The sequence below is a fragment of the Chlamydotis macqueenii genome, chromosome 1, assembly GCF_036417535.1.
Source record: "Chlamydotis macqueenii isolate bChlMac1 chromosome 1, bChlMac1.mat, whole genome shotgun sequence".
Lineage (NCBI taxonomy): Eukaryota > Metazoa > Chordata > Aves > Otidiformes > Otididae > Chlamydotis > Chlamydotis macqueenii.
In genome coordinates, this window is record NC_141556.1 from 143,336,462 (window position 1) to 143,616,874 (window position 280,413).

The 280,413-nt window shown below is 42.3% G+C and overlaps 6 protein-coding genes, 1 long non-coding RNA gene and 1 other non-coding gene across 9 annotated transcripts; 2 read left to right on the forward strand and 6 right to left on the reverse strand.

Moving 5' to 3' along the window:
• Positions 1–11,644: 11,644 nt before the first annotated feature.
• LOC104479638 (regucalcin) lies at positions 11,645–19,003 on the reverse strand. Its single transcript, XM_010120352.2, has 6 exons — positions 18,838–19,003; positions 18,182–18,364; positions 16,326–16,541; positions 14,723–14,854; positions 13,879–14,033; positions 11,645–11,695 (listed from the first exon to the last, which is right to left on the reverse strand). The coding sequence occupies exons 1-6, from the start codon at positions 19,001–19,003 to the stop codon at positions 11,645–11,647; spliced, it is 903 nt and encodes a 300-aa protein (XP_010118654.1).
• An 8,264-nt stretch (positions 19,004–27,267) lies between these two features.
• Positions 27,268–39,723, reverse strand: LOC104479639 (regucalcin). Its single transcript, XM_086740626.1, has 7 exons — positions 39,579–39,723; positions 38,786–38,950; positions 35,541–35,723; positions 34,007–34,222; positions 32,369–32,500; positions 28,513–28,667; positions 27,268–27,758 (listed from the first exon to the last, which is right to left on the reverse strand). The coding sequence occupies exons 2-7, from the start codon at positions 38,946–38,948 to the stop codon at positions 27,708–27,710; spliced, it is 900 nt and encodes a 299-aa protein (XP_086596752.1). The 5' UTR covers positions 38,949–38,950; positions 39,579–39,723; the 3' UTR covers positions 27,268–27,707.
• An 8,224-nt stretch (positions 39,724–47,947) lies between these two features.
• JADE3 (jade family PHD finger 3) lies at positions 47,948–114,549 on the reverse strand. Its single transcript, XM_086768815.1, has 11 exons — positions 114,527–114,549; positions 82,624–82,683; positions 81,399–81,478; positions 71,026–71,183; positions 68,967–69,157; positions 66,403–66,614; positions 63,551–63,718; positions 57,561–57,677; positions 56,626–57,099; positions 52,914–53,031; positions 47,948–51,404 (listed from the first exon to the last, which is right to left on the reverse strand). Exons 2-11 carry the CDS (start codon positions 82,670–82,672, stop codon positions 50,515–50,517), a joined length of 2,457 nt encoding a protein of 818 aa, XP_086624941.1. The 5' UTR covers positions 82,673–82,683; positions 114,527–114,549; the 3' UTR covers positions 47,948–50,514.
• A 9,282-nt stretch (positions 114,550–123,831) lies between these two features.
• RP2 (RP2 activator of ARL3 GTPase) lies at positions 123,832–142,488 on the reverse strand. The gene is made up of 5 exons (XM_086740648.1): positions 142,224–142,488; positions 132,664–133,329; positions 130,915–131,029; positions 129,674–129,759; positions 123,832–126,437 (listed from the first exon to the last, which is right to left on the reverse strand). The coding sequence occupies exons 1-5, from the start codon at positions 142,371–142,373 to the stop codon at positions 126,354–126,356; spliced, it is 1,101 nt and encodes a 366-aa protein (XP_086596774.1). The 5' UTR covers positions 142,374–142,488; the 3' UTR covers positions 123,832–126,353.
• A 16,911-nt stretch (positions 142,489–159,399) lies between these two features.
• Positions 159,400–231,666, forward strand: SLC9A7 (solute carrier family 9 member A7). 2 transcript variants are annotated; one of them, XM_086768828.1, is made up of 17 exons: positions 159,400–159,738; positions 192,595–192,794; positions 194,088–194,165; positions 194,909–194,985; positions 196,003–196,115; positions 197,501–197,606; positions 197,891–198,032; positions 202,136–202,241; positions 202,602–202,690; positions 202,805–202,918; positions 205,381–205,492; positions 206,863–207,016; positions 212,851–212,910; positions 217,721–217,784; positions 220,346–220,428; positions 223,942–224,047; positions 229,854–231,666. In XM_086768828.1, exons 1-17 carry the CDS (start codon positions 159,465–159,467, stop codon positions 230,100–230,102), a joined length of 2,127 nt encoding a protein of 708 aa, XP_086624954.1. In that variant the 5' UTR covers positions 159,400–159,464; the 3' UTR covers positions 230,103–231,666. The 2 variants fall into 2 exon arrangements, with proteins under 2 accessions (XP_086624954.1, XP_086624962.1); XM_086768836.1 differs by lacking the exon at positions 212,851–212,910.
• Positions 227,715–227,904, forward strand: LOC147602301 (U2 spliceosomal RNA). Its single transcript, XR_015257601.1, has one exon. It is a non-coding gene; the product is annotated as a U2 spliceosomal RNA (small nuclear RNA).
• A 16,007-nt stretch (positions 231,667–247,673) lies between the features above and the next one.
• On the reverse strand, positions 247,674–252,745 carry LOC147602302 (uncharacterized). Its single transcript, XR_015261279.1, has 2 exons — positions 252,196–252,745; positions 247,674–251,758 (listed from the first exon to the last, which is right to left on the reverse strand). It is a non-coding gene; the product is annotated as an uncharacterized LOC147602302 (long non-coding RNA).
• Positions 252,746–252,747: 2 nt separating this feature from the next.
• On the reverse strand, positions 252,748–254,309 carry CHST7 (carbohydrate sulfotransferase 7). Its single transcript, XM_086768847.1, has one exon. The coding sequence runs from the start codon at positions 254,184–254,186 to the stop codon at positions 252,780–252,782; it is 1,407 nt and encodes a 468-aa protein (XP_086624973.1). The 5' UTR covers positions 254,187–254,309; the 3' UTR covers positions 252,748–252,779.
• Positions 254,310–280,413: the final 26,104 nt, after the last annotated feature.

Consider the following 280,413-nt stretch of genomic DNA (forward strand, 5'->3'; position numbering starts at 1 on the left):
GGAAACAAGTCAGCAAGATGCCACCATGCTAGAGCAGAACAAAGACAAGAGCCAGCAGCTGGAGAGCAAGCAGACCAGCTAAAAATGAAGCACAGTTCTGCTGACCCTGCATCTCCATTTTACCCACCAAGTAGACTACTGGGAAGGGAAAGCACTGCTGTCATGTTCCTACTACTGCAGTTTGAAAGCAAATTGTGAGATCATTAGTTAAAGCTATGACATCACTGTAGGGCTGGGCAAAGGGAGAAATGATAATACTAAAAGGATAATTTTTTTTCTGAGAACATATCCATAGGGCATCAAAATGTATGAAGCTCACTGACTCTTCACCCAGCAGTCCTGAGCTTCTTCATTTTTAAAATGAAAGTGAGCATAAAATCCCCCAAATTGTTTCAGGCTTGCCACTGTTAGCATGAGGTTGAGAAATGCAAGTTCCTTTGCTCTTACAGTCTCAGCTCCCTTTGCTCTCACAGGCAGAGTTTAGGAGAGGGTAATTCTAGCGGAAGTGTGGGATACAGCCCGACAAGCACATTTATGCAGTGGTCTATGTTCCCATTCACTGCCTTGCTTACCAAAGCATGACTGCCTAGGGAAGCAAGACTAGTGATATACTTGTGTCAAAATGCTTGTGTATGACAGGAGAATGGTGAACTTGCAGCTTACCTTTGCTCGGGTGTAAATTATGGGCTCTGTACACCACCCAGATTTGCCCTGATAGCAAGCATTGATGGTCAGGATGTGTGATTCTTCCCTCAGTTCCTCCCATGTGGGCTTTCTACCCATGCTTTCAAAGAAGAGCCAGCCAATAGTGGTGCAAACAGACAGACAGAGCTGCTATCTTAAAGGCAAGCATTAACGGATCCACCCCAGCAGCAGGAGTCCTCAGCTAGCCCAAGGCCTTGGCGTGATAATTGTGGCTATGCAGAAGTATTTGCACAATCTCCAGTTAATCTGACACCCAGGGAAAAATGTCAGGCTGTTGTCTTGCAAAAGTGCGGAGTGATGTCAAGGGCCATAAAATGTCTTACGTGAGCTTTCTCAATTCAGGCTCAGAAAAACACAGATAAAAATGTGACTCACAGATTCTGACAGAGCAGCTGAGTCTCAGCCTCCACTTCCAGCAGCACGTGCATGAGCAGGCACATCCCCGTGTGTTATTGTCACTCTCGTCTTGATCAGGCAGATTTCCTTCCAAAACAAAAGCTAATCATCTTGCTCACCACATGAGAAATGAGGGCAAGAGAGCTTGTTTCTTACTCTACTCTTGTTCAAAACTCATCTCTAAGGGCTAGCCTGCAGGCAACAAGCGCAGCTTCTCTTTGAAACACATGCAGGCTGATAGAAGTCCAAACGAAATATGGATTTGTGTATTTTCCCACAGTTACTCAGTAAACCTAGAAGTCTCTTGGGAGTTTCTTAAATACACACAATAACTCCCTCCCAGGTTGTGCATGCAGGTGCCCCCAGAACAATGGAGAAGAATACTGGTGTCTCCTAAACAGAAAATTCCCTAATATTTAGTCCTCGTATAGGCAGATGGCAAAGGAAAGCTCCTCATACAAGGGCAGCCAAAGTTCACATAGTCATCTCCCACTGTCATCACTCCCTATGCACACAGTCTTCATTTTCTCGAGAGTATTATGCTCCTTAGCAGTGTTTTGATGGCTTCACCCATCAGATCTCAGCATCACCTGGGGTTTCACCTGAGACAAACCTGGCACGCACGTGGAAGTCATTCCCGCTGGAGGATTGGAGCCACACGGCAGAGGCTGTTGTAGAGAGCAAGTTATCCCATCCCAAACTAAAATCAGGCAAACTGCAGCCTAGAAACGTCCATTTCTCCCCACCATGTTCCTTTAATGCTTGTGGCAACTAGCTCCCCTGACAAGCCATCTCCAGGAAAGATGAAGCTCTAATTGGAGCTCGTTGGTCAAAGTTGCTTTAGGATGTTACAGAGAAGAAGTTTCCTGACAGCAGGCCAGAGCTGCATGAGCAGACATGACTGACGGTTCACGGTGGATCAACATACCGTGGGGTGATGTGGCAGTTCAAAACAGGCTGGAGTCAGGCACGGGCACGCCGTTCACCGTTAGCCAGAGCATCTGACGTCTTGCTTTTTCTTTACGGTCTGGCTTTATGCCAGCCACAGAAGGACAGACAGCCAATAGCTGGTCCATCACAGACCCTGCTGGTACAAGAGAAACCACCCAGCTTTTTTGGCATATTTAAAACATTAGGCTGAGGTTTGTTTGTTTGGTTTTTTTTTTTAGGAAACCAACACTGTGTGTTGTTATGCCCAAGAACTGTGAATTGTTTGAAGAGTCCCAGTGTTAGATTTACTGTGGTGTCAGAATATAACTTCATCATGAACCGATTCTACCTCAGGTCTTGTCTCAGATTGTCATCTATTTCGTAGACTATCAAATTCAGCACTGAAAAAGAGTTTCTGTAAGAAAGGATGACGCCAACAGAGGTCAGTGTATCACCATAACTAAGTGTCTCCTAATCTTATGTGGTAAAAAAAGGTCACCTTGCAGAACTCTTTTTTTTTTTTAGATGGAGGAAGTGATTTAAAATATATTTGTAAGTAACATATTTTAAGAGGAATCATCTGAGTCACTAGCTCATCCTGAGAATAATGATAGAACAAGAATGAACAACAAACCTCCCTGTTTTTAAAGGAAAAGAAAGAACTTTAGTGAACCTAGCATTTTTTGACATTAATTCCTCCTCCATCCCTCAGCCACACACAAACGTTTAAAGTAGATGCTGAAAATAAATAAGAGGTTTATAAAATTACCCTGTGTGGTTTTAATTGTTAGAAAGGTCACTCCTGTGATAGGAAATGTACCTTATGATTAGGACATTGTCTTTGCATCAACAAGGAACTGTACATGGAAATGTGCTGTTGAGATGGATAAAGTCATTTGTTAAAGTAAACAGGGGGTTTGCTTTCTGTCCTAAAGAGAACCCTCTAGTGACACATTGTGAAAAATAGCAACTTTTTCTCAGTGACCTGTCTCTTGAGGAAAATCAGGAGCAGATACCTAGGATAGCCACCTCAAAACTGCACCTGGCAGCTTCAATGCCTGTGTGCTGAGGAGGGATCACCTACACATTCAGAGCTGACTCATGTTACTCCCACTTGCTCTTATGAAAGTGGGAGCAAACAGACTTCCTTGGCATCCGCAGCAAGTAGGAGGAGGATGGAGCAACAGCAGTGGCAGCCAGAGGAGGAAAGATGGAGTCTGCAGGGCTTGCTATCAGCTTTCATGGGCATTAATTTTGCAGTGCCTCCCACTAGTTCCCATTACTAACACCTACTGCAGTCCTCATGTTGCTCAAACTCACCAGGTATTAGTGGAGTAGGAGGCAGCAGATGAGGGTCTGCTGGGGCTCTCCAAATCTGCTACAGATTTCTTCAACAATCCTATTTGTACCTCAGTTACCCAAGAGCAGAGATTAGAGTGCTGATTTCTCTCCAGCTCTTCCAGGCAGATGGTCTTTGTGTATTTATACCAAGTTTTCCCTAGCAGTATATTGACTGTCCTTGGTGTCCTTTACACCCCACTCTCATACAAGCAGTATAATGAACATCAGATGCTGCAGAGAGGGTTATTAATCACAAAAAAAAAAAATGAAGCTTCTGTCAAATGAGGTGAAACAAATCGAGCAATGCCAGGCTCCAGCATCCCTTAACTGGGAGGACTCCTGTGCCAACCTACATAAACCTCCCCTTGGGAACAGAGCTTAGAGAAGACCTCTAAGCACTGGGAAGGTAGAAGCACTCGTGAGGCTGCACCTTGAATACTGTGTTGAGGTTTGGGCCCCTCACTACAAGAAAGACATTAAAGTGCTGGAGCATGTCCAGAGAAGGGCAACGAAGCTGGTGAAGACTCTGGAGCACAAGTCTTGTTGAGGAGTGGCTGGGGGAACTGGGGTTGTTTAGCCTGGAGAAAAGGAGGCTCAGGGGAGACCTTATCACCCTCTGCAACTACCTGAAAGGAGGCTGTGGCAAAGTGGGTATTAGTCTCTTCTCCCAAGTACCAAGTGATAGGATGAGATGAAACAGCCTCAAGTTGCACCAGGGGAGGTTTAGACTGAATATTAGGAAAAATTTCTTCACTGAAAGGGTTATCAAGCATTGGAACAGGCTGCCAAGGGAAGTGGTTGAGTCAGCATCCCTGAAGGTATTTAAAAGACGTGTAGACGTGGTGCTTAGCAACATGGCAGTGTTAGGTTTGTGGTTGGACTTGATGATCTTAAAGGTCTTTTCCAACCTAAGTGATTCTATGATTCTATGAACACTGTCACTACTCAGCCTCAGTGCCCAAAGGCACAAGCCTACACCATCGCTCAGTGATCTCCCAGATAACTTTAACCAACGCCACCTACATTTGAGAGAGCAGTCCAGGCCACCAGAACATTAAGATGAGAATCAGCTCATCCAACTCCACAGATACCTGCAGTGTAGATGCCTACTGATGTCTGCACTACCCAGCTAACACCACTTTTGCAATTAAAGGGAGTAAATAATTTAAAAGTGCAATTCACTAGCCTCAAGTAGACATCTAAACTCAGTCTGCTGAGTTACACTCTAGAGCTGCCTACTTCTCTTTTCCACACAGTGAATCATACAATTATAGAAACATGGAATCTTTAAGGCTATGTCCACCATGCCCATCCTGAAGTGAAGAATTTGTTGGTTTTAAAGCAATTATCTTTCATCAAAGAGCACAAACGAGCTGTGTGGAGAAGGGGAGAGAGCCCTGGCCCAGGTGGGAGTCTGGCAGAGGGGACAAGAGCATGCAGCTGTGGTCAGTCATCCGAGGAACACTGTCTGCACAGTATTGAGTGATCTCACGCTGGAAGACACAATTTCAGATCCCAAATTGTTCCAGGCCAGAAAAAGTACAACCTTCCCCAAGGCAAGATAGCACAGTCAAGTTTCACCATAGTATTCTATTTTTTCTTTTACACAAGGAGTAATTTATGCTGAATCACTCAAAAAAAATCCTCACTATCCCCACAAACATTAATGCTACGGTATCATCACAAGCTAGTCTTCATGGTTTTCACTTCTTTTCTCCACAGCAGTATCCCAGGTCATCTGGAGCTTCTATCCTTGGTTTGCAGCTCCTAAGAGAAAGCAAACACCTGCATGAGCCTTTCTGTACATGCATTGAAAAGATAATTTTATGTCATATTTCCAGTGATTGTGGCTGTACTGGCTTTCCTGAGTTCCCATCACATGAGCAAGTCCAAGCTGCCCCAAAGAAACCTGCACAAGTGCTGGGGAGGAGAGGGTAGAAGGAAGGCTGAAGGGCAAGCACAAAGTACAGCACAAGTCAGGACTGGCCAAAGTTAGTCTGCCCTTTCCCTGCCACACAGCATCTGGCAAGGCATCCAGGAGAGAGCTCAAAATGCAACCATAAGCCTTTACAAGTGGGGAAGAGCAGGAGGACAAATGCTTTCTAGCAGGAACTTGTAGTGCCTGCAACATGGAAAGCTTCTGGGTCCATATACACCCTCATTTTCCTAGCGCCAAGTTAAATACTCTCAGACCAGAGAATGCTTCCCAAGATGCCCAGCATCCCAAAACAGAAACCAGCCCAGTACCTTGTAATAGAGGCAATACTACCCTTATCTGCTTCAGACCAACCTCACACTCGTTGGCTTTCTTGTAGCCCACCTGTCACTGCTGCAAACTCTTAATGTGATCATGTCACTCCAATGGGGTTGACATGAGGATAACTCCATCATCCTCCGTAGTTCCACACCCTGCACTAACACTCCTCACCATGTTAGATACAAATGGGTCCACTGTGGATCAGCCCAGCTGTATGGAGCTGAGGTGATTTTAAAAAGAGTGAAGGTCTTTGCAAAAAGTATGGAACAGGGCAGTTCAGCTTTTCCCCTACAACCATCTCCCTTTGGATACAAGAAACTACCAGCAGGCAAGGAAAGCCCTGCAGAAGATGGAGCAAACATCTTCAGTTCCCTTTGAGTCCTAAGTGTCCCTCCAGTTACAATTTTTCCAGTTCAAGCTTTACTTCCAAATTATGGAGCCCACCTTCCTGTCACTTGCCTTTTTCCACACCTACTGGCAACATGTCCTTCCTGTCTCTGTGCCTTTGCATTTCACTTCATGATCACCTCAGCTTTCATGTTAAGTCTCACCTCTGATAGCTCTTTCCCTTCTTCGTGGAATCCTTCCAGTGCATCAATGCTGTGATGGCAGCCCTTTCCAGAAGATACCATAGTCTTGACAGGGTATTTACCCGTATCTTCTCTTCCCTAAAGTGACTTGGGTACTGCTAAACACAGAGTTGAACGCTTTTTTCTTTAAAGAGACAGCAGCTGATGAGGATGAGGGTCTTATGCCTCCTCAGAGGTTATCACTACTTGCATTTACAGTTCACGTGAGTCTTATTTTGGTGCAGGAGGAGAACCTGACATCAACACCAACTGTTTCTCTGATTCTTGGGTTGTCAACACTGCAACATGCAGCACAAACAAACTCCGTAAACCAGTACTTTAAGCAGCTCAAGCAATCTACAATCTTAGACAAAATAAATTAATCTACAGCTATTTCTGCCCTTCAGATGTTCTTTTGTGGACACCCAATTCCTGCTCATACACCTCTGAAGGAGATGCCTATTGCTCCTGGAGCCGTTTTCCAAGTCAGGCCCATCTGCCGATCAAAGTCACGCCGCAGGTTATCCAGTGGTCCTGTTAATAGTTCATAGGGCAAGTGGCTTCTCATTTTCCAGGAGCAATTTCATGTGAATAGAGGTTCAAAGCTCAATGTCTCTTCTTTGTAGACTGTGCATTATTACCCTCTGAAATCTCAGTCCACATTGACACAGAGAGATAACAGCAAGAAGGTAGCAAAGATCTGGATTCAAACTTATGTTTGTAAGCAAGTTTGACACTGATGTGAGTACGGAGCATGATAGAGTCAAGGTAAAATAAACAAACTATGCAAAGCCAGGCCATTTCAGCGGGGCAGCCACCTCTTCGTTCTGCCAGGGATCTATTTACTCACAGTAGGTAGCACTTAGTGAACTTTTTATTTAAAGCCAGCTACTTTGTGTCTGTCCCCTCTTTTGTTAGCAAAAAGATCATCTTTAGAGTTTCTCTTTAAGACGAGGTAGATAATCTGAACCATAAATAGATAAAAAAAAAAAAAAAAAAAAGATTGCTAGAAAAATTATCATGTCTCCTTATCCAGAATTAGGAAATGTTTTTATATCTTCTTTCTGCCCGGAGTCCTAGGCAAAACAGTAATAGCCAGTGGAGCAAATCCTACATCCCCATATTTGCCAATTCCAGGCCTGTGGCAGGACGTGGCTGCAGCAGCACTGCCAGCACAGCTGTGGTGTTTATCCAGCTTCATTCACATCCTAGCTGCACTTAAGAATATTTGGAAACCCTCGGTTTTGATTTAATAGGTTGTCTCAAATACATGTATTGTTGAGAAGGCAAGAAAAGGCAGACAGGTTCTCCCACAAGGGCTAGGAAACACAAGAACCAAAATCTTCCCAATTGGCAACCTATTCTTGACATACAAAAAAGCATGCAAGAGAAGTAAGATTTATCCAGTCTGGTGTAGGTTAAATATAGTAACTACATTAAGCATAGTAAATCCTTAGAAAAACTTCTAAAAGGCAGGGTGTACAGAGCAATCCCTCACGAAGCCAGCTCCCATCAGTCACTGCAATCTTGTTGACAAACTCTTTTATGTTCTGCCTGTGATTCACCTTGGGGAGATACGCTACCAGCAGGTTACCCATGGGCAGACTGCAGCCTCCCTGCTGTGCTCCTCGCCGTGCGGGGCTGACCCACAGCAACCCACGTACCCATTCACCCAGTAACCCTCACAGAGTATATCCTCACTGAGAACTATAGATACCGTATTGTTCCCTACATGCACAAAGAGAATGAACCCAGCCGCACGCCCCTTTCCTTCATGCCTTTGACCTGCTCAGGGCAAACAGCCTTTGCCTTTCATTGGTTAACACGGCCGGAGAGAAGTCCCACCATAGTTTTCAGCCAACACTTCTTTTTAGGAAGTGAAATCATGAAACAGCAAGTTCCGAAATCTAAAGAGAAGTGAAGTAGTGGGCCTTTTGGCAACAGGTAGAAATTCATCTTCAAACCTTTCTTTCATTTGAGAAGTTGTGCTATGACAAGAGAGATCCCAAAGTGCCCAGACCTTGGAGTGTGAGAGCAGCACGCACAGTATCTCCCTTTAGAGATGGCAGAAGCAACAGCTGGAGAATTACAAACCGGTAAGCCTGCCTTGCATGCCTGGGGAAGCTCTAGAAAAAAATTTTGAAGGTATTACGGATTTCTCAAGAGCAAATTGTTTCAAAATTATCTGCTTTCCCTCTCTGGCAGAGCAGATAGCCTAGTGGATAGGCAATTTTGTAAATAATAAAGTATTTTTTATTAAACAAAGTATCTGCACAGACTACCTTCTTTTTTTTTTTTTAATTAAGGGTTAGGACACTTGACTTGCCTTCAGACACCCTGCCTCCACATTCCTCTTCAGACTGGGTAAACAGGAAATCTTGCATAATTGTCATTGTTCCTTATACCAGTTTGGCATGGGCACAGTGCCAGAGGGCATTTAACACCTTTGCTCTTAAGAACCTCCAGCAGATTAATTACTGTTGGAATTATGACTAAGGAAAAACAACAACCTGGTTGTTGAGCGAACATTAGAATGAGCTGAATGATTTATTTCTCAATCAAGGTGTCTTTGTGCAGCAGTATGGACTCACCTCCCTTCCAGGCCAAGGTAGGAGTGAAGCAGAGCAATGGGCCAAGAACCTTTATCCTGTTTTACCAATTATCTGGTCAAGTAGTGCAGGAGCACAGTGCTTGCTGATGACCTAGATTAATCATCTAGAATAAGTGTCTGAAAAGTACCCCATGCGTGTTTTACAGTAGACTTCAGGTAACTGCATTGAAATAATGCACTTCGGAAAATCCTGTTCAATGGCCAAGTATTTTCAATAGCGCTTAGCAAATAAAGCTCCCTTCTTGGCCCTCTGGATCTCAAATTTCTTTCTGGATTGTGGCCCAGTTCAATTGGAGGGGCAAATATACCATCTACCTCCCCCATGTCACGTCACCCTTCAAAATGGGTAGGGCTTTGCCATGGCCTGTGTGGCTTGACCTGCCCTCTGCCTGATCCAAATGTGGAACCAGATCTTCTGGTTGTCAGCAGGCCAGAAGGCTATCATATAAGACAGCTGGGTGTTATAGATATTTTAGAAGGAATCAACCCAGCTTGGTTCTTTCAAAAGTGCTAGGAGAGATCCTTTGCCAGGAGAGGGATGTTGGTTCTGAAGAAAACAGCTAAATCTAGGGGCAATCTGCATACAGCCCCATGGAAACTGTGTTTAACATTTCTGAATGACTAACTACAGTTTCTCTGCTCCTCCAAGCATGGGTTATTGTGGGAGATCATCCTCATGAGGCATCGACTACTTACTCCCTGGTTGTAGAGTCTGAGGGCTAACGCAAGTCTTTGAATAGCAGCGGTGGGAAAGCCAAATACCTCAGAGAAAGACACTGAAACCTCTGGTCTGGTAAATTATGAGCATTATTGACCTCCTTGTAACATCACAAAGTGTCAGCATTAAGGATCTGAAGATGTATTATGTGCTGTGTATCTTTCCAGGTAGTAAAAGACAGCAAATTCAATGCAAAAGCTAGATTTCACTGGATATCTACAGGTCTTAAGCATTCTTAGATAATTGCAGTAAACCTCTCCCTAGAAAATAGCAAGAGAAATACAAACAAAAGACAGATTAAAAAGAATTGATTCAATGAAGAGTGGTTGCATGTGCACTAGGCTTTTCCTAAAAAGAGCTTCTGGAGCTCTTCCTGAGGTGAAGTAGATTGTCACGCATCTATATCCTCTAAAGGGACAGAAGCTGCTGCCCCAGCTTGGACAAAAGGATTGCAATGTTTCAGTCAATCCAGCATAGTGTTGGCTTGTTATTTAAACAGCCTCTAAAAATACACATTGACATACTGCTTTCTATACCGTTGTGGTACAGTCAGCTCCTGCTCACTGGGAAATGAGCTGGAGGTTGTGGAGTTATAGGAGTCAAGGATAGTCTTGTCAGGGCCCAGGTTTGCACAAAGCCAGGAAACACCAAGAGACCCCCTCCATAGCACCCTCTGTTTTCACACAGGCTCATCTGTCAGCATTTCCTGCACTGTATTTCACTTACTCACATGCAAGATGCTATTTCTGCCCTGTCTGCACACAATGCAGGAGAAGCAGCGTGAAGAGGTGAGAAACTTCTCTACTTCCATTGCTTACTCGCTCAGTCTGGACAGGTTTTGGACAGGACCTGGCTCTCTACCAGGCGTGCTGAGGCCTTTGGGAAACTCCAAATTCAAGAGTCAGTCAGCTTTGGTGTAGTCATTGGTGTGGGAGAAAATCCTGCAGTTTAGGCAAAAGGAGAAACCTTGATAGGCCAGATTTACCCTCCCAGAGAAGAAAGAGGAGGTGAGGTTAAAGCAGCAAGAAACCCAAGCAGATATGTACAGCATTGAAGGCAGGGACAACAACTTCAAACTCAATACTGAGCAACATGGAACACAAAGAGACAGAAGAAAGCTGACAAGCTAGTGAGATTGCTCTGAGTTCAGAGACGAAACCCAGGGAGAGGAGAAGGGGAGAAGGGGAGGAGGAAGGGGAAAGGGAAGGGGAAGGGAAGAAAGGAAATCTAAAGGGAAAAGGAAAAAAAGGAGAAAAAGACTTGAAACATGAAAGGAAGATAGAAGTCATGCATGCAACAAGAAGGTGAAGCCATGCACGCCATAAGAAGATATGGAAAGCAAAGTCCATGTGTCTATGTGCAAATATGACCCCTGACAGGACGACTCTGTGGAGCATTGGTTTTCAGTATCACAGGCCACCTTGGTAGCTTGCAGCCTGTTTGTATCCTGATTGTGTGTGGACACTCAGCATTTTCATTGAAATATCTGAATGCAGCAAAAAAAAAATCTGTAAGAATATTTTAAATATGGTTACATAGTTTATTTCAGCAGCATAAGTGGTGTCCTAAAGACAAGACAGAAGAATTCATGACAAGGCAAATGGAAACAGGCTAGCAAGGGTGTAAAAATGGAGTCTGGATACTATGAGTAAGTCTGATCACCAAGAAAACACCTTGGGGGGAAGTCCCACAGCAGAGGAGCAGTCTGGTTCAAATCATCACTCTTAAAACATTTATTAAAATCTGCCATATCATTGCTGGTAGATCACTGTAACATGAAAAGACAAACCAGGAGTCAGATTCTGCTTTGAGAACTAGACTTGAAAATCCAGAGCTTATCATCAGAAAGTTCAACAAAACTAAGCTCAAGCTTGAAGAAGTTTACAGAAAGTCACAAAAACTATCAAGGTGCAACACAGATTAACTTTATGTCTCTAACCTATTGCATCATGCCACCGGCCCACTGAACAAGGAATATCTTCATTTCCAAACAAGCATGCTCTTAAATGTGGGTTTAGAAATCCTCACACAGATAAATTCGGCAGTTCATTGGACTTCTCCTTGTCAGAATTACTACAAGATGCAAACACTTCTTCTTTGTTGTTTAGCGTCAATGTTCAAGCAGCATAGAAGTTCTGTGGGATCCCTTTCACACCCAGGCCTGTTATCTGTTTGAAAAAAAATAAATAAATAAAAGGAAGGAAAAAGATAAATCTCCAACTGAGTACAATATTCAAATATTGTATAACAAATATCATAGCAACATACCCCTACTTCAAGAGGAGCCCAAAAAGAGTCATTACATGGAGTTCTTTAGAACTCTGTAAGATAAAATCTTTAAGATCATTGAGCACCACTGAATAATTTTGCTAATTTACATATTATCTGTGGCCCTTACATGTGGTCCTTATCTCTGTAGTAACCAAACAAGTCCTAGCATCTTTTAATGCACTTTGCCCGTGCAAGACAAATGTGAGTTTTGAGAACACCAATTCCCTTCTAGAACTAGAGAACTTGATATACATGAATGAAAATTTTATGAAATCTACATGAATAAGTTTTTATGGAATTTTCCATTAGGCAAGGACAATGAATATCTTACAAACAGAATCTGGCTTGAGCAAGCCAAGTTACTCTGTATAAACAATGCATACCCTGCTAACAACTGTACCCTTGAAGAGAAACTGAGAGACTGAAAAAAAAAGAAACATCTTGCCCCACATGGTGCCAAAAGCTGGATAATTGTCAAAGGAGCAGGAAAAGGTAGGTAAGGATCTGCGTGGAAAACGGAGAACTGAGATAAGCAAAGAGTAGCAGGGCAGACGTGGCCCTGAAAGAGCAGGATGATGCCGTAAATCTGCCAGAACAAAGAAATACCAAGATAGGCTCAAGGAGAGCAGACCTGCTGAAGAAGCCCAAACAGATAAGGAGGGATCTGGAGCATGAAAACATTTATTAAACTAAGGGGATATATTTCCACACAGGTGCATAACATGGATAAAGGTTGTGAATGGTCAATAAAATTCCACTAATTAGCTTCCTGAAAGTGAACTCTCTCATTATAATACATAAATCTCACCTCTAGTGCTAAAATCGCCCCCTCCCCAAATAAAGACCGCTGCTCACCGAGCATGCATAGTAAATTTAAGAAGCATTGTAACTTCAAACTAGTGTAAGAAAAGAATTGACCAATTGTAGTTAAATAGCTGTGACCAAAAGGTTGAACTGTTATTCTGAATTGTGTAAATACGTAATGCAATTGTAACCAGGTGTGCTAGCTTTGTGGATTTACCCCTAGCACCCATCTCAGCTCAGAAATGAAATAAATAAATACCCCTGCTCTGTGTGTAAGATTGATGTACTGCACACTGAGTAAACGAGCCCAGACTTGGGACAACAAACTGAGGAAGAGAAATGAAAAAGGCGAGGTTCAAAATTATCTTTTGGTATTTAACTCTCCTGTGGGCTCCTAAACTCCACTGCTTGAGAAATATATCAGTTCTTGGCCATGGGAAATCTCTTCCCAGCACTGCTTCCAACTAGAAGGTCCCAGATCCCAGATTACATCCCCGTGCCTCCTGGAACATGCCTTCACTCTTTTGCCAAATTGATAATACAGTTTAGTTTATTCCATTTCCCCTCATTTACAACCCTTCCTTTTCATGCTATGGTCAACTTTCAGAGAACTATGGCAATTGCTTTTTCAGAACTGCATTTTGTTTTCCTCATGTAGTTTTTGTTAATGGACTGAAAAATGAAGAGAGAAACAAGCTTCAGATTCAAGAGCCCTGGACAAAAATGTGGATTATTAGTTATTCAAAACATAGCACTCACTTTTAACAGATTGAAAAAAAAAAATTCCAGAAGTTTTGGGGTTGGGATGCAAAGCTTTGCCCTGGTGAATTTAAGCATCTAATTTTTAAAGGAGCAATCTGTGTTGTAAATATTTAGATAACCTGCTACAATAAAGAAACGAGAATTAAGGGAGTGAAATTTCCAAAACTGATGAAAGTATAGTAAGATGTAGGACCAAGACCCAATTCCTTACAGTGTGTTACAGAATGTGCTATACAGGGCAGACCTAGATCCACCGGCTGCCTTCGGATCCCGGATGGATACCAACTTTGGCTAGCCAATATACCAACACTATTACTAGAAATTTATCCACATCTTCCTTCCAAATGCATGAGCAGCTGTGCAAAAGCAGCTGTGCCTGGCTGGGGGGATGAACAAAGTATCTAGACTAGCGCATCAGGTGAGTGGGGTGAGCAAAGGCAGCTGAGGGGCACCTCACTCTTTGAGCAGCAGGCTTGGTAGGTCTGACATTCAGAAAGAAATAAAATCTGCTCACCTTGAAAATCTCTCCCGCGTGAGGTTCCTTGGCTAAGGTGGTCTCATCCAGTCCATCGTATGCAGAAGTCACATACATTTCTGAGTAGTCTTTCCCACCGAAGCAGCAAGAGGTAATCCTCACAGTAGGAAGCCTCACAGTTTGGATTCTTTTTCCTGGGAAAATAAATATGTGATTGTTTCCCGATGCCCATTTTCTAGGAAGCGTGTAAATATGAATCTATTATTAGTGCACATGGTGGAGCTGTGGCATTTACTTAGAAGGCATCTCCCCTTCAGACAGGCTTAAAGGACAGTTTGTGGGGAAACTAAATTCTTTCATGCGCCTCATCTCTAACTGTTTTTCAGCCTCTTCCCTGTATCTGCTAGGCTTCATTTCATTTTTTGAAAATGAAACAATAAAGTCTTTGAAGCCAGGAAGGGCAGAGACACCTGGACCTGGGAAGGCTGTCATTCCCTAACAGCGTTTCCCAGTTAAATATTGAAATGCTGAGAATTTTTTCTTTTTTTTAATTGCAGGTTTATAATGTTTCTCATAATAGATATGCATTGCTTTTGCTTTTTTTTTTTTTTTTTTTCAAAGTGGCATTATTAAGAAGTGGGTGTGCTGCATCAGCAGACTGTGGGAGCAGAGGCACGCAGCATTGTGAAGTGGTATGGGGAGCAGCGCTCTCCACGTGATCAGGGCCTGGACCAGCAATGCTCATGGCAACCCATGGGGCAGAGACGGGCAATAAACGACACGTTCTTATCTCACCTTCAAACCGTTCCTCCTGGCTGCCTTTCCTCTTGTGTTTGTGGCACGTAGGTGATGCTCAATACACACGTGCTGGTGGAGGCCTTACCTGTCTCTGGGTCTATACGAATGACTCTCCCGCCATCGATACAGGCCACCCAGAGCTTCCCTTCGGCATCAATGCACATCCCATCGGGCATTTGCTCCTCCTTTTCTAGATGGTACAAAGGTTTGGGGCAGGCTGCAGGCAGAGTTACAAAGCTGGTGTTACACAGGCTGGTACCAGTTCTGTATCAGACCCCAGTCTAACATCTTCCAGGCTCTTGGAAAGAGATAAGTTCATTTTATGTGACAAAGATGAGCTGCAAAATTTATATCACATATCCATTTAGCAGATGTTTTAAAAGCCTAACTTAGCCTGGGAGAAACAAGCCCCTAGTAGAGCCATTGTGGTTTGGGATTATGCTTAATTAGGGTTCCTGTTATTTTACCAAGGAAGAGAACAAAATGCCTCTGTCCCTCTTGTTAACCGCTAGCTGACCACCATACCATGACTGCCCCAAGTGCAGTAACTTTTCCTGGATTTTCATTGTTCATGGCAGCCTGGACATCTTTTTATGAACAATACATCATATAAGTAATGACTTGAATTTCAATGTTGGTAACAAATAATCTTTCATGGGTAAAGATCAAGAACTTCACTTGTTTTTATGGCAAATCAAGCTGCCAGTTTTGATTAAGCCTGGATGCCAGCCACTAGCAGTCAAGGGTGCAGCACAGACCATGGTGCGGTGCCCAGGGCAGCAGTCCACCTGCTCTGACCCTGTGCCTTATGGCCATTAAACCACCCAAAAATAGACACTCACCAGGACAAAGCCAAGGCCAGAAAACTCAAACTCATTATGTTTTTGCATATGAGGGAGAAAAAGTAGCACTGAATCTTCTTTGGAAATCTTATTTTCTAAAATCTGTAGCAATAGATTTTCTCAGCAAAATGAAATCTGAGTAACTATAATTATTTGTATGATTTTCACCCATGATCACACTAAGTCCACACTAATTAGAGTACAAAGGCAGTTCAGCCTTTTAAATTCCCATGGAGTATAACGGGTTGATACAGCACAAAAATACTTCACAGAGTTTTGAAACGAGGTTACATGCATTTTGCTTGCACTTACATTTCCGTTTGTTATAATAAAAAATGTTTGTCTAGAAAATGAATTTAAGTGAAATTTGCCAAATATCTGAAGGCAATTTTAATTTCAGAATTGGGAAACTTCAGTCACAATGATAACTTGATTCTTTAAGTACAGTTCTGTGATACACGTGCCTGCACGGTCTGTATTTGTATTTATGGAGCCAGTACAATGGAAGCATTCCAGTAGATGGCAGTCAAGAATAAATAGCATTCTATTAAATGGCTAATTCTCGCTTTGTGTTATAAATGGCTTCTTCCCTGCAACTCCTTGAAAGTGTCTAAATATAATCCATCTATCCAGATGAAGGCTAAGTTGAAGGATTGTCAAAAGTTTGTTCACCAAATACACCTGTTTTGTAACTAAACTTGAGAAAAATCAGAGTCACGCTGCTGACAAGCTGCAACAAGAAGATAGGAGATCTGCCAAATAAATCACTGCATATTACACAGCCAGGTCTTGCTGCAGAAAAAGTAATACTGCTACTTGTCACCAAATTTAGAAAAGCACGTGTACCGATCTTTCCAGTGTGCACATCATAGCTGAAGGCATGCACAGCGTATGCCAGGCTGTCGATGTGGAAGAAGGTCCTGTGGTCCAGGGACCAATCCAGACCATTTGAGATGTCCACCTGGTCTAACTGTTTTATTACCAAATGGTCGGGGAAAAGGGTATAGAGAGCGCCTTGCCGCCTCGCTCGGACCCCCGGTGCCGTCTCTTCAGCCATCGTACCTGAAATGGAAATGGGAGCACTGGTTAGAAAGAAGCCTGTTCCTCGCAGAATCATAGAATGGTTAGGGTTAGGTCCCTACCTTTCAAGGTCACCTAGTCCAACCCCCCTGCAAGAAGCAGGGACATCTCCAACCAGATCAGGTTGCTCAGAGCCCCATCCAACCTGAACTTGAATGTTTCCAGGGATGGGGCATCAACCACATCTCTGGGCAACCTGTGCCAGTGTTCTACCACCCTCACTGTAAAAATTTTTTTCCTAATATCTAATCTGTGTTACTAAGAGGTCCTAGAGGGAAAGAGACTAACCAGGTCCCATCAGATTGATGAGAAGGAGGAAAAGGAGCAGGTCAGGAGCAGCTGCCTCCAATGGACGTGATCCTGCCCAACGGAAGGACAAGTTTCTGCATTGCCATGAGGTTTAAGTCGTAGACACCAAAGACCCAAAGGAGCACAACAACACACCAGGGGCTGAAGTTTTGCACACAGTGAAAGCTGAAAGGCAGGCAAACAACATGTGCTCTTTTTGTTGTTGCTCTTTGTAGGCTACTTTTAGCATTTAAGTGGGCTGTGACCTTAAAGTACAGGTGACGTAAATCACGGTTATCTCAGAAGCAAGTGGAGAATACCACAGAAGTGAGATTTTTTTCCTTAATGAATTTATGCCTCAATGTTACACTCATTATTTAGTTTCTGATTCTCTCTTCTCTGGAAAGGAGAGGGCTCTGCAGTGATGGGATAGGAAGCACTCAAGGTGGGCATTTACACCTTCTTTTACCTGTGACAGACTGTCTCTGTTGGCCTCTCCTTTTAGAAGTCCTCATGAGTTGTTTGTTTTACAATGCTTGGCCAAAATGCCTGTTGAAAGTATTGATCCACTGTGCACAGCTAGGAATGGGTGTGCAAAGCAGATTTTTCTTTTATTCTTGCCCTTAAATCTAGTGACACATCAGCCCTCAAGGATAACCCTAAGTCAAATGAATTTCCTAATTTTTGGCAAATTTGAAATAAGAAGAAAAGGCTGGCTGGCAAAACAAATACAGAGCCATTTTCACTCCCATCAGTCACTGTCCACTTCCAGTATGGATTGCTGTGCTTGGCTCATCATTTATATGGGAGGAGAAACAGCACGGGGGGATGCTGGCTGCATTGCAACCAGTGGCAAAAGTCCCTCTTGCCTTCAGGAGGTCGAGGATCTCTCTCCACATCCCTGTTTCCCACAGGCTGACCGGGGAAGGCTGTATGTGAAGGGTGCAAGCCTCAGCTCATCTTCTGCTCTAGGAGCTGCATCCTCCTCTACAACTCCAGAAACCTTCCCACCTGCGTGAGCCCTTCACCAGCTTTTCACCTCCTGCGTAGGCAGGCATTTGAAAAATACCATCCACCAAGTAGAAGGGGAGCCTTCCCACCAGATGGCCCTTGTCAACAGCCTCTGTCCTCATCTAGGTCAGAGGATGCGGGGTCCCTTGTCCTCCATCAGGCAGTAACCAAGCTGAGCATTTGCAAGACAGCTCATGCTTGTGATGGTGGTTTTTGTGGGGAACTCAACAGAGGAATTGAGAACATGGAATAAAATGCACTACTTAAAATACACTGTAATTAGTTCTTCTTTGCTCTGGGGGAAATTTCTGCCAGGAACTTACCAGCAAAAAACCTCCCCTTCGGATCCACTTTCCCATCATTGAACCTGTTGTTGGGTTTGTCCTGCTCAAGCTCGAGGATGGTGGTGACCACCTGAGTGTCCCAGTCCAGAAAGGCAAACCTGGTCCCCAAGGCGATGACGTAGCCCCCACACTGCCGCAATGCCACTGAGCCAACACGAGCATCTGTAGACAAGATGAAACAGGAGATGGTGGGCAGCTCAGGGACCATCTTTCAGCCCTACCCCTCCCCACCTCATCTCAGGCATCTGGGCTTGATTGGGACTTAGCTGATGCTGAGATCCTTCTCCGCTGGGATCGTTAGCACATCTCACTGGCTCTATGTTCTCCAGTTCTTTCCACCTTTTGGGCAGACACAGCCATTAGGACTGTGGTCCTCTACAGGTCCCAGATGAAACATGCCTTCCCACTGGGGCTTAGCAAGGGCAACCTGTGCATGGCCCTCCACACCTGAGCACGCTCCCCTCTGCTTGGCTGGCTCAGGCCACACCATGGTCAGCAACACGTCGTGGGAGGATACTGTGTGGCCCCATGAAAAAATAAGGGAGACTACCATGCTGTGGGACTCGTACCAGGAGGGACAGACATGGGCGGACAGAGAAGACTCCCAGGATGAAGTGGTGAGTACAGACTCTTACCCACAGACACGGTCTGCACCTCGTTGGTGAGCGCACTCCAGCGGCAAACTTTCTGTGAGTTAATGTCTACATAGACAAGTGCGTTTTCCCTTTCTTCCCAGACCGGGCACTCTCCCATCCTGTTCTTCTCCTTCACAACGGATTCAATTTTGATGGAGGAGGACATGGTCTGAGGGGAAGAGGGTCAATAATGAATTTAATGAAAAGCTCTTGTTGTGTGAATTTTTCACACCTATGATGCTTAAAAGCAGAGTTTGTAAATGGCAAAGCCCTCCAAATCCCATATGACAGAGTAATTTAGGAGGTTCCTGTGACATTTCTATGGCCTCATGGCTGGAACTGAGCTCCAGGCACCGAGGCTTCTCCTTAGCAAACCTTTCCTAGGCGAACGACTTTAAACCAGAGCCCCTGATGAGGCAAGGGAGTACTGAGGACACGGCCCTGAGCCAGGACCAAGCTGTTGGCTGGGGATTGGTAATCCCAAGGGTCCCCCAGACCATGGGGAGGGACTGGTGGGCAGCAGCACCGATGAGTTCAGAAGACTTTTTGTGGAGAAAAAAATGTCTGCCTTATTAACACCGGTGCATTGACTTGCTCCCTTGGAAGTTGTATATGTACACATAATACCATCTGCAATTTGTCACCAAGGCCACTGCAGACCGAGTGCCTGTTTCCACACATGTAAACACCAGGGAAGGCTCCTGCCTTTAAAATCCTGCTGCTTGGTTTTCGCTCCAAGGGTTTAATCTTTGTCAGCCCCCTCACTGCTCCAGCCAGGGCTCCAACCCCTGCCTCAATCTCACCCTGTGCCAGGCTGTGGGATGCGATTACCCCAGTTGCTGCTTCGAGGGCAAATCTGCCCACGAAGCCTGCTCCTGCCACGGGGTGTTCATGCCATGGCTGCCCCGTCCCCCCATCCTCATTGCAGCGGGGTGCCTGCAGGGACACCAGTCACCCAGCCACCACCCTGGCACAGGGCACTCAATCCCTCAAATTTGAGTTCGGAGCCTGTTGATGCCCTCCAAAACAGGTAGCTCAGCCCCTGGGCCTGCCCTGCCTCTGCTGCCATGTGGGATGGAGCAATAACCTCCACCACCATTCAGCTCTTACAACAGAAAGAGGCCTACTCACTGCCTCAGTCACTTCTACACCTGCTGACCTCAGCACATTTTTTTCCACAGATGGGAGATAAATTTCTTGGAAGGCAGCCAGTCCCTGACATAACACTATTCCTACGGATTACTGTCTTCAAGCAGGCATTGTTTGCTAGTAGGTCAGCTGGTGATAAGGTTTACAGATAGTTAATTAGTGCTAATGTGCTTCAGCGTATGTGGGAAGAGTCAGTAACAGCCATGAGTGGAAACCCCAGGGCTGGGGACTCAGGATCTTCCCTGCTCCCCGGCCCCAGGCACACATGGCAAGGAGTCGTGCAGCCAAGGTGAGGTCCATTTATCAAATACATTCTCCTCCCTTCCAGGAAAAATGGCCACGAGAGGCGAGGCAGCGACCTGCTCCGGCAAAGGCAAACAGCATCTGTCTAAAGTGTAAATGAGGATACACAGCAAGATGCCAGTAAAACCTCCTAAAACCTGTTAAGCCGTGCTGGAGCTGGAGGAGTGAGTTTCTCCTGGGTAAGAGTTTTGTTATGTGGCTGCCGTATTTGGGACCTGAGGCTTGGAGGCACAACGCTGACTTTTTTGTATTGCGGTCTGGAAAACACAGAGCTGCTCTGGCCCCCGCGAGAAGACAGTGTTCGGCAGCAGCCCAGCATCCGTGCAGTTCCCACAGAGGCAGAGAGCTGCCAGATCTGCAGCAGCCAGTGTGTGTTTGTCTCATCGGTTGTTTCATTGACCCAACCGAGTCGTATTAAACCTTCCTCTTCCCACCAGCTCTCTTTTCATTTACTGTCCCTTCTCCAGATTCTTCTGCAGCCTCAAAGCAGGGGCTGGCAAAGAAGCCATGGTGAAACACTGATTCACAGACCTGTCCCGCGCGCCACACGAGGAGTAAGCAATCATGCCGTTGCCAGCTGTTTCACAAGGCACAGGCAGGGGAGAAACCAACCTGCCTGCACCAGACACCTGCTTACCCCTCTCATGCCCCCCTCCCTCTGATGCTGCAGAGACCTGCCCTGTCCCACCGAGCTTCAGCACACGTCTGCCTTCCCTGACCACATGTGCAGTCTCAGCATCATTCCCCTCCTCCAAATAAATAGTTTCTGTGTGTTCCTCCAGCGGCTGGGTTTTTTGAACAGATTAATATTTTGACTCAAATTTCCCATCTGTTTCTAAGAAGAGGGCAAGTAGAAGGGAAGATTTGTGTCCCCAGTCTCCCCTCTGCCCAGTGGTCCACCTCCTGTCACACCTCCCCTGCCAGGACCCCGTGGACGTGCATAGCAGCAGCTTTTTACAGAATGCAGCATCTCAGAGAGAAAAATTAGGAAATGACCCCCAAAAGCCTTGTTCAAGACATCCTGGCTTCATCACTCCCCAGGCATCTTGCTGCTTGGCACCTTTTGTGCAGCACCTCGCACCCTGCTTGCCACAGCACTGACCCATCAGAGGTGAGTGCGCAGGGAAAAAAAAGAGCAATTCCAAGCAGAACGCACCAAATCCTGTTGTATTCTCCTCAAAACAAAATCCCTGAGGATAAAACCATCATACTCACGCTGCCTATATTCTCTCTGCTACATTTTGTTGGCGTTTTAGCCTCCTGGACTTGTGCCTAAACCCCTCACGGAGATCAGGGGGTTGACAAGTGTCACGAAAACATTTTCCAAGTCAAGTTGTTTAAAGTTATCAATCAGAATTTGGAGGCTGTTAGAAAAATTTCCTGGTAGGAATGAAAAACTAATATTAAAACATCCAGTCTGCTCTAAAAACTAAAATCTCTTTCTGGTAGCTAAAATGGTCTTTCTATTCCTCAGTCCTCCTCCCTTTTCAAACAGTCTTGACAAAAAAAAAATGGTCATTTCAGTACCCCTAAGATACAGGTAAAATACAAACTAACGACTGGCCTTAAAAGGTTTCTTTGCTGTTTCCCTCTCTCCCTCCTGCAAGCATGGATCAATTCATTTTTCATTTCAAGCTAAAGCTTTGAATAAGCAGCAGACAGTTAAAGCTTTTAATGTGCATACAATGAAACAACCGTCTGTGTAACCCGAGGAATTTTAAGAACCCTTTTCCCTCGGCCAGACAGCTGAATATTTATGCCAAGCTGGAGGACACCTATGCGAAACTCTGCAGTTCATCACACCACCACACCTGCTGAAGGAAAACATTGCAAGACCTGGGTTGGTGTCTCTTTTCCAGCGCTGGTCCAATGAAACCGGCTGCTGTTTTCGGCGACAATTACAAATGTGCAACGGTTGATGTTATCTGCACCGAGGAGGTAACCTTTTACATTTTGTGTTCCATCAGCAGTCACATGAACGATGAGGCACGGACCAAAGCCCTTCTGAATGGCCTGGTTCGTGGTGCCAGCAGCAGAAAATGCGATAGGGAAAAAATCCTTGCTCAGTATTTTTTTCATGTCATGAGAGCAGGAGAGGCAAACTGAGATGTTACACCATTCAGTCACCCTGAGGGCTAGCCCAGTCTTCTCAAATTTAAAGGCAAATTAATGTCTCAGGTGATAAAAAGAGGAGGTTAATAAAAGATGCGGGGGAGCGTTTTGTAGTACGAGTCACTTTGAACGATAAGGAATGAAATATTCTTGTGATTAAGGCGTATTAGCATCATTGAGACTTGGCTTCTATTCCCCGTTGTGCCACTACCTTCCTGTGTGCGAAGTCACCTGCTCTCTTTGCCAGGCTCCTCACCTCAAATATGCAAAGTCCGATCCTTGCCTTGGCGGAGAGCTGCTGCCCGCAGCGTGCCCAGGGAAGGGCTTTGGCCAGAGAGCCTCGGCGATTGCCATGGATGCTGCAGGACAGCGATAACTTGCTTGGCTTTTAGGACTTCTATTTTTTAACTTCTTCAGCATCTGCCATTTTTTTTGTCTATGAGAGGTGAAGGCAGAAGATGTCAAGTGCCTTCTCCCACCCAGCCCCACTCAGAAGAGGTAGGTGACTGCAGGTTGCCCCTCAATTACTGGTCCAGCAAGGTGGGGACAAGGGCAGGCTTGCCATGGGGATGGAGTCCAAGCTGGGCAGTGAGGCAGAAAAAAAATACCACCAGTATTTTTGTGACTGGGCACCTCTCTGGGTCCTGCCTGCTGCAGCACAGGAGGCAGGCTGCTGCTGGCAGTCACTTGTCCCCACCACACTCAGTGTGGGCAGAAGCCACGTGGGAGGAATCAGCCCCAAACCAGTATGCAAGAGCAATGCACTTCCTCACTCATGCAAGACTTTAATGAACATTTTAATTTGATGATCAAATGATTCACATGATGAAAATTTTTCTCAGATAAGCAAACAACTGAGACAGACCTAATATTGTCCATCAGTCCGCATCCAGAGATTAAAAAAATTACAGCCCTAAGCCAGAGACAAATTCAAACATTTCTTGTGACAAAGCCAGTAATATTTCCAAGTCAAGCTCCTGACAAGGTCACTATATGACAAGCAAAGTGGTTGTAGGCACCTTAAGGACCCTTCTCAGCCTGCCGTGACCACCCAGTCTGAGTCATCGGCTCCATCTCATTTCAGCACAGACCTTCTGCCACTGCTTGCTCTCACAACATTTTTCACATTACTCTCTGCTTTCCTTCTTTTAACCTAAATGATAACTTTGAAGAGATGTTCATGTAGAACAATATGCATTTTTTTTCCACAGCATTTTCAGCTGGAAGACATAATCAAAAGGAAAATCCTGGGTTTAGATAATTTTAACTGCTTTCATTCAAAAATAAAAGTGACTGGTTCTCAGGTGCAAGATAAAAAAAAAAGTAATAATCTTCTTTTCTGTAAAATATATCCCAAAGCATTTTTTTCTAAAGGAATTTTGATGGATTAAACCACATTTCTCATTCAGCCCTTTTCTTCCAGTGACTTGACTGACTTCCCCACCACAGGCTGTGGCGAAGTAAAATCAAGTTACACAAGCATTCACCTTGCCAAAACTGGAAAAAAAAAAAAAAAAAAAAAAAAGCATACGCAGCTTTCTGGCAAGCAGCTCAGATGCTGGATCATAGGCAACACTAGGGAGGATGGCAGCTGGGAAAACGCTACCAGAGCACATCTCTCTGATTGACTCTGGTGGCTGCAAATGCTCTGGGGACACCTCCACTGCATGTTGCACCATCTCTTATTCCTACCCCACCGACTTCTGTACAAGTATCACATCTCCCACTCTCAGCACACCATTTCAACCTCCCGTGTGCCCGCCGTTCCAGAGGTCGGGCTTGGGAGGAGACACATCTCAAAGGCTTCATGGAAGCTGTTGATGAGTGGTGCAGCCCCACAGTAGCAGGTGCACGTATTTGCTCCCAGCCAGCTAGCTATTCTTTTGATTATTTCCACAACATAAAGAGCCTGCTCCCACCATGCACTTTGCTTCTAATGTTTCTGGGTTGCAAAGCAGAAGTTCATAGTAAAGTTGCCAAAAGGCAGCCATATACCCCTGTACCTCTGCTTGATGCCCCATCACAGTATCTCCTTCTGGGGTGGCTTCCTCTCTCCTTTCCCACTGCTTTGGTCTCCTCTGATGCAACTCCTACTGCTTCTTTTTACAGTCCCTAGTTTTTATCAACATAGTGTAGCTAGGAGAGTGTATCAAGGCATTAGCACACCACATGTATAATTTAAATAATTGTATTTGTCTTCTGTTACCTACAGGCATGTGCTCAGACAATAGCTCTGAGTTTCTTCCTGTAGCTTTGCAAATATTTCATAAATCCATCGCTCTGCTCTTTTTTTCACAACTCCCCAAATTACACTTGAGTTGCTTATTCCCCTTGAGGGTCCATCCCAGCTTTCATTACTCCAGAAACCCAAGTTTCCTATAATTTGATTGTCCCGATCTCTTACATTCATTCTTCACCTAGAGAGATTCATCCTCTGTAGCTGTCTCCCTCTGGGAGACGACAGCAGACATCGTTAGAGTTAATGAAGACACAGTTATTAAAAACCCCGGACAGGCACAGGTGTAGCTACTCACCCTGGCGATATCCCACTCGACAGCCTTGTCCAAAAGCGAAGCCAAGGCTTATCTCCTCGTGGCTTCGCCCTTTCGTGGGAAGGGCCTGATCCCTCCCTGCTGCTCGAGATGGGAAGAACGGGAGCCCCTTGGGCAGTCAGTGCCGCCTGCTTTTATTTCGGCAGAGCTATTTCGCTAGCAAAGGATTACCTGAGTTTTCTCCAGCTTGGTTGGGAATAAATATGCTTCACCTATGACTATAGATTTTGGTCACGAGGGTGAAGAAATCCTTCAGGGCACAGCAGCTGCTCCTCCTAATACAGCCTTTCCTGTCACTGGGCTCTTGCTCAACTCTAATTGAAATCAGTGCAAGTCTTTGATCAAAGAGCTGAGCGCCATTAATAAGTGAGGGATTAAACAAAAGTCAGGAACCCTTCCTAATTGAGGGAACCGGCAACTGCTCAGCTCCAGTTCGCTGGATCTGGCGCTCTGTCATGGGACTTGAGTCAAAATATGCCGGCAGTGCCTGTTTGGGCTCCTCAGGGCTGGGGCGCAGGGAGCAGCTACAGGCTCTGCACTGGAGGCTACAGCAAGGCAGACTCCCAGGGCATTTCAGCAGCTTTAAAAATACAGTTCTCCTGGCAGAGTTGGCTCTCCCTGCTCATGCGATGCCCATGAAACCAGCATGATGAAGCCCAGCAAATGATCCTACAGAAGGAGGAGGTGGCATTCATTTGTAAGATCTCTGCAGAAGCTTCTTTTAACTCCTCCTGCTCCCACGCTCACAGACATGCATGCCCCAGACATCTGTCCAGGGCCACTCATGCATAGCATGGAGGATGAGGGCCTCCAATGGCCGCATCCTCCCTGTGTCTCCCGGGTGCCTCTTGGCCGGTGGTGACAAGTTAATCTTTGAGCAAATCTTTCGTGCCCATACAAGCTGTTGCTGCTACCTTTCTAGCACAGCAACAACAAAAAAAAGAATCAGCAGGTGCCCTGCATTGTGCTGCCATCGCGGTGGGGTGAGGGTGAGCACAGGTACAAAACCTCATGGTGCAGGAGCCTCTGCATCACAGCGATGGCAGAGGGAGCTTATTTGTGTTTATGCCTACTTATTTTCTGCTGCATCTCTGAATGTCCGTTAGCAACCACCCACAGTACCCCTACAACACGGCCCCTGAGCTGCAGTTAGCAGCAGGTTCATGACTTCACTAAGATCAGACCCTTAGGTTTGTCACATTCACCATCTCCCTCAACTCATCACATTTCCCTCTACCATGCTTTGAGATTCCTTCGCAGTACATAAAGCGAATGGACAGTGGGCACTCAAAGAACAAGCCCCAGCTTCCTTCACCACTTCACACTCATCTTCTGCCCTGAAGTGGGGCTGCTTAAACCTCCTGTTTTCCCAGCTGCATGCTTTAAAGAAGGAAAACAGTGACTTGCCCCTTGGTTCAAGGCAGCACCGAGGCCTTGGTATGATCCAGGGGCCAGGCAGCTACCACGTCACCTACTGCACACTCAGGGAGGCAAAGCAGACACAAGTAGATCCAGCAGAGAGAAACTAACTCAAACAGATGTGCAGAGACATGCTGGAAAACCACAATGTACCAATTCTTGGAGCTACCTGCAGAGCAGAGGCACAGCCACAGGCTCTCTTGCTGGCAGTCGGTGGGTTATGCTCACACAGCAGGACGGGGAGGGAGAGCTATTTCAACTGTGGGTGGAGGTGCACAAGCATGGGAACAAGTAACATGCCAAGAGCAAAATCTGCAGTTTAAAACACAACTGAGAGCTACATCACAGTTGTTTCAGCACATACAGTTACCTGTAAAAAAAGCAGTCCAGTGAATAACAGGAACATTGCCATTGACAACAGCTGCTGTGAAGAAATTACAATAAAACTCCCCTTTTCCTGCACGTTTGTAGAAGCAGTGGCCATTGGGGGCATGTGGAACTCTCTTGGTTCTCTGGTTGCTCCGGGGGAGCTTGGTTCAGCAGGAGGTACACGCAAGTAGTGTTTTCTTTTAAACAGAAATGGCCAGGAACACCTGATGCTTTCCTGTCAACCTGGATCTCCCCAGAACAGGCTGAGAACTTCAGAGGATGGACAAAGACATGGTTCTTGATCCCAAAAGTTTGAGTTTATACTTAACAAAATGAGCAACATAATGACATGCAGTGCGGAGAGATGATGACTGGCTCCAGCCAATCAGAGTTAATTTAAGCACAACCACAGCTGAGGCCTTAAAAATGTCATGTAAAAAGGAAGCCGCAGATGCACAGTAATAGATATTAATGTTTCCACTGTTAGAGCATCATGGGATAAATGAAGTTCCAGTTAAAGGAGTGGTAAGATCACAAATGGATATTTTATGAGGAACTTTGAAAATATACAAAAGAGACACTGCAAGTGGTTCAATCAATAAATCAATATAACATAAGTTGCAAATGAGACAGGAGAATAAACAAAAAAAAAAGAAATTAAAACATTATTTAATCATAAAAGAAAATTACAATATTCAGTAGTTTATTAGGGTGGGAACCTTTTCAGCACAACAGAAAAAGCGTCATCAGGTACTTCAAGTAACAGAGTTTAAAGGGAAAAAAAAAGATTGGTTTTAAAATATTTTAAAATATTTCATGTATTTCAGTAGTTTTTTCATCCTTTCCTGATGAGATATTATAATTGTGTCATGGTTTCAAAGCAAAAGATGCTGAACACCAGAATAAGACCTTCTGACTTGTCTTGCTTACATCAGTCCTCTCTAATCCATCCTGAAGAGTATGTATTTAACCTGCAAATGGATACGGTGGGACTCCTTTCACCCCTAGTCCAGTTATCTATTAAAAAAGACAGGTGAAAAAAAAAAAAGGTAAGTGGAATAATTCATCACTATTAGACAGTTTATTTTCTTTCACAACCAGACATGCTTTAATTTAGAAAAGGACTCTGTCCTCCAACTTGACATCCTACTATATTTTGCATACAGCAGGCTCATCACAGCCAGGAACACGAACCTATGCTCTTTCTCTAAAGCTGAGTAATCACAGGCCAGAGTCCATTCCCCAAAAGTCTCTTCTCAGATACTACTAAGCCTTAATTCCACAGTTCACAATGTAACCTTTGGTATGCACACATAGGGAAAAGCAGAGCATTAAAACAAATCCCAAGGTGATGAATTTTTAAAGATATAACTTAGTTATAACTAACTAGAAAGTAAAATAAAAAGCAGGTGGTTTTATCTGCCATTGATTAAGACAATAAAGTATTTACACAATTCTTCCTATAATAAGCAGAAAACTCGAACTATGTTCAGAGGGGGAGCAGTAGAAAGAGGTGATGGCTTAGAAGATTTGCATTATGAGCATTTTTACAAATTTTAAACCCCAAAGTACTTTCAAATCTCTGAATACATCTAACTGTCTCCTCCCGCAACAGGAACTAAAAATACGAACAGTAGCTTAACATATATGACTGATGTTCTAAGAATCACCCTTTTCCTGCTTCCCACCACTATTCCAACTGGTTTGCTACCTGAAAAATGTAGGAGGAAAAAAATGGCCACATAAAACTAAAGGAAAAAGTATAATTCACCTTGAAAATCCCGCCAGCCTGTGGTTGCCGTGAAAGCCACTCTTTATCCATCCCATAACTGGCGGAAGTCACATACATTTCTGAATAATCCTTTCCTCCAAAACAGCAGGAAGTTGTCTTGTCAACAGGAAGTTTCACCGTCTGGAGTCTTTTACCTGGAGAAAAATATGCATGCCATTTCCTGGTCGTCATAAACTTATGACAAGAAATTTAAACAAATTATTGCAAATAACTGGTGTGGAGCCAGGTGTTCCACAAAAGCGGGCACCAGGGCAGGGGAAGGGAGGCCCCATGCTGAGTTTCAGCCTACTGATGAGCACCAGGACAGGGAGAAACCAGACTTCTGTAAACCGTGTTGATGATGTATCATCTGACAAGTTTCTGTCTCTGTTGGCAAAACCAAATCCCAACCTCAATCCCAGCCTGCCTAAATGCTAACATCTACAGCACAGACATTTGTATCTGAGCTCATCATCTAGGCTGCCCATGCAGCCAGTGGAAATGGGATGTAATTCCTTCCTAAAACAGGTTACAAGAATCACGCCCTAGACCTGCTGACTTCCCTAATTTTAACTACAAAGGGAGCCTGGGGCGAGCAGACCTCATGTGTACCTCATGCTACTCCTCTACTGCCTGCAGTTAAGGAAGATTAATTCCTAGAAGTTTTTCCTGAAATTTCAATAGACTTTCAAATCAAGCTGGCATAAAACAGGGATCATGAGACACGTCTGAAGTTTACAAGAAACTAGCACTACCATAAACAATATTACGCATTTATTACACCAACAGATAGCTATCATCCTAATGGCAGTAGGAAACAGATTGCCACCAGCCTTAAGCAGAAGGCTGATGAGCCATCTTACAGCAGATTTTTTTTTTAATTCCTCATAATTCTGGGCACTAAGTGCTTATACCCATCATGCCTGTTTTATTTACCTACGATTTAAATTCTCTTTCTAGAAATATGCTAAAGGACACAAATCTCATTATAAAATACGTAATTTCTCTGGCCCCATATTTGCATGAGTAAAGGGCTTGGTTCCCTTACAGTAACTAACTGTAGCAACGTGTCGTAACAGCAGGAGAGTAACTTTCATGTTGGGAACTCTACAAGGAGACAGACAAAGTGGAAAGTCTGGCCCACTTAACACCTATGAGAAGTTTTTGGTGAACTTACAGTGGGGCACCATTTCCCAGGAGGTGCTTACCAAAACAAGCACCTGTCTTCCTTTTTAGGTGCTCTAAAACCTTTTCCCTCACCCAACAAACTGTACCTTGGTCCCTTGCAGCACTGCAGTGAACCGACAAAAACACAGACGACACAGCTCTACCTGTACCACAACACTAAGCAGGGCACAGGCACAGGTAAAAGCAGAGCCACATTATTAAGCCATTGGTGCAGTCCTGGCACAATTGTGGCCCACCTAGTTGGGCACGCTGCTCTCCAGAGAGAGTACGGCCTCTGTCTTGGTGTGGGAAGACAGCCTGGCTGTGTAAAATAAGCCACAATATGCCATATGGTGCGGGACTAAAGGACATTTGCTGATCCATTTTACTTGCTAGTATGGTTGTAACCGGTATATCCATAACACAGGACTGAGAGAGAATTGCCTTTGTTTCACAGAAAACCCTGACAGGAGGGCTGGATACTTTTCAACTGTCTTTTAATCCCAAAATAAATAAAAGAAAACAGCAAGCGAGCAGCGGTGAAAGAGCCTCTAGCATGCAATAGCCAGAGAAGTTTCAGCACTCTGGGATTCCTGATGCTGTACAATAAGCTTATTCTGCACACATTTTGACCCACTAGAACCAAAGTAAAAATCAAAATCAAAGTGGAAAAAAAACCCCCAAAATCAATGTAACAGCATTTAGATTGTCAGAGACTATTTGCATGCCTGGTTACTTGTTACTTCCCTGAGAAGAGCAGATTTTTCAAAATATCTAGAAAACTGGGAGAGAAGAAGTGCTGTCTGTTTCTTAGGAGTGACAAGGACCAATGAGTCCCAAAATAATGTTCCTGCCAACTGGCTCTAGCAGTTCACTTTGTGATTATCCAGTCAGCTGGCAGTGGAAGGATTACACAGCTACATGGCGGCTTACAAAAGGCTCCAGAAGCCACCCTAGAAATTGGCTGACACCAAGTCTCGGAGAAAATCAGTGGGGAGTGCATTCAAAAGGAGAAAATGTGCACTGCAGAAGAGGCATGAGAAGAGACAAGGGCAGAGACCCTGACTCTACCTGCAGAGTGGACTAAGCAGATAATGGCCTAGAAGATATTGTTTACAAAGCTTTAAGATAAGCAATGTCTTCCTGGAGATGCAAGAAAATCTGCACCTGGATGCTCTGAAATCCACCTGAAGCACTCATCTATGCTTGGTATCTGTAGAAGAGAGAAACTTAGCAAAGCTTTTAAATGCTGTACAATCAAAGGATATAAAATACCTTCATTAGGAAGAACTGGAAATCTTTAATTCCTAATTAGAATACATGATTGCATAAAACTAGCAGGTCACTAAGGAGACAAGACTTGGCAACATACAAGTCAGACATCTCTCTCGAGCCCTTTGCAAACCCAGTGGGATCAGTCATCACTGCCTTTCCCTGTAGCACATCCTTAATCTAACGGCAGCAGCTACCTAGGCTAAAGAAGTGTAGACCTGAAAAGCTGCTTCACCCTGAACCTCAAAACCTTCACTTAGAACAGATGTGAAACAAACAAGTTTCCTTGTCCATTCCCCTAAAAACATAACCCAAGCTTTGCTGTCAGTGAAACCTGAAAATCCCCCAAGTGCTTTAGATGAGCTCTTTATCAGTGGACGTACCTGCAACTGGCTGACAGTTATTCAGGCCACACTTAATAGCTATTGTGCATCAGAAGAGAGGCTTTCATGGAGTTCTCCTCAAACCTGTCCCTAAACAGTCACAATTCACTCAGAATTCAGCAAATTGAAGATTTTAGATATTACATGGAGGAGCCATGCATCCAGGGACACTGACATCCCTGAATCCGCAGCCCTACAAAACCTGAAGACTTCTGTAAGGCCTGGACTTGGGTTCAAGAGACTCCAGATGCAACCTAGTGCAGTTCCTCCTATGCTGTATTACGCAAACCTGTGCTGTCTGGGATTTGTCAAAATCACACTCCCATTCTCGCCCACTGGCCCCTTGCGGACTGTGTGGTTCGGTCTCCCTGAAGTGCTTTACACATGTTTTTTACCCAGTCTAAACATGCCTGGCAGACCACCAAAGTCCAAATGAGAGCAGCAGTGAACAGACTCAAACAATGGGCACACCCAAGACGTTATCGTGGGAATGATAAAATGCTGTGGAATTCATTAAAGAATTTTTATTATTTCAATTGCAAAACTTATCATGTAAATAATTTTCAACAATAAAAAAATGTTGCTGGCATCAGTGTCATGTGAAGCTTGTAACAACCTCAGTAGGCTGTCCAAAACAATACACCATGGTGAAGAAACAAGACCAAAAAAATGGCTTACGTCATGTTTGCCATTTCATGGTTTATTAATTTTCTTCCACATCATTTATCAATATGGTAAACCCTGATCTTAAGTTTGCAAGAGAATGCTAACTCAAACAATTTGCAAGTATAATGGTAATCTCCTCAGCAACTTTATCTTTTCCAACACAATAGAGTCTGGGAACAGAAGAGATTTATTTACAAAGCTAACTTTTGAAAGCAAGGACATATAATTGCCTTAAAAAATAAAAGTTATTATTTTTAAAAGAGCAGATACACCATTTCTGTGAGGGGAAAAAAAATCCTCTCGCTTTTGTTTCTTCTGTCTTTTTTTTTTAAACACAGAATTCCAGTCCACTCTTTGCAAGAACTTACCTGTCTCAGGGTCAAGACGAATCACTCTCCCACCATTGTAACAAGCTACCCAGAGTTTGCCTTCTGTATCAACGCACATCCCATCAGGAATGCTCTCCTCTTTTTCTGGTCTGTATACACTCCTACGGTTGGCTGCAGGGTAGAAAAAACACAACAAAACTAAGTGAGATCGGTGTTAAAATTTGTATCAGTCACAGTCCAGCAGAGTTATTATTTGTACTATTATTTTCAAAAGCTGTGCTGAATTCCTGAGTTCTTTGGTATGAAAGAAATAGATCATGTCTTCTGCCCTGTTTGTTTCCCGAGACAATTGTTTCTCAGTGTGAAACTCTGTAGGTCAGTTTCCATCTGTTAAAAGTATAATGTGTTTTTCTGGTGTTATTTTCTACTGCACCACTCATGCTCCCTACTTAGAATATTAAATGAATAATTGAATAAATTAATGTTTTTTATGTATTCAGGAAATTAATTACTTGTTCTAAAAGCAGTTTGGCTCATTTCAAGTATGGGTTGCTTCCAGTCAGAGAACTGGAGACTTTTCAAACAGATTGCTGGAACGTGCCAATAATCACTGTTCCAACATAAAACTGACCTTCAGATGTATAAACTGAGAGTTTATACAAACACAGAGTTAGGAAAAGCATCAACTTCAAAGGCATACTGTCAACCCAAAACCAAACAACTCTATCTGAACTTTTATCCACTGTTATTAAAGAGAATTAAAACCAACTTTCCAACACTGTTTACTTTATGCTCTGACAGCTTCAATGTTTCTCATATGCAGCAATATTTTAAATGAGTTTCCTCTGTACTCCTGGGGACTGTCAGATTGCCCACAGAAAGAGTGAGAGCGAGTGCAGGTGAGAGAAACAGGAGAACCACCCTCTTTCCTAAAGAAAAATTGGAAGTCATAGCAAAGAGACACTGGGACATGATATGGCACCTAAAAAAGACTTTAAATTCAGACTTTTAGAACTAAATATCAAATTGACTAGGCTCTTTTAAAGCAAAATACTGCAGTCCATGTACTCAAAAGCAAATTATTAGTCAACGTCACTGATTTTTTTCTTTTGCTCAAGCTTGCAGAAGCCCTTAAGGGGTTGTTTTGTTTTGTTTTAAATAAATGAAGGAATAAGAGTTTTGAGTTATTGCCTTCCAGCTGTTGCTTAGCTCTATCTGCAGAATCTTCATCTAAGAGCTTATATTTTAAAAAACAAAACAGGGTGAAAAGAACATAGAGAAGCCAACAGAGGTTTTGCACAAGGCTACAAGCTTTTCTGGTGCTTTGCCTATGCTGTCAGGAATAAGAAACACGCAGCCACAAAAATCTAGCCATACAAGAAACACTTAGCCCTCTTCACACAGAAAGATCAGACATGCATTGTGCTTAATAATAGTAGTCCAGCTTACTACGCAAACTCCACCACAAAATTTAAATACTTTATAATATTACCAACAGCATCTGACTACTTTGAGCTAGGAAGATGAACGTTAATATGGCTTCTGTTGTTTTGTTCTAAACAGGTTTCTGAAGAAGCACTCTCAAAGCTGTGATCATCTCTGCATAACAACCAGAATGGAAACAAACATGACAATCTTTAGCCAAAAACTATTATTTCAGAACACAACAATACATACCAATTTTTCCAGTCTGGATGTCATAATCAAAGGCATCCACTGAGTAGGACAAACTATCAATGTAAAAGAAGGTTTTGTGATCCAGCGACCAGTCCAGCCCATTAGAAATGTCCACCTGATCAAAGTGCTTCACCACTGAGAAGTCAGAGAAGAGCGTATACAGAGAGCCCTGGTGTCTCTCCAGCACGGCAGGTCGAACCTCCTCAGCCATTGTACCTGTGCAGAGCCAAAAGGGAGAAAGCGGTTTCAGAGTGAACAGGCTCTCCTCCAGGTTTGGTGGCAGCCCACCGCTATGACCATGCCGCCAGCATAGAAGGCAGCAGTGCAAGGGCTTCAGAAATTTGGGGAAGAAACTGAATTAAAAGCAAAAGAGAAAGGTAGACTTCAAAAGTGCTTGCTTTTAGCAGAAGATCACAAAACACAGCCTTTGGTTTTTTGTTGAACTGTGGCAGAAATGGTGTGCAGCATGAAAAAAGTTTTATTCAGTCATTCAAATATTAAGAAAGGTGTGGTCAGCGTTCAACATCCCACAAATTGTAACGCCTTGTATAGCAGAGAGACTGGAAAAAAAATTCCTCCTCCCTCAGAAGGAGTCTCACTAAAGTCTCTTCAAAAACAAATCTCACCTTTGTGGCTCAAAGTTGGCAGCTGAGACTGGCTACTGCGAGGCTGGATAAAAGGAAGTTAGGTACGCCTGGGGACCCATGTACATGGAAGATGCACAGAATGGTGTTTTAAAACCAGGAGGACAGGATCACAGGACAGCTGAGGCTGGAAGGCACTTCTGGAGACCATCCGGGCCCACCTTCTGGTCAGAGCAGGGTCAGCCACCATAGGTTGCTCAGGGCAGTGTTATGTCTGGAGTATCTCCACAGACGGAGACTTCACAGCCTCTCTGGACAACCTGTTCCACTGTCCGACCATCCTCAGTAAAAAGAGTTTTCTTACATTTAAACTGAATTTTCTGAATTTCAGTTTGTGCCCATTGCCTCTGGTCCTGTCACTGGGCAGCACTGAGCAGAGCCTGGCTCTGTCTCCTTTACTTCCCCCTCTCAGGTACTTATAGACATGGATAAGACCCCTCTGAGCCTTCTCTTCTCCAGGCTAAAGAGTCACATAGATTTTAGAAATACCATATATAAATTGAGATGTATGAAGAACAAAACCCACAGTATCATAAATTTCTTGCTGGAAAAGTATTTTCTGTTGGCACTCTGCCAGTATAAAAAACAAGCATGCCAACAGGGAGGAGACAAGGCCAGTATCTTAAACTAGGCAGGCTCTGAATAGTGGGTCTCTTTTTAAAAAAATAGTCTGGATAAGGTGGTGTCCAGGTAAACATACAAACAAATAGGTAAATATGGTTTGTCCATACAAACAAATTGGTAAATAGGATTAAACTCTGCCTGAAGACAACATCAAAAAAAACCCCACCACTTAACTAAGAACAAACACTTGCTGCACCTACAACCGATCGCTGCACATTGTTCCCAAAGCCCAGCAGAGCAGAAGAAAGGAACCGCCCGCAGCATACCTGCAAAATACCTCCCTGCAGGATCTACTTTCCCATCATTGAATCGGTTGTTTGGTTTATCCTTCTCCACGTGAGCAATGGTGGTTACCAGCTGCTCTTTCCATTTCAAAGCAGCAAACCTGGTTCCCAGGGTGATGACATAATCCCCAGATTTCCGGAGAGCCACAGAGCTCACGGGAGCATCTAGAAACAGAGTGAAATGGAAAAGAGGCACGCGCTGTGAAAAGAGATTTCTTTTCTACCCACGTTAGAGGTGTAAGCAGTCACATCAAACTCAGTGAGACCACAGGCAAGAGAAATAACTTATTTTCTACCAACAAAACCGATGTTTAAATAGATAGAAACAGATATTTTCATGCGAAGAGGGCATAATTAATGTACTCAGAAAGCAACCATGCAGAGAATCACCTGTTTGGGACATCCAATCTCAGTGAATTTGAGTATTGCCACTGCTTCCAGCAGTGACGATCATTACCAGCACCTAGTTCTGCTAGGTGCTTTAAATAAATATAAAAAGAGATAGAGATACAGGCACACACACTTTTTATGATAGGTTACTGTGTGGGTTCCCTTCTCCCCAGGGGAAAAACTGATGCCACAAGAACTCTGGAGCAACTGCATTTGTTTGTCACAGCTCCTCAGGAAATCAGCCCTGCGCAGCCATGCAACTCATGGAGGCAGAGTGTCTTTGCACTGGGACAGGTCACGTTGGGCAGGAGAGCCACACTCTGCCACGCAGTTCAGACATGCCTCCAGCAGCACTAAAAACACACCATAGAGTGGCAGAGCATTTCAAGAGTTAAAGCAAAGCAGAAAATTAGTAAATACTCCATGGTTAGCTTACACTCATTTGAGCTATTATGCTGTAAAACCTCAACTGCAGGTTATTATAAAGGAATTATTAAAGAAAACCAACAGAGAAATGACTGTGAAGATAACACTTCTGTAAAAGTCAAGCACAGTATAAGGAATAATAGCTTTAACCAGGGCAATAAAATCTGGGACAGTATTTAACAGACAAGACTTAGGAACATGCATGGGACTAAACTCCAACTTTCTAATTTAAAAAGAAAACATTTCTTGTTTTTATAGCTTTACAAAGTTATAATTAGGTAATAGTTCCACAAATACTTATAATCGCCACCAGCCATTGCTGCTGCCAAGAGGACCTGCTCCGTTCTGGCTGCTTGCGCTTGGCTCAGGGCACCCCTTCCCCGAGCAGCCCCAGCAGCAGTACCACCATGCTAAAAATCTGAATGCTACTTGCCCCCAACACCTGAGATGCACAAGCTCAGCTTGCAAGCTCAACTCAAGCAACACCTTCACCTAGAGATGTGTGACCGCACTGCTGAGGCCGCGGGTGATCTGGGCTCCTACGTGCTGGGCCAGCGGGTGCCACCTCTCCTTCCCGTGCCATCACAGAGTAACCTCAGCCATGCATGGCACCTGCCGAAGAAAGTAATTTTTCTGCTCTCCTGATTGCCAGGAACCACACCAATAAAAGCTCTTTTCTGCCTGCAGCAGGAGCAGGGGCTTCACTGGCAGAGTGTGGGAACACAACTCCCCATTTTCTCTCCCAGCAAAACACCGAGGGCCGTGGCCCACAGGAGCTCTTCCACTCGGGCAGCCCCAGGACCACCCTCCCACGTGGCGGGGAGCAGCCCCAAGCACAGCAGCCTGTATACCCCTGCCTGCCTGTCCCTGGAGGTGTCGGCCCCCCGGGTGCCCCTACAGCTGCAAGAACGGCCCCATATCTTCCCAACAAAGCACCCCAGTAATGTATCAGGCTAGCGAGATGGACACAGCCACCCTACTGCTCACTGCACAAATGCAGCACGAGTGTTACCAGTCCTTGCACCCGGCTCAGCCCGCGGCCACACCGAAGGGCTTTGTTGAGCACCATGCACAGGAATTGTTTATTTGCAATATCATTTTATGCCAAACAGAAAGCTGACCATAAGGTCTTCCCCAAGGCACGGTTCTGTACGTAGTGGTGTTTTCCCTGTGGAGTTGAAAAGGGCATTTGAAGTTGTTGCTAAGTGTGGGGTTGCTGTTAATTTTCTATAAGCCTCAATAATAAGTAATTTCTCAGTTTCCACTTTGGACATCAACCCACTATTTTAATCACATGGCACTCTCCGGCTGTTTGGGTGGTTTTTGGTCTTTAAATCATAGTATTCCCAAAGGCACGGCTATTAATTATAAGCCTTTTATTACTAAACAGAGGAAACAGAAGGAAGTTTAAAAAAACTTTAAAATAGTAGCCACTTCAGCTATTATCCTTTCTACATCTCCAGAGACTGTATGTAAAAGATTACACCTTTGAGAGTAGGTCCAAGTTGTGGAGGGGGAGGCAGGGAGAAGCATGCTTTTTCAGCTAAAGTGAGAGGAAATAAGTTTGGGAAGCAATGTTTCCAAAATTAGTATCAGGCCTTCTCTCATCTTAAAACTGGTAACTACAGTAACCTGAAAGGCCAAAAGTCCAGATCAATTTCTTATGAATAATGCAAACAGCTTATGGTTGGGCAAAAGCAAGTCACTTTCATCAAGCGTTACTGAACATGAGAAAGCAATAAATCCGAGTACTTAAACCACTTAAGGAGCTGTCTTCAGACAAATAAACATTTATGTTACCACATCCAGAAGTAAATCTGCAGCTCCTGATGAGTTAGCACATCTCTTCCTTTTTTTTTTTTTTTTAATAAATACTTAAAACTATCAAGATTCTAGCTGGTGACACTGTTACCTTAAAAAAAATAGAATCGTCTTAAATCGTTATGGGAAATTTTATTCTATCAAAGAAAACGTTACGGGCACTGCTTGTTCAAATCAGCAACAAAAGCCCCACAGCCATCAACACCAGAGAAGGGAGAGACTTTGTGACCTTTACCTCTGGGACAAAGAGGGAGAAGAAAAGAACCGGTTGTGAACAACTTACAGGCCAGAGAAGTGGATCAAATGTAATCAAATAGCACAAAACCACACAAAAAGTCCTCAGGACTAAGTCTGGCCAGCCACTGTATTTAGTTTCTACATGCAGCACAAGCCTCAGTGTCCTCTTTGGCCTAGCAAGGTTGGCCTAGCAAGGACAGGTTTTGTTTTAGGGAGGTGTCTCCTTGCACCAGAAGATGAGCACCATCCAGCATCGCCCACAGGAGTTCTGCCCTTGTTCGCCCGGGATGTCGTTCCAAGCTGGAACGCACAACTCTTAGGTTCAGTAGAAGGTTTTTTGAGGCGTTGCTTACCCACGGAGATGGCCTGCACTTGGCCGGTGAGCGAGCTCCAGCGGCACACCTTCCTGCCCGCGATGTCCACGCAGAGCAGCGCGCCTTCCTTCTCGTCCCAGACGGGCGACTCCCCGATCCCGTAGCCCTCGCTGGCAATGCACTCGATCTTAACGGATGACATGTCTGCAGAGAGAATCAATCCAGTTTTACCTACGTTTGTCAAGAGCAAGCACGTATAAAGTCAGTCCCCGGGTCTGAGCGCTGAAAATCGCTGTTGGTGCCCGCAGCCGGTTCCGGAGCCGCGTTTTCAGCCTAGAGGGGTTTTACACGCGCAGAGCAAGGTGTGTGCTGCTTGCACCCACCGTGCTAGTCCGTGACTCTCACACGTCCGACAAGGCAGTCTGTCTGCCCGTCCCCCCCAAAACCTGCGGGGAGCGCGACCCGGCCCGGCCCGGCCCGGCCGCGGGGGCAGGAGAGAGCCTGGGGCCGGCCGGCACTGCCGCGGGTCGGTGTGCAGCCCGGCCTGCTGTCATGTTAAAAAAAAAAAAAAAAAAAGAAAAGGGGAAAAAAAAATTTAGATCCGTGGGTGCAGACGGGCCTGGGGCCCGGGCGGGACAGGCCCCTCCGGCGGCGGGCCCGCCCCCGCACGCCCGGCTGCTCAGGGGCACCCCCCGCGACGGCGGCAGTGCTGCCGTGCGTGGGACGTTGCAACCTAAACACATATATACGTATATATACAAAAAAGGGAAACCCCGGTAATAATAACAAAGCGCACACCTTTCCCCCACCCCCACCCCCCCGCCGGCCCTACCTGTTTCCACCCGCGCAGGCAGAGGCCGCGGCCCGCCGCCGCCGTTCTTATAGCGGGGAGGGGAGGCGGCCCCGCTACCCCGGGCTCAGGGGCCGGCGGTGGCCGGGCCTCGGGTGCCCTCGCCGAGGGCGGCCTCCCCCCCTCCCCGCCCCGCCCGGGGCCCGAGGCTGGACCCGCGCCCGTCCTGTCCCGAGAGGGGAGGCGGCCATCTCACACCGCCTTCCCCCCCCCCCCCCCCCGGCCCCGCTCGCCGGCCAAGGCCGGGCTGCCTGGGATCTTCTCCATGAGGTGCTGTGAGGGCAGCTGGGGCGGCTGGGCTCCCCCTTCCAAGAGCTGCAGGGAGGAAGGAGAGGGAGAAGAGATTTCTCTGCACGGTGGACAGGTTTCCCTGCTCCCCAGAGAGGCGGCTTTCCGAAAGGCCTGCTTTCTGCACGCCTCCTCCTTGCCATGGTTCAGGTGTCCACTGGGCCCTCATCCCTGATCTTTCTCCACAGCTCCTGCAGCTCTTCCTTGTTATCCAGAAATCCGGTGCCTTCAGCATGTCGTGCCCTCCTTCGCTCCCCTTGCCTCAAAAACTTCCGAAGGCGCGGGGGAAACGGCTACTGTCAACGTTTCCATGCACAGTTCTCTGCTGTGCCTGCCTGTCTCTGTGCTATGGCCGCTGCTGCTCCGAGGCCTCAAGCCGCAGAGCGAAAGGTACTTTACAAATGCCAGCTCTCCTCTTCGCTATCCCATGACAGATGGCATTTTGACTTGGATTCAGCCATCCCCCTAGGGATCTGCGATGTAAAAATTACTTTGGTCTCACTGCTCAGTGTCTGGCATGTCTGCTCCTGGCAACTCCGTGTACACCAGGTAGGCACAGGCTGGCTAGCCACCATGTCCCCACAAACCAGGATTAATTTGGCTGCTCCAAAACCTGCCTTTCCCCCAGCCAGACTCTCTGGTTCCAGCTGGTGCTTGTAGCAGTCCCATTATTCAAGGGGCACAGTCCCATGCTGCACACCAGTGACCACACAGCACCTACCAGGGTCTTTTACCAGGCAGCCCCTTCACAGCTCCTTATCATACACCTTCCTATTGGCAATTATCTCCTGTCCAGCATTTTTACTGGGTTACCTTTATTTATACAGCAGGCACTCACACCCCAAACTTCATTGGGTCACGTTTTTTTTTTCTTTTAGTGGTACACTTGTCAAGTTCATGGGCTACGTGTCCTTTCCAACATGTGTGTCAGGCAGGCTTCCCTCAATGGACTACTAACATGATATCTATTAACTTATTGTCACCTGACCTGAGCAGTTAGGATTTTATTTTAAAGGCTTACATAGCATTACTTCAGCACTTAGCATCAAATGTTTTCTTTCTGCCCCTCGCTGCGGTGTCGTACAACAAACAGCAGGATTTCATCTCAGACCTGAAGAAAGCAAATGAGTAGTGGCTGCCAACACAGAAAACAAACATGCAGAAAAAGAACTGCCACAGTAGCTCTGCTCCCTTCATGCATTTTACAACAAGGAAAGAAGATCCAGAGGTTTAAAAAATGAAAGTATGCAAAGAATTCACAGAGAATTCCTGAATGCAGTGAAATGCAATTGTCGCTTTTTACAAAGCTCAGCCACATTTGCTGCTCTCCCATTGTCCCTGCACAGTACGAGACCGTTTGGGATACATGGCCAACACAACGACTTGCTGAATTTTGCAGCAGGAGATAGTTGCGCGCTCAACCCACCTGGCCAGTCTCTCTCCTCCTTGCTGATTTAGGCATTTGCTGGCACGCTTTAGAGGCATCAAAACAAGCTGCGTGGTGGCACACATCTTGGGAGAAATTTAACAGCTTCTGCAAGCACTGGGTTACAACACAAACTCTGGTCTTCTTCCAAAGTGCCAAATATTTTGAACTTGGATCTCTGGTTACATAAGACAGTGCTCCTGCTTTGTCTTTTCTGTAACAGCTAATCCAGGCTTGCTGAAATGTAGAGCAGGGAGGAATTAATGGGGGGTGCCTTCAACAGAGGGCGTCAGCTGAAGTCAAGTTCAGTACGGGCGAGAAGAGCACAGAACCAATGGCTATTGAAGGTGCTGCTGCCACATGGTGATAGAGTTGGCTTCCCCACCAGGAACTTCCTGCTGTTGCATCACAGCCACAATGTCTACTCTGTGGCCTCCAAATACCAACGATAGGGAGCACACACAGCACCTCTGTGGCTTCCAGAAGAGATGGCTGGTAGCCCAGCGTTTATTCCACGTGGTAGGGCACATTGCACACGTACTCCTTCAGCTTTGCAGGGAGCAGGGGAAGGGGATTCTTATTATCACAACTATGAAGGGCATAAGGAGTAGATCAGCAACGCGGGAGATCCTGTAGGGTGAAGTCACAGCCCTCACCTAGCCTCCCACGAGCCATCACCCTTCTTGCCAGTCGGAAAGTGTCCGGCAGTTCTGTAGAGCTGCCCAGTGTGCCACAGAGCTGGAAAAATCCCCCCCATCTGGAAGGACTGCAGGGAAGAAGGGGTTATAAAAAGGACTATTTGGGGGTTATAAAAATAAACTGGTTTTTTGCTTATTGCTGGTTTCTGGAAGGTCACAGTTGTTCTCTGTTTTTATGAGCCTGATCCTGTCATTTCTTCATCTTTAGAGCCATCTTCATCCTTTTTCTTTCACCTTTAAGCCTTCTTGTTTTACTTCTATGTTAGCTGTCCTCCCTGCTTGAAGATGGGAGGGCCGTAGGCCTTAGCCATGCCTGGTCCAAAGTGCAAATGCTGTATATCAGATGCCCATATGTTATAGCTGCCTCCGAGCATTGCATGAAAGGAGTTTGTCAGGCCTCTACAGCTGGGCAGGGTGTGGGCGAGAGCAGGCAAGAGCGCTTGAGCCTGCCCTGCTGTTACATCCGTTAGGGCAACCACAGTGAGCACATGGCAATTTACCAGTAGAAGATAGTACTACATTTTAGAAACGAGGAGGAGGGAACCAAAATAAAAAACCCAACACCAAGTAAGAGCAGAGGTACAAATATACGGTCAGTGACTGCAATCAGTTGGCTGGAAAGCAAGACTTGGCGCTGCCATGCGCTTGTTTTCAGCCACGTATACTTCTTGGAACTGACTTGCGTGTCCAGATCAAGCTTTTATTTGTTAGTAAGCAACAACTAGGTCTGGGAGAGATCAAACTACTGAGAAGTCTCAACTGTTTACTAGTCTGGATGATGCCAGTTGCGTATTTAAATACTCATACAGCTCGAACATTCGCCAAAGTACACCATCTTCCCGGCTTTGCAAATGTCTCCTTGGGAGAAGGTGGCATGAGGGCGTTAAACAGCAGACTTGTGCCCATTGATTAATTTATGTGTTACATCAAGTCAAACACCCATTGCCATCACACTGTTACGGAAATTAACGCAGAACAGATTAAGAATCTCAAAGAGGGAATCTTTTCTAAAAGGAATTGCACCAAATTATTCTGAAGTCACACTGAAGCACTTAGCCTTAAAAGCCCAGTTTCTCTCACAGAACAGGCAATGGTACCCTCTACTTACTACAGTTTATTACGCAGACTTCTTTCAGGATCGTTTCTTATATACTGGCCAGGGTCTCATGAAAAAGCACCTCGTATCTAAGAACGTTGTGCTATAAGCAGACACATTCTATGACCCTTCCCAGTGCGGCCAGCTTCTCAAGTGTTTCAGGAACACCCCTCACACCCATCAGATGTCCACCTCCAACTTCTTTGTCACGGGAACACCTGCAAGTGCTAGCTCTGGCCACCTTAAGCTGCCTCACAAAGCCCGAGTGTCCAGCCTGGGCCTTTCCAGCCCTCTGCGCTTGGAGCAGCTGAGGAACAGGGCGCTTCAGAAAGGGCTAGCGTTCTTCTGTGGAGCACAGCCAAGACGTTTTTCATTAATGCTTTACTTTTCTGCTCTTTGTACCCTACATGACCCGAATTTGCATTTTGCTTGCCTCAGGGTTTTAAAAAAAAAAAAGAAAGAAAGAAAGAAAGAGCATTGATACCAGTACGCAGCTGCAAGATTATAGCCACAACGGAGGATGTGCAAGGGAGCCAGGACTGCGGGGAAAGGCAGCATCTTTCATTCAAGTAGCTGATTTAGCAACAGTGCTTTCAGTGTTTGCGGCTTTCAGGCACGCAAGCCCTTCTTCAGGCCCAAATCAGAAGCAAACTTGAAATTAACTGCAGGTTTAGGGGCGACTGCTCTGAGCTTAATTTAGCACATTCCAGCAGACAATTTGAGAGAAGTCTGTTTTCTGTATTTTTCATTTGTAAAGAGTGTAAAGTACAACTTGCTTATGGATATTTTGCATCACCTAGCTCATCCAGCTTGTGGTCTCTGTGCTTCCTTAAGCAGGAAAGATTTAAGCCAGAGAACTAAGGTGGCTTGTAGAAGGAATAATCAGAAGGGAGAGGGTAAGGCAATGTCTATCCTCCATTTTAGAGGTGATAACAGAACAATGGTCGGGTCATCAGGTTTGAAGGAGGGGAACTACATTAGCCTGGCTCCATCCAATCAGATGCAAATTGAGCCTAAAATGCCAGTGATGCCAGGGCAGGGGCTCCCAAACTACTCAGCACCACCCTTCTGAGATGAGAGAGATGAACTACAAAGGAATGCAACCAGACACTGTAGCTTCAGGTGAAGTGGATGGGCTAGTTTAGCGATTTCTGGTTTTTTTTTCCCCCCTCAGATACATCTCATTCCCCCCCTAGGGCCTGCATTTCTAAAGGGATAACCAGAGCCATTTTCCCAAATGGCATGTAATGCATTTTCTTTTTATATAGGTACTACTCCAGTGGACTCCTTGTGGTTGCTGAGGCCATGGAAAATAAGAAGAGTGGCATATCTTGATGTCAGTCACAAGCTCAAAGGCTTTCACATGACCAGGAGGTTTCTTGAAGGCATCTTCCTTTATATGTTGCTGTTGTGTTAGATTTGAAATTCTTCTTCGGGGTGTTACATGACATAAAATGTTTAATCAATATAATTTTAGAATAATATGATTTTTAAAAATTAAATATCAATATGAGCTTATTCTTGCTAACTATAGAACTGTAGTCATATAGGTTAAATTTTATATGAAATCTATTTGTCCTTAGAGAGAAGGGGGAGTCTTAGAGCCGTTACAACATCTCGTTTGTTAGAAGTTAGCCTAGCATGTCTGGGGTAATTAAGAGCGGCAGAACAGTGGTAGGCCCCAAACACCACCTGCAGAAGATAGGCCCTGAGCCATCACCTTTGGAGCCAGAAAATCAAGGAGCAACGCAACCTGTTCCCAAGACCATATATGGAGATTTTAAGGAGGGGTTTGACCAGCGAATTCGAGGAGAGGGCGCTCTGACAACCCCCAAGACCACCAGAAGACCCTTGACTCAAAAGACTGAGCATGCGCAAGTGGGTGGGGGAATATTATAATGACTTCCAGGAAAGTTAATGTTTATGTATAACATTTCTCGGAAATCTAGTGAATATGTATAACAGGTGTGTATTTAACCTGCGCTGTTGGATCAGACAGGTGCGCACGCTAGGTGGAGCGATCCCCCGTGCACCCAGCGCTGCAATAAAGGAGTGCCTGCTTCTTAACTTCTCATTGCTGTTAAGGAGTTTTATTCCGGATTTTGGTAACAAGGACACTGGCCCACCAATTTGGCCAGCAGAACAGCTCGGGAGCTGTTACGGCACTCAGTCAAAATACATCTTGTGTCCCTGCCTTGCCCCGTGCTCTTCCCTGGGGTGAGGGTGGGTGGGGCAGCACCTGGGGAAAAATAACAGAAACTGGGAAAAAAAAAAAATGTCTGGAGGAGGGTTAAGTCAAAAGAAACCATAAAGGTGTCATTACAAAAGATGCCCAAAGATTTAAAACAGTGTCTCAGATAAGGCAGCCTAGGCGAGGCAGATACCCAGCCTCAGGGCTGCTGAGAAAGCAATGGGAAGGCAGGGAGGGTCTGCCCAGCCTGAAACCAACGAAGAGTCCCAGAGAAAGGGCAAGTGTGGATCCAGGAGGCTGTCTCAGCCAAAAGAAGCCTACTGGAGAAAGATTATCTGGAAGCTGTACTCACAGAGGCAGGGAAACTAATGGGGAAATACCCGAGGCTGCTGCTTCTTCCACAACAACGCGGTCACATAAACTTATCCAAGCCATCTGCAGAGGGGTTAACTTGAGGAACAGAAATAGGCATGCACATCTGCTGTTTTCAAACAATTTATCCAATTGCTATGTAACAGTTTGTTTTAGAAAGCTGTGCTTGCAAGTCACTTTAATCCACTTCTGTTGCATCGCTCCAGAAGAGTCCAGCGGTTGTCAGATGTGCTGACTTGGTTGCAGTGGAGCCTGGGCGCAGTTATCCCAGGACGGTCTCTGCAAGAGGGGCATTTTGCAGAACTGCACCCAGGAACGGCAAAAACCTGTTCAGCCATGAAGATGGCATAAAGGAAGATTCAAAAGCAGCAGCACACAGGCACCTCTCATGAAACCAGAACCCAGAAGTCTGTGAGTTTTCACTTCTTCCTAAAGCAGCAGCATTGAGGCACTCCATTGTTTTCCATCTCTGCCCTTCCCCAGTAGTTTTCCCTTGCATGCCAAGCTCCCAGGTTGTGCAAGCAGCTTCCTTTTGCTCATTAATTCACATCAAAAGCATGTTTTCCCAATAGATGTGTCAATTCCCTGCCATGCTAAATCTTCACAAGTACTGGGATCATCAAAATTCACAATGATCAAAATGACTGGTTTGGCGGGATTATCTTCGCAGCTCACAGAGGCAGGCTTTGAACACTCAGTAACGCTCAGTCCCTCCCAGATATCAGATACACATCATGCGTCTGCCGTACAGCCTCTATGCCTAGGCCTAGTCATCAGTGAGGTACCACATCCAAAATCAAGTGAATGTTTCAGGCTTTTTTTTTTTAATAGTTAAACCTTTGTAATTCCTCCTTCTATGGTTTGAGATACAGGGTGCAAAGAAAACAGTCTACAAATGACATATGCATTTTATAGCTGAGAAACATTTAACTTTGGACAAGGCAGAAATGCAGAAACAATAGTGCTGGGAATCACCACGCAGCCCATATTAGTGCTTGTGAGAGGTCGGCCTCAGTTGCCGTCAATAAGTAACCACACTCACTTATTTGTAAAGACTCTACAAACCAATTGCAGCTGTTTCCAAAATAATGGGGATACCAATTTCCTTCCTTGGCCCCGTCTTTCCCACATCCCAGCCACAAGCAGACTGTACTTGCAAATAGAATGAAAGGCCACCAAAGTCACAAAAAGGAAGCCTGTGGCTGGAATATGTTGCAAGAACACCTTTAGGGAAGGACAAAACCTGGTCCTGAAAAACAGCTGACAATCCATCACTTACTGCTTGTTCTAGTGCTGATCATCTGTATGCACCTTTACTGCCTTTTTCCTTTTTTTTTCCCTCCGGTTTTATTTTCAGCTGACGGACTTGTTGATCCCTTCTACCCAACCCACCTCCAGCTCCGCTCCTGGCCTGCCTGGGGCCACCTGCTCAGCCACTCCTGCCTGTACACCAAGGCCACAAGCACGTTGGCCGCTCAGGTCACAGCTCACTCTGCCACTGCCTGACGACCTGCTGCAGGCGGGAGGGTCACTGCTGCCGCCAACACGCACATTGCAAATCCCCAGTCCCTCCTGAGCGCTACTCAGCTACCAAGCCGATCAGAGCACAAGGGATGCTATCAGATCGGTTGTGCAGCTACACCTGTTCCTTGCTCGCCATCTTCCTCCCCGGTGTTGCGTTCTTCCCTGCTCTGGCACAGGGAGCAGCTCCCCTCTGCCAGCAAGGTGTATCACAGCACCGGCCTGTGGGAGCGGGGGGAACTACAGCAACAGGTCATGCAAAACCAACATAAAATTGCAACCTGGGAACTTGCTTCCAGTGATCTGTCCTTTGCACACACACAGCGGTAGCTGGCTGTTAAGTACTCATTTGTGCGCGTGCGAGTGTACAAGAAGAGAGATGAGACAGAAGGCCTGGCTACAGCTCTTCCTCTGTAACTTAATTTGTCCAACCAGGGAAAAACAGTCACAGTAAGGCATAAGCAAATATATTAAAAAGTGAGGTCAGGGCAGCAAATGGTCTGTCACATTTGCTCAGCTAGGCAGAAACAAAAGCCAGGCTTGGACTATTTGCTGTACACAGCAAATTAAGTGTTCAGCGACTCTCTTTCGGAAGGCTGAAGGGGAAAGGTTTTCCTCGATACTTAACTTGTTGAGGTGGTGCCAACTCTGCAGAAATAATTTACTCCTGATGGACACAGTACTGCTGTTAGACTGATGAGTTTAACAACCTGCCAGACACAGAGGGTAAAGCCCTGAATAAATCACAACAAATGAAAATACTGTTAGCAGTTTCATAATTTAATGAAAAAGTACTTGTAAAAAGGGGACATCTGAAAAAGACTGAGTCCTTCTTGGAAAATTGAATATATATATATTTATATATATAAAACAAAATGCAAAAACACAAAAAAAAATTTGACAAATAAGGTTAAGAGGTAATACTTCAAACAGTTAGCCACCGAACACACAATAAAAACTAGCAAATGCACTTTGGGGACAATACTTGAGAACTACATAACCAAGGGCTCCTTCATATATCTATTAAAATAATGTAAAAATTAGCAAAACCATTGCCCAGACAGGAAACAACTGAATTAATAATCCCAGAAGAGCAGAAACGCTGAGTTTTGCTGAAGCACCATTTTCCCCTCCCTTCTGCCATACGCTTCCAGCCACAAAATAGTATGAATGCTTTGCTGACCTCCCAGGTAAGTGTTCCCAATACAAGCTTCATAAAATTTCATGACCAGCGAGAGAGGATTACTAATAAACGTTGAAGGAGAACTAAGAGAATCAGAACTGGAATACAAATGAACAGGCATTTGTTTACTTGCTCTGAATGACCCATGGCTTAGAACACAAAGCATTTCCCGTTAAAATAAAATATGTGGAAACCTAAAATGCTACTGCATATTTACACCAAAAGAAATAATTTTGAAGATACATCTCTAGAAAGATCAATTACACAAATATACATAAAATCAAGAAGTGAAAAAAAAAAAATTAAGATGCATGAAGCAAACAGAGCAGAATTGCCAAGTACATTTTTGTTTTTATTTCACTACTGAAAAGTCCTGCAGCCCCTGACCTGATAAGTCCTATTGCAATGAGGGAGATTTCAAAGTTTAAAACAAATCTAAAAATGTTGTTGCCATTTCCCAAGCTAAAAACCAATAAATTAAGATTATGGAAAAAAAAACCAACAGGTTGTCATTTGGATTTTGCATAGTCACCTACACGCTGGGTGGGGAAAACCTTTTGTTTCTAGACAAAATGAACCCTCAACAGAAAGGAGCTGTATGGTGTGCCCTATACAACCTAGGGCTCGTTTCAGCCAGCGATGCAGGGACAGAGGATGTTGCGTATTTATGAAGTGTACAGTATTTCAGAGAAAAACAGTGCAGTTACTGTGTCGATCAACACAATACCATCTGGAAAACAAGAAGTCTGTTTGCATTCAAACAAAAATCCCCTGTCACAGAAAGGAACAGAAAAAGGATTCCCCTCCCTTCTCACTTCCTCAGTACCGGCTGAAATTTGATCACTGCTTAACAATTGCCAATTTTAAAGGACATACAAAAAAGTGCTAGTTTGGGAAACAGCAACTGATCCAGAAGTTGAAAAGCAGCTTAATAAAATAATAGTTTTTCAGCAACTAAAAAAAAAAAAAAAAAAACCAACCATACTCCAAATGATGACTGGCTAAAATTTTACAGACCTAGATGCCAGAAGTAAGGCTCCTACGCCTGTATTCAGGCAGCTAGGGTTGAAAATTTGTGCCTGCATAAAAAGTTCAGACAAAATTATTTCAAATTCCTCTTATTTTAAAAATACCAGGTACAAACACCTCTGGACATGAAATCTCAGTTTCAAGAGGAACCTGGCATCACTGGTGATTGCCTAAATTTAAGTGTCAAATAGCATTTTTCTTTGAAGTAGTACATCTAACTTTTGTAAACACTATCCACAAAATTAGCCATCTGTACTTGTTAGCTGGGTAAAGTATTTACAAGTGCATCCCACAACAAGCAACTATGTACAGAGATTAAAAAAAACTGAAGTACTAGAAGTTGTATATTTACAAACTAAGCAAATTATTGTGAAGAGAAACACAACCTTCAGCAAGAGCAGGGAACGGGGACATGTCTAGAGGTCAGCAAGTTTGGCAGCGCCAGCAACGCCTGCTTCCACCCTCTGCAAGGAGCCTGCAAATGCCACTGCAGTTCAAAGCCTCCTGCAGAAGGGGATTGTCACTTAGTAGTCACTTTGGGCCTGATCCAGCAGAGCACATGGCATGTGCTTGGAGATCTGAGCACAAACGTTCCCAGGGGGGAAACCAGCAGGACTTTTCACATGCTTAACTTCCCAACACATCCGCAAGTGCGTTGCTGGATCAAAGCCATACTGCAGGTGCTGTAAGAATGCAGTTTCAGCGTCTCCGTTTGCAGTCTCTTTCAACACGTTAGAGCAATGCAAGGACTTCTTTAATACCTGTCCACCACCACAAGATTGACATGCACACATTGCCTTGCACATAAACTGGTAAGGGGGAAGCAGTTTCCTGAATTTACGCAAAGATTAAGCGCTTCGTGCTCTCCCAGATGTTACCCTCTAATAAAACACATCGATTTCCATGTGACTTTGCAACACAGTTAACCTTGCAAAGACTGCAAGCCAATTCACAGTTGAACAAAACTACTCTGATTTCTCTCCCCTCCCTCCACCCTCTACTGCGACTCTTCCTAAAATAGGTCCTGGACTATTTTCTGGAACCTTTTGATGCTGAGTTTTGCACTGGTACACTCGAATACATAAAGGCTGAGTTACCCCGTGGGGGCTTCTAATCACCTTTGTACCGAACTGTGAGAAATCATATTCTTTTTGTTTCTGTTGTGACAATCTCTTCCAAAGTCCTTACTTGGGCTTTCTCTCTCTGAGCTACTTCGTCTTAACCTTACTTGCTCTTTGTTTTCATCACTTTCTGCTTCAGAGTCACTCAGCTCTAAGTCAGGACAGTACCCGTCATTGTCCTGGTACGGAGCACCTTCAAGTGTCTGCTTGCTCCACAAGCGCTCTTTTGCAAGTCTTCTCGTTGGCTTTTCACAGCACCGGAGATCTTCTGTGGTCCTCACCAGACTGTTGGTAGCCTCTTTAAAAGATCGGCTAAAATGTTCTATGGTGGATTTTCTGAAACCACTCTGGCTGGCCAAGTGAGCCGTGAACATGGACTCTTGTTCGTAGGGTGTCTGGCTGGAGCTGTCTCTCTGGCTCACGTCTCCAGCCCTGCCCATCAGACCGTTGGACTTGGCCATCAGCCTCGTGTTCTCCTGCTGCACCCGCCCGTTCCCAATGGAACACTGTCCATGCAAAGCAGCCTGGAGCGCTAAGGGCTTCCCGGAGAGCTGGCCCCGGTGAAACTCCGGCATCTGCGTGGGGCCAGAATCCTTCAGCTCGCTCCGAGGCTTGCCAATCCCTGCCAGCAACCCGTTACTTCTGCTCTCATGCTGATACCTGGAGTAAGATTTTGCTTTAATTTCAAACGATTCCTTTGACATTGGCACGCTCCGTTTGCTGTAAATAGTGCTGTTGTTGTCAGGAGAAAGCGGCCTGTTGCCAGGCTTCAGCGAATTATTTTTGCAATCTCCTAGTGCTGATTTGGGCATTTTTAACTTCAGGGTGATCCTGGGAGGTGGGTAGAACAGTGTGTTCTCTAGTGCACTTGTCAGAGTATGGCCTACAGGAGAAAGAGACAAGGAGGCAGAAGGAAAAAGAACTTTTTTAAAAAGAGAGTCATCTTTTTGTTGTCTTTAACAAGTTTTATAGTCCATTAGAAGGTCATGCAAGAGTAAGAAGCGTTTGCAAACAATTAGTGTGAAATTATTTTAGGACATTAAAGAGAAGCTGGGATAAAGAAAACTGTTCCAAATTATCCACCATTTCAGAATTTAGGTAAGCATTTTAGCATTTCCATTAAAAACAACAATGCGCCCTTTTTATAGTGCTTTAAGCTAGTGAATTGAGCCAGTTTTGAGATATGACTGAAGTAGTTCCAACAAAGCTATAAAAAAGGTTCATATTCAGTTCTGGATGGAGAAAAAACAATGCTTCAAACTGAGTTTCAATTTGGACTTAGTTCAACTCTCTGCTTTGTATTATAAAATTCTCTACGCTTTAGAAGTCTTTTCACCGTGATATATTAGTCTTTATGATATTATATGCATACAGCACCATTGCAAAGTAGCTATCAAGCTGTTCTAATAAGCATTAAAAAAGCACTTGTATTTGTAAAGATATAAAATAAATTTAGTAGACATTTCTAATAAAATGCATTTACATAAAAACTGAAGTCCTTTGGAGTACTGCTGCTTCCACAAAATACTAGTCTGATCTAAAACAGTAAAAAAACCACCGTGTCAGTACTAATGAAGCCTATCCATGTTTCAAGGGTAGAGGAAAAAAGCACAAAGACTTCACTCTAAATTGGTCATGAAAAACATAACATGTATCTGGAAAGAACAGAGAGCTCTTAATTCCACATGGAAGAAAGAGCTGCCTTCCCTGTTAAAGAAAAAGTAATTGCACTGTAATAGATACTCTTCCTCTTTCCCAATGTTGTGTTCCTTATTTCAAGATGGTCACTATAAAAACGAAGGGCAGAGCATGTTTTGGTACATCAGCACTCCTAAGGAGTTACTGTTCACTACTAAAAACCAGAGTGTTTAAACTCTTTTTGAAGCAAGGAGAATAACTGCAGATGGCAGGCTAAGAAACGCCTCATCAAGCGTGCAAGGCAACACGAGAACAGCAGCGATTCCTATCAGTCACTCTTCTCTTTAGCCCGAAGGAACCGACTTCTGACAGCAAGCAAAAAAGCTTCTCAGCTGGAGAACCGAGCAGCAGCGCAGAGCTTGCTGTGGGGAAACAGTACCATAAACCAGCAGCCTAAGGAAGCTAAAGCCTAGAGATCACCACCAGCTCAATTCTGCTATCTGGATGCCAGAGTGATTGATAAGTAACAGGCATATACCAGAAATGGCCATAAAATAAAGAAAAATCCAAGTAAATATTTTAAGAGATTAAAGCGTTTTGTGTATGCTGCTACTTTAATTGACTGTGTACTTGAAGGAAATTTTCAAAAGGCAGATTTACAATGTTAAAAACACAAAGCAGGAACATAAAGAGAACACACTTTTTAGTTTAAATACAAATACAGTTTGTAAATATTTTGCATTTATATGATTACCTGCAGCAATTTCCTGATTAATGAGCTGGACTTGCAAATTGAAGACCTGTTCATGTACTTTACTGTGAGACAGCTTCAGTTTCTCTCTCCTGCTTACCATATAGCAGAGATTCCTTACCTACAGAGGAATGACAGGAGACTTAATAGGCAATAAGAAAATAAATCTTGATATAGTTGAAGTGCATCAACAACAGAATTAAAACAACATTATATACAAAATGCCTTGGCAAATTACTGAACATCTGTAACTATGAATTAAAAAATAACCTGAAATTCTTTTATTTGCCCATTTAATTAATGCTTTGAATATATTCTGCAGGACAGCAGAATATATTTTCATCCATGGGAACAGTGAGCAAACACAAAATTCCAGTCACAAGAAAAGTAAGTGATTTCTGCTAGTGTGTAAGCCTGCTTTCACAATGTACAATGCCAGGGATGTTACTGCAGGCAGTACTGGATTCTCCCAGAATTTCCCTGCAAAGTGTTTCATAGAATGACTTTTGACAGCTAAACTATGTTTGTTTTCCCTAACATTACTGCAACATCATAAAGTAATACTTTTTACAGAGCTACCCAAGAGAGCCAGCCTGTTTGGACCAAAACTAATGTGTAGATCCCCTCTAAAAGAACACTCTGGCTTCTCGTGCAATGTACACATTTTGGCTGACCCATTTATCAGTTTATTTTCCATCTCCATTCCAGTGACTCATGATGTTCAACAGGCCAAGTGCACGGCCCTGCACCCAGGTCAGGGCAGTCCCCAGGATCAATACAGACTGGGGCATGAATGGATTTGGGAGCAGTCCTGAGGAGAAGGATTTGGGGGTACTGGTGGATGAAAAACTGGACATGAGCTCGCAATGTGTACTTGTAGCCCAGGCCAACCGCATCCTGGGCTGCATCAAGAGAAGCGTGGCCAACAGATCGAGGGAGGTGATTCTCCCCCTCTACTCTGCCCTGGTGAGACCCCACCTGGAGTACTGTGTCCAGTTCTGGGGCCCCCAACACAAGAAGGATATGGACCAGCTGGAGAAGGTCCAGAGGAGGGCCACAAAGATGATAAAAGGACTGGAGCACCTCTCCTATGAAGACAGGCTGAGAGAGTTGGGGCTGTTCAGCCTGGAGAAGAGGAGGCTCCGGGGAGACCTGATAGCAGTCTTCCAGTGCCTCAAGGGGGCCTACAAGAAAGATGGGGAGAAACTATTCAGTAGGGCCTGTTGTGATAGAACTAGGGGTAATGGTTTTAAAATAGAGGGAGGTAGATTTAGATTAGACATCAGGAAAAAATTTTTTACAATGAAGGTTGTAGAACACTGGAACAGGTTGCCCAGAGAGGAGGTGGTAGATGCCCCATCCCTGGAAACGTTCAAGGCCAGGCTGGATGAGGCTCTGAGCAACCTGATCTGGTTGAAGATGTCCCTGCTTCTTGCAGGGGGGTTGGACTAGATGACCTTTGAAGGTCCCTTCCAACCCTAACCATTCTATGATTCTGCCCTTCTACTCCACTCTGGTGAGACCCCACCTGGAGTACTGCATCCAGTTCTGGTGCCCCCAACATAAGAAGGATGCGGACCTGTTGGAGGAAGTCCAGAGGAGAGCCATGAAGATGATCAGAGGGCTGAAGCACCTTTCCTATGAAGACACGTTGAGAGAGCTGAGGTTGTTCAGCCCAGAGAAGGCTCAGGGGAGACCTTATTGTGGTCTTTCATTTTATGAAAGGGGATTATAAGAAAGACAGAGAGAAGACCAGGACCTGTAGTGACAGACAAGGGGAAATGGTTTTAAACTGAAAGAGGATAGGTTTAGATTTGGCGTAAGGAAGACAGTTCTTACAATGAGGGTGGTAAGACACTGGAACAGGTTGCCCAGAGAAGTCTGTGGATGCCCCACGTCTGCAAGTGTTTAAGGCCAGGTTGGTTGGGGCTTTGAGCAACCTGATGTAATGAAAGATGTCCCTGCCCATGGCAAGGGTGTTGGACTAGATGATCTCTGAAGAACCCTTCCAACCCAAACCATTCTGTGATTCTATAATTCAGTTCCATGTAATTCTACTTTCACTATTTGTTTGAGTTAATAGCAATATTCCACCTAATGTAATGAAAACAGGAAGAGGCACTGAAAGTTCTTGAAAAACACTTGAAAGAGCTTTCAGAACACAGGAACAGTGTAGGGGCTGGTTGAAACGTATTTGCCAAAATAATTCCCACAGCACTCAACTCCATCTGTTCAGAACTGGAACCTCTCTCCCCACAAAGAAAATTTAGGTTGGAAAAGACCCTTCAGATCATCAAGTCAACCGTTAACATAACACTGCCAAGTCCACCACTAAACCAACACTCATCTCCCTGTACTTTCATGCTCTTCTCTCACTACACCACTATTTTCTCTCTTCTGTTTTTCCTTCCCCTTTTCTCGTCTCTGTATCATATCTAGCACATCTACTTTATTTTGTTACCTTTTTTTACATTCACTACCTATCTCTAAGCACTTGAAAACTGCAGGTGATGGCCAGCTAACAGGCCAACCTAATGGGCAGCCTCCGAGTGGTAACAAGCTTGGCTTCCTCCTCCATTAGCTGCTGGAAAAAGGCACTTTGTATGCCTTCCTAATAAAAATCCTGCTCTGAATTTTGCTGAAGGATTCCATCTTTGCAAATTACCAGCTAGCTGGCAATCTGGTAAGAGCCCAGCTAGCTACTGATAAAAAGATAATTTCCTTTTCCTTTCTCAATAAAGCCTCAAGCAGTGGTAGACTCAGTGGGTTCTTTTCAGACCGCTAACCAACTGTAGCACCTAAGGCAGCTACATGCAGTGAAAGCATCTAGGTCAAGAGAGCAACCAGTGATTCAGCCTGCTTACTACCTGGGACTAGCTGACACCAGCACGCTGGAGGGGAAAAGAGGTGAGTAAGACTCCTGAATGAGATGTCACAGGAAGCGGTATGAGTAAAGGCCAGCATTCTTCTCTGTGTGTGGAGCCAAAAAGTCACCATGGACTTCAACCATCTAGGACTTCACCTACTAGCCTTTAAACAATGGAGAGTTAGAAGCTCTGCTTCAATATATTTTTAGGATTCTCCAAAAGCTTAACACACACTCACTAAAGAATGCTTACTGCTTTACCTATGCAAATTGAATTTTCCAGATCCAGAATTAGCTAATATTTATCATTCTATTTTAACCATCACAAAACACCTTTCTAAGTACAAATCAAGGGTCCCTCCATCCCAAGACAGAAGGTGGAAGATAAGAATTTGTTAAGCCTGTCCTATTCCTTTGCTGTTTGCACTTAGTTTTGTTTAATAAAACATTTTTTGTTACTAAATCTGTATCACTACCAACTAGTACAGTTGGGTCAAATAAATTTATTTAATTTGTCTAAGCATTTACTCAATTGAAGTTGAAATCAAAGAGTCAATTAGAAAGTAAGTTCACTGTGCATAGAAACATGCAGCTTAAAATACATAAAGGAGTAACCTAAAGCAAGTTAGGAGGCACTCGTTTCTCACTGGACTGAGAAGGAACAGCTCCTGAAAACCTTTGCAGCAGGCAATGCAGCATACCAAAAGATTGGAGTTGAGGGTCTTAACTTTATTTTCCTATTTATTATTATTTTTAAAATCACCTCCCTGTGCTTCCCCTTTCACCCACGAACAAAGACCTTGCTCACCTGCAAACAGTTTTTCAAAACTTTACCAGTTAAACTCTTACCCTCTCTAGGTCCTGCCTCAAATGCATGAACATCCTCATGCGAGTATGAATGCTATCTTCTTTCGGCTGCACCAAGCCATTTTCTTCATCCTCCTTGGGAGGAAACAATGGTTTGTTAAAGTTACTTTTTCGCTTTAATTTCCAGTAATTGTAGATGAAGTCTACAGCAAGTTTAGGAAGGCCTAGTTCTGCTGCAACATCCTCCACTTTAACTAATGAGTAAAACTCTTCTTCCAGCTCTCGGAGTTTCTGGGCTCGCAAACTGGTTTTCTCACTCTCTGTTTGCTTCTGCTCTGACACACTCTTGGGGTGCTCATCAACATCAGGCAGCGAATTCTGTTTGTTCTTGCTGTGCTTTAGACAGTACGACTTGAACTTGACCTCATCCCCATCATCCAGGATAGTCTTCATCTCTAAGCTATGCTCAAAGGCACAGGTGACATGAAAGGCAGTGATGCAGCTTTTCACAGAGCACTACAGACAAAATAAAACAAAAATCAATCACTAACAGTAGCAACAAATCAGAAAAAAAAAGGATAGAATTATCTTAATTACATGAAAGTCCATCCCTACAAAAACATTTGTGAGAGTGCTTAGGAAATATCTGCTGATCTCTGTGAAGCTGGTATTATCTGATTTAGTGTCTTCTTGTTTGTGAAGTGTTCAATGGAAGGACCTTTCTATCGATCTCTGACTCACATTGTAGCAGTCCTTATACATCTCAGCCTTATTCAGAAGAAGGCAACTCAGATTAACTCCTAAATCTCTGTGCGAGAGAACTAATTTGATAGCAAACTGCTATGAAGAAGTAGGCATCTATCCAATGGTCATCTGCATTGTAAGGTATTTCTGAACACAGCAAGAACAAAATGCAGAACTGAAATTGCCCTTCTCACAGACTCCCCACATAATGTTGCCACAGGACAAGTACGTACCTGAATGCAAGCACCAGTTTTCAGTTTGCATAAACTACACACTAGAGCCCATCGACTTGGTGGAATGTGAGATACCTTTGTGATTGGCTCCATCCTTTCTGGGCAAGCAATACTAACCTGTAAACAAACAAAAAAAAGCCAAAAAAAAAAAAAAAAAAGCAGTTATCAAGGCAATAAAACCAAGGTCTCCATTAAAACCAAAAGAAGAAATATAGCTGCACACTTATCTCAATGCCAGATCTCCATGTGCTCATACTTCTCAGCAAGGGACCCTAAAAGATCCCACATGAAGACAATAGTGTGGAATACTACTAGTTTAACCTGGTAGCTAGAAGTTGCAATTCTTCAAAACATTTGAGGCATCTACAACATGCCTTGTCACAAACCAGCTGAGACACTGCAGGAAGTGATCCTGAAGTTTATTTTGTTTAAATTATTTTTTTTTCTCTTGTGCTGCTTTAACAGGTCTAACTTTAAAAGTACCAAAATACAAGCTACTCAGAATTAAATAGGAACACTTAGTCATACTTACCTGAGAAGTTCCTTCTTTAAGATCCACAGATCTTCTACAATAGCTACTTCTGCCAGCTCACAATTTGGGGCAGAACCAGATCTATCACTCAGGAGCCAGGGAAAGCCTCATTTCCCAGCTCTGCCTCTCCACTGAGCACTCCTAATGCAAGAGGTGATTCTAATACACTTTCCTAACTACAGATTGTATCAAGTATAATTTGAGAAAGAATACAACAAACTTCTCTTACTGCAAAGCACGGTATATTCTCTTGTGCCAGTTTTCACATACTTAGTCTGGATGATCCATTTGTCTCTGGTAGACCAGATTATGGATATTAATACTAAAAGAAAGAAAAAAATTCAGATAAGCACAGGATACCTTTTCCTATTCTTTGTTATACTAACAACCACAAATTCATTGTGATAGAAATTTCTCAGCTGCCTACTGTCTGTAATGGAAAATGACGACTGTCCTCCATAATTGGGACAGCAAAACAGACATAAATTATCTCCATAGGCATCCCTGAGCCACTCCTGACAGACAGGATTTATCCAAGAGCAGAAAAAAAAAAAGGTGGTCAGCTCTGAATGACCAACATGCAGAACTGGGCCATTCTCATATGAGAACAGCACATGGCAGAAGAAGATAACTGTTCTGTTCGAAGAATGTCAGTCTCCAAAAGCTGGGATTTTAAAGCCTACAAAGCATTTTTTGAATTTAGCAGTAGCATGCTTCGGAGGATTACCCGCCTGAAAACAGAAATACAATGCTGATTCTAGCTAGGAAGATTTCTATGCTTTCTATGAACAATTCACCTGAACAGAGCAGACCTGTAATTCTAGTGGTGGGATAAGCCCCTCTTCTCAAAGGGGTCAGATCTAAGAATTCAAAGAAAGGAGGTTCGTAGGTCATGCTCTGTGACATTGTGAAGTCAGAGTAAAGCCGATTCCTTAAGAAAGCAGTTAAGGGTGAGATTTGAACAGCAGGTTTTTTTTTCTAGAAAACTTTAAGAGCATTATGCTACAGTGATTTTCATAGATTAACTCCATAATGAGACTCTCCTAGGGAAATCCAGGTTATATGAATTAGTTTAACATGTGGCAATGAAACCATTGACTTTATAAGAGCCAGTAGACTAAGCTGAATTTCCTAGCTTCCCTTTTGGGGTACATCAACAATCACTTCATGGATTCATTTTAAAACCTACTTAATCCCTGAGGAAGAAAGGCTTTTCTTCAGCAGACCTACTCTGTGAGGTGGACTTATCCAAAGATAGCAGTGCTAAGTTGCTCAAGTCTGAGAGTCATGGTTCCTATGCTCAAACCGAGTATTTTTGCTACTCCCTCCTTATCGTTGCATTGCTCTAAGCATCATTTAAGTAGGTGGAGAAGACAGCTTTGCAAGAGATTACTTGGTTCATCATTTCCACATTTTAAAAAGTTAATCAGCAGTTCATGAATTAATGACATAAACTGACTCAAATAAGATTTATATTTGTTACAGTACTTCACCCTCTGATCCCCCAACTGCAAGTTCCATCTTCTGGAATATACTAAGGTCAACCTGCTGCAGGGCATTTCCAGAAGTCTTCATTAGGAAGACAGTGAGATGCTTCAAAGAGGGTCCAGGTTTTACCAGACAAGAAGGAGAATTGGCAGGCAGTATGTGATGCCCTCACCAGGTAAAGATGACAAACAATTTAATCTGTTGTGGCCTTCCTATAAATTGGTGGGAAAGTGACAAAGCAGTCTCTGAAACACTTGAATGGTTCCAGAAAAATCACATCCAGCACTCTTAAACATCAGAAAATGTAGCTTTTTTGCTTCGAAAATTAAAAAGCCTTTCATCAACCTAACCTGACGTTGCTCAAAACAGAGCTGGCCACAAGTTGCTCAAGTATTTCTGAAACAATATTGTACAAAGATTGATCACAATTCTTGTCCCAGTTACCATTACACTAAGAGGCAAGACTTCCTTTGGAAATTAAGGGATTATGTCAACTTGTCAGGTTGTCTATATTCATAGAATCATAGAATGGTTAGGGTTGGAAGGGACCTTCAAAGGTCATCTAGTCCAACCCCCCTGCAAGGAGCAGGGACATCCCTGACTAGATCAGGTTGCTCAGAGCCTCATCCAGCCTGGCCTTGAACGTTTCCAGAGATGGGGCCTCCACCACCTTTCTGGGCAACCTGTTCCAGTGTTCTATAACTCACATCGTAAAAAATTTTTTCCTAATTTCTAATCTAAATCTACCCCCCTCTATTTTAAAACCATTACTCCTCGTCCTATCGCAACAGGCCCTACTAAACAGCCTTTCAAAAATAAAGCAGAATCTCCAGTGAATTTTTCTGGAGACTCAGTAATACCAGCTTTCCACCATGCTTCCCAGCAGGAGCTGGGAATTGACACAGACCTCCTTCTTCTCCCTCTCTGCCCCTTTTAACGCTCTCCCTGCTCCTTCCTCAGAGAGGACTCATAAGGTCAGGAAACATTTATGTTGGAAATACTGTCCATTCAGCTTGTAACACTGACTGTTTATATTACCCCACTTTGTAAAAGCACAAAGAGGCACTTACAGAGTCAGGTGCGGTTTATTTATACTGGCCTCATGCTGCCTGCATATTTCTGATATTCAAAGAGAAGAATCAAGGCAAAGTCTGCTTGAATTTCGCCGCTTACAAGGGATCCAGAGAGCAGAAAGGCCAGCCTTTTCATTCTCCAAAACGGCCCATTCCCAAGGCAGAAACGATCCATCTGCCGTAACATGTAGCTGTTTTATCTGTTATTTCTTCACCTTGTATCAGGTTACAATCTGATTGCTGTACTCTGAAGAAGTTTTAAGAATGGGAGAAGGTGAAGACAATGGGCTGTCGAAGCCTCTTCTCTGTGACTGTTACATACACGAGTTGCCATCTTGATTTTCTCCCTGCTGTCCCCTCTGCTCCACTGCTAACCGGCCACCAGCAGTGGCATGAGTGCACAATGACCTGCATTGGTGGCTGGGAAGGGCAGTCCAGTGGCTGGAGCAGAGCCACTCACAACAGCAGCTAAAGACAGTTATTTTGATACCTCTCCAGTTGTGGCAAGGAAAAATAACTTTCTGCTTCAGCTACCACCACACTGATTGAGGGAGGATGTAACTGTAATGGATTATCTGAAGGCATAGAAGGACCCTGAATTTCAGAACACTTGATGTAAGTTTTCTAGTCTCAGTGTTTCCCTTTTTTTTTTTTTCCTTTTCACCCCCAAAAAAGCAACACCTTTTAAGAAAAAATGAAAGAGACTACACATTTACACTAAAAGACAATAAAGGCAGAGGAATAAAAGGATATGAGTACACTTTGGAAAGTAAAAACCTTCAAACAACCTAATCAGTCAACTGAGGATCAAGAAAGCCTTTCAACAGCATTAGATCACAAGGAAGGGAGAAAAAAAAAAAACAAAAAACCAAAAAAACCCAAAAACATTTAAGACAGTGTTGAATGAGTTAATGAAGGAAGATACCCGGTGCAATTGCCTGCAACAATGCTAGCCTATACTTGGTGATTCATGAAGTTCCTCTTTGAACCTTTAACCACAAGGCACAGATATGTTTATAGGCCATTCCTCTCTGCCTTCTGTCTTGCTCCATTTTGTTAGGACCACAAAAGGAAATGGCAGTGACTTTATTATTCCTCTGTTTCTTTCTTTCTGGGGAGTTCCAGTGTGCTACTATCTTGGGGAGAAGAAAAATAGCTATACAAGAATACACATTCTCCCCTGAAGTATCCATCTCCAGGTCTTCCAACTCTGGGCCTTTCTTCTCCCCTGCAGCACATAAGGCCACAGTGGCTCTCCAGACAGAAAGCAACCCACCATGTTAGCAGAGCTTCCCAAAGGTTTCTCTGGCTTCTCCGATGACTGAATTGTTTTGCAAGTGACAACGCAGGAGACCAATAGAGATAATGGATCCTAGAGGCATTTCCTGCCCTTACTGGCAGGTGTCACCTCCTCGCTATGCCTGAGACACTTGGCATTGGTGTGGAAGGGAGGAGGTGCCCAAGACCTGGAGTCACCAAATGGGCTGTGGGAGCAGCAGGATTTGAGCTGTCCCACCTGAGTGCTCCCCTGGCAGTTTCTCTCCCTCAGCTGAAGAGAAGTGGGCAGGTGGGAAGGCAGCATGTGCTCCCTGGCCTGCTGCCACCTGCTTCCCAAACTTGTCAGTTCCTCTTCTGCTGCTGAGAACATCAATGCAACCATACGCAGAAAGTATCTCTTAGGAAAATCAGTCTGCTCAGAGCCAGGGGAGCTTCCAGTCAAGACACTTCATAAGTACAGGAAGAGAAGTCAGGAGTTTTTTTTGGTGTTTTTTTTTTTGTTTGTTTGTTTTTAATTTAAAAATATTTTGTTTTGTTTTTTTTCTCAACTCCTCTCTCCTTAAAAGTGGAAGAGACACCAGGAACTACAAGCAGGCCTGAAAGGAAAAGTGCAACTGCAAAGATAACCTCCTTGAAAAGCAGATACATACCTGAGACAGAGCTAGGAATTGCACATTGCATCTGATTGCTATGTTAAAAAAAATACCCAGAATCTTAACATCTTCCTCAAAGTTTTGCAAACGTGAGGCCTAGCTGCACTTGGGAACAGAAGGTTCAGAAAATAAGGCATCTATCCCCCCGATGTCATGGTGCCAAAACAGATAAAACATGCACCATAATGGATTTGTGGGTCTTACCAGAATGGAAACAGAAATATTCCAAGTACAAAATTAAACACAAACCCCACCTATACAGGAGTGAACATTCTGATTTACAGAATTATACCGTGATGCTAAACTTGATTCAAAATGGAGGAAGAAATGTAAAACTTCATTATGAAACTCTCCATTTATGTATGCACATATATATAAAGAAATCTTTACTTGTAAAATATAACATAGAAGATAAAAAACCTCATCTCATCACTCAGGAAAAATAAATAAATAAATAAATAAAACCTTAACTACAAATCTTAGAATTCATCCTATGCAATGGGGTTTGTTGTGTTTTGTTTGGTTGGTTCATTGTCTGGGTTTTTTTTTAAAAAAAAAAAAAAAAAACAAACAAAAAAACCAACAACAAAATCCAACAAGAGTGGATGTACTCGTGCAAATTAGACACTTAAGTGAGCATATAAATTCATCGGAAAATAAGAGAGACAAGGAAGCTGCAGCTGTACAGTGAACACTAGCTTACATCAGTAACCTTTTCTAGCAGGTCACTCAGATACCATAATGACACCAAGAAGTGATTGCTGAGTAAATGGACAAGAGAAAGTGATTAATTAATAGAACATAAGCTGGATTCTCTCCTTGTCCTCACAGACTGTGCAGATTCATTAGAATAAAGCCCAGTATTAAATCAGACAGATACCTCAAAGCATGAGAACGCAGAACGAGAAGGAGGAGGATGGAGAGGAGTCTATGATATAAAAGAAAGAGGCAGAAATTAGGTTTTACCTCTGGAATCCAGAGGGCACAGCTCACATGTGCCCACTTCGTCCCTGTCCTGGTAGCTTTCATGGCTCCTCCTCTTTTGGGACACAGGAGGCACTGAGGATGTATTCCCAAGACACAGGTGCGACACAGCCAGCTCCCTTCAGGTACTTTTAAGATTCCATAGCATGCCTTGGAGGAAAACAGGTATTGAGACCATTGCGCTGATATGATTTCACACATAAGCATTAATATGACGGTTGGACTTAATGATCTTAGAGGTATTTTCCAACTCTAATGATTCTGTGATACTCATACGGAGCAAAGCTTTGAAATAGTAAAGGCACAGCTTGCCCTTCACTCAATCCTTCCCTCATTTCTTTACCTTAGAACAAGCCAAGTGATCAAAGAGATAAACAGCCTCTAAAGCAAAGTGGTTTTATGCCAGTTTATTTTTAAAATGTGGGGTGGTATTATTTGTTTATAGTGTAAAACATACCCATCGTGACTGCACACCACCACTGGCGTTAAGAACCTTCCTCTTTGCTTTTAGTGACTTTTAAACTTCTAAAGCAAAAAAAATGTAGACATTTCTTTAAATGAGCTTCTGCATCTAATCCTTTAAAAAAAAAAAAAAAAAAAAAATCACAATTTCCTACCACTAATAACTTTACACTCTAACATAATTCTATTTAGATGTGAAGGGATATGAGCTGTTTGACTGAAGACCGTTTCCTGCAATATTAAATTACCTTTGTGGTTACAGTTCTGTGAATTGTTTGTTACTTTAAATATTTATATATAATACTGCAACAAAAATTATGGCATATACTGAAATTATGAGGTGCTGGGTTTTATGCTTATTTCCCAAGCATTGCACTTAATCCCTTGGAAAGGGAGAAATTTCTTAAGTTTTGCTAGGTTTGAGAATTAAAAGCAAAAAGGAAAAATAAATGAAAAAAATTACCCTGCTTTCTGATTAAAATTCCTAGCAGTTCTTAATGGATAACTACATACTTATCTAGATAAATCCTGCTGTATGTGCACACACAAATATTAAGTCGAGTGTGTCTGAAGCCATTGGCTGTCACCACGGTCTAATTCCACTCAACTGCTCCAAATAAAATTTTTATCAAAAGGGTGGCTTTCACAGGAAATGCCACCATTCCTAACACCATCTCTGGGAACAGTAACATTGAAAGCCTCAACAGAACAGGATCATTAGCTGTAACCTGTCATTCAGATCCAAATATAGCATAAAATTCACACATTTGCCTTCCCAGTCTTCTGATTATAAGACCTCAATATTTAATATGAAGCAGTATCATAAAACATTGCACATTTATGTCAGATCTGTAGACAGGGGCACTTTCCTGAATTAAATCCTGCATTATGGAAATGCCAAACCTAGCCTAAACGCTATTTTGATGTGACAACTGTTGTGAAAACCCAACAGGGGGAGCTGTAATCTAAGTTTTAAAAGTGATTTTTTTTTTTCCTTTTATGTGTCACATTCCCATCAGCATTCTTTCTATTACTAAAGCAGAAGTAGCATTACACGTATGATCACGTTTAAGAGGCTGGAAAGGGACTAAAACTATTTTCTAATCTAATCCAACTAATGAGCGAAGGAGGCCTAAACTACTGAACTAGTAATTTCACAATGTGTTTGAGCCAGCACAAGAGGGCACCCTGAAGAAGGAAATCTCTTGCACTTCTCCTACCTCTGAACTGTGCGATGACAAACAGATTTGAGGCTACTTGGTGTACCAAGGCCAATCCAGATTTAAAAAAATCAAATGGGTTTTTTTTGGTTGTTGTTGCTCGGATTAGCTCTCGCCCAGACACACTCCAGTTTGTTTCGGGCAGATCTGGCACGGGAAAGCAAGGAGGCAGCAGGCCATCAGCAGGCAACCACAAGCCTCTGACTGCAAATTCATCATTACTTTTGAATGGACACGAGCATGGGGTGAAGCAGGCAGCCCAGCTGCTGGCCATATTCCTGTCACCGGCTGTGTTACTGGCACGCAGGCTCACGTGGCTGCTTCACACGGTGAATCAGATGAGGAAAGCGGCTGGGCTGGAAGCCAGCCCACTGCGAGCAGGGAGACGACAGGTCCTTTTTCAGCCAGATATGTTCTCCAAGTATTATTTGCAGTCAGTACAAAAATACATTTTTTTCAAAAAAACCTTCTTAGTCTCTTTTCAATTTATAGCAAAACCCCCTTCCAGAACAGGATGCACAGAAACCACAGGATTCATATCCCTTTTTTGATTACAAGGATACCTCTGCCTGACTACGCTGAGGTCTGTCAGTGTTAAGTCTTGGCTACATCTGAAATGCTATAAACCTGAGCAACATTCAGACTGAGAGCACAGTTATTGCAGGTGCTTATGCCTTCTATAAAAGATCAGTCTGTTAAAGTGCCTACATGTGGTTTCAGATGGCTAAATTTGGACAGCCCATGTCTGGCCAATTAACGAGTCAGTCAAGGAGGAAAAACCCCAGCTCTGAAACAAATGATCTTTAGATTCTTCAAATATAAGCAAGTCAGCATTTCCTGCCCTGTTCATCTTCAAAAGCAGGTTTAATAATAGAGGAAGATTTGTTTACGGTCACACTGAGGAAGTAGTGGCAAATCCCAAGAACACACTATGTCTTCCTATTAGATTGTAGATATCCACATATTTACCATGCTAGGCCACTTAATCCACCCTAACTGTGAGGACAGAAAATACAACTTTGTATTGCACCACCCTTCATACCTAGAAAACCACAAAGCCCTCCAATTAAGATTTAATACCAATTTGAATTCCACACTTGCGAAGGTAAACTAAGACCACGGGATAGCATTAGCATTTCTGCAGGCACTAACCTGATGGACACAGATATTACACTTGTCACAAAACACCATGTCATTCCCATCTTCACTGTCAGGGGACCGGCACACATCACAGATGACATCTTCATCATATTCAATACCCAGTCCTTCTTCAGTCTCGATAGCGTGATTCATGTTCTCATGACAGTGCCGTTCCAGCACTTCAATTGTTTTTTCCATTGTATTTTCATCCAGAGGCCCACACCCTGCAACAAAGAATAGGGAAGAGGAATTAGAGGACAATCAGGTGCCTCTGACCGAGTCTGAGATGCAAGAAGAGAGAAGGACAACTTCTAGCAACTCAGGCAGTAGACACAGTGTCTTCTCTCCCATCATGCGTACTGAAAATAAAGAATAATATAAAAATAGAAACCCTTTTTCACTCACTGGCTAATTGGAGCATTATTTTATAAATACAAGTAGAACTACTATTGGAGCAAAAGTTTAAGTTGTACATTAAGCATAAGACTGCACCTTGAAGAAAACACTACAGCATAAAAGACAGCTAGCAGTTGCTGTAACTGCTAGCTGCTCCCATACAATCTTTCCTCCACTTCCATTACTTCAAGAAACACTAATGACATCCAAAAATCACACATAATGTTATTTCCAAATTACACGCAATGTTCTTCTCAAGACTAACTCCCGAGGAAAGAAAACTTATCAAGAATATTTTAGATCTCATAAAGATATAGAAGTTGCCACCACCCAGTACCATCCAGTACACTACTTGGATGATCAGCATGATGGTTATGAAAAGCACTCTTCTTGGTTTGTTGGTTTTTAAAAATTAAATAGTAGATAAATATACTGTGGGCAATCCATACTATCTCTTCACTCAAACACTACAGATGCTATATATACACTTACCAGTAATCAAATTTAGCATAAACAGAACCACTTAAAAGGATTTGCTACGAGACTGTTCCTCAGCTTGGTTCTTCAGGACAGACACTGCATAAGAAACCCTACGAGGTTCACAGCTACATGAAATCTCCAAACTGCATCCTCTCAAAGTCCTCAGTAAAAAATGATGCTGCTGCCCATAGTTCACTATTTACTCAGACCTTCAAAGCTTGGGCTACTCACGTAACAATATCAGAGGTTAACTAAAATGTTAGTAGCAATGTTCTTGTGCATAGTCCAGCAGTTAAAATACTGCTGGACTAAGCACAAGAACATTGCTACTAATTTTGATTCTTTGTTGCAACTGATAAACAGGGAGATGGAAAATATAAATGACTGCAGATACAAATTGCCTTCTGCTATAGAACTCTTCTCTCCAATGCCCGGATACTTTCTCACTCTCCAAATTAAAAGAATTACGGAATCATTCAGGCAGGAAGGGACATTCAGAGGGCTCCAGCCCAGCCCCTGGCTCCAGAGTCAACAGTGAATCCACTGTTGGAAGTCAACAACAAGTTTGTTGCTCGAGAGATATGTCTAGTCAGATCTTGAAAGTCTCCATAGACTGAGATCTGCACTCCAGAAAAGCTTTGGTTTTGCTTACAGCATCCTTATATGCCCGAGAAGCTTGTCTGTGCTTCTGTCTCTTACACATATCCTTTGGCACTGGAGCTCAGTCATGAGTTCCCTACTTCACCAAGCCTGTCTCCTGACACGTCTACTTGTTTTCCTGAATGTATGGATGGATCTTTCTTGCATTTGGAGGAGACTCCTTAAAGTCCTGCTAGGACTCTTCAGCAGTTACACTCTTCAGAGCTGCCTCCCGGATCCCACCTACCAGTTACTCAAATAAGTAGAAACCCACCCTCCTGAAGTCCCAGACCAGAAGGCTACTTCCTTTCCTCACTCCCCTCAGGATCTCAGTCACCGCTACTTCATAGCTACTACAGCCGATGCCAGCATCAACTACCACACTCCTACAGGTTCTTCCTTGTTTGTGAACAGCAAATCTAGGAGATGCCAAATATCTCCCTCTTTTGCCCACCTGTCCTCCCTAAAGGACCTGCAATCATCCATGGAAGAATGCCAGCCACACAGGCTATTCCACCACAATTCAGTTATTCCAGTGATAATTCCAAGATTATTTCCCACAGTTCACTCCCCCTCATAGCCCACTGTATCCACAACTTGCACGGAAAGAAGAAAGTTTACTTAGCTGATTTTAAACAGGCTAACGTGTGAAACTTAATTACTCTGTTAAGAACCCAGCATGCAAGCTCCTCAGAACACTGAATTTGTAGCAATAATATGTTCAGGTTTAAGAAATAGAAATATCTGCTTTTCTTACATAAAATTTTTAACTTTTAAAGTCCTAAAATTAATTCCACGTGGTGTGGGCTTTTTCTCTCCTGCCTCAGTCTGCAAAAGTTGCACACGATTTCGGATGTGAAGAAGTTTTTAGGCACAACAGGTAAAACATAAAACATTAAGAGACTGAGCAAGTCATCATTTTAAGTATTTTTACCTCCTATTTTTCTTAGCATTTCCATTCAATTCTCATTCAGTGATCTTTAAAAGATCCCACACAGCAGACTACAACTCAAATAGCAGAAATTAACTGCTTTTAAAATTACAATGTGTTGAGAAATTACCCATTTCTGTAAGCTCTTCATTTAGCTCCTGAAGCCAAAAAATGTCCACGTCATCCAAGTCATAGCGACACACAGATTCTGCCAGTTCCAAAATGTTGATGTAACCTGGTTCCGTGGGCTCTTGGCTAGAACAGTGGATGTATTTCCTGGGTCGTGTATACAGTACTTCTTTCACCTTTTCTGCTACAACCCTAGAGTGAAAGTAAAAAGAGAAAGAGAGAGTTACAGCTTTTAAAGACTCATCCTTGAAAGACATGAAATATTTCCTGTAAGTGTGAAGAAACCTAGTGTTTCACAGATTTTATACTAGCCACTAAGTGTAGTCAGGCTGGGGAGATGGGATTCTGTAAATGTAATTTCTTCACACAAAATGTGCTAAAGTTTGCTACGTATACAGAATAATTTTTAAAATGTAAGCCTGTGCATATGATTTTCCATTTAAAAAACGCTACTAGTGCAATGATGCAAGTGGTTTTGAAACCCACAAAAAATAATATGCACAACCCCCCCTACAATCTTTGTTCTATATTCTTCTTAAATGATAGAAGGAAATCTTGCCAACTGATTTCTTGAAAATACCAGCTTTTTCAGGAAAGCTTAATTTATTCTACTGCAGTTTGTGTGGCGGGGGGGGGAAGAAATGCTTGCTCTTCATTTGGGATAAACAGTCTACCCTTTCTTTTGCAGACGACACTTGATCCATGTTACAAACGTAGTGTTTTTGTTATGTAAGAACCATTCTGATGTCAAGCAAAAATGCAAAGGGGAAAAACCAGCTAAAAATCATACAGGAAGCAAGGGAGAAAAATATTGGTGTTGTCAATCTTTCAATTATTTTAAGAGATAAAACTCAGCATTTGATTAGTAAACTAGCGTATGGGAATGGAAAGACTGACCTTAGCTAGATAAAGTCAATCTTTCTTTCAATTCAATGCAAGAGGCCCTGCATGTGAAAGGAAGCCAGGGAGATACTGAATGGAACAGTGCCACGTGTGAGCTGCTCTGCATGCTTTCTGGAGCTAACCCTCCACTGGACAAGGAGAAAATAAAAGCTGGGGGAAATAAGGCAAGAGGAGTAAAGAAGGAGCAGGCAGTAGTCAAGCAGCATCCCACATAAGTCTTACTGGACAATGTGGGTTGTCAATGTTATTCTGTCATTCTTCCTCCCCCTTCACTTTACTCATTTTTTCCTCTCATTCCCTTGTGAGCTCTTCTGCTCTCTGGTCCAGCCAAATCTATAGCAATTTTTTCCTCTAATGTAATACTGCTGGTATGAGCTGCAATATATTTATTTTTAATAACTTGGTACCGACAATAGCCCCGGCAGAAATTAAATTATGCTGGTATCAGCACTTTCACTGGACAATTCATTTATCTTCATCTTGAAGACCACGTTGGCAATAACATTTGTATGCTGAAACACACTGTTTCCACCAGGAAGGGTTGCAGGACTACACTGTTACGTTTTCCTAGTCTAAGCACAGTGTGAGAGAACAAAAAGTTATTTATCCATCTCCTGAAACTGAGATCACTGAACTTCTATAATGTTAAGCAGCTATTTGTGGTGAAAGGGGGCAGAAAAGGTTAAAGCTTTGGCAACAATAACCAAAATCAAATTATATGAACAAGTGAATAACTTTATCAGGTATCAGTAACTACTGCCTGCCTACCGCTCTGTATCATCATGCTTTATAGGGAAGCCTTTCAAGTAACACGTAGAAATTTGGGTTTATTTTCGTGTTATTAAACTCACCATACACAAATGAGAAAAGGTTTTAACCTATAGCACCATGTGACTCAGGAAAAAAGATCCTCTTTTTAAACTCACAATGTTGATACTATAACTGTACAGACAGAACCAGGTCTGGACTGAAGTGCCATATAAATGTTTTCCAAATCGGTATTTCTTTGGTTTAAGAACGTGCCTGAAGGCTGCTGCATTGGAGATGAAAATATAACACCACAGAAAAGCTGACTATATTTAGACAACCTATTTTTGAGAAACCATCTTCTCTAAGTTGACGTTTTCTGCACGTGATCTCTGTCTGATAACCGTTACCTGAGAGACGGCTGTGGAATAGTTTCTGGACTGGCTGGAACTTGAACCCCTTTCTCCCATTCTTGTTTCCATGTGTCCGCAAAGACATAATATTCATCAGGGTTGACATGGTGCGAATCTGGTAGTTTCATGGCACTAATGAGATCCTTGCGGAACACCTGCAAGAGACACCACAGAAAAGAGTGGCTTGACAAAGTGTTGCGCTAAAGGAAGCAGCAGGTTATTTTTCTTAATCTACATTGGAACAATGTATATATGTTGTTTAATTTTTTTAAAGAGACTACCAACACACAAGTCAATTTGAAATTACCTAGATTATTAACTCTCAGTGTATCAGGTGTAGTATGACAAGAAAAACTTCTAACAAGAAAAACACTAACTCAAAACCATGCTGCTGCCCGAAGACTAACCAGAATGCATAAGGCTGTTACAGGCAACCAGGGAGAGGGGAAAGGAGGCATGCACTTGATTTAAGACTACTTGTCATATCACTTTCAAAAAGCTCATTTTACTTGCTAGTCTGTAGGCTTTATCCCAACTTAGATGCAAGGCAGCATATTCTTTTTTTTCACTCAGTTTAGCTACTTTAAACTGTCATATTCATCACGGGCTACGAACAGTTGCCATGGCAAAATTGATGTATAGGCACTTGTTCATTTATTAAAACCACTTGAAGGTGTACTGGTTGGGATCTCTGGGATCAAAGATGAACAGTTGCCTTTGCTGAAACACAGCTTTGTTGCTCTGTGCCTGCACCCCAGCGATGCAGGCACAGTGACGCAATCCAGCCTCAGCATCCTTTAGCAAACCTACCGTTGTGAAACAAAGCAAGCCCATCAGTGACAAACCTCCAGTCATAACATTCAACTCTTGGCTCAAGAGGATTCAGTTTTTACAAGCATACAACCATGATTATCAGTCCTCTCAAAGCTTACTTAATGTCAACGTCTGTCAAATAGAGGTGCATACAACTTAAATAAAGGGCATATGCACCCGTCGCGGGTTTTTTTTCTCCACTGCTACACTGCACCAGTCTAACATTCATAAAAGCAAAACAGTGACTGTGGCTTGGTGTTAGGGAGACATCACAACTAATTAACTGTATTATCATAACGAGAAATCAAATCCTCAAAGGGTAATAAACTGAAACAGAAAATATCCCTGCAATAAGCTGTGGCAGGTTGAACTCCCTTCTTACTGATTCAGTTTTATAGCCAGAAGAGTAATAAAATATCTCTCAGCCAAATATCTTCATGTACCCTTTTCAATTTGACAGCACCAGACCGGTTATGCCTACTGCAAAAATTCTCAGCTGTTCTTGGTATTCATCGAGTAAACATTATTAAAAAAGGCTCTGTGCTAAAAACAGGTATTGAAATAGGCTGACTGTGACCTGGAACATCACTGTTACTTCATTATGTCCTACAACTGCATCTCACATGGGCTGCCAGGAGGACAAGCTGACCCTGGGAACTCAAAACAACAGACTCAAGGCTCTCTTACTCACTACTGATGTGTTATCTGCTCTAGTTCAGACCAGATTGTTCGCTGTTGTCTTCTGTGTAAAACTCCTCAGGTATCTAACAGGCCTGTATCAAAATCTGAATGACAAGAGTGAAACCATTAAGACTGCAAGCATCCATTTTTTCCAAGCAGTATGTGTAAACACCAAAAATAAAATGTAGAATGATTTATGCCACTTAAAAGGCATTTTCATTTTCTGTGTTACAGGTACAGAACCAGGTTCATAAGAAACACTAATATGGCACAATTCCAAAGAACTCCAGAAGGAAAAAATAATCTAATAAATGAGAAGTGCAATGACTAGTTTAATTATCAGAAAAGATATTCCTCAAACCTTATCTGAGACAAGTGCTTTACAAACTACCTTTTAAGCCAGTGACAGAATAGAGTGCTTCATATCAAGCCCACTGTTTTTTAAACACTAGACGAAAAAATGCTATTAAAGGCATCAGTATTCTAACTACATTGCTTCACAGCAAATTCATCTGATCACCCATTATGTACGTGAACTGTATCATCGCTATTCTTGGAGAACAAATCCCCTGGAGCACGGACTACTTTGGTGGTTTTTTGGACAATATGGACCACATCATCACCACACCTCAATATTAACTTCTCTGCTTCAGATTCCTAAAATTTACAATAGAGGTACCACTGAAGGTCAAAGATTTAACCAACATAAACACAACTGTTAAAATCCAGAGGAATCCCAAAATTCGATCAAGACCTCCTAAGAATTGCCTATTCATACTTGCAATAAAAGTCCAATTGAATGTTTCCTGCAGATGCTTGGACTTGTTACAATCTCTAGCTCTCATCATTCCTCATTTCTTCACATGTGGCCAAGCAGCGTCTTCCAACAGCAAAATACTCTCAGAGGAGAAGGTATGAGAACGCGTGCCTTGATCACTCACTCTAGATTTACTTTGTTGTGGAAGTAAACCAAAACAACCAGGGGACACAAACAGAGTTTTCTGACAAATCAAGAAATTTTTTTTTTACTTCAGCAGTCAGCCTCAAGGCTATGAGCTAAGCTAACTCAACAAAGAGCAGACACACACCTTCACGATTTAGATAGCCAGCTTTTCCTCATGATTGTTTCTTTTTGGACAGTCACTTGAAAACCAATGCAGCTCCTTTACTAACTGCACCCATAAAGCAACAGCTAGTCCACCCACAGCACACACTGTCCTCTTGGCAAGAACCACCTTCACTTCCCCCGTTAGCCCATGAACTGCAGTGGTCATCTTTAGTCACCCCAAAGCAGTTCTACTTCTTACCATACACAAAACACAACCCTTCAACTTTATTTTAATATCATCTGTAATATCACACATATTGAGAAGATCTGAAAAACGAGCATGCCAGGTCTAGGCTAACAAGGCACTCCCACCTGGACAATCACTCCTCAAGAGCAGACTGAGTGCTGTGCGTCTTTACCGTGAGAGAGAAGGGTCTTGCAGAGCTGAGCTACAACCGACCACAGCTAGCAGAACCCGGTCCGTACACATGGAAGTGGGAAACCCGCCACCGCTTTAAGCAGCTGCAGAAGTCACTGTGTGATGGTGGGATTTTTTAAAAAATATTTTTAGCAATTGAAAGCATGACAGAAGACATGAGTTTTAGCCCCCCTTACCATGCAAGACTGCTTGGTCTGAACTTGCCATTTCATTTTGCTGCCAGGAATTACATTTTTAGCTGAAAACAGTGCAGGACTTTGAGCGAATAACTTCAAAGAAAAATGTGTTTGCTTATGTCATAATAATAATAATAATCACCAATATCTTAAGCATTTTGTTGATAAATTAATAATTACTTCATGCTTTATAGCTGGGGCTTAAATCTAAAAGAGGAGATCTTGTTCTTTGGTCAAGATTAGCTTTTTGTTCTGCGGTAGAAGTCTGCATGGATTTGTTGAGGCAATGAGAACTTTCTAGTCACCTCTGCAGAGATGCAATGCTACCTCAAAAGTCTTTAAAAGCTAAATTCTACAAAAATTCTCCAGAAATAAGGATGCTCTGCTCCCCCACAGCACTAACACCCCAAGCAATAACAATATCATTGAGCTGTGGAAGGAAAGATGTGGTTCATGTGTTTTATTTGTTTTTTTTTTTCAGAGTCCTATTTGGAAATTATGTTAGAACGGTATGTCCAAGGAAAATTAACTTCTTAGAATTCATTTACAAATGCTTTACCAAAAGCTGTCTATGACTTTAACCTGGATTCCTTCAGGAAGCATTATAAGAAAATTCTATATATAATCTTCCTCACAGGACCCTCCTTAGCTTACTCTGTGAAAAAATCAAGCCTGTGAAACAAAGAACATTATTTTGTGTGAAGCATCCTTATCCACTAAAGATGTCAGGGAGGATACAAGTACTGCTATAGAGAATTACAGTAAAATATTAGTATGAAGGATAGAGAACAGGTCTTGACAATACAACAGCCTTCTACAAACCCCATCTTCACCGAACAATTCAAACATCAGATCTGCACACTGTCAGGCACCTTTTGCTCATGACCACTGCAAATCAAAAACCACATTGAAAAAGAAGAGAAAAAAAAAAAGCTAAATACCTTTTCCAATACCCCTCTGCAAGCCACTACTGAAGGTGACTGATGCCATTGCACATTCACCATGTCTTACCCAAATGTATGTGTGAGGGAGAACAAAAGGAGTATGTAATCTCTTAAAAAATGAAAAAAAAAACCAGCTATTTTTTCTGTGATACTCTCTGAGCTTTCGGCTTCTTGACCATGTGCTTACAAATCCCCAACAAAGTGAGCCGCTTGCCATGGACACCTAGGCCATGACTGGGAACCCACGCCTCAAAGGTTTAAGTAAATGATGGGTTAACTGCCCTCTTGTTACAATCAAAGTGGGATTTCTGCTGGATTGCATCTAATCGCTTCAGTCCTAAGGCTTCCCCTGCACCCAGCAGAGCCCAAAGCAAGTCAGCAACATGCTTTTCTGTTCCTCATGGCCACTGCTTAGGGAGTCAGAAGACCCACTGCCCCAGAAACATAGAACCACGATTTTTAAAAGGCAGGAGGGAACTACTATATCCCATCCTGTCCACTCATCCCCTCCCAAGAATATACTATCAGAAATCTTCTATGGAAAACAGCATGGAACGAGGGCCAATAGCTCCTCTAACCAGAGAAAGCTGAAACAGCTACTATTTTTCTGAATTTTTGGTCTCCTTCAACAACCCATCCTGAAGGCTAACTTTGAAATCCCAAGTGCCAAATACTTGCACTACAGTGGGCAATTTCTGTAAAGTAAATTACACAAGAGTTTTTCATCATGTTTGGGGTCAAATCTTTTTTTTTAACTCACCTCTGAAAGCATCTGGAAACAAGCATCAAAGCTTACTCTATTACTGTAGCTCTAAAGTAGAATAATCTCAGCAAAATTCAAACACACTTATAAAGCAGGAGTTTACACTGAAAATCACCTCGTAAAAAATAAAAACAAAGCCAGATTGTAATACGATCCATTACAATGTAACATAGCCATACAGTATCTGAGCATGGATAGTTTAACCTTTGTATAGACATTTCACAATCTCTGCAAAAGATTGACCATTCATGGAGGATGAAGCTCTACGGACAAAATTTGGTGGGCTTACCCTGCAGAGGCAGAATTTTTCTCATGAATATGTTGCAATCTGGGCATTAAATTTCTGAATTAAGGCACCTTGTTATAAAGGAGTCTGAAGACTCAATAAAGCGTGGGATTTTTGTTTGGTTGGGGATTTTTTTGTTAGCAAAGTAAATAAAAGGCAGAATAATTTTAAAATGGAAATTAAGCTACAATTTCAGGCATGTATACTGACTGGACTGAAAAACTTAAGGCGTTAAAAAAAGCTCAGACAGACGGCAGTAAGTATAGCATTAGATTTGTAGTTCTCAAACATCCAACTTGGACATGCACGCAATAAATCCTAATGTTCAAACCCCTACTCCCTAAAACTATTTTTATGGATTATCCAGGACTCAAGCAAATGAAATATGTACTTTTCTTCTAAGTAGCCATGAATCTTCCTAGTCTCCTTTACAAGCATATATAGGAAAAGCCAGGAAATCAGATACTAAATCAAATCCACCTAACATCATGTCTCTGACAGTATCTCATGAGCCAGAAGAATGTGCAAGAACACGTCAACTTTCCTTCTGGTTGCTAATCAGACATAAGCTTCAGATTTTGGATTAATCCTAACAACTGATTTTTAAAATGGTATTAATTTATACAGATATTTAGAAAAATCTGTACTTGTTATCATCTGTCCAATTCCTTTTTTTAATCTTGTTTAATTCTCAGTCTCAACAACTTCCTGTAGCTGATGAGCTTCACCATCTAATTACACAATGCACGGAAAGGATATCCTTTTCATTGCTACAGATTTCCTAACTTTCCGCCTCATTCATCCCCCCCTTGCCTTTCCTCCCCAATTCTTCCATCACAAGAACAGGCAGGACTGAAGCTCTACCTCTGCTGTTTACAGACCATTCATACTTCACTGTTATGCCCACTCATTCACTTCCAAAGGTAAAACAGCTCAGCCTTTTCACAAGCAAGCTTTTCCATGCCCTTATGCATTTGGATCACTTCTTGCTAAAGAGTTCAAATAGCCTGAGACAGCTTCTTAAAGAAAAAAAAAAAAGATCACAAAAATAACCAATGAGGTTGCACCTCTGATTTATATAAAAGTATTGTAATTTTTTTTTTAATCAACCAACCCAAGCAGGCTAAAAAATCGCTCATTGAAACGTGTAAGGCACATTCATCAGAGGTCTTGAGAAGTCTGTACAGATGTCCAAGTTGTTGCAGTTAATTTAGAGCATTGTAAGGTATGTATGCAGGTAAAGGTAATGGTTTCCTATTCTATTCTGCATGGTACATGCAAAGCAACATGATTTAACCATGTTGCTCCTTCATTCACAAGACAAAATCAACTACTTTCAAACTGCAAAAAAGAATCCATTTTCTGCCAAGAGTCTAGTCTTACAGGCTGCTCTCCTCAGGATCAAGACCTACGATTTATGTGGCAGTTAAATGCCACTAAAAAAAGGTTTCACATACCCAAGTAATGAAAGGAGACCATTTACTTGTGGAAGACAAGCTAGATTTCACATGATAACACAGCTGTTGCTATCAGCAATGAGGGATTAAAAACTACTACTGCTGTGAGATTGAAAAGCCTATTTGCAAAGAGAGATAAAATACTGCCATCTTACATGGGAAGGGTTAAAAAAAAAACCCCAGCACAATCCTAACTTAACTCCTTTACAGTTGTAAGAGGGAGAGAGGATTGAAAAAAATTATATATAAGCTTGAGTGTCATAAAGATCTCTTAGGCTCTTTTGTGACCCCACTAGCCTAAGGGAAAAGAAACAGTCATTTAGGATGGTCCAGCTAACAGTTTTCCCTGCAAAAGTGATTCCAGCTACTCTGCCATCATTTTCTGCTGGAGCTTCCACAGAGACAGGAAACTACAAAGTACAGGCTTCATGCTGAGCCAGACATCCAAATGCCTTCTACCCTGCTACTCCCACACAGCTTACTGCTAAGGCTTGCAAGCCCCTCCTGTCTAGGTTTAAGTCTGTGAGGGGCAACACCACGAATGGCATGTCGCCAACACCATCAAAAGGGTCTGAAAAACTGTTCTGACTTATACTACTGGTGTGCCTGTAACCTTAACACTATTTATTTATTCAAAGTAAACGCTAAAGCTAATCAGATAGCAGAATTTTTAAGTCATTATTTCAGTCATTTGCAATAGATTGTAATCCAGAAGGGGAGTCCCAAGAAAGAGCTACAGTCTTGCTTTTGATACTACGTAGAGAAAAAACCATGGTCTGAGGAGGCATCACTGCAGGCTTGCCTTGTTCTCATCTTCTTTTCCAAGGAGGAGAATGGGATAAGTGGACCCCAGGTGTCAGTGTAACAGCCCTTCTGCATCGATGCAAACCCCTGGGGTAAATCAGGCTCTGGGAATGGGCTTTGACACCTGCACTCTAATACTGCACCCCTTTGCCCTGCAGTAACACCAGGCTACCTCGCTCCACTGAGGCCATGCCCACACCCATCTTGATTCTGAAGCACCTGGGAGGCAATTCAAGGCAGAGCAGTCTTCAACTGCAGACACTTGTCATTTTTTTTTTTAATCGGTGACCACAGAGGACCATGGCGCATACAGACAAGTCTTGTGAAGCAGCTGAGAGATACAGTAACTCCCTTGTTGGTCATAGTACCAAAACAGAGGTTTTATTTGGAGAGAGAACCCAGGTACTTGGGTTGGACTGGAGATGGTTGAGAAAGTGAAAAAAAGCCTATGTATCCACATGCAATTTAATTGAGAAAGCCAGGCTTACTGGCATGAAAGAAAAATTAACGTATGAAGACCACGAGCAAAAATATTCCCAAAAAGCTATTTATAGCTTTGACCTTTTGGATTTTCTGCATCACTAACTCAAGAAACAGCCTGCTTCCTGGCAAGCAGAGGTGAGTGAAAGGAGAGCAATGCCAACTTGTTAAAGAGAGCCCTCACTAAAGGGATGCTGTCAGCCTGAAATTTCAAATTTCTATCTAACAGATATTAGACAATTATTACTACAAAAAACTTGGGGAATTATAACATGGGTTTTGAAAAGGCGTGTTGTAGGGTCTCCTTTCAGTCTTTGCTTTATACCCTTGTCACCACTTGGTGCATAAAATATCAATTTCAATGCTCTGCTGACAACAGCATTTCATGCAATACACTCTCCAGCATACGCTTTTCCAGGGGTTGGAAAGAATGCTTGCTTCTAGCAGAAGGAAAGGAAAAACTGTAAGGATAGCCAAGAGTCTTACGTACATGCCGTAGAGATTACTACTGTCACCTTCTCTTCCATTCCTTTTCCCAGGGGATTTTTTTTTTTTTAATTATTATTATTTTGATTTTTAAAAATGTTGTACTTGGGACACTCCTCCAGAAGAGGATGCATTCTAAAAGGTTTGATATTTATTTTTTTTCTAGGAGCAGGATCTTAAATGAAAGATGACAAAAAGATACCAGTATCACTGGAAGGATGACCTTATGAAATGAAGGTTTTTAATTCCAAGTGTATACTCTAGATTTTGTCCTTCAAAGTTTCATATTTTCAAGCATTAAAGGGCTCGAGATTTTGACTTGAAACAGGTAGAAAGTAGCAAAGATTATCTCAGGAGGAGGAACCGAAAACATCGCTCATTTTAATTCCTAGAAGTTATGTAAACAGAACATTTGTATGCTATGTACATGAACTACATCTTCATAATTATTGCTTATAATGTACATACATACAGGAAGGCAGGATGGAGCAAAGGCAAAGAAAACAGTAACAGGAAAATCCCTAAGAAGAAGAGAAAAAAGAAGAAAGCTAGATGGCTGGGCAGAAAGAAGGGATTGGTAAGGGACTGGCACCAAGATGTATTTGAAACAGCAACAAGTCTGGCAGTCTTATGTGCTTCAGTTCCCATTCGCCCAGCTTGGCTAGTAACAAAGCTACCGTCTAGGCAAACACAAGCAACAATTAGAAGACCCTGGTAGCCATGAGCCATTTTAAGATTAAAATTCTCACAGTACCATAATCCTCAGACCAACATTTTAAAGGTAAAAGCATAGTAGGCTTTTCTTAACCTTCTTGGTGGCTGTAAATAAAACATTATGCAGCCAGTTCTGGCCAATTTTGCTTTTACTGAAACATTCATGCAAGATTCTCTTTTGGAAATGAATCAGTGAGTTTTCTTCAATTAACTTGTGGTAAAAATTAAGCTTCCAAAGAAAGGATGTGTTCTGTAACATTTACCTTGTTTCTACCAAATCAAACTTATCTAGTTAGCAGCATTTAGAAAAGAAGCACAAAGTATGTTTGCTGAATAACTTTTGCTGTATGAGCACAATCTAGATAGTTTATGCAACTTCTTACAGCAGTATCTAAGCGGGTAAAAAGGTGCTGTTATAGTACACAAAATTACTTCTGGGACATAACTCCTGGATTTAAATTCTAGAGAAGCAAAGCGGGTCTTTTTTTCAGTAACCTCAGGCATCAACAGTCATACTAACATGTTGAAGGACTCATTTGGAGGCAATGTGATAGCAAGTAAGGGGAATTAGCTACAAGAAACATTTCTCCCATTTGCAGTTCTTATCTGATTTCAGCCCTTAAGAAAGCAAGCATCAAACCTGAAGAATGCAGCCCACAAATCCTCCCCAAAAAGGGCTCCTAGTGGAATGACTGATAGGATGGATTTAAGCATTGGATTGTGTATAAATGTCAATGTACTCAATTGGTGAATACAGATCCAGTGGCAGTGGTGATAGGTGTAGAGGTCCTAACAGGTAGAGGTGGCAGAGCAAAAAAAAAGATTTATTGAAGGTAAAAAGCCAAGAGTGAGAAAGTAGCAGAAGATGAGTAAGCACTGTTCAGACACATATCCTGCCCCCTTAAGTGTCCCACTGCTTTATCCTAAAGCAGAAAGAAAGTATCCTTATACATATGAACCACTTCTTTCTGTGGCATGCTCTCAAATCATAAGATCATCTCGGCTTTTTCAATTTCCAAATGAGACTAAATTTCAGGGGAAGAAAGAATTTCATGTTTCTGTCTGCACATGCCATAAGTCATTTTGGGACATCAAACACCAGAACTCCTATAATACTTACGCAGTGGGGAAAACACAGTTTTGCAGAGAATTTGACAGGTGACAAAAGGACTCACTGGCGCTAGTTCAAAGCTCACGATTTCAAGGCTTAGAAACATGAAAACTACGTAATCAAAAAAACCAAATCTACCAACGACCAATCTTTAACCCTGGTTCTTACCTCAGCAGGTTTCTTTTGTTCATTTGCTGGTGTTTTTGACTTGCTCCTGTATTTGGAACAAGAAAAGGAAGTGGAAGGACCTGTTAAAAAAAGAGACAACAAAGTAAACCATTATAGCTCCTTTCAATTCATTTAATTTTTCAGTAAAATACAAGGCACTCCAGTCTCTTGAATTATCATAAATTTTTGACAAGATGTGGGCAAAAACTCTTAGGCAATCTGTAGGCTTGATTACAGCTCCTCCTGTTCCCCTCGTTCTTTGTAAAACCACAGCACATTGAGTTTATGGGTACATTCTGCTCTGCCCAATACAAGCATGAGTAAACAGAAACAAGAAGGCGGACCACTTTCCTTCATTTCCTTTCTAACAAAGTGTAAGGAGGACTAAAACCAAGGATAGAGTTTGCAAGTGCTAAAAAAAAAAAAGGATAATAAAGCGTGTTGATGAGAGATGCAAAAAAAATGGTAGTGTGATGTCTCAACACTTCTGGCCAAAATGTTATTTCAGCACAAGATATATTGATGACCCAACAAATATACCAGTGATTCATCATTATGTATAGAGTTATTAAATAGGCACACATTTGTAAGAAACAAACAAGATTGTGCTTTACAGCGTTTTTGTTTTTTTTTTTTGAAGATAAAATGGGAAGATGCAACCTCAGGTAGATGTGTGCCAAGGAACATTTAAAATACAACTTTACTAAACTGTGTAACAGACCAAAGTGGAACAGATCAAGAACCAGTATAACATAACATAACAATCAATATACTGGTCATAACTCTGTCTTACACATAATTCTAACATATCAATGCTCAAATAGCTTGCAACTTCCAGTAATTTTAAAGCTGACACTCTGCACAACAAGAGACAACAGGACTCATCTTAAAAAATAAAATAAAATATTTTTTTTTTAATAGGACCTGAACAGTAAAAACTCTCTTGAATTACAGATTTCTTTTTCCCAGCTCTGAAAGGGAAAGACACACAAGTTTCTCTTCAAGTTCTAAGTAGACTCAAAACTCCTCCCAGGTTTACAGGATCTTTCGTGTCATTTTCCTCCTGTAACAGGATTCAGAACACCAAAGACCACAGAACACAAAAAGAAATCAAGCAAGAAACATTTTTTTTTAATTATTAGAGGTGAAACGGTTTGCCCTCAAACCACAAAAGGAAACCACAAGGGGGTGATAGACCAAAGAAAAACTAGTAGGTATTACTTACTCTCATTGTCTGAACTGTCACTGGTGCTTAGATGCCTGTGGCGTTTCATCCTGACGCATCCTAAAAAGAAAAAAAAAGTTGACGGCAACCATTCTACCAGAAAATCACCAGCTGCTGGCTCATGCCAAGCTCTTCGCACTAACGGCAATGCTCCTCTGAAGAGCATTCAGGCACACAAATAATCCCAGTTCAACCACTATGTTTTATTTCTGCAAGCAACTATTAGACCACAGTATTATTTGTGAAACTGAGAACCCTCAAAACCAGCATGCCTCTGCTGGGCAGAGCTTGCTTTAAATTTTGCAGAAAGGATTGCAACCCGCCAGCTGATTCCCGGCAGGGCGTGAGCGGCACTCTGCTCTCGGAGGAGACTCAATGTCCCATCTGTTCAGCCAGAGGAAGAGTTGCCATGGTGGCAGTCGCTAGCTGAGAGACCGGTGGAGGCCAGGAAATAAAGTGGATGCACAGCAAGGCAAGGACTTAGAAATATAACTCACCTTAAAAAAAAAAAAAAAAAAAAAAAAAGCCAGATTTTAAAGATTTTAAATAGAGACAATCACAGAAAATGGTGACTGATGCTATTTAATTTAAATCATCTGATCATTGCTTAGTTCACAAGAGCTGTGGTTTTCAGAAGTTTGAGAAGTGATCAAGGTTACTGCTGACCAATACTTCCGTGGTACTGCACCAGTTGCATTAAAAAAGGTATTGAGCTTTTCAAAATTGATTTTTGAACAAGTAACACATACAGAAAACGAGGATGAAGAAAATTCTGTACTGCTGCTTAATCAACGAAAGATCAAAATAGTGATCAGCTATATACTCTAAACAAGTGCCAACAGAAATCCACACACATTCTTACAAGTCTTGCCATTCTATAATATTCAACGTTAGATTTGTTAAATAAGAACCAATAACAGTTTACGATTAATAATAGTAAATTAAAATCACTCTTATCTTTTTAATGGATGGAATGAGCAAATCACTAGAGAAAAGAAGTAAAAAATGATTCTGTAAGAATAGATAACAACTCTGGGTTGTTGGTTTTTTGGGTTTTTGGGGTTTTTTTTGTTAAGCAGAAGATGGGTACATGTAGGTTACAGACAGCCCATTTGACAAATGCTCCACATTAGTTACTGTACAACAGGTCTTGAGATTATCCAGTGACCATGGGATAAACAAGATTTCCAGATAAGAGAAGCCCGTCCAAAAGCTTTGAAGAGATTGCTACTGAATTGCTTGCAGCACAAATGTTTAATTTAGTGGAAATTTTCAGTAGCCTTTATACCTAAGAGAGCGAGTTTACTTAATCTAAGTGCAACGAACACTTAAAGTTTAAAACAATCCTTTTGTCCTATCTGTTATAAAAAGACATTGCCCACGCTCCTAGAAGTTGACAAAGGAAGTGATGCCTGTAGTTTTCAAGCAGGTAGATAGAGACCTTCTCAGTCAGATATTTAAGTTAGGGGGAGGATAGATGGGACACAGCAGTCAACAGGATGGGACATCAAAAGACGTCATTTGTATCACTTAAGCAAGCTATAAGCTCCCAGTATATAAGAATTCATTTCACATTACTTCACCTTCTCACAGCTCAAGCAGCCCAGGGGAGGCAAGGCAGCCATGCTGTATACGAAGACCAGTGACCAACAGAAGATCTACATCAAAAACAAAATATCCAAAACACAGCAAGACTTCAATTCCAGCTAGCAATTTAAGGTGGTTTGTGCAGGCACTGGTCAGACGAAGAAGCTTCGTATAATCTCTCAGGGAAAAGCTGTTTGAAGGACAGAAGGGACTCGGACCAGAAGGGCTTGTCTTTGTGCGTGTTTTGGTGGCACCAGACTTGAAGTTAACTGCTCGGTAGAGAGGGGAGGACTAGAAGACTACTTTCATCTTGCCATCTCATTAAGTTGAAAGGCATGGACTTTAAATGAAGAGCAAATAAAATGGTATTGCCTATTTGAGAACTTGTACTCCAGCAGCCAAACTCAGCCCCTCAGAGCATGCTCCCTAAAAAGGAGCAGGTTCTGCCCGTGGCAATGCCTTCTCTGCTGGCAGCCTTCAGTTTCAAACAGCCCTGGCTTACAGACCATTGGACATGTCACGAGACCTTGGGAGATGATGAAAGATGCATCTAGGTGTGCAGAGCAGTATTTCCTGCTTCCAGTTGTTAGCAAGAAATGCACGTGCTTGCTGCTTGCTCTGTTTTTATGTTCAGATGAATTTTTGAGCAGTTGTTAAAAGGTGCTGAAAGCTTGTGGCAGGCAATTCTCATCTCTTACTGGCTACATAAACACGCAGCAATAAAACCTTTTCACTTCGTACTAAAGACAGCTATCTGCAGAGCACAACATGAACATTCAATTAAAGCAGGGTCAAGCACAAGGCTGATAGAGACAACCGCAGGAGGGAACACCCAGAAAGCCTGGACTTCTGCCTGGGCAACTGGGAAAACAGAGAGGAGATGGCTACTTCAAAGACAGCCTACACAGAAACATCAAGTGTAACAACAACTTTGAAATACAAAGCACACCTTTGCCAATAACTCCATAGGAGGGAAAACAAAACAAAACAAACCCCTTAAGAGCTGTACTTGAGAAGCAAGTTTGTAGCAGCTCAGACAAGAGATTTACACCTTCATCATAGCAGGCAGAAACAGAAAAAGCAGTCACTCAGGGTAAAAGTCCCGAATAGTAATAACACTGGATTCCTGCCTGACTTTTTGCAATGCTAACCACAACACCAGTGAATAAGAACCCATAGAGCTACAATAAATCACAGGCATGTTGCATTCAGTCAGACAGGTTACTAAAGTGACTGATGTGCTACAAGTTCGCCGTATGCCCCCACAAGATGCAGGAGTAACAGAATCCACATCGTTCAACAAGACCACCCTCTGCAGGGGGCTTCACTTTTGTTTTTAATAGGAGATTCCTTTGCTATACCCTTGTGTACACTGGGCCTGCCACACAACTTCCAGCTCACTTCCACCCCAAAGCACGAGGGCTCATCTGAAAGGCTCACTAACAACATTTCTGCTCCCTAGCGATTACAGAGGGATCCCAAAGTAACACCCAATATGTGGCAAGGCTCCCATCTGACCCCTTCATCTATCTTTGCAGAACACGGAAGGATCGGCAAGCCGCTCAGTTCGGAAAGAAATGAGATGCAAAGCCAGTCCCTACAGCACAGAAACCAATGTCAGCCTTTCCCTGCTTCAGCCCAGTCTGGCACCCTCCAGTTCATCCCTCAGCTTCAGACAACGATACTCTTATCCAGGTGACAGGGTTCAGAGCAAGGCTGCAAGCAACCCTATGTCTCATTTCCTGCTTCTTCCATCTCATTTATATTTTATTGCTTGCAAAGGACTGTGAAGAAAAAAAAAAACCAAAAACACACACACATCCCTTCCCAAGGGCTGAATATAGAAAGAAAGGGCAATCCATGCTTATCAAAAACCCAAACCAAACAAGCAGAATCAAAAATCACAGGATCATTTAGGTTGGAAAAGACCCTTTACATCATCAAGTCCAACCATTAACCCAGCACTACCAAGTCCACCACTAAACCATGTCTCTAAGCACCATGTCTACACATCTTTTAAATACTTCCAGGGATGGTTACTCAACCACTACCCCAGACAGCCTGTTCCAATACTTGACAACACTTTTGGTGAAGAAATTTGTCCTAATATCCAATCTAAACCTCCTCTGGTGGAACTTGAGGCCGTTTCCTCTTATCCTAACACTTGTTACTTGGGAAAAGAGACCAACACTCTCCTCACTGCAATCTCCTTTCAGGTAGTTGTAGAGAGCAATGAGGTCTCCCCTCAGCCTCCTCTTCTCCACACTAAACAACCCCAGTTCCCTCAGCTGCTCCTCACAAGACTTGTTTTCTAGACCCATCACCAGCTTTGGTACTATTCTTTGGACAGGCTCCAGCACCCAAATGTCTTTCCTGTACTGAGAGGCCCAAGTCTGAAGACAGTATTTGAGGTGTGGCTTCACCAGTGCTGAGTACAGGGGGAAAATCACTTCCATACTCCTGCTGCCACACTGTTCCTGATAGAAGCCAGGATGCTGTTGGCCTTCTTGGCTGGCCACACAGCCTGGACACACTGCTGGCTCATGTTCAGCCAGCTGTCAACCAGCACCTCCAGGTCCCTTTCCGCCAGGCAGCTTTCCAGCCACTCTTCCCCAAGCCTGTAGCGTTGCATGGCGTTGTCATGACCCAAGTGCAGGATCTGGCACTTGGCCTTGTTGAACCTCATACAGTTGGCGTCGGCCCATCGATCAGCGTGTCCAGCTCCCTCTGCAGAGCCTTCCTACCCTCATGCATATCAACACTCCTATCCAGCTTGGTGTCATCTGCAAACTTACAGAAATCACACAGAAACTGGTACAATCTCATATATCCTAGCTTTGCCCCTTTTCTAACTTCATCCCTGAAAACTATGGTGACAAGGAAGCCTAGAATAATGGAGTTCAATTAATTTTTTTCCGCATGTGTATCAATACTTATGAAAGATAAGAAAAAATCATGAGATTGACAATGCCCTTTTCCTGCCTCAGAGTATCAGTTATAATGAATGGCATGTGGCAACACCAAAAGAGAATCAAGTAAATAGTATTATTTTTACAAACAAAATGAAAAATTTAGTAATTTTTTTTACAACGGATAAGAAATATTTCTTTCCACAGAATAGTTCAAAAAGAAAACAGCCTCAAATAGATGCTACTTATAAAGAAAAAGAGAGATAAGAAAATATGAGCCGTCATTAGGAGCAGGATGGAAATGCCAGACAGTGAGCAGCTAAAACCATCAGCCCCCTTCTACTTCCTCTGTCTTCATCCAGGTGTTTTGCCAATGTGCACATTGAACCTTTTGTTTGAATTTTGAGAACTTAGTCTTAGCAGTTCAGAAAGTTTCAACTCTTTAGCAGTTACAATGTACAAGCTAAGAAAAAGAAGGAGTGTAAAGCAACTCAACACTGAAATGTTGTTGCAAAGCGAAAGAGGTAAGTAGCTCCACCTCCCCAAAAAGCCCCAAGAAAACCCTTATTTCCCAGTCATCGAGTAACGATTCTCACTACCTTAAAATTTAAGTAGGGATGCTTCGGCTGTGGATTCAACGCGTGCTCAAGTCTTCTGGTCAAGCACAGATTACCTTAAAAATTATTATTAAAAATAAGAATGTAACATGCCTTGATCAAAAGCTTTTTTTTCCCTTTTGGTTTTTTTTAAAATCCACAGAAGGACTAACAGCTGATTGATCACTTGTATGACAACATATACAAATTTCAAAGACTTGCGGATCTTTTAAACTAAAATTAAAATACAGGAGTGACATTAAGAAATCATCATGTTGCAAAAACATACTCAACTCTCCAGGTAATTATTGCAAGGGAACATTTTCTGGCATTGCTTTTGATATTAATTACCAGAGCAGTTCCTAAACCTGAATCATATTCCATCTCTGTCTTATTTCTGACTTGCCAAGCCATGACTGCACGCGTATCCCTGATCTGCTCACAACAGCTTAAGACAAGACCTGCAACTTAAAAAAGAGAAATCTGCCTCATTCTCTGCCATCATCTAAACATCTGAACACAAGTCAAGATGCCCTGAACCCTCCAGGTGTTCAACCAAAAATTACCCCAGGAAACACACTCTCCTCAGCTACAGGCAGCAACACTATGCTGCCAGCATGTTTCCTCAGCTTCCCGAAGGCTGCTCCCCATATTGGGAATTTTGCCCTGCAGTCAAAACCAATGCTGAATCCAGCACATCACTGCACTTTCAAATAAAGCCAGAAAAAAAGCCACCCTGCATTTACCTGGCTGAAATTAAACATGGATCCCAAGCTAAATCAACATATCAGCCAGCATGTGCAAGAATCTGACTTAAAGTGTAACACTGATATTTCCAAAAATCTAGGGAAGATGTTTTGCAACTAATTATTTCTAAATTGTTTGTTCCTTTTTGCTTATTCACAAATATCCGCACTGCTGAAGTGAACAAGAAACAGCCACTTGCCTCTACCACCATTCTCTCCTCTCCCTCGAGGAAAATCAGTGTTGCACGACTTAAGGCACTTCCTAATTCTGAAAAGCTAGCTACCACGCATTACTAAAAAAAAATAATAAAAGAATAATAATAATAAAAAAAATTCAGTCAAGTAGCATATGTAAACAGCAGACAGTTAACAAAGTTTCAGACTCTAATTCAAAGGAAAAACCCATTTCAAGTACCTGCAGAAACAATAGCACTTTTTTCCCTTTTCAGTTTGCATCAGAGTAAACAACTAAATTTAACAAATAAACTATTATGTTTATCCTCTTGTTCTGACACATTCCTCAGGATAGTTCATCAGTAACAGAGTTAGCAGAAAGAAGGATGAAATATCTCTCAGAGTCTGAACTCACACAGCACGGTAGCCAAGACATCAGTGACAAGCATGCAAAATGAATCTGCAAATCCAACCAAGATTTCTGAACAAAACAGTATCTCCAAGGAGTAGTGGTCCTTCCTCATTGGCTTCAGTTTGTTACAGAGAAAGGTTAAACACACCCATGTGATGCTCAGTATCTTTTAAGACCTATACAGAAGGAAAAGGCAATAAAGAAACTCCAAGAATTGTAACGCAAATATATCCTAGACCTGTACGATTTTATTTCTTCACATTTTAAAATAGACTAACAAAAATTGAATTGGTTACAGCACTAAGGAAACTTTCAAGTGGGACAAAAAATAAACTACTTTCTTTATCTTATTAAAAAGAAAAACAGCATCTATGTATGAAAACCAAATGACAACCTACACGCAAATCTACGATTAAAATTCTGTACTTATATTTTTACAATATGGCTTGTCTACAAAAAAAAAAAAAAAAAAAGCAGAGGCAGTAGGTAGAAATTTCCAACTCTCCAAAATGTGGTTTATGTAACTGTTAAATTTAGATTAGGAAGCAAATTATCTTGAAAGGTCTCCAGGAAATGTAGTACAGTAAAACCATTTAAATAGGTCAAATTTCATAGTCAACTGCCAGGGAAATTACGAAATATGAGTAGAGTTAATACAACCTTTCAAATAACTAGAGGAAGAGAGATCACTCATGTTTGGGTTTTTTATTATTATTTTTTAATATCCTATCCAATCTCACAAAAAGGCTATATAAACTGGAAAAAATACCCACTCAGAACTGGGGTTAGCAGTATTTGCTGCACTGAAAAAAGGTTCGAAAGGCTAAACAAGTCACAGAAAAGGAAGTTCAGCAAAACAAATAACGTTTCTCTATTTCACTCTAACCAGGAAATTTTAACAAATTAGTAATATACCCCTACTCTACTTAGGAATCTTGCAGCACAGTGACCACATCTATTCTATCGTCCCCTCACTCCCAAAACAAAATCTTCTTGGATTATTCTCTGAAGACTGTACTGAGCCTACCACAAGATAAAACTTTTCTTGCTGCTATTTCATACTAAGTCTTGATTAACACAATAAACTGCAGTTTAACAAAGGAGGAATGCGCCAGTTTTTAGAATTGGCACTACCAGCGGCAGTTGATTCCTCTGTCATTAGCTAAATAAATAATTTTACTAAGCAAGGAACTGCATGTTACAGAAATCTGGCTAATAACATGGGTCTGCATGAAGTGCAATAGCAACCAGGCGTAGTCTTGAGCTCTGTTTTCCTTATATGTAACCTTTTCATACATGGCAATTTGGCAGCTGCCACAAGGATAATGTGGGTTTAAAAATGGAGAGGGAAGTCCGAAATATAATGTTCCAGCATGATTTAGCCCCTGAAATAGTTAAATTCTGGACTGAAGTCAGCTGACAGATCATAAAGCTAGGATGAAGAGACCCCAAATTAATCCCCCCCTCCATTCATTTGTGGATTACGGGCCGAAAGGGAACCCTGACATCATTTCATGTGCCCTTCTACGACGATGATTCATCATTCGGTCTAGTGCAAAGCACTTAATGCCCATCATTTTGCTTTGTGAGTATAAAAAGAGGGTAAGTGATGCTACTTCACATTTATAACACCAGGTAGAAAGTGATGCTACTTCACATTTATAACAGCTTTGATGATACAATAAAATACAGCACACCCCAAGTACAACTGCCTTTCCTACCTTAGAAACAGAAGTGCAGCTTTTAATTTCTGGTGCTGCGTCCATGTATCGACCCATCATGAGGGCAGGGGAGACAGATTTCCACCAGAGGCCTTCGGGTAAATCATCTCATGCCAAGCAGCTCGTTAAAAATCAGAAATCCTTCTCAGAAAAGCAAGTCACCAGCAACACGAGCAGTGCCACCATTACCTCAAGAGAAACTCTCCAAGAGGCTAGAAAGAAATTAAATTGCTTTCTTCCCTGTGCTTCCTCGACACCCGGCAGCAACCGAGCAGCCTTATTTTCATCTTTGAAGCAAGCTGTGTTGGCCTGTACACAGAGCAGCCAGGTGGGCCAGGCTGACACGGAAATATTTCTGTCCATTAAACATTGCAGCTTTAGCATTAACATCCTTCAGACAACACCGATCTGGGCAGAATCAATTTTAAAAAATAAACAACATCAGACTGTCATTAATTCCAGCAAATACACCAATGTGTACGTGGTTCTGCTCCTCTCTATTTTAGTCCTTGTAATTACTTTCTGCTCCTGAACACTACACTGTTTTTACACCAGCTGTTTACTAACAGAACTATTGTTTCCCTAAAACAGCAGTAGAGATTTGGACACACAAGAACATTATTTCCTTCAAAATACCATATTGAGTTTGAGCAAAAGTCTGCTTTTAAAATAAGATGAAGAAGAAGAAAAAAAAAAACACTTCCTCCCCTGAAATCACAACCAGGCTGGCACTGCCTGGCATTGCCATGCTTGCACACTTGAGGTGTGTCGGCCCAGCCGCAGCCCAGTGTACACTCCTCACCCACCTGCTGGCATGGCTCCTGGTGAGCTGCAATGCTAAAATGAGGGCATGGCCCACCTCACGGCCGGAGGGGAGCAACAAAGGCCCCAGCGTGATGAAAGAAGGAATAAGGTCACAGCAGGAAAGTTACAGTGCTGCTAAACATGCCCATAGAGCGTCACCATCTCGGCTGCCATGCAGCAGGTCAGTGCCAGAGGCCGAGGCGGCCAGCAGGGCAGGCAAGACCACAGGGCAGGGAAGAGCGCCATGTCACCAGAGGAAAGCCATCACAGCTCTTGATTCCTCAGGCCAGTGTCGCACAAACAAACTGCCTCTTGTCAGGCTGTTGGGAACTCCACAGTGGCCAACCAATCCTTGAAGGAAACCCTCAGGGAGGCAGAGGCTAGCTTTCGTATAGTCCTCTAACCAGACCCATGTGGGAAAGTGCTTACCCTGGCTACACGTGCTCAGGAAGTTCATCCACTCCAAACAGTGCTCAGCAGAGGAGACTCGGTTACTGGTCGTATGTTGTCTGTTTCACAGGGCTCCCTCAGAAAAAACCTGATACCTGACATTAACACTAAGGCATCTAATAACCAAGGGGAAAAAGAAACAAGAAAATCCCATGGGTACTTACTCAACAAAGATGAAGCTAAGGACAATATCCACTTTGATGAAAGACTAGTGTGGATGCAGTGCTACTAAAAATGGATCAGTACCAGGTCATCGTACCCTACGCTAAGCTAAGTAAACAAGGAGCTGGTTGCCCAGGAGCTCCCCTGGGGGGTTCAACACCCGAAGACAGCCACGTGCACTGTATCTGCAAGGAGACTGCAGTCACGGGCGTGCCAAGTGCCAGCGAGAAACAGGAGCAGCATGCACATGCTTCACCAATATGACTGAGCAGAAAAAGCTCAGAGAGGGTTTAGGTGGGCTTTCTATTTTAAGAACTGGTATGATTCACATTACCTTGGCTCTAAGTGTTTTGCAGTCTTTACCATACCTACCTTCACGATAAGCTCGTGTGAAGCAAGCACTGAAAGCCCTGACATTTCAGAGCTGCAGCGCAGGGCAGTCATACATCATGCGGGAAGCCTCCAGCAAAGCAGGCAGCTGCATCCAGATCTCCCAAGTGCGCATCCCACAACCTCGCTGCTCACTGCCCTTTCTGCAGATGCACGCGCAGAGTCGAACAGAAGAAAAACCCCTGTGATACCCTAAGTCACTAGGTATTGTCACACTGTTGTACAGTGATGAAATTGCACCACAGCAAGGGGAGGGAATAAAATCCACAGACATAGAAGCGTCACTACTTAATTGCAAATTAGGCAATAACCAGTGTTACACTAGTTGAAGTGAAGCTGCACCAATATTTGCACACTTTTACCTGTTTCTCTACTCTCCAGCTGTACTGATGCATGCTTTCACGACAAAATACAGCTCAGGAACTAGTATCCTAGGTAGGAACACCGGCAAGAAATATTATCAAAGGAGGAGGGACTGAGAAACATATGCGTTATTTGGGATTAAGACAAACATCTTTTCTATTAATACCATAGGCAACAGTTCTCATACTCTGCAAGACAGTAGCTTAAAATAATCTCTCTCTTTTTTTTTGGTACTTGCTAATAAACAAATTAAAGTAGGTTTCACTGTTCTTGTTTTGTTTTTTTTTTCCTAAATCTCAAATAATAAAAGAATCAAAACTAGCAGTCTGCATTAAATATTTTATCTGTTTTGACTCATTTATTTCTTGCTTGCAATGCTTTGAAGAGGCTAACCGCTTTGATGCAAAGTTTTGCATCCCTAACAAAACCTAAGGGATTGCAAAAGGCAGAAAACATCAAGTTGCATCTTTATATTCTCCTCAAAGGACAAGAGAAAGCAAGAACACAAATATTTCCCTATTAGGAAACATTAAGTTGATAATTTATTTCCCCATCTGACAAGAAATGTTTTTCATTTAGAAGTGGAAAATAAACAAACAATCTGGATGCTAAAGTTTCTTTTCCTTAAAAAAGGGCATCAAGGGGATCATTGGGTAGGAACAACTAAAGGGAACATACCGTCACAGCCAGAATTCAAAATAATATTTGGAATATTTCAAATCATTGGTTGAATACTGACATCCTACTATACTTTCTAGCAATTCACATGACACATTTATATCCAGTGTCATTATTATTTTAGCTCTCCATGTCAAAACATCAAAATATGAGCAAAAATCTACTAGAAGATTTATTAAAGCACTTCTTTTTATTTTTAAAAAATAAAAAGACAACAAAATTTGTCTTAATAACTAATGAATTATTAGTTAATAATAACTTATGAATTATTAGACAATTAATTTTAACAGCCAGTTAATTTAATGTTATGTGCCTCAATATGTAATATATGACACACCAAGATGATGAGAGGTCTTTTAGTCAGATAGATTTAAAATACATTTATAAAAACATAAATAATATTCCAGACTTCTCTAATTCACCAAATGGAGGTGGGAGAAGGCATCGTGAAAGAGATAGTGACCAACTGATATTTGTCCATTTTTACATACAGAGCAAAGACAAAAAGAAAAATTACTATTTTATCTGTCATAACGCAATGTGCAGCTATCACAAAAGAAACAGCAAACTTGCCCACTGGGTCTGATGCCACCCTGGAAAGGGAGAAAAAAGGATGATTGTACTTGCCCAAGGTTTCTAAAAGGCCACGTCTTGTCTGAGAAAGCAGTCAGGAGATTTGTCTAGAAGACCATGTAAAGTTCAATTTGCCATCAAACGGCCAAGTTGAGGTCAAAGTACTTTTATACTTTTTGAACAAGGGGACACACTGATCAGGACTGACCATTAACACTCCTCTAAATTCCTCCTTGATTTTCCTCCACATTGACTAAATAAACAGGACTAAAATGAGTAAGATTAGACCACCACTCTTCTACTGTTCCTAGTGGAAAGCATGTCCTACTCAAGCTGTGCTAAAGCCGAGTGAGTAGATGAAGGTGGCTTTTTTTGGCACAGAAGAAAAGGTGCCGCCCCACAGGGTGGATCACAAACAGCACTGGTACTTGAACAGGTGGAGTCAGAAAGTATAGGGAAGTATTATACTTTCCGTCCTATGAGGATAAGGAACTATCACAGCTGACCTTCCAAAGCTTTGGGGATGCGAGGTAATGAATCTGACTCCAAAGTAGGTCTCTCTTCACTCTCCACTCCTGTACTGGGAAGAATGGAAATGTCTACAAGCCATGGAAGTAGGGAGGTGTCTCACCATGTCTTTATTCCTAAGTAAGAGCCTACAGCATGCTGCAGCTGCTGTACCCGAATGCTATGCTGACAAGAGCAGTAATAAAACCTCTCCTGAGAAACAGGGAGAGAAAAGGAGAGGTTACAACTGAAAACACAACTATAAAATTGAACAAACAAAAAACCTTTACAGCAGAATCTTAAGACTCCAGGACACAATGGAAAACCTGCACAGTCGATATGTTTCGTACGTGCAACTCCAATTGGTCAGTGAGGCTTTTATAAACCTGTAAAGAAGTCCCCTCTGCAGGCTCTTACCCTGAGCAGCTGCAGGGCATGGGGCAGGCTGCAGCTGTATCTGTTATCAGGGGCTCTGCAACTGAGAGAAGGCACAACTGAACTCACGCTCCGGCTGTGACAGAATAAAGGCACCCAAGACTCCTCTTCCACCCTCCACCTCCCCAGCTCTGCAACAGCAAAAGTGACCAGTTGTCCACACTGAAGCTGTGACCCAGGAGCAGCTCAGACACAGTTCATCCGCTCCCTCAGGGATCCCTGCCAGGGAGGCTGAGCACTGCTGTCTATCCCAGCATCAACTACGGCTCCCAGTTAATACACACACAGTCACACCACAGTGCCTGCGGGACACTTCTGAAAGGTCTAAAGAAGAAGAACACACACACATTAATTGCATGCCTTAGAAATGGGGTCCTTGGGCATTCCCAAATCAGCTGTAGCAGAAACGACTGTAGGAGGAGAACAGCACAGAGAGCTGCGCGTTGGTACAAGAGAGGCGTCCTTCTGGCAAGGCCCCAGAGCAGCGGTGACAAGCACTGACACAAGCCTGTCTGGTTTCATCCGCTACACCTGCTGAGCCACACAGAGAAAGCCTTATGGATCAGCAACACTAGTAGATCACTCATCTGGGCCAAGAGCAAGGGAGTATCTTCTCCCTCCCTCCGGCACCACTGGAGAAAAAGTATTTGCAGAACCGGAACCTCCATCTACAGCTGTAAGGGAAGCGTGCCATGGCTTTAGGGTAAGAGACTGAACAGACTGAGACTACTCAGCTGAGAAAGGAAGATGCAGAATAGGAGATATTTGCCACAAGTGGTAAAAAGAAGTGAACAGAATGAAGAAATTACTCACTGCTTCTCACGGCCCAGAAGGACAAGAGACACACAAAGTAATGAAATAAACTTCAAAGAAAAGTCATTAGGAGAAAAGTCATTTTGTACAACATTAGTTAGAGAAACTCAGTGCTATGAGTCGCTGCAGGGGCTGAAAAGTAAATAGATTGAAGAGAGTTAGGTAAATGGAGGACAAGGGTTATTAAATACATTATGTCATCTCAATCTGTTGGAAATCCCAAGTCAAAATTTTACAAGAAATACAGTCTATACAAGCTTTATAATGCTTTCTTTCCCTAGATGTCCACTATTGCCCATTACCAGAGACAGTAATTGGCCTAGTTCCGTAAGGAAGCTAATCTGAAATTGGACTTTCCAATAACAATTCACCTCTGTGTGATGGATTTGATTTTATTTTTAAATATCAGTTCTCACCCTGACCTCTGTGGACTAGAGATCAGATAAGTGGTCTATAGGGCCATGGTAAATACTGAAATTAGTATGTTTACCAGATAAGATATGGATTATGAAGAGCAAACAACCAGAGATTCTGACAGTTGATATAGTGTTACCCTGAAGAGTTTGTTAATCGCTATCCATTCAGGATTTTCTTTTGGACCCAAAAGAACGAAAGGAGAAACAAAAAAGCATCTTGGACCAATCTGAAACAAATGCATGTGTGTGTACATGCACGTGTACATGCACAAACACACACAAAAACTACTGCTGCACCTCACAAAACTGTGCAAAGGAAAGAACAATCTCTGCCTTACCTTACTGCTTCTGGAGGCACAGGTATGCCTTCCACATTAAACTTTAAGTCTTAAAATCACCATTAAGCATTGTTAAATTCACTGGTGAAACCTCCTTGAGTTTCACATAGCTGTTAAGGAACTGTTTTACAAAAACAACTGCTTTGAGACCTGTTCTCTGTCTTTTTTTTTTTCTTGTCATTTTAAATATCTGCCACATGTACCTATTTATATCTATTCCCAAGTCCTGTAAGTCATGTCTAAATCTAACATGAACATCTACCGACACACATAGTTGCAAACAAATGCTTTATTCAATTTCTAGGTATTGCAGTCATGCTTGCACAAATCTAAGAGAACATTAAAGAGAACATGCTGCAAGGACTTAAAAATGGCTAGATCAACTTTAAGCTAAGGAAATTTTTAAAATATATAAATACAAAAAAATAAATACAAAACCAAAACAGGAAAAAAAAAACAACAACCCACCACAAAACCAAACAGGCTGTGAAAATTTCTCAAGGCCCAAAACCTTTTCAATTATCCAGAAATCAGAATATATAATAGGTTGCTGGTTAGCACTTTTACAGAACAGGAACAACTTGAATTACAGCTTTCCTGAAGCTGACCAGTAAGACATTCTTGTAGGTGGCATGTTAGTAAGCCAACAGATACTTAATACAGGAAAACACAGAGAAGTTTATGCTTATTTAATTATTCCTCTTCTTTTTTCACCAAGGCATCTACTCTGCAGAGATTCAATCCTTGAGTGATTAGACTTTTCATGTCTGAAGTTTAAAAATCCACTACACTTCCATTTCCCTCCATTTTTCCAAATCTGGAAAACTAGCATGGTGTTCTCATGAGAATTCATACAGGTTTATTACCTCAAACCTTTCAAAGATACATATTTGAAGTTACTCGGTCTCTCTCCTCACCCACAGGGAAATAACCCAAAATCCACAGCCAGCTTTGTGCTGCTGCATGCTTGAATTCTGTAAGCTAAACTCTTAAAAACCTACTTAACCTGCCTAGAAAAAAGTAACTGTGCTTAAACTTTTGTCTGTAAAGCCCAAACACGATAGCAATCCATCTCATCTGAGCCATTAATATCATTAGTCAAAACTACCTAAGGTCATATTTTCCAACTGCAATGGCAAAGCACATTGCATTGTAGCCCCGCTCTCAGTACGGAATCAGGTGGGAGGAGAGACCAATGATGGTTTTGTGTAGAAAAGAATTGCTAAGCCCTGACCCCTCGAAGACAAAGGGATGGTACAAGAGTAGGCAAGGCCAAAGCTCTATTTGCAGAAAATCAATGGGTTATGCACAATAGCAACTGCACTCAGATGTTCAGAGGCCAGCTGGAGTCTGTAGATCTCTGGTCTCTAAATTCAGAGTATCTGAGACCGAAAACTAGGAAAAAACATCTTCTCTCCCCCCTCACCTTTTTTTTTTTTTTCCTTGAACAGTCAAAGCAGAAGCAAGCTTTGAATGTGAAGTCTTGAAATGGAGATGACTGCATCCCTTCTCTTTGCCACTCCTTATGATCTTTGGTAGCCAGCCAAATGGCTCCGCTTAGCTTCACTTTCCACATCAGACTTAAAGTTGAATAAGTACTAAAACCTGCATCAGGAGAAGGCTCTATAATCACATTAGAGACATGCAACAGAGACTGGCTACCTCGGTTCACTGGACAGCTTCAACCAGGCCTCATAATGAGGTACAGGTGTTGGCACTAATTAGGAATACCCAGCTCACTGCTGACATCAGCCCCTCAAAGCAATGGCCGCACTTTAATCCTTTAAGCCACATAAAAGAAAAGCAGAGAGTGGGCAGACAAAAAAAAAAACCCAACTCTGAAAACGCCTCTGCAGAGAATTGAAATATTTTTGCTTACTTAAGGGGAAAAAAAAAAAAATAGAAGTGTCACAAAACTGCAGGAAGCTTACTGTGAAGTATCTGGGTACGTAGAAGAACCTAAACCTTATGCACACCAGAGTTTTTATTTTTAGGAAGGGTATCACCATGTATGGTATGTATTCATCACAACTATCAAAATTTATATCCAGAAAAGAAGCACAGAATAAAAAGAGGTAGAAGCAGCACATGTTAATACTGTGGTAAGATAAAATTATTCTGTCTATGCCTACCAGCCTTCCAAGAATTACCGTGTACACCGAGATAGATTTTAACTGAAATTATTACAAGGAGTTCTGCAGGCAGGAACCCCATTGTTAACAGCTTCTTTTATGACTTCCTCCCCTTTAAAAGATTTTATATTCCTTTAAAATCCACCAAGCTTTCATTTAAAAGGTGATATCTGAATGTCGAAGGCATATAGGTTCAATTTACACATTGTAAACACCACACACACTTTTTTTTTTTACATATCAGTTCCTCCTTCACTTACATGCCAGTTCATGAGGTAGATGTTTTCGCTTCAGCTGATGACATCACAAGCTCCTAAAAAAATGAATGAAAGGAGTGCTATTTAGGGTAGTAGAAGTGACATGAGACATTTCATGTTTGAGCTAGAATTTAATTTTTGGCAAGTAAGTGAAGGGTATATTATATTTCTATTGCAATTTTCCCAAGAAAATGATACATCCATAATATAAAGCCTTAAATTCCAAAATTTTCACTTAACATATTGAAAAAATAAATGCTTCAGCTGTATGTACACATACTACAATATAAATACATTAAGTACTACAATTAAAAGTAAATTCCTAAGAATAATCTCAAAGTTGACCTTGCCACCCTCTTGACATGAATGGGAACCAACTTTACCAATACCAACAAAATGAAACTTGAATTAGTACATTCTGTATCTCATTTTGAGAATACTAAAAAAAAAGTTCAGGTAGCTACATGCTTATTCAGCTGACTTAAAGGGCTGGTTTCTCCAAATACACTGATGCTTTCTTCCTTCCAGAGGGTCTTCTATGAAACAAGTATGCTCATAAATTCACAGGAGGGCAAATAAAAAAAAATAAGTATAGAGGGAAATCTCAGTGTGGCTCCTGCCTTAATTCCTCAGGACATTCCTTCAGAACTCTCCTTGACAATCCCAGATAGCTCAGCTTCCCTGGCAGGGATTCTGCTTACTCGTCCTTTTTAATCTAGTCCGGAGCCTTGAGCAATATTAAGTATGGGAATAGACGGAATTTTTCCTTCCACCAACTGCCTGCATTCTCCTCCTGCAGCATCATGCACATGTATGTTTTGTGTCCTATTGTAATGGACATGGCATAAGTATTAAAGTTGTTACACCCAACAGATTAGTTGAAGCGTTCCTTGGAGATGTCAGCAGTTAGACCAGGGTCTGTCCTGGCAGGCAGTCCACCCCATGCCTTAGAGTAAAGGGCTAACAAAAACAGGACCGCTATGAGCTAGGAAACAAAGCATTAGAGAGCAGAAATTCAAGTAAAAACCAAGGAACTGCGTATCCTGCCAGAAGAATAAAAAGGGGGAGGGGAGGATGGCAATGTCTTTCTAACTGAAATAAGGCAGCTTCTGGCCAGTGTCAGCACCATGCTGTAACATTTCTGCTTCTCCACCCATCTGCAGCACAAGAAAAGGATACCACCACCCATGCACTGAGGAGTGGCACAGATCCTGTTACTTAAGAACTATTGTTGCTCAACTTCGGCTGTGGCATCAAAGGAAAATGTGTCCTTACAACAGAGGAGAGGTGGGAAGGGGAACACACAATATATTATAGCTCCTGTATGTTGAACTTATGAAATCTTAAGGTTTTGTCTGTGTTAATTTACTTTGATTTAAGGTTTGTCTTTGGGTTTTTTTCTGTGGTGTTTGTGTGTTTTGGTGTTGGTTTGTTGGGGTGGCTTGGTTCTGGTTTTTTTTGGTTTTTTTTTTTGTCCCAGTTTCCTCTTCCCATCTCCTTGACAGTCTCTGGCTATACCCCACATTAAGCAATTAATTTTAGGCAATACAAGAAGATCCACAGATCAAAGCAGTACCAGAGCCAAGGTCGCCAAAACATGAATCACGCTACGTGGGTCGGGTTTTTAACTTGAGATAAAAGCAGATACACTCCGCCACCGCCGCCACACACGTGGTCTGAAGCGACAGGGTCCGTCAGCAGGAGACAAGCGCACTTGGCACCAGCATGGATGGGAGTCTCCAGTCTGCATCCAGAGGAACCCAGCTCGTGCGCAGCAGAAATACAGTGGGCTGAGGCGACACATGGTGAGTGGGAGTGACCGGAGGGACTCGCTTTAGAAGCCCACTGCTGCTCTGCTGTAAAGCCCCAGTATTAACACTGCCTCTACCCTCCGGCTAAGAAATGCCAGAAGCCTCACCCACAAAATGCACTGGGGGAAGGAGGGCAAGTGAAAAGACAAATTAAAAAAAGAATAAATGCCTGGATCAATTTTTAAAAAACATGACCTTGAACAAATTTTTCCTTATGAGATGTTTTGTTAGGGGATAATTCTTCAGTGTCCTGATTGAACCTCCTTAATGTAAGTTTTCCATAGAAACATAAGCAAAGCCCTGGTCGTGGCAGCTCAAACGGCATCATTAAAATGCAACACAGCCTACAACTTCTAAGTGTGAACAAAACCACAGCTTTTGCCTCCCAGCTGAACCACAAAACTAATATATTTTTGAACTCTTCATTAAAAACACATTTGTTTGCTCAGTTAAATGCCAAGATGAGCTCTGAAATACCAAAAAGGTTCAACCAAAAATCTTTTCTTTCTCTAGCCCTTACACTATACGGTCATAATCCTCAATCTCAACTTTACTTATTTCACAACCATATACAAATATAGTAAGTAGCACGAAAGATATAGTTGACCCCACAAATTACCACTTGTCTTTTTTTTTTTAATTTATTTTGAAAGCCAGTCTTAACATACTGATTCAGAAACATTAAAACATTAAACTAATTCACCTCTCAAATTAATGAGTAGGGGTCTCTTTGTTAGTAAGTTAAAAAAAAAAAAACACACAGAAGAGTGCTTCCCATCCTGGAAGGTACCAACCCCCCAGCATCCCCGTCCACAGCCAGTTCAGGAGCAGGGTAACAAACGCATAGGAGATACTCGCCCTCCTCTCCGCACATGCTGTGCCAACAGACTCTGTATTTCTACTCCCTCAGTGCATTTGAAAAAGCAATGGGGCAGCAACAGAAACTGTTGCACGGAGAAACAGAAAAGCAAAAGAAAAATTTATAGGAACTAAAGGAAAATGTAGACAGAAAACAAAACTTAGAAACGCATAGCAGCTTTTCATAAATACTCTCTGTGAAACTAAGCATCACCGGGGAAAAAGCATTGGGAAGATTTATTTCTTAAAATACAAAGACCTATTTCTGCAGTTATCAGTACTGTTATACTATCATTCCCTCTGTAATTTACCTAGTACTTACCAACAGCCAAGTCTCAAAACCAAGAACTGCGCTGGTTGAAAGTAGTGCTTCGTGCTTCTCTCCTTAACCATCCCATAAGCTGCATTGCCATTTTCAAAAAAAAAAAAGAGACAGTGGCAGAAAAAGGATCTGCCAGGGTCCTGGAAAAGGGCACTGAGACAGGACCAGGAGCTCAGACTCTGCATAACAGAGGCTCCACAGCCTCTCCAGGCAAGCCCCTTCCACTCAGCATGACCCTTACTGCCAGAAAACTTGTCCCACTGCTTAAAGCAACGCAGCTCAAGCCCTTTACCACCTCTCTCGACACTGGACCGTGAAGAGATCATCCCTTTCTTCCCCACAGTTAACCACGTGTTTGAACACTACGCTTAACTCTTTCGTTAGCATATCCTAGACTTTTCTCCAGACCAAATCAAACCCAGTTCTTTCACCCTCTGCTCACAGGCCGTATGTTCTACATCTCTGATCCTTCTAGTTGCTGCTCTCCACCACCCTTTCAAAAGTTGGCACACAAAACCACTATGACGTTGTGATGCCCAAATCTTGGTGAAGTCTTCCAGCTCAACCCTTCCCTATATGGAAAATACTCTTTTCTTGTTACAGAAAAACATCCTTTTCTGTCATGTGAGACGCAGATGATAATTCTACGTACAAACTCCAGTGCATCTGCTTTCGCAAGAGCACAACCCTGTTGCCTCATGTCCTGGCTATAAGCAGTTATTGCTGGTGGGTCCATCACTCCCAGTCTGTGGGTGTGGAGCCCAACCCTCCTGCCGCAGAGCTGTCCCTCAGCCCCATCCGACCCCTCCTTCCAGACTCCTCCTCCAATCTGTCAAGATAACTCTAAGTTCAAAGCATCTTCTCAAATAGAGATGAAGCTCCATCTACTTTAATCCAGGTATTTAATGAGCAGAGTCCTCATTACTTCACCACATCATTAATGGCAAATATTAATTAATACTGGACCTAGAAGAGACCACTTAAATATCACCAAATTCACCCGTCTTGCTTGAAACTATTTAGTAACTATCCTCTCAGTTTTCTAAGCAGCTGCAAACATTCCTGGGAGCATTTCACCTAGTCCACATTTCCTTAGCTTGCTTCTGATAAGATGTGTTGTCTGATAACTTGCATCATCTACTGCGCAATTCCCATCTCACAAATGACTTTCAAGACTGAATTAGAAAGCTGGTCTTGTGACACTTCACATCTCCTTCACAATAAATAATCCTACAGATATAACAACTGCTTATGTGGGAAAGGTACCAGAAAATCATTTTATTATTTCTAATTTTTTACAGACTGTTTCAGGTACCTATAATGCACGGAGCCAGCTCCCCATGGACTACCAGTAACATTACACAGACGTCTTACAAAAGGCAGATCAAGATTTTAATACTACCAAGACAGCATAGGAAATAAAGCCAGTAGTTTTCAAGATTATAAATCTTGAAGCAGGAAGGTAATGGTACTCTTCCCCTCACAGTTCTGGAAAAACTGTAACAGGAACAAGTACCCAGATACTAAAACAGTATCCATTGTGTTTAACTGAATAGGCAACACTTATCCTACGGGGACCAGAAGTAGAAAAGAAAAAAATCACTAAGATTTAAGAAAAGTCTTCTAAAATCCTTATTAAGTACTCATAACAAACAGGGTTAGATTTTTGCTTGTGATAAACTGTGATCTGACAGTTCTTCTTCACAAGCTTCTAGCAGTGCTAACTACAGCGAGTATTCAGTAGCTTCTCGATTTTTACCTCTCTTCCACATTGGCTTAGCCAAAAAAGTAATTCAGTATAACTCCACAATCTCACTGTAAAAATCTGAATAAAGTCCATTGCACCTTAATGTAGGTCAGAGATGCAGAAAGCATCTAGCAAAGCCTGCAACTCTCTAGCACCTTCACTTCCTTCCACTGTCACAAAAATATTTTGTTACACCTTTACGCAGCAACAAGCCTATGCTTAATAATAACCAGTGACTTAGTAATTCCCAGCAATTAATACAAAATTTGCTGGGAAAACAATTTCCCACAGCAGCTTACCCCATTTTCAGACAAACAATGCAGCAGGATGCCTAGAAGGACAGGTTTCATAAGGCAACTAACAAGTAACATCAAGCCGTTTCATGAACTGCTCTGAAGTCCAGGGCCCCCAGGCACTCGGATGGTGACCCAATGCAGCAGTTATTTAGCACGTGTGTAGTGCCAGCCATTCTGCTAAATACTCAAAACTTATTTGTTGCCTGAAATTACTTGTTACACAATATAATTTACATATACTTGCCAGAAAGCCAGTCAGGGGCTAAACAACTGCCCTTACAGGGAAAAACTACCAAGACTGAAACACACGTGGGATTTAACTTAGACACCTAACCCAAGGTGCACAAGAAGTTGTTTGTATTCTTCATATACTAGTAGGATATTAACATTAGTGAAACAAAAGGCATGGGTCTGTAAGAGATTAGATGTAATGGGAAAAATTGGGGGGGAAAAAAAAAAAAAAGTATAGGCTTAGCATTAATGTAACGTCCTGACAGTCAGAACTGCTGGTCCATGTCCCCAGGGGAAGGATCGGAGCTGCAGCTCTTGATGTTTAAACAAAGATTGGACAAGAGTCCTGGTAGCTGTGCTGCCAAGACAACATGCTCCGGCTCAGCCCCAGGGCAAGGCAACAACAAATGGGACCCAAGTCTAAAGAGGAGGACTGCACAAAGTGGTTTGTTCGGCCTGTCTTCACTGAAGACTGCACATAGCCACAAAGACACGATACTGTGGAGCAGCAAGTACTGTGCATCAGCTACTCCACAGCACATGTGCGTATCGCTGCGTGTTGGTGAAAGCAAAGCAACCCCAAGTAGCTATTCCACCCTTACATCTCTCCTCCCTACATCAGAGCCTGAGGGATACATACACCAAGGGATGCTACAGCATGCAGCTACAAAAGCTGCATGCAAGGACAGTTACTGCACATCAGCTCAGGTACGTCCTCCTCTTTTTCAGAACGAAATGTTAAGGAAGTGTATTGCTTCAGCCCGGTGGCAGGACACAGCTCTCTCCGAAGAGCGGGTATTCCCTGCGGCAGCTTGCGCTGCAACACAGAGGAGTGTAGCAGAAAGGCCACAAATACACATGGCAGAAGCCTGCAGCAGAAGAGCTAAACTGGGATAAAAGTATTGGGAACTGGCAGGATGCTTCCTGAATCCACAAAGCCTGGAATGGGGTACGGAAAGAAGTAACAAATGTATTTTGGTCCTACCTACTACCAGAAACAGGAGAATGAGGCTGTGAGCCACAGACCAGCAAAACCAGGCTATTCATGAGGATCTGGAGCAAAAAAAAAAATAAATCCAGTTCTTGAAGAAGGGAACACTACATGTCTTGCCATTAGCCACAGCCACATGTCAGCCAGTCAGATTTTAACTGTCAATCCACCTCATTCGACTTGTTCATCCTGTCCTAAACAGATGCGCTTGTGTTCCATTTCCTAAAGCGAAGTGATGATAGTACCATTTCATGCTATATTTTGAAGGGAGGCTCAAGTGAACATTTCAGAAGTAATAATCTAGATGACCCAGAAGCATCTTTTCCCATAGCTAATTTCCATTATTTAATGCAACTATATTTGTGCACAGTTATGGATATCTTTAGCAGAGATCTTAAAATAAAAAAAATAAAGTGGTTCACCAAGTGTGAGAACTCCAGAAGTACGGTAACAGATGTTATGTTTCCGATGGCACAACCATGCCATTCTCATATACTCTGCAGCAAGTCCCATGACCCACACACACAAGAGAGTCACAAATGCTAAAAGCAGCATCACTGCTTCTTGCTGGATCTTCCACACAATGACAATATAAAAGATGAAGGACCAGATTTAGACTTTGGACTGAAGTAATACCAAACTGTGCACTTTAATGTTTTTAAGTTAGATCGCTGGCTGCAGAACAAGAAACAAAAGCCCTAAGGCTTTAACATCCCATGCAGCCAACGAAAAGGTCTTTACAGTGAGAGTCAAAGTGCCCAGCCAGCTCACACACCAAAGACTGAATGATGCCAGAAATCTCTCCTCTCACAGATTCAACTGCCATTTGCACCCCTGTAAAAGGACACCTTCAGGAATCAGATCCATGCTTGGACCTTTCTTCCTCGTCTCCTCACCTCACACACACTCTTCAGGCATCCATTTCAGCATCGTGTAAGGCCTCAGTAGTTGCCACATTTGCAAAGGCTGTCCCTCATTCTGCACCTCACCTTCCCAGATGTCCTCTCCATCCACTGAGATTCCCAATGCCTCCTCCCTCTCAATCCCAGCTACCAGTTCTTTCTTGGTCAGACACCTGATCATCACACCAGCACTCAAACTGTCACCTCTCCCTGCAAAGAAACTCTATAAATAAATAAAGCACCCAAGCTTTGCGCTTAGACTGCAAAACACAGAGCTTGGAGCACAATCAAATGACAATTAATGAAGCAGCAGACATGAAAACACAGTAAACAAGGTTTTATCAGCTTCACCCTTTGTGGCTGCAAATTCCATAGCAGCAACCAAAACTGACTTCTTCCTTGAAGATGAACTTAAATGGTCATAAAGCATTGGTTTTGTTTTTTTTTTTTTACTGCTATGAAAGAGAAACCTGTGTCAACTAACTAATCCTTTTCAGACAAATCCAGTCAGACAAAACACATGACAAGCTCTGAGAAACAAGCAGGGAAATTTTGGCCTCAGTGGAGTCAACAGGAATTAAAGTCAGTGACAAAATGAAGCCAGAAATTAGCAAAGCATGTGTCTAATGAATTTCTGAGCAGAACTCCTAAGCAACAAAACTGAGTTTATTTCTTCTCAAAATTTCTTGATGCAAATATGTTGAGGAAGGATGTGGGGTTGCAAGATCAAGTTGTAATGCAAGAGAACTATTCCTTTAAAGCACCCGCTGCCAGAAGAGCTTGCTGTGAAAAGGAAAAATTTGACCTTTAATAAAATTGACTATAAATATACAGATCTTTATGTTTTCTTGTAGTTTACTAAAGTAATACTTCTACTATACAAAGCTATTGCCTTTGCAGAGGCAAAGCTTTTGACATTGTTTAGCAGGAGGTTAAACTAGACGTACAGAGACTGCCACTCACATTTGTATGGACTGGCTTCCACCGGTTCTGAGGAGGACATCAGGTAATGCTGCCCCTCGCAACATACTGGTATTTCTGTACTTCGGGCACACAAGTGGCACCCAAGTCCCCTGTGCTATGCTCTCCAAATCCCATCAATGACCCAAAGGTGACTGGGGCAGGGGGAAGGACAAAAGAAAAAAAGAAAAAAAAAAAAAAAGACAGTTTGCTTTAACAGGTTTGCTTCTGCAGCAACAGTTTTACATTACTTCTGCTCACCTGAAGCATGAACGCTTCTATAATCTTGTCAGTACTGGAAAGCTCAACAGAGAAAGCAAACATAGCAGCTGAACTTCTTCTCCTTTGAGAGTTGTCATCATGCAGTTAAACCCACAATTCTGACAGATTAAATCTCTATGAGCCCATCAGAGACCATAAACAGGCAGACATGCTACAAAGTGCCCTAACATTGCACCCAAACCTCTAAAAAGACAGATCTAAAGATGCTTTACTATGGCCAAAGTCATCTGGCACAGGAGCAGGCTCAACTTCCATAGTCCTCATGCAAGGGCTGACACTAATGCCATTTCTTCAGAATTAAAACACGTACGACCAGTCCAATCATTATAATGTAGTTACAGCAGTGCAACATCTTCAAATTCTTAGAAAAGCTGGTTTCTTTAGTAGAATGAGCTTAATATAGATGTCCTAAAATGATTTCAAGGAGGGAAATAAAAAAAAGGGCATTTTAACAAAAAGATTATCACAGGGCTGTAAAAGGCAGAAAATGGTTAAAAAAGGATGGGAACAAGTGCATCCTGGTTATTTTCAAGTGCTTTGAAAGTTACTCCACTAAACCAACGCTTTGACACTGTCTTATTTTTTCAGTGGTTCCTCTTGATACCTAAAAGAAGTTTTGCTTTTGAAACATAGTTATTATCTGTACAAAACACGTACCAGCAATTGCATTTATTTTAAGTTAAACACAGATTCAAGTTGCTTAAGCACAACTTACACATGTACAGGTATAAGAGCACAGAAGTTTTTGTTAAACAGACAAGCAAAATACTCATCACATCAATACAAGCGTTCATGCAAAAAAAAAAGTGTTATATCATGAATGCCTTATTTTCTATGAATATAAAAAAAACAAACAACAAACTTGATTTTTTAGCGGGTGTTGTTTTTACATATACATATGTAAACCCACACAAATGTACCAGCCACAAAAAAAAATAACACCTCACAAAAATACTGACAAGGGAAAAGTCCCTCTTTATCAGACCTAGCAAACTGACACAAATCTTACTTAAAAAAAAAAATTAAAAAAATTCCAAAAGGGCTGCCAAAATATTTTCAGGTCGACAGCAAATAATCTGGAAGTCCATAATGTCTGGAGTCTAGCACAGGAGACAAATTTAATTTGACCTAGCTGACTTACAGTGTCCCAAGAAGACTGTGAGACACTCACTAGAAACACTGTTTTCTCCAATAAAAATGAAAAAGTTGGGAGGTCAAGGCAAAAAGAAGAGCGGACAGCCAACGGGAGACTACAAAGGCATCAAAGACATGTCTGGGAGAGATAAGTAAGAACTATAAATCATATTTGAGTTGTCGTGTGCACTTGAGGCTTTTCCCCCCCGCCCCCTTTTAATTTACTTTAGACATTTTTTCCAACTCTTAACCCATTCATACCTCAAAAGGGGACTGTCTGAAATGTGGAAGTCAAGCATACAGAAGCGAACACGCAGAACACAAATTTATTTCAATAATCTTAAAAAGAGAATGAAATGGCACCTGCAAAAGCTATTAGATTTCAGCAATCTAAATTAATGCAAATCCCTGTTTGCTGTTACATAGAGGCTTCTGAAAAATCTAGAACAAGTACACAGAAGACGCCAAACAAAGGATCTAAGACAGCACTTAATCCAGATTAATGCACGTAATGGGAGTCACGAGGCTCTGACTGATACTGAGCTGATTGTCAGGAGTACAAACTTTCTAATAACTTAGTCCCACCTTCTGAAGTTCTATGGAATTCATACAGGAAGAAAACCAAAACGACCACACATCAGATCTAGCAAAGAACCGTATATATTAGGCTTTAAGCAACACAGGACAGATGGAATGCACTAAATACTGATACATAAAGTAATTTTTAACTTCCTTCTCTTTCACAGGGCTCGGGCCAGAGTCTTCATATTTGACAACTGTTGAACCACAGCTATTTCACCTCTGTATAGGCATAAAGATCCGACTAGAGCAAGTCAGATATTCATCAAAATTGCAGAAGCATACGTGGAGGTAACCTGCTCATCACTGGCAAAATCCCGTTCAATTGCCACTGTAAGCAAATTCTTTGCGTGCTAGCTGTATAAAAATTATTTTGATCAAAATTATGCTTACTAGCAACACACTTAAACATCTGAAAAATGCCTGAATAAAGAAAAACTAAAATCAGAAATTTCACTGGGAAACTACAGTATGAGATCTTAAAAAATAAAAAAAAAAACCCAAAAAACAAAACTACCTAAATTGATAGGTACTAGTTGCAAAGAGCACACAAAACCACCTTGCATTATTTTTATTTATATAAAAACGTGGAATCATTTAATCCCACAAGTTTTTTCACCTTTTTCTTTTCTTTTTTTTTTTGGCCCCAAAAAAGTGAAGAAGCACTAACCAAAGAAAGTACAGAAAAGTAGTGTCTGTAACATGGACAAAATATTTTGCAGAAGTAATTTCCATAGAAGAATCAATGTCATTAAGCAGGAATGAATTTTACTTTCTATATATGCCAACAGTCATTGCAATATTGTTGCTCATAAACAAGTACCTTGTATTAAGATCAACCTTTTTGTTCCTCCCTCGCTCTTAGCACATGCTATTGCAGAGCTGCAAGTCCAAATTTGTCAGGCAAAATGCTTCACTTCTTAAGACTGCTCATTTCATGCTACGCTGGAAACAATTATGTTGTTAACATGAGGAAGACTGCAACTTCATTATCAGGTTTAAGTATCTGCCTTTCAGTTGCTTAAATGACAGTCAATTTGATTTTTGTAAAATAATACAACTGCTCTCGAAATAGGCTGAAGTTGAAGAGTTGCTACAACTCCCCCAAACAAGGTTAACGCTATCAAAGCATAGCAACGTGATGAGCGGTAACCTTTACCTCTCCCTTGTCAGACCAGCAGTCAGCAGTCTGCATTCTTGAAAACACACAGAAAGCTATTTTCTGTACTTCAACTGAGCATTTATTTCTTCTCCTTCCCATCAAACAACATTTAACAAGGTTTACATTGCACTGCAGAGTAATCACCTGTTATCACTATTTCAGTTAGTTACCTGCTGGGAAAAGAGCCTGTTTGTATGAAAGCAGGAACAGGAGTACGAGTTTGCTACTCCTGTTCCCTTGCAACAACTAATAAAAACGGGAGACGTATTACTCCTACCTTTCCTTCTGCTGAGGCTCCTTCTCACCAGATAATTGCTGAGCCTACCATTTTCTTCTGCGTCTCCATAACTGACTCACGTACTGCGTGTGTTAGCTTTACAAGGGTTTTTTGTTTGGTTAGTTTTGGGTTTTCTGGTTTTGTTTTTGGTTGGTTGGTTTTGTTGTTGTTTTTGTTTTGTTTTGTTCTTCCATTAAAGCCAAAACCTGGGTGGGACACAGCACTGCTGCAAACAATGAGTTTGAAAGTACAGCCACTTCGATACCAAAGCCTGCAAACCAACACTGGAAGAATACTGAAGAAATATAAGCAGTTAAAAGCAGGACAATAAAGAGAATTAAAACCACAAGTAATCCCATTAAGGACATTTTTTTCCTCTTTTGTCAGGAAACACGTTTCTCCTATACATTTCTGTATCAGCGGTTCACGATGTAAGATTTGCTATATAGCAGCAAAAAGAAAATACTGCCCTTTTATTCTACCATACTTGATAGGTAGGGAAGATTTAAATATTCATTCATTGAAAATAATAATTTTCTCAGTATCTTCACGGTCTTTAAAGAAAGTATTATTTTTAAATTGTCTGGTCTGTTAAACCAACATTCAGATTTTTAAAGGAGTATGAATGAAAGCTCAGAGTTTAGTCATGATTTTCAAGTGCTGGTGAACATCCATGTTACTGTATCAAGCTAGCAGTGTATCAACCTAACGATCAAACTGCATAAATTAACAACCAAAATATCTCTAGCAAAAAAACTTTTGTCTAACATTTGTAGCACACACATCATTTATTTGCATATTTACAGAATTTCAGTCATGCAGTATTATGTGATAAACTATATATCACAAAAGCTATTTAGCACACAGATACGTCCTATACAGAAGTTTTCCTCCCACTACTTGATCATCTACCCAACAGCATATTCCAAAACAAGAACTACCTGTAAATTCACAAGACAGCTTGGAAAACACTTGGTAACACAATCGCGCAGAACTATTTGCAATAAACGCTCCTGGTCAGTTGTTTCGCTTTGCACAGCCTGGTAAGCGGGGTACCACCCTCCCTTTGGAGGAGCCCAGGCATCCCAGCGCACAGCCCTAACCCTTGGAAGCTGTTGGACTTGCTGTGCATCAAACCACTTGTGCAGGTATGAAACTGCTCTCCAGGATACAAATGAGAGCCCGAGCCTTTCACCAGCAAAGACTACCACACAGTCAGGAGCTTTTAGCAGATATGACGGAGCCTCAGAAAACACTCAAGCAATACTTTTTTTTAGAGTGGGTGAGGGGAAAGGAAGAAGAAAAGAAAGAAGGGGGAAAGCAAGCCCTGGACAGTAGATTAGCCAAAAAATAAACAATTCCCTCAAGACAGTGTGACAAGCATATTCATTTTAGCAACCAGTCAGCCATGTGTATGAACCTGTTTTTTAACACCTCCCTACAACTCTAATTAAAACACAAGGAGGCATTAACGACGCGATGTTATGTTCAGCATTCAATTCAATAAGCAAGCAGCACAGCTCTGTAATCTAATGCTGTAGCAGGTGTTCTTTAAAGAAGGAAAGCACTCCAAAGTTTTCAAAGTTTAACAAGCTAAGGCAAGCATCCCAGGATGTAATCCAGGATAAAGTTATAACAAATAGCATCAGCATTCATGAGCTTATTCTCCCACCTTCTCCTGCTCCCCTGAACAGGGAGACTTAACAACTACCAGCGGAGCCTCTGCAGCCGTGCTCGCAGCTCAGGGTCTCTTTTTTAAATCCAAGTAAAGTTTGTATTATAGCTCTACAAATGTAAGAGCTGTTGTTAGACCCAAGATCACACTATTCCAGACTGCTCTAATCCCCAAATTCTTGGTCTCCCACACATTGAAATAAGATCCTAAATGCTGGAAAAGTTCAGATGCCATCTAAAGAAGGGTGACTTGGAAGTAAACAAATATGAAAGAGCAAACAGGGAGGTGGTTAGTAATTACACAGCCCTGGAAAGGCAGAGCCAGCATCATGTGGGCGTGACATCTCTCCACAGAAGTCAACACCCAGGCTGTCACGTTACACTTCCAGAACTCCTTTGCCTCATACCACGTTATAGGTGAAATAAGTTGAAGTATCAATAAAAATAGTATCTTTGAACATTCTTTTTAGGCATTCTGAGCATCAGATGTGAAGCTGTAGCTAAAAGATAGTATAAAGAAAAGTCATTTTAAAGTGACAATGTAATTGATCATTTAACATGGATAAATATAAATGAAATCGCCTCTTCCCCTCTTTTTATTTTAAATAGCAGCATTAAGTTAAAATCAGCTGTATGCTAAAATGCAAAATTTCATCTAGTTATCTCACTTTTCAGAGGTGCCATCAAGTCTTCCAGATCTCCGGCATCTCTTACTCCCACCTGACCCAGCCTCTGCCAGCAAAAAACCTACTGGGGCCCTGACATAACATTTTATACATCAGCTCTTCAAGATGCAAATAGCATCTGTTGGCTTCCATTACATAAATATCCCCGATAAGAGCTATTATTAACTTGTTGGTTTCCATTTTAAGTAAAGTATGTCAAATTGCATTTATGTCTCCAATTACGTTAAGCTTCAAGTATTAGGGTTCCCCTCTCCAGAATTCAAAAGCCCTTGAGTCCCCTTGGCTGTAGCTCATGCAAAAATTGTGAGAGCAGGCAAAGATTAAGTCAGCACAATCAAACAGTTAGTTTTGGCCAAGTCCATTTTGGTCTATAACGTAAGAAGTCACCAACCAAAAAGCAATGATGCCACTGATCTAGACAAAACAGCATGTTTTTGATATAAAATGCATGGAGAAAATGATATCCATACTTTACAAAATATTAACCTCTAAATTTCGGTTGATTACAACATTCTTCATTATTAAATTGCCCTGTATTTTCTGAAGAGTGAGCATAACACTACACTATCAAACTTATTCAGGTAAGAGCCCCCAAAACCATATACCAACTTCTAAAGGAGACTTCCAGGAACTAAAGGAGAAAGACACACCACAGAAACAGAGGCAAAGACACACTACAAAAATGGGTACACGTTCCTACTCTGGATATATGCCAGGTCTCATCAAGCTAACCAAAACCACACAGACACCATGCTGTACTCCTTATCCTCTGAGCCTTGATGGTCACAAATCAGTTTCAAAGATTTAAATAAGCTACCTAAATAGACCATGGGGAACATGGGTATCAATTCTGAACTGAAACACAAGGCAGCTTGTACAGGGTTTAACTTCACGTCTCACCAGCAGATCTTACAAATCCAGATGTTTTCACCATGGCCTCAGACACCTGCTGTCACACCAGCCAAGAGGTCAGGTCATCAGCCAAGGCACCCCACAGGTCAGCTGCAGCAAACCTTTGGGATAAATGCTTTACAGTGGTCAGCGGCCATACAAATGCATGCCTGCCTACGTGTACATATATAAAGCTGCACAAGTAAAAAGAATACTCGATTATAGCAAAGTAGCCTTTGTAAATTCTCCTCCATAAGTGAACAACCCACCTCTACGAAAACTGCATGTATTTCAAAAACCAAAACAAAAAGCCCACAACAATCTCAGGTATCCCAATAAATCCCAGATGTAAACTTCCTGATTTTCTGCCATGGAGAGGAAGTACACAGAACCGCACAGAAGGAAAAAGCCAGGTTTATTCTAAAACTAAACTGAGATCTCCTAGCTCAGATTTTCACGTTCACAGTGGATTTTCATTATTTTAATGAGATCCCAAATGAACATGCTTCCTTGCCAATAAATGCCACTGCATATGTTCCTGCATCAGCTTTCTAGCAAATCTTTGCAAGTACCTGCTACACGTACATAATGCAAATAAAGCAAACAACCCCCCCCACACACAGTTGCATGGACTGACCCAACTCGGGGGAATTTTTCCTGCTGGGGAAGGGAGGCAGGCCTGTTCTGCAACAGAAACCTAGAAAGAGGAAACATCAAATGAAGGACAGGTAATAGAAACAGCTCTCATTATTTTGATTACTTTTACTGCATACAAAGTCCATACTTCTGCAGAAGAGAACTTTCTTCTGCTCCTCTTTGGCATTAAGAACAGGGCATGTCATGTCTAGTCTGGAAAGAGGTCAGAAGTGCAGTTAAAAAAAAAAAAACACAAAACTTTGGATCCTAAAAGCACTAACTTGCTTTTAATTTGAAAAGGCGCTTTCTTAACTAAAGCGACTTCAGATTGCACTTTCTCCCTCCAGTAAGTGCAGGTGAAGACTTTGCTGATGTCCTGCTAAGGGAACTCTGTGGCAGGTTTGACAATTATGCTAATGCGCCTTCATCCAGGGCGCCCTTTCCTCTCTAAACCCACTCGGCTCTGCCTTTTCTAACCCTCGCTAAGATAGGGTCTCGCTTTGTAGAGCTTAGCAGGTGTGTTCGAGACGCCCCACAGAACAGCCCACAACAAGCACCAACGTGACGTAAAAAGTCGGCTGCAGATAAAACCTTTTGCGTGCACCAAGACAAAATACAGTTGTCTGAGTCTTTCCGTTTTGGTGCAAAGGCTCTTCTACGTTAACAGAAGGAGATAAGAGCTTTCAAGTTTCAAGGATATTTTAATCACAGGATTTCTAATCACAGCTGGATGCCAGCTCCAGCATTCCCTTCTCCTGGACATGGAAAAAAAAAGATGTTTTTAAAGTACAGTGCTAGTTTAGTGATATTTTAATTAAAGTACATAGCCGCTCATTAAAACAATTTGTGAACAATAGCTAAACTCTTCAAATAATTATAAATGCTCTTCATAAAAGTGCTGCAGTTAACAAACAGAAAAAAAAGCAGCATTTATTCTTCCCATCAAGATGTATTTTAAGACACCCCATACCCCACTCTCCCATCAAGCATCACAGAATTATTTGCAAGGGCTACTCTCGCTGCATCCCCAGCCGCTAACTGTACCGTTCGCCGTACGTCCGTGCCTTTGCAGAAAGATGAGCAACATTAGAGCGAACCCCGTGCCAGGGGAGGAAGGTCTGATCCGGTGAAGCGGAGCCGGGACCTTCCTGTTCCTCCACCTCACAAACGCAGGGGGCACCGGGGCTCCATCCGCGCCCGCTGCCCAGGATACAAAACTCACCTCGGCGGGCCGGGCCGGGCCGGCGGGAGGGGCTGCGCTAGTGCTTCATTGTCAAACTCAGTTCTAGCAAGTTCCTCGACAGACCGGCGGAGCGGGGCTCGGCAGCGGACAAGCGCCCGGCGAGCTGGCTGGCTGGCTGTCTATCTGTCCGTCCGTCCGTCTGCCCGCCCGGCCGCCACGCCCAGCCGCGCTCCGCAAGGCCCCGCCGGTTCGGGGACCGGCGGGTCGCCGCCTCTCCGGGCTGCGGCGAACAAAAGGGCGCTTCGCCGGGGGCCGCCGCCCCCGCCCAGCCCAGCCCAGCCCCTGCCCAGGCCCCGCCGCTCCCCGCGGGCGCAGCCCGGCGAGCGCGGGGGCGGAGCGGCGGCCCGACTCCGGCGGGGCGGGGGAACCGCCGCAACTTTTCCCTCCGGACGCGGCCGGGGCCGCAGCGCCCACGCCGGACGGCGGGGAGGTGGAACGGAGGACACGCTGCCGCCGCCGCCCCCGTCCCGGCTGCGAGCCCCGCCGGGCACCCCACGTACCCGCAGGCGCTTCCTCCTCCTCCTGCCCGGCCTTGGCGCCAAACGCCGCCGCCGTCGCCTCCCCCCCGCCACCCCCCGCAGCAGGCCCGGCGCCTCCCCCGCGCACAGGCCCGGCGCGGCGGCCCCGGCGGCCCGGCGCCCGCCCCCCGCCCCGCCTCCATGCGGGCAGCCCGGGCCGCGCTCACCTCCCGCCGCCGGCGCGGCACGGCCCGGCGCGCCGCCGCCTCCTCCTCCTCCTCCTCCTCCTCCTCCTCCTTCTCCTCCTCCCCTGCTCGCCGGCGTGGGCGGCCGCGGCCGTCAGGGCTGGCGCTGGCGTTCCCGCCGCGGCGGCGGCTGCAGCTGCTGCTGCTGCTTCTGCTGCGGCTGCTGGTGCCGTCCCGCGCCGGCGCGCATCGCCTCTGCCCGCCCGCCCGGGCCCGTGGCCGGCAGCGGCTCCCGCCCTGCGTGCCGGCTGCTCGGCGCACCCGCGGCCAGGCCCCGCTCCTCCTCCTCTCTCCGGCGGCAGCGGCCGCCGCACAAGAGCCCTATTGTATTATTGACACTGCTGGGCTCCAGGCCCCGCCTCTTCCCCTTCCCTCCCTGCCCGCGCCGCGCCGGGCCGGGCCTTCCTGCCAGCTGCGCCAGCACAGCCGGCCCCCGCCCGGGCGGGAAGGGGCCTGAGGGGAAGGCTGGGGCCTCGGCCCCTCAGGCGGGTGACAGGGCTGAGGGGAGCGAACTGCGCCCAGAGTCGGGTGAGAGGCAGCTTCCGCCACCCTCAAGCGTTGCTTCTCCCTTCGAGCTGCCCTAAGCGCCGGTGATAAGCCAGTAGCAGTGCCCGGCCCCCGTCCCCGAAGCTACCGGCTGCTGAGACCCAGGTTTGGGCCGGGCGCCTCGCCGTATCCCACAGTGTCCGAGGGCACCGTGCACCCGTCCCTGCCTGCTCCAGCGCTGAACTGAGAACATCGTACACAAGCGGCACAACTTGTAAAATGATGAGCATAAAGTCTAGCTTAGGGGAGATTTTAGCCAGCTATCAATGTTAATTGTTCAGCCCATGAGAGAGTTCAGCTCATGAGTTAGAATAAAGGAAAATGGCAAAAATCTGGCAAACCTCCTGAAACAAAGAAGTTCCTTGGAGCCAACTCTTTCACTCCTCTGTTATGAGGCCCCACACCCACATGTATTTCCCGCGCTGCTATTACCAACGGTCACTTGCGTCAAACACGCTGCAAACCCCTTTTGCCTTCCTTATCAAAAGGCCTCTTGCAAAGAGATTTATCCAGAGAATGCCCTTTGGCTGCTGCTGCTTTCTGCACGCGCGCAGCAACTGAGGCATGGAAAGGCTACGGAAACTCGGCAGAGAAGGAAATCTGACTTGGGGTCTCAAATCTGGGATACCGCCCCTCTTTCTAGGCCAGGCACTGAGAAGGAACAAGAATATAATACCGAGGAGTACAAAGAAAAGGAATGAAGATATGAGCATCAAACATGGCAAGGATAGTTTGGCATGCCAGAGCTGCACTTCCCACAGTGTTTCCTGACAGCAGCTGAAAGATTATATGAAAAAAAGATCGTAAAAAGGAGGCACTGTTTCAGGCCAAATGATCCATTGAACTCAACAGCCTCCTGCCTGCTCTACCAAGTCATGGGGCCCCCTGCATCAACTTCCTCCTGGCCTAGGTGGCCATCCACAGTAAGAGACTTCCCCCAAGTACTCTGCAAGCCTCCAACTACTTCTTACTCAGATTTCCCAAGCAGGATGTGGCGCATCTGTTTAGTAACCCTCAACAGATCACTTCTGCAAGTATTGTCCACATCAGCCTTCACTGAATTCATGTAGGCTTCTGACTGTAAATCACTGCTGGCAAGGAATTCCATGGATCATCTACCTGCTGGAAAAAAAAAAAACAAAAAACAAAAAAAAAACCAACAAAACCCAATCTTTTTTCTTTTGAATAGCTAGTTAATATCCCTGTGTATTAATAGGAAGTATAGCTTTCTACAAATGCAGTTAGACCGCAACCAAACAGCGATGCTGACACATATTACTTCCTTCATGCACCAGCAATCACCTCATTTGCCTTCTGTTCATTAATATATACTTGCCAGGAAAACGCTCTGAGCAGCTTCAGAAAATCGCAACATCAAATAAAATGCCAAGAATGCTTCCCCCACCGCCACCACCACTTGTGGAATCCTCTATATCAAATTGGCTGGTCCAGGCAGCAGGGGCAGGCAATACTGATTTTTAGACAAGAGATTTAAAGTCCAAAATAAAGATAATTTATAGCGATAAAACCAAGTCCATGCACTATAGAAAAAGACCTGTTTTCTAGTCATAAAAGGAATTTTAAGTCCAATTGAGTTAAATGAAACGGAAACAATTTTCAAGTACCAATATATTCCTTTAGATTTTAAAACAGTTTATATTTTTTGTGCATCCATGAACCCACTTAGTAGAGTGTGTATATATAATGTTTAAAGTATTCTGAAGGACAATGAAGAACATATATTCCCACCAGTGAAGGAAACATTCCTATGAGAAGCTTCCTGCCAGATTACTTTATATATGAATGACTTCATCAGGAGCAGATGCAGCCCAACCTGCGAAAGGTGTTGTGCAGCTATGTTCATTTCCCATGCCTGGGATCACACACACCTCCCCGCACTGGCTGTCACCTGTCAACAGAAGACAACATCCAAACCTCCAGTTCTACAGTAAATCCACAGTACAGGGTGGGCTCAGGGCCAAAAGATAGGTGACACGGGAAAACTCGTGGCAGAAAGTCCGTGGGGCTACTCATTTCAATAAATGCTTTTATGTGCAAATAATTTTTTTGTTATCTCATCCTGTGTAACTTCTAGCAGACTATTTACCATTTGATAAGAATTTACACGGAATTTCACTTACGGCTGCTCTGCATTTCTATAGGACACCAAACAAGATTAATAAATAGGAAGCAGATTGCATACTGTTGTTCTTTTTAAAGACATAGGCAACACTGTTTCCACATTTACTGAAGAAAGTATGAACTACAGATGCTCTCATGCACCTAGAGAATATGAGGAATTTGCAAAGACAGATGTTAACATGCTGATAAAATACAGCACAAACACGAAGTCCTCCCAAGGGAGGAATGCTCTGGAAACTGGAAGTATAAGAGATATGGTCAGGATGAAATAATGTATGCATGTATACCATACTCAAGTTGAACCCAGCCATTATTCAGCTGTACAAAGGCTGCCCATAGTATATTAGGGTATTAAGAAAGTTACACTGGAGTAATGTCTAACATCTGAAAAGCAGGGTCACGCAGAGTTTAACATGGACTGAAGCCACAAAGGAAACATCTCTGATATACCTAGAAGTATTTCAGTGAATTTCAACAGAAAAGTATTTTTTTTTCCACAAAATTCATCCTCTCTGACCAGATGCCAGAGAAGTAAAAGAGACAACAAACATGTCATACTATCATGAAGGAGTAGTAGAGGCGGAAGTAAGAATTAGAAAGTCTTGGGAAGTTATTTAATTCATACCCCTTACCTCCAAGTCTTTGCAGCATTCCCAGCCTGCACGCAGAAGCCTCCATTGGCAGTGATTGCAATTGTCTCTGATAAGAGAAGAAATACAGAGATACCAAAGCCTGGTGTACCATCATTCTTTGAAACTCGTAGATGCCCCGTAGAACTCACTTCCTTGGTAGATCAGATACCATTGATGAAACCTTGATACAACATCCTTAAAAGCAGAGCATGGATTGGCAGCGACTGGTGAGAGACAGCAAAGCTTAACTCCCTTATTTTCTTTTCACAATGAGCACAATTATTGAAGTGTTACCATAAAGCACAAACACCCACCTGCAAATGAGAGAGCTAATTATCACCGTGGAGTAACTTTCATTCTTCTGCAGAAGAAAATGCAAAGCAGAAGCTCATCTAAGGGTGGCTAGCTGTCTTTAAACCCTCTCGTGATTAAAAATGTTTCTGATACTCGCTATTAGAAATAGAAGCAAAGAGCACTGAGAGCTTCAAAAGATTGTCTTTACCTCTAACGTTGAATCCAATTCTTTAGCACCTGTTGAGGCAGCTATCAAAAGATGCCCTCAGGTCATAGCACAGCCCTTCCATTTAGTCTCCAGAGCCCTTTAAAAAAAGCCCCTGAAGTGGTTTTTATGGAGGGACTTCAGAAATGGGGAAGGAAGGTCTCCCCTCATAAAAAGATCAGCACATTCAGGGAAAAAAAAAAGGAAAAAAAAAATACTTCCACAATCATGAAGCATTTACTCTCTTTAGAGCAAAATGTGCCAGCTTCACTTCCCAGGATCTGACAAGTTCAAAGTTTTGTGCTTAGGGAGATCTTCGATTTATCTCTCTCCTTCTAAGACAGTAACACAGAATGGAGAGGACTGCCAGCCGCTTTCAAAACCTATCAGCATTATGGCTCTGTACCTTAGACGCCTGCAAGTAAGTACCTAACAAGAGAGAATCAAATACATCTTAGCTTGTATTAGTGAGAAAACAAGTTGTGTATCTTGCCTAAAAGACCTAGAAAGTTACCTGCATCTACCTTGCTTGCCATATGTGCAGTTTGGGGGAAATCTCCTTACAGCAGTCAGCATCCATGTAAGTTAAAGGGAAGCCAGGCTGCTGCTCCCTTCAGTGCTCAGAAATCACAAGTCAACAGTCAGTTCACCCTTTCCCAACCCCCTAAATGCTTGTTTCCATTTTTTTTTATTATTTTTGAGAAACACAAGTTTAATGACTCAAACAGAAAAAAAAAACCTTTTAAAGTTTTCTTCACTATGACAAGGACAAAAGGTACCTAAAAATGAAAGTGGAGATTCTCATGTGACTCTGAACTCAAACTTCATCACCATGATACTTGTGATAAAACGAAGTCGGAAAAGCAAAGAGATACATACCACTGTGATCCAGACACAGTCCTTTGAGCTCCCAGTACTGCAAGAGTGCCTAGCCTTAAATTTAGCCTCATCATGTGGGTAGAATCTGTAATAGTACATTGCTTTTAGCCTTTGCAGTTTGGGAATGTCAGACAAATACTCATTTAAACACTGTTCAAGAGCCTCTTAACCTCACTGTAATTTCCTATCGATTTTACCTGATGCTTTTAAGGACAAACTTTTTATAGTGGTTTTCACAGAAGGATGCGAGAGAAATCCACATGTATTTGGAAGATCTCATTAGACCTTTGACAACACCGGCAATTTTAAAGCCTTGTGCAACTGGGAAGAGGACGACTCGTACTTGACAGATACTGGTCACATTGCTTAATACGTTCTGAGAAAGTACTCAGATACTCTAACCATGAAATTGTACATAGCTGGGGATTATCAATAGATGCATAAAAAACAAAGGAATGAGCAGTTGCACATTTTTCTTTGTGTACTCAGAAAACTTCAGAGCTTTTTTAAAAGCTTCTCTCGCTTCCCCCTCCTTTTCTTCTCTCTTACTCAGAAGCAGTGATGACTACATATGCATCAGGAAGACTGCATGACCACAAACATTACCAGCAACAGTCTTATGGCAACCAGGCATTCTGAAGAGATGAAAGGAGTAAAAAGCACTCTTCTATTAAACTGGACACCAAGATACTCATGTCTGGCCTGTTAACACACTGTGCCTCCCAGCCATTCAGTGAAGCCTCCTGTACATCCTGCTTTTACCAGGTTTGATGCTTGTGAAGTTTTCCCCTACGTAGATGGTTGTTGTTGAAAAACAGAGCTCAGACTAGATAGCTTTAAGAAAAACTTCCAGGCTGGCAATACAGCAAGTTAAATTTTTACAGAAATTCTTATCCTTAGCAAATTGCTGTAGTTCATATTGCGAGCTCTGCAGTGTCCAGGGAACAGGGTGGACCACCACAGAGCTGCCTTCCAACACACACTGGAGCGAGAATGCAGTACTGAGGCACACAACTTAATGAAGTGCTACGGCCCGCTTGCACCATCCCACTCAAATCCATGCATGCTAGAGACCATATTTACGATTGGCACTTATTCATAGTTTTTAATACTGTTGGACTAGAATTTACATCAGGTTTAAACATGCCTTGGAAGAGCTATTCCTGCAGATCTCCAAAGACCTAAGTCACCCTTACGAATTCAGAAGGCTTACTCATTAATTCAAAAAAGAAACAGCATAAAAAGTCCAAAGGAGTCAACGAGGAACTTGATAGCAAAAATCCTAGCGTTTAGGAACTACTCGGGCAGGAACCTGAGCTGCTAATAGGTTTTAAAAGATTAATTTCACAGTGGCTTCTATTAAGTCTTTAGGGAAAAAAAGCCTGGAGAATTGACACCTTCTAGAAGATATTATCAGCAATGCTAGTTTAAATACGTGAATGAATAAAGCCTAAACACTTAAAAGCCAGCATTTAAGAGAAGATACTCGGCTCCAGAGTTCTCACTCATGCTCAGGTCGGGAAAACTCATTTTTGCTCCTACAAGTCAGAATGACTGAAGCACATATTTTGTAATAAGAAGTTTCAGGATGCTTTTTGGAATTGAAAAAAAAAACCACATCTGTCCCAGTTATGTAAGTGCAGCCTGGTATGTGGATTACTTTTAAATCCAAGCATTTTATGCATGACTCTTAGATATGACAAAAGAAAGTGGGTGACTTCCTAGCAATCGGGGCACAGACACAAAGCTGCTGCGTGTTCATATTTGAGGAGGTGATTGTTAAAAATTGTGAAAATACTTGAGGACAGCTTTGCTATGACTTAGGTACTACGTAAAAAAGATTACTAGGCAACTCAGATCCAACTGGGGTAAGAGGTTTGTTTTTTTTTTAACTGTAAAATTGTATAATAATAGTTAAGTGTAAACCAAAAGCTTTGATTCTTTAAAGCTTCATAATTTAACTCAATATATTCAACAGAAAATTATACTGATACAGTACGTCATGTCCTTAGCAAACAGTTATGCTTCATGAAAGTTACTCTAGACCATCTCCAGTTGGAAGATTCTAATTTCTGACCAGTTTAAAGCTGAGTTTGGAAATTCATTGAGTGTTTACCTGTTTTCAGAAGTTTTTACCTGGTTTCAGATGTTAAATGAGATATACAAAATAATTGCCTTCTAAATTAACAATTCTACTATACCACAATATAGCCACCACAATGTTTTTGCTGTAAGCACATCACTAGCATGCATCTAGTACCCAAAGAGGTAAGCAGAGTTAAAAAGCAAAAAAATTTAACAAGTTAAAAAGCAAACCAAAAAGAAACAACCACATGACACACAGATGAGGGAGAAGTGCTTTAACAGTCTCCATCCAGCAATCTCTGTACAGCTTGATATATCTTCTTCCATATTTTACTAGGAAAACTGCAGTGTGAAGTTAATCATATCCTCAGTAACTCTGGGGAAGAAAATCCCTGCTGTTACAAATTCACCTTTTTTTTGAGGTTGGATGACTGCAGAGTTACTCATAGCTAATTGAAGATAAGCATTATCTATTTAAAGTCCCTGTTTAAACACGGAATTCAGCTTTTATACTTGATATAATGTAATTATGTTTTGCAATATTTCATGATTTTAAAGAGTCCTCCAGAATCCAGAGTTCAGATTTTCAATGTTTATTATGAATCACATTCACAGTGCAATACAAATTACATAAAAAGCTATACAACAAACGTACAAAGACTACATGAAGCATGTACCATTCTGTAACACATACAATACCTGATGCTTAGCCTGGAAGTGTTCTTAACGCCTGTTAGCAAGAAACTGAAGTCAAAAGATAAATAATTGGATTGAGAAACTCCTTCATTATTTAGGTTTTTTTTTTTATTAAAAACCCTTTATGTTGGTATGTAGGCTATCAATGTAAAAAAAAAAAAAAAAAAAAGCAACACTGCTCTTTCCTAGTGTGTAGAAGTTTTTCCATTTCAAGCTTACATTAATTTTCAATTAATCATTCTGTCCTCCAGCAAAAGTAGCCACAAAAATCAATTTAGCACTTTGTTTCCAGAGCAGATTGATGATACAAAAAAAATAAATAAAGTATAAACATACACATAATCATGTGTCAGCATACAAGTTTGGAAATACTATATGTAAATGTTTAGAGACCAAGACAGTCCAATATATGCAGTGCTTAGATAAATTACACAATGACTGTTCTGAAGTACATTACACAATTTTAATGTACTGTCCATACCAGAAAACTACTCTTACTGTACGTGTCTAGAATAATTCCTGTAAATGTTCATTGATGACTTAGGCTAGTACTTTGGAAACTGACCTAGGATTTTTAGCTGTTTTCACAGCCTCTCCTCACACATATAAAAAAAAAAAAATCCTGGCTGGCTAAGTGCAAATAAGTGGTAATTTCCACTACCAGTCAGACTCTGGTGGCAGCTTGATTTTATTTCACTTTGTCAAACAAAAACATTTCACAAAAGTGACATTTTTCTTACCCTCAGTACACTAATAGTTTAGTGACTTCAGGAGAGATCCTTTCTTATTTAATCTATGCACAACATCCACAAGAGGTTCTAAGGACATTTTCTTGATATATAGTTTAAACTAAGGGCAAGCATTTGCCTAGTAGCAACAAAATGACAGCTCAGAAAATCTCTCAGGCATGACAGAATTATGAATTTAAGGAGAACAGATTCTTTCATGTGCTAATTCTAAAAAATTAGAAAAAGATGTGTTTTAGCCACCCACTTTTGGAGCTCAGAGCTGTGAAACTCATTTTCAGTTAAGATGCGCAAGATCCTCCCTTTTGACAGATGACCATAACGAGGAAATTATTGCTTTAGCATCTCAACACAGCCCCAGTCCATTCAATGAATTACAAAGGCTACAGAAATTGGTAAGCCACAATTTTAATTAAGAAATTTGGTTTTGTGCACACGCAATCTGTTCAAGTATTAGAGAGGGCTTGTAAACCTGGACATAAGCTTTAAGTTCATGTAAAAAAATCAGTAAGGATGTAATATGCAAAAATAAATCAACCATGTATTTAATATCCATACAGATTTGCATTCTAATATGCACTAATAAGCATCCATAGTGATCACAATTCAAATGCATCTCCCAAAATGTTAGTAGCACATCTTCAGTTTGTTTTAAGAATTAATCCAAAATAAACCCAACAGCAGTGCGTAATACTTAACACAAATTTTCAGTACTACTACTACTGAGCGTAAAACCCTTCTCCTGGGGTCTAGAGGGGAAGAGCTTTTTTAAAGCCATCAGAACCCCTCACTGACTTCTGGTTGCTGCATGTCCCTTGTAGCAAATAACAACACTGCCAGAGACTTATTGCTCTGAGTCCAAAGGAACCTCATGTATATCCCATAGATGACTTGGGAATACTGGAGGCAGCTGTATCATCAAAGACCCTGAATGGACCTTAGAGCATCTTCAGCAGAACACTCGTGCTCAGAATTCACCTCAAAGCAGAAGAGCCTGGTGAGTACTCACTTACCAGAATGCTGTTATGACAACTCTCAGCATAAACGCTGCTGCAAACAACTTTACTCAAAAAAAGATGCTGAAGCAGAACAAGCCAGATGTACATTTTATAAGTCACGCACTGCTTCTGAAAGCATGCTGTAAGAATTCATTTCAGACTAGGCTTTCAGAACAAGTCAACGACTACAGCTTCCTCCCTGGCTCCCAATGAAGACAAATTTGCATGTGGGAAAGTTTTGAACAGCAAGTTTCATGTAAGTGCACTTTCTAAACAATTGTGTCTGAGTTAAAGGTAACAATTACTACTGCATCAAATTTGGATCAGCACTGCACTTTTCAAATATGTATTACCATTAGAGGTTGACAAGAAACATTCAAGTGTCAATAGAAGTTGAGAAATCACTGTAGAAAGTTAGTAGAAAACCTCCATTGTTTCTGGAGTTGAAATACAAGTTTCAAACACAATGCACATGGGGAGCTATGCCATTTACTCCAGTTCAGGTAATATGGTATTAAAAACACCTACAGATTTATAAAAGGGATATACGAGAAATACAAAACCAAATGGCAAAACTTCTCAGATACTACTGCAACATTCAAGCCAAGTGGCATCCAAGTGCTGAGACAAACCGTTCGTGAACACCTTCATGTTAAACTTCACATTTCCATCTGCATGTCAGCAAAGTTGTAGAAATTGTCTACATCTTGAGATGCTGATGCCTTGCTCTCCGATACAAAAACCTGTTTCATTAAACAAAGATATAGTTATGCATCACTAAAAGAAGTTCAAGTAGTCTTTGCTCATTTGAAGACAGACATTGTTATTTTTATTTTTGCATTTCATAAAAGGCACAACTCTGTTGGTTTCCACTGTGTGACAGAATATTCCTAGAATTCTCTGAGGCCTGTTGCACCCTTTGTTACCATCACCTGTTCCTAGCAGACATGTTAGCTGCAGTAACCCTAGCCTTCCCCTGATGGGAATTAAAAGTTTTGGGCTCAATTATTCAGGGGTCACAGATTTAGCTAGTGTCCATTTAGATATATTTTGCTCGGTAAAGTCAAACTCTGTCCAGAAGAGGGGGAGAAGAACAAACACACAAAAACCTTAGACTACCATTAAGCTTTCCTTTAACAGAAAGGCAGAATTTGTAAAGACTACCTTGCACTATATTCCCCTCAAAAAAAGCTTAATTGCTTCTTCATCTTTTTTTTTCTTTTGTTTTTAATAACTTCAATTATATTTGCATTTTGCAAAATTGATCAACGCATGTGAAGGTCCAAGCTCTAGTCCAATCAATTACAAATGCCTTTGTCAATGCCCAGATAGTTCAGTGTGACAGACAGTGCTGTGGTTGCTCATCAATCTCAACATGCAAGTGATAGTCTCAGTCAAAAAACTTAGATTGAGTTCTTGCTATATTATATTTTCTGAACTTCAAGAGGAAATCATCACTCTCTCAGCACATCAGTGTTCACACAGCCAACTGAGCTATTCTGAAGTGCACTAAGACTGTAGGAATGCGTTACTCCAGATGACTACGCACCTACAGTCACCACTTTTCTCCTCCAGCTCAGAATACCACATGAACATTGGTTTACTTAAGCTATGTTTTAAGATAAGTATCTTACTGTCCAGTAAATTTCCAATTAAAAAAAATATATTATATAAATCACAAAGAAAGTCGTTTCCTAGACCGTTGCTTGGACGCATGGTAGACTTAAGGGACTTGAGAACATCTACTAATTATTTGGCAGTAGTTTGGTGCGACAGTGATTAGTACCGTGGTTACAACAGTTTAATACCTCCTTTCGGCATCCTTCCCATTAGGATATTACAATTTACATTTTGCAGAGTATTTTATGAATCAGTGATGAGATGGAGAAATAATATTAGAAAGCACACCACAAAAAAAGTGCAAGAGGTCACATCAGAAAGAATGTCAGAGGTAGAGAGCGCAGACGTACCTACTCCACACAAATACAAAGTCTGCTTAAGTGTGTAGTACAGACCTCTCCTTGTGACACGTTGTTTCTACCAAACAGCTCAAAAAACTCTGATGGTGCTATTACTGAAGAAACTTTCTACCCTCACTAGAGTATCTAGAGTCGTTTATCAGATTTATTTCAGAAACAAAAACCTTGTGAAATTAAGATTATTAACGGATAAATTTTAAAATTTTTAACTGTGGTTTTCAAATGCAAATGTAGCCACCTGCTTAAAAGCAGATTAATCTGCAAAGTCTTACGGGACACATGTCTCCATAAGAGTTTTTGTCATAGTTTCTTGATCAACAATACCTACAATTCTTTCTGAGCACTATAACAACTCTCAAACACGACAAGGGCAGCCAACAATGAGGTGAAACCATTTTAACCATTCCTGAACCTTCTGGTAGTAATAAGTCTGAAGTTTGTTACTCCCTAAATTACTTCTAAATTATATCCCAAGAAAGAAATACATTTTCTAAAAAATGTATACTCATGGTATTCAATTATCTAGAGACTCATGCACAAACCCAGTCTTTATCAGAAGTTTTGGAGTTAGATTTCATCTAAATAAAGATATATACTTCTCAGAAGCCCAAAATTCTGCTTATTAATTCAGTGCAGCAACTACTTAATAAGAGGGGTAGATTTTACTATGGGACCAGGCTGCAAACAGAACTTTTAAACCCAGATGTAGTATGTAATTTCACATTTGGAACTGAACTAAACACTACAGATCACCTTCAGGAACAATCCTTACTTCACAACATGAACTGTAAAATCTGAGGTTCCTGGACGCATCTCAGATCAGGGCCTTCACAGTGTTATAACAACAGACACCAGTCATTTTAGTGAGGAAAATATAAAAATTTATTTGTTCTAATAATTAACAGCACTTCAATCTTTGAATGGAGAAAAAGATCTAGAAGAACCAGTGAATTACCTATTAAGCATCAGCTTTGTTCTGTATTAAAGGAAAAAAAAAAACAAAACCCAACAAACTAAAAAAGCCACTATTAGCTCCTGCTTAAAAGAGGCCATTTTTATGGTAAAATTTCCAGTTATGACTTTTGGGTCACAAGAAAGAATCAGTAATATAACAACAGTGCCCAGACTGTAGTTCTAGTATTCTCAAGACTCAGAAAGCCAAAAGAAGGCCTGCTACACATCAGGTTTTTGCTGGTGCAAGAGCAAACACAAAAAAAGGCAAGATTAGCTGCATTTGAGATGACTTATTACAAAACTACTGTTTTCCAGAAACTGGGCAGACTAGTTCCAAGTCACTCCTTCAAAAAGAACTGAAAGACAGCAAGGAGCTGTATGGACACTGTGTGTCAAAGACATTCTAGTCTTCTTTGAACAGCTACTTGAAAGCAAAGGGTTTGTAGCTTTCTCATTATCAGGAGTGCTCTAGTTGTTTCCAGAAACTTTCTCAAAACTATTGCCATTCAGAGAAATGAGGACAGCAAGCAAAGAGGAGGTGTGATGTAAAGAAGCTACAGTAAAACACGCTGACAGAAGGAAAAAGAAAAATGCCTTTGAAGGAAGGCATTCTGCGATATCCTACACAGCAAAAGTAAACTTTGAAAAAAGTTGAAATCCCATTGTATTATCTTTCTCAACGTTTAATAGGCTAGGACATCACAAAGCAGACTTCAGTATAAGACTTCGAGCAGAGCTTTCCCTACTATATTTACAGAATTTGGTTTTACTGCTATGTGGAATGACAGTTTTAAGGGAAAATCTTCTATTCTTCAATAGATATGGGGATTTAGTACTCTTTTTCCTAGGGCAATTTTTCTTGTCTCCAACAATCAACTTGAGTACTGAGTACAAAAAAACCAAAACAACAATAAAAATAGGATATCCATATTTTACCACTCAGAAAACTAAAAAGATCTTCCAGTATGTCACTTCATGGTCAAGCTGTAGTATTATCCTAGACATTCTGTAACAATTTCTGCCAATAAAGCAATACACCAGCTTACCTTGGTCCCACTAAAAACATCATTTATAGTGCTTCGACATCCTTCCACAGCACCATCTCCATTGAACTCCAAAGCAACCACTGGACCTAGAAGACAGTTTCATCTAGAATCAATACTACTTTTAAACTTGGCATTGAAACAGTAGATTTCTCAACCCATGAGGAATTGTGAAGCTTACAAGAAGCACTGTATGGTTTTTGCTTGAGCAGCCATAATGCAGGATAAAGAATTGAAAACGCTTAACCATAGCTTCAAAGTACAGTGTTATCTGAAAAGAAAGTATCTGCAATTCCATCCTCATTTTTGCAGAGACTCTGGCAGGACTCCAGTTTTACTTCTTGAAAGGCAGCAATGGTACAAAAACGCTAAGGAGTGCAGGGCATCGTGGAAGTGAGTCAGACTATACTGCTCAAATAGTGAGCCATTTCACAGACATCTGGAGTAGGACTGAGTCATTCAGGCATTTTTGCTTCAGTCTCAAGATAGCAAACTGCCTGATTTATAGACTTGTTCTCACCCACTATTTGCAGATCCCCTTTCTCTGGTTTCATTCTGAGCACGTTATTTCTTCCCACATGGGTGCAAAATAGCCCTTAAACTAGACTGTTATCCGATAAGTACAATAACTTTTGTCCTGTTCTTGCAATGAGCATCACCGACCTCTTACATTACTGTGAAAAAAAAATGCACATTGCTACTAAGTTTGGGTGTGTGTATTGAGCTTTAGCATAGAACAGATGGCAAGGTGTCAGTACTTCTGCAGGAAGAGACAAAAACCAATTACAGTCAGATCAATAAAAAGGCTTTTGAAATACTCTGACAGTACAGCAGTTATAAACAGGAATTTAACACTTGCCTGCTTTATACACATGTATACTGATTTGCTTAAATACGTACACAGGAACACTGAACATCTAAGTGGTTGAGCAACCATGACGATAAGTTAGAAACAGTCTAAACGCTTGACCGCTCCAGACAGATCTGTGTGTGTCACTGCTTCTGAACTATGCGGTTGGACCACTAGAGGGGGGGCAGAGCCACGAAATACACGCAGAATAGCTCATTTCTAGTGCCTTCAGGAGCTTTAGCTGGCTTAGGGCCTGATTGAGGCTTCCAAAACTCAACTGGCTTTACACTATGCCCTTGAAACACAAATTTCTCCTTCATTCCTCTTTCTTCTCCAGACCTCTCTAGTGACAGCTAGATTTCTATACCAAGAAGAGAAAGAAAACAACACAAACCTTTTTCAAGCAGTGGAATGAATTCCGATGCACGTTGCTGGAAAACTCTGTGAGCATCCTCTGCCTTCATTGAGACTTCTTTAGTCTGTACCAACTGAAAGCCTTTGCCAGTCATCTGTTAAAAGAGAAAGAATTCATGTCAGAAATGCTTCTAAAGGCAGAGAGTTCTGCTCGAGTATCCAGATTATGCTGGAATAGACCCATTTTCCTCATACATATTAAGCCACAGAGCAAAGGGATCCCTTTTGCTCTTTTCAAAGACCATTTGCTTTTTCGACATCTCTGTTTATTTTCATTCCATTCATCCAGATTTTCTCCTCTGCCCTAGTGTACCTAAAGGGAGTAAATGTGAACACTTTTGTTTTATATTATGGCCCAAGGTTGTGTTTTTTCCCCCACAATCCCTCACAAGCTTAAACTAATGGAAGTTATAAGCATTCAGCATCTGGAGTCAAGCAGTTAGTTCTCATTAGTCTGCAATAGTTCAGTCAAGCGTTAGCTCAAACCCTCATCTATCCACTGCTGAAATTTTCCATTTTGGCAAAAAAAAAAAAAAAGTTACAAACTTTCAAACACACACAGCTTTTTACTTCAAATCTAATATGTAACTAAAAGCCTGAAGACAAGGAGCAACTGTATTTGTACTTCCAAAGCATCCATTAATGTAAAAAGCAGTAAAATTTCCACAGAAGCTCACTAACTAGTTTTTTAGTATCTTCTTAACTCTAATTTCTAAAGAGCTACTAACACAGGAGAACACATTTATTATCCTCTTTACTGTAGCTATTCCTTGTGCAGAAAAAAAACAATCCATAAGTATCATTATCTCCGTTCAGTCAAGTAGCTGTTAGTAACTCAATTCCACAAAAATTCAGCCAGGTCGGGGAGGAGGCATGGGAACAACCTACAGCTTGCTTTCCTTGCAGTGAAAAACCCAAGGGAACAAGATCCATCAGTTCTTTTGTTAATCATACATCAGTGGGATCAGCAGCTTTTGCAGATGCTTCTCAGAAGCTGTAGTTCATGGTTACCAGCTCCGCCCTGTCATCCCTGGAACTCCAGGGTGCTAAAAGCAGCCAGCCACTCACCGGTTTTAGCCCCAGAAAAGCCCAAATGCAGCTAAGCTTGGGAGCTGCTGCCTCAACGGGGAAAACAAAACAAAACAAAACAAAACAAACAAACAAAAAAAGACAGCACCAGCTATTTAAGTTATCAAAGGCAGCTGACCAGCCATGACCAACACTCACTGCCTCTTCCAGAAAACAACTCCAATACTGAGTGGCAGGTTGGATACAATTTGTTATTTTTTTAAAGTCTCTGTTATCACTGGAAAAAACTTTCAGGACAGACTCTTTTGTTAGCTGTGACTTTCAGGACAATAAGCTAACAAGTTAATTGGCTATGTCCCTTTCACAAGCATTGCCAATCACTTACTCTACATTTGGCCAAGTTCATCAAATCAACGATGCATTTTCTTTAGAATGTAGCTTTGGTGTGTCATGATGGAAAGTATACTGGAGCTATTAGAGGACAGATGTGCCAGTCACAGGATGTCAGCTGTAAAACAACTGTTTGATCAAGAGAGCACCATTCTCTTACCTCGCTTCAAGGTTTTAAACAGTGCAGTTGATCCGTACGGTTAGTAGACAAGCAGAGCCTCTGTGGTCTCCCTGCAGGGAGCACCGAGGCTGTCCAGACGAAAGTTCAATTAGAAATTCAAAAAACTGAATGCAGACAAAGGTCTCTTACCTCATCGATTAACTTCCTGGCATTTGCAGTTGTGTAGTCACCAGCAAAAAACACGGCCAAACACGATTCATCGCTGTTTTTCTGTCTCTGCCCTCGAGTTATTGGTATTATGCTCCTCGTAGCATCAGTAGAAATTCTGACAGCTTTCAGCTCCTCAGAGCTAGGCAGAGGAACATAATCTTGTACTACAGCATTCTCAGGCAAAAGGCCCCAGTTATTTTCTCCCGACACAGGGGTAAAGTCATGGATGCTGCTCCATGTGTTATTGAAGATACTCAGTCCAGCATCTTTAAATTGGAAAGCAAGCTCAGGATAATAGTACTGGAAACATCCAAATTTCATACCTGTGGAGGACTCGATAACGGGCTGGGTGGCACAGCACAAGAATACCTCCAGCTTTCTGCAGTCCCGAGTGCGAAACTGTTGGCAGGCCACTATGCATTTACAATCTTTGCAGTCACGGAAAAACACGCTGCCTTTTACTGGTCCCAAAAAGATTTGGCAGTTTACACAGCCATCAATAGTGATCGTAGCAGAATGGTCAAATATGTAGATACTACAGTTCTCACAGTCCTGAATGATGAATTGTTGCCCTGCTACTTTTCCAGGCAGTCGACCCACAGTTTCATCTTTAAGTCCGGAAAAAGTGTAATCTTTGGGGTCAATCTGGAGGAAGAAAAAAAGAACATGACAGTCTTCACACACAGAGAATATTATAATGCTAAATGTCAACTGACTTACATTAATTGAGGCAGCACTAAATTGTACAGGATAACCTGCCAGAAAACTCTTCAGAGAATGATGAAAGATCAGAAGAAGCTCTTCAGGTAAGCTACTGGAACGCACAGTATTGAGGTACAACAAAGAACTGAAACTGCACCACTTCTGAGATACTCCAGGGGAAAAATCCTAACTCAGTTTGTCCTCTAATAAAGAAAGGGGGAGCTAGTTTTCTCTGCAGACTCAACTGTTTCAACAAGGATGATGGTCCTGGGCATTACTGTAAGAACTGTAATAAATGAACTGGCCAACATCCTTAAAAATTCATAAAGCTAGAGATACACAGTATTTCCTTTTCAAGTAGCTTTCTTCGTCATATTTTACCACATCTCAACACGTTGCAAGGAAACCTTGCTGCTTTCAAGCAGCATCTCCTTAATTATGTTTGCAAACTACAGAGCTTGCTTATCTGCGCCACAGCATTACCTTATGCCAACACCTACAAGATTCTTCTGCTAAAACCAGCTACATGATTGTTTTAGCTACAAGAGATAAGCAAACATTGGCAGTGCGGCCAGGGAGTGACATTTGAGAGAGGCTGTGGCTTTCCCTCAGACTCTCCACTGGGGACCCCCCAGGAGGGTAAGCAGTACAGGTGGACAGCATGAATAATACAACCCGTGCTATTGCAACACTGAAATAATCTGAACTGGGTCATTTCTAGATATATGGTAGTTTCAGGACAACTACAGTTCCCAGACCAAATTCTACTCTGCCCTCTTGTGAAAGCTTATTAAAACAGCACTTAGAAGTATACAAGCAGTTGAACTAGTCTAATATAAGACCTTCACAAACCTGCAATTTGATTATCAGCTCGAGGGCACCATAATCAGTGTCAAAGCATTACAATAGTTCCTTGTATAGCCCGATTTGTAAGAAACTATTACTCCTCCTCTTCAGTATTTCAAACATTTGCACAAGATTTAGAGACCAGAAAAAGGCATAAACCAGGACAGGCTAGCACCAGACATTCACTAAACCAGTTCAGCCTAGAGAGTTCTTGTCCAGAACAGCTAATGGAAGCTACAAGTCTCTACCAACCAATAAAATGTACTCCTTTATATACAATATATCTGACCTCCGGATAGGAAAGGAGGGTTGCAGCTGATGAATCTTAAAAAAATAAAAATTTAAAAAAAAAAAAAAAAAACAAACGCAAGTTGAGACAATTAAGATAGCTTCCTAGAAATCTTCCCTCAATCATATTTAATACCACTAGTACATATCCAGGAAAGTTAGTTGGAGGAGTTATAAATAAAATTGTGAGGCTCAAATTATAGAATGGTTTGGGTTGGAAGGGACCTTAAAGATCATCTAGTTCCAACTCCCCTGCTTCCACTAGTCTAGGTCGTTCAACATCCCCTCCAGCCTGGACTCGAACACTTCCAGGGATGGAGGGCATCTACAGCTTCTTTGGGCAACCTGTTCCAGTGCCTCACTACTCTCACAGTAAAGAATTTCTTCCTTATACCTAATCTAAATCTACCCTCTTCCAGCTTAAAGCCATTACCTCTTGTCATATCACTACATGCCCTTGTCAAAAGTCCCTCCCTGTCTTCCCTGTAGGCCCCCTTCATGTACTGGAAGGCCACTATCAGGTCTCCCCAGAGCCTTCTCTTCTCCAGGCTGAACAGCCCCAACTCTCTCAGCCTGTCCTCATAGGAGAGGTGCTCTAGCGCTCTGACCATCTTCATGGCCCTCCTGTGGACCCTCTCCAACAGGTCCACATCCTTCTTATGTTGGGGGCCTCAAAGCTGAACGCCGTACACCAGGGATGAGGGACACAGCATGGAGAGTCAGCCACACAGTATGATTAGGATTTGAATCCTCTAAGGTCTTAAGTCTCATGTAATGTTACATATTTGATCTGTATATAAAATACCTATATTCATATTCTCTCATACTTCAGAATATAAGTATCAAAATTGCTTTTGGACACATTCTTCCCAGGCATCTCCTAGAACATTTATGTATATATATGTTTGGGGTTTTTTAATAATCACGGGAGACAGGCTTACTGCCTTCAAAACGGAACAGTTACTTCGCGCAGGAAGAAGTTGAAAGTTTCCAGAACTTGCAGCTTTTTTGAAAGCTAGCAGCTAAGCACATCCTTCTAAATTGCTCTGCTTTAAAAAGCCTCCGAAGCAACACTAGCTCATCCTACACAGCAGCCTTTGCAGAGATGTGTGAAACTTCAACTCTACCTTGTGATTTTATTTAGGCCGAGGTGAAAACCACTGGTTGGTCAGCTAATCCACAGCTTACAGATAGTTTCAAATGAGAGTGCTTGAGAAAGAGTAGTAGTAGAGTTTAATAATAATTAAAAAAAAAAAGTCAGCTTATTACCAGATTCAGGAAAACAATTGTATTTCCCTGACATGAATGAAGAGTTTTGCACTGACACAACTCTTACTTACAGTTTGTTCACCACACTAGGGAGTTTGTCAATTTCCTTTAATTTTGCTTTGCAGATTTCCTTGTAAAGACCAAGACTATTTATTGACTAACACTGCCATACAGACTGAAGGGACTAAATGAAATAGATTTAACACTCTCTTCCCCTGCTGTGTTACTGTCCCTGTGAGGAAAGGGTAACCCAGAGACTGTAGTGGATTGGAATGCTTCACTTCCCCTGAGTAAAAGGAACACACCAAAGAAAGGAGCATGAAAGGCAGAACTACGATTTTGAGGATGCATCTAATAGCTGTTAATACACTCATCATGGAGTCCCATGCTCACCAGCTCTGAAGATTGCAGCTATCATCAACAGGTTAACATTAAATCACTGCATCCACTTTCCTTCCCCTGCCAGCCAGCACTAACTGCTCCTTCAGCTCTGTCTTTGCAACATAGCAAAAAAAGCAGGCTAGAAAAACCAAAAGAAGGTAACATCTGCAGGTTCATTCATACAACCATAACCAGGGCTATGGAGATTTCTCTGCCCATTCTGCCTAGTGCAACTTTTGCAGTAAAATCTTAAGTATGTGACAGGTCAGCAAAAATCAACTGTTTGATAACTCATCTATTTATCCTTTGCATTTGGATAAAGCTTCAAAGAACTTTGTCCAAATCCATGTACCTCACCCAGATAGGTGCTTTAGTCTCCATCCCTTAATACATTTTTAGATGTCTTTTTTTCCCCTAGGCTGGTATAAGTCCAAGTGATGACAGTATTTAGAGAGGCAACTTTTAATGCTTTCAGACAAATTTAAAGAGTTTTTTGGAGCAGATATAAGTCCTGCACTAATAGATACAGACACAGCTCACGAGTTGAAATCTTCTAACAGATGTGGTATGTGCAGCTTCAGGAATTACTCCATACAGGGACCTAAAAAAAAAAAATATGATGACGCAAAAGTAATCCTTCCTTACACAATGTTCTTCCCCCTCAACAGAAGCACAGAAGTCTCATCTTTGGTTATCAGCCATGACATTGGTGATAATTTGTTGCAAAGGTCTAGAGGACAAATTGGAAGAAGCAGGGATTTTAAAGAACAAAGAAAGGAGAGACTGGAAGACAAACAAAAGTTTGTCATGGATGCTTTGACTTTTAGGAAGTCCTGCTGCACAAGGTGCAAGGTGTATTAAGCAGCTTTCCTTCCTACAAACACTTGTCTTGCAAGAAGGTCAGAGGCCAGACGTGAAGGCTGCAGATGACGTACATCTCTTTAGCTGCCACTATCCAGTTTACCGACACCAAGACTAGGCAGCTCCCATTTGGAAGAAGACCTAGAAGTACTAGACCCTCGCAGTTTTTAGTGGTAACCGTGTCAAGAATCAATAGCTTCCTGAACTCTTTCTAGAGTGAGTTTATGTCTTAAGACTTTTTCACTGGGTCCATCAGGAAAAGGGTTTTAGTCAGTAATGATACACCACCACAAATATGAGAATGCACTGCTGTCAATGGATTGTGGTTCTCCCTGGATCTAGCCTGCTGAGCAAACAATAATTTGTTACGTTTTTCTAAATGACACACACTAAGGTCTTCTCTTTTAATTACCATTCTCAAAAAAAAAAAACCTTCTCTCTCTAAATCACAACAGATGGTGGTTCAGCTATGGACTTATATACAGTCGATGGACATACAGGAGTTGGCTGCTGATCCAGTGACATTAAAAGCTGCAGCTATAGCGTAGGCACACAAACTTAAGAGGCTTTAGGTACTATTTTTGTCAGTAGGGGAATTAACAGAAAGGAAATAAGCAAGAAAAGTGCCTTCCCAGGCCTAGACACTTCTGCACATTCATACTTGCATGGGATTGGTGCCCTTGAGCACTGAGTTGCAACATCCTCTGGAGACTGTTGAAGTTACTCACCTCTGACAGATTTCTAGATTCTTGGGCAACAAGAAAAGGTGGAAAGAGGGACAACATGCACAGGCTTCAGTCACTAGCATGCAATTTTTAATCTTGGAGCATCTCCTGCACACCTTGACTTTAAATGCAGCCAATACAACAGTCTGAAGGCACATTTAATTCTATTCTTTGTAACATTCCCCCTCCTCCAGAGTACCCATAATAGCATAAACCAGTCAAATATTGCAGACAGGAGAAGAGGAAGAAGAAAGGAAGCTACTACATGTCTATATCTGACTTAACTGGAAATATTGTTTAATATGAACCTTCTGACTGTTTCTCAGTTGATAGACTACGTTTTGAAAAATACAGCAGTAGTCATCCTGGTGCACTGGGAAGCATAAGGGAGATGCACTGCCTTAAAGGACAAAATATTTCACTGTCTAGTTAGGGAAAAAAAAGAGATGCAAGTGTTTTTTTAGTTGGAGATTAAGATAAGTTTACTGATAGAATGCTAGAATTACTTGTGTGATTCTTTAGAGGTAAGCTAAACTAGAATTGAGTGTGGTTGTACTGTAGCTGGACTATAGCTTAGCATGAGTAGGCCTTGTTTAAAACTTCGCGTAAGTGAACTTTAAACAAACTCTGTTTGTTAGCACAGATAGCTATGCAGAGGAGGTAACAAAGGAGCACGGGACATCCTAATCTACAAGATAAGTGGGACCAAAACCATAACTCGAAAAAAAGACCTTCAAAATAGGCAGCAGATAATGAACAAGACCATGGTAACTTTTACTGAGGGGCCCTAGGGGCTGGTCCAAGCCAGAAAACAAGGAAACTAATGACCAGCTGCAAACTCTGAAGATAAGGAGATGGATTGCCTAGACACAGGGAGGGTACTTGATGAGGAGCAAGACGACCCCAGCCCTGAAATACCACTGGACTAACTGTTGCGTGGACAGCACATGAAGAGTGCATGAGGAGTGGGGACTTAGATTGTTAAGGGTATAATTGCCCAGGGGTTTCTTTGTTCAAGGCCCCTCCTGGGAGGGGCCCAGCTCAAGCTGGAATAAACCGGCTCTGTGACAAAACCTAGGGTCTGAACTCTTCTTTACAGTCAGGGCTAAGTCTGGATCGAGTTGCACCTAGGGTCCTTCCCAGGAAGGAGCAGAGAAAGTAAAAGGGTCCAGTCTGAATCTCGTGACTCGGCGCAAGGGTCTTCCCAGAATCTCCTGTAACATTTATTTATACTTCAAAATAAAATATAAAGTGTCTACCTAAACAAGATGTAGATAGGTCAAGATGTACACATCAGCTCACACCATTCTAGCAGAGCCCTCAAATATAAAGTAACCAACAAAAGACTTATCTGTGATCTGCGTAGAAAGTTACACCTCTGAGGTTTTTTTTAAACTGTTCGAATATAGCCATCACAGCCTGATATAGCAATGATAACTGCATGTTTCCTACCAACTAAAGCAGTTAAGTTGCAAAAGTCAACTGACATAAAACAAAACCTTACTTGTTCCTTCTAAAAGGAAAAATCATCTGGGAAGGAAAGTCCCTCTAAGCTTTAAATACCATGGCAATCATAGTCTAATCCTACTTCTTTAAACATGAGACAACAGCAAAAAAGACTGTACAGATTTTTGTGTTTCTTCTCCTGCAGGGAAGGTCGCAGCACATGGGTATATGTGCCATCACAACACACAGACTTCCGTCCTCACTTAAATGGTGTCACATAGAAATCTGAAAAGGCCCCTCAAATTCATATACTTCCGTTAATTTCAATTCAACTATCAGCATCTTATAATATTCTATTTGGATATTAGTATCACACAGTCCATTTTCAAGACTATTATACAAGAGTTATGTGGCCACTAGGATATTGTCATATTGCTCTTTGGTCTACACTAGCAGATGCTAATCATCTTTTGCCACCAGAACACAATTAAAATGAACTACACTAACAATGCCGTCCTTCAGAAGCAGAAGAAATCGTTTTGCTTGAGGAACTCCTCAGGTTCAGAGCTTCTTCCAGCACTGCTGCCAGCTAGCAGCCACCTCTTTTCACATGCCTAATCAGACAACCATGTACACGAGCATGCCTACATTTTTCTGCCTACAGTAAGAGTACCAGCATGGCATTAGTTCACAGGAAGCTGGAGGCTCTGAGCAGCAAGACTTAGCCACCCGTAAGAAGGTACAGAGGATAGCTTACAGCAACTGTAGACAATTGTCAAACCTCTGGCAGAACTATATAACCAAAACTCCATCACCGAGCAGGAGAGCCTAAAACTGGAAACACACTCCCAACCCAAATGGTGTGTCGACACATTATTAAAACTAACAGGAAACGAACATCAAAGGACCACTAGCACATCTGTTGACAGAGTTGATGTTTTCTGGGTTCAGAATACAATTCTATGCACTTGATGAACAAAAAGCAGTCCTGATGCCACAAGTTTTCTGACTGACTTCAATCTAATGTTGTGTACAAACACAAATGGTGAAATGAATGAGTGTAATATACGTGATGCATCAGAAATGAGAAAGCAATAGACAACAGGACAATGTATCAGAGACAATACTTGAAGCTACTACATTAACACTAACTTAGTATCACTTAATGCAAACTAGGATCAACAAGACTAGCGCACTGAGGGTTCAGTATTCCTTTACCCAAGGCCAGATGTCTCACTGCTGCTTCCCTGGTTTAGTGCACTAAGCATACGCCCAAAAGCCCAATGAAAGATAAGGCTGCAAAGAGTAAGAGAAGTGAGCTTAAACATTAAATAGCTGCTCTTGAGCTGCACAGTGCAGCTAATTTGACGGCTTCTGCAGTTCAGTAGCACGGCCCAAACTCACTGATTCTTCTGGTTTCTAAGAGTCTTTTATAGAAAAGGAGGAAGTTGTACATGCAATACATTACATACTTTTTCTTCTCCACAGAGATAGATTGTTGGTGCTGTAATAGCCTCATCTGTTAACTTGAGCCTTCTTCCAGCATGTTAACAACAGTCATCTCCTTAGCAACAAGGCTGGCTGTTCTTTGAATCAAGTATTTCTCTGTCCTGACTTTCCTCCTGTTAGTTTTAGAAGTTAGTGCCACATAAGCAGATAGAGTAAAAAGTCTCCTGTAAGGCAAGCTGTAGCTGATGAATCTGCTCTAAGATTAAATCATATGATTTCAAATGCTCATTTAGTAATGTACTTTTGCACAGAGCTAAGATTTGTTTTGCTACTCTAAAATACAGTTTTGGTACAGCCCTCTCCCTGTGAGAACAGTCTACATACAAGTAACAGGCTGCCATCCTCTTCTCTCTCCAGCACTGCACTGCAAATATCCACCAGGAAGTCAAAGCAACAAGCCCAACACAGATCAATCTTCTTTATCCTCAAGGATAAGCCTGATTCCTCCAGGCTACGCGCAGGCTCTCTACCTCATTTCCATCTGAGTTTGTCTTAATCTACTTGGAAGTCTTAAGGGACACCCTAAAGCACCTGGCTAAGTTCAAAAACCAAGCAAGCTAAGCATTCAAATGAGCTCACACATTTTCTTTTCTATACTTGTAAAACATGGCATAAAAGTCTAGAGATTTTTTTTTTTTGTTAAAACCACATCAATTACGGTTATGGTCTGCCTCATTTTCTCCTTCCCCCACCCAAAGGTGGCTGGAAAGGAGGGGACACCTAGCAGGGCTATGATGTCACAACACATTTAGGAAGTGAAACTTGAAACGAAGGTATGAAGAAATATATTTAATCCAGCACTAAAGTGCTTTCCTGCTTGAGACTTCATGATTGCGTTCAGCAGGTCTGGAAACGGCACTGGGGAGGATTTGTCTTCAGCTGTTACTTCAGGGACTGATAGGCTAGTCCTAGTTTCTCTAGTATTAAAAAAAAAAAAAAAAAAAGAAAACAAAACCCCCAAAACCACAAAAAAAACCACACCCCAAAACCACAACCTAAACAAACAAAAAAACCCAACCAACCAAACAAAAAAATCAACAACCGAAAGAGCCACGCAGGAGGAATACCTAGGACAGGTATTCTGTGCCGGGACACAAGGCACACGTTTTCTGCCCCCGGTGAAACACCAGGAGCGGGGGCGCCAGCCGGCCCGGGGACTGGCGCTGGCACAGGCGGCAGCCACAGCATCTCCGCTCGCACACTTTACGTGCGACTGCCTGCTAAAAACCCTCGGGCCAAATACTTTTTAATTTTCTTTTTAAATAAATGCACTGAACCCCACTAGGCGGGCCGTAATAGCGGTACCGGGGAAGGCGAGCTCCCCGCCGCGGCGGCCCCGCTTCCACACTGCCACCACCCCGCCCCCGCCGCCCCCGGGGGAGTGGCCGCCGCCCAGCGCGGGGGCCCCGCCACGGCTGCAGCCCCGCAAAGCCCGGGTGGCAGAAGAGGGCGACGCACTGCCCGCCATGCCAGCCGATACCCCCACCGGGGTGGGGGGGTACGGGGCGGTACCTTGGGTCGCTGGTCCCAGCTGTACTGGGGCGGTGCCTTCTCCTCGCCGGCCGCCGCGTCTTGGCCGGCTCCCCCCGCCTGCTGCTGCTGCTGCTGCTGCTGCTGGCCGCCCTGGGCCGGCTTCCTGCGGCGGGAGAAGAAACACCCCATGGCGCTGCTGCTGCTGCTGCTGCTGCTGCTGCTGCTGCTGCCGCTGCCGCCGCTGCCGCCGCCGCCGCCCCTGCCCGCCTGGCCTGCGGGGAGAGACTGGGAGCGCGGGAGCGAGCGCCAGCACAGCGCCTGGCCGCCCCGCCCCCTTCCGGTTTCCCCTCGTCTCCCCTGGCGACCGCGACACTTCCCCCCGCCCCGGCCCGCTCCAACCGTCACCGGGCGGCCTGGGGAGGCGACTGCCGCCAGCGGGCGGGGCGGGGGCCTGGCTGACGCGGGGGGAGAGGCCTAGCGGGGCCGGAGGCGGGGCGCAGCCCCAGGGCTGAGGGAGCCTGGGGGGGCGGAGCGGGGAAATGCGATGTTTGTGTGGCTGCCCTCGCCCCCTCCCCGGGGAGGGTGCCCGCCGCGGGTGGGAGGAGACAGTAATACCCGTGAACCCGCAACCCTAACGAGGTGAAACGGCGGCCGGCTGCGGGAGCCCCCGTCCCGCCTGAAGCTCTGCGGAACTCGAAGGCAAAATGTCAGGTCCGGCGGCTGAACGCGCACCGGCTGCTCCGACAGCACCCGCTTTTCTGGGGATGCCGCCTGCGTCGTGGGCAAGGACGTTGCCCCCCCCCCCTCCGTGTCCGTGACACCGCCGTGCCCCGAGTGGGCTGCACCAGGGACCCAGCTTCCCCGGCTCCTCGCAAGCGTGGCGGAGCTCCCGCAGCAAGCGGCAGCATGGCAACACCCAGCGCCCTGCTGCTCTGTGCCTTCCTTCGCGAGTAATCAGGCTCTTTAGGTGGGTGTGGTTTGTTGTTTGCGGTGATTTTTTCCCCCCAGAGGGGGGAAAAAAAAATAATCACAATTTCTATAAAACTGTCCAGCTGTTCAAAGATATTTTCTCCAAAATTTTATAAATTTGATTCCTGGAAGCAGCGGGGGAAGGCTTCAGAATTGTCACTGACACTTTGTTACCCAGTGGTGGGATGACCTCGGCCAGCTGCCTGCGCCCACCCAGCTGCTCGCTCACTGCCCCTTCTCAAGAGGACAGGAGAAAAGGTACAAAAGCTCATAGGTTGAGATAAAGACAGGAAAATTAATTTAGTTTTTGTCAATCAAAAAATATTGGATGGTGAGAAACCAAGGCTAAATGAAAGCAGCACCTTCCCCACTACTACCCTGGATTACCGCTTTCTCTGGATCAACCCCACCCCTCCATTCCCAGCTCCTCTACCTTCTCGCCACCCTGCTTGAAGCAGCGCAGAGGAGCTGAGGCATGGGGGCTGCAGCTGGTCCATGCTGGTTCCTCTTTGCTGCTCCTTCCTCCTCACACTTTGCTCCAGGGTGAGTCCTTCCATGGGCTGCGGTCCTTCAAGAACCGCTCCAGCATGGGCTCTCCATGGGCCACAGTTCTTTCAGGGCATGTCTGCCTGCTCTGGCATGGTCCCCTCCATGGGCTGCGAGGAAATCCCTGCTCTAGCGCCCCTAGCACCTCCATCTGTTTTTTCTTCTCTCACCTTGGTGTTCACACTGCTGTTTCTCTTTCCTCACTCCTCTCTCTTACACCGCTATGCAACGTTTTTGCCCTTTCTTAAGTATGTTTTCCCAGAGGTGCCACCAGTGTCACTGAGGGCTCAGCTGTGCCCTGTGGTGGATCTGTTGGAGATGTCTGGAAGTGGCTGCATCTGGCATGGGGCAGCTCCTCACAGAGGCCACCCCTGCAGCCCTCTGCTACCAAAACCTGGCCACCTACACCCCATACATACCCACTTACAAAACTTAAGAGACATTTTCTGTAAATTAAAGGACGACATTCCTGCTGTAGGAGCAGAAGAGGAAGAAGAGAGGAGAAGACCAGGAAAAGCAGCTGAGAAAAGCTCTGCCAGTTAAGCAGGCTGAAAGGCTCACCTGGCTCAGGGCCCCGAGGACAGCAAGAAAGGAGGAAGCAAGACCAATTGTCCAGAAACAGTTGCTCAGGAAGGGGGTGACTGACGCCCTTTTTGACGTCAGCTGTGCTGTGAAATGTTACGCCTGAGCAGATGTGAAATCTGCTCTGAGCTTTTGATGCTACAGTCCAGGTCAGCAGCTCAGCCAGTGCTACCAACACCACCACAAAGTACAGTTTCACATCTCTGCTACAATGCAGATCCACTCTATGAGCCACTTTTCTCGGTATCTTGGGCACCAGCTGGCCGGATCCTGGTCTTTCACCAAATCCTCTGTGCATCGTCTCTTTCCACGGTGTGTCCAGCGAGGCCAGCTGGAGACAGTTTGCAACTGCAGAAGGTCTCATACACCCTCACCTCTTCTAGCTAGACTCTCTTGAAGTCTAAGTGTCCTCCCAGACCACTGTGTAGCTTATAAAGATTAGCAAAGTTCTGCAGTCTTTTGGCAACTAGGCTCCTCTTTCTATACATCCATTAAAACATATATATAATCATTTTTGACAGAAGGAATAAAAATAACTTTTGTTAATTTTTTGTTAAAAGCTAACATAGCATTTAATTAATTTATGGAAAATCTAAAAACACATTACTGGAACGTTGTTACCTCGCATTAGGGGATTCTCTGTCGTAACAGAGGACTTCATTGTGTGTGTAAAGAGACTTCTTCCCCTACTGAGATGCAGCCAGCTCTACAAACCTTGTCACCGATGTCAGTACTGCTTCACAAAGGTGTTTAAAGAGAAGTAGTAACTTTTACATCTCTAATGAGCAGATGCAAGGCAAATGCAAGTTTCTGAGTTGGGATTTTTCCGTACTGCCATGACCAACATACTTGTCTTGCAAAATCATCAGTTCCTTAAAAATACAGGATTTTTATATGGCTACAGTTGATCAAAACAGGCTATGGGTTTTATCTCCCTGTCACAGCATACCCTCTCAAGCTCCAGCGTGTTTCCCAACACCAAAGCACCAGATTATTTATTCCGGACCAAATTAATATGACTTGTGACTTGTGAGCACGTGACTTCTTAAGAAATTGCAAATGCCTACTTCAGTTCTTCATTCAGCCAGACCCAACCCTCTTGGCTTCTGAGATTTGATACAATCACAGCCCGAAGTGTAGTAATACAAGATCGCAATAATATCATAGTCACTACCAACCATCATTATACTCATTTTAATTTCAACAAACTGCTGTAATTAGTGATTTCCCTCCTGGGGATGTTGTGAAATATATCTAGTTACGGTCTAATATGGAGCTTTGTGATCCCCAGATATTAGTTTCTAGGTAACTGAAAAATAAAATATTTTCATTGTAAAGGTTATATTCTAAAGGATTTGGTGAAAGAGGCTTACCGTATCCATACCTCCTGGGCACATGCACCTTGCAGGGAGCCGTTCAGAGCTCTGGTGTCCTTCCCAGGAGGACAGCCATTCTGTTTCAGCAGCAGAGAAGTCCCTCTCAGAGAGATGGGCAAAGCGAGGGCATCGACTGTGGGCCTGTATGGGCTGGGTTTTATCCTCACGTAGCTTTGTAGTGCCTACTTACCCATAGGGTGAGAAGATCTGGACTCCCTTTCCTCCTTCTCTTGTTTGACACTCTTGTACATCACCCTAAAGGTGCAGGGAGACAGCTGTTCTCAGTTAACATCAGGACCTGGAGATCTGCCCAGCTCTTGGACAGGTAAGCGTGAGGAAGCGAGAGCTCACTGTGTGCGCATCTGTCCTTCTCCTAACACCGAGCAGAATCAGGTTTGCTCTACGCTGCTGCAAGCTTGCCAAAACACACAAAGCCAAACTTTCACAATCTTCTCCTTAATGAGATTCATTGTATTCTGTGTGTGTCTCTCAAAGCTCTTGAAATCATATTTTTGTGACAAAATCTGAAGGGTGTCTTTTTTGAAGCAGGTTTTTAATCCTGTTAGTTATAGAGAAGACCTTGAAAATATCACCTCTAAGACATGAAAAGCAAGTAGATGAAACAAAAGATCTGAAATATTACTACTTTCTAAAAGCTCGTTTCATGTTTTCTGTCAGGAAATGTTAAAAATGCTGTACTTGAGATCCTGGCAACTTACCTAGAACTGGTATAAAGCTTTGAAAAGGATTCTTAGTTAAGATTAGGTTCACCTATTCTCATATGAAATAGTAAATTACAGATGAGACAAATTACACCTGACAGTGGCAATTGCTTATGTAGTACTCATCAGAAAGGAAAGGAAGGGCACTTTACAGCTGGGTTCACTCTCTGAGGCTATGTTCCGGCACATATTTAAGACAGAACAGTTACAGAAAGCATCCCTTGCCTCCAGCTGCTTATTTAAATCCCCAACCAGCTATGCAGCGGGACAGCACAAATGTTTGTACAGACATGTGGTAAACTGTGTTGAGGAACTGATGAGTGCGAAAACCAACAGTTTCAATTAGACATCTGTGCATTTGAGTCTCATACAGACATTCTTTTTTTTTTTTTTTTTTTCAGAAACAGATGACAAATACACTGAGTAGTATTTTCACACAGCAGTCACATACCCTGAGATCACCCTAGCCTTTTATTGGTCTCTCTAGCAGATTCTCTACTGCCGGAGACTCCTGCCAGACTGAACACCAACAGAAGTTGGTCTGGAACTTGAGCCTAGGCAGAACAAGTAATATGGCTAATTTTGCACTAAAATGTGCTAGAGTCTACTTTGCGTTGCTGTTGGTGATTTTGGGCTAACTTCCTCCTGTTTTTCAAGCAAGATGTGGCTTTCCAGCATCTCCTTGCATATAGAATTTAGCTCTGGTCACCAGCAACTTTGCTGAACAACAATACTGCTGGACAACAACGGAATGGATTTTTTGTAGCTGTCCTCAGCAAAGAGTCTGGTAACTGTGACACACGGCTTTAATGCTGAGGTTATTTAACTCAGCGGACTCAACGGACAGGTGTGCCTCCACCCCAGGTTATTATGAACTTTCATGCTAAGACAAGGAAAAGCACAGGTGGCAAAACTGAATAGTGTGCATCTGCTAACTTGTTTGTTCAGAAATGACCTTCCACATATTCCCAACGTAAATTACCTTCTCTGTAATAAATTAAGGTCCCTTCCACTCCTAACTATTCTATGATTCTATGGCTACAAATCTTTTTCTGTCGCTCGTTTTCGGGACAAAGATGAGCAGAGTTCTGTGCAATACGTGAGACACAGACAGGGACCATACTATTTAAAATCACTCTTAAAAGGCACTACACAGAACTATGAGTAATTTCAGAATTTTTTTTAATTGAAACATATATTTAATGAATCAATAATTTTAAGAATACATACATTAAATATTGTTGGCCAAATGAATGAAAGAATAATTTGAATGTAGACCGTAATATATTTTATCTTAGCTAATTGAAATATATATCCTAATATTAATGTAATGGACAACATAATATGATACAAAACTCACATTAATTCTGAGCTTTGCCACAAGCCATCTCCGTGGCAGAATACTGCAGCTGGTCGCAATCTGCTTAAGAGCTGCTAATGTAGTGCCTGCACTTGCTCAAACGGAGCCCAATTACATTTTCAGCTATAAAGCATATTCTCGTTTAGCGACTACAGGTTCAGAGATCTTAGACAAGAGTCTGGGTCCCAGATCCTTTTCTGTGATATGAAGAGAGGTGCCATAACCAGGGTGTTGCCCAACATTTCCTTTGCCAGAAAATCCCGTGTTCCATCTGCACCTCTAGCTGAGACAGGCAGACTCTTCGGTTTAATGTTAAATAGAAATGCGATGTAATGACAATAAAGTTTATGGAGTGTCTCTTTTGCGGTTTATGTTTAATAGGGCAGCATTTCAGATAACAAGCGACAGTGCTGATTCAGCAAGGCATGTATGCGCTTGCTAAAACCTACAGATTTCAGTGGGATTTAAGCAAGAGCAAAGATTTAGGCACATAATTAAAATTAAGATGAGCTTTAACGCCTTGCTGCTTCATAGCCCAGCAGCCATTACTTTTTTCCCTAAGCCTATGGGAATTTTTTTGGTCTAAAGAGGCACGCCAGTTCCCTTTGTATCCTGGTCAAAATGGACAAGATAATCTGCCAGCATCTGCCTCCAGTTACATCTCTTTATCTTTTATCCAGGTCCCTAGCAGCTAGCGCTGGGGTGCTCAGTGGGGCACCCTTCCAAAGGTGAGCTCTTAGAAAGTTTCGCTCTGTCACAGTCCTCATGTGGAAAAGGAAAGCCAAGAATGCACTGAGTAAAGGTTTCTTGCTCTTATCACTTAATACACTGCTGTTTTTAGAGGCTAGAGAACTTCTTGACTTTAGAAGGACAGAAGTTCTGTTTGTTTGGTTTTTTCCTGCTCAGTGTCTGACATAGCATCAATTCACTTTCACTATTGGTTCAAGCTGCTACTGTGGCCCAAGAGAGGGATTGCTGAGGGCTGGAGTAGACACTGTCTTCCTGGTTCTGGTGCAGCAGACCATCAAAGATGGGTAGTTGGACATAGCAACATGTTAATTTGCTATCCCGTAATTCATCAGAATTTGTCTAGGTGAAGTCTTATTTTACATTGTCGCACAGTCTATTGATGCTCTTCCAATTTCATGCTCTTAACATTAATTTTGTGAGGTGGTTTTATCTATGGTGCCAACCTGCCATGCACATTGTCTTTGTGGGTGAAAACAGTATCTGGCTGATCCTCCCAGGGAGACTGTCAAAAAGTGAGAAAAGTGGGACCTCCAACAAGAATGTAGAAGACATCACTTATCTGGACCTTGGTGGAATCCTTGCAAAATACACTCAAGGGCTTCAGTAGTGCTGGACTCTGCCTACGTTAACTTTAGGGAATTACACAGGACTCTGTAACCCTGAACAGTCCCCACACAAGTCAAGATTTTTTATCAATCTTCATCAGCACCATAATGAGCCAGTGAATCAGATCTAAATTACATATTTGTCCTGGTTTTGGCTGGGATGAAGCTAATTTTCTTCTCAGTAGCCGCCATGTTTTGGATTTAGTATGGGATTTGGTATGTGAAGAATGTTGATAAACACACTGATGATATGAGTTGTTGCTAAAGAGATCAAGGACACTGTCTGGCTTTCCAGGTTTTGCTAATGGGCAGGTGCAGGAAGCTGGGAGGAATATAGCCAGAACAGTTGATCCAAACTGGTTGAAGAGAGTATTCCGTGCCATAAACGTCATGCTCAGTATATAAGTGGGAGTTGGCTCGAGAGGCCACATCCCTCTCTCTTGCTCCTTTTCGTGCTGCTTGGTGTCGTTTCCATGATCACTGCTCGGGACGGGCTGTATCGGTCATTAGGATGTCAGATGGCGAGAAATTGTGCATCATTCATTTTGTACATTTTCTTACCCTTATATTTTATTACTATTGTAATTTTCCTTTTTTTATTCTAGTAAACTTTCTTCATCTCAACCCACGAGTCTTCCTTTCTTCTGAATTCTCTCCCCTGTCCCGCTGAGGAGAGGGACAGAGAGCGAGCAACTGTGTGGTGACTCAGGCTAAACCACAACAATGTTTTAATACTCAGTGTTAACTATAAAAAAGTCCTGCTGTTAAAGTAAACAAACACAGGATTCCATTTGTTTTGCTGTTTCTTCCCTTTCTATCTTTTGGCAGAGTGTGCAATAAACATTCTAGGCACTGTTTTTGGAAATACTGCTATGTCATTATAAGACTCTGAGGAATAAATTAGTTGAACTGTTGATAACACAAATAGCAAGGGATTCTGCAGAGACAGCAGATGGAAAGAAAATACTGAAGTAATTATTATTTGCAAGAGTTTAAACTCTAAATCTTGCTTGCATGTTAGGAAGACTCGTTGCACTAAGACTGGTTTTCAAATGGTGTAATTTCCACTTAAGGAGCAAAAATGTTCAGTACAGAAATCAATAAATTAAAATGGTCAGATGGAGAGGAACTAGGATGGAATGAAAGACACATTCACTTGGAAAATAGACCCGTTCACCAGAGGGAGGTGCAAATTAGACAAATCTGACATATGGAAAGGTTTCCTCTCAGCCAGGATAGGTAGAAACACAGATTTTAATAATGGAAGGTGAAATACCAAAGGAATTCTGTGATCATATACAGGGATATGTACACTCCATGCATCCTACATATAGTTCAGGCCAATTGATCTTGACTTAAAGGTCAGAAGAAGGGAAGGGCAGCCATGTCATGAGAACCTGGTGCCGAACTGGCCAATGAGCAATGGGAAAATGGGAAATGTCCTTGAGCTAAGGCAAATTAAGTCTCACTAAAAACCTTCTTCAGGCATAGGAAAAGAGGTTTCAATTTAAATAGTTTTGTAAGATAAAGCAAACACAATGTTAATTTTCTGGGTTAAACGAGTTGTGGTCCATTTTGTATATTGCTTATTTAAAATTATTTCCTTTAAAAATAGTTTGAAGTTCCTCTCTCTATTTTGTAGCTATTTACACACCAAAGGAATAAAGAGCAAATAAAAGAAAACAACAAGCCAGTAATTAAAAAACATAAAAAATAAAGCCAGCTGCCATGAATACAAAAGAAGTGCACAAAAGAAAGGTCCCGAGCTCTAGAATGTGAGTGAAACTGAACTTAAGTGCAAATAAAACAAAATACATCTTCCATAATTGCACTTTGTCAAAATGTCTATGCATCTCTCAGTTGCGGCAGAGCATTGAAATAGTTTCCACTGACAGGCTGTTGGGAACTGACTCATTGCACACTCAGCATGGGTCAGGGGCTGCAGGAAAAGGATGGACAAGAAGGGAAGCCATGGGAATAGGCCCTATAACTCTAAAGAACTTAACTTGTCTGTCTGAGGATGTCCTGCAACTTGCTGGCTGTCCTGCCAAGAGACTGCGCCAGCAGCTCCCTGTGAGAACGCTGGTCTCCTAATGGCAATCCTGTGGGAAAAACCTGGTTTCCTAATCACACGGTCACATTCAGCATTTTCTGTTCCCGCATTTGTTGCCATTTCCACTTCATCCTTGTGCCAGTAGCTTCTTTCTGGCAGCCCTGGTCCTACCTTTCCCTGCTGCCAAAGTCCCTGTCCCAGGCAGGGGGTCGTTCCTAGACTCCTTCTCTTGCTGTGGGGATTCCGGACTCTGTAAGGGGAGTCTCAGCAATGACAGCTTCACCTCTTCAAGGGGACAGAACCCTGATAAGGATCCACAAAAACAGTGAAACAGATTATTCTTCTCCCGATATTAAAAGAAAGTGTTACTCCTTGTTAATTTTCTGAGTCGCTGCAGAGAAGACGTTGCAGATCTTACATCTTGGTTCTCATCATCCTTCCTTCTTGCACTGGTGTTGCCAGGCTTCTTATTCCTCTGCGTAAAGACAATAGCAGGAAAGATTAATGACCCCGTGTGATTAGTTGAAAATGAAAACATTGCTGCAAGATGTTTGCTCTGCTGAGTGTTGGGAACTTCTGCTGAATTAAGAACTTTTCTCGATCTCATCCTGGCAGTGGGACAAAATTTGGACCGACTTAAACCTAGCAGTGAGGTGGGGGTACAGCAGGACAGATCTAGCACACACGTGATAGTGCCTCTGTAACCTTGGCTCTTCCCCGACCGCATCCAGCTGCTATGAGTGACTTTGACAGTGCCTTGGGCTTAGTACCACTAGAGGTCATACAATGTCCTTATTATCTAAGCTGCTTTTGAAAAATGCTCTAATACTCCACATCTAGCAGATGTATTTGTACTGACTGTATTTGCAGACAGTGCTTTGGCCTCTAGATGTCCCTGCTTTGTATGCAGGTAATAACCACGCCACAATAAATCACTCCATCTATTCTACCGCCCAATCTTGACATTTATCTCAAATAGCACATGACTGGGGAAGGATGAGGAATTGGCAATATGCAAACAATATTAGCATGAAAAGCCTTCTTTGTAGAATGAAATATCCTTGCCACTAAAATAAGGAATAAAGAGGGAAAGACAGTGCAGTGTAACACCAAATTCTTCATTACAATAACAGAAGAATTGTGTCTGACCTGACTACTGTGATGCTGATTCCGCTAACATATCTGCCTTGGACTTCTCCTATCTTCACAGTACAGCTTGAGATAATATTGATTGCATCTTGAAGCAGCTGACAACTGCTCTCTGTCTTTTAATTTCAAGCCTTTTGGTGCCTTTCTCCTCTTTGCCATTAGCCAGCAGCCTAGCAGTTAACCAAATAACAAACACCCCTATCCATATCATCCACGTCCAGCTCCATCTCAAATAAGCATGCTTTTAGGGAGCTGTCAGACTTGGCCCAGCCCCAGTCTCATAATTTTTCTGGTAGATGCACAGTTGCTGTGAGAGGTCTCAACTGTTGGAGCCAGCATGTTTTTCCTTAGAGCTTGCCATTGGTATTAGCCAAGGTCCATCAGGAACTAAAACTTACCAAATGGTACTGCCCTCACCAACACCAGTTTGCTTATTCTTGGAAAAGAACAACCAGATCCCAGTGCTGGCTTGTTCGGTACTTTATGCCTGATCCTCACCTTTCAGCCCCTTCTGCCTCCCTGACTCAGAGTTCTCCCAAGTTTTGGGAACTGACTGCCTGCATAGCTTGTCAAGAAACGTGTCACCAAATTTCATACATGATTTGTCAGAACTTGTAAAATGAAATCAGTAATAGTCAATCAATTGTTTCATTTCCACAGTAACAAAAATTTACAATTAAATTGTTCTCATCCTTTTGAAGCACCATTCTCTTAGATTTCGCCAGTCTGGAAAACTTTGGAGATAAATATGATTAGTAAACTAGATACTACATTCATAATCTCCTCATTGGTAACCTAATATAATTTTCTTATACATTGATAATATCATCAGTGTGTGTCAATACCTGAAGGGAGGGTCTAAAGAGGATGGAGCCAGGCTCTTTTCAGTGATGGCCAGTGGCAGGACCAGAGGCAATGGGCACAAACTGAAACACAGGAGGTTCCCTCTGACCATCAGGAAACACTTTTTCACTGGGAGGGTGACTGAGCACTGACATAGGCTGCCCAGAGAGGTTGTGGAGTCTCCGTGCTTGGAGATGATTAAAAGCTGTGTGGACATGGACCTGAGCAAGGAGCTCTATGTGGCCCTGCTTGAGCAGGGGGAGACGGACCAGATGACCTCCAGAGATGCCTTCCAACCTCAGCCATCCTGTCAGTTAATTGCCAGTTAATTGCCAGTGACGTTCTGCCACTTTCTTAGTAAGTTAGTTATTATCTATGTAGGAGATTGTTTAGATTATACAGATTGTCTGTATTAGTGTATTGTTAATAATTCAGCTCTTTCAGCAGAAAAAGAGCCTATGGGAATATGGCAGGCAAGTTATACCTTCTCACCAAACCACCACACTGCTTTCAAACCTGCAGAGCACAGTGTCCAGCCTGATGGGAGCAATTCAAACCTGCTTCTCCATGGATGTTTTAGGATCTAATATTTATAGGATGGCTTGTTTTCCTGTAGAAGAAACTAGAAGTTCCTGATTTTTTTTCCCAGAACAAGAGCAAAAATAAGTACCTTCAGACATAACTTTTCAAGACAGATCTAACCTTTTTTTTCATATGTCCAGCCATGCCTCTGGGCTGCCTAATTCAGATGAATCCAGGGTGCTTAGCATAATTTTACTTACAGACTCACTTTCTAGCCTATGCAGTGCCTACAGGCAAAGCGTATTAAGCATAATCAAGATTTAATCAAGCATAATTTGGCTTTCTGTTTCTCTACCAAGAATAGAACAGCAGGCTTTTCCGGGAGAGCTTTGTCAAAAGATTGAGAGTAGTTGTACAAACCCAGAATAGAAATATTTTATACTAAATTTGAATGCCACAACATTGCACCTGCATTTTTTCCCAGTCTTTCCTCCTCTGAGACTTTCTATAGGCAGAGTTTCTGGTAGTAGCTTGCTGACAGTAACAGAGCATCCACATGCATGCTTGCAGTTTCAAATTCATGTGCCTCAACCAACGTTCACTTGCTCTTTTCCAGAATTTTTTTCAGGCTCTTCTGGCACAAGCTGAGCCCTGACACTATGATATTCACTTGTTTATATATTTATGGAGAATATAGTGGGAAGTGATGAGAACAGTGACCACTTAGCTCCTTCTTTGAGCATTATAACATTGAAAGTCATAACCATGATTAGTACCTGCAAAGGGTAATGATATGCTGCCTTCTGAGGAATAAGACAAAATCTGCTTTGCCTCTAGTAGAATGACAGTTCCTGATATCATGTACAGCTAGAAGGGGAAAGCAACCTCTTTGGGTATGAGGAAGATGACAGAGCACCCTTTTGTAGACAAAATTTCCAGTCATACCCCTCTCAGACACTTTGAAGTCTACCACGGCATAAAAGCTGCACAGTGAGTGACTTTTGCAGCTTGCAAATAGCACAGAACAATTTTTACTCTAGCCAGACTTTTGTCTACTGGAAAGCCTAATGTTGGTTTCTGCATTTGCACTGATGAAAAATGGCAGTTCCGACATTTTCTCAGATGTACAACACCTCTGCAGAACTGGTACTAATAGAGAAAAATGCCACAACTGTTAACAGTTCTGACAAACTGGAGATTCAAACAAATTTGTTTTTCAGTCAAACCATGACATGTTCTTCAGAATTTAATCCCAGAACACTTATTTGTCTTTAAACTCACGTCTGTGATAGGGCAATGTTTTATGGGATCCCAGGGTTGGGGATATCTTACATGGACACAGGAGGGCAGACGAGAAGACGATCCCACTATTGCCAGATGTTGGCTGTAGGTTCGAAATGGGTTGCCGTTGTAAAGCACAGTGATGGGACGTTTTGGCTTAAAGGGGAAGAAAGAAGAAAGAAAGAAAGGCAGTAAAGAGAGTGGCTGACATGCTAGCTCCTCTGCAAGGTTGATCTGCCTGCTAATCAGCTTGCTACTACAGTCTGGATTAATGTGCTAGAAAATTTGAGAGTGCAAGGCAAGTTGCAGCACAAACACACCACATGTTAAGATAAGGATTTTTTTTATTTTCCTGTTTGTTGCAAGTGCAAGCAACTGTGAGGCCTTTCTCTGTCAGAACCAGCCCTATAAAGGCATGTTAGATCAGTGAAAATCTCAAAACTGCTGCTTTCATCAGCACAAAGGGCCAGCCTCGACAGACTTGCATAATACAGAAAAAGACTTGATCGAGCGTGAGCTCTTCAGTGTCGCAGACAAGGAGCAAACAATGTTCCCACCAATAGCTCAGAGAGAGAGCAGGGCTTGAAAGTAGTAGCTCACATTTGCCTCACATTGTGTTATTCAACTCTGGGAATAAGAATAAACCTGAAGCATGTGTCAGTTCCTGTGGTAACAACGACTTTCATAACAAAGGAAATTATAGAAGAGCTGAATGGACTATTTGATGGTGCTTCTGGCAGGATGAACATTTTAATAAGAGAAGACTGGTAGGCAAAAAGAATGGAGTGGGTTAATACATATCTATACCTACGGTGTTTTGGTCAGACTCACATGAATGAATCACACAAGTCAATCATCAACTATGTGCAATGCATGCATTTATTAGTATTTAACAACAAAATCTTCCTGCATCCCTCCAGGTATGGCTGAAGTCTGTTGAATGGCTAGATTTTGTCCTTCACTCTATTTCAGTGTCATCTCATAGCTTTGGTTTTAAGCCTTTGACCCCTCTATTGCAATCCCACTTGGCCATTGCCTTCCATCTCCCTAAGCACATATCCTTGTTTCTACCTTAAGCGCGGCCTTTTAAAGAGCAGACAGATCAAAGACCTCTGCACGGAACCAGATTAAAAAAAATAACAAATGGGAAGAAAGCAGGAATAGAACAAAATGGTAGTTTTGCTAAGCACGCAGGCTGACTTGTGCAACGTACGTGGTGGCTGCCAGACAGAGGTAACATCCAGGTCCCACCTGTAGAGAACGCGAGGGAGGTTTAGTGCGTAACGGCTTGGGAAGGCAGGTGGATGCCTGCCAGAAAAAGTCTGGAGCACAAACGGTAACCTCAGGGTTATTACAGTGTCGGAGCTAGCCCTTGAGGTGAAATTACTGATGTTCCTAACAGACTGAAAAGAGCACAGCAATCTGCTAGCCACAGCGCTGTAAGGATCCGAGCTGTGTGAACACAGCTCTCACAAGGATGCAGCCTGGTTTACAGTGGTGTATAGACAAGCTCAGCTTGATACCTTTTCTTCTTATTTGATATCATATGCTCCAGATGATCCTGTTTAAATCAGTTAAACTATTCAGGCACCATGGTACCAATCCATGAGTGCAAAGAGACAGCAAACTTTGGCCTCTATGAACCAAATATACTGTGTATGTGAAATTCCCTGGCAACAACATATTAGACAGAATATGTTGAGTTGAGGAGAACTTAATTGCATCATTAAGAAACTTTCACGCCCTAAACTGACAGAAGTAATCATATTCCCATCAGCAATTTCTGTATGGGATTTAATCACATCCATATAGTCCAGAGAAAGGATGAGCGGTGCCTGATTTTGTGCACAACAATGGTGAACATAATTTTTTTAATACAGTAAAAATATTTTGGGGCAGTACCTACTGATGTATTTATTTCAAGTGGAGGTGTTCCTGGGATAAAGTGATACCTGTGCAGAGGCTACAAAGGTAAGGCAGCAGTGAAAATACCTGTAAGTGTGAATGTGGAGATTTAAAGCTTGTGCTAATGGTAGCACTGACACACCAAATTATGGATGAATGCTTTCCTCCACAAACAACATAGTTCAGCTGAAAAAAAAAAAAAAGAGGAAAAGTAAAATTGGGCTATTACACTTAACTATTAAAATAATTGCCTTGATATTTCTTGTTGTTGCCTGGAGGACAAGAGGCATAGTGCATAGTGAACTGTGTGAATGTTGAAGGATAAAACACAGTTTAGTGGTAGAAGATTTTGCAGAAAGTAACTTAATACTCTAACTGCAGCTCAGCAGAGAGGTAGATGAAGTTACAATATACATGGAAATTGTCTTCCTAAAAAGAGCCACCACACACCTAGTGACAGACTTTACCCAGCACTATGCAGCATACAATTAAAAACCAAACAAACGAATGAACAACAGAAGAGAGCCTGTTATTGCCATTAATCTTTTTATTTTACAACTTTATCAGTGTTACACATACTTAGCACTGTATTGCATACCTGTAGTCTGCTGTGAGGCCTGCAGGCTGTTATATGTTAAAGACATTAACTATATTGTATGTAGTTTTTATATCCTAAAGATACACATTAAAGATTTAGTGGTATAATGCTCTCATTATACCAGAAATGCTAATTTTAAATGTGAGATTTAACATAAGGCAGTCTCGAGGCAGTAGTTTTAGTGGTTCACATAGATTTAAGAGCTAGGTCTTCAGGACAAATTAATGCTCTTCATCTCTAAGAGGTTTTCAAATGACGGCACTATCAATGTAAACTTTCAGCCCTGCACAATCTACTGTTTAAAGGTAATTGCACATAATTAGAATGGATTTTGAAGGCTGTTGAGGAGTTTGCATAAATACTGTATTTAAAAGGACTACATATAAACAAAAATGTGGATTTACATAGCTGTCATCTTGAAATGTTTCTAAAAAGGACACTCCTAAACAAAAGTATATGTGACAAGAGACAATTCCAGATCCATCAGCGGAGAAGATAAAGTTTGGAAGAGAGACTCTTGTAACTAGAGCATCCCAATAAATGCCTTCAGAAACGGCCAGGCAGCAAAGTTAAGAAAGGGGACAGCACTAAAGGAGATGGGATCTGCCATATAACTGACTAAACATGTGGCCAAAGGTACTCGGCTTTCTTTTTATGCAGAATAATGGCTAAAATACATGTTAGAAGTTGTAATTAAAAATTTAAAATTACAACTTCTGGGAGATTCATTCATTGAATTCAGAAAATTCAATTCTGGGAGAAATGTCACAGGAGCAGAAGTGTCAGCACTGCTCACACCACCACTGGAAACCAGGAGGGAATTCTTCTGGTAGCAAAAGAGGCAAAGCGCGCTCCCGCTGAAGAATACAAAACCAAAAATCCCACAAACCTGAGTTTTACCGCATTTTGTATTTCTTTAAAATCAAACATTTTTGTTACTTGGAATGCCTTGGGGTTTTTTTTATCTCTTTTTTTTTTTCTTTAAAAAAAAAGTTTGCAATTCATCAAAGAAAAAAGCTAAATGAGAAACTTCTGATTTTGCCTTGTTTGCAGAAAGCAAAAAGGGACATTTTCCCCCCCCCTCTCTCAACTCGAGATGATTTTAAAACAGTCAGCATGTGTTTCTTTCTTTTCCCCCATCAGAGAAATTTCAAATGAAAAATACTGACTAGGTCTGTCAATTTCCTACAATTGTCTTGCTTCCTCGAAGCAAATCTCCAGTAGGACGTATTTGGATGGAAACCAACCCCAAGTTACCAATTTCTGTTTAGTAAGTTTTCCTGTATCTGAAAAAGAAGAAAAAGGAAGGAAAAGGGGGAAGAAAAAGGAAGGAAAAGGGGGAAGAAAAAGGAAGGAAAAGGGGGAAGAAAAAGGAAGGAAAAGGGGGAAGAAAAAGGGGGAAGAAAAAGGAAGGAAAAGGGAAAAACCCACGTGGGAAAACACTCGAGTGACTCGGGTGAGTGTATTCTCACTCTTTTGGGAGAGCTTTTGCAAATTCATAGGGACCCAGAGCGGCGACCGCCTGCATTTATTCCTTTCCCCTCCAGGTCTCCCGGAGAGCACCGGCTCCCGGCCCAGCTCAGCCCCGGGCGAGGGCCGGCCGGGCTCCGCAGGGATGGTTTTCAACACCGCATCCCTGGAACAACCGGATTGCTGTGAGACGAAGGCGGCACCGGCAGCGGCACCGGCAGCGCTCCTCGCAGCAAAACCGGCCCCGCGATCGAGGCGGGGCGGGGGGGGGGCGAGACAGGTTCTCTGTCTCTCACCCACCCCCCCGCCGCCGCTTCACCTCCACCGAGCCCTCACAGCCCACGAGCCGCGACCGCTTCGGCGGGGCTGCGCCTTTAAGGGGCCGAGGGGGGTGCGGGGGGGGGGCGCGGTTCCTGCGCGCCGGGGCCGCTCCCTCCCCCCCTCCCTCCCTCCCCCGCCGCGCCAGGCGGGCTGGTGGGCAGTGCCCGCGGGTGGCCGCCGGCGCTGCGGGGGGTGGGACGGGGGAGTCGCGGCGGTCCGCCCGCAGCCATGGCTCTGCCTCTGCGCCGCCGGCTGCCCGTGCTGCCGCTCCTCGGGCTGGCAGCCGGCGGGCTGCGGGCGGCGGAGAGGAGCACCAGCGGCAGTAGTAGCAGCGCCATGGAGGAGCTCGCCACCGAGAAGGAGGCGGAGGAGAGTCACCGGCAGGACAGCGTGAGCCTCCTCACCTTCATCCTGCTCCTCACCCTCACCATCCTCACCATCTGGCTTTTCAAACACCGCCGCGTCCGCTTCCTCCACGAGACCGGCCTGGCCATGATCTACGGTGAGTCCCGCCGGGGCCCCGGCACCGCCTGTCTGCCGGCGCCTCCCGCCCGCCCCTCGGGCCGCTGTCACCCCAGCACCTGCTCGGGAACGGGGGCTGCCCGGAGGAGGAGGAGGAGGAGGAGGCGGTGGCCGGGCCCCGGTGCTCGGCCGCGCCCCCGCTGCCTGAGGCGAGGTGCGGGCGGGCGGCGGCGCTGCGGCCTCGCACCCCGCTCACGGGCGGCAGCCCCGGGTAGGCCGCACCCCGCGGGGAGCGGGAGCCTGGCCGCGGCACAGCCCGTCAGGGCCGGAGCTCCCGGATCCCCTCCCCTCGCCGGCTCCTTTTCCTCGGGCCGGGGGCGAGGGGAGGGGGGGGGGGGGATGCGGCCGGGGGGAGGTGCGCCCTGCCGCCGTCCCCCGGCCTTGGCACGGGAGCGTGCCGGCGGACCCCGCGTAGTTGGGAGTACCAGGTCATGCAGGTCATCGTGGTCCCTGATTTTGGAAAGCGTTGTCCGAATGCCCTTCGCCCTGCTATGTGTGTTTAGACTCCCGGTGCTCTGGGGGTCGCTTGCTGGCAAACCGTGCTGCTGTCGCCCGTGCTGGTGTCACGGGTGGCCTGAGTTTGCTGGTTACGGGCAGGCTGCAGTGACACCAGGCACCCGAGGCAGCGCCCACCGCTCGTCCTAAGCCCACCTGGCGGAATAAAGCTGCACTGAGTTGAGTCTGCCCCCTCCAGCCCCCCTCTCCCCCGGTGCGTGTGGGTGAAGGGAAAATGAACGCCTCAGCAGGAGCTGTGCTCTCTCCCAGTGGGCTTGGTGGTTCGGAGGAGCTGGACTCAGTGCTGGCGCTGGTGATGGCTGGCGCAGAGGATGGCAGGTGAGCCCGAACTGGCAAGGCGGAATACTCACCCCGCTGCGAACTCACACGATCGTATTTGGTGCGCGGTGTGCTTCGCAGAGCATAAACAGTTGTGAAGAGGAGCAGCCATCCATTTGAAAAATGATTTGTCTGCTGATGATTGGCTAGTGCCAGAGGCACCTCTTCTCCTTCATGCGCTGAATCGGTCCCCATTTAACTGTGTGAAACACCTACCCAGTGTCAGTTGGGATAAACATATTGAGGGTAACCACAGATGAGAAATTTGGCACTGAAGGGGAGGGGGAAAGTGAACCGTTTCCTCCCCGATGACTACTACTGCTCTTGAGAGCTATGGGATTGCTTGCAAAGCAGTGGAATTTTCCTCTGCTGATGCTTCTCTTAAACCATCCTGATTTGTTCTTAGTCACTGATCTCTTTGCTGCATTGCTGTGTATTTCACATATGCTGGCTGCTGAAAACGGACAAATTAACAATTGGGCGTAGAAGTTATTCACTAGCATGATAATGCTTAGCAGCTGAATAGTGCTCAGGAGATGGCAGAATAACTGTATATGTGCTGACTGGAAGAGACAGCATAAGGTTGTACTGAAGATGTTGTTTAGATATTACCCTGCTGTTGTCACCTTCGGAAAGTTCCTTTATGTTTTATGACTGTTTCAGTGATTTTAGGTGGTTTAGTTTATGGTGGAAATCTTGTGTATTCAGGAGTGCTAATGTATGCAATACAAGTACCAGGGCATCAAAGGGCATGTAGGTATACATTTTGATGAGCTGTGTGGGAAATAAGAAATTGTTCAACTGGAGAACTTCTGACTCTCATTAAACTCTAATTAGTTTACTCTAACATCCAGTTCCTGGTCCGTGAAATGGATGCTAGACTCCCAATTTAACGTACGAGTGCTGAAATGGTGTATTAGGAAAGGCACTCTGCTATAGCCCTTTCTGCCCCATAGACAGCACTGCCGAAAGAATGGTTGGCTCAAACCACTGCGTATTCTTGGTGTGCCCTCGCTTAAATCATTTTGTTTTCATAGATCATTCCTCAATACACTCACCTTCTACATGAGTATACCAAAATACATGCTCTTCTCCCTCCCCAACAAACTGACTCTTGCCGTGTCATGGCGACCATCTGAGGAACCATGTTTAGCGAGTTCAGTTCATTTCTAACACGCTTAGCCTGCGTGCCAGTAAAGCTCTGCTGAGGCCTGGCTTCACTTAAGCACTTTGCAAACTTCCTTTAAAGCAAAGGAAACAACAAAGCAAGTGTGATAGTAATTGTCTGTTATACTTCTGATAACCATTCTTTATTATTTAAATAGGAGTTTCTCATCTTCCTTCTTTGTCACTTAAAGGATAACGGTTAAACTGAGAGATGAGGTTTCTATTTTGCTGGTAACTTCGTATTTGAGAAATGCACGTTTTTTTTTTTTCAAACTATGTATGTATTTAAAACGTGTATATTTGATCAGTCTGACTTAAACATGAAATCATAAGGTGACATTTCAGCCTAAGAGTTTGTTGTCCTAAAACCACGAGTATCTAGCATGAAACAGTTCTGGGTGACTAGGTGCTCTCATAAGGATATATTTAATAATATTTTATTGGTGTAGGCTTAAAGTCTGCACATAGGTAACTTTCACATTGTTTTATGATTAAGTCTACAGCACTTGTACCATTTGTGTTCGATTTTTCTAACAGAAAAAAATCAAAGTGTTTCTATCACAGGAGTTTTCAATAGTACTTGAGTAAGTGGCTTTCATTTACAGCAGAAATAAGCTAGCACTTCAGTGATGATTAATTTTTATCATGGAGACGATGACCTAAGAAAAAAACTGGCTTGTTACACCTAAAAGCCCTCCAAAACTGTTGGTTTCAAAGTGGTGAATCTTTGGATTATTGTATTGGATCAAATACACATTTAGAACTGCAGGTTTTGATGGTTGCTTACTTCTTTTACTCTTGAAGAAGAGGTGATGGAGCTGGATTTCTTTTTTTATTATCTAGCTGTGTTAATTTACAGTAATGTCCAATGAGACCTCTTTCCTTCAGTGTAGGAAGAACCAGGTGGCATGACGCTGGTTTGAAAGAGTGAGCAGAGAAGCTGTCTCCAGCTTTAACCGGCACTTCTCACCCATCTTTTCTGAGAATCCACGTACAAGCACATCCTGTTCTTACTTTCATGATGTCTCTGCTGTTGATTTGATCATGTTTCTGTTAAAGACAGCATGTGTTTTACTCAGCTAAAAAGACCCATGACCCAAGTACTGCTGGTGCTGCCATGGTCTGCGTTTCTTCCAGACTTTGAGTAGCACGTTTTCTGCTGCCCATTGAACGGGAGGCATCTGTCATGCCTGACAGTTTCAGTGTGGTGGTCTAATTGCCCTGTCCTCAGCAGAACAAAGGCTACTGCTGCATCCAGGTTTGCTGTGTTTTATATAACTTCATGCTAGCTGCTTTGAAGATTAAAAAGCCATTAAAATCATTACGTAGTCTCTCCATGTTTTTTTTTTTTTTATTTCCTCTGTTGTCACTGTCCCTTCAACAGGCAGTTGTTGCTTGTCTGCTTGTATTATTCTGATATGTTAAATATCTTTCTCTGGAAATGTCTGTTAAGATGTGGAATAACATGGAGTTTACATGAGTGTTTGATGACTTGCAGTGCTGCTTTTTTTTTTTTTGGGTGATGTGCAACTTAGAATCTTGTTTTTGATGAAGCGATATGAAAGTCACAGACCTCAGCTGCATGTGCTGGATCTGACAACTGTGTGCATGAAAGGGGAAGGGAGCTAACTTTTTTGAATGTCTTAAAATACCTTGTACCTAAAGCTGCAGGTTCAGGCACAATGCTAATTTGAATTGTTTATGCACCATGCCGTTGCACTGTGATTATCCACAGGTTGTTCCACACAGTGCGTCTGGCTTATAAACTGCTAAATACAGTTGATTTCTAGTCTTGAAACTGTAACAAGGGTGTTGCTGTGTGAAAGTTAAACACTTGCAACTGTTCTGCAGCTGCTCTGCCAACAATATTAATAATGCAAGTCATTACGGAGCAACTGAAAAAAAACCACAAAAAAACCCCTCTAAAACCCCACAAAATTGGAAAAAAAAAACCAAAACAACACAACAAAAACCACCAAACCAAAACCAAACAACAACCCACAACAGAACTTTGTGTGGTGTTTCTTGTTTTTTGGTGGGTGTTTTTTCAGGGTTGTTTTTTGTTTTGTTTTTTTTTTTTAGTTTAGTAGTTTTACTAGCAATTAAGATAAATTAGTTCTTTTTTATATTTTTTAACGTCAGCTTAATGAGATGTTCTATCAAATCAGCACTAGAATACCCGTCTGATCACTGGCATGAGAAAAAGAAGAAAGAAATGGCAGCCTTGTATTTCCTCTACATGAGGAAATCTTTGGTGACATAACTGGCTGTTAAAGCTGGTAGTGCTCTACAACACCACGTGGTTGCAGGAACCAGGCAGAGGCTGAAGGGGAAGGTTTTACTTTGCATACATGCTGTAATTCTAATGTGAATTAGAAAGTTGTCACAAACAGATATCAGTTCTGTACTACTGCAGAGCTCACGTGTGTGCCTGCCTTCTGCTCCTGTGTGCATGCTCAATGCCTGGCTGTGTTGGTAGGAGTGTGCTGAACTGAGGGCAGGTAACCTGATATCTGGTGCACAAGCTTCTTGTCAGATGGTGAGGTGGTTCTGCAGTGCGTGACAAGTTGGCATTGCTCTTCTCTGGGCCCTGTAGGAGCTTAAGGCTTTCCTTAGTCCACTTCAGAAGACTTTTTTTTTTTTTTTTTTTAACTATTTCCAATTTTTCTTTGCTACTTTGCAATAGAAATATGACTCTAAATAGGTCCTCCAAGGAATCTTCTTAAAACAACACAAGGACTGAGCTCCTCGTAGATGCAGAGTGTCTGCAGCATGTCTGCAGCTACTCCAGTAGATTCTGCTCTTGGTGCAGGTGAGAAAACTGAAAAGGGGATGGTGAGACTGTGTATAAAAGCTGTCAAGTCCTACAGGATGCCCAGAGGTGCTTCTTGGGTGCTGATAGTGTCCCCATCTCAGTTGTGCTCTTAGTCATCTGGGCTCTGTATGTTTTTTGGGAGGAGGTGGATGGGACAGATCAGGTCTGGGTTTTCAGCTGTCTCCTTTCCGTTTGGGAAGTTAGGCCTTTGTTCTATAGATGATCATAGAAGAGTAATAGGGAGTGTTTCCTTGGCTATATTAACAAAAATCTATGTAGCAGCTGGCACATAATCTTATCTCTGGGTTTCACAATACTGCATTGGCTTACACCTTGTGCAAAACAGAATGGACAATTCAGATATTGTACTTTCTGATATTTAATTTAAAAAAGCCTGTGCTGGATTGAAGTGATTCTAGCTGTGCCTTCTCTTGCAGTGTGTCTTGTCTCTTACAGACCTTTCTCACTTTCTGTGCTATAGAAAGACTAAAGCATCTTAACACTGAAATCACCTTCACCCAAAGCAATTACCCACACAGCAGAAAGACCCTCTGGTTTGTCCATATTGCTGGTCCTGGGCAGCATTTAGGTGCAGGAATGCAACCTGTGAAACACCTTTCTAAACTACTGCATGTCCTGGGCTCGCTAACAGGGATGAAACTCTGGAGTTCTGCTGTGTGTTCTCCCAGCATAACTGGAAACAGGCATAAGTCTTCCCTCTGGCTTGGTGGGGCTTGAACTCTCCCTTCTCAGGGAACTTGCCTTACCTCCAAGCCAGGACGGTTTCCTGCAGCACACACAAGACAGCTCTGGAGACAGTGACAGTAAGCTCAATTCCCTGTGACAGAAATGTGTCATGTTTCAACTAGTTATACTCTTGTGTCCTCTGTCCCTGCAAATCTCACTTTGTTGGTACATAGTAGCTCTTTTTCCCCATCCCTCCTTCTGAAAGTTGGCCTCCCATTACCAGCCTGCTCGGTAGATTGGTTCAAGACAACATCTTAGAGTTGGATGAAACCTTTCCCTTGCTTCTAGTAGAGAGATAATTCCATCCCCATCTCTGCTCTCTGAACAGCCATTCTTTCCACTAGGTAGAGGTGCCAGTATCCACCCCCCTACTGATCTGGAAACCAGAAATCTGAAGCAGGAACCACAGGCCAGCCACCATTTTTAAACCACAACAACAACAACAAAAAGGTAAACCTTAGAGCTATGATGTGTTATAGGACACCTCCTGCAGTCCAGAAATGTGTATCTTGGCCTGTTAGGGTCCAGAAGTAAAAATATTTTGCTATTCCTGTCTAGTCCTTTAACAGGTGCTGAGTACCATGGATGCTCTTTCCTTGCTTGTGTGCCAACCACTGAAGGTCTGGCACTGAGCTGCTGAACTGTCCCTGTGTGTTCAGGAGACAGCCTCAGTATTTAACTCAAGACTGTTGTTCCCAACCTGACAGCCAGAAATATCAGTTTGTAGACTTAATTTTTTTTTTTCTTGACAGGGTCTTTATTTGTGACTCAGGATTAATGTTTTATCTCCATTTAAGACTGAATACAGCCTTTCTCCCCCTGCTTTAAACTAAGTGGTGTCTGTATTGAAAGGATGTGATACAAGCAATTATTTTTTTAGAAGGGTATTTATCCTGAAGAGGGTTTTCACTAGTGTTGTAAAAAATATACAGTGGTTCTCAGCAGATCAGATCTTTTCTGTCTACCAAAGATCGGTAATTTAGCTCAAACGCACTGCTTTTTCTCCTCCTATTAAAAAGCACTTCAGCCTGCAATTAACTGAGTGTGAAGGGAGAAAGAGAAATGGTATGAAACTGCTGCACTTTTTTTTTTTTTTTAAGTGCCCTGAAATCATACAATTTACTTTAGAAGTGCCTAAAGGCCCTGGAAAGCTATGGTGGAAGAAGCTGGTTTGGTTTTTTTTGTTGTTGTTGTTGGGGTTTTTTTTGGGTTTTTTTTTTGTTTTTTTTTTTTTTTTTTTTTAAAATCAGGGAGAAATAGTTGAAGGCTCCCCCTTGGTTAAAGTAGAGGAGATGAACTGTGCTCTTAGCCAGGGCAGGTGCGTGGTTTTTGTGCTCTCTTCCTGGCTTCAGTATTTCATGTTGAGTTTCAAAGGCTGGGTTTAAGCTCTGCCTTTCCCTTGATTAAGATGTATGCGTCAGCGATGGATGGAAAAAGATCACACCCCTACCTGGTAGGTCTGTCCTGGCGAAGCTCTTGCAGGTGTAGTGCTGCTGCCAGAAGGTGTTTGTGGGCTTACCTGCGCCGTTACCCCAGGTGGCCCAGCAATGGGGTAGCTCTGCCACCGCTGGAGGGTCCTGCCTGGAAAGCCATGCTGGTAGCGCTCATAGGTCTGCTGTAGTCTGGGCTGCTTCTCCATAGCTGCCATTTTCACTGCTTGCAGGGTTTTCCAACTACCCCCACCTGGCTGAAATAGCTTTTAAATGCAGCTGGGGACCACTGAAATACCTGGTGCAAACTTTAAGTGTATGTAATGAGTATATTACTAATTCCTCCTCTGTTACCTTGTAAGCCCCTTGGCGGGGGCAGTTTGAACAGCAGAGCTGTGGGTCTGATGGGCACCTTGGTGTGCTGGCTTTATGGAAATGTTTAAATAAAGTGGTATGCTTATTCTGAATGCCATGCCTCTCCAGAGTTGTCTTCACTTCTCACTTATTCTTAAAAAATAATTAGTACTGAGGAGATTTTTTTTTTTAAGTGGATGCTCTTTAATTTGTTCTCCTGCTCTTTTATTATGAAGATAGAGGACTATTCTTAACAAAAAAAAAGAGTGGAAACAAAGGAGCCTGATAAAAATGTATTCTAAAATGCAATTAACTTGTCTGTGCGTAAGGTGACAGTCTTCAATGTGCTGGCTGCGTGCGGATGTGCAGTGTATGCACCTGCAACTCTTACCATCAGTAGCTGGCTGAAGATAAAGCTGCTCATGTGGCTTGGTGTTCCCTATGTGTGAGATTCTTCGCCGTGCCAGCTCTGCAGCGAGCACGCTGTGGCTGTGCTACTGGGAGTGTAGTCATTGCTTCTGAGGCTTGGATGCTATCCCATTAATTCAATAACTGGATTAAATATGAAAACTGCTGTTAACCTTTGCCATTGCTTTGAATATGACAGACTAGTAGAAAGATGTTGTTACTGATGATAGCATAAAAATGTCAAGTGTCCCACAAGGATATGACTAGCTTTTGATTTATACTCTTAGAATCCATTAGAATGGATGTTCTCTGTTTCCACACTAATACTGAGAAATAATTATTTTTATTCCTCAACTTCTCAGCATTTAATGTTAAGTCCTTCAGTAGTGAAAGGGAACCTGCATTTAAAGTGTCGTATACCTTTCTGCTGCTGTTTTGCTGCTGCACGATCCTTCCTATTTGCTCTTTCCTTCCTATCAGTCTTCATTGTGCCTGCTGATTGTAATGGCCTTTCTCCTGGGAATAGTTTCCTTGTCCGTGAGACAGCTTAACTATCTTCCTTAAATTGCCTTCTTAGTGAGCGAATTGTTAGTGTTCAGCCCTAGAATCCACTCTCTCTTCCAGCTAGAGAACTTGCTTTACAGCCTTTGCTGAACATACAAGTCACCTGCTATGGAGCTGGACACTTGCCCCATCCAAAGCTCTGCTGTGGCTGGAGATCATGCATTTGCAGTCCCTGTATACCCAGCACCCTTATTTGCAGGCTTAGGGTCTGGATGGTTTTGTATGTGAATTGCAAACTCTACTTTTATACGCTGTAAAGTATTTTAAAAAAATAACTACATTTTGAGAAGTAGAGTCTTCATCTGGGCATGTTTGAAAGTGACCTGGGTTGGCTTTTTCATATAACAGCAGTCATCAAAGACCTAGCTAGGTTCTGCCTGATTGATACTGTATTTGCTTCTCTGTGCATGAGCAATTAAGTTGGTAACCTAAAGTGAGAGAGAGAATACAATTAATGCTTTATTTGTTTGCTAGTAGATATCATATTTAAACTTGATATTCTTATCTCGAAATACCAACTTCTTCCATCTGTGATTGACTCTAACGAGCCTTTAGAAGTTGGACTCAGTAGAGGAGTTTGAACTGGCACACGTAGGGATCTCCTTGGCTAGTGTGGAAGGGGCGTTCACAGGAGACATGAAGCAGCGTGTGGAGTTGGCATCGCTGGCTACGCTGCAGTTCTGCAGTGGTTTGGAAATACAGGAATAAGCATGGAGAAAGAAAACTCATGTAAAGGCTTATTCATGTTGTGGAAGTGCCAGCTGATCTTTCCTCCTGGGTTATCTTTGATATTCTACTTGAATATTACAAAATATTCTATACTTGAATATTGCAAAATATTGTGTATCAAGAGCAGAGGAGGGTGAATGTACATGACCTTCCACAGGCATGTCTGGCAAGGTTGGCTGTAGCATCCTTTCCTGGCTCACAGAATTGGGGTGGGCACTTCTGCTTGTTTAGTTTGTGTTGAAGCTTTATGCTTTGGCAGTCATGGCTGCTGCACAGCATAGAAGATAGGGTTTTGCCATACCTGTCTGCAATACTAATGTCTTGCAGGGGACATGTTCTCACTGGACACTGTTTACAGCAAATAGTTTTCTGAAGGAGGTAAGTATTTTGGAGATGTGATGGTGTGAGTGAAGTAGCCTTAATGCTGGAATAGACTTTTATATGGACAGCTGAGTGCCAGTACAACATTTCAGCCTAACCATTATTACTTTTCATCTCTGCACAGCTGGATGTGAAGCCTGGCAAATACTTTGTTTATGAAGTTGATTTATATCTCTACAAACTTTTAACCTTTTTTCCAGCCATGTTCACATATGTTAGAGCGATGTGTTTATCTGCTCAGCCCCAGACACGTTCTTCAGGCTTCAGGAGCTTGAATGGAAAGATTGTGTTTCTGTACCAGATTTAATTTTTCTCTGAAGTTCTAACTTACCAAGTTCTCAGGAAGTTTGCTGCTCTCAAATCTCTCTTTTGGAGAGAAGGAGCCTCCTTAGAACACATACAAATGTCTTGGGCTTCCAAAAAATCCAGTGAGTGATCATCCTTCTAATAATCTTTTACAGAGATTCATGGACAGAAAAAATAATCTTTTCCTCAGCAGTGCGTGACTGAAGAGCTAATGAGTGATTTCCTACTGGTGACCTGCTTGTTAAGCTGCAGTAACTAAATATAATTGCAGCATACTCAGTGCATACCCTGCATGAAACAGAGAAATATCAATACGGGTATCTTGGTGATACCTGGTACTTGATATGTCCCCTCTTCCTCATATATTAGCCTTAGAGAACCATAAAAAAGAGTTGATTGTTCTTGCTGCCAAGTGCTTGAGTGTGTGTATTTCAACATTTTCAGTTTTCAATCCCATTGGTCTAGACATCTCTTCCAAAATGTAAAATACAGGACGGTTATATTTCTTGTCCGCTTTACTTCAAGCACAGATACCTACTTAGGGAGAGAGGAAACTTTTTGTGTTACATGTTGTGTATACGTATGACAAGGCCCCTCTCCTTAAGATTGGAAGATTGGGGCAGGAGGTGTAAGCGTGATCTGCTTCGTGTTCATGAACAGCATCTCTTTAGCCTGTTGAAGCTAAGGCTCCCCCATCAGGGCCTCAGTCTTTTAAGTGCTGCTTAAACTTACAGTTATGTTGTTTAAAACAAGCAAAAACCACCTCCTAAGCGTTTGGTTTGCTAAGCTCACTGGCCAAAGTCGTAGGTTGTCTTTTCTCTGTTACTAGACCAGACGTTATTTTTCTGCATTAGGTGCGACCTCTGCCACACCTTCAAGAGAAACTAGGGACTCCCAGAACTTTGGAGGATGATGACTATATAGATTTTGGTAGTCTCCTTTTCCCTCTTATCTCTTCATGTGTGAGGTGTTGGCACAGGTGTAGATAAATCTTGCCCTCCAGTAGCTTCTGTGGGTTTGACTGCTCATTTCTGGTCTTATATTTTAGCTCTCCTGAAAGAAGTACTATACTTATTCTGCCCTCCTACTTTTTTTTTTGTGGGAATTGCCTAAAAATCTTTTCTTGTCTCTTCTCTGCTTCTTCCCAAGGTGCATCTAATAGCTTTTCTTAATGCTGACAACTTGGAGTCCTCTAGACCTTTTTTTTTTGTTTGTTTTTTTGGTTTTTTTTTTTTTTTTGGTCTAAACTAAAAAAATCTTTGCTTGCTTCCTTACCTCTTGTGACCATGTGGTAAATGGTTCAAGCGCAGGGTGACTGAAATAACCTGTCACTTTTTTCTTCCTCCTACTACCACAGTCTTGTCCATTGCTCAGGTTTGTTCCCTGATCACTGCTGAAATGATCTGGACCTTGTCTTCACCTGCAAGCTGTTTAAGCTGTGTGGGTTCTTTCTAGGTAACATATATGTAGGATATTAATTCCTGTCTATCTCTACACAGCTACAGTCTAGGCTTTCATTGCAACACTGACTTCTTCAATGTTCTTCTCAAGACATGAGAGAAGAATTGTGTTCAGATTGAACTTTTGCTGTGTTATGAATAACCTTTTTTCCTAGACCCTCTTTTGCTTTGTTGCTGTTTTCTCAGCTGTCGCTCTGGCTATTGTTCTAGATTTTTTTAATTAATGCTATATGCATTGGTGTTTTTGTGAGGTGAAAAGTAAAGATGCCACTGTCTCTAGGAATATTTAATTATAACAAGAATTAAACTAACATTATTTAACTTGCTAATAGGCTGGGTCAAAAGCAAGACCTACTTTTCAGTCCTTGGACTTCCAAAGAAGACCTTGTTTGACTCATGGGCAAAGTACAGATTGCTCATCCGTAAGAAGAAAACTCAAATCACTGATGGATATTTACTACAAGGGTTATGTTACAGAATTTTCTTGTAATAGTGAGTGAGGAAATTAACTCAATTTGTAACACTTTATTATAATGAATTTGGAAAAAAATAGTCTTTTAGTGAATTGAGTATTCCGAGATCTTCAGAACTCTTAATTGAAGAAAAGGGTGATGCTTGAGAACAATATTTAGCAGCTTTTGCAATGATGGCAAAGTGCCACAATGTAAGTGATGCAATATCTGCATGTTGTTTGCCACACACTGAAATCCTTGAACTGGTCACAGTTCTGACCCACGTGTGTGCACCCACGTACAACGTGCACGCCTCAGAGTTGAGTTACTTGCTTTCCAGAATAGCCTGTTCTTGTGTAATACGCTCTATCTGAGCACTGAGACAGTTTTCTGATGCTCCACTTGATTGGAAATAGTATTTCCTTGCATTTGATTTACGATAGGAAACATACCATTTCACATGTGGAGGTGGTAATTGTTTTTTCTGATGACACCAGAAAAACTCATCAACTAAAGGCACTTAGTTGCTCTCTTCCTATTTTCCTGAAACATAAACTGAGTGTATAGTGTATGGAGAACATAAAAGTTCTATGAATCATATATTGAAATAAATGTATGATAAATGGTAATCTGAAGCACCTTAAGTAATCATTAGGTATACTCTGGAATTTGACAGTTCTTACCATAGGTGATTTACCTGTTACGTTGTATTTGCCTTGCTGGTTGAGAAACTTGGAAGAGCAGCTTGTTGACAAGTATGGATTTATGGGAAGTTCCTGAGCAGGCAAGGATATTACGTGGCACAGAGTTGGTGGGCTGGTGTGACCAAGAGGGTGTCCAGTTAGAAAGTATTACTGGGAAGACCTTACTGATTCCTGTTAGCAACTGTTTGCCAGAGGTCCATTCAGTAATGCTGGGTTTTATGGAAAAAGGAAAATTAAATTGAAGACAGCATCCTATTTTTTAAATGTCTGAGGAAAAAGCTCACTTTCACACTGTAACTTGAACTGTCCAGGTTCCATGGACTTGGGGTTACTGCTAGAATGTCACATTTGCAGGACATTTTCTGCTAGACAAGTGACTGTATTTACCAGGAAAATTTACCTATGACTTAGTTTGATGTGCTTGAGGATCAAGCAGTTTTGTTGTAAGCTTCAGTGAGCAGGAGATCAGCCAGTACTGAAGAAGTTGCCTATCCTAGCTGGAAGAAGTTGTAGAACAAATTGCTGGGGCAACAGGTACCCCAATGAAAAATGCTTGGCTGAATTGTATCTGCAGAGAGAGATTTAGCCAAAGACAAGGCAGCTGACTCAGTCAGGCTTATTGAAACGGACTGAGAGACTGACTGTAGGAAGATGAAGTATTCTGGGGGGATATTATTATTTTTTCTTTTTAAGAGAGACAGAACAGTGGCTGAAAAACTGGAAGCTTTTCTGCAAGGAAGAAAAATATTCTGATTATTGGTCTAGGCTTTTCATTGCTATATTCCTGGGCTATCTGGCAGACCTTTCTATGTAGTCAGTGGCTCACAGTCCGGTAACCTCAAGTCTTTGAAATGATAAATAGGAAATCCTGAAAAAAAAATAAAATCTTCTCTTGGGAATTTAGCTGGAGAGGGGACTTCTAATTGTGGCTGGGATTAGGCTGTTGAGCTATGTGTTACACATTCTCAGAAGTCAATATCAGTTACACCTTCTCTGAACCACCACAACTATATTGCTCAGCCTGTAAAAGTGTTTTTAGTCATCTGTTTATGCCTCTGCTTTTTTTTATTCTTACTCCCACTTGCTTGGCACACCTAGCACACCTGCAGGGATGATGTGATGGCAGGGAGCAGGGGAATGGCTGGGCCGCTGCTGCTTGTTAGCCTAAATTTAGGATCCAGTTCTCGTCACTACACTTTATGCTCGTTTATGTGGGATGAAAAAAAAGTGTGTGTATGTGTATAGAGCTATATATATATACACCATATTAGTATTCAAGCATTGTAAAGCCTTAATAATTTTTGCCTCCTAAAGATGGAATATAGTACTGAATCTGAAGCACACAGCAGGAAATGTTTGCTGAAGGCTGCTCAGGAAACTCACTGCTGAATTCGGATCATGAGTTGTGATTCAATCCTTACTTGGTGATTTCCACCACCATCGTCTCCTCTGTTTGGAGAAAAGGAGAACCCTGCACTCTGAACCAGTTTATGCTGTGCGTAGCACCATACAGGGCCCCATTTAAACACGATCTGACTTTGCGTATCTTAACTGTGCCTGTAAGATGCCCATAGTTTTTTCTTTAGAGCAGCCATGCAAAGGAGGCAGGCAGCCTTACGGGAGGAGCGCGAGCGCTGGAGAGCATGTGGATGCTGGAGTGCCCCTTCCCCATTGCTAAGTCTTACCCTGGCATGGAGGCATGTGAGTGACTTCTTGTGCCTTTTTTCCTAGCCAACAGTTGTACAGAGAGATTATTTTGTTGTTGTTGTTGTTTTGATGAGTGTCTGAGTATTGGTGAAATACTTAACAGGGGGCTTTCCTGGGCTTTTACTGGAGTCTTTGTTTGCCATGAATGCCTTAGTATCAGGCGCTGTGTGCGTTACTCATCTGATCCACGCAGTCCTTTTTTTCTATTTGATTCGGTGCAAGATTATTCCTTACTGTTATGACAGGAGAATTGTGGCACACTTTGTTAACTTCCAGTTGAATTTAATGATAAATCTTCCACTTAGACTACTGGGATAGATGATCTTTTGCTCAGAGAGTAATCAAAGCTGAACCCAATGCTTGAAGCAAATCTTTTAGTAGTGCGCAGTCATTATGCTGGTTTCTGAATATGTAGATTTTGTACATTTAATGGTATCTGCCAGTTTTTGTTTTTTTTTTTTTTACTGTTACATTTGTGGTCTGAAACTTGGCTGACTGCAGTCTGATGAATGTTTTCCCAATCATCTGGCAGTTCAGTCTGTCAGCATTTCGCGTGAGTAACCGGGCACACCTTTTGTTGATGTTTTGCTGTTACAGCAGTCCACAGGATGACACTTTCTTCTGCACCCATCTGGGTCTCATAACCTGAAACATCATGGTTACAATGATAATGCTGTACTCATCCTCAAAGTTCTGCTGTTCCTTCTGAAATACTAGAGTTATTTATGCCAGAAGGAAATGATAAGCTACATAGTCTACTTGCTTCCTTGTGATAACTACCTCCCATCTCCAAACTGATCCTGTATACCGGTGGGTCTAATAGCTAGGTAATACTTTACTGTAAGAAGCAGTTTCATCTTCCATTTATTGTTGCTTAACCTCCTTGTATTTCATAACAAGTCCTCTTGCTTAAATTGATACAGCTTGTTAGAAGCTTTGCAAAAAAAAAAACAAAACCAAACCCAATGAACGTGTATTTACTGGGCTGCATTATCTATTGTGTAATCTGCTCTTAGAATTTGGGAGGCATTTTTTTATTCACATTGGGTTATAGCAGAAGCACTGTGCAGCTGGTTGCCTGCTACTGAGGGAAGGCTCGCTGAAGTGGTAATTCTCTCGAGGTCCTCGGCATGAAAAGTCAACACAGCAGTAATTTTTCTTCTCTCAAGAACTACTTTAGTTGCTACAGCTTCAGAATTGTATCTTTGTCAGGAGCTGACATGAACATACTTTCTGTACAGAAGCAGCAGAATACTCCACAGTGCTTGTAACAGCATTTCAGCATATCCATAATCTTGTTTCATTTTTGCCGTTCCTTTTTTCTGTGAGTTATTGATCCCTAGACGAAGTACTGGGTAAAAGTAGTTTTTCCGTGTATTTGGGAGAGAGGGTGCTACGAAACAACTTCATTTATACAGATGCACTTTGCAGCTTTTGAAATATAGCCTCTGAATGATGTAGTGCTTCATAAACACTTTTGGACCATTTTCTGCCATTTTCCTGTTTTGTTTTGAAGAGTGTGTATGTTTTCTAGCTGACTGTTGTACAGATCAGCAAATCTTCAGTGCATGCTTTGAAAGCGTGGTTTTTCTTTGGATGGATTTTCATTATGGCCCCGTTGCTGTTCTTTTACAATCTAAAGAAAGCCTGCATTCATAAGGATTACTGCATCTGTGAAGGATGAAGAATAAGTAGGAATGATGAACTCCAGCGGTCATGAATGGATGGCTTGTCCTGGGCATTTGTTCACTTGTCAGTATACTGTGAAGTATTTGGGCTGGCAAAAAATGTTAGCTCTGAGTAACGTTTTATTAAAAGCACAGTAGAATACTTATAGAGAATGTATTTCAAGATAGCATGTGATGTACTAGTGTATCTCTTTTCTTAAGTGTGATTGATTTGTTTATTTCTCAGTAAAAGCGTGTAACTTCAGATTTTAATTCTACTTTCCATTGCTAGCTGTGCTTGTCTTGTCAGACAAGTCTTATCAAAAAGGTACTCACAATTCCAAGTGGAACGTTGTGTTCTGTTATGCCAGGAGCACTGAAGAAGGGAAGACCTTGCTGTACTGGCTGAAGATCAGAGTTGATTCTGGAGTCTGAAATGCTCCCTGCATTCACAAATATAAATAGTACTGTGACCGAGAGTTATCTGCATTCAGATTGCTCTTTGCCCCTGTTGTGGTGAGTGCTAGTCAATGCACGTTTCTTCCATAGTGTTCTGATAAAATGCTCTAGAGGTTCTATCCTCAGTGATACTAGTCTTTTCTAAACACAGTGTTAATCAGGAGTAAATGGTCACCGGGCATTTGCTGTACTGTTACTTTGCAATGCTCCAGTACCAGAGCGACTAAATAGCATCTCACATTACCAGTTTGCTCTTGATAGAACAATCTGGTTCAACTATGACCATCACTTCAAATAGATAAAACACTAGAAAGCTAGTACCATGTAATTTAAAATCAAGAATGAGAACAAAATTGTTTGGTAAAGTGTTTTGCAGGGTACGGGTACCTAGTGTGCTTGGCACTGGCTGTGCAGATCAGAACGGACATGTCTCTTGTGACTGACTGCGGCTTCCGATTCCACTGGTACTAGCTGGTTTAGCCACCGCATAAACCAAATATAACAACTACTAATATTGTATAAAATATAACACTCATGTAAGTCTTATTTATTGCACACAGTATTAATATTCTGGTCTGAAGAAGGTTTTTTTTTGCCTTTGAGTTTTCACTATGGAATCTGTTTTGGTTGAGTCAACAAGCAAACCCAGGGAGTTTCATACAGCTGCTGAAGTGGCAAATGTTTGGTGCTTTTTGAAGACATCTACAAAGAGAGAACCTTTCCTGAACTGTATTCTGCTAGTGACAGTTCATTACTAGTGACAAGTCTTGCATAAAGAGCCTTTGGATAGCAAAATAAGAGCTTGAAAATAGTAGCTATTTGAGATAAATGTATTTAGAGGGAGAGAAGCAGGGAGGAAGAAATCTTCCTTTGAAGGCATAGTACTATATAGTCAATCTAGGTGCATATTTTGAGTATTGTTTTCTTCAGATTTCCAGTGAAATAATTTTGCACACAGTTGCCATCTTTAGTATCTTTGCTACTAGTAGACTTGAGCACACAGTGATGTGCTTTTTTTTGCAGATCTCTACTAACGTATGTGTGTTCCCCAGTTTGATGAAAATTGGTGTGATGGTGTTCCCTGACACCTGGACATCTGTGATTATTGCTGATAGAAGTTGTTAATTGAATATTTGCACTTCTGTAGGCATCAGTTGCTCAGCTGTTATCTGTCGGGCTGGGTTTGCATTGCCATAGTTGTCACAGACTTCCCCTCCCTCCCCCCCCCATGTTCCTATTTGATAATTTTGATAGCTTGCACTGAAGGAACCAGCTTGTAAAGTACATTTGTACAGCCCAGCTTCCACACTGCTTTGGCACAGAAAATTGAATAACAGTGTCCAATATTACTATATCCCGTGGTCATGTGGACTCATAGGATATTTCACCAGGTCTTTTGGAAACTGCGAAAGTGATGGCTGTCGCACTACGAAAATGTGCTAGACCAATCTGTGCTCTGCTTCTGTCCACTCTAAGAAAATGCATCATCATCTTTGTGTCAGTGTTCCTCACCCATGCCTCAGCTCTAGCTGTGCTAGCCAAACTTGTGCTTTACCTTGGGCTCAAGGATACTGTGTTTTCTAGCAGCGATGAAGGTCAGTTCCTAGATACTGCTGGGGGCAGAGAGTGTCCAAACCAGCAAATGACCTAGTACCGTTAACTTGAAAGGTCTATTGTACTTGCAGTATTGTCTCTTATTAGCTTCTAGAAGAGAGCTTGCATGTGGTATATGGAGCTTTTTATCATGTAACATGTCTCTGTAAGGTTTTCTTCCTTCCTTCATGTATTCTTTGGGAATATGAGTGCTGCTCCCTGGGGGTTCACACAACCGTTAAATCCTGTAACGTGTTTGCAGGGGAGTGCTATTGCTATACCTTGCAGGTAAGGAGTTGTGGCAAGGAACAAGACCAAAAGCATTCACTGTATCTTTTAGTTGTCTCTTTTTGATGCCTGCAAGTGGGATTTTTCTTCTCTTCGTGCTCCCAGATACGCTGTTATGTATCAGTGAAGTCTGGAAAGCTCACTGCTCTTGCAAACCAGATCTCTAAATACTTACTTGTTCAAGTGCTAAGTCATGCCCCTTGTGAAAAGTCGCTTGTGGTTGTTTGCATCACCCAGAAGCTCTTATAGACTCAAGCCTGGAATCCAGCTCTGCAGACAGCTTGGCTTCCCTTTAAGGCTTTGTCACTCTTGGAAGAGACCCACCTTGCTGATATCCTTTCCAAATTTTAACAAACCAGATGTGGTCCTAGTGCACAGCAGCCTCCTGTAGGTTGTAACAAGTCCAGTCTTAAAGTAAATCCAAGATGTGTTGGAATAAGGCTGGATTTCGTATTTGAGCTGTGTAACCCAGTGCAATGTTCTTATGTTCTGCCTGCTGATTTCTGGGAGCAGAGAGTAATTTTCTAAAGCAAACTGAAATGAAGCTTATGGTGCTGCATGTACAGAGCGAGACACTTAAGTTTGTTTTAGAAAATTGTGTTCTGCACAAAAATGTGCTCTTGGAGCTAAGATAAAGTAATGGTAGCAGTAATGGAAGGAAGAGACAAGTCAGGGGATGCAGCTCCATGAAGTTTTGGTTGTATCTTCCTTGCACTTTGCTCTTGGGGAGTGTTTATGTCTTCACTTCTACAGCCTGTTGTCACCCAGCCTTCTTTCTCCCTCTCTGAGCTATGTCATAGTGCCCTCCCTGGTCCAATGTCTGTGGGTTTTCTGGCATCCTGTGAGTTTGTGCTGTTGTTTTGATCAAGGTAAATGTGAAAGCCTAGGCAGGTACTCGGAACCATTTCTAATCTTTCATAACCAATGTCAGAACTGTGATGGAAGCCCCCTTGGAGACACTCGTAAGCTAATACAGATTTTTTTCTTTCTAGTGTAGTAAGTGATTGTTTTAACAGCTACAATACAGAGTCTTGTCTCACTATTGTAACTCTTTTTTTTTTTTTCTTCAGAATTCTTGACTTTCTTCTTTGAATCACCTTTTAAAAAATTTATGGAGGTCTTTAGTTAATCTTTTACAGCAAATTTATTTTAAAGCACAGGCATTAATAAGGATAGGAATTAAGTCTAGCAAAATAACCCATACAAATTTTATTTGCCTTGGTTTTGAGAGACATTTCCTCAGAAACTGGAACTCTGAAATGTCGTTGGTCTGACAGAAATATTTTCTGCTCCTTGCCTGCAAAAAAAAAAAAAGTTACTTTCAGGCAAGCTTGCCTTTTGCAAAATCTTCAGCAACAGTAGGTGAGGATACCACAGGGACCACTCAGTCTATCAGTGTTGGATTGCAAAGTCTTGAGTCTTGTCGACATCTCTGCAATTTGTCTGGCCTTAATATTTAATAAGCCTGATAGTCTGCAATCTCCAACGTAAGAGCAGTTCTTCTAAAAACCTTCTTGTGTCTTTGCTGCAGTTCTTGCCAGGCTCTTTAAATTCAAAGGTGCACTTGCAAACCGTGCCTGGAGGGTAAAGCAATAATCATCAATTTTATGGCTCCATACTCCTGTTGTATTAAACTTTTAAGCAGTTTGCAGAAAGAATACTTTATATAGCACAGCAAGACCTTGGTTTTCCCCCTGATCAGTGGGAAGTACTGCCAGTCTCAGTTTGTCTTTTTAGGAGGGTGAGTATTAAGAATTAAGTGACTTTACAGAGGCTGCTTGCCCAGGCACTGCTACGGCCTGTGTGTTCTGGTTGTTTGCTTGATGCCAAGTGGCTCACTGGGACGTAGACTTTTCCAGAGGAACTGGTCATTGGATGTGCAGGAGACACATGAGAGGTGCAACCCACATCTGTTAGAGAAATGGCAACGGTCAAAGCTGTGGATAAAGGTCTGTCGGTGTGCTGGAAAAGAGTAGATGGAGCTGCTCTATGAAGACAATTTTTTTTTTTTTTTTTTTTTTTTTTTTTGTCTCTTGCCAAAGGCCATAGGGAATCTTGGGGAAATACAGTCTGAGTAAACTGACTTAGGCAGCATTTGTGAACATAAGGGCTCTTTCATTTCCAAACTTCCAATTTGAGCTCTGGTTTTGTCTTTGGATACACAGGAGTAAATTTTCAGGATTGCTAACTGTCTGCAGGTTCCCACCAGTTGGACTTGCTTGTGGTAGCAGAAAGTGTTCATCCTCCTTCACCTTGTAACCTGAATTTTGGTAGCTCAAGTTGGAGGCTGCTGGTAAAACAGCTGCCTTTCCTGGTTTTCAGGCAGCCTAAGCAAAGAATCTGACTTCCTTAGACAGTAGAAAGTAATGCAGAAATTATTAAAAGTATTTATCTGTGTATTGGTATATTTTACCAAGGAAATCCAAGCTAAACATGACAACACTTGGAGTTATTTTCATGTAAGAAGCTGCATAGCTGAAACTGAAAAGCACTGCTCTAAGTTATGTGGTTTGGGAGTTTTCTAGAACCCTTCCAAAAAGCTTTTCAGTTTGTAAACCCACAGAAGTGGCTTTTTTAGGTCTCAAAAGTGGTTTTAGCAAGTAACTTTGAGCTGACAACGAAAGAATTTTTTTTTTTTCCCTCTTTTTTTTTTTTTTTTTCCCCTTGAGGTTTGAGTCAAATTTTGATAATTTCTTTTCCTCTTTAGTTATGTATGCAAGTTGCAAATGCTTGTAAGAACACTTCATTTTTCTCCTAATGTATCTTTAGGTTTTGAATTTGAGCTTGGACTTTAGTATTAGATTTGTTTGTTAGACTGAAGTCAGTGCTTATACTTCAACACTAATTTCTCGTTTGCAGTTGATTACTGTTTTTTCCCCACCCATCTGGATGAACAACCTGAAAGATAAATGTGTGGGAGTTCTTGCAAACTGCTAACGGCTTTTAAAAGTTAAATCAGAACTCTCTTCGTCAGGGGACCTTCAGTGTCCACAAAAAAAATGAACTTTATTTATAGCGCTTCTGTGGCTTCTTTAACATGAAATGCACAAAGGAAATCCAGAGTCTGCCTGTGGGGTGTAAATGAATTCAACTCTAATACTTTCAGACTTACTAAAATGTAGCTTCTGGGTTGTAGGAAGTATCACGTTGGGCTGAAAATGCTCCATTGGGCTGAAAGCCTCAAGCAGTGGGATGAAAGAATAAGTTATTTATCTTCTGACTTGGAGCTGGGAGCAATAATGAGAGGAACAGGCAAGCCTAGGCTCTGACTGGTTTCTTTTCTTAGCTTGTAAGCTTGGCTTCTTGGGAGGGGATAAGATGACAGCTGTGTTTCCTGCTAGCTCTGGGCAAGAGCCGTTCACTTATCACAGTGGCTTCCCTAAATATTAAGGTATAACAGAGTGATGGTACCAAAACTAAGCTTGGTGGAAGCAAAATAGGAGTTTACAATGTGTTGCCCCAGATAGCTTAGCTCCAGTGAAGCAAATCTGCAGTCTTTGTGTATCAGTTACCAATCCAGCTTGTGTGCTGTGAGGGGATTAATAAGTACACATACACTGACATTTAACCTGCAAATTCATGTGATAACAAATCTTAAAAGCAAGTACTTCTAAAAATAAAGTTTCAAAAGATGTTTTTCCAAGTGTCTAGATAATCATGCATTTCTTAAACAAAGTGGGTAAAACCATGGTTCTAGCGTGTGATTTTTAAAAGTAAAAAGCCTTTTGCAAAGACTTGCATGTACTCTGAAGGTAACTGTCTTGATGAGCAATGTTGACAGATGTAGATTATATTAGCACTTGAGAGCTAGGTGGTAACCTGTTACCTACACAAACAATTTTTGAGGTTTTTTGTTAGTTTAAACTAGTTATCTGATATCAGAACACTAACAGCAACATTGCTATTAAGTTGAGGTACTTTTTTGTGGTTTGGGATGGCAGCTGTAAGCTAGACAAAATACATTATATTGTATTGCATGTTGTTGTCACTGGCACTTGTATTATTCTGTTAAGCATTTTTTTAGTCTAAGAAAAGAATATCTTTGGAGAAGTGAAAGTGAAGTGAAGCCAGAATTAGCTGATGCTGTGTTTTACTTGAAAAAAAAAAATCTAAATGGAAAAGTAAAAAGAAAAGACCATGAAGGCTACATCTGAGCAGTAATGTGGCTGATTACTTAAACTCGTGTATACAAAAATGGTGAAGGATGTCCATGGTGAGCAGCAGTGTTTGGTTTCATGGCCTGCCTGCTCTCTACGCTACCTCGTAAGTGTGGATGTGAGTCTGCCCCGTCCTCTAGCTTAACAGGAAGTGAGGGTTTTTGCACATACTGTGTGCAGTTAATTCTTTTAAAACCATGTTGACTTAAGCAATTTTCTAACTGAACTAGTTAGATACAGTTCACCCTTTGTATTGATAAAAGTCATGTCATGAGAAACAACTTAAGGAAGTCTGGAGGATATTCTGGAGATGCTTATCTGAAGCAGCCCTGAAAGTGCAGTGGTGTGAAGTGAAATAGAAGGATCCTTATTTTGTCTTGTTGTCTTCCTGGAAAGGTACCCATCAACCTCAGGACGCAAGAATTGCTTTATAGTGATTACTTTGCATATGTCCAAACTCAAGATTTTAGTGTGGTGCTGGGAGTTCTTGTATTGAAACAGTTTGTGTGGGGAAACCTGCTGGTTCAGTCTGGGAATCTCTTATGGTTGTTCGTGAGGTTGTGTTTGTTTTAAAGAACATGCAGGGGAGAGGAATGACTGGCCAAAATATAGCATAAATTAATAGCTTTATGTACCTAAAATGGCTAGGATAAGAGCAAGCTCGTGGGGGGCACAGTGGTTCTGCTTATGCAAATGAGATCAGCCTTTGGCAAGATGTTTTACTCCTTCCTTTTTTTTTCTGTCCTGCCAAAGAGTCTTGCTCCAAGCCCCTGTGGTGTCAGTAGCTGCCCTGGATATCAGTCAGATTGTTCCAGGTAGCAGGAATTGACTGCTCTTTATCTCTAATAAATCTGATTTTACTAGTGCTCAACTGGGACCTTTGGACTAGGAGGGGACATAAAATCGTAGGTTCCCAAGCATGTTTATGCCACTAGTGAGACATGCTAGGGGTAGAGTTGAGGTGGGATGCAGAGGAGAGCTGAAGCAGATATAATTGCTTGGGCACCATGCTGGTAACACTGATGCTAAAAAGGCTGGAAGGGATGGCAAAATGTCAGGCCAGAGCAGCACCTGACACCTGTCAGGAGCAGGCAAGGAGGCATCAGTCTCCTTGTAGTGGGGGCAGAGCAAGAAGGTCATGACTGGAACTGTAGGGTGAGTTTGGCTGGAGCAAGGTAAAGCTTGTACCAGTTTAGGGGGGAAGAAGAGGGAGGGTGGCAACAGGCTGTGTAGGAGATTGGGAATTGCAGCTGTGGGACCTCTGGGCGGTGTGGTGCTTGTGAGCAGGCTGAGCTTTTGGCTGGCTTTTCTTATTGCAGATTGAAGTCCAATCTTTCTTCTTCCTCTCTAGCTCATGGGAATCAGTCAAGAAGACAATGTCATAAAACTGGTCACGCACCACAGAGTGTGGCAGCAGTCATTTGCTTAGCTTCTGCAGTTACTACTAAAACAGCAACTTAAATTTTACTGTATATATGAAAGCAGAAAAGGCAGTCTTGGGCAACTAATAGTTGATTTCTTTGATCCTCTGTTTGGCTGTCCATAAGATCCTAGAAGAGTATTTCCTGGCTTTTTTTTGGTTCCTAGCATGTGAAGTGGGATAGGTGTCAGAGTAGCTGGGTCGGTGGGTTAAACAACTGTGAGCGGGACTGAGAATTGTGGTGTGTTTGTGTGAAGGCCACAAGCACTGAAGTGCTCATGCTCAGAGCAGTCGCCCAGAAAGGAAAAACAGGGAATATGTGGCTTTTCAGTTCTGCTTTGGGAGACATCTGTAAGCAGCGGGTTGCCCCTATGAGATGAGATAGATCTTCTCTCAAGATCATATGTGTTTGGATGTTGCAATAACAAGACCTCTATGGTCAGACATAATGATCACAGAAAGTCAAGAGTTGTCATCTTGCAACTATTTCTGTCTCCTGGGTGGTGCATTTCCATGTAGCCCACAAACCATCTTGTTCACAAGTGCTGGTTGGTCTTCTGCCCACAACTACAGACTGTGGGGATTGCCTTGAAAACTTGGTCAACTCGAAATCTTTGCCTGTTCTATAGGTAGGAGGTTGTGTTGTTAGTAAACGGATGGGGTGTGGGGCAGCAAGACCTCTGGGAAGAGAGAAGTACTGGGAAGGTCTCATTGAGACAACTGAAAACCTTTCTGATGCAGATTTTAGTTCATTCACCTTGCACAAACTTCTTCCTGATCTTCTCTTCCTAAGACTTTGCTTGGGCCCCTGTCCTAATCAGAAGCTCCTAGAAATGGTTTTTAGGATGAAGGCCTCCACACACGTCCAACACTTTATATATCCTTCAAATGAGTGAGTGCCTGAGGCTGGGGTGCAGAACTCCTTGTAGCAAGAAAACAGGAGAGTTACCAGCTCTCCTTGTAGCTGTTCTGGGGTCTTTGAACCAAAGCCGGGCTGAGATGGATGTATTTCCTGCCTCTTCCCCCTCATCCTCTCCTTATATTAAACCTTCAAAATTAAATGACAGTGTTAGCAGAGAGATTGCTGCTGCTTAATGAGTTTCAATTGGGATGCAGATTGAAACCTGACTCCTTGCAATGACAGATTAATAACCCCTTCTGCTGAAGCTTTACAGCACGTTTTTTTGGGGGGGGGGGGGGGGGGAATCGTTGTTGTCTCTGCTTTTTTTCTTTTAAACTGGGAAACTTAATTTCTAGTGCCTGCGCCAGGTGATACTACTGTAAAGCTTTTTGTAACAAGCAGGTTGACATTATTTTTTGGACTCTGAGGAGCTTGTAGCCTCCTGTTTGAGATATGGTGAGTGTTTCTAGCAAGCATATGCAAATGGAAAGAAAAGCAGTAGCAAAACGCAACAACTAAATAAGAAGTTTTCTGTTATATACCATACAGCTGCTGCTGCTCCTGCTGTTTGTTCTTCTTGAGTGCCTGCCAGCGTAGTCACCAACGTTCCTGGGGGAAGGAATCTCAGTTTATAGGTTTTTTTCCCTCATCTGGCTTAGAAGTCTGTGTTGAAAGAGGTGCTTCAGCTCTGCTTCTGCCTCAGGGGACTGGGACCAGTTGCAGTTGGCGCCCTGTTAGGGAGTCACTTCTGTCCGGGGCAAGGAGAGCGAGTCACGGTGGGGCAGAGGTTGGTGTCTTTGTGGTTGCCCGTTGCTGCTTGTGGCTCTAGGAACGCGTGTGGCATTAATATGTTTACGGCTTTGGGTTTTATAGCTAAGCAGGAATACCTATGTTTTTGAAAGTGCAAAGAATCTTTTAAAATGTTATTTATTAAATATTTAACAGCTAATGTTTTGTTAAATCAGTGTTGCATGAAACAATGGTTATGCAGTATGTGAACTTGAAAATGCACGAACAAGGAGAATTCAGATTAGTTGCAGGCTCTGAGCTTCTTTGTAATCTCTGACAAATACTTTATAACTGCAGTATCTTATTTCTAAATTGACAGTGTCTCTTTAAATTGTCTTCTGTGGCTTGTCTGAGCTTTTCCACTGAGTCACTGCTAAAGTTGGGAATCGGGTCAGGAGCCTTGACTCATAGTCCTGTGCTTGGACCAGAGGCCACATGTTCTTACCGCAGGACAGCAATTTCTTTCAGGGCTGAGCCTTTGGTTTAGGCTGTTCAATATAGGGTGTGAGGTTTTGGTTTGTTATGGGTTTTGGTTTTTGTTTTTAACTCTCTCTTTTCTGGATTTTAGATTCTATGGGAGAATACAGGGAACAATTTTTCATATTGGTTGTCATTTCACCACGTCTTTATGATCATGTTTCTGTGGTTGCTATCTCGCTAGTAGTGTCTTTTCATACCTTCAAACCATTTGGAACAAACTATTTTCTGGAGTTAAAACTCACCTGTGCATGTGTGAAACCTAATAATTCTTCAGAAATTAACTATTGAAATTCCAAAGCAGTTTTCTGTTTAAATCTCTCCATAGTTGTATTTTTAAATTTCTCTTTTTCTACGTTAAACCTGCTCTTTAACCCCATCATCAGTAAGAACGTGTGTTACAGAATAAAGCATATCTGCCTGCTTCTGTAGTTCATTAATTTTTTTGGCCATTTCACTATGTATATGAGTATGTAGATCAAACTAACATGTCATGGCCTAAAAAAGAATTAGTTCCCCTAGGAAAAAACAGAGCAACAGTTAGTCAGAAGACATTTTTGATCATGGAAGAGACTGTTGTGAGTTTGGTGGGGTTTTTCTGGTTTTTTTTTTTGTTTGGTTTTTTTGTGTGTGTGTGGTTTTTTTTTTTTTTGGTTTGTTTTTTTTGGTTTTTTTGGTTTTTTTTAAACTCAAGGTTTGTGAGAAGGTGAGGGTGTGCACCGTGCACGCATGTCCAGGAGTGCAGAGCCAGCAAGTTAATTTGACATTTGGCTCTGCACAGCGTCCCAATAACTTTTTTTTTAAGTAATCTGTTTATTTAAATTCAAAACTATGCTTAGTTTGGCTTATTTAAAAAGTTAATAAAATGTTTATTACAAAGATGCTTCTATATATGCTTACAAGGAAGAATCACCAGCTTGTTTGGTTTTTAACTTCCTTATCAAAAGTAGCCTGAAGGTGATGACAAGGCATGACCTTGAATCCATTATTCAGCGTTTCAGGGTTTGGATATCCCCAAAATTTCTTTCGGACTTCAAGAATTGATGTCACCTGCCTCCATGCCCTGTCAAGAAAATGACTTTTTTTTTCTTTAACTGAAATGCGGTGACGACTTGTGTGTTTACACTGCTGAACACAAAGTGCCAAAGACAAGGATTAATTTCAAACCAGGCTTCTCATTTTTCAAGTCTCACATCTTCTGCAGTGATGTGACAAGCTGATGAATGCCATGCTGGCAGCGTTTCACCGTTAAGAAAGATTCGCAGTGCCGAGTGCAAGACCCTAACCGAGACCTGGAGCTCAGCAGTCACTTGCTTAACCCTTCTTCAAGGGGTGGTATGGCAGGGTTCCTCTGCACTCCTGTGAGGGATAGCACAGTGAATGGCAAACAAATGCTGTAGAGAGTTGGTTGCTAGTCCTTCTGGAGGTAGTATGCAATGTCTGGTTTTTTTTTTTTTAGTGTGCAACTTTACCAGCTCAGTTCCAGATCAGAAATAATGCTTGAATTACTTCATTAGAAGTATTGAATCCTCCTCATAAATTATTGTCAAATTTGAAGGTGTGGTCTGTGAGGTTCACAGGTTAACCCTGTATTAGGAAAAATACTTGCTCTGTTGGTGTTTCAGGCCATTTAAAGTAAAACTTTCCAGCTGTGGTATCTTGATGCACATAAACATGCTATAGTAAACAAGCTGTGTGACAAATACTGTGTATTAGTGTTATTGTTAGTCTTTTGCCCTGAAAATACTTAGAGGGCATGCTTTCATCCTTCTTGCCAAGTTTTTCTTCATCTTTGTTTCTTTGTCTTCAAGCTGGTAAAAAGTTTAGTTTGGGAGTATGGAGGAAAGAAATCCTTCTTATGTATTCTTTATGTGGTTTTTCAAAAGCAAACAGGTATTTTACTGACCACTGCATTGCACCATGAGGAAGCTGGTGTCCACGTACCCAAAATACACTATTCTACCTCTGTGTGGTCTGCACTAAAGGGAGACAGGCTGTGTGCCAATGTGAGACTGGGTCTCACTGCTGACAGGGATGCCCAGCTTGACAAATCAGGCAACAATTTGCTATGGTGTCGCTTTCAGAATGTACTACTTTTACATTAAGGTAAAAAAAAAAAAAAAAAAAAGGCTACTACGAAGTGCTTTCTGTGCTGTATTGCTGTAGCACAGTATCTGCTTTTCTGTAGATATGTCACATTAACACCTCCTGGTCACCCCCTCTGCCTGCTTTCCGTAGGGTGAATCGTGGGGTGGGTGGCAAATCAGAGTGGACTGAGGAAGTAAGAGCATCCCCTTCCCGATCTGCTGGATCACTTTGGCTTTTATCATCAGACCCTGTATTGTCATTTCTTCTCCTCTGACTAGTTTCAGTTAGCAGTGCAGTCTGTCATTTAAACGAACAAACAAAACCCCACTCCAAAGCAACAGAAATCCCAAAGACTGGCACTGGAAGAAACAAAGTTGCTTTTAAAGAAACCTTTGCAGCATAAAGTACCTGTCTGAGGGATCCAAATGTTCATGGGAAAGCGTATGAATTGCAGGACAGTCTGGGCTGAGAAGGACTTCTACCCCACAGCATGGGTTGCTTGGGGTTGTACTTGCATGAGTTTTGCCTATATGCAAGGATGGAGATTATACAGCCTTTCTGGACAGCCTATTCTTGTGCTTAGCCACTTCACTGTTTAAAAAAACAAAACTAAACTTTACCTATTTTTTTTTTCCCTGCATTGCAACAAGTTTGTTGTCTTTAGTCTTAATCACTATGCACTTTTTGGAAGAATCTGTCCATCTCATCTCTGTCTTCCCAGTAGATAGCAATAAGATCTCCACTGGGTCTCCTTCAGGCTGAAACGTGGTTAATACAAACTGCTCTGCATAGGGAAGGACCCTCAGTATTCGATGCCTGGCTCTTTACCGTGAGCATATGAAAGAAGCTGTATCTGAACAGGTTTGAGTTTACCACTTGATCCAGTTCACTGATTCACAGTTTCAATTCACTGATTGAACTGTGTCTCGTGTGGAGTGTGAATACCTCCCATTCCCACAGGCTGCTGCCTGCTGAAGCTCCCTGAAACCTCAGGGCTGGTTCTTCATCAAAGAGTTGGGCTGCAAACCCCACAGAGCTCGGCTCTGACCAGGGACAGGCGCTCGTGGTTGCCCGTGCCTATCTGAATTAATATTGTCACTCCAGTGAGTTCTGTGCTCAAGCAAAACCAAAAGTAAATACACCATTCTAAATGATGTATTGTTAGATTGGTATTGACTATGTCTGAAGTCTAATGTTTTTTATTAGCAGTAGTGATTTGTTTTAAAAGGGAAAAAATATTCCTGTCTTTTTAATGCTTTATTTCCAGTAAGATCGTCTTTGCGTACAAGCTACGTGATCAGCATTGCACAGGCAAGATACTGGTATAAATACTTTCTCTGTTAAAAGTGAGAATGCAAGTCATGCATACAGGGCATTAAGTATTAATTTTTGAGATTATTCTTTGTGAGATTCTTTGAGCAGTGATGTAAACTTGCCCTTGCAACAGTTACCACATTCTTAAAATTTGAAAGTAAGGCTCGTTGCAAATTTTGAAGTATTTCAAAATACTTCAAAAGAAGCCCATTTCTAGCTTTTTTCTCTTGTGACACTCTTGCATTAGAAGACAGTGCTGGATTAGTGACCCTAGAGGTTTATTTTTTGAACAGGTAAAATGTTCTTAAGCAGTCAAATAAATATTTGCTGTGTTCATCCAGGTTGTCCATAAACTCTTCACTAGTGAGACTTTACGGTGCAGAAGTAACATAGAGTTTGTGTACTGGTTCTTCTGTACCATTCCTAGCATCCAGCATCCACCCCTCTCCTTGCTTCCAAATAAGCCACAGAGCTATACTGAATTTATAGGCTTGTGTTACAGCCTAGAAGTAAATCTAGAATATCCAACTAGGTTTTTCCATTCAGTAATTCCAGCTTGATTTAGCTTTCTTCTTGTCTTTGTTCTACAGCTGCAACTTTCATGTTCTGGAAGTGGTTGTAATCAATTATCCAGACAGAATTTATAGAGGATGCCCTGGCCTTCCTTGTAGCACCTAATGGCAGACAGCTTAGAAGGGCATCCTTTCTGAAGCTGTAAATCAGGTTGTTTCATCTGCCTGAAAGCTGCTTGGGTTTTTAGGTTATTTTGGGACCTTTGGGGCTGATTAAATGTATAAGATTTGTTAATGTTGCTTTATCAGGCGAGATGGGTGAGAAGTCATCTAAAGTCCAGTAATCTTTTAGTGTGTAAAAGACTTGATGTTCATTGGAAAACTGAAAAGACTTCCATATGGTTTTCCATAAATATTTCAATTTGGTTTTTTTTTTTTTGAAAAGCATTAATGACTTCAGGATTTCTGCAACTCATGTCTCTGTCAAATGTGTCCAGCTCATGCATTTCACTCTGATGCTCAAAACCTGTTATTTTGGGACTGTATAATAAATACAGCAGTATATCTGTACCTTTGTAAAATTGGGGACCTTCCTCTCTCTTAGCTAATCTTTTGAACTACCACATGCCTAGTATGTTTTGCTAACAAAGCTGTCCGTGGTATTTGTGCAGCTTCCCTGGCCCCTTCTATTTTCACACCTATTTCCATTCCTGATTGAGCCCCATGTATCTTTAGCTGGTTGATGGCACCTTGCCTTGACCAGCTGCTGCTGCTTCTGCTGCTGCTTCTGCTGGCCTTCTGCCTTAACACCGACCACGCTGGTCCCAGCTACATCCTATGGTGAGACAGCAGCCTGGCTGCAGGGATCGGATGTTCCTAAACAGTGTGGTGCTCGGTGCAAGGTCATCCAGTTTGGTATTTTATTGGTAAAAGGTGTATGAAAACAGGATATTTCACTGTAGGTGTGACAGCTGGGCTGTGGGACACTGATGGTTAAAGGATGTTTAACTTCAAACACTGGGTATCAATTATGGATATAATTGGCGTATCTTCAAAACTTATTTTTAAATAACTGGTGTATTTTATTATGGGAGGAATTTGCTGCTTTTGCACTGAATTCACCAAAGGACAGTCTCTGAGCCTAAGAAGCTATTATGTCTGTCAGTGTCCTCCTCTCTATTCTCAGCTTAGTAGCAGTATAGATCTGGCTTTGTGCCACTGCCATGTATAAGCTTATCTGTACAGTTTTCATTCTGGCTTCTGACTTACTACAGGATTTCTGGAGGATGCTGGTTAGATCAGTTTTTAACACTGACAATCTTCCTGATGCATGCTGTGAGCCTAGCTCTTGCTAGGTGTGAGCGTGGTGAGAGCAGCAGAAAGCTTTGGCTGCTTGCCTGGCTGGGCTGGTGAAGATGTCTGAAGCCATAACTGGTAGGGCAAGTAGCTTGGAAGCAACTGGCTGTAAACTGTCACTTTTTGCAGAGCTGCGTTTCCGACACATCCGCCACGCATAGCTGTAAAATGCCCCGGGGCCACAAGGAGTGTGCATGTTTAAACCTCCGTATTTAAATTGTCAGCGTTTTGAATTTTCACTAAGTGGATTTATCTTGCTGAGGAGGTTTCTTCTGCTGTGTTCTCTTTGAGTATGTACTTCTCTTTTCTAAATAAAATACATCTTAATCTTGCAATTATTTTTTTAATCATCTTGTTGCTGCTATGTTCTCTTGATCATAGAGAAAGAGGGACAGAGGTGAGCTATCCACTAGTGTCACAGCTACTACCTACTGTACCTTCGTTAAAACTATCTTTTCCACTCTGAGCTTGAAAAGAATGAGGTGTGTTCTTTTGGTTGGCTTTTTTGGGGTACAGCTTGGTTACTCTTTACACTATGCCATAAAGATAAGTGTACTTGGTTTTTTTTTGTGGTGTGTGGTAGGATTTTTTTTCTGTTATACCTCATTTATTCTCTAGTTATTACCTGTCAACTTCATTTACCATCTGGGGAAACAGATCTATGGATGCAGAGTGAGGGTCACAGAGAGCAAAGCTAGCATACACTATTGACTTGTCAACAAAAGGATCAAACATCCATCTTCATTTCGCAGTTGTCTGGAACAGGGATTAAATTGCAGATCATCCTAAGGCGACAGGGGAGCCTTTAGTAAGTGGGTATCAATTTGTTTACCTACCAGACCAAAACCGCTTTGGCTGTTCTTATGTGTTCTCTCAGCAGAACTGGAGTCTTGCTCTTTTCTTAGTACATTGTAAAGGGAACGTTGCTTAGTTAAAACTTTGTGCTTCTCCAGCCTCTTGGCCCTTCTGTTACGTTAATTTTTTTTTTTTTTTTGTCATTGTGTTTGAGACATCCCTTATTGATAGTGTTTTCTGGTTGGATTATATCTAGGCTGACTGAGTAATTCTTCTTATACTCCTAAATCTCGGGTCTCTTATGATTGCTTATTTTTTCACCACAGTTTATCTTTGGTTTTGTGAAATGTGGAAAATGCTTGCAAAAGATGTGTAGCTGGGTTTGTGCATTTTGTTTGCGTTTTGGTTGCAAAGTTTGCAGAGTATGCAGGAGATCGTTCAACAAGCATTGTTTGCTTGCTTAGAATCACCAGGCAAAAAAGCTGCATCCTTGGTGCAGCCATAAAATATTACGGCAGGCATCACTGTTTCAGCTCAGTTATGGTCACGTATATTCAGTAGTTATTATTTCCTGGCAATGGTGTGTCTACTCAATTCTGTCCTTAGGCAGGTTGTCATGGTTTAGCCCTAGTCACCACCGAGTTGCTTGCTCTCCCTCCCTCCCTCCCTCCCACCTCTCCATGTTTTAGAGGTGTGGATGAGGGTGAGGAAGACAAAACATGAAATAATATTTTGTTTGTCACTTCAGGCAAATACCAGATTTTATAAATTCATCGGTAGTTTTGATGAGCTGAGGGCCTCTCTTCTTCTGCAGGGAACTAATAGTAATGATTCACTGCAAAATATTTATGATGCATGTATGCTTGTAAGGTTCATGCATTATACCTTGGATGTTATTTGAAACTAGAAAGCCAGATACAAAAGTAGCAAATCAACCTCATGAATTTTTAACTCTCTTCCAGGACTCATAGTTGGGGTGATCCTGAGATATGGGACTCCCTCTACCAGTGGCCATGACAAGCCGTTCAGCTGCTCGCAGGAGGACAGGCCGTTTACAACCCTGCTGGTCAACGTCAGTGGAAAGTTCTTTGAATATACGCTCAAAGGGGAAATAAGCCCTGGGAAGATCCACAATGTGGAGCAAAATGACATGTTGCGAAAGGTGAGGGTAGACTATTTCTCATCCTTGGCTGAGTGTTTTGCCTTTATCTGTGTTCCCTCCCTCTCTCCTACGCCATCCCTTTTGAATGTTAGGTGGTATCAAGTGTCTGTATTCCTGATAGTAACAGCAGTTCAATGCTTAATTGAAAAGCATCTTCTGTATTGTATTGCTGCCAGCGAAACTGTGCTCTGCTGCATGTATGTAGTGCTTTCCCAGAGCTGTTTGAAGATTCAGTGAACATTTCTAATGTCTGTAGAATTCACGAAGACTAATTGGACAAAAAAGCCTCATGTGCCTTGTATAATACAATATGAAGAAAATTATATTTTCTTAGTGAAAAGTGATTATTTCTTAGTGTTTTTTTTTTCCTAGTGTTTTAAAATCTGTTTATTGCCGGGAAATAGTTATTGCTTATGTCCCTCTAATCCACCAAATGAGACAGTCTGGTACTGGAAGTGAAATTAATCTATGAACTGTTACTCAGATCTGCTATCTGGCTTCTTATTATCTTCAGTGTCAAGAATTAACCACTTTTTTTGTGTGTATGAAAGCAAGACTTTGACATATAGGATTGAGACTTTAAGGTTTATAACCTAAAAACACTTATTTCTGCTGACTCTGAAGAGAGCTTAGGTGGCTGTTTATATGTACCTGTCTGCTATAGATATCTAAAGCTAGCTGAAATGAATCCTGTTCGGGGAGTGCACACTTGTGTTTGTCTTCTAGCCTGTACTTAGATGGGAGTGAAGAGAGTTTCATGCGTGTGCAGGTTTTCTGTTTGGATTCTAAATGCTGTGTTTTGTTCCTTACTCAGGTGTAGTCTTTCATGGATATCTGGAGCTTCCACTGAAACATGTGGAAGTCATGGATGATCCCAGTTCCTGAAAACCAGTCTTGTATCTGACCTAATAAGCTTACAATAGCTGTGCAGAGGCTACACTCACAGAGAAAAATGAAAGGTTATATAGCATTTCATCTGCAAATACACAAATATAATGTATCAAAATAGGAGATATCTTCTCTAGCATAATTTCTATTAGAATTTTCTAATTTACAAAGGGGATTGTGTTTGGGACTGCTGCAAGACCATCATTGGTGATGGATGCAATGTCTGTTTTTCTAGATGTTTACCATGAAAAGCTGCTGGTTTCTGCTGCTGCATATGTATAGAGCTGGAGGGTCAACTTAGCCAGTTGTTTGCTATTTCAAGACCCAAAAATAGTTGTTGTCAGAAAATGAAAGAGAAAAGGACCTAATAATTTGTGTATGTCTGTTTCTTATTTTATTTTTTAGGTAACGTTTGACCCAGAAGTTTTTTTCAACATTCTGTTGCCTCCTATTATTTTTCATGCTGGTTATAGCCTGAAGAAAGTAAGTGTAATAATTTTATGAGGAGAACAGCCTTTTTAAAACATTTTTTATTTTTATTTTAAAATGTGAGACTACTGATTTGTTCAGGAGTGTAGTTTCCATTTTGAGCTTTTTTTTGTTTGTTTGGGGTTTTTTTTGTTTATGACAGTAAGAAAAATCTCATTTCCTCTGTAGATGGTTAGGTCATATTGTTTTAAGAGAAAATACACCTACTCTTTACTATAAACACATTAAGTGATTTAATCTTGCTGATTTGTTTTTCTTTGAACATTGCCAGAGGTTACCATCCATTTCGTTTAAAGTAAAAGATGTCTTCCTATGAATTATTTTGGTCCTTCTCAAATATACAAAATGCAGTAAATTATGGTGAGAAGTGGACCCAAACCTGAATCTCAGTGGGGATGTGCCAGTTGCCAAATGGCAGAAGGGCCCAGATTCTGCTCTCACTGAGGATACCATGAATTGATGCTGATTTTGCAGTATGTCATGCATCTCTTATGAAAACATCTGTGTGGAAAGCTTCCTATCAATAAGCTACATGTAGGCTTTAATATGTGGTTCAGATTTGGTTTATTTGATTTATTGAAGTTGGACAGAATTTACATGAGAGTAATGGAAGCATTTCTCTGAAATGTAAGGGTGTTTCTGGGTATTAATGCAAGTGTAGGAGTGTGCTGTATGTTTCAGAACAGGTGATATAACTTGTTTTAAATATATATATAAACCTCTTTTTTCTTATGCAGAGACACTTTTTCAGGAATTTGGGGTCCATTTTGGCGTACGCCTTTTTAGGAACAGCAGTCTCTTGTTTTATTATTGGGTAAGTGAACTCTGTGATATCAGTTCCTTTTTATATTAAAGTTTAAGTTAATAAAGTGTATGTTGAGCCTTCCAGAATGTTTCAGTTTTGTAACTTGTTTGTTTGAGGATTTTATTTGTGTATCTTCCAGACAAAATGCAAATATAACTTTGTCTGTGATTTATCCCACTTCTAAAGAATATTGACCCTTCAAATGATATTGTCAAATTTGAATCACTCGACAAGTCCACAGTACTAAAGAGCAGCATTGATTTTTTTTTTTTTTTTTTTTTTTTGAGGTAATGGTTCAGTCCAAAACAAAATCTTGTTAAAGTCAATTCCAATAAGAGTCTAACTTGAATTGTGGACACTGCTTGTAATAGAATTTTATCTGTCAGACTTTGAGATGTTCCTTTCAGTGCCCACATGTCTGCGCATGCTCTCTCCTTCTCTCTCCACGTATCTGTATATATATAACATTATGTGTATACGTACACTCACATTTAGTTTGAGATAGCTAGTCATGTTGGTTTGGTTTACTTGCATACGATATCTTATGCTGCTAATATTACTGTGTCTGGTGTATGGATATTCTGAAATACAGAGATCCTGAATTGCATAGGTGACCTTGGTTTGTCTCCCAAAGAATTTCAAGAAAGAGAAATACTTTGAAGGTTATTCTTAGTTCACAGCTTTTGGTCTATGAACTCTGCTGGGAGAAGCAATACTGGGGGGAATTGTTCCCTTTGGTGGAAAAAGAAACAGCCCGTAGATTCTGTGTGTGAGTTGTGCAAACAGATTTCATGCTTTGCTTACTAGTTTCAAATTATATATTCTGGGTCATATATCACTTGACTCCATTCACAAGGAAAAGAGGACAATTAATTTTGAGGGCTTAGTGTTAAATTGTGGCAGTGTCCCACAGAGCTGTAGCATAACCAAGCCTGGCTGAAGTATTGTTCCTTCTGCTTTTCCTTTTGCCTGTCTGAAATGCACCAACTTGGTTGACTTGGACTGTTTTATCCTCTTTCTCTTCAGGAATCTCATGTATGGGGTTGTGAAGCTAATGAAGCTGGTGGGTCAGCTCTCTGATAAATTCTATTATACAGACTGCCTCCTCTTTGGAGCGATAATATCTGCCACTGATCCAGGTAGCTTGCTGAACATTTTTTAATAACCTTCCAAAATAATCCTATTGCTAGGATTGTTGGCTGCATAGCACAAAGATATTAACAGCGCTGTATTTTCAGTTATGTTAGTATCTCTGATCCTCCTTTCTGGAATGCATGCAAATTCTGAATGTTGTGAAAGCTAGTCTCTGTTGGCTTGGTGCTGGACTGGTATGATGTGATGGTATGTTTGGGGAAGAATGTAACTCTCCTGTTTAAATACTTTAAATATTTTTTTCCCAGTAGGTTTTTTGTGTGCTGTGCACCAAATTTAAGACTGCAAATAGATGAAATTATTACATTGTCTGGATAGCGGGACTTCCTTCTTTAGCTACATTGCTTGGGGCATTGGATAATTTAAGAGCAATATTTGAGGCTTTTAAGCTCTTTAGATGTGGGGAGTAGTGTTGTTCCGGTTTGTTTTTTTTTTTTTTTTTCCCTTCTTCAAATGAACTTTATGTTTTATAAGTTAAAGCAGAAGAATACTCTTCTGGCAAACCGATTTAAGTTTTTGCCAAAATAATCTAGTCATCCTTCAAAGTCTGGCAGGCTCACGTAGGTGTCTGTGCTTGACAGGTCGGTCTGGAGAGCTAGTGTGTGTCAGGGGCCAGGGGAGGGAGTGGTGAAGTATGAAGCTTGACATTTAAAACAGCTTATTTGATGTGCTCGGCGGTGATTTGTGAAAAATGGAAAGTAGCTCCTGTGGATTGAGATTGAGCTGATCTCTGAAGAGCTGGTGGTTGTACACAAATTATGCAAAAAAAATCACCATGTGATTTTTTTTTTTTTTAAGTTTATATATAGTAACATCTTCAAGACCATGGTTTTTCGTCTCAGGCTGAAGTTTCTTGAAAGGATGGCTATAAATATTTAGCAGTCTTGCCCTTTTCAGTTCTGCACAAATGCACACTCCTGTGGCATAGTGCATGCTTTGGGGAACACTTAGGATTATTAGCACTATTTTACAGTAGCTGAAATAATAAAGATATGTCAAAAATCCATACAACCTTTAAAAGTAGCAAGAGCTGCTGTGTTGATTTTTCTTACATGGAACACGTTCTACAGAAAATATCAGAGCTTTGGCAGGAGTGCTTCGTCTCCCCCGTGCCCCTTGGTCATGGGGGTTTTCCTGTGAGCGCTGCGGATAGAAGGTGGTTCTGTTGTCCTCCCACAGAGCTTCCCTAAAACTGCTGGTGGAATTGCTTAGCTACAGATGAATATGACTAGTCTGTTTCCCAGTTTAATTTTGACCCTGTACTTCAATTCCCAGATGTTGTTGCTTTAGGCAAACTGGGAAGTCTGCTCTGTCAGCTCACGCAGTTGTTCCTCAAGTCAGCCAGTGTGGTTTTTCTCTGTTCTTTCTGTAGTTACCGTGCTAGCAATATTTAATGAGCTGCATGCTGATGTTGATCTCTATGCCCTTCTGTTTGGGGAGAGCGTGTTGAATGACGCTGTTGCCATTGTATTATCTTCGTAAGTAACTACCTACATTTCTACTCTGAAATTACTTAATTGCTTTTGATATTTGTCTAAAATAAATACTTCTTCTGAGAAATGTTATTTTAAATTTAAATGTATTATCTTGAACTGAATTAATAAACATTGCAAACATTTGCTAAGATCCCTCGTGCATACGTACGCCAGAAAGGCAAATTTGCCTTCAGATTGGGATTGTCTGCTGCTCAGGTGTTGCTGTTACAGAATAAAACTTTTTCTCATGCCGCTTCTAACTTCTCATTGTCTTACTCTCATTCTAGATCTATAGTTGCCTACCAGCCAACAGGTGAAAATACCCATGCTTTTGACGCAGCAGCATTTTTCAAGTCTGTTGGTGTATTCCTGGGAATATTCAGCGGTTCATTCATGATGGGAGCAGTGACAGGGGTTGTGACAGCTCTCATATCCTTTTTCATGTTTAGCTCTTCCAGACTAGATGCTACATTTGGGTACTAACAGGGCTTACCTGTTTCCAACTGTAGCAATGTTGACTCTAGCTTGTTTTAATCTGAGTGAGAAGATTGGATCAGTATTCGTGTAACCTTTGTCTATAGAAAAGCATACAGATACGTATAGAAATAACCTTTCTCCAATATAACTGTGACCCTGCTAGAAATTTCAGTGATGTTGCTGCACACTGCAAGCCAAGGGGAGGCCCTGAATAAGCGTGTCCTAATGTTCAGTTTCTTTTTAGGAAATTTCAAAAAATTGTTTCTATTATTAGGCTTGAAAGATGTCTCATATGATAACAGGTGTTGGATTCTGTTGTCAGTAGAATCACTAATAGCTATTTCTGACTCCACAGGGCTCTTCTGAGAGTTCTGCATTTAACCTTTCTGCTGGAAATCTGACGTCATCTGTCTTGGATAAGACTGTGTCTCTACCAGAGCGAACGTCATAAAATGATGTGCTTTGCATGACCTGTCCTGCTCTCTTGAAGCTTACTGCCACTATTTCATTAGAGCTCTGAGGCGCCTAGCAAGTGATCTGTGTGGGTTTTGTTTTAGGCTCAGGCAGTAGACTTTATTAAACCTAACCTGCTCCAGAAATTGTGATGCTTCCTCAGGAAAAAAAAATTCAAATTCTTTGATTTTTAGACTAGCTGGTGTATTTTACACATCCTACATTGCTTTGATCTGCCTGGGTTTCTGGAATGATCTAAAAGGAGTAGAATATATTTTGTACAATAATAATGAACCTGTGGTTCTTCATTTTAAGTAATAACGTCTCAACTGTCTTTTGTTACATATAGACTGTGCAGATTTATCTGATATATGTCTGCATAATTGTAACCCTTCAGGTGTAAGGGAAAGATGTGCTGTGATGCTTTAATGTTTGGTTTTCCAGTTCTGCTGTTCTGCGATCGATGTGGCCCAGAACCATGATTCTTCATCTGGCTTTTAGGCTATCAGCCATCTGTACTCTAGCTGATCAAATACTGTTGCTGTGGGTTTTGGCTTGCTGGTTGGCTACTAATTACAGCTGAAATGCTTTCAGATTCGTTTTGTTAAAATCATGCTTCCACCAGAGCAGCAATTGGTTCTTGCTAAACCACCACACTAATGCTTGTGTTCAGGAGGGTGCATGAGGCTGGGAGCAGGGAGGCTATTCAGAAGACAGTGTGTGTGGGTTGCTTTTTGGGGGGTTTGTTGTTTTTTGGGTTTTTTTTCTTTTTTTAAGAAAACAAGAAAGCAAACAAAAAAAAACCAACAAAAAAAATCCTTAAATTGTTGCTCAGTTATACATTTTAAGTATTTTTACAAAAGAAAATAGTTAAATGTCATGCAATATTGTAGAAGCAAACTGTAAATTTCCGGTTTACTCTTTGTAGCTGATTAGAACCCATAACTTCTGTCATGAATAAAGGGAATAGACCATTATTCCCATAGCTATGAAGTACCCATAACTGTACCTCTCCACGAGTGTGTGGTTTCATGCAGTCATGCATTGTCCTTTGAAAACAGATAGAATACTTAGTTTCTAAATATGATGCAGATAATATACGTGGACTTGTTCTGGCTTTCAGCAAGCTGTCTTGGCCTCGCTGCCTGTGGTTATTTTTATAACAGTTAAGGGATTGTACCACTTTGTATTTTCTTTCTAAATTGCAGAATCTGCCTAGTTGAAATGAAGTGAAGCAGAAGGCCGTGCCTAAAGAATAAAGTTGTCTTTGCTTTAATGTTTAAGTTAGGAAGACAGAAATAATAATTTAATTTGAATTAACACTTCAATTTGGTCAATTACTATATGAAATAATAAGATTTTTTTTCCCTTACCTTTATCTCACCCTCCTTTTCCTCCAGAATGAAGAGCACAGGTTTTCATTTCAGATTTAATGAAATGTTTTGGTATGGCTGCTTACAATAATGGCAAGGGGAATAAAGAGTTTGATTCACAAAGCTGCCAGAAAAGATTGGAAACAAGGAATCTGTTCTGACAAGGGCCATTGCCTAACTTCAGGGGAACAAGGTTCAACCTCTTCCTTTCCTGTGGAGTGACTGTGGCTGTCGAGTTTCCCAAGCATACATGAACGCCTCTTGAGCCAGGCCCTAGGATAAACCTGTGGTGGAATTATGAGTGCTCTGTGTGAAGACAGGTTCAAGTTGTTGCTCTGGTGGATGTTGCTGCTTCAGAAGCATGATGTTACAAAGTGGGTCTGTTTCGGAGGGGGAAAAGAAATCTAGCTTAGTGTAACAGTACATCCTCAAAAGTCTGAGAGAGATGGTTTATAAGGATAGTGACTGTGTGGAGAATAACAGCTGTTTAAAAAAAATGCTGAGTTTTGTGTTTGGTGTAATGTCAACTGTCGTGGAGAGAGAGAGAGAAAAAAAAATGATGGTTTGGGCTTTTATTTAGAGTGCAGCCCTCTGACAAAGCAGGATTGCAGATGAAGGTGTGGCTGGAGAGTGTGTGTTTCAGAGCCCTTGCCCTCCTCCAAGTCAGAGATTGCCAACAAGAAGGTAGGTGTGGGTGAGGAGTGGTGGCTGGCCTCTGGATTGCTTCATCCTAACCAGGCTGCTGTTAAAATGCTGCCGGCTGTTTGCCTCTAATGTTAATCACTTGTGGCTTGTTGTGAATGCTGTACTCTGTGATTAAGCCCACAGGAGACTGTTTCTGCTGAGTCTTTTGGGCTACCTGACTGCTGCTTGCAGAGGCAGTTGAGTGCTGTGAGCCCCAGATGTCCCAGGACCTGTGAATTTCCTTCTAAAAAGCAGTGCTGCTCATTGCTTTTAAGACTCATATCCCTTACTGAGCTGTGACTCCCCAAGTAGCAGTGCTGCCATTAGCTTTAGATTGTGTAGTGCTGCAGAGAGCCCGGGATGCAGCTGTATTTTACGTGTGGAGAGCAATGGTGGATGATGGTGCAGCCTTGATGTGTCCATTAAGGTACCGATTGCCTTCATATGAGCAGAGGAGAGTGCTACCACCTTACTGTTTCAAGTGTCCTTGCTGTCCTCCTACTTGGATTTCAGAGGAGATTGTGCTAGTTGTCAGCTTTCAGAAAGACCAGGGATCTCTCTACCACTCCTGTTAGCACACGGTTTCTTTCTGTGTCTTCTAGTAGCTTTGTGCATAGCTGTCTGCACCTCAGGTACAATGAGCTGTTCAGTGTTTACCTGCTGCCAGAACAGTGGTGAGGAAAAAGAACCTCAAAATTCTATGAGTATGTGAACAATGCTTTTGTAGTATGTGAAGAGCTATATTTAACACTACTGAAATCTGTTGCACTTTTTCAGTAGCTGTATGAACTATTAATTCAGCGTGTGTTTGATGTTCCTCGGGTTTTGCTCACCTCTGGAAGCTGAACTTGTTTGTTCTTCCCATGGAAAGACTGAACTGGTCTAACTGAGTTGGCTTTTACTCTAAAATACATCAACACAAGGAGAGGAAATATATTTTGTTGTAGGCAAGATTTCTGTTTTGCTTCAAAAGTACAGAAGTAGCTACGCTTGCCGAAGAAGGCTTGTCAACAAGTCTGAGCAGAAAAATTCTGATAAATCTACTTCATCTTAGGGTTGCTGTAGTCAAGAACAGCCCTGCGAATTAAGTGATTCTGAATGTATTTAATGCTTTATTTAAAGATGGGGAGATATCTTTATTGGAGGGGGGAACACCAAGCTCCAAACAAAACAAACAAAAAAAAAATCCCACAGAAAAAACAAGACACACAATCTAGAAGGAACATCAGGTATATATCCCTCCCCTGCTGACCCTGTGTATGGAAATGTGGCATAGGGTAAGATATTACCTCAGAGGGGTAGAGCCACAGTTATGCTGTGCATATACAGCAAAAATACGCAAAACTGATGACTGTTGCAAGGGGAAACCTTGATTCTGAAGTTTGTCTTGATGTGATGGAATTGGTGTTTTCAGCACTGAAAGTATTTTGTTCTCAGACTAGCATTGGTTGTTAGTGCATGAAAGTGTTTTTCATAAATACTGGATGCAGAGCAGCCAAAAGACCCGTGGGTGTATTTTTTTGATCCCTTAACCAATGACTTAACGTGACGAAGTTTACCAAGTTGCACTGCTTCCCCCTGCTGGAAACGGCTCTCTTCTTCTTGATGTCCTGGAGCACCTTCTTGCTCGCGGAAGCTTGTGGATTTACTGGTGAGTTGTTGGGATTCCAGCATATGGAGACAGAAGTCCTGTCTGTCTTAGCAGCCCTGTTTCCACTTTCTCATTGAAACCTTCCAATGAGAAACATGATGTTGGTGCTTTATGCTTTTTTTTTTTTTTTTTTTTTTTTCCTCCTTTTAAGTCCTGTGCAATGCCATTGAAGGTGCAGCTCACTGTGTGGCTTTTAAACTCTGTGGCTTTTTCCAGCCTGAAATCTCACTCAGTTGAAAATAAGGTTCATAAAATATCAAGGTTAAGGATGATGTATAAATGTAATAGAACTTGAGAAGGGTAAATGTGTTGAGCTCACACAGTAAACAGGCTGATTTTTACATGTGATTCTGTTCACAGGTGTGGTGGCTGTCCTCTTCTGTGGAATTACCCAGGCGCATTATACATACAATAATTTGTCAGTTGAATCAAGAAGTCGCACTAAGCAGGCAAGACTATTTTTCAGCTTTTGTACTCGGCATTGCTGTAATATTCTGTGTACTATTTCTTTTGAAAAGCAGCTTTATTGCTTGGCCATTAACATGTGACTGTTTTCTCCCTAGCTCTTTGAGGTATTGCACTTCCTGGCAGAGAACTTCATATTTTCTTATATGGGTTTGGCACTGTTTACTTTCCAGAAACACATATTCAGCCCAATTTTCATCATCGGAGCTTTTGTATCCTTTTTCGCTTTGTGTGAGGCTTCTCTGTCTTATGTGCCTGAAAACTTATGGTGTCTGTTGGCTTTACCAAATAGAGGATGGCAGCTGGCTTGAGTTTCCCTCTTGTGTCTTGCAAGCACAAGAATTTTGAGAACAATCTTTGATTACCCCTTACATCAAATCCCTAAGGCCAGTTGTTGGCTCTGCACCTGAGCAAGTGCCGGAAGTCATATAATTTTGATAGATAAATGAATATGCTTTACTGTGTGACTTGGCTATTGACAGACAGCAGTGCTTGTGTTGCTCTTGTATTTGAACTTTGGGGGCCTAGAAAGGATTAATTTTTCTCTTTGCTTTCAATGGTCCCTTGAAGAAAACAAGCAAACTTCAAGCAAATAAAAAGGATTGTGGGCTAACAGAGTACCTTTGAGCAATGCCCCAAAGGTAGAGCTCAAGTTCTCAGGTGATGGGGGGAGGAAGGAACTGAGCTGTGGTGCAGACTATAACATGAAGGGTACACACTGCTGAAGGGTGCTGGTTTTGGAAGTGAGTATCCGTTGTCCCTGGCTGACTTGGTACCTAGCCCTCAAATTCCCCAGAACTAAACACTTTTGTAGTAGTCATGTTCATGTAAGCTGGCGAATCACTAGATTCCTCTTCGCACTCCACCCCTGTTGAAATAGCTTATATGCCTATTTCTTCACTATGTTCCTGGCTGCTTGAAAGTTCAGAGCAATTGAAAGTGTATATGGAGCAATGGGAAATAGTATTGCAGTCTTGATTTCTCTCTGCCTGCTGCAGGAGTAGGGCTATCGGCAATGAGATAAAACCCAATAAAAAGGCAGTTAAAGATGGCCTAATCCAGAATGTATCTTTTCTCCTCCTCTTACCACTGTTTTCTGTTATCTCTGTACTGCTTCTAGGGATTTATCACGTTTGTCTTTATTTTCGTTTGGCCATTTACTTTTTTTTTCTGAAACAGTGATAAATTTTCTCCTATATCTCCTCACATCTGTTCTTCTGACCTAAAAAATGCTCCAGAGCCCTGCAGCCATCAGATAAAGACATGAACAGAGTAGTTGCATCTGGTATACTTGAACATTGTAGTTTTTAGTGTTTGCTATGGTCTTCTGTCCTCTCTCAGGTTACATAATCTGTCTTGAGTTTGTTTTCAGAATTTATTTTGTTCCTTTCTCTTCCCACCCGCTTACCTTTTATTATGTTTTTCATATCTTTTTCTACCACTGCACTTAACATCTGTTGCGTTTTGAGTGTTTTTACACCTTTGTGAGGAGGGCAGCTGGTACTAGCACCCACATTTTGCCCCAACAGCTACTGTTCCCATTGAGTTAACACCTCACAGGAGTGAAATGTAGAGGCATTATTAGCTGTTGAAAGAGAAAGACGGGACTGCAAAGGCAGACCTAAAACCTCAGTGTCACTGACAAAATCCTAGCCAGTCTTTCTGTCATGGCGTACGATGTCTGATTTCTGCAGTCCTCAAGAGGCCTGCTCTAAAAGTTGTTTGGAATAATTACATGAAGCTTCTTACAAAGTAATAACGGAAATCTTATTTTCTTAGAGACATAATTTCCTGCAGACAGCATTGCTTTACTTTAGCTATGGCAACAACCCAGTGGTGTCTATAGCTCTTACATAGTTTTATTTCTTTTCCATATGAGAGCTGTTTTGTTCTTCCAATGTTGTTATTCCAGCAGCAAATGATCGGTGTTTGGTGGGCTTCTGGTTTGTGGGCTTGTGTTTTATAGGATTTCAGAACATCACTCTAGTTTGTCCCAAAGTGCTCCTTAGATGGTGGAGGGTGTATTCAGCTTTCTGCTTCTTCACTGGAACCTCTGGATGTTTTACACCACAGTAAGGGAGAGAAGGAGCTTCCCACCTACTGGAATGAATTTCTGCAATACCTTTTGACTACTCTTTTTGAACTTCATTCTTGTGCTGACAAGTGTGGTTTTTTGTTTTTTTTTTTTTTTTTTTTTTGATTTATCATCTTAGTAACTCTGTACTCTTAAGTGCTTGCCAGCCAGTAGGAGTTTTTGCCTGTGCAGGAACCATAATGGAGTGGCCACTTGCTGGTCTAATGTTGGTTTTCCTCCTGTACATAGGACTGCATTTCTGTTGGTTTGAAAGGCATAATCAAATGATGGTGGTGATAATTGTTTAAAGTGTGAATTTTTCAAGTAAAGTCTTCATTTGTAAAACTGGTAATTTTAATACTAGGTATAATTTCACTATGTATTAAGAGACTTGGTTATATTAGTTAAAATTTGCATTCCGTGCAGTGCATTCTTTATGTGCATAATTGGTGAAAGTCTGTTTTATATAGAAGGAAATAACAAGAACACTTGATATCGTGATATAAACCTCTCACTAAAACAGAAGCTTCATGTTAGAGCCAGGTACCCAAGAGTGCATACCGCAGGAAAGTGAAATCCTTAACGCTCAGCTGTGAACAGATTGCAATCTTTTTGGGCAGAGCTGCACACATCTACCCTCTCTCCTTCTTGTTGAATCTGGGCAGAAGACATAAGATTAGCTGGAGCTTTCAGCACATGATGATGTTTTCAGGTAAAAGCAAAAATGTTTTGTAAAGCAAAAAAAAAAATCTTATTTTTAACTCATAAGCAGTTTATAGTACTACCTTCTCCTCTTACAATCCACATGCATGCTTCCTGAATAGAAGACTTATTGGTGTTGCAGTGTGCCCTCATGTATCTTTCAACCTTTACAGAAAGTGTGTCATGTCTGGGAAGACTGACGTCTTGAAATATCAGCTGCTGGCAGCAAGCAGTCACCTCATGTTGAGAACAGAGTTATTTTCATTTGAAATGCATCTGAAGGGGATGAGGGGTTTGGGATGTGTCTTTTCCAGAAAGTTATTTCTAGCTGAGAAGATGTACACATTTTGCAGGAACAGATATCTGTCGAGAAAATTGAGACATATTTATAGGTGCCCTCTCCCACTTAGTTGGAGAGAGCAAGGTATTTGACTTAAACTCCTTTGTGATTTCTGTCACACAGATAACTTCAATTTTTTCATTTAAAGCAAATCCTGGAGTCTGTGCCTGTATAAACATGTACATCCTCAAGAAGCGCCAGGATACCTCTTTACACAAGAGAGTGTAAAGAAGAGGGAGACAGGCTATCTTCAGTGGTGCCCAGTGACAGGATCAGAAGCAATGGGCACAAACTGAAACACAGGAGCTTCCCCCTGAACATCAGAAAAGACTTTTTTACTGTGTCCAAGCACTTGCACAGATTGCCCAGAGAGGTGGTCACATCTCCATCCTTGGGGATATTCAAAAGCTGTCCTGATGTGGTCCTGGACAGCCTGTACTGGTGGCCCTTCTTGAGCAGAAGAGTTGGACCCAGTGACCTCCGAAGATCCCTTCCAACCTTAACCATCCTGTGATTCTGTGATTCCCCTACTACATAAGTCTGCAGATGGCCAAATGCTATAGCTTGCTCTTGCTAGTAAAGTTTCATAACTGGGGACATGGGATGGGAGGTGGATGTGGGACGTATTCTGCCTGTGTGCATGTTATTAACTAGAACATTTTTCCAGCTGATAAAAATTTCATATCAAGAACTCACGTTTCAGTTATGGAATCAACTGGAAAAGTGCTTTTTTATTTGGATTCAAGGAGCTGCTTGTTTTCTGTAATATGTTTTGCTGTTGTGCACAACTTGTTTGTTTCTGCATTTCTTTCCTGTTGGTTTCTGGAAATATTTACGCCTTTTCTTAGCACTTGTGGGTTCTGTAAGTTACAGAATACTACCAGGGCATAATTTATCAGGGAAACTGAGGGAATTAAAACTCGACAGAGCCCAGTGCTTTCTGCCTGTCACTTTGTGCCTGTGTGGCAGGGAAGGAGCAACAAAAGATGCTGTGGCATGGTGGCACTTCTGAAGCTCTGCTATTTCATTCTTTCACATAGGTCTCAGGGGAGCCATGGCATTTGCTCTGGCTATACGCGATACAGCTACCTACTCTCATCAAATGATGTTCTCAACAACCCTCCTCATCGTCTTTTTCACTGTGTGGATTGTCGGTGGAGGTACAACTCCCATGCTGTCATGGCTGAATATCAGGTCAGTGTGCAACTGTATGCTAGGGTAACATTACTCCTCAAATGACAAATGTACCAATTGAGAATAGCCCCACACAACTTACTTGATACTTGCTAGAGGTGTTCTAGGTGTTTAGAACATTGTGTTTTATAGAGGAAGGTGATAGTGGAGGCTGGTAAATAAAATGTACTGATGCTGCTGGGATTCAGCCTAAAGCTCTCCGATGTTCTGCAAATACATAGCTAGATCCTTGTCAACCCAGTAAGACATGGAAGAGTGCTACATGATACAGTAGCTCCTATATTGAAAATAAATAATTAGCCTATCTAGGCTCATATCAAATTCTCTTCCTCTTATATAAAGACACTTCTGTTGTCTTGCTCTTGGTAATGGCCCTGTTCTGTGTTTAAAGTTAAATGGAGTCTTTAATGGGGGGTGCTGAACTGAATGCACTTTAAACATCTATCCAAACAAACCTGACTTTACCTAAACAACTGGGATAAATGAGATCCTCCTAGTCTTCTGGGTGTGTTTCCTCCCGTTTTGAGAAGACGTATGAAAATGAATAAGCAGTATGATTATAGCCATTTGTCTGGAAATCCTGGCCCGTATGTGGTACTTCAGGGCTGCAAGTACATTCATGTTTGAGGATGCTGTGCTGGAGAACAGTGAATCAATCATTGTTAAAGACCATATATGTCATTCTGTGAAAGCATTGGCAGTTGGGAGGAGGGTAAAGGTAAATAGAATGTCATTAAAACAATACACACTATACAAACTCTTCAGTGCATTTTTCATCTATAAAGTATTCATGCTTTTTGGCACTTGAAAGTTTACTCCATCTTACTTTCTAATTGTGTTAGCCAGAATTTGTCTCCCACTGTTTTGTGATAGGATAGGAAAAAACAATCTTGGGTGAAACTATTACCATTACCACATTATAATAATATTTCTAAGCTCAGCCTGACTGGTTTCTGCTGCTATGTGAGAGCTGCATAATGCCTCAATCTTAACAAGATACCTGGGATAGGTACCATGTGCGGCTTTCCTTTAGGCACCTTTAGCAGGGCTAATCTGGCTCAGCAATGAGATTCCGTGAGCCTGGCTGATGAGTTGCTCCTGAAGGGAGAAAGGGCTAACACCATGTCCATTCCAGGCCTGCCTGTTGCTATACTTGCAAAAATCATTAATGTGGCCAACAAGGCAGAACAGCTGGAAAGGCTATGATACCATTCCTAGAGGAGTAGCTGCCAAAAGACAGTTGGCCAAACCATTGTTTTGAGTGTTTAGCTGTAGTTTTCGGGAGATTTACCCACCCTTGCTAGTAAGCAGTAATTTTAACTCATTTGTTTGGCATGGCTGACAGAAAGTAAGTTAACTTTACTATTAAGGGAAGGATATGATGAAAACACGGGAACTCTACATAGGAAACATTTTAAAGAACTGCATGGGTCTGCTTACAGCTGCCTTGATAGGCAGTGCTTTATTAAGCAGTGATGGAGACTGTACTCCTTGGGACCACGTAAAATCAGATTTGTGCCAGGAGGTGGCAGCCGTGTGTAGCTGATCGAGAATTGGGAGCAGTGCTGGTAAAGCACCCTCTGATAGAGACCGTTCTGCTGGAAAGCGGAGTCCTGTCTGACCTTACAGATTTAGGAACGGGATAAATTAGTTTCCAGCTGACTTTTAGAAATAAGCTTTTCTCTTTTCCATCCCTTTCTACCCAGTGGAAGAAACAGGAGGAGATGAAGATGAGATGCTGTCCCAGTGCCTTACCTAGCAGCACAGTGTATAGCGCTGATGTAATCCTGAGGCTGTGCAGTAGAAAACTTGTCCCTGGGTGGCTTTGGATGCTTTCTGAGCCCTGGCACTTCCCCATTAGGTTAGATTGCAAGAGACTGGAAATAAGTAGTCCTCCCATAAAGGATTCTTTAGCAGAAAAGAGGTTAAAAGAGAAAAGGTGGTTGGCTTCCTAGATTAAGTGAATGAAGGAACACAGGAAACCAATGACACTTGTATGTTGGACATAAATGTCAGAATTTGTGAACTCCTAAAAATCCAGCTCTCATATGAAGTTCACAACAGTTGTGTCCTTGTTGACTTTGGCATTCACGAAAGGAATGGTGGAAAGCCAGTCAGCCATTCCAAAGTCCTCACGAAGCAGCTGGCCTCGCTGCAGTGTGGTGGCGACAAGAAGAAAAGAGAGGTCTTTACCGAAGAGTTGACCAGGCTGGCTGACCCTTTGGACTGGTTTTGTTTGCCTGGTTGTTGGGTGGCAGGGTGGCACTACTGTAATCCTGCGAGTACTGGGCTGCCCGTTAGTGGGGTTTCTGGGTGGCCCCTTCAGTAGTTTCTGTGGGCTGCAATGGGCTGAGCTGAGGAACTGCAGGTCCATGTCAGTTGTATTGGGCAGGTCAGAAGATCTAAGACAGATATCAACATCAAGGAGTCTTAAGGTGGTAGCTGCACAATAAGTAGAACAGAGTACCAGAGAGTTGACTCCAGCTGAGACTTTAAGGCTGGCTTGATATCGCTACATTTGTGGGAGGCAGTTGTGTGCATGCATGGGACAGTGCCTGCACAAGGATCCAGGATTGGTTTGCTGTGGGTGAGAGGCAGAGATATGTGCCTCTGGCTGCACTATTAATTGCATGGCCATTGGGATGTGTGCTTTGTTCTTTATTTCTGGTGGTCCCGTCTCTCCCATGATGTGAAATATATTAAATATAGGCCAAGGAGGGAGAGGCTAACATGAAAATTAAGTTTTGATATAGTAAAAAGCAGCATAAGGAGGAAAATAGGCAAAAACGCTCTCTGTCTCCCCTGCTCTGTTCTGAATGTCTCAAGTAATCAGAAGAGCAGGTATCTTTCCAGATAGGATATGTTACCAGCGTACCAGGGGCTGCTGATCAGGCTTAAATGTACAGTGAAGCACAGAGAATCTATGGTTTGTAGCAGAGACTTAACTTTAGTTTACTGCTTAATTGGTTGGAAAAGTGAGATCATAACAAAAAAAATCCAAGTAAAACATAATGATATTTTTAGATGCTTTTGGTTTCTGCCACTTGATGCTGAGCAAGTTAAAAATTAACACCAGAAACTGGAGTTAAAGCCATGATCTCATGTGTTTGAATTTCTTGGCTGTCTATCAGTGAGACAGATGTATTCAAGCATGTGAGTGGTAAACAGTTACTCCTAGAAAACTGGGAGTAGATTTTTTTTTTTTTTCTTAGAAACTAAAGCATGATTTGGATATTAAAAATATAGTCTCATACTTTGAGACTAAAATAAAGAAACAATTTCCTGCCAGAAGTTTTAACAATTTCAGCAAACTCAAGAGCCCTGTAAATCAAAACCACTGGCAAAGTTCCTGTTTTCAGAAAAGTAGCTGACTTATTTCATTTATCTGTCGCAGGAAAAAAGGGAACTCCTAGCATTTGTATTGCAAAATAATGTTTTTTCTGTTTTTCATTAGAGGTTATTGACCTGGTTCTTTTCATGTTGAATGAAGCAACGCGTAGATTAATGTCTTCCTCTCCTTCATAAACTGCTTCAAATGAGGAAGTTTGTGATGATTTTAATGAAGTAATTTTAGTTATAATTTGCAATTATTTTAGGGAAGTAATTATACTTAGCAACCTTTTTCTTCATCTTAAATGTGAGCATTATATCTTTCAATTTAAAATATTTTAGATACCTTTCTACCAGAAAAGTTAAAAGTTTGCACAGATAATGCCAACTTAGATATTTACTGTCTTATGTTTGACTTTGCAAATAAAATCTTTTAAAGAGCTTTTTAATCTAGTGACTTTTTTTCCTTTTTAAATGAGTAAACTGAAAAAGAAATCTGGAAACACTAACTCTCACATAGCTGCTGTGTGAACTACCTACCTATCTGGGATGGTGGTAAAACTGATAGCTTGGTGACAGTCTCAAGTTATACTCTATTATCTTACCCAGGGTGGTCCAACAATAAAAAGTGCATTTCTTAAATACCGTGCCTCAGTGTGCTGCGATGGCAGGAGGCCAGTGTTGACGTTGGGATCCAGCCTTGTGTTATGTTCAGGACTGGGGTGGGGAATGTCTGATAAGAGGTCACATCCTTCTGTTTTGCAGCCTGTTTCCGTTAGTCTACAACTTAGATCCTTCACTTCACTGCCCTTTAGCTGCTCTCTGCTGCCCTTGAAAGGCAGAAGCACAAACACAGGCACTGTCCCTTGTCCTCTGTTGTGGGTTTTTTCCTTTCACCATATCTTTTTCTGCACTGTTTTCTCCAATTGTCTTTCACTATCTAGTTCCTCCTGTCTTCCTCCTCCTTTCCCTATCTCTAGTTTCTCATCATCAATCTTGAATCTCTCTTAATGGAGGTGCAGTGTGGCCTCCAAACCTCCAGCCTCACCCCTCCGGATTTTTCCCTTGGTAGGAAGGAGATTGCTTCCTCTTTTGGATGCCTGGAAGTAAGCACAGGAGATGCTTTCTTATCTCTGCTTGTGCTCTGAAACATAGCAATTCACACCAGAGAGAAAAACCGTGAGGAAGGCCCAGACCCTGTAGAAGCCGAGTTGAGATTTATCTAGAGCACGTGGGTGATACGGGTTTAACTGCAAAGCTCTGGCAAGGCTCAGCAGGCAGTGTGAGGAGTCATTATTTTGGTTAGGTCAAGTAAAGGAATACCCAAAGGCACCCTAAAACCAGCCTGAAACAACTTTTTCTGATTTTGGAGGGGTTTTAGTGATGGAGTGTTGTGGTTTGGGGTTTGTTTGTTTGTCTTTTAAACACAGTGGTGGGAATTAACTTCTTCCTTAGCCACCTTCTGAGAAACAGTTGAACTCTTCCAAAATAGCTAGTATTTAAAAAATTGCTGCACTCATTATAGTCGTCTCAGTGTTGGCCTTTCAGAGCAGTGTGCTCTGACCTGGAGTGTTTGTTGGTATGGGAGAAGAGCTATTGAACCATTAATCCAAAACAAGTCTAACCAAAGTCTGGTATTTGCTTCGGCCTTCAAGGATTAGATGAGTGCATGCTCTTCATAGCTCAACTTATAGCCTTAATACTTGGTCGTCAAGATGTGAGCATGCAATCAGGATGTGTACACCTGCTTTTTGTAAAGTGAGGCCTCTGTGGATTTCTGATCATCTGGGCTTTTATTTCACATAAGCAATATATAGTTCATGTAGCATGCCTTCATGGAAAAACAGAGAAAAAAAACCCACGCAAGCTGCTAAGGAATTTACATAGAAAGTACTAGAAACCAAATGTGCTTTCATTTGTGTTTTTCTTTTTTTGAAGTACAACTGAAAAGGGCAAAGCAAGGAGTAAAAGCACACTCTGCTATGACTGGAGATTTATTATGCTAAAGATTATTAGTCAATTGTCAGTTAAACTGAGTAATTTAGTACATACGCGAATTGTATTGGACTGCTCTGAAACTAGATGGTATTGATGGCCTCTGTCATGACTTTCTCTAATGACTTGTTCTCTTTTAGACCACATGCAGGCCTGAAGTGGTAGGAATTGTCCTAGATTGATTCCATCTCTGTGTAGTAGCTCTCTTCAGAGCTATTGAATCTCATTTTCTGGGGAACATAGCCTGCCATCCGTACAGGTGTTTTGCCAGCCTGAATCTGAAGGAGTGAAGAATATTACTGGACATCTCAATCATAAAGTGCTACTGCTGTTAATTTGTATTGGTTTTGTCACTTTGTCATTGTTCTGCAATACTTATTCTTGTGTGTTTTGTCTGTTTTGATTGGGTAGGGTTTTTTGTTGCTTTATTTTGTTTTGTAAGAGAGCTCTGTAAAGCTACCATCTCACAAGCATTTTGTTACTCACATTGCATTCTTGTACTGTACCAGAGTTGGTGACCGTGTTCCATCGGTGGAAGAGATGAGTGAAAGCCGCTGGCTGTATTTCAGGTGACACTGTGCTTTCCTTTATACCAAATTAACCTGGTGCTTGGCTTTCTTCATCTTTGTAACACTAAGTGAGTGCTCTTTTTCTATACTATGGCATGCTGCTTCTGCTGCTTCTTTTCTGCAGAGTGCCATAGATGTTCCACAATTCTGAGTCTGTTCTCTTCTTCTGAGCTGGGAATGTGTGAGTCACACATCATGTCTCTAGCTTAAAAAAAAAAAACAAACCACAAAACACCACATTCTTTAACTCCTGTGTACGAGTAATTAAAGAAGCAAAATTAGTGGCTCTGGCCTGGGAAGACCTGAAAGCTGATAAATCATGGACGCGATCCTATGACCCTTAATCACACAGGTATTCTTAAGTATTCTTGGAGTTATTTTGTGCAACTGTTCAGATGGGAAGGGACTTCATAGCTGATCCTTCTTTGGGGATGCATTTTAAAAACAGAGGATTATCACATTGCTTTATAGGAGGCGCTAATAAGAGTGGAGATAAACCAGAATCCTGATCTTCTCCTGTTGATGGTTTCTAGAACTGATACATGGATAGAGGAAGAAGGGGGAAAAAAAAAATCTGTAACTGGTAGCTATAGGAGAGTGTGTATGTATATGCACCTTTGTGTGTGTGTATATATATAAAAATATATACAGAGTATTTATCTAAAGAAAACTCTTTGGGGTGGGGGAACGGTAAGTTTTTCATGTATCCTGTCACACTTGAAGGTTCCTAGCCAGCTACTAAATTTGCCAGAGACGTAGTATGTTAGCTTGTACAGAGAATTTGAGAACTATTCTCAATTACAGTCAGTCTTGGCTGTTGCCACACTAATTACATATGCTAGAATGTGATAAAGCCTCGTGTTTTGGTAACTTGTCATCTATATATTGCAGGGCCTTGGAAAGGTTTTTGAAGTATCAGAATAAATGGTTCCATCCATTTTAAAATTATGTAGTGGAGAACTTGAAGTAGCTCTATCTGCCTTTTTTTTTTTTTTTTTTTTTTTTTTTTTTTACCATTCCCTTCCATACAGTTAGTTTCCACTTTGTGTTCTACATTTTGTATGTCAACCATTTTCTCCCACACTGCTTAAATTACCGAATTATACATAGGCTTAGCATTTGAGGGATCAAATCTGAGTAACTGCTCTCCTGCATGTGATGCTGGAGTTCTAGCTGTAGAATAAGGACCAAGAAGGTTGGGAGTCAGTTAAGAGCAGAAATGTGGTGCTTTGGTATTGGGTCTTAGGAGCTCAATAGTAGTCTCTTTGCTTTTACAGAGTTCTTAAAGCATGAAAAGCCTTTTATACCTTAGAAAAACCTCCAAAACTTTAATTAGGAAGGAGTGAAGAAATAAGCTTAAATTGGACTTTTACTGTAGTATACTTTTGTCTACAGATTCCAGTAAAATTCCCAAGGCAGAAACAAGATAGCTGAACTTTATGTACTAGTAACTGTCTGTACTGATGTATTAAGGTATCTATCAAAAACAGAATTGATGCCAATGGGGGAAATAGATGGATTTTTCATGAGTTTGGCAATATATATGCATTGTTACAGCTGAAAGACTGCTCATATTCTTCATCTGACATCTGCTGTTAAAGAGTTACTTATTTGAATTGCTTCTGTATACCCTCAGGGAATCCACCCACAACTGTTGCAGTGGGCTTTCAGAAAGGGTGGAAGGGAAAACAAAGATGCTTGCTGGCATCTGCGCTGCCCTGGCCCTGGCTGTCCTCTGTGCTCCTGATCTCTGAGAGGGGATCTGCATAAATCAATCCAGTAACAATTTTTCTTAATTTAAAAACTGGTTAAATAAATGAGAACTGATACTGGCCTTTACAGCACATTTAAATTACGGGGAGCTTTTTAGATGTACTTAAGGATGTGCGATGGATTTTTTTTCTTTTAACTATCAGAAAAAAACTTATATTAAAAACAGACATACATCAGCTTTACTTGTACTTTTAATTAGGGAAGTAGTTAAGTAAGGATAAAGTAATTAAATGTTTTCTGTGCTTTTCTTTACTGTAAAGGAGACTGAGAGAGACCTGACTGGTTTTTGGTATTGCTTTGTTTCAGGTGATAAAAATGAGACTTTGTTAGAAATTTGGAGGTAGGGCCTGCAAAAATGTGATGCTTGTCATGAGACCAGGCTGTATTACCTTGAAACTTAAACAGGCAAACTTGCTACAAAAAATAAAACTTTCTGTACAATAGGAATATCCTGTACAGAGGATAAGAGACACAGTGTGCTGGTTGAAAGATAGAAAAAGTGGTTGTGGAAATTCAAAATAGTAATGTATTTTGTGTTAACCTGTGAACTGAGGAACACACTTCGAAATATGAACTTTAAGAAAAGTGACTAATAGAAAATAATTAATTGGAAATATTCAACATATAAATTCACCTGAAAAATAGCTTTGAAAAAAAATTAAGATGAACAAGTCTGATGTACTATTTCAATATTGAAAGAAATGTCTGTAATAAGATTTTTTTTTTTAAATTCTAAAAGTTGAACCATTTTAATATAGAAAAGCTCTCTTTTCCTGTGCAGCACAACAGTGAACCCAAACACCTGGCCTCTGATGTACTATGTCTTTCCACTGAACAGTATGGCCATCCTGTTTTGGTCCTCCACTAAGGCCCCTTCCCATGCCTAAGGGCAGTTAAAATCCCCAAAACAAATGCACAACCTTGTAAGTCAAGTCAAACTGAGACCTTCTGAATTATTTGGGTTTTGTTATGTACTGTGAAGTGAAAGGGTAGCCCAGTGAGTTACAACTATTTGGGGAATGCAAGCTATGCTCATCTTCTGGAATGAGCTTCTTGAACTCCTTGTTCGTATTGCCAGTTACACAGCTAACTTGAGTGTGGTTGCTGTGCATAGTGCGTTCAACCTCCCCAGTGTGCAGCTGGAGTTTGGAAAGCCACTAATATTTTCCTTTTATTTTTATGTTTATTTATAAAGGAATGTGCAATCTTACATATCTTGCCATACTAAGCAGGTTTCCTGATGTTGTTTGTCAGCTTTCTGCATGAGGCTTCATTAGGTAACTAGTTTGTCTGCAGAAAACCCTTCTTATCGTGTCTTCACTGCTTAGTGATAGCCTAAGCAGTAACACCTAAGCCCTTGTAACCTTTCAGAGCTCTTGTGTGTAGCGTTTTGTTGTAGCATGTATTACAATACAGTGCCTAATTTGTCTGTCCCCTGTTCCATTAAACTGATCAATGCCAATGAATTCCCAGGCCAAATGTGCCTAAGGGTTAAGATGTCTCTACCTGGACAAAGGAAGTGATGAAGAAAGAAAAAAGACTCAGGAAAAAATCCAAGCAGAGGACTGGATCAGCATGAGCTCTATATGAGGCTGCTGCAGGCTGTCTTAGAGTGACCTTCTGGATTTTCTCTGAACTACATTGTCATTTGAGGTCTTGGACTGTCCGTGAGTCCACAAGGATGACTTAAAACTTTAGTTCAGTGCCTACTTTTCTTCTTCTGTTGTTCTATTACAAAGTGTTGCCCTGAAAGTTATTTGAAGGTATTCCCTTTTTCTTTAATCCATACCATCTTCTGTGCCTGAAGGTAAATAATGTCTGGATCACTGTTTGCTTTATGCAAGCACGTGTCTCTGGGACACACAAATAATATGGTCTTACCGGCAAGGTTCTGCTGGTTTCTGGTGATCCTGAGGGATGTTGCGTAATTGGCATGGCTAGAAATAGCTGATACAAAGTCTAGGTAAGAAAGAAATTATGCTAAACCAGCTCAGTCCCTTCCAAGAGAAAGGAAATGAAGAAGTTAGCCATTTCAGGCAATACGTTTTTGTTATTGCATGCATTTTTCTACAGTTATGCAACATGGTAGGACTGAAACACAACACATGTGAGATTGTCAGTCTTACCTAACGTTTGAGGTTGGAAGTCTAGGTTCTACAAGAAAGTGCAGAGATTAAAGCATGAATAGGATTTAAAACTAGAGAAGTCTAATCTTAACAAATAACTACCCCCAAAACCAACCAGAAAAACCTGAACATAACTACAAGGATTAAATACCCATCTTGGACAGGAGCACTATGTGAAAGGATGATTCCGTAATAAGATGCTTACTAACTATGCAAAAGCAAGTAGATAGTTTATTATTAACATATTATTCTGTAATCATCCAGCAGCTTGTTATACAGACCCTCCCTCACTCAGGTGGGAGGCTGGACTAGACTGACTTCTTGTTAATCCAGCGTGGCTGTTTTCTATTAGGTGAATGAGACTTGCAGCAAATTAATATTGTGAGTCTCTATAAAGTATTTTTGTTGCTTCACACAGTGCATTAAAACTTGGTGAGTGCCTTTTTTTAATCATATATTTGAGCCATTCTCAGGCCTATCTGGCAGCTAAGTTATTTGCTGTGTCAAATATTTAGGCTGGGCTTATCCTTAGTCTCTGATTTCTTGCTACTGGACATGAAGGATGTTCTCCACTGAAGAGGATGTCACCCACAGCTCACTTTTAAAGCCAAAAATAGTATTTACCAGTGTCCTAAAAGAACTGGCAACAAAGGTAAGCAGTTAAAATTGACGCTGAGATGGAGTTAAAGCTGTTATCTGCAGGTAGTTGCTGATTGAGTGAAAAAGTGTATTATCTATAGCTATGTAACTGCAGGGGAATAATGAACAGCTCTTCTTCAAACTGTTCTATAACCTCTCTGAATGCAGCTTTGCTGGGTGCTTAATATGCTTTCAAAATGCATTCTGCCAAACTTACAGCATTTGCAACCCTCGGTAACACCACTTGCTTTGTTTTCCTAATGTTTCTGTAGGGTTGGGGTTGACCCAGATCAGGATCCTCCACCTACTAATGACAGCTTTCAAGTCTTACAAGGAGTAAGTAATTACATAACTTCTCTATTAAGCTAATCTTATTTCATAACTAAGACGATAAAGAACTGCAGAAGCCATGTGCATGGATAAAACCTTTCTCTCTTAGCTGGCAAGTCAGTAATGCATTTTACTTTATAATATTCAAGTAATGCCCACTGAAAAACCTTCTGTGGTGTTGGGTATAATGCTGCAGCATTTAAATTTTTACATATACTTATATATATAAGGCATCAAAAATCTACTAATCTACTAATACATTCTATTTAACAATGTGCTTTCCTCTTCCCCTAGCCATCCGACTCGCTTACTTTTAACGTGCTACAGGATAAATATTTCTACTTAAGACTGACCCAGAGATAATCCTCTTGGCTTCTGTTCAATAATTGATACCAAATTTTGGCCCTTGGACTTGCTTAGAATCAAAGATTAGGTTCACTAATCCAATTACATCTCCTGTATACTGTACCAACAAGCCAGCTGCATCTTGCATGTACTACCTGCCACCTGTATGAGGCAAAAGGAGCACTAGAAAATTGTCAATTCTATTCAGGAAGCTGTTGCTGTGAATTTTAAGTGCAGCTTTCTTTGCATTAGTAACAACCCAAGAGTTGACTTTTTTTTTTCCATGCAACACACTATTGGCAAACAAGACTATCAGAAGAATGTTGTTTGTAGCAGGAATTTCAGTTTTCCTCATCTATAAACTGAGTGAATTCACAGGAGTGAAAGGCCTGCAAAGCAAACCCAACCAAAACAACGTTTCCTGAGGCTTCGAGGCTTCACGGGGAGCTTCCTCTGTCCAGACCTTGGTTTACACTCTCCCAGATGCTGCTTGACACTAATTGTTCAGTAGCACAACTGGTTGCTTATGTAGGAACCTGCTAGGGGAAGCTAAACAGCAGGGAAGACAGATGACTTTGGACCCAGAGGATGCACAGGGTGCAAATGTGTGAACTGTGCTTTGTAAACCTCAGATTGCATGATGCTGGTATTCAGGCTGGTCACAGATACATGCACGGGATACTTGCTGTATTTGGGATCAGCTTGCTTATTAGTGGTTTCTCCTGCTTTGCCTTTTTTTTGTCACAAGTTGTACAGATAAAAGTTACTTGCTCAGGAAGTGTCTCTTTCATTGCAGAAACTGCATTAGGCATCTCTGTGTCTTTGTACAAGCCTGTGTCCTTTCTGAACTAGTGGATTTGGGTACCAAAAAGGGTGAACTTGGTTTTGTAGCTATCTGGAAGCAATCAGAAGGCCAGGCCTCAAAACACCTTCAACAGTGTAGGCCACAGTTATTGCATAAAACTGAGGTTAGGAAATGGTATTGTGGTAAGATGACTTGGGCCAGTTCAGACTGAGTTTGTCAGTATTTGAGGAATTGCTTTAACAGAGCGTGGGTATTCTGTTCTCATTCAATGTCTGGGTGGAAATAACTTGTTTGCTTTTTTTCCCATGTAAACATAAAGCACTTACCCATTTGTTTCTCTTTTTAGCTGTGCATTGTGTTCCTAGTGGACTCTATTAGTCAGTTCCCGTTGGATTGCTTTTTCTTTCACCAAGCCAAGATTAGTAGTGTGCCATAGTTAAAGAAAATATATCATTTTGGATGGGGAGGGAGTGAAAATGTACGAAGCTTTAACTCTTGGTGGATCATGGATTTTTTTTTTTTTTTTTTTTTTTTTTCTTTTCAGATCAGAAGTACATAGGGCAATCCCATCTTGTTCTTTTTCCAGTAGTTTGGAAGATGATCTGTACAAGGCGTTCTCACTTCATCTGTTTTCCTGTGTTTAACTTTGTCCTCTGGCCAAAAAACCCCTCCAAAATTCCAAGCAGTAACAAGAGTGAAAACAAATGCAGCTGCAGACCAGCTGATGCAATGATTTGCAGCACAGCAAGGAAAGGGATTATATTTAACACTCTTAGCACTCCTGAGGTTGATCTAGCACTTATGAAATATGCGTGATCTTCCTCAGTTGTGATTTTATGTGGATTCCCTGTTAGACATATTTCTTGTAACTGTGATGTGTTTGATCAGGTTTGCAAGAGGTTATCAGGTATGGTAAGTTCTGTTGCTTCCTTGGAGGAGCAAGAGGCTTAGGGAAAGGACATCAAATAGACATAGAGTTAAGGAAATCAACCAAGCAATGAATAGGAATTAATCTGGATTATTCCAGTTAATTTATTTGGGGAGGGGAATGGGGACAGGGTATCAACAAGGCTTATTTGCCAGTTTTGGACTTATTTCTATCGCCACTACTACATTAACTGTGTGATAAGCTTTTAGACTCAAGGGAACTTGGTGGGAGAGGGCTCTTTAAGGTAATTTGAGGATAACAAAGAGAGTCTACTTCTCTGCACAGTTATTTCTAGTCCTAGGGAAAGTAATCTCAGTATAAGCATGTCTCTGAATAGCTTTCTTCTATGGTCTAAGTACAGCATTGAAGTAATTTGGCTTTTTTGGGACAGGATATGATAATGTGAATGCTTGGAATGTGTGATTTTTTTTTTTTTTTTTTTTTTTTTCTGCCTGAAATAATGGAATATGTTTTTATCTTATATTTTAGGATGGCCCAGATTCTGAAAGAAGGAACAGGACAAAACAGGAAAGTGCTTGGCTCTTCAGGCTATGGTATAGCTTTGACCATAAGTATCCTTTTGAAAACACAGCTTAGCTTCAAGATGAGCTGTTCCGATTTTTTTCCTTTCCATGTACCCACATGTAGCTTTAAGCACTTAAGGAGTCAAACATGAGAAAGATCATGTATTTGAGAGGTTCAAGGCACAGAACTGAAGCTTGAACTTGCTGGTTCAGAAGATGGACCTTCACCTTCTTTCATGCATGGTATGTCACACTTGCCAGGGGATGAAAACCAGTCAGTTCTAGCAGCTGAGGCTCTTTCCTAAACAATAAGACAGCCAATTAACTATTTCACATCCTCTGATTTGGTCCATTAAGCTGTTCTCATCTTCACTGATGCTCAGAGCACGGACTAGTTTTCCAGTTCATTGTACATGCCTAGCCCCCACCTCACTGCTCTGAAGAGCCGTCTGCTTTTGTTATGAAGTCCTCTTTGGAAGTCCGTTATTGATACAGGAAGTTCTGGACCTAAAAGTCTGTGTGATCCAGCTTATTCCCTACCGTATATCCTGAACTTCCTATGGGTGTTAAAGCATAAAGTGTCCTTGCATGTAAATAGAACTGTTTAGAAATTATTATTATACTATGTACATAGCCTTGTTTAAGCTACTGAGCTTCTGTGTAGCTGTCCTGTCTTTCACACTTGTGTTCTTTTAATCTACTTAGCAAATTCTTAATCAGTGTATCTTACAGCCGCCCCTCCTTAATAGCTTACACTTACTTAGTGGAAAATGGGAAAGCTAACCTTGTGGCTATGGCAAGTTACTTACACTTGCAAATTCAAAGAAGTTTCAGTTCTTGATTCCTAGTGATTTCCGGGGCAGTTAAGTACATATCTGTGACAAGGCCTTAATTTTGTCACAGCTTGCATGTTAAGTCTTCTCACTGGAGTCTTGTCCATTGGTGTTTGAGATATTGCTGGCCTGGCTGGAGCATAGCAGCTTCTTTCCATGCCTTATGCATCAAGATTTCCCACCCAGGGAAACCCAGGCACAGGGTTGAAAGCTTTCAGATCCTAATAGCACTTGCCTGTTCAGGAAAAAAAATCTGCTTGTGACTAATGCCTTCAGATGCAGTAGTAGTGGGCCAAAGCCCAGAAGGGTGTGTATGTGCTAGTTTAAATACTCATAAATTGTATTAATTTTTAGTTAACCCTTTGTGTAGTGGCTGGTGTCAGTGTATTGAGATCAATTTTTGTTATTTAAAAAAAGACTCCTGGGGTAGGAGCACTGAAGGATCTGGCAGTGGCTGGCTTTTTTTTTTTTTTTTTTCCCTTCTTCTTCCTTGAGAAGGAAGTGGAGCTACACTTTTCCCTTGCCTTTACAAAAGGGATGTGCCTTATGAAAAAAGGAGTAGTTGCCAATGGTGACTTCCCCTCTGCTGACACCAGCACAAGTACATTCCCCAGCAGCTGCAGCAAAGGCAGGGGCAGTGCTAGGTAAAAATTACAGCTTCATTGTCTGTTTCACAGAAACTTAAAGGATGCTGGTAGTGCACTTGGTTTTTTTTCAGTGGTGACTAACAATCTTTAAGGAAGGTTTCTGTGAAGTTTGTGCCAAGGAAGCTGACATTCAGAGGCAGAACTGTCATACTGTTCTACCTTAGAGAGGGAAAATTCTGCATCTTCTGTTGCAAGGAGGTATTCAGACAAACACGGGCTGAGTGGGCTTAAATTGCATGAAAGGGATGATCCTTAGAATTGTCACCTCTGTACTCATGGCTAAATGTCAAAATATTTTTTGCTGATGCAGTCACTTGGTCTGTGTGTGGAAAGGCAGATTGTCTCTTGCAAGGGAACTTAACGTGAAAAAGATGTGAATAAGATGCATTTGGCATTGTGCTGCAACGCTGGCTATTTGCCTGCAGAGCTCTGTGTGGATGGATAACCATTCCTGTGGAACACAGAGTTCATTTAATGTCATGGGCTGTTCTCTGGGTTCACCCACAATTGTTAAACATCAAGAAAACTGCAACTTTGAAGTACAAGATGTCTTCTACTGTTTTGTTTTTGGGTTTGTTTTTTTTTTTGTTTGGTTGGTTGGTTGGGTTTTTTTATTATGACTGAGTCACTGTGTGCTTGTCTGCCCCAGGGCAGTGGGGAGGCTGGTAAGTTAGTGTGAGGGGGAAGAGTTTATTTCTTTCCAGGACTGGGTGTAGCCACACTGTTACTGGAGGAGGAAAGGAGGAAACATAACTCTGCAGAGGCATAATCATGCTGTTATAAGCTCAAGTAAACAGGCTATGCTAGGCTCTGCTAAAGGGGAGGGATACATCTCTGCTAAAACAGCCTCTTTGTAACCCCTTCTTTCCTCTGAGCATCTTGATATGTTGAGAGGATCAGATAAACTGTTATTCACAAATGGACTTGTCTCTCCCTGTGCTTTTAGAGGCCTAAGAAAGTAACTAAAATACTTGCAATATATATTTACATTTAAAATAATCAGACTGACTTAAAAAACCCAACCCAAAACCCTGTGGTCCTGATTTCAGACAATGTTTGGAAGTCTTAGCACTCTCCTCCTGAACTCTGTTCTTGTGCCAGTCAAGACCAGTATGCTGCTCTGTTAGGAAATATTACTTCTCGGAAAGGGTAGTCAGGCACTGGAATGCACTGCCCAGGAAGGTGGTGGAGTCACCGACCATGGGGGTGTTCAAGAAACGTTTGGATGTTGTGTTGAGGGATATGATTTAGCTGAGAAGTATTGGTGATGGTTGGACTGGATGATCTTTTAGGTCTTTTCCAATCTTGATAATTCTGTGATTCTGTGAAATATGGAGTTGCCTGGGGCAGACCTATAAAAAGAGGTTTAAAGACATCTTTCTTTCCCCAGCTCGTGCCCCTTCAATGTAATCTGGGTAGCACTGCTTTCCTTCCACACTGTTACATGGTTCTTGCCATACAGTTCGCCCTTTGCCTTCCTGAGTCTACATGTGGTATGTATATGTGCACTGCAGAGATGTCTTTGAGCCTTACCGGAGTAAGATCTCTGGTTGCATCTTTGTGGCTCAGTGACCAGCTAGCAGTTCAAGCAGCTGCATTTCTTGGAGGATGTTGGATGGACAGTATTTCTTTATTTCCCTGTGTTGAGTCACATAAGTATGTCACCTTGTTACCTCCAGCTTGCAACCTTGACACAATGCTCCCATCTTCAGAGCAGAAATACCCTTGGACCTGCTAACGCTAAAGAACTTGTATCTCTGTTTGCTCCTTTTGGCTCCAGAGGGCCCAAAAGCTGGAAACATTGCAACTGTTTGAAACTTTTTAAGACGAGAGTTAGCTAGTTGTGCTTGCACAAAATGTGTGAGTAAAGAAACTGCCCTTGAAAAGATCAAGGGGAAAATGTTGGGGGGAAGATGTTTTTCATGTATTTGTTTACAAATGCAGATTTTTTCCAATTGATGTTTTATATAAAGTTATTGCGCAGTACCTAGATCAAAGGCAGAACCCCATTTATGTCCAGCTGTCTTTTTGTTTTCAATAGTGATTTTTGAGTACTGATGTGTTTTCCTTAACTAATGAAGTTATTTAAAGCCAATTCTCACTCACAGTGGCCCTCCATTAACCACAACTCTACCCAGCTGGTGTGGCCTGATAGCCCGCTGCCTGACGAGTCCCCAGGTCTATGATGTAAGTAGAATGACTCAATACTTCTGTGTTTTGTTTTTATTTAACTTCAGGAAAGCATTTTTTTTTTCTTTTTAGGCAAAAGTTTGGTGTGATGCACATATTGTAAGAAGGTGCTGGTTTGTCCTAGGCAGAAAAGATTTAATCTCCGCTAAGGCAACAGCTTCTTTTAGTAAAAAATCAGAGATAATCTTATTGTTCAAATAGTACATTAAAAAAATTACACTTACAGATATTGGAAAATTACAGGCCTAATCAATAAACCAGTTCTTAGTGAATCTCTTGGAAATATTCAGTCCCTTCTTAACACTTTGGTACAAGATTCTTTTCCTGTTACTGCTAAAGTTGTGTTGAGGTCTCCTTCAGAGAAGACACTGACACATTTACCAATGCCGGAAAGAAATCTGGTAGAGCTTCCCCTCATTGTTTCCACTGTGAAACTTGAGATCGCATTTCACAAACCGTTAATCAGTTACTTATCTCAGTCTAGCAGGTCACTATTCTGTCTTTACAGCCATGTCTTGCAATAATTAATGCTTCATTCTCCTGTTACGCTTGGCTTGCAGAACCCTGATACGTCTCATTGCTATCTGTACACTGCTTCTGAAATCTGCAACTTTTCATGAGCCACTTGTAAATAAAACCATAGTACTATGTGGGATCACTCAAATTTACAGGTTCTCTGGAATGGCAACATCTCTGCTATGTTTAAGGAGTCTTGGACCAGATTTCTCTTAATATTTTCCTAGAAAGTTATGAATTCCACTTGGAGCTTGGAAATGCTTCCCTGCATTTCTTTCTGATATCATTAGCATCTTACTTTTACCTGATGGTAACATTTCAAAGAAATTTGAAATGTCTGCTGCCTATTTGGAGCTGTTAGTAATGCAAGAAATTGGCCTTGTTCCCATCTTTGCAATGCCACTGGAGATCTTCAAACAGATCTAGGCTGGAAGGCATCCATCAGACCAATTAGCCTACTTGTGTGTTGCCCATGTGTCTCTCTCTGTATGATCTGATAAGATTAGTTATCCAGCAACTGAGGATCTAACCAGAATGAACATGCAAGCTTTGGCTTTCATTTTTCTCTAATAATTGGGCTCTTTTTTTCTCTTTGTTCTTCATTCTTTAATTGGATTGGTTCTGTGACACACACACACACACTCCCTCCTTGGGATGTTAACTTCATCATTAAAACTGCTTATAAGGCTGCATACTTTTTCAAGGTATATAATGTGGAACTTTCACATTATATTTATATATATGTTCCTATTTCAGTGCATTGTTGCATTAGTCTTGGGAAAGCATATAATTTTGAGATTTTATTACTAGTTCCTTGTCAAGATTCCTGAACTCTGCAGTTGCTTTATTGCTTTTAATTTCTTTGCGTGGCTGGCTTTGCTACAGCACCGTAGCACTACAGCACTAGCTAAAAAGCTGTGGAATCTTTTGCCTTCCTATTAAGTGCAAGTGAAGCAACTGAGAGCGCTGTGTCTTTGGGGGAGTCAGAAACTGTTTGGAATAGTTGTGTTTTTGTGAGGTATTTCCAGGAAAATGGAAGGGTACATCTGAGAGAATTAAAGACTGAAGACTTCGAATTCAACAAACAAAAAAGTCTGTAAATACTCAACAGAATGTAATAGAGCTGGAAAATGTGTTTCAAAAAGAAGTTGTAAATCTTGGATCTCATTTAGGTGCATGTCTGAGCAGTTATGACATCTATATAGAGAAGAAAGAGAGGAAAGCATACAAGTATGTGTCTGTACTGACTGTATATTTGTGTATTGTTTTCAGCTTTTGTTAGGTTTTTTTTTCTCTGGCTTTATTACAACCTTATTAGAATTCATTTTCACTTCTGTGAGTAGGAGTATGTCTTTTTAATTAGATGCCAAAAGGGGGTTTTAAAGTCTGAAAGTCAAATAATCTTATTACATAGTCCACCTACAGCCTATTTCTAAGCATGAGACTGTGTCCTCTAAGCTTGACTTTGCATGGTGTACATGTAAGGTTCTGAGTCAGCATGCAGGGGTGAGGTACAGTGGATGTTCTCCAGAGCTGTCGTTACTATTCCGTGCTAATGTTCTCCCACAGCTTTCAGACTGTGCCATTAGGCTCACCATTAAGTGTTTCCCACCCAAACAGAAACCAAGTTGGAACTTAAAAGCATGAGAGGCTGCTGTAGTTAGTGTTTAAAATGATCATTTTCAAAAATTCACTCCTGTTTTTCTCTCCTGGTGTTATCTTCAGTGTGTGACCATTTAGCAAGGGCTTTCCAATTTATCTCAAACTAATGTAAGTCACTTTTTTCTTCCCTCTGATATATCCTTTGAAACTTTCAGTAATTCTCTGTGTCGTCAACCATTTATCCCATTTGGAAGAGGCATCTGTGTTGTCACCTGCTCTTTCTGATGAAACACTCTTGGGGATTTTTTTTTTTTTCCACTTGTTTGTTCAGGGGTGTGTTTTCTGTTCTACACATGCTCCTAACCTTTTTTTTTTTAAGTTTAGTTCCTGCACTGTACACAGTATGACAACTTGATATGAAAGTAGAGAGAATTGAATTACTTTTCTAAACATGCAAGCCCAGTAAAGAAACTTCATTTGCAGTCTGTATAAGTCTTGGAGGAGGTAACTGCCAAAACTGGTAAGAAAACTGTTCAGCCATGCCTCACCCCTCCCCTTTCTTAGTGCTTCTTGCTTCACTGCAAAAATTGTTTAGTTTTCTTGATGAATTTGAACTCTGCTGAGAAACAGAGAAACTCTAAGCGGAGCATCAGATTTAAATTGTAATATATTTTCCATGTATACTAATTGATGCTTTTATTTTGGAGCCACAAGTTAGTTGACTTCTGATACAAGTTTTGTCACCCATGATGCCTGTATTGTATTCGGCACCAGCAGCGTACATGGTGACTACTAGTGCTTTGTATGTGCGGCGTACCTTACATGTGCTTCTTTTTGCACTGCCTTAGGAGGCAATAAAGACTGCCTTTGTGGGCAGTAACTCTAAATCAGTTTTAGCCATTTTAATGTCTCCAGCACGCATTTTTAAGAGCATGAGCAGGTTTTATCACAAATGGGAGAGAATGCTTGAGGTCCCTCAATTTTATGGTCAGCACATCAAAGCAAAATTCAGTCTTTTGTAAGGTTTTGGATTTAGGCACTTAGCCATTCTAGTTTGTCAATTTAAGTAGTGGAGTTCAGACTTAGGTTTTTTGAGTGAATCGAAGCTGTTCCTTCAGAACTGTAGGGGATTGCAGAGGCCAGTTTAGGGTTATTCTTGGAAGAATTTCAAGTCTTGAGGGATCTACTTGGATACATTTCCTGTCTTTCAAGAAATAATTGTTCATGCTGCACAGTAGGTTTATTCACGCATCCTATTTGCTTGCAAACATAGCAAATCCATATACTACATGGGATCGTTCATGTATGTTCTCTGGGAAAATACGAATTCCCTGCTGCTTGTGGTGCTATTCAGAAGTGAAATAAGAGGAGCTTGGCTCATACAAGGCAATGTTTATTCAATGTGCCGAGCGAAAGCTCAGTGTTTTTTTCTGGGACTTGATCATGTTTATGTACTTGTAGCCTGGGACAAACCAGCGAAGACTGAGTTAGGACTTGCTATATAGTATAAAGCCTGCAGCCCTCTCCTCTCAGTATCATGCTTCTGAGAGCTTTTCAGCCTTTTGGGGAAGGTTAAACATAGTGTATGCTCTTACCAGTTCTTATGTGGTAGGTCGTTGCTGCAAGGACTTGCTGTTAAATGACATTTTGGAGCCAGGAGAAGCTCTGGGAGCTTGCTGCAGCCACTCCACACATCGTTCTGGTCTTGCAGTACCTTCTGGTGTGCTGACAGCCCTGCCTTTCCCTTCCTGGTGCTTCTCCAAAGGCTAACACCATGATGGGCAACTTGTGATATAGCTTCTCTAACTTCTTAAAACATAACCAGTCTACAGTCATAAACTACTTCCTTCTTACTCATTTTCACTTTTCTGCTTTATATCTTCATTTGAATGTCTCTTTTTTTTTTTTTTTTTCCCCCCTGTATATGGAATATATAGGGATATCAGATTTTCCTGAACAGCCAATTATTTTGTGTACCTTTTTTAAGCATCTTGGTCTTGTCCCTCAGACTGTCACTTTTTTTTTTTTTAATAGAAAGCTTGTTTCTGCCTTGTTTCAGCCTTTCAATAGAAAGGCTGTTTCTGCCAACTATAGCTGAACCCTTTGGTTTCTGCCTTTTTTTTCTTTTTAAGATAGTGACATTAGTTCAGTGTTTTCTTTGCAAGCAAGCATCCTAAACTGTATTTGCTCTTTGAGAAACAGTGCTTTGTGTCACAGTAACCCTGTCTCTAATAAGTGATGATAAATTTGGATGCCACAAAGGTTCTGAGAAATTAGCATTCATTCTAAGTAGGGCTTGTCTTGCACCTGACACTGATCTGTACCATTTCTTTCGTTGGTTTTGGTAGACTCCTGACACCTCTTTCAGTCCTAATTAGTTAAATATTCTGTATCATCTAGAGGCTCCTGCTGCTTTATTTTGTCTTATTCTGAAATAACAACAGGAAGTTTTATTCAGCCAGGCACTGCTGACAGCTTAATCAATGTTTTCAATCCCAAGTGCCCTGAACTCCTATTCTGCAATATGGGTAGGGTTTTCTGGTCAGGCTGATCACAGGCATCCTATCTCCTGTAGTCTGTATCCTCCTTCCTTTGCCCAAGTGGCAGAAAATGACATATGTTGAGAATGTAGCCTGATCAGTGTCCAGCCTACCAAGGAGAAGAGCAATACACACACTTAGATTTCAGCTCTTGCTAAGCAGTATGGAGGTATTTGCATGGGAAAATTTTTTGCTTTCAGTTGCGAGAAAGCAAGCTTATAGTACTGACAGAATTTTCTTCAAATATGAGGAAACCCCATTTTCTGATGAATTCAGCTGTTTTTCCTTTTAGCAAGGCCATGTGAAACAGGACTGGAACAATTGCTTGCTGTTGTATTATGCTGTGTGGGGAAATTAAGTGTTTTGTTACACTTCAGCAATTTCTAGACCTTGACCATATATTTCATCCCATCTCTGCCAAAATAAATTCATAGGGTTTCATGAGTCTCTTTGTTAAATGATTTTGAAAAGAAAATGTATCAGAACTAGTTACAAAACTATGAAGCACGCATTTGTATCCATCTTTCTTACTTTCATGGTTCAGGAGCATTCCTAAGAACTAGGTCAAGTAATTTGCCATTTAGTACCAGGTAAACAGAGTAAGCAGATAGTTTAAAAGAATGTGTTTTGTTTTCAATCTGTAACAAAAATTTGTCGAGGAAGCCTTGAATGTAAAGAATTTGGGCATAATGAGTTGTTATCATTTTGCATAAGTCTTTTACTGATACAGTTGCCTATTTAGTGAAAGCTGCAACCCTGACTTTGTAATCGGAATTAATTGTGCTTGGTCTCCAGTCTTTTTCTTGTACTGCATTCTAAATTGTCATGCAGAACCCAGTGTATACTGCTTATCTTTCCTGTACTTCTGGTAAACTTCCCATGCTGTTAAATCCCTAGTTACCTGTCTCATAATATAGTTCTTGGATTCAGCTCCCCCTCATCTCTCCGCAATAGCAGTAGTAATACAGGGAGCAGTAAGCTGCTTTGCGAACACTGGGTTCAAGGTTATTTTTAATGTTTCTCAAGGTGAAACTTTACCGTTTGCTGCTTCTGTATTGACACATAGGTAAACTCTTCTGTTCTGTTACCTTCTCAGCAAAGGCCAAATGCTGTGCACTGTACCAAGATTTTGCTTCTTTTTCCAGAATCAAGAACAGCTTAGAGAAGAGGATTCTGATTTTATTCTGAATGATGGTGACCTTACTGTGACATACGGTGATACAACAATAACTGCAAACGGTTCTTCTGGCCCCCATACAGCTACCACTAGCCTTGATGGCAGGAGAACAAAAAGTAGTTCAGAGGAAGCACTGGAACGTGACTTGGGAGCAGCAGATCATGAAGTTACAAGCAGGGGTACCCGGCTAGTATTTCCTCTGGAAGACAATGCATGATTACTGACTCAGTAAAAGTAACTGTTGCTCTACGGATGGATCAAGGAAGACTGCAGGCCACTGTGTCACTTGAGGTGGGGATGTTTGTTTAAACAAGTTAATGTGCATAAGTGGTTTTACTAAGGTCTGAAGATGTCACCTACTTTTTACTCAAGATGCTGACAGTGGGTTTTTCTAAATGTCTGAAAGTAGACAAATGAGAGAACTGGTCATTCTCCTCTTTTCAACCACTTATTGAATCCAAGTATAACTAGCATGCTGCAATTGTCTTGTTCAGCTGCAGCAGCTCTCTCTAAAGAGAGGTATGTGAAAACATTGCCATAGAACTGAGCTTGTCTTGGCTTAGCTTGGGAATGTGGAAGAAGAAATATAAACACGATAATTATTATGACATAAAAAGGGGGGTGTGTGTATCTGAATGGGGAGAGATCCACTGTTAACTTCTCTTGTGGGGCTGAGGAAACTGTAAAGTAAAATGAATCAGTATACATTAGGACTACAGATGCGTGAACACAATGCTCTGTGGGGAATCTGTTACTACAAGCTGTACTTAATATATTTCAGGGGGAAAAAAAGGAAAATCAGATTTCTCCACTGACCATGCATTTAAACAGGAAAGCAGGAAGAGCTACTTGTCCCTTTAGCTTTGGGCAACTTGCCTGTTACTATTAGCCTAACTCCTAGTGCCTCAAAAGAAAAACGTCCAGCTTCCTGTGGTCTAAGATATACCAAACCCGACACAAGCCCGGAGCCAGGCTCTTTCAGGTAGAAGTCATGAGGTAAAACTTTCTCTTCCTTAAGGTTCTTAAAATCGGATGAAGACAGTTGAAAACCCATCTTGGGCTGGGGAAAACAGCAGTTAAGAGGAGGAGGAGGCGGGGGGGGGGGGGCGGGGAAGAGAGGCAGTATTGAACTTGCATGGAACTATGAGGTTTCATATTGCTCAGAAGAATCCATGGACTCTGCTTACAGTTCTTGTGTGTGATAAACAGCAAACATCTAATTAAACAGAAACACAAATACTCCTGGCTTTACCATTTGTGACCATCCAAAAGAAAGGTGTTTACTCTTGTTCTCTTTCGCAGAGTAGATGTGAAACTTCAGTGAGGCATTGTACAACAACATATAAAGCTACAGAAGTGACAAACTGTAGTATCATCTTAAATGTGAAAAGGGAAAAATCTTTGCCTAGTATTTAGCCCACTTACACGTAGGCTAGCTTTAACTTATTGCTAAATGCTTTTTAATTTCCGAATAAGGAGATATCATTGTCTTTGCCAGTAGCTGAAAACTTATGCTTCGAAGAGCAGTTCAGCTATTTAAAGCATGCTAAAATGTGATTTCATTCTCATGTCTGAAAAGGTTTATTTTTTTAAAGAGTTCTGTGGCCCACTAATGTGATGTAATATCAGTTTGTCTAAAAAGTGTGTTTTTCTTGCTGCCATTTCAGTTGTTCCTCTCATAAAATTGTTTGTGAGTAAATACCCACTCTGTTTTTTCTTAACTATTAAACTTAACGGGCTAACTTCGGTACGAGAACTTACTGCTGCAGAGAAACATTGCAGTCATATTGTCTAGTCTGCTTTCTTTAAAATGGTTCTCTAATGAGAGATCTACCTCCTTGTCTGTCCCTCCAAGGTAAATCTGTAAAGGGCACTGATCTGTAATGACTGTATGACATTATTAAGAAAGGAGACATGAGGAAACCAGAAGCACTTTTTGTGGAGAAAACTGGAAAAGCAATACAGTCTGAGCTCCGTTCTTAAACGGTGAAGAGTAAGAAACCCTGATGAAGATCTCTGAGCAGAACAACTCATTTTCAGTTCTTCTCTACTTTAAAGGAAGACAAAGCAGAGAGCAATGATCCATGCTATTTATACCATTTACATGGGTTGTTTTTCTACTGCCAGCTACTTTAAAAAAAAAAAAAGTTTCTTCCTAAATTACAAAACCAATTCCATTTATTTTGGACAAGTCTTTGGGACTCATGCTGTCCATGCTGAGTGACTTGAGACTTCTACAGCAATTAATTTATTACCTGAGTCATATGGACCAAATTTTGGGTTGAGATGGTGAAACTTACCCCAAATAAATGGATTTAATACAGTGAGGCAAACCTTTACATGTAGCTTGGAGCTGAAGCTTACCAAATCACTTTAGCTGAAAAACAGAGCTTTATGCAGAGAGAGATCTGTTCTTTGGAAAAAAAAAGATCATGTACAGGTTCTGGAAGTAGAAATCCTGTTTCATTAGCTTCCTCAGGAAGACTGAGTCTTTCGAAAACATCAATAAACCATCCCAGTGCAGATGCTTCTTGTCTGTGTTTATAATTCCCATAGCAAAAATACGCAGCTGAATGAAGATCGCCAGTAAGTCCAAAATGTGATTGTGAATGAGCAGCCAAAGTAAATGGATCATTGGTGAGAGGTGAGAAATAGTAGTCTAACTGTCTATTCAAAAATTACTTAAAACACTTATCCAACATAGTGAGGAGAGGCCCGTATACAAAAGCTTAATTTTTATTCATATATTACAACAACAAATTTTATTTGTTGATTTTTATCTATTTTTCATTTTTAATCTTCTTCCAAAATTGGACTTCACTGTCATCAAAAGGTAAGCTAAAGCATCTAGCGATCTCACTAGTGACACTGATCCTTGTACAAAATTCCCAAGGGACTAACTTACTGAAAAACGGGGAAAAACAGAAAAAACCTGCTTGTCCTGAAACATTGTGTATTTCACTAACTTACTAACAGATCCTTTTTTTTTTTTTTTTTTTTTTTTGTATGTATATCCTTTTGAAAGAATAGTTTAATACTTTCAATTCATTTCCAGTAAGACCCTGAGCTGGCAAGAACTTGCCCTAATCATACAGCAGATAAGTAATTTGTTATGACCTCGGTGGGAAGTTTTGACTAGAAAACACAGCTTAAGATTGTAATGAACAGGAGCTGATAGGTGTCAGTATCCTCTTCAAATTGAAAAAGAAAACCTGGAAGATGATGGTCTTCACTGCAAAAACTATTGCTACACCAGCATAGGGTGTTGCAGCCTATGTGGCTGCCTTTATAGTTGGGACTGAGTGATTTCTCCCCGTAGGTTTTTGCTTGCTGCCTTGTTAACTTAGTGCTGAAAATCTTCACCTGAAGTTGCCAAGGAATCTGCGAACTTCAGTCCCTGGGCATGGGCCAAATGAAGTCCCTAATCTTCTTTCAGTGCTTCATAGAAGCTAATACCGACAGTAAGGCAGTGCTTGAATCCTCGTGCAAACAAGTCTGTCTTTGTGTTAAAGGCCAGAGCAATCCACAAGCAGTACACAAACATCGCATTTAAACAGATTAAGAGGTTATCTGAACCCTCCTGTGTATTCATCTTCACCATTTGGGAGGGAAATTACACTTTCATTTACGGAATTTGGAAGAACACAAAACCCAATAATCTAGAAAACTGGCATTTTTGTGCCTTGCTTGTTATAGTCAATTCAGTGTGTGCATGAGAAATTGTTGTGTTTTGAGTCACCTCTACAACGCTGCACGTCTTTTGTGCAAATTCTCTTAACTTCCATGGGACTAGAGGCAGTTTATTGTTTAAAGTTGAGTAGCTATGCGCTGATCCTGTGACTGTGAAGACCAACACCGTAGCAGCCTCACTACAAACATGGGCGTAACACTGAGTTTTTCAGGGTGCTTTTGGTGAGAGATGTTCAAAGCGTTGCTTCCATTGGCTTCAGCAGCAGCTCTCATATTCTCAAGTTATCGGAAAGGAGGAATGCCATGACAAGTGTGTTTATGCTGTGCGTTACATGTCTGCTATGCAGAGGAAGGGAAGAGTGTAAGCTACCTTTTCTGATAAAGACTGAACAAAGGTAAAGTATCACATACTTGGTACTTGACCAAGTCTGGCCCTCTTCCAAGGATGCAAGTTTTTTGGCCTACGAAAGGGGAAAGGACCAAAAATGCTATTTTGCTTGGGGATTTTGTTTGTTTTTACACTGAAGGAATTACGTTTGGGGAATGGACTGCAGAAACTTTAACTGGAGGGGAAAAAAAATCTAAGCTTTTTTTGGCTGAACTGCCAAAGAGCTGATCCAAAGCAAGTAAATAGCAAAGGTTAAAACTGATGTCTCCTACTAAATGACAGCTACTCTATTTAACTCCTGGGAGTTGGGAAGGACCTCACAGTAGGAAGGCTAGGAATCTTAATAGATAGCATGGGTGGCTTACAATAACTAGGAAGCCAGATCCTGTGATTTTAATCTTTATAATCAGTGAGATAATTTGCAGATTGGCATGGAAGGCATGGTCCTTCTTGTATAATTTCAATTTAACTTGAATTGCAGTCTCTTCAGACAGTATCGGTCAGAGGAGCCTCTTTGAGTCTAATTCTGAACAGTAAAACCCTCGAAACTAATATGCTTCACATGCCCTTCAAAGAAAGGTTCAGTGTTTCTTTCTCTGTTTGAAGTAGCTCACAGCAATAACATGCTTGACCTCAGCCTTGGCAGACATGGTCTTTGCTTCTGCACAAGTGTGGGAATGGAATTTGAGTACTCGGCAGCCCCAGCCTCATGTGCTTTTCTTTAAGATGCTGGGGGAGGACCTTGTTCAGGAAGAAACTAGAGAACTTACAGATGCATCAGCAGGGACTGTTCCTCTCCAAAATACTGAACTCATGACCTACTGAAACTTAGATGCAAGGGAAGATAAGCCATGACCAGGAGGCACAGACCATCCAGCAGGAAAGCAGGCAGTGAATACCCAAACTGGCTATGTACAATCTCAGTTACCATCAGAGTCACAGAAAGTAGGACGAAGCTGCTGAGTAGCTTGAACGCTTTCCTAAGAGAAAAAAAACCATGTAGAATTACAATTTCAAATGTTCCTTTTCAAGACACAGCCCATGCAAACCTTCTTTGCAGTGCAGGAGGAGGGTCTCGCTTCCCAAGATTTGGGGAGGAGATTTTAATATTGTGCAGTGAGAAACCACAGATACTTCTTGGCCTGGGATTTTCGGGAGTGTCTTTCTGAAAAATAAGTTCCAGTAGAAACAAGCCCGCAAAGTGAAAGAGAAGGACAGTATGGAGGAAATAGTGAATTACAAAGCCAGGAAATGGCTTAAACAGGCAGCTTTACAGTGGGAGCAGCATTGTAAACAATTGCTGCTCTCAGTCTTGCAGTCCTAAATGCTGAGAAGTTTTGGAGGCTTCTGCATACCTTATCCTAAAACAAGGGCAGTGGGATAATGCAAAAGTAGTTACGCTACCCCATCCTGATTGATCACAAAATCAAAGGCTTTCACAGGGAAGCACAGACCTGCTTCTACTCCAGAGCAAAGCAAGTAACTTTTAACTTTTTTTTTAAGTCATCTCACATCACTACTATGTTTTCTGGAATCTAAAAATCCTTTAGGAATTTTGAAAGCAGTTCTAAGGTAAAATTAGTCTGATAAATATAGAGGTGCCTGAACAGGATGTAAATGCTTGGCCAATCCCATTTGAGTCTGTGAAAATGAAAATGAAATTTCAAATGAAATTTCATATCTTCATTTGATACCTAAAAGCGATTTATACAAGCTTTTGCTAGGGAAATGAAACAGTTGTGACAAAGTGATTAAATACTAGAATCAGTTCAGATTTTCAGGTAATAAACTCATCTATCTGGTTGGGACGCTTTATCCACTGTGCCACTTTATCCACTAAATCCACTAAATCCACTATTTATCCTGTGCTACTTTCTTGATCGTAATCTATTTGGCATCACCCCACGTGGACTTGCAGACCTCCAAAATGCCATTAGGGTTTGAAGCTTTACCTAGGGACTGAAACTTATCAGGGAGAGACAGCTCGTAATAATTTCTACCAGCATAAAGGACTTTGCAGGTTGCCTGCACTGTCTGCATCAGGGTGGTGTAGAAAGGTCTCTGCAGGGAGGGAGAGGAGCCCTGGCTTTTTGAATACTTGGTTGTGCCGGTGTGGATAAAGCCAGTGCCTGTCCCAGGTTCATGTACAGTATTATAGAGCTAGAAAGGATTTATATTGGTGCAAAGGAGCAGCAATCTTTCTCTTAGGGAAATTAAAAACGTTTGGGTTAGTTCTAGCTTCTGTTAACATAATGCTTCTTTTTCATTTAATTTTTTATCCCCCTGGTTTCCTGCATTTTTTTTTTAACCTTTTGAAGCTTGAAAGCATTCCATATAACCACATTTCATAAGCATTTTTAAAAAGAGGGGGGCAGAATAGCCTGACTTAAATTTGGGCCTAAGCACAGTGTCAAAGCTGTGCCACATTGCTAGCTTATGCAAATTTGGTTAATTGGATGGCAATAATTTGAAATACTGCAATTAAACGTCACTTTCCCGCTTTTATTTGGGGAAAAAAAAAAACAGATTTGCCTTTCGTCTGAAAAAGTGAATGCTCAACTTAAAAAGGTTTTTGCTGCAATGTTAAAATACTTAACTTTAGGCAATGAGAAATAAATTGGATTTATTTTTTAACCAGTAGAGTCTATGAAGCTGTTATTACTGAGGCAGAGAGAAGTAGGTCGTGCAGTTCCGTGTTGTAACATATTCATGAATTTTGCTTCCAGATTTTAGTTTGATCGAGGAGGTTATCATCCACTGTCTGATTCTGAATTTCAGTCCTAAATTGCCTGGCTGAATGCCTTCATGTTGACACAGAGCAATGCCAGAAAGCAGAATACCAGAAGATAAGTCTTCTGGATCGTAACAGCCGATTAGTAATAGTCATTGTGAAATAACAGCTTCCAGCACAAGGGGTCACTTGAGGTAAGTTTGCCTGGTTTTAGTTTGGGATATCAGAAGTAAAAAAAAAAAAGGATATGACCCATAGCTGGTTTCGCTGGACCAGGGAAAACGTAAACCATCTAAGAATGTCCAAAATTCACTTCCTTCCTTTAAGGGAGACAGGGTGCTGTGCCTTTCCTTTGCAGTTATAGGATGTGCATTACTGCTTTTCTGTGTATTACTTCTGGTGTGTTCATAGCGGAAAATCAGAAGCAGCATTTAACCTGGTTTCCACCAGCCTACCGTTCTCAGGACTCTTACCCTCTTGCCATTTAAGATACGAGCACATCAGTACAGTTGCAGGAGGTGTGTTAAGGTTACCTGAAACATAAATATGCACTAGATATTCTTGTTATCGAAGCACCTAAAGCCTGCGTGGTATGATAGGTTCAAGCTGGGGGTGGGCCAAGTGCTGTGTCGGGGAGGGCTGTAATGTATATCAAGCCCTGTCCTTCCTAGAGGTAGTGTTTCTCTCTTGTATGCTACTGCACCAAACGTCTTTAACAAGGCTGAACTAGTTACTGTAAGTAGAGGTTCGTAGAACTGGAATACAATACTGTATCCCCTGGTACATCCTCTTCGTGGTGTTGATAGCTACGACAACAACCATTTTTGCAATATTCGCAGTTGAAGCTGTGAGGACTTAAGGAGGACAGCAACTCTCTGTGGTGTCAGGGGTTGGTTTTTTGGTCTTCAGCACTGAGTGCAACAACAGCTTGCAGGTGCTCTGAGCCCTAATTTGGGAGCTCAGGATCCTAATGAGGTTAAATGGCAAGGGATTATTGTTTAACTACAACAGTGGGTGGGGAAGAAAGCAAAAGCAAAATATTGTGAAAGCTCTCCGTGTTTTGGGGATAGTAGTAGGGGAAAAACACCTACTGGACTTTCTGCCACTGGCTGATTTGTGTACATACTTAGCTAAACATTCAGTTATGTGGACCAGACATTGCAGTAACTTCAGCTGCGTCTGAGCGTGCTGAGTAAGGCCTCAGCCATGCATTCTTTTCTCAAGAGAAGAAATCCTAGTGCTGCTTGGAGCTCCTGCTCCACTAACAGGTTTCAGGTTGGATATCAACATGAAGATACCGTTCTAGGTCAGCAAAGTACTTCACCTTTCTATTTCTTCTTAGTACTCCCTTACTTCACATAGATCTTGGAGTAGGAGGCACACTGTGATGGTAGCTTTTGTGGAGTTCAGTGTTTTATGTGGACTTATACTGTTAGCTGTACTAGAACAGATGATCATATTTGTCATCTGTAGTCAAGTCAGAAATATTTCACCTTTTCTTATAATAGTATAAAACTTACTGTGGCTTGGCATATTCACATAAACTCCATATTTCAGCTCAGAAGTTAAAAGGGCTGATACTGGCAGGTCTTTCCTCAAGGCAAAGCTAGCAACTCAGCTTTCTTCTCACAGTACAGAATTGATTTGGAGTTCCCTTCCTTAAAACACAGTGAATGATTCCCACCTGGGAGCATCCAACAGTTGCTCCAATACCCTTTTTGTTTTAGGAAGGGCTGCAAGCAATAATTAAAAGTAAATGTTATTATATGCAGTGATAAAATGTAGGTTTATGTCAATATGGCTGTGATAGAGAGGGGTTATAACTTCTAAGTCTGTTCTTAGAAAGAGTGAATGATCGTGCAGACACGATCATAGTTTGTTTATAAGAAGATATTTGAAAAGTCCGTTAGCAAAAAGTCTTATCTCATGCTGTCTCAGATTCATCTTTTACAGCAACTATCAGGATTAGTATGTTACCATTTACTCTTGGTTCTGTTTCTTATGTTTTCACCCATTTTCACAATGGAGAGAAGTTGCTAGCAACATCATCCAGAGGCTTGTGCTGCTGGATCTGGAGAAGGGAGTGAGTAGGAAAGGGAAAAACATGTGGGATACTCAGTTATCCAGGATTATGGAACCCAATGATAACTGTAAAATTTGGGGTAGCACTTAATGAAAAGTACCTGCAGCTGTACAAGTGCAATGGTCTACAAAATAGATGTTTCTTCATAAGAAAGACCTTGAAGTCACCCTGGTTAGTGTTCAGAAGACAGCAGGAATTATTTAAAAGGCAATGTTGGCATCTGAAGTCAAAATAAAAAACTTGTTGCTCAATAAATCCCCCATGTATCCCTGCTATCAGCATCCCATGTAGCTTTGGTCATCTTTGAAAGGATATAAATCTGAAAAGGCACAGAGCAGGGCAAAAAGGTAACCAGAAGTACAGTGCAAATTTCATGTGATGAGTGAATGCTTGGGTTGTTTCAGTTGGGTAGAAGAGATGGCAAAGGAAGATCTCGTATTTGTAAAATTAAAAATAGTATGGCAAAGGAAAACAGGGAATGATTCACCTGTTGCTAAAACAAAGGAGGGTACCTGCTGACATGAAGCAGCAAATCAAAACCAGAGGCAATGTTGTTACCCTAAGCAAACAGTGAAACTTGCTGTCACAGGCTGCGCATTCGAAAGTGTATCAACAGGTTCAAAAGCCAGCGTTTCCGACCAGAACAGCTGCACAGACAGGCATTCAACACAATCCAAACCTGGCCTCTGCCTTAGGCACTCCCCAAAAAGCTGAGGAGTTGGGAGATGACTAAATATAAGTCTAGTACTGTCCAGAGGAGCGATGCACGGGTGGCTTTGCCTGGCTTCAGCGAGGATGTGAGGTGGAGCCTTAGGCAGAATGCTAATGGCAGGGCAAAACACTAGTGGACAGTCTTATTCCTCTTGTATTGTCATGCATTTTACACCAAAACCAGTAGTTACGTACAAATTGATGAGTTTGCTACTGTAGTTACCAGCTAGCATTGGGATTATTTTTCAGCTTAACGAAAACAGGAGCTCACACCTTGGGATAAATATTTCTCTCACACCTTGCAGTTTTTCCATAAGAACACTGAAGAAATGGGCACTTCTCGGTAGCTTGTGAAATCACTGGCAAGGTGAGCTGCTTAGAGTAGGGATGATCTTTCTCTTCCCAGTGATGCAATCTGAGGGCTTTGCTGTACTTTGCATGCAGTGAGTCACTTCTTTATTTTTTGATGGCAGTGTGATCCAGAGTCAGCCAATCTGAGCATGAAATATTACAGTTCCAGTCAAAGGAGGTGAAACTCAACTCATCTTACACTATTCTTGTTGTTTTCTTTCCTTACAAATGGTTGGAAGCAGTGTCTCCAGTTGTTAAGAGCTGCTGCATTTTGACCGTACTTGTCCATTCTGGCCAACAATGAGGTTTCAAAGAGACTGGGACTTGTTTTAGGAAGGAGTAGTTCTTGATCCTTTCCAGACGGAAAGTTTGGCTGAAGTGGGTGGGTGCCCTACATTTGAGAGTGTGACTTTGCCAGTTCACTATTGTACCGTACACACAATGCGTGTGCTTGCTGACAAGGCAGTGCCAGTACCTCTTTCTGCTTTCAGCGAGAGCAAACTGCCCCCGGCACTGAAGTTCATCCTGTGGTCAAGAGGGGAAGCTCTGCAGTGAGCCTGAAAGGGAAAAGCGTATCAGCTTCTACAGTAAGAAGTAGGTTTTAGCATCTATGGGAAGGCATGAAAGCTGGTAATCAGGTAAGTTATGAAGTTCAGAACTGTTATTTAATGAGAAAGGAACCCTTCTTCAAGCAGAATCTTGGAAAACTGAGATCTAAGAAAGTTATAACTATTTCCTGCCTACAACTACAGAGCCTCTTTGTTCGGGAGGCCCAAGAATTGATGCTTTTAATGCTACTTGTTTTCAACTTTTGTTGTTGTTCAATCCAAATAAACCATTCTTCTTTTGCTAGTGCAATGTGTTTTCCTCAGACATGTAGGAGCTTCCTTAGAAAAATAAGCTTTTTAACAGTACTCAGTAAATTTTCAGTATGCTACCATCAGCTGAATATTTGAACTAGATCAAATAAGGGAGAAGTGTAAACAATGACAGGAGATGGTGATCAGAATTAAACTGTGTTAAAAGAGCTATAGATGTTCTGCACCTTGTCTTTCTTTCCCCCAGCCCTTCTGCGTATTCTTAAATGCAATCAGCAAAGGATGTGGAAGTGTTTATCAATCTAACATAGCTTCTGTTCCAAGATTAACACACCTATGGTATGTCAGAGTTCAATATTCTCAAAGCAACTGAATTTTGTTAATCCATTTGTCTCCTTTTTTTCCCTAAGAGTAGGTTCACAAAGTAAAAACTATTCCTGCTAAACTAATGCACACTCCAAGACAAAGTGATTTCTGCAAAACCCTTGAAGTAACATAAGTCACGGGTGGTTTTGAAGTTAGGATCTGTTTTGTTTTGTTTTGTTTTGAAGAATTACATTCAGTCTTGTGTAGTGTAATGCTTGGAAATGTGACTATCTACATACACTACATCTTCTGAGCCATCTGATCAATGAACTCAAATTATCAAATCCATGTCTATTAAAAATCTTAAACAAGACCAAGTCTGCTCTCTTGTTATGGAATAAGAAATAGTATTTAAATACTAATGGATTACACACAATCTGAAAAAGGGAATCATAACCTGAGGTAAAACTACAGCTATCTTGAAAACACACTTTATTCTGGAAAGGATGAGTAATGAAACACGTGCCCCAGCTATAGTCAGAAATCTGGTTTATGGCGTGAAATTTTCAATACCACTGCAGTACTGAAATGTGCCTGTCTTTCTCCAGAAACTCCAACCTTGTCTTTCTGGCAGTGCTTTTATTCTTTTTCCTAAAAAGAGGAAAAAGCTCTTCTCCGTGCTTGGTCACACCCCACCTCTCACTGTATGCTAGTCATCCTGTACCAAACTTTGTTTCTGGCCCGAGGTGAGTTTGTCTTGTGTGGCGATGGTGGGTTTTAAAACAGCAAACAGGAGTTGAGCTTGGTGTGAGGGAAAGCTTTCCAGCTGTGCCAGAGGCAGCCTCTGCCCAGGCAGCAGCCCAGCCAGCCACCACGGGGCTGCATGTGACCAAGGAGATCCAGGTCCCTCGCTACCCAATACTTTGAGAAACTAAGTGCCAGCTGGGTTATCCGAAAAGTGGGATTTCAACTGTATGTATCTGTGGGCTGGGCTTTTCAACCAACAGTACAAATTTGGGTTTAGACCCCAAAGAAGCAGCAGCATTGAGCGGTTTCTAGCATCGAGCAGGGAGCCCAGGTTTTATCTAATGGACCATGGGAGAAAGTCTCCTCAGGTTTGAGCATTGGTAAAACATTACTGCAAAAATAAACAGGACAAAACATGATTTACCCTGGCTACTGGTATTTTAAAAGGAAGGAGAAGGGCATACCATCAAGTGTAAATAAAACTACCCTCAGGTTACTAAAAGCTGCATGCTTCAACAAAGATGCCATAGCTGTGTGGTGCAGAGGGAACAGTAGGGGAGAAGAAAAAAAAAAAAAGCTTCTAAAAAGGAAGCTGCTCCATCCTGGGCCTTTATCCAAGAAACTTTGTAAAGACAAGTGTGCATTTTTTTTCCTGTACAAGTTCACTCTTCGTTTGGAGAATAATATTATGCATGTGTGAAAGCCCTTGGTTACAATAATCAACCTAATTTTAGCTTTTGGCAGTTAATCCAAAACCTGACTGTCCAAAGGATGTAAACTTTGCTCTGTATTAATTGCACTTATGCTGTTACAGATATTCAAATTACTGCTTGCAGTTAGATGCTTCTGGTACTACAGATGGTTTAGTTTAAGGAATAACTATCGCCTTCCCTAGATAGTTTTTACCTTGACAGGTTTAAAACCACTCAATATTGGAATGAACATTTCATGGGTAGAGCAGTGATGAAGCCCTGCAGACATTCATAAATAAGTCTTGGGAATTGCTCTGTAGGGCCCTATACTGCTTCTGCATTCCCCAGATCAAAGCATCGTTAGAAGATGAAAAAGTTGTATTAATTAAATGTCAACCTCAAAATTATTCTAGCTGTTTTGCAACAGATCACGAGAGACTTCTCTCCCATTTATCCTTGGACCTTCCTCTCCCATGCAATAGTACAGATTTAAAAAATAAATTTTATTAAAGGCATAGCCTAACTCTTCAGAAGGGTGGGATTTTTGCCATGAGGATAGGGCATCATCCACCCGCTCTGTAGCCAGTAAAGGGGTTTCACTCTCTGCCTCCACCTGCTGAGGAGCGCTCCAGGGGCAGCCCTGGGGAGCTCAGCATCTCGGAGCTGGAGTTCCTCCTGGCAGGAATTCCTGGAGCTGTAGCTACAGGCAAGACCAGACACACTTCCACAGCTCCAACCAACCTGAAACTCAGCTTGGAAATAAGCTGAATTTATTCAGTCTTAAAACCGCTTACTAGCTGGTTCCTTCAAGGCTAGTGCTACCAGTTTACAAGTAACGTGTTAACCTGAAAGAAGCAGGACGGCCATTTTCCTGTGCCGAAGCATCAAGGCAGCTACACATAACCTTTAGCACTTGGCAAGAGTTTAACTCTTTTCCCATTAAGGAACACAGGTTTAAAAAAATATTGGTTGGTTACCTCCAATCTGAATGTAATCGTAAGTTCTTAGAGAAGCCAACTAACACAAATATTTTACTAAGAATTAATGAGACTCAATAGGAAGATAGGTCCAATAGGAATAGGTCCTTCCAGTACCTCAAGGGGGCCTACAGGAAAGACAGGGAAAGACTGTTCAGTAGGGCCTGTTTTCACAGGACAAGGAGTAATGGTTTTAAAATAGAGGGAGGTAGATTTAGATTAGGTATTAGGAAGAAATTTTTTACAGTGAGGGTGGTGGAACACTGGAACAGGTTGCCCAGAGAGGTGGTGGATGCCCCATCCCTGGAAACATTCAAGGCCAGGTTGGATGAGGCTCTGATCTGGTTGGAGATGTCCCTGCTCCTTGCAGGGGGGTTGGACTAGATGACCTTTAAAGGTCCCTTCCAACCCAAACCATTCTGTGATTCTATATGGTTTCCAGTTTACAATTTAAGGTGCAAAATGAAATTAATGCTACAGTGACTCCTTGTTTGCTGCAGAGTATAACCAGCAGTCACTCACTTGATCAGAAAGAAGCAGCTCAAGGCTTCATCACATAAAACTTTTGTGAATAGCTAAGACCAAGTTTCAGGTACACAAAAGCACCTCTTCATGGAAAAAAAAAAAACCCTGAGATTATATAAATAACAAAAATACTTATCTGGTGATCTGATCTGGTGGCATTAAGGCAGATACGGGAGCAGTTCTGAGGCTGAGTCAGCTGGCGTGTGGAAGTTGCTCAATATGAAAGGATGAACAAACCAAAGCGCTTTATCAAAGCAAGAGTTGTTAAATTGAGGCCTGAAATGGAAACTAGCAGACTTGAAAGCTGGTTAGGGCTTCTGTTGGTTTTGTGTATAAAAAAGAATCATATAATCATCACATGCTTGGGGTAAGACCAAGTTAGCACAAAGAAAGGGCAGCAGGGTGTGTTCTGCAGCCAGTAAGAGAAGCACCAGGCTTAAACTGAATCAGTGATTCAAACAGACGTTAGCAGCGGAAGCACTGACATAACGGAGCACGTGACTGCTGGAGGGTAGGCAGTCTTAACGATTTTAAGAGGTGAAAAATGTCCCATTCTATCATCTTTAAATCAGTTTGAGATAAAGTTAGGTATCACTAATTGTTCTTAAATTAGTTTTAGAAAAACAAATGGGAGGGAGGGGGAGACGATTCACCCAAGTCATCCCTTCTCAAGCAGCAGCTGAAATGACTGTGAAAAGCCAAGGAACGGTTTCCAAAACTTCCATCAGCGAGGCCCTTGCTGTACTCGGGCTGATCTCCTGCAGCCCTTGCACAGTATTTTAACAAGTGCACTTACATTTTTTGCTGCACTTTACATGCTAACCAGAGCATACCTGAAACTCCTCCTGTTTCATGCGTGGGCACAAACAAACAAGGCGATAATCACCTCACAGATCTATGGCAAAGCATTAAAGACAGCTCCTCCACAGCTAGGGTCCTGCTGGGGCTGTGTGGCCCCACACCCTACGCTTGCCCACACAGCTGGGATTTCTGCCCACGGCAAGTGAACCACCGCAGGGCTTTTGCTTACACAAACACGTCCTGCCTTTCCTTTCCCCTCAGCGCCTCTCTTCTCAAAAAAAAAAGGGCAAAAATTTCTGAGTTAACGATGTGGGATTTGTTCTCTTAATTTACTGTAGAGCTCTAATATACTTTATACCTTTTTCTCCCAAAGAGTGGTCAGGCACTGGAATGGCCTGCCCAGGGAGGTGGTGGAGTCGCCGTCCCTGGCAGTGTTCAAGAGGCGGCTTGATGAGGAGCTACAGGATATGGTTTAGTAGCTGTGGCAGCAATGGTAGTGGGAAGACGGTTGGACTAGATGATCTTATAGGTCCCATCCAACCATGTGATTCTATGATTCTATGATTATTCAAAACCTGGCAAAGACAAAAATACCAGATTTCCTCCTAGGAAATGTTATGAGACATTAACCTATTGCAGCGTACTCCAGAACAAACTATTGTCCATTTCCGTGAAGGTCAGCATTGCCTCCTTTTCACAGTGCACAAACAAAATGTACAAAGCATCTTTAAACCAGGGCTCAGATCTTTTTTGTACATTAGAGCTGATTTCTCAGGAAGCTTCAGCACTTTGTACAGAACTTTCCACAGATCATAGGGCTCCTGGACCACACAGCTTCATATCTTGCCATGACATGGTTGTCTACCGTATCAGTTCCTTTCTATTTCTAAGTTAATGGAGTTGTCTTTTAAAGTGAGTTGTCTTCTTTCCCTCCCTTCCTGCCACGCTGTTCTCATGGTTTAAAAAAAAACCAAGCCAAACTTCTTCCAACTTCCAGACTGAAGTGATTCATTGCTGATGTACAAAAATCTGTTCTTATGCCAGTATTGTCTATAGCTTGATTACCTCTCTCCCACACTGCTGCTCATGCTGCTGTGCACCGCTGTCCTCTTTTAACCTTGACTTTGAGGCTAAATAAACCACACAGCTCAGTCTTCTCCAAGACAGAGGGCTGCTATTTCGCTTGACATTTCTCTGTATCCATTTAAAAAGTGACTTCATCCCTTTGGGACTCGGGTGACTAGGAGAAAGAACATGTTAATGCCACCATACCTTTGCCCTTTTCACAACTAGCTCGCTCAGGGGTTCAGAGTCACCCCGGAAGCCACTGATGCTCCCCGACCAGACAAACTCGCACGCTGACTGCTGCTACAGCAGTTCTGCACAGCCAACTCCAGCATACCAAACGTGTCACTCAGCTTCTGGCAGCCCGATATGGACTTGGCCTCTTCAGAAAAGCTAACTTATTTGTCTAACATCTTACAGATAGTCTGGCGCCAGGGACTGAGTCCAGTTCCTCCGAGAGCTTTTGAATACCTCAACCATGAGACACTGCCCCCATCTTTTCCCCTCCTTCAGTCTCCTACCAGATTGCCGCGCGCTTTCTGACTTCTGCCACAGCCCAGGCAACGTTCACGGTGCCAGATGCATTGCGTAAGCCGTTCCTGCCCCAGATGGATCTAACCTTGAGTGTCGGCCAAGATGAGAAAACCCAACCAGCTGTGACAGATGACTGTCAAGGAGCATGAAAGGGGAGGCAGCAGCTTTCCTTCAGTGCTTGACTTTGCAGCGCAGACATTGAACGCCTCTGTAACTGTCTGTGCATACAGGAGGTTTCCTGGCATTTTTCAAAAAGCTCATCTTGAAAAACAATAGATGTCAGTGATACGCTAGTGAGTCACTTTTAAATCCAGTGTGCAAACGTCTGCCGCTTGAACCAAGGACATGGACCTCTCAGTATGACCCCAGTGGCAATGCCCACTGCAGAAGGGACCACAAAGGCACTCCCAAATGCACCTTGCTTGGGCAAAGGCAGCTGGATGGGACAGCTCTCACGTCACCCCTTGTATTCACAAGCTGAGCCTGACAGTATCGGGAGGCGAGGGAAAACTATTTTTACAAGCTTAATCTTTACAACTTCAGCTTTGCGGGAGAGCACTTCTTCCCATGCCTCGCACTCCGATGCTGCTAGGAGAGCGGTGGGGTAGTTAATAAATTCCTTATACAGAGGGGAAGAGAGGAGTCTGGTTTGCAGGAGGGATAGTGGAAGGCAAGTTGCCGTTGCTGTGTGGACCAGCACTCCACCAGAGGGGCTGGTCCACTGCCAGTTGCCTGCACAGCCATTTGCACAGAGAGGCGGGAAGACCTGACCTAGAAGAGCTGCCAGTTTTCCCTCTACAATTCGGATTCAGCCTCACCCTGTTCTCCATCCCCCCAAGCTCTCCCCCTCCATCTCCTCCCAGTGCCTCACTGCAACCCAGCCTTTGGTCCCTACTCCTCCTCCCAGCTTGCTGTCTCCTTCTCCCTTCCTTCCCTCCCACATGCTCCTACCTGCCTTTTCCAACTAAACCACTCACAGCTTCCAGCTGCTCCTCCTCACTGAATCCCAGTCCCGCATCCCTCTCACACCCAAGCCCTTTGCCTAACAAATTGCGTGCTCTATAACTCAAGGGCAATTCCTTTCCCCTGCCCCCTCACGTTTACCCCATCCATCATCAACGTCTTCTCCCTCTCACCCATACTCCTTTCCATTGTTAAGCACTGGAAAGCTAGATTTGGGAGTCTTCCTTAGGACTACCAGCAAGAGGGTAACAGGGACTAGAGGAGAAGGCATCAGTGGAAGCACGGGAACGGCAGAGTCCTCCCTCTCAGCCCCAGATGTCGTTACGTGGCTTTGATTGCCACTGCCATATATCTTAGACCACACTGAGCTTTTCTATGGGAAAGAAAGTGTTTTGAGCATGTTCACTGAAGATAAAACCAATGCAATTTTATTTGGTATAAGATAAAGACATACACACGCATACCAAAACTGACCACATGCTATCTGTTTTTAACAAACATATTTGGCCAAATCAGAAATGGATGGCAGACACAGGGGGCATCCTCCACACAGAGGTCATTTCCTCTACTCAGACTGGAGTTCCTGTCCCAAAGCACTGAAGTGACAAACTACTTCAAAGAAACATCTTTGAGAGTATTTGAACACAGGCAAAAGACCACCACATCCTACTGCTGGGTTCAAAAGAATAGGCACTGTGTTGACGGAAGTTCCCCAGAAACTTGAACCTTAAGCCCAAGATGAAACATTTTGGCCTATGCACAGTCGAAGTTTGGCAAAGTTGGATAATTAGAAACAGGGCAACAAATTTGGAAGTGCTGGGAAAAGACCCGATTCCCATTTACGAGCACCAAGAAATGGCGCTGCAGGTGCCGCAGGTCAGTAGCAGAGCTTAACGCTGGAAGTAAGAATTTCCTGGTACTCAATGCCCAGACAGACTAAGTACTAAAATGTTCATCTGTTCCAGCCTGTTGTCCAGAACCAAGACTGTCAGCGGTACGCCTCAGCAACCAGCAACAGGTCCCTCAGTCACTGAAACTCGCCACCTCAATGAGTTTGGATTTAACATTCATCTCCTTAAACTGCAGTCAAGAGGACAATCTGGACCCCAGCCCCTCACTCACACACACATAGCCAGGGAGGTGTTGAGAACTTCTACCAGTACAAGATTCGCTTTGACAACCGGGTTTTTCCCATATCCTTCTCCGTGGTGGTAGGTGTCATGTCAAGTTAAATAGGAATGGCAAAATAACATCTAAGAGACTCCCAGTGCTGCGTGGATCACAGGGCGATTCTGAGAAATGACATGCACCATTCTTATCATCCCTGTACTCCAGATACCATCAGAGAGTCTCAGCGGCAACTCTGTGTGTTCAAGACAGGAACAGAACGTGCCGTCAGGCTTGTTGGTGCTCAGTCTTTCAGGAGCACAGTTCTTCACGAAAATGATGTTTAATTGCAGTACCATAATAAGCCCAGAAATTCTGCAGGTTTTTTTTTATCTTCAGGCTCACCACAAGTGGTGATATTGAGAACTTAATGTTGAGAAACTCTGAACTTTTCTTGATGCATAGACTGATGGGGTGGGGTAGGGGGGAACTAAAACGACCCGTGCAATACCGAAGTTGTTAAATAAGTAATTTCATGACCGTTTAACACTTCTCAGAGGCTGCTGCAACTGAGAGAGACACTAAACTATTTCTATTGCGTCTGAAGTATGTGAGTACAGACCGTGGGTATCTACAAGGACTCAGTCAGTAACGTTCCAGGGAGTGCAAGTAATGCAGGGGCTAAGAATTTCTTGACCCCAGGCTTTAAACATTTCTCACAAGTACGTTGCTACAGTTGTCTCACCAAAAGCAACAATTTAAATACAGATACAATGTTGTAAGAGAGCAATTAACAATTCCGGAGTGGAAGTAAAACAGCCTTTTATGTACAATTACAGTACTCAAGTTTCTACCTCCCTTAAGGCAAACACATGATGACCAAAAGTTAAGTAAAAACAGATGATAGAAATAAGTCTTGTGAGCATGTGTCAGTTTTGTTGCCATTTCCCACTGTGACTTTCTAATAAATTAAAACCATTAATTCATTCTATGCAATGTAGCCAATGTAGGTATTTTTCCCAAATCTCAGTGGGAACCGCTAGAACTCTGTGGCTCAGTCCTGCTCTCGGATTCCAAGCCTGCCAAGCTCAGCTTGGCTATAAAAGGTGTTTATTGTTCCCTTGCTTATCATGCCATCCTCTGCTGCAAAAGATGTAGTTATGGTGTGGATTTCTACACCTTTTAGTAGAACGGGGACTTTGCTTCAAAGCCTCAGTTGAGCCCAGTAACAGTAAAAAAGCTGGTGACTGAGCCATCAGTATCCAGCTGCTCTCAAACTGCAGTTTAACCACGGGTGTCCCGCTTTCAGCAAGTTCAGCTTACTTCCAACGACCTCTGCCAGTGAAACTCCATGCTGATTGCCCTAACCTGTTTCTGTCTTTTCAGGTAAGTACCAACACTGACATTTGACAGTACTTTTTTTTTTGTTGTTCTTCAAGGTATGGGTTGCAAGGCCCAACAAAAGTATGCTGTAAGCATCCTGAACGATGCTTTCCAACGCCACCAAAATACCTTGAAGAGAAAAATGGGATGCATTTGTTGGTGAGCTTTAGTTGTCCTCCTTAGGCAGGGGAATTTTAGAAAGCCTTCTAGTGACTGAAGTGCGCATGTCACAACATCAGTCATTAAGCAAGCGTCATCCAGTCTTAGATGCTTTTGCACATCCTGCTCTAAGATCCCACTCTGGGCCACTTACTCCGTTTTTAGCTTTGGATATTCCCTGCGGACTGTTTTAAAGAGTCTTCTAAAGAGCTCAGGTGCCCCGAATGCAAACCATGAATTGCACTTGCTATGTTTTGTACACTTTGCCCAACAGAGCCCGTTTCACAGTATTAAACCTACAAGAACAGCTTGGGGTGAGAAAAAAAAAAAATTGAATTAATCACTAATAAAGGGCAACTCTGTCAGTGAACAACTTCCATGGAGAGAAACAAGTCTTAATACAGAAAATGCATCTACGTGAAACACAAAAACCACTTCAGAAAATACTAAACAATTTGCAATTAGTGGATTTCTTCCCAGCTATAAGCATCAAGTTAAGCTAGACGGCAATACTTCCTTCTTCATCCTGATGAACTGGTGTAAGTGAAACTAAGTGTAAATTTCTAAAAACTTCTTATGAAAGAAATTTACCACCTGAAACAGCAAGATGCGATAAAGCTTATCAGTTGCACCACACAAATTTGTGAATGCAGCTTCCTAAAAACAAATCAACAAGATATACTGGATTTTAGTCTCCCATCCGACATTAGAAAATAAGTACCGTATCGTCTTCTGGCATGCAAGAAAATCTTATTTTCTTCCCAAACCTACCAGTACAAGCCAGGCTGGATGTACTCCCAGAAAAGCTTTCCAGAATAGCTTATGCAACACAGGTTACCAGAGCGTTAATACAGGTATTGTCCATCTATACAAACACCGTTATTAGACACCACTAGAATACCCAGAGACAATTTTTGCTCTCACAGGGCCTGTGAGAGAATACAGAAACATCCCTCAGATAATATGAAAGGTTGTTCCAGCACAAAATGAGCCCCTGTAATTTTGACTTCAAGCAGAAACCAAAGGACGCAAAATTGTGTGGAGCATGCTACCGTGAAATGGATAGATTTACTCAAAAACATTTTTATGACTACATTTTCCTGTCAGATCACGAAAGAAATCTGCTTCTTGTGCCAATGCATTCTCAGGTGGGAGGGTCAAGGAAGAAAAAGAGCTAAAGTAAACGAAGGTTCATCCTAACTCACTGACATGTTTTACAGCACAATATTCAGAACACAAAAACTTACAATGTGATTCAAACATTTCCTCCAAGATAACGTAATTTCTTTCAACCGCCTTTATTTCCAGCACTTTATATAAATATTGCTTTCTTCCTGATCCTGGACTATCCTCAATTTGAAGTTTATGTTCTCAGTTTGTGTTTGAGGACTGCATGTAAACATCCCTATAACCCTGTACACTCTTGTGGGGCCATTTAAATTCTGCCAGACTGTAACTGACTCAAAAGCAGTCCCTAAGAAGTTACAATACTACATCCCTAAATTACAATTGAACCTCCTATCCCCAAATAGGGAAGAAATAAAAAAAAATTGCAGATACAAACACACATGCACACCCTTCTCATGCAAGTTGCAGGATATCTACAGAAAAGGGTTGGTTTAAAATCCAAAACAAGACTTCTTCTTTTTCATTTTTTAAATACAAGTTTTCATTTGTGAACTTTGCAATTAACTTGTCTTAGCTTCATTAGGAAGCATTTGCTTTTGTCCAGGAGTTGCCAGCTGAGAGGATGTTATTGTTCGGAAGGGATGTGACCAGGAGGACCCTGAGCACAATGTGTCAGCCCGGAAGCCAGGGAAGCAAAGGGACTCTCTCATCTGGCTGAGAAAACAAAATGGAAACATCGAGTGTTCGCCTTCCAGTTAGAGTGGCCCCTGGCCCCTACACAGGTCCCCAAGAAACATGTTAGTCACCTGTCTCTCACATGAGTATCACCACCTAACTATATCAATATATTAAAAAAAATAAAAATAAAATCCCATTTTAAAAAGAATTACAGATTTCTTTAGAAAAGCCTAGGTTTCTGCCACAAACATCTTTGAAAGATGTAAGCAGGCGAACGCTTACCCCCTCCGCGTGACCGCTTAGCCCGCTGCTTCAAACGATGGACCAAGCTGGACACGGTTCCCCTTCCCTCGGCCGGTCCCCCCATCCCCGGCGCATCAGCAGCCAGTACAGACAGAGCCCATCCCCGCAGAGCTGCTGGCTGGGGGCAGGAGGGCCCGGTCCCCCTCCTGCCTATCCAGGCCTCCACCCACCTCTGCAGCGAACTTCACAGAAGCCCCCTGTCCGCGTTTCGGTGGCGACAGGGCGGAGCCCAGTGTGCTTTTGTGCTCAGGAAAGGCGACGCTCTCACAGCAACACCTTTCAAGCCCTCTAGATCCTTGCCAAGAGTCTTAATTGTTTCGATGCGGTTTTGTTTTTTTTTCCGAGGAACACCCGTGCTTTGCACGTGGTGGCGGCTTCACATGTAAAGAGCTTCGAGATGGACGCCGTGCCCAGAGGACACCTCTGACCTAGACCTTTCTCTTAAGCAGAGCGTCCCTCTGGCCCTCCCAAGGGGTGGTGGCAGTCGCCAGAAGAAGCACAACCCCCGCCGAGGCCAAAGGCGGGAAGCAGGGGGTCCGGACCCCGCAGCGCTGCCCTCCGCGGGAGGGCCCGGCCCGCGAAGCCAAAGGCCGGCCGCCGCCACGCCGCCCGTGCTCACGTTCTCCCTCCGCCCTCCCGCCGGGGCTAGGCCGCCACGGCAGAGCCGGGCCCCCTCCCAAAGCGCGCTCCCGGGCCCCCCACGACGCCTCCGGACGCCTCCGCCGGTCCGGCCCTCCGCCCGGCGGCGGGCTCGCTACCGGGCGTCGCCGGCGCTGAGGGGGTAGGCGAGGAGGCTCATGGCCTCGCCGCAGGCCGCCTCCACCTGCCGCACCTGCTGGCGGCTGAGGCGCTCCCGCCACGCGTGGACGGCCTCCCGCGCGTCGCGGGCGGAGATGAGGAAGGGCCGGTCGGAGGAGTAGGCGGCGCCGCGGGTCATGTTGAGGACGAAGGCCTCCAGGGCCGGGGGTACCGGTAGCCCCGCGAAGCGCAGCAGGCGGCGCAGTTGGGCGCGGGGTTCCCGCACCAGGTCCTCGTAGCGCAGCTGCGTGTAGCGGCGGCGGAGCCAGGCCGGGGCGCGGCGGGCCAGGAGCAGGTCCCGCAGCCAGGCCTGGCAGATCACCTCCAGGGCGCCGCCGAGGAAGAACTCGGCGCGGTGCTGGGGCGGCGGTCCCCGCCCGCCCCCCAGCAGCCCGGGGGGCAGCAGGAGCTGCTGCTGCTGGTGGCGGGGCGGCCCCCGCGGCTCGGCGCGGTGGCGGCTGCGCAGCACCTGGATGCTCTCCCTCAGCAGCGCCTGCCTGGCCTTCAGGCGGGAGTTGTGGACGGCGCGGGGGTCGCGGAAGAGCTGCACCACCCGCAGGTTGAGGCCGGGCTCCCGCAGCAGCGGCAGCAGGGCCCCCAGCTCCAGCAGCCGCACGTCCTTGATCACCACCACCGGGTACTTGCGGCACTCGGCCTCCAGCTCCCGCAACGCCCGCGGCGGGCACGTCTCCTCGCAGGCGGCGCCGTCCACCAGGCCGATCTCCCGGCGGGGCCGCGGGGCGGCGGGGCAGAGGGGAGGCGAGCAGATCACCTTGTTGGTTCGCCAGCCGAAAATACTGGCTGTGGTCAGGTTGGCGGCGGCGGCGGCGGGCGGGGAGGGGGCCAGCGGGTCGCGGGGGCCGGGCGGGGCGGCGTAGAGGCGGAGGACGGAGAAGTCGCATCGGAAGAGGGCGCGGAGCATGTCGCGGAGGGCGCCCTGCAGGCTCAGCGCGTCCCCGGGGTAGAGGGCCTGCCACAGGTGCCACATGGGCTCGTAGAGGTAGAAGACGTCGGGGTGCTGGTTGAAGAGCTCCCCGAGGAAGGAGGAGCCCGTCCGCCAGGTAGCGTGCAGGTAGATGTGCCGCTTCCCCGCCGCCGCGCTGCCGTTCCCCGCCGCGCCGCTCTCCTCCTCCTCCTCCTCTTCCTCGTCCAGCGGCGGCTGCCGCTGCTCCCAGCCCCACTCGCTCAGCGCCTCCTCCAGGCTGGGGCAGCGCCGCAGCAGCGGCTCCTCGTCCGCCCGCTCCCGCCGGGCCCCGTAGTCCAGCGCGTAGGGCACCAGCAGGAGCAGCAGCAGCGTGTACAGCACCAGGGCGGCGACGAAACGGCGGTGCTCCCCCCGCCACCGCCACCGCCGGCCCTTCATCGCGGTGGGGTTGGGGGGGGGGGGGGGGGAACAGCTCGGCACCGCCGGGGCTCCGCCGAAACTCTGGGCTTGCCGGACGCCGGCTCGTCGCCAAGAGGCAAAGTTAGCGGCAGCGGTGGCGGCGGCGGGGGGTGTGGGCTACGGGCGGCCCTCCCCGCCGGGGAGCACGCCCACGGGCACGCCGGCCAGGCTCAGGGCCGCCCGCCTTCGCCGCCTCCTCCTTCTCCTCCTCCTCCTCTTCCTCCTCCTCCAGCACCCGCACCTGCCCCGCCGCTGCCTCAGGAGCCGCCGCCGGCGGGCTGCGGGCTGCCGCTGCGCGGGGGCTCCGGGCCGCCCCTCGCCCGGCCTCCCTCCCGCCGTCCCTCCCTCCCCCGGACAGGGCAGGACCGGAGGGGCGGGCTCGGCACCTCGGGAGTCACCTCCGCCCGGGAAAGCGCGCACGGACAGGTAGCGAGCAGCTGGGACCGACCTGAGGAGGAGAGATTGGTCCTGTTACCTGCTGGGTTTCCAGAGGAGGAACACGCTACCGTGACGAAAAGAGGTGCAAGTGTATTTTCGGGCTGTGTGATGGCTATTAAAATCTGCAGTGGGTTTCCGAAACGCTGCGGTTTGGCGCTGTAGGGAGCTGCGGGATGTCTCAGCCACGCTTTTGTCTCCATGTGGGAGCTGGCGGGATACAGACATCTCGGTCACGGCTCATTGCCCCAGTTTATGCATCTAAAAGTTTCACGTCTGTCTGAGCTGGTCACCCTTTGCAGGGGGTAGGAAGAAATGGGCACCCACAGAGGGACATCCAGCCTGTCTTGGGTGTCTGATAGCCTTCTGATAAACCTTCTCCTTATTAACTACAGCAGGAGCATAACGTTACCAGCTCTCACTTAGACTTGTAGTTTTTTTAGACATCTACGATTAGCTTAAATAAATCTCTTGTGGAATGGGGAGTCAACAAGAAGTTGACTTCAGGTGTTTAAATTCAAACGTACAGCCTCAAAATCTCCATCCCAGCCCCTGCCTGACCTTGGAAGATGCTCACAGAAAGAGATGGACCACGATCCCGTGTTCCTGGTTAAGGCATCCTCCTGGCAGGAAAGCGATGTCCCTGTCCTGCTGTCTGTGTAGCAGGGGCTGGTGCCTGTCCTAACCTCTAGGCTAGGATGCCATCCTCTGTAAAACACTTTTAATATTGAAGTATGGTGCACGGAGTGAAATTCAGCAAGGATAACACAATTCTCACCCTCAGCGTGGGACCTTTGACTCCCAGAATAGTCTGTGTGGTACCTATGCTCCTGTGGTTAAGGCACATGACACAACCCAAGTCGATGATACAGGGTACCTACCTGTACTCTACCCCATACAGGGCACAGAAATGACCCACTAATTACATAGGTTCTAAAAACGCTTCTTCTAGAGTATAGATGTATAGATACAGAGTCTGCAGCTGCTGCACATAGTCTCAATGTCTAGCTACTAAAGAATAATGTCATTTCACGTTTATTGGGCAAAATATGAGGAGTGCAAAGCAATGCGAGAGAGAAAGCACGTTTCTCTTCTATCCAGGTGGCGAGCCAGCAGTCTGCCTGCCGACACTGTACTTGACCTCTGTTAAGTAGGTGTTAAAGACCGGGCTCCCTGCAGTTTATGGGCTGCCAAGTGAGGAGGTGGTGCCAAACAAGACTTGTAGGCTCCTGAGCAGAAGAATGTAGAAATGATGGCATTGGAAAGGAAATTCTGCCCCAGCATACATATTTGTCATGGCTTTGGGCTTTTTCAACAGTGAGATACGCCAGCCTGAGTTTCAGCTCTGACCCTGTTAAAGGCCAGGATTTCACCCAGACCCTCAAGCAACTGAAGGAGGACACACCTGCCAAAACCAGGTCACAAGCTTGCCAAAAAACCTTCACTTATCCACACAACATGCAGATCTAGTATTTTGAAGAGGTATCTCCAGTGTAGTTGACTTCTGTGGCATCTTGCAAAATAGTAATTTAGGAGGATTTATCAAGAATGGGATCCTGAAGAGTGCAGATAAGAATGGATGGTTCTGAGCTGCTGGTGTTTCCCCTTTCCCTAAGACAAAATAAAATACTGAGTTGGCAGTAGCATCAGCACCATGGCTGACAGAGGAGCCACAGTGCAATACATGTTACCTTAAACTAATTTTGTATTGATTTCTATGATATGTACTTGTCTAGAAACTAAAATCGTCTTAAAACTGCCTAAGTAAAGCAAGGCTGTCTTGAAAAGAATGAAACTTCTCACAGAGTAAGATGGTCTGCCAGACAAAGGAAAAATCATAAAAATAAAACTATACATGGGTTATGCTGCGTTGTTTTTCAGACAACGGAGCTACAAACTTCTGTGGCGACTGTTCTGGAAAAAGTGAAAGATGCAAATAACTTTACCACAGGCTACGTTTTAACTGAGATAAAAACCCAGGCAGTTCTTAAAAGATTATCAAATAAAAAAAGAATCACAGTAAATGTTTTGTTCTGCGCCTTCAGATTGGTTCCTCTGCTGAAAGAAGATTAGCCTCTAAGTGTTTACTTTGGTTGTTTTGGGTTAGGGCTTTTTTGGTGTTGGGAGATTCCAGCAAAGCCACCCAGCAGGTGCCTGAGCTAGGCTTGAAATCCCCGAGCTCCAGCCTTCCTGGGGGGTCGTGTGAAATACCCAGTCTGAGCGCTGGGGAGTGGATTGCTGGTCCGAATACAGCTGGGAAGAGATCAGCTTTCGCTTTTCTCGCATTTCAGTTCTGTATTAATTTGTTCTCTCTTCAGCACAGATAAGAAGGATGATTTTGTCCCACTTGGGCTTTTTCTATGAGCTATAAAGACACAATTTACATACGCAGATGATCTTCTGTATCTCCTTCCGAGAGCAGGACAGTCCAGTACTCGAGAGAGGCAGCCAGGTTCTTCTCCATTGATCTGCGAAGCAGCCTGCCCGTTTGCCATCTAGCTCCTGCCTTTTCTTGGTGATAATTCTGTGCTTTGTGTTATTTTATAAAGCAAGGGAAAAAAAGAATATAGGCATAACATGTTCTGCATAGTTTAGTACAGCAGTATTTCCTTTCTAGTTTCCAAGCTTGTCACTGAAAGTACTGTCTGTTTTTAATCTAACATAACATTGGCTTCCTGTGTATTATCTCTCAAACTTAATTTTTGCTCTTCCGTCTCCCACAGCACTTCTGCCGACAAGAGAGACAGTAAATGCTGGAACGCTGAGTTTCAGCCTCAGAATCATTTTTATCTTCTCAGCAGAGGTTTCAAAATAGAAGTAGTTGCCTCTCTATCTAGCCATCTTTGGGCTCTCGCGTGCTCTTGTCATTTTCAAAGAGTGCTTTGTGATTAAAAATAGCTTGATTAGCTGATAAAATTAAATGTGCTTTGCACAGGGAGCACCGCCCTCAGACATCCTGGCTGTTAATGAGCACTCTGCTTGCACATGTTGTCACTCACAGGCTTCAGCCAAAAGGAAGTCCGTGGTTAATGGCAGCTTGAAAAGCTTCAAGAAGCCGACAAACTAGGACAATATTTTTATTTTTGAAGTTGCTTTGTCATCAGATGTTTCAGCATGTGCAATACCACAGGTTTCAGATGTGAGACCAGTCTTAGTAGCTCATATTTCAGAAGGGACATGTTGAGACCAGCAGGATGGAGAAGTTGGTCCAGGCGAAGCAGCCAGTGTAGAAGGGATTTTTTGCAGTGGAATTTCCCCCAAAGCGGAACAGAGACTGAGGGCCTGCAAAAGGTCAAAAGTATCGCAGGAGTTTTGAGAGGCTCGGTGGAAATTTGGAGGATATGAAGACAGTGGAAAGTCAGACTTCTGACCGAGGGGCTGGTGAGCAGCTGGGTGGAAGGGGCTTCAGAGGCAAAGCCACACGCAGAAGGTGGTAATTCAGCTCTCTGAGGTGACCCTTCAGTACCTGCAAGAAAGATGAGGAAATGAGGCAGGAAAACTGGGGCTCACAACTGCCTTAGTCTGTGTACTCCTTCTGCTAGTTAAACTGGAACAAGTCCAGACCTCGGAGTTTGTGGGCTGATTTGAGAGAAGGCAGGTGTACAGCTCCCGGCTTTAGTTAATATAATCAAGTGGTCACCACGTGAATCATACCACCAAACAGCTCTCTGCAAAAGACCAGGGGCAGCAGGAAGGTACGAGAGCCCTCAGCGCCCCTTCAGACTGAGGGGAGTTGGCGGCTGAGATTGAGGGCCATGCGGAGTTGGAAGGGGGGAGGCATGTTCCTCTCTCCCAAATTCCTCCAGTTACTCCTAACTGAGAACTGGTAAAGTGCACTGTGAAATTAGGCATGCTGCTGCTCTCCGCTGCCTGATGTAAGAGCCAGGCACAGAGCGTGAGCTGGGGAGGTGTTCAGATGAAGCCAAAACCAGCACTGCAGCCTGATTTTGGGCTAAGGGATGCTTGGTAGCACAGTCCAGCATCCCTGAACTAGCTGCAGCAGCCTGACAGGTACCCAGCTAGGGGAGCTCTTCTGCAGCCAAGAGAAGCAGATACATTTAATTTCCACTTTCGATTTTTAAAAATGAACCTAGCACTACTATACTGCACTGTAAGTGTCAGAGTGGGGATTGTCTGTGGACCTCTCTGGTTTCCCAGGACGAGGCTTTTCCAAGAATGTGAGGTCTCAGTATTGAAATGGAGGGGGGGTGGAATTGAAAGCAGGTTTTTTTTTTAATAAATTTGAATCATAGCCCCTCTTATGTCATTAGTGATCTTGTGGTCTAACCTAACTTCCTCGAATAAAAGCATATATCATTGAAGGTGATAGAAAATGCTACTAGGAAATGCAACAAGAAAATGCAGGAGATGGAAGGCAGAGCAAAGCAAGCATATGCATTTGTTGAGACTCGAGGACATTCAGAAGGAAAAATCTGTTGTTATTTGTAATAGTGGAAACTCAGATAAATTGGTAACAATGAAAGAAGAAAACTATTCTGTGATCCAACTCAATGCTAATGTAACTTGTGTATTTTTAAGTTACGCCAAGGATGACCCTAATCTGAAGTCTTTAAGCCTTTCCCCCGCCGAATGTGCTCTGTTATCCCATTAGCAGTGAGACAGTCATCTCCCAGCCCAGAAACGGGCTTAGGCTACATGAACAGCCAGCACCTCCATCGAGCCTCCTGCTGCCTGGCAATTTACAGAAGCTGCCGAAGAAAAATTATATCGATGGTAATGTGTTCAAGAACTCACAGCTTCAAGTACAAGAAGTGCCTCAACACTAAAATGTCTGGAAATAATTATTTGTAATGGCAGAAACCATGAATATTTTTCTGTTTTCTGTCATTGTCACAGACTCACTAGTGCTGAATTAGAGATGCTGATTAAGAATAACAGCAAGCTTTCGCAACTCAACAAGTTAAGCCATTGTGTCGGTATAATTAGGGAACTAAATCTTTTACGGTTCAGTCAAGCGAAGAAATGAACTAGAAAATTTGAGACCTATTTTTAACCAGGGATTATTTTTTTCCCCAGAATCCCCTCTGACAGCCATTGTAACAAAATATTTACAGCTTCCTTCATAAGGCAATGCTTTCATGCACAGAATATAATTTTTGGACCAAGAATCTATCTGCCTTTTTATTCATTTCAGTCTTATGCACAAATCCATACTGGCACGTGCAAATGAAAATGGTGAGGATTCAATCAATGCTCCTACTTTATAAATTTGTCCCATCAAATTCTGTAAATTCATAATTTCTGATGCAAGTGATTTCCAAGAGACATTACTGTGCCTATATGGGTGAAAGACAAATGCCAGAATTTGACATTTCTTCTTGTACATGCTTGTGCCAGATGATTTTAAAATTGGTGGTAGTCTCTTGCTTTGAGACTTCACTACAAGCTTTACAAAACCTGGCCAAAGGGATCGTAGCATAACCATGCGACTGCAGCACACCATTTATTTAGGGATGCATCCATATGCTTAAAACACTATATGAAAACCATTTTGCTTTGACTGTAACCTTTATCAACAAAGAACTTGCACACTGGCTAACCACACTTCCTCAGGCTCTGCAGGACAACCCTGCTTAGGTTTCCAGTGCCACCATTTCATTTCGTGGCTCTAAAACAGGTCTTTGTGAGCAGATCTTAAGCTGCTAGATATCAATAGTTTTAAAAGGAAATCTTCACGGTTAAGGTTTAAAATTAACTTTGACTACATATAGTTTATTATACTAAAATATATACTATAATATATATACTATACTGGAAGCAATAAGCCATGTTATTTGTCTGTGAGGACAACAGGAAATTTCCTCTTAGGAGCCCCACGCGTGCCCACGTGTGTGTGGACTCATGCATGTCTGAGAATCCCTGTAACAAACAGAGACAACTGCACTGACGTGCACATCAGCTATCGTGGGTATTTTACTCCTACTCACTCTATGAAGTTTGTGGTTGTCAGAGGGAAGAGAAATTTGCCTCTCAAAGCTGCAGAACAAGGACAGGTCGCCGCTAGCTTGCAGTTCCAGGACAAGCATCTGCTACCTGCACTTCTCATTGTCACGACCAAGCTTAGGTGGGAGTAAGATGTAAAGAATGCATTAGGTATGAGCACCTTGGCAGAAAAAAAAAAATGATTAGGACAAAATACTTACAGTTTTCTGCAAAGGGAGGACTGCTTAAGTTTACTCTGGGCAGTTTTTGGTATGCAAACATTAATTGTCAGGCTCTTTACTGCTTTAGCTACATAGATAATTTAATGCAATTTTAGGTTTTATATGACTGTGAAAATTGTCTCACAAAATTTACTAAAGCGTTAGCAGAGAAGTCATTCGCTCTTCTGCTCTTATAGTAGCTTTACTCTTAAATATCTATTAGAAAAATGAAGAGAAAACCCACAAACTCAACTCATTAAACAGGTGGGTGAACAGAAGAAAACCACACGGTAGAAGGTCGTTACAGAATATAGCAACTGATTTAGAAATGAGAGATAACTAATGTTCTAGCTGAACAAGAACAACAAAAAATGTTACATGCAATTGCAGAGCTGCTGTGTGACTTAATTTCAACTGTGCAGCTCAAACAGAAGGTATTTAAATGCAGCCTGAAAACTTGAAGCTGATCTCAGCACAGTTTCTGCAATACTCCTCATGTTCTCCCAGAAGAAACTCCCGCTCTTTCTGCCTGTCGCCTTCAGGCTGACTGTAGAAATGTTCTGGGAAAACCTGATCTCAGCACAGCACCTCCTGGACTTATCCTCTCTCCAGACAGGCTTCCCACATCATTTATTAGCTGCTGGACTTCGTGGTATGGAGAAGAGCATGTAGGCATTACTGGTGGTAGGACTGAAAGGGTCAAATCAGGCTGCTCCGGCTTGCTGGCCGTGAGGTTCATCAGCCAAGAATGGAGCATGTATTCAAATTCCCTGTACCTCTCCTCTGCTTACAGGAAACTTCATTGTAGTCTCCTTGGCTGTATTTTGTTGTTGTTGTTTTTGTTTTTGTTTTTTTTTCTTTTGTCCTTCCTTCACTGTCTTCATTCCTCTTACCTACAGGGTTTTTTTTGTTTATCCTCATGCTGGATGGTCTGGTCACCCAACCTCCAGGGAAGAGCACTGTTCTACCTGAGGCTGAAGCAGCTGTTCACATTTGTTTTGATAGTGGGGGCCCCTATTTTACATCTTGTTTTGACAAATTGCCATACTTTGTCATTTTACTGTTTGGGGATTTTTCTTGTGATTTCCCCTTCAATCTGCTGTTGGGAAACACCCCGTGAAAACACTGCAAGACTATGAGGTAAAACAGGCAGAAAAATTTACTAAATTTTCCAATATTTTAAGTATTTGAAATTGTTGCCACAGCTGCCTCCATTAGAGTTCTGATGAAGGTGAGTTCCCTCAAACAAGATAGCTTTGATCTGGACGTTTCCTGACCTATGGCCCTGAGCTGGGTTGAAATGGGGTCCTGGGCTGTGGGCAGGGTGGAGGGCCCTTGGGTGGGCTGACCAGGTGTCTGTGGATGTCCTCAGGGGCCCAGCACTTGCTAATTGACAATTTTCTACACTCCTGCTTTTCATTTCTGCCAAGAGTTACTTTAAGGGATGTGCTGGACACCCACCAACATCTGAGCTGTCTTGTTGCTGTAAGGACTGGGTTCTCCCTAATACTCACTAATAATTGCTAAAAAATATCAACGTACTGTATTGGGTTATTGCCTTGCAAGGCTTAGTCCACACCCTCATATCCCCAGAGCAAACATCACACGAACACGGCGAGGGTCTATCTTCTCTGCATCTCCTTGATGCACCCGCAGCTGTTTTGCAAAGGGAGTGGGAGTGCCCTCTTGATAATCAGGACTGATTCATGGAACTTCTCTGCCATGAAGAGTCATATACCTGCTTCCAAACCAAGCAAAACCAGGTAGCTAAACAGCCCCTTTACATTTCATCTATTTTGGGGTTTTATCCCCTCAGTCTTGGTGAAAGGACTTCCAAATGGTTTTCAGCCAAGCTCACAATCTATGGTGTGACTTGAAATAAAGGCGTTTCCTAGCAGCGGTATCACCTTGCCTCTTCAGTAACTCAGCCATAGCAGACTTTCACCTGATGAACACTGAAGACCTCTAGTTTGAATCACCTCCTGAAGACACAGACCAGGTCAGGAGTACACAGCCCTCTTCCAGTTGTTCTGGGACCTAATGTCCTGACTTACTGACAGTCATCAAGGATTCTATGATTCTATATCAGTCAACCCAGCCATGCCTGGTACTTTGGGAAACTCTTTAATCTCAGTTCCCTCATTCTTGATCCATTTTGTTTGTTGCTCTTGTTATAAAACTTTTTTTTTTCCTTTTCAATTTTACAGCATGAACTCTCTCCCTCCCAGAGTACCTTGGACTTTGATGTACCACACCTTATGGTGCCACCAAAAAGGTTTTGTAGGGAAATCTAAATCGCCCCTTTTCACAGTAGTTTGGCTTTACTGACTTTCACGGTTCTGATGACACGTAGGGATTGCTGAGGGATTGCTCAGGGCCATCCCTCTTCCTCGAGGGAAGCCTGATGGTTATTCTGTAAAGAAGTCAAATAGGTCAGTTTGCTTAAATGTTTTGTCTGAGATCTAAGATGCCCTGGGTCTATTTACTTGGTTAATTTATCTTTATCCTGTGGAAGTCCTAAAAAAATTGAGTTTCTCTTTAAAGGGCTCTTGTAAAAACAATTAAAGCAATTAAAATTATCTGTGTTTGTGTTAGGAGATCTGTTTTCCTTCCCTGCATGGCCTAAATAAGAGCTCCCTGTGATCTGATTTCTAGCCCTACATGCTGTAAGATTGTGTTTTACTGCCTCAACCACAATGCCTTCTGCCCAATAATGTGCTCAAACAGAAAGCATTTAACGTCTTTTGTGATTTAATTAGCGATGCCTCCAACTGACTCATGATGAAAGCAAAACTGGCATCAACACCAAACTCTGTGGCTTTGCTAAATGCTGTCTGTCTCAATTTCTGCTGCCATTGAATGAGAAGATAGTCAGGAAAATTAAAACAATTTCATAAGTTTAATAGATTATAGTAGGATGCCTCAGGCTTTCAAATGATGGATGTAAGGCAGTCATCAGTACGCTCATCAGCAATCAGTAGGTAAGTAGATAGCTTCTCAGCTGAAAAAAATACACAGGTTTCCAATGTCATCCAAAACATCTTAAATAATATTTACAGGAAATTTAAAGTGTGGAAGGATTTTAAAATTCAACATAGGTTGATCTATTTCAGTTTGGGAAAAACCCAGACCGAGTGAAACAGCACATGGCTAATATTTAAGTCCCAGTTAACTTGCCAATCAAACTGTACTGCTGTCTTTCCATTATCATTTTTAAAATGTGTAATTTTGCAGTTTAGGAATAAAAAAGAATTCATTTTCTCAGTCTCTTTTTGAATAACAGCTTTCATAACAGACTAAACCGAATTACTTATAACAAAACCAGAAAGAATATTTCCTGTCTGTACCTTGCAGTTCTCCTGCTCACATTAACTCTGTCTGCTCTTCACATTACCCCTTTCTGCGTAAGCCTGCATCGGTCCAGAAGCAACATCCTTGGAAGGCGACTCCGGATGCGGCTGTAAGAGTCATAAGCTTATCCACACGAAACAGCTCTAGTGACAGTTTGGCAGAGTGGGGTATTTGTGTTACCTATTGACAGAAATGTAATTTATTATGTATTTATGATGTAGAAAACTGTATTTAGAAGTTGAAATACAGTAAAATTGAATTAAGAAAAGACGTCAGCAAAGCTACACTACATAATTTACTAAGTTGCAATAAAAGCAATTAAAGCGTAAATTAAATTAAAGTCAGGTCTTGATTTTTGTTTTTACTATGCTATGCTCAGTATGGAAAATTAAATATTAAAATCATTCTGTTAATTCCAAGATTATTTCTCCTTGTAGAAACTCTAAAAAATTATTTTGATCAAGAAGTCTAGACTAGGACTGGAGAATTTTACTGAATAAATATAAAAGGTACCTGAACAGAAAAGCAGGACCATTCTTTTTTGAATAACAAATTCAGAACCAGTTACAGAGCTCTCTTGAGTTTTTGCTGTGATGGCAGAATTATTCCTGTTACTCTCACATTACTGTCATAGAGCCTTTATAATACAAACATGAGCAAAATAGTTTCAATAGGACTCTTAATAACACTTACCTAAACGAAAGCACACAACAGTTTCAAATCTCTAGGTTATTTTAGGTGCACAGAATAGTTTAGAGACTCTCTTTATGAAAATATTGAGGATCATTAAAAAAAAAAGAACATGGGGATGGATGTCCCTTTGACAATAATAATAAAAAATGAGTGAAAATAAAAGGTGGGGAAAACCCAGGGACTTGTCAACTCTATTTCCCCAGCCCTCAGGGCTCTGGAAGGACAGTCTGGTACCGCAGGTGAGGAGCTCATCACATAAAACTATGTTTTCTCCTTGCTTCAAGAGGAACTGGAGAGCATCTAGGGGGCTTAGCTGTTAACATTGGGATGTTTTCTTTTCCCATGATTTTCTCTTTTGGAAAGTCTGGAAAGTCAGTCTTTCCTGAAATATCAGACATCTCAGACTCACTTGATTCTTTTTTTTAGGAATTTTACACACTCCAACCTCCAAGATTGACTGATCAATTAGATATGAGACTCATGGCTACTTGAATTTGAAGTAGGTCATTAAAAATGCAGTTATTTTTAAGCAAGCAACTGAAAAAGTGCTCACCATTTTCCACATTACAGACTCTGCTGTTCTGATGTCTTTCTCCAGAAAAACAGTATAACGCATACAGACAGTTTTTTAAACTTTCAACACAGCTTTATCACACTGAACGGTCTTAAAAACACATTACCATTGTTTTAGTAGAAGTCACTATAGAAATTACTTTAGAAAATAACCTCTAACACAACAAAGCCAGCTGCTCAAACATCAATTAATTGGAAAACTACAACAAAGAACTAATGATTAATTTAATTGTCTCTGCTTTTTCTTAGTATTACCTAAAAGCAGATGACTGTCCTTGCTCTTGGTAAGATAGCAGGTGGAGTAACTTTCCTGTTTAAAACTGGGTCACGGATCACCTGACTCGTTTCTGAAATCTTGATAGAGGAAAATTGCATGAAAGCTTACCAAAAGGAAACCATTTGACATATAACCTATTCCTAGGCCAGCCTTTCTCTTCTCGCACACGCCTGTACCTCAGCAGCTGCAGGTGATGCACCATCACCCCGCCGTGGTGCTCACTAGCCCATGCTGCTTTTACAGCCGGCGCTGGCCGATTGTCATTGGGATTTTGTACCTGAAGCAAGTCTGACTTGTAGCTTGTAGGCCCACACCGGGGTTTGAGGGTGTTATGTTGGTCGTTTAAAATAATTACCACATGAAAATCCCACTGCTCAGTTTGAAAAATCCTCTGTGCCAGCAGCTTTCTAATGTGTTTAGGCACTTTGGCAGAAAATGCCTGATGGAAGTAGCTGGCGTAAGTGAAGGAGAGTATCAGAGCAGACTCAGAACATCACAGCAGAGATTTTTTTTTGCATAGAATCATAGAATGGTTTGGGTTGGAAGGGACCTTTAAAGGTCCAACCCACCTGCAAGGAGCAGGGACATGTTCAACCAGATCAGGTTGCTCAGAGCCCCGTCCAACCTGGCCTTGAATGTTTCCAGGGATGGGGCATCCACAACTTCTCTGGGCAACCTGTTCCAGTGCGTCACCACTCTCATAGTGAAGAATTTCTTCCTTATATCTAATCTAAATCTACCCTCTTCCAGTTTAAAGCCATTACCTCTTGTTCTATCACTACATGCCCTTGTTAAAAGTCTCTCCCCATTTTTCTTATAAGCCCCCTTTAGGTACTGGAAGGCCACTATAAGGTCTCCCCGGAGCCTTCTCTTCTCCAGGCTGAACAGCCCCAGCTCTCTCAGCCTGTCCACACAGGAGAGGTGCTCCAGCCCTCTGATCATCTTTGTGGCCTCCTCTGTTTAAAAATGCATGAATATGCCACTGTGTCTCATTGTTATTCTGATATGCCCCTACATTTTATGTGAGTTGCAGTTACGAAATGCAAATGATTCTAGTGATGTTCTAGTTATTTAGGTGCCAAAGACTGGGTGGTGATATTCCAGGCACCTGAGCGTGGTCTCAACATGTGCCTGATATTCTTTGTCACCAGTGCCGTACACAGTTTATGTAATATTGCAAGTATATAATGGCTTCATCCTGCAAAATGCTGAGTGTTCTCACCTTTGTTTCTGCTGAAAGTGAAACATGCTCCTGCCACACCGGAAAAACTCAGCTCATATTCTGTTGGATTGAGCCTTATATTAACCTGCAATAATTACTTTTATTTTAAGTGGAGTGGTGTAGTCATACAGCTATGCAGCCTTATCAAAAATAAAAAACAGGCTTTACCTCAGAAAACAAAGGTTGGGAATGCCGGCTTTGTTAATTAATCGAAGTTCCTGGTAAGGAACATTTAGGATTTAAATGTCCTAGTACAAAGTGCTAATTCAAAGGGTAAGTGACAGCCACAGAGCAGACAGTGTGTTGTCACAGGTAAGTCATTACAGTAGGATCCAGGATATCTGAATGCTATCGCTTTTTCTTTTATACTGAATTACCACATGGCCTGGGACCAGTTATTTCCCAGGTCTGATCCTCTCAGCGTTTGTTTGTTTGTGTTGATCTTGATTGGGAATACTACTGTAATAAATATAATAAGGACAAATATGTAGCTCTTTGCAAGAACTGAAAACAGTATTATCATTAAAAGGACACAACATAAATATCCAGGTTTCAGGACAAATTGGAAATTCAGTGCTCCTCTAGCCACGCCATCTGCTGAGACCTACAGGCAGAGCTCGATTGCTGTAGTATCTACAGATAAAACAATTTGCAGCACAGGGGAATAAAAGTATCTCTGCAATGGACAGATTAAGCTGCTTTTTTTTTTTTTGTATTCTAATCTGTTATTCATGTACAGAGCTTAAGTACAGCTCAAGGCAGACCAGACATTGAATGATTTAATTTCGCGCTATTTATTGAACTGGATTTAATTTGAAGATACGCTGTTATCCGCTGCTCAGCAGTTCTTCAAAAAAATGTCTATAATGAGATTTCTACCATGAATCAGTGATTGTTTGTTTAAAATGGGTCACAGGGCTGGCCTTTCTAGACTGCTGCGACAGCAGCTGCATTTACGACAGTCATGCAGGCAAACCTTTGCAGAATTCTCTTAAGGGTCAAATTTGGGGGCACTCAATTTAAAGTACTTACCATCCTTCTTTTCTGTTTAAAAAATAAGTGATGGGAGTCAGTAGCTTAAAGCAACTTCAGATAGCACAGAAAGGAGAGAATAAAAATTAAAAGAGGGAGTCATGTTTGGACATGAGGGGATGGGGTGGTAAACCTGAGCTCAGCCAGGAGGATGGAAGCTGGTGGCCCTGCCAGGAGAGTCTCCCAGGAGAGAGTCCGCAGCAATTCCTGGGGAGAAGGGGACAGGTCCCACTTCCAGAAGCTGAAAAGGGCTGGGACGCTGAGAATACGTAAACATGGTCTGGCACCCGTAATGCACGTAATTGCTGACAGCATCACAGCCAACCTCAGAGGGAAAGTGTGCTGGTTTTGGCTGGGACAGAGTTAATTTTCTCGATAGCGGCTAGTATGGGGCTGTGTTTCGGCTTTGTGCCAAAAACAGGGTTGGTCATACAGAGCTGTTTTAGCTATTGCTGAGCAGCGCTCGCACAGCCTCAAGGCCTTTTCTGCTTCTCACTTACTCCTGGTTCACATCGGTCCTGCTGTCACATCAGCTGCTGTTCCTTAACTCATCTCACACATGGAACTTGGAAGTGCTGACCAGCAGCAAAGCCTGTGTGCTCCTTCGGGGCAGTGACTGTTGGCTGCTGTGAACATTTCTATTGGCTAGGAACATGAGGAAATACTTTTGTGAGGAATTAAGAAATTAAACGGGACTAACCTAAAATAGTCAAGTAAACAGGTCTGTTAGATCATCTGCTCCCTTGCCACATAAGCTGGCTGACTTCATTTAGCAGAGCGAAAGATGGGGGTATTACCTCCCATGATTTCCTGATTTAAAACTGGATAGCAAAGCAGAGAATCAGATCCTTCATGAACCAAATACATCAGGAAAGCAGAAAAGAGGTTGAATATAAAATTGCCAGTGCCAGCCTAATGCATCCAACTTTGTCTCTCTACTTGTTTCTGAGTAAGACAAGGAGTACTTTCAATACTCACCAAGAATTTTGATTTTTTTTTTTTTTCTTCTTGTTCTTCTTTCCTCAATTTCTTCTTAGCCAAGCTCCTGGCTTGGTTGCAAAATTTATTTGGACAGTAAGTGTACCTTTTTGGGATATGAACTGGAAAGGAATGCTAACAACCAAAGGGAAAACTGTGTTGTGGAAATGAATGCATAGCTCACCTTGCAGGCCAGAGAGGGCTATAGCTCTTGAATGCGGTACGTGGATTTGGTGGGATGGGAGAACTAGGGAAACAAATTCTTCATTCGTTGTCACTGCACTCCTAAATATTATAATTGTGTTTACTGATAATCCTCAGGGCTGAAAGTGTTGAAGAGGGAAAGGGCATATTAAAGCAGTATAAACTCTTTCCTTCTCCTGAGCAGCTGTTAGTCCAAGAGAGCTGCCATGGATGTCCATCTGTCCAAGTTACTTGCTGGTACTTAGCAGTGTTTTGGACACATGAGAAAGGTTACTTCTGATTTTTCTTTTTTTCAAGTTCATAAAAAGTATGGAGGACATTTTGAGAGGTTTTTTAAGGTGGGAATTATGGCCATCGTAGGTCAAGGTGCTCCTGGAGGGCCTAGACAACTGCATTAAAGCACAAAACTAAAGAATATTGAAAAGCAAATACTGTGATGACTACAAAGGGTATTACATTCCCTCTGTAATGCAATCGACCTATGGGCAGTTAGGTACCGTATCTGACAGCAGTTGCAGAGGAGCACTTTATTTTCCTCACATCTCTGTAATTCTTCACACCCCATCAGCCCACTTTAATCTCTGACTCATAAACAGCTTGGAGATGACTATGCTTACTCCTCTGAGTTGATCTATTTCCAGAAATTAGTGGCAGAGCGAGACTTTCAGGCAAATAAGGTGACCTTTTACGAATTAGTTGCTTCTTTGACCACCACTGTCTCCTCAAAAACATGCCATTTTTTTTTGCAGGCTTCCATCTTTCCCCTTTCCTATTCTCTCCAACCTAAGGCATTTTATATTCCTCAGCAGCCTGGACATCAGTTTAACATCCGTTGGTCTGGTCACATAGGTATAAAAAAATGTAATAGGCTAACTCTTATAAAGTAAAAAAGTTGTTTATTTAGTTCCCAAGGGCCACAGCTTCATATTCCTGACAATGACTGATGGCACACAGATCAATATCTTAACAAAATTATTGGTGTCTGTGATAGGACCGACCCTTTGGTAACTTTTCCTTTGCCTTCCTGACAATCTCTTAATGAACTTCTGTATGTACTATCTTGTCAAAGCTGGCATTTTTTTTACTCACATGAGTAAATGGAGTGACAATACCACTGACTCCTCATGACTGTCCTGTTATCATTTCAAATGCTGCAGAAGGCTGAACTTAGAGCTACTTTGGGTACATGCGTTGAGGAGCAGCTGCCCTTGGCCACTCCAGTTTTACATGTCGGCACTTTGCCTGGGCTTCACAGAATCACAGGATGGTTGAGGCTGGAAGGGACCTCTGGAGGTCATCTGGTCCACATCTATGTTGGAAGCATTTATAGCTGAGCTGATCACCCTGCCTGCTCTTTACAGTCAATGGAGAGAAAGTGGCAAATTCAAGGTGCAGATTGTTTGATCTGGTACAAATATCAGTATCCAAATGGGATGAGTCATGCCCAGAAACATCTGTTGCTCTCCATTGGCTACAAAGAGAGGCCAGTGCCAAAGCAGATGTCTCCACTGGGAATGTCAAATCAGCAGGCTTAGCCTCCTTTTTCATCTTTGTATTCACCTTTTAAAGTCTCCTGATGCTGTTCTGTACGCTCTTTGTGGTCTTCCTCCTTGCTGCTGAACTTGAAAACTTCACCCATGAGGACTGGGTTGAATATGTATTATCTTGTCTGAACTAGTTCACATCTTATAATTATATTGAAATTCCAACTAAGTGATGAAGGCAGACTTTTCCCATGCATCTTCAGATCTAGGGTTTGCTTACTAGGAGTCCTTAAAGAAATCAAAAGGGCCTCTGCAAATTGACTGTACAGATCAAGCAGGACAAATACAGCACAGTCCAAGAAATCTCTTGGTGAGCAAAGTGGAAATGGGATACTATCACACTTTAGGCATGTCCTTTCCTACTTACACTCAGGCATACCTTCAGTAATTTAGTTGCCTCTTCCAGCTAAGTCACTTTTTTTTTCTGATGGATGAAGAACAGAGTCCAGTGCTTCTTCCTTTTTTTCACCACCCTTTAAATAACAGCAATCTGTTTCTACTTGTATTTCCTTGAAATAACTTAATTTGCTAAATTCACTGCCCCAGATATAGCTTGTGCACTTAACCAGGTAATTGCTTTCTGGCAGCCTTCTCCAAGAATCTGCTCTCTCTTTCCCTACTGTCTTTCTGCATATTTCCTGTGCATGTGAGGAAGTTTCCAGTATTTTTGACTAGGAATGTCCCACTGGGTTGACACTCTTAGACTGGAAGATGCAAGATCCTCTGTCTGCCCCCAGGCAGGCTCTCTCTGACTCCCATGTACACAGAGAGCAGATGTAATATGAGAGACGGATGTCTCAGCCTGTGCAGTATCGAGCCAGGCTACTGCTGCTTTACTCTGGAACCCATCCTCAGTAAAGAGAAGCACTCCTCAGTCTCTCCCTGCTTTTTTGGGTTGGTTGGTGGTTTTTTTCTGTTACTATAGTATTAATTTCATTGTGTTTTGGACACAAGAATACAATTTGAAGATTTGATTAAAATCTAAGGTGACCGAGTTGATCTTTTTTTTCATAAGAACTTCTTCAAGTTTCTAATCATCTGACAGAAGTTACATCTGCCCTCAGGTATCAGATCATCTTTCTCAGTGTCGAGCTGCCTTATCTTAGTTCTCTGAAGCTGCCCCAACTTATTGCTATCTGCTTCTTGGTCTACAACTTCATGGCTTTGTTGACTGATTTTCTTGCTTTTTATTACAGTTTTTCAGTTTCAACCACTTCTCTCTCTCTCTTTTTTTTTTTATTTAGCCAGTATTAGGCTGGCTTCTCTCCTAGTCTGACTTGCTCAGAAGGCAACTCTTCCGCTTCTTTCACAGCTTCTCCTTGCACTACTTTCTTCCAGAAAGTAGCAGGACAGACTCAAATGTAAGCATGTGTGGCTATAGGTGCAATTTAGTGGAAGCTTGTTATATTGCCCTCCCCTGAAGTCAGGCCATCTGAGCTATTGCCAGCTCCTGCTGAAAGTGTTTTCCAAACCAAGTGACATTTGCCAGATGACCAGATGAAAAGTAAAATAAATTAAGAAACTAGCAAGTGGATTCAGAAAACAAAAAGAAACAGAGCAACCACAAATTTTATTGGCTACCTGTGTTTGGAGCAATTCTCTCTGTGTTTTGTTCAGCTAGGAGCTGCTGGGACACATCTGCGGCTGTTCGGAGCCAGAAGCTGATTCCCTTGACAAGCTGTGTGCCCTGGCACTGTCTCCCCTGCTACAACCTGCTGTTTACAGCAAAGCCCTTCCGATAAATTTCTCAGCACACTGGTGATTCAGCTGAATATAAACACGCTTCTGGAGACATCCTGTATCCTACAGCCATGACACTTCTGTTTTAAACAGGTTATTCATTTATGACTCCCCAGTTTGTGAAAGATGTCTCGGACAGCACTCACCTGTGGTCTGCCACGGCGCTTTGGAGAGTCCAGGCTGGCCTGCCCTCTGTTACTATCAACTTATCAATAGACAGTTCACTTAGCTAATGCAAATGCATCCCTTTTGACAAAGAGGTTGATTAAGAGCCGAATTTATGAGAATTCAAGCATATACGTTTTCTATAGTGCAGACCTCAACAGCTACTTATTTTACGACCGTTTCCGTGCTAACAAGAAATACAGCTTATTATTAGCTTGGGACAAAGAGTAATTAGGATAACGTGGGAATTGCCCCAATTACAGCTGGCAGGATCCCATTTTTGCTGATAGAAAGATGACAAGTTTGAAGGCGCTTGTAAGAATTTGGAGGTGATAAAGTGAGGTGCTCCTCCTGAAAAGGATTAGAGTCTCATCTCAGTGTTATAAAGCAGAACTAAGTCCAGTGAAAATACATAGGTGTTCCAGCCTCAGAAGAAAGTTCACACACATGTGACCAGGTAGGGCAGGAATGACTTGTCTTCAGACACGTTAAGTACCTGCATGGCTTGTAGGACCTATAGAAGTATGAGTTACTAATGTACACCTGATCATAAGAGCAACCTGCAATACACTCTGGAAGCCACAACACTTCTACAGCTTTTCAGCTGTTCATGGCAGCAAAAAAAAAGCATTTCAAAATTGTTAGGATCCATCATGAAAAGTGATGGCAAAGCCAGCCAACTTAAATACTTTCCCTGAAACCTTGCAGAATGAAACATTCACTCCCCTGAAGCCCTTAACTCTCAGAACTTTTCCACCCATAAGTATGCTAAGACTGTTTATGAGAAAGAGGATTTTTATTATATAAAAATAATCACAGTCAGGAACTTGAACAAAAAATACCAGGAAAAAATAGAAATCAACTTTGACAGAAGCTCATCCACATCCAACTCCCTTTCTGTGATTTCCAGATGGCATCCATATTATCGCTTGTTATGGAAGTCATGTTGATGGTGTCCTAAATGTGTCTGTCAATAGTCTTGCTGTGCTTGATGTGGATGTGGGCTTGTCCTAGTTAGAATTCTTGATGTTGTAAGAAGATCCTTCTCTGAGGATTTCCCAGGAGCATTTATTTGGAATAAGTCAATCTTTTTATTAGTCACCCCAGTGGTTTTCCATGTCCCTTCACCAAAAAGTATGAGGTCTCCACTGAAAGCATGTATTTCTGGGATGTTCTTTATTTATGAAAGTTGTTTTTTGCTTTGACATTCATCGCTCCTTGTCTTTGCAGATAAATAAAACTATTTTCTTCCTGTAATACTTCTCTATGCATTCAGCTGGTTTGGAATGCATAGAGCAATACACTTTTATTTATTTTATTGGAGAACAAATTTATTTTGCACTGAGTAATATTTTTCACATATCAAGGCATCCAGAATAATTAAGATAATCCAAAGGAATCCGGCTGCTTGCTATAGTTACATTCTTCCTGGCGAGTAGTGCAGAAATAATACTGCAGTTAGGGTGATGTGCATCACACTTATAATTTTGGAAAAGTTATCAGTGGCAGGTACCACGCCCTGTGAGCACAGCTTGCGTCCAAGCTAGTAAGTCCTACCAGTACCTAAGCTGCTGTGCAGAGCTCACTGCATGAGTCCATATGCAGATAGTCCGTAAGTGGAAGGGCATCACTGAACCATATACCTTCCAGCCATTCCTGCTGGCTCTGTACAGAGCTCAGGATATTCTTTGGTGACTGCTTGTCTCTTTAACTGTCTTTGCGTTCAAGAAGCTTGCTTTAGTCTTCCTTCTGCTGCTGCTTCCTGTTGAACTGTTTTGCTATTGCTGTTATTCTCCCCGCCTTTATAAGTAGCTCTCCCATGTTTTTGCATGTTTTGCTTTTCGCAGCTGCTGTTATGAAACTGAAGCAGCTCTTCAGAAATAGCTGAAACATGGAGAGTTTCTGTCTTACTGGTGGTCTACTGGAGAGGCATCTATTGGCCTTTCCCATTTAAATGAGCTTCCACTTACATGCTAGTGTCATGACCGTGTTTACCAGCTAATAGGGCATGTACATTTGCCTATAGTTTTTAGATTTTCCAGAAATGTCTTTATGCAGCACACTCTGGAGAGTTTCATGGCACTTTATGTATCTGCAAGTAGAACTCTGTCAACCAACAGCATATTCACACAGCAAAATCTGACTTAATAATTCACCATTTTGATTAGACTCAGAACCAGTCTAAACCTGCCCAAGATTTTAAACAAACCATCATTGTTATTTTGCATTAAAATTGCTACCTAGGCACTAGATGTCATCCCTAAAGACCTCAAGGAACACATGCTATAGCAAGTTGTAACAAGAATTTTCACCTTTTCTTCACCTAAAATAGGTTTTCAGTACTGTATGTTTGCTATTTTTTTTCGGATCTAGAATAAACTGAGGGGTTCTCCCTGAGTCTCTGCTCACTCTGCTTCCAACAGCACTGAGACTGCGCTGCCAGATTTCTGTCACAGAAATTCTGGAAGTGGACAATGGTGATTTTTGTTTTAATGTATGATTTGCTCAAACTGGGCCACCCACTAATAGTAATTTTAAGGATATTGAAAGCTTTCTATTTTACCAGAAGCTTTACCAGTTTCTCTCATTAATTGCACATTCTTCAATTCCATTTTCATTACTGATGTGGTCTATGGCTTTCTTCCACATTTTGGCAAAAGGCCATCGCATCTTGGCTCCCAGTATGTGTTTCAGCAGCAAGACTTGTTCTATGCAATGGGAAATCCTCTGAGCATAGTTGGGTGAGGACAAAAATATTATGGCCTCCCTAGCAACAGAGATAAACAGGGGTTTATCACTTCGGAATGATCTGCTAAAAACCCATTATTATCCATTCCCAAATCCTCCCTCCTTGACTGTGCTTTTTTTGGGAATGCTGTGAGAGGTCATGATGGGAAAACTCTGGTTAGTCCCATAATTCTCATGGAAAATCATATAAGTAACTGGGTAAATATACTCCCCCTGTCTTTCCTCAAATGTAAACACTTATCTCAGTCATAGATCAGCTGTCTGGAGATTCCTAGTTCCCAGATCACCTGTATAAAAGGGCTAGTAAAATCTTCACAATTTATAAAATTTATGCTTGCTTAGCATCTCCAAAGGGATATATTTGCTCAGCTCAGCAAAATGTGTAAGCCAGCTATATTGTAAGGCATAAAGCAAATGCTATCTGTAAAACCGCAGTTGTAATCTAATGCAAATCCTCCTTTTTCTATAGTGATGTGCTACCTGCACAAGTTGTGGGACTAAATTGCATGCAGGCATCAATTTGATCTCCACTAACTCAAAAGTGTATATATATATATATATATATATGCAGTATATAAGTGTGGTATTTGGTGCAGATTACTTGATTTTAAAAGGAAAAGTCAAGAAGGATCTTTATTTCCAGCACAGTTCTCTACTAGAAAGAATGTGCAGACTTCTGCTTTTTTGAACATACAGAGAATCAGACAAATTAACACAGTTTTAATCACTGAGCTCCTTCTCACCAAGCACCCCACAAATATCTCTCCTCAGGATCATACTGCTATGTTTGTTTACACTGCTCTGAGGTCTGCCTACCTCTTTCACCATCTGGACTATCTCTCATCCTTCCAGATGCCACTGGATCAAAACAGTTCTTAGAAAGCCCATGGTAGTTCCTGAGAAACTTCTGAGCAGCTGTCATTTTTCTTTCTTTTAGGCAGGGATATTTCCAGCGTTTTGGGTAAGAAGGCTGCCTTAAGTGTCTGCAGCCAGCTCAGAAAAAGGAACTTATAGATTCCTTGCAATTCTCTCAAATGAAAATTGAAGGTTGCTTCCAATTATTTCAACTGGTTTTAATCCATCTTGTCATAATATTAAACTACCATTTTTTTCCCCACAATTTAGCCTATTATATAGCAATTACATCATTTGTTATATGTTCATTAGAAATTCTCAGCTCAAGGACAAGCCCAAATTAATTTCTTGTGCTTCACTTATTCTTGAATGTCATTCTTGCACTGTCTTCCATTCTATGCCTGGAAATCAGATTCAAGCCCCACCACCACCATTGGAGCCCCAACTACACGCTGCAATTCCATTACTCAGCTGAATAAAAAGAAATGCCCTTAACAATACTAATGTTGTCACAGCTTGGAATGGGAAACCTCTCCAGCCCAATAGTCAAGGCATTTCTCATGCCAGCACAGCACCTGAAATTATTTCAGATTTGCTGATTACCTTTATATCCAGGAGCTAGGAATAGATTCACCTAAGCGTAATGTCTGGAAATAATTGAAAACTACATAGGCGTTTCTGGAGAGGTATGAAGAGGTGTCTTCCAAACAATTTGGAAGTTTCCAAGCACCCCTTGGAAACTTCTGAGGGTCATTCAAGTCAATGGGATCTGGTAGTATTTTGTGCCCCTTTGCACGGTTGCAGATGACTGCAGGAGGTAGAAGGCAGCAGAGAATCAGGACCAGGTCACCACTACTCACTTGTTTCAAATATGACAGGGAGCACTCACCAGTAGCATAACATCAAATCCTACCTCTCTTATCAATTGTCTTTGCTTCTATTAGATTCTTCCTAAACGCAGACAAGTCCAAAAGCAGACACGTGCTTTTCACTTCTGACTGGTCGGTCTACCATATGTGAGAAACAGTGGTCAAGGACTTGACATCAGTGTATCAGCTAACGTGAACTGTTAGGGCCATGGAGCTACATAATTTACAGTAGTTGAGGATCTCCCTGGAGGTCTTTTCTTCCCAGCTGAATGACTGGACATTTTCTGCCATGGTGCATGCCCTAGCATGCTGTGCTGCAGTTCTAGCAGTGAAACTAAAACTTGTGGTGATATGGAAAAAGCCTAGTGAACTTGGAGCAGTGCTAGAAGATAGGAAGAGGTCCACAGCCAGTGGTGGATAGAGGTTACAATGGGTACCAAATCACAGAATGGCTCAGCTTAGAAGGTACCTCTGGAGGTCATCTGGTCCAACACCCCTGCTCAAGCACGGCCACTTAGAGCCAGCTGCCCACAACCATGTCGGAATGGCTTTCGACTGTCTCAAGGATGGAGACTCTACCACGTCAGGGGCAGCCTGTGCCAGTGTTTGGTCACCTTCACAGTAAAAAAGTACTTCCTGAAGTTCAAAAGGAGCCTCCTGTGTTTCAGTTTGTGCCCATTGCCTCTGGTCCTGGGCACCACTGAGCAGAGCCTGGCTCCATCTTCTTTAGTTCCTCCATCAGGTACTTACACACATTGATAAGATCCTCCTGAGTCTTCTCTTCTCCAGGCTGAACAATCACAGATCTCTCAGCCTTTTCTCACCGGAGAGGTGCTCCAGTCATCTTTGTGGCCCTTCATTGGACTCTCTCCAATATGTTCATGTCTCTCTCATACTGGGGAGCCCAGCACTGGACCCAGCACTCCTGGTGTGGCCTCACCAGTGATGAGTAGAGGGGAAGGCTCACCTCCCTCCACCTGCTGGCAACACTCCTCCTAATGCAGCCCAGGATAGCATTCACTGTCTTTGCAGCAAGGGCATGTTGGTGGCTCATGTTCAACTTGGTGTCCACCGGGACCCACAGGGCCTTTTCTGCAAAGCTGCTTTCCAGCTGGGCATTGATGCATGGAGTTGTTCCTCTCCAGGTCCAGACTTTGAACTTGTTGAATTTCATGAGGTTCCTGTCAGCCCATTTCTCCAGCCTGTCGAGGTCCCTCTGGATGGCAGAACGACTCTCTGGCGTATCAGCCACTCCACCCTGTTTTGGGGCATCAGCAAACTGGCTGAGGGTACACTCTGCCCCGTCATCCAGATCATTAATGAAGATGTCAAACAGGACTGGATCGAGTATTGACCCGTGGGGTAGGCTGCTAGTTACTGCCCTCCAACTAGGTTTTGTGCTGCTGATTACCACCCTCTGGGCCCGGCTGTTCAGACAGTTTTCAACCCAGGTCATTGTCTGCTCATCCACCCCACACTTCAAAAGCTCTTCTATGAGGATCTTGCGGCAGACAGTCTCAAAAGTCTTACTGAAGTTCAGGTAGACAACATCCACGGTTCTCCTCTTATCTACCAGGCCAGTACATGCCTTAAGAAACTTTTGATCAAGAGATTTGGAAAGTTAGATGCTCCACTATTTCATAGATTGAAGAGTTTTACAAGGAAAGCTTATATAGCCAGATCCCTTTGTAAACAAGAGAAGTCACCATTTAAATCTGAGATTATTTAGATGGTCTCAAAAGCCTATGTAAAAGGTATTTTTTCTGTATGAGAGAAGAAGTCATCACTTTCATGTTTCTCTACAGATAAAGTGATTGTGACCAGTGCAGCTGACAACACCAAGCAACCATACCGCTACACAACATTTCTGCACATAGGAACAGAATAACAACACACTCCCAGAACAATCTGTCATGGGTGGAAACTTAAGCCAGTGCATTTACAATGAAAAGGAAAATCAAGATAGTTCTAGAAGAGCAAAATATTTTTAGCTGGAAAGGGTATGGTAAAAGAAGAAAGCATCTACATTTTTCAGCAGAAAGTAAAGCAGCATATGGTAAAACTGCCTAAGAAAGTTTGAAGCCTTTAATAAGTGGGAAAAGTGAAGAAAGCAGAACCAGAATATAAGTGGCTGTGACAGGCTCCACAAATGGAAACACTTTCTAACATCTGTGAAGGTCAAGCCCAGTTCCCAAAAAGGATTAAAAGGTTTCTCAGCCTAATCCACAAACAGATAAGAAAACCTGGGGCTCAAGGCAACTGCACTCACCTGTTGGAATTAAATTACTGAAGGAAAATGCATTATATCCAAGTGAAAATTCAGAGTAAAGAGTCATTATTTCAGCAAAGAGGCTTTCTGTGGATCCGGTTTCCCTAATCCACAACCTGACTGTTGTATAACTAGTGTGACTATTCAGTAACACTACAGATATCTCAGTATTCTAACAATTGCTGTTGACAGTGAGATAATGACCTGGGATACAACAGGATTTCTGTGTTCTGTGACTGAGTCTTCCATGAAACCAAACAGCACGAGGTATTGCAGCACTACCACTACTGCCCTGATGGGATGGAGGACGTAAACCTAAGCTGAACCTCACAGTCTGCTACCCTGTATCTTCGTGACGGCTGCATCTTTTAAGGTCTCCAGTAAGCTCAGTATCTGCTTTCTATCTCTTTCTTTACCCATTGTGTCACATGTGTTTGTGGGTTTTTTTTTTTTGTTGATTTATAAAGAAAATTTTACAAGTCTGTAAGGTTTCAGCAACACACATACCTGAAGGGTGACTGCTGGCCCACCCAGTCCTCCGAGGTCTGTAAGAAAAAATTACACATAGTCAGAATTTTATCTAATATTCTACTCTGTAGTCAAAATAATGCTTTAGGTGCATCAGAACTGTACAATGATCGTTGCTGAAGCTGATGATAACAGTGTAAGCAGAAGACTGGCAGTACGTATGCTGTTTCAATAGACAAGTAACAACCTTGAGTGGAAATTTAACTGCACATTAAATCCTGATTTTTAAGCAGGACTTTACACAATAGAAAATTCCTCAAGTTACTCCCTCTGTCCTACCGTCTTCTTTTCAGTTAGTCAGCTTGGTACCCTTACAATTTCTTTATCTGCACTCCTCTATTCTCTTTTTCCTTTAGGACTACGTCAAATATTTATCGGTCTCGCACAAAAATCCGTTGGATTTGCAATTAACGATACTCTTTAACTAAAGCCCTGAAATGTCTATTTAAACATACATCCAACTAACAGGAAGCACGAACCATTACACGTTGTAGACTTAAAGTCAGTTTCAGCAGTTTTTGAAATCTGCCCTACATTATATTCAGTTGCAAAACTCTAC

Coding starts and splice junctions, on each gene's coding strand:
- LOC104479638 (XM_010120352.2), bottom strand. CDS start 19,003: ATGTCCTCCTCCATCAAAATTGAATCCGTTGTGAAGGAGAAGAACAGG. Junction 14,855..16,325: donor TGTGCACACTGGAAAGATCG/GTACACGTGCTT, acceptor CTCTGCCTGCAG/CCTGCCCCAAACCTTTGTAC. Junction 14,034..14,722: donor TCGTATAGACCCAGAGACAG/GTAAGGCCTCCA, acceptor TTATTTTCCCAG/GAAAAAGAATCCAAACTGTG.
- LOC104479639 (XM_086740626.1), bottom strand. CDS start 38,948: ATGTCATCCGTTAAGATCGAGTGCATTGCCAGCGAGGGCTACGGGATC. Junction 34,223..35,540: donor TGCAGGGAGGTATTTTGCAG/GTATGCTGCGGG, acceptor GGCTCTGCACAG/GTACAATGGCTGAGGAGGTT. Junction 27,759..28,512: donor AGGCTGGCGGGATTTTCAAG/GTGAATTATACT, acceptor CTTTTTTAATAG/ATAACTGGACTAGGGGTGAA.
- JADE3 (XM_086768815.1), bottom strand. CDS start 82,672: ATGAAACGCCACAGGCATCTAAGCACCAGTGACAGTTCAGACAATGAG. Junction 57,100..57,560: donor AAACTGGTGCTTGCATTCAG/GTACGTACTTGT, acceptor TTTTGTCTGTAG/TGCTCTGTGAAAAGCTGCAT. Junction 51,405..52,913: donor TAATCAGGAAATTGCTGCAG/GTAATCATATAA, acceptor TTTCTCCTGTAG/GCCATACTCTGACAAGTGCA.
- RP2 (XM_086740648.1), bottom strand. CDS start 142,373: ATGGGGTGTTTCTTCTCCCGCCGCAGGAAGCCGGCCCAGGGCGGCCAG. Junction 129,760..130,914: donor CATTCCACTGCTTGAAAAAG/GTTTGTGTTGTT, acceptor ACTGTCTTCTAG/GTCCAGTGGTTGCTTTGGAG. Junction 126,438..129,673: donor ATGTTTTTAGTGGGACCAAG/GTAAGCTGGTGT, acceptor TTAATGAAACAG/GTTTTTGTATCGGAGAGCAA.
- SLC9A7 (XM_086768828.1), top strand. CDS start 159,465: ATGGCTCTGCCTCTGCGCCGCCGGCTGCCCGTGCTGCCGCTCCTCGGG. Junction 192,795..194,087: donor AAAATGACATGTTGCGAAAG/GTGAGGGTAGAC, acceptor TTTATTTTTTAG/GTAACGTTTGACCCAGAAGT. Junction 196,116..197,500: donor AATATCTGCCACTGATCCAG/GTAGCTTGCTGA, acceptor TTCTTTCTGTAG/TTACCGTGCTAGCAATATTT.
- CHST7 (XM_086768847.1), bottom strand. CDS start 254,186: ATGAAGGGCCGGCGGTGGCGGTGGCGGGGGGAGCACCGCCGTTTCGTC.